At 38.8% G+C, this 288,358-nt stretch overlaps 7 protein-coding genes across 21 annotated transcripts; 3 read left to right on the top strand and 4 right to left on the bottom strand.

Annotated features, from left to right (window-relative positions):
• Positions 1-51,848: 51,848 nt before the first annotated feature.
• Positions 51,849-63,670, bottom strand: tfap2a (transcription factor AP-2 alpha). Of its 4 annotated transcripts, none has more exons than XM_026923884.3 (7): positions 63,519-63,670; positions 58,726-59,139; positions 57,732-57,783; positions 56,026-56,254; positions 55,482-55,600; positions 54,033-54,174; positions 51,849-53,290 (listed from the first exon to the last, which is right to left on the bottom strand). In XM_026923884.3, exons 1-7 carry the CDS (start codon positions 63,549-63,551, stop codon positions 53,002-53,004), a joined length of 1,278 nt encoding a protein of 425 aa, XP_026779685.1. In that variant the 5' UTR covers positions 63,552-63,670; the 3' UTR covers positions 51,849-53,001. The 4 variants fall into 4 exon arrangements, with proteins under 4 accessions (XP_026779685.1, XP_026779684.1, XP_034154182.1 ...); XM_026923883.3 differs by lacking the exon at positions 63,519-63,670 and adding an exon at positions 61,512-61,748; XM_034298291.2 differs by lacking the exon at positions 63,519-63,670 and adding an exon at positions 60,382-60,613.
• Positions 63,671-88,862: 25,192 nt separating this feature from the next.
• On the top strand, positions 88,863-93,216 carry bloc1s5 (biogenesis of lysosomal organelles complex-1, subunit 5, muted). Of its 2 annotated transcripts, none has more exons than XM_026923927.3 (5): positions 88,863-89,138; positions 90,251-90,333; positions 90,508-90,637; positions 91,173-91,231; positions 91,378-93,216. In XM_026923927.3, exons 1-5 carry the CDS (start codon positions 89,120-89,122, stop codon positions 91,549-91,551), a joined length of 465 nt encoding a protein of 154 aa, XP_026779728.1. In that variant the 5' UTR covers positions 88,863-89,119; the 3' UTR covers positions 91,552-93,216. The 2 variants fall into 2 exon arrangements, with proteins under 2 accessions (XP_026779728.1, XP_026779727.1); XM_026923926.3 differs by having other exon boundaries at positions 90,248-90,333.
• A 7,685-nt stretch (positions 93,217-100,901) lies between these two features.
• txndc5 (thioredoxin domain containing 5) lies at positions 100,902-112,302 on the top strand. The gene is made up of 10 exons (XM_034298134.2): positions 100,902-101,138; positions 101,828-101,980; positions 102,911-103,016; positions 103,189-103,285; positions 104,468-104,583; positions 104,895-104,981; positions 106,712-106,861; positions 107,427-107,509; positions 109,215-109,344; positions 110,581-112,302. Exons 1-10 carry the CDS (start codon positions 100,951-100,953, stop codon positions 110,701-110,703), a joined length of 1,233 nt encoding a protein of 410 aa, XP_034154025.1. The 5' UTR covers positions 100,902-100,950; the 3' UTR covers positions 110,704-112,302.
• Positions 112,303-125,334: 13,032 nt separating this feature from the next.
• bmp6 (bone morphogenetic protein 6) lies at positions 125,335-200,002 on the bottom strand. Of its 5 annotated transcripts, none has more exons than XM_034298063.2 (8): positions 197,786-200,002; positions 197,258-197,596; positions 163,420-163,612; positions 151,877-152,025; positions 148,743-148,958; positions 141,122-141,201; positions 136,097-136,207; positions 125,335-135,674 (listed from the first exon to the last, which is right to left on the bottom strand). In XM_034298063.2, exons 1-8 carry the CDS (start codon positions 197,856-197,858, stop codon positions 135,525-135,527), a joined length of 1,311 nt encoding a protein of 436 aa, XP_034153954.1. In that variant the 5' UTR covers positions 197,859-200,002; the 3' UTR covers positions 125,335-135,524. The 5 variants fall into 5 exon arrangements, with proteins under 5 accessions (XP_034153954.1, XP_034153955.1, XP_026779927.1 ...); XM_034298064.2 differs by having other exon boundaries at positions 141,122-141,198; XM_026924126.3 differs by having other exon boundaries at positions 125,337-135,674; positions 148,743-148,937.
• A 151-nt stretch (positions 200,003-200,153) lies between these two features.
• On the bottom strand, positions 200,154-215,539 carry zgc:101569 (uncharacterized protein LOC449822 homolog). 2 transcript variants are annotated; one of them, XM_053227999.1, is made up of 7 exons: positions 215,404-215,539; positions 211,724-211,840; positions 210,342-210,506; positions 210,007-210,104; positions 209,510-209,654; positions 203,585-203,734; positions 200,154-200,678 (listed from the first exon to the last, which is right to left on the bottom strand). In XM_053227999.1, exons 1-7 carry the CDS (start codon positions 215,411-215,413, stop codon positions 200,455-200,457), a joined length of 909 nt encoding a protein of 302 aa, XP_053083974.1. In that variant the 5' UTR covers positions 215,414-215,539; the 3' UTR covers positions 200,154-200,454. The 2 variants fall into 2 exon arrangements, with proteins under 2 accessions (XP_053083974.1, XP_053083973.1); XM_053227998.1 differs by lacking the exon at positions 215,404-215,539 and adding an exon at positions 212,014-212,443.
• On the top strand, positions 215,184-228,838 carry si:dkey-197c15.6 (putative nuclease HARBI1). Of its 2 annotated transcripts, XM_053227997.1 has the most exons (4): positions 215,184-216,168; positions 218,847-224,673; positions 224,953-225,015; positions 228,381-228,838. In XM_053227997.1, the coding sequence occupies exons 1-2, from the start codon at positions 215,412-215,414 to the stop codon at positions 219,335-219,337; spliced, it is 1,248 nt and encodes a 415-aa protein (XP_053083972.1). In that variant the 5' UTR covers positions 215,184-215,411; the 3' UTR covers positions 219,338-224,673; positions 224,953-225,015; positions 228,381-228,838. The 2 variants fall into 2 exon arrangements, with proteins under 2 accessions (XP_053083972.1, XP_026779929.3); XM_026924128.3 differs by having other exon boundaries at positions 218,847-225,015.
• A 1,736-nt stretch (positions 228,839-230,574) lies between these two features.
• Positions 230,575-283,334, bottom strand: ptprh (protein tyrosine phosphatase receptor type H). Of its 5 annotated transcripts, none has more exons than XM_034297944.2 (18): positions 283,060-283,332; positions 266,394-266,472; positions 261,940-262,203; positions 261,084-261,347; positions 260,048-260,311; positions 258,998-259,261; positions 244,703-244,966; positions 243,351-243,605; positions 242,934-243,027; positions 240,027-240,074; positions 239,852-239,933; positions 239,621-239,711; positions 239,412-239,485; positions 239,091-239,228; positions 238,010-238,132; positions 236,762-236,922; positions 236,442-236,577; positions 230,575-232,784 (listed from the first exon to the last, which is right to left on the bottom strand). In XM_034297944.2, the coding sequence occupies exons 1-18, from the start codon at positions 283,111-283,113 to the stop codon at positions 232,635-232,637; spliced, it is 2,805 nt and encodes a 934-aa protein (XP_034153835.1). In that variant the 5' UTR covers positions 283,114-283,332; the 3' UTR covers positions 230,575-232,634. The 5 variants fall into 5 exon arrangements, 4 of the variants coding, with proteins under 4 accessions (XP_034153835.1, XP_034153836.1, XP_053083971.1 ...); XM_034297945.2 differs by having other exon boundaries at positions 240,027-240,071; XM_053227995.1 differs by lacking the exon at positions 230,575-232,784 and adding an exon at positions 232,803-234,667.
• Between the last annotated feature and the right edge of the window lie 5,024 nt (positions 283,335-288,358).

Below are 288,358 nucleotides of genomic sequence, written 5' to 3'. Positions count from 1 at the left end.
AACTTTTAAGGGCTCTAGACTGAATTTTTTTTTTCTAAGAGTGTAGAATTTTATGATCAAATGTGATTCATTACTCAGTATGATTCTCTTGTTTAAAATGAAGTGAAAATGTGGTATAATGACATGCTTTACTGATGAAGAAAGGTCTCTCTGTATTCTGATTTGTCCAGGTTTCTGCAGCCTATCCAGCACCTGCTAAAAGGGATTTAGAGAAACAGATTGAATAATCTTGGGATGGCAGATTTCCATCCCAGGCACTAAGTAAAGCAGTCTACACACACACACACACACACACACACACAAATAAATAAGTAAAAGTAAAATTAAAAAAACAGACTGGTAATACTAATTTTGTGTCATATTACTATTGACTTGTGTAATATTGCAACTAAATAATATTTTGACTAACCCTAAAACTCGCCTACACCTCAGTAAGAAAAATGCTATATTACAGTTTTTCAAAATAAAAAAGGATTGGAAAAAGAAACAAGGTCAACATTGACAAGTATTGCTGTCATCAAAGGGACATTTGTTTCTCACTGTGACCTAAATAGTCAAAAATTGATCTGCATCACTCAGTTTTGACTTCTCAGACAGGGCCCCTAAAGAAGCAGTTGTTAGTTAGTGTCATGTAATCTACGGCAGCTTTTGCGATAGCATGTAAAGGTTTATGTGATTTTCTTATAAACTTTAAGATTTATGTTTGTAGCCTAATCAAGTCTTGTTTTATCAATGAAAAAACAGATATTTTTTTAACCTCACAAATGTTTTATGATTTTTACATCCATATTTTTCATGAATTTTTTGTTAGAGGACACACACTCACCCTCTCATAAAAAAAAAAAAAAATCAAATATCTTAGAGTTAAAGAGTATGGAGGTGGATGCTCTACCTGATAATGGGCTTTGTGGACCCCCTGAAGGCATTAACCATTGGCAGATTCTGAATGCTATTGAGAGATCGATGGCAGACCAAGGAGAGAGAGAGAATGAAAGAGAAGAAAAAACAAAGATGTACAAAGAGGCACAAATCCCGTGGCTTCTAGTATTTGGGAAGAAAATACTGTAGAGCTGAGACTGTAATCTGTTGTAAGACACAAGGCCTCAGTAAGGTTTCTATCAGTTCATGGATTAGGACGAAGGAAACCGCCGTTGACATCAGCTTTAACTTTTCCATGTCAGTTGATGCATGAGTTAATAGCATTTAGTGAACAATGCGTGCACTCGCATCACCTCCATCTTCTGAGCTCAATACCATAAGTTGGAGAATCACTGAGCTCTCATATTCAGTGTTTGCCTGCACAATGGTGCTTGTCGCCACATTGTTGTTGAGCTAATTCCCCCTATCTCCATGTTCCACACGCATGCTGTGGCTGTTGCTACTCATTTATCTGCCCTGATGTATCAGCTCCTGTCATTGTCATAGCATCCTAGCCTCTGTAATCCTGTGTAACGCCTGTGTGTTTTGTTTCACAGGTAGATTTAAGTGAGCAGACTCTGACTTAAACCGGAATACAGACTATGGCGTAAACCAGAGACATAAATCTGTGGTTCTTCTAAAAGACTGCTTCTTCTTCAGGACTCTTAAACAGACTAAATCACTTTTTTTTTTTTAAACTGATCATTTGTTTGAGAAAAGAGGGAATATTTTCCATTCAATGAAGATGTGGTAGGCTATTATCAGACATTTTGTAAATCCACTTACAGACAAGGCATAACTGATACAGATAAATGTGTGGCAGAAGATCCCTTTGGGACAGTAATTAAATCCTCAACAAGATTCCTGTGGTTTGCATAACTTGACTTACAGATATTATAACAGCTGTTCCCTCCCTTTTCCATACAGGGGTGGACAAATCATAAATTCATTAGCTAGCCAACTGGGCAATTAAAAGCTCCAACGTGGTTGCACAGACCCATGTCACTCCCAAAATGACAATGGTTTAATAGTCTTAGCTTATTTAGGTGATCTCTCAGACTGGTCTAGCTGGTGTTAAGCTGGTCTAACTGATATGGTTTTCTGGTGAACAAGGGTCTCCCAGCCTGATCTAGCTGGTATAACAGAGTTTAGTAAAGAGTTTAGTTGGTCTCTGATCCAAAGAATTGGCAGAGTTAACTAAATTGTGTGTTGTCACATATGTGGGCCTATCTCTAATACAGATTGCTGTTACAATTTATCCAACTAATAAAAAGGATTGAGACTAACAGACAGAATAAGCCCTTGTTTGCTGTCTGTAATGCAGCAAGTTTTGAGATTCAGGGGGAAAATAGTGTGCACTAATGTTACAGCATTCAGGGTCATGCCAGGATCATGCCAGGGTCATGCCAAGAAATATACTGTATGGACTAACTGGGGCATGTTGCATTAGGTACATACACTACATATCAAATGAAAAGTTTTATTTGCCAGCAAAAGACAATAGGGAACAATGCCTTTTCTCTAGTTGTTGCAGAAAATTTTAAAAAAGACAGTGGTGTCTGCCATTTTATGCAACAAGGAATAACAGAACTGAATAAAAAAAAAATAATCTGCTTGTCCCAAATGTCCAGGCTAGTCATTAGTCCAACCCTGATATATTTGAGGCAATCCTTCACAAAGAGAAATCAAGCTAACCGTATTTTTTCACCTCCATGGGTGTTTCAAGAGACATACATTGTCCATGGGCACTAGTATTCAGTCAAATATATCTTAAAAGTAAACATGAATGTATGATGAATGAATGTATGATGAATAAATGAATCAATTTGGATGAATGAAAATACAGATAAATTTGTAAGTTGTAGGCTGAAGTTTCCACTCTAAATCTCACAGAGAAATGAAGCTCCTCGATAATGTGCTAGGAGTCAGAATGCTGGTTTGCTGCAGGCAAGTATGTGGGGTTGGGCTAGTGACAGGTTTTGGATTTGAATCTCTCTGACATGTATGGCCTTTATACAGTAGTAGTAAGTAGTAAGCTGCACAATGTGCATGGGCGCTGCATGCCGCTGCAGCTCTGTAGCAACATGCATGATGATAATCAATCACAATGAAAGGGCTGCTACAGGCTCAAATACCTTTTGTAGTCTTGTTGTCTGCAGTAACACAAGTCAAAAAGAGTTTCATTAGTAGTTGGGACTGCAAGGTGCACTCTTTTTAAGTGCTGGAAAGTGGGGTTAAGACCTATTTAAAAATGCAGAATCTCATGCTTATAGTACTGAAAGTACATTGGCTCTGCATCTATCAGTACATCCAACCACTGCTGCATTTCTAGCTCACTGTTGTAGTTAAGGACATCTAGCCTAGTCCCATGATGGCCACAGCCGTATATAGATATTTATGTTTTCAACCCACAAAGACCTTGATAATTAGCGAATCAGGTAACATGAGATAGAATACTAAACTCGACAGTGCTGTACCTCTCCATGACTGCAGTATGACACCCCTGGCTTAGTCTCTTTCATAGGATTCAGAATGAAGGTGTGTAGAATGAAAGCAGAGAGAGCAGTCCTGAATAAGTAAAACTTCATTCCCCTACCTCTCTCTATTATTAATACACACCCTTCTCATCTGTGATTAAATTCTTCTATGTGCATTTTTTTTTATAAATACTTCACCATCATCCATGCCCTTGACATGTTACTGAAGGCAGAAGGGTCAGGTATATGTGTCCAGATTTATATGTGTGAGACAGAGAAGGAGATTTATAATGTAAAGAATTTCATTATTAGCCCTAACCCTAACCCTTACACTAACGCAAGAGTTGTATAACGGTATTAGGAATGTCAGGGTTGCAGGGAATGCAGAGCCTATTGTGGGAACACTGGGCATGAATCAAAAATACACCCCTGATAAGAAGATAGTCCATTGCAGGGCAAACACACATCCACATATTCACAAAGTCTACACTTTTAAAGTCAAGATAATGGAGTGGACAACCTGCACAGTTTTATAATATCATAGTTCAGAAAGCATATTAAAAATATTTAGACCATATTAATTATTCACCAATAAGCTGTTTGAATAAGCAAACAGAATATATGACTGGTCATTAATTGATTTTAAACGACATAATATATAACTAACCTTTAACTAACTTTAAAGCTTTATTATAAATGAGACTCCTGGTTACTCTATGCTGCTATATAGATATGTAGTCTTTTAAAATGTGTTTGAATGTCAATGTATGTTGTGCTGTTGTGAGTAACAATAAATGGCCAGTAAGAGTGCTTACATGATGAATGTTCTTGCAGAGAAACACAAAGAGAATGAAGTCATGAAGAAACCAGCAGTGTGCATACTACAGTGACGGGCATGCCTGGGTGAAGAGAATTATGGAAGCCATTTTGGAGGCCATATGGAAGTAATTTTAACACAGTTTTTGAGTGGCATATTAATGGATGGAATATTGTGTAACACACCTGAATTGCCTCCAAAAGGATGTGATAACCAGAAGAATCATAAATATTAAGGTAAAACAAACATTTTCAGGGCATAGGGTTCACAGGGCTGGGACTGAGAACATCTGTGTCACCGGAATTAGTCACATGTATGGGGTGTCTTTGGGATGTGCTTCATATATTTACATTTCCAATTATTCAATTGAAAGACATATTTAAACAAAGTGACTTTGTAAGCAAAACAGAATACAATCAAAACATGTCACTGGTTAAGGAGCTGGCAACAATACAAGTCCTTGTATACAAGAAAACCAGTACTATGTTTTCCCAATGAAGCAGAAGCAAGTGGAAGATAAAAATAAGAAGATATAATTGTAATTATAATTAATTACACATTAACTTACTAGCACTTACTCTACTACTCTACAGGTGTACTATATATACCATCATCATAAATATCATTATCATCAATAATGAAATAAAATATGTAACTAAGAAACAATGTTAACTGCATGGCAAATGAGAATACACCAGATAAACAAATACACAAATACATAGGCTGTTTAGCATATTCAAGAGTCTCTTGAAAGTTGTGAATGAAGCTGCAAAATGCACTAATTTGGACAATTTATTCTACTACTGCAGAAGAATCTCTGGATTTGAATTGTTTACACTCTTAGAAAATGGTTTCTCAATGCTTCACTGGATGGTTTAGTACTTCTTTCTTTCTAAATAAGATTTTTGTCTGAAAGGAAAACAATTTGTCATAGGGTTCTACATACAATCCTTAAAGGTTCTCAGAGTATAATGAAGAAACATAGGCCATGGAGAGTGGGTAAATTTCCAATGGATTACAGCTCCAGTGAAATGCTATTAAGATGGTAATCGAATGGGGAATTTGCCATATTATGGTCTGTGAAGTGCTTGATTGTTACCACAAAGTTCCTGATGGACCTTGATAATTGTAGCAATTATGTTATTGAAGGAACTTCCGTGAGTTGCTTGTAATCACTTTTTTTCAGTGGGCAAAACTCCAGAATCTTACATCCAGCAGCAAACCTTTATACAGGCTTAGATATTTTTGAGATCTGCTGAGACATTTGCTGATAGGAGTGTGAATCTTGGCCTGATAGCAAATCAATTTGATTTCTGATTCATTGGCTTTTGATTTGGTTTAAAAGCGATTAATTGTAAATAATATAAATTATAAACAATTTGATTTGATTCATATATCATGTTATTAAAGTTTTATTTGTATAGGGATTTTTACAAGGTGACAAAACTGCTTTACAGAGATCGGGATCAAGAAGAGATTGGCAAGGGTCAAAACCCTAGCAATGCACTTATTTGCTGAAAAGAAAACTGGTACTTCCAAAGCACTGCTTGCTTAAGATAGATTTAAAACTCTGACCATGCAACCAGGCCTGAACCAATGGCACAAATAAATCAGATCAGCTGTTCTCCTGGGTGTCGTCACATTCCACCTAAAAGGTGTTGGAGCAGGATCTCTTTTGCCCCTCCTGATCTTTTCGTGTGCTTCTCTGCTAGGCTGCCTCTACACTTTGGGAGCACTTTTGGCTGATTATTCATGCTCACTGGATTAGATGCCCACTGCCTATCTCTCCCACCTGCTTGCCACACGTCACTGTTCAAAAGCCAATGGGGCACTGGCACCAGGCACAAGAGGTGCCCTGATTGGCCACCTACAGCTCCAGAAGTGGGCAGAGAGAATGCTATCAAGCAGGGAACATCTGTGAGAGCTGGGCCATGTGGACCCGGAACAGCAGCTGCCTGAGGCCACAGTCACTGCGCTGGCCCACAGTGCACTGCAGTGGGAGAAGCCAGACCACCAGGACCTGAGTAGTGAAATGGAAGGAAATCAACTGAGGCAAGGATAGAGAGAGAGAAAAAGAAGAAAAGAGAGGACTTTACTCACTAGCTTTATACCCACACACACACACTTTACCCTTTTCCTGTCATCAGGCAATGGTCTTAAACATACCGCTCTCCTGGGACTTCAGTTGAGAAGGATACAGAAGTGTGTTCATTGAGAATAAGGAGACATTTTCCTTTATACTTAATAAAGTATAATCACTATATTTTGTAGATGGAAGATGGTTATATATGTGTATTTTGTTTTATTTTCATGTACATTCATTTATCTTCAGTTACTTCATACTAGTCAGGGTTGCGGTGGATCCGGAGCCAGTTCCAACAACACAGGGAGCAAGGTGAGAGAATTCACCCTGGATTGGACTATTTTCATGTTTCATTATTTTTTTTCTAGTAGTGAAAACACTCACTGTCATGTGAGTATGTTAAACACAATGTTGGTAGTCTCCCTTGTGAATTATATTGCTATATTTTCAGCATAAAACGAATAAATCCCATAAAGGCCAAGGTGCACCTACTACCATTTCAATAAATTATTCCACATCTGCTCCTCTTTTCACAGCTCTTTTGGGTGCCTGAGAAATGTTGACATGTGGAAAGTGTTCAGACTTGGAAACACAAACAGAGAAAAACGTACATTTAGTGTTTGTCAGCGATATCCCCACTGTGCCTGCATGACATGTGAATGTGACTGGCCTTCCGTGCCTGATACCAAACCTGTTTCTGTGTTTTGTTTGTGTGAGTGATGCAGCTGCTCCCGTTGTTGGCTCTGTGAAAGCATGCCAGTTTGGACTCAGGTGCATCAGTGTTCCAGTAGGTTTGCGTTCCCTGTTTTTCTTTCTCTTTCCCACCATCTTCAGTCTCTGTCTGTTTCTCAACCCATATTCCTGATTACTAATTTGAGTTTCAATTGTTTATCCATACAACACAAGGGCACACATGTTTGAGCAGATTGCTGTAAATGAAGATTGTACAGCACAGAGGGAGTGTTAGAAGACTGGTAGGGTGAAGAATGAAAATATTTTACCGTCTGAGGATACTACCTCGATTTATCCACAATTAAGTTCAATTAATATGAGCATGGCATGAATGTAGGTATTATTAGCTTAGGCTAATAGAAAGTGATTAATTTCTTCGGTGCTCATTTCCTTTCCTTGTCACACTCTTATATTTCATTGGGTTTAATTATTCTCTCTCACTAAACTTATACAAATGCAATGCAGCCCAGGAAGATAAGGAAACCTTTTCTTTCATGTGTGTGTGTGAGTTGTGGGGAATGGGCTGGAACTTTATAAATTGAAATCAATCACAAAGAGGAAGCACCTTAATATATGTTGCCATCTGTGACATTAGAAAAGTCTTAGAAAAGTGCCATGGATGCCAGAAAAATGGCTTTGGATAAACAGTCATACTCTGGGCAGTGTAATTCTTTTGACTTTTGACAGAGAAGGGGAATAAAGAGCAAGAAAACAACACACACACACACACACACATATATATTTTTTCCAGATTGTATTATGGGAGACCTTTCCAGCATGTATTAAGATTATAATATGTTTAGGTGTGTTCTGTATAATAAACTGACTCTCTTTCTCTGTCTTTCTTTCTCTTTACCTGCACAGGAGTAGGACAACCTTGGCATTCCAGGCAGCTTTTGGTGTGTTGTGTATATTGGGAGGCCTTCATTACATTGGATTGACAATAACCTGCTCCAGGTGCCACTAGTTCTCTCCTAGTTTACTGAGAATATCCACCAGAATGTATCTAGGGAGCTCATCTACCAGACACAGGTCCTTAGCACTAGTCCACATGTTGCAATCTTCAGGCCATGTATGTGTTAAATGGCTATATTCAGTGGTCTTGTTCACTGTGTATTTTATGAATTGGAAATAATCCTTGAGATAAACACACTGTCCTTAAACAAACAAACAAACAAATAAATAAATAAATACCATTTAAATAAGAAATATGCATTTCAGTCTAATCACTCTGTTGTGATTTGAGTATGAAATAGAATTTGTTTTTGATTTGTGTGCAGTAATTGCTCTCTCTCTCTTTCTCTCTCTCTCTCTCTCTCTCTCTCGTGCTGTGTTTTTTTTATGGGATTAGATGTAATGCATTGCAGATAATGGCTAAAGAATGCTTTTTTCATATTGTTTAATTAGAAGACGGAGGGTTTAAGTGTGCTACGAAAATTGTGACATGCAAGAGATAAAGTGAATAGAAGCTTGACTCGTCAATCCAGTCTAATGAAGACCTCCCAATAAGAATACAGCTGAAAAAACAACAAGTATATCTGGACTGGTTAATGGATCAGCTTTAATAGATGGTAATATATGAACACACATGAATTGGGCCACTCGCTATTTCCAAAAGCACTGAAGTGTTAAGATCATTTTAACTAATACAGTTAACTCAAATTGAGTGATACTGGTCTTCCTTCATTAAAAACATGAAGGAAGACCAGTATCAGGAAACTTTTGAGATATTAATGTCTAATTCAATTATCTTTTTCTTAATGTCATACCGCATGTTCGCTATCATTCAATCTAATAAATGGACTTGAAGATCTAGCTATACGTCTTTTATAAACATGGGCACCTGCATTGTGTATGTTTTATTTTTGCTCTGAGGGTGGAGTGAAGAGAGCTGGTGCAGTTGTAAAGAGAGTGGAAGAAACTGAAGGCCTAGTGTGATAGATACAGAGGGAGAGAGAGAGAGAAAATCAAGCCCTTATCCTATGAGATGCAGCTCATCTCTGCTCCCGTCTGTCTGATGCTGAAGGCAGCAGAGACTGGTTTTACCTGCAACCCCTGAGGCAGCAGACACGCACACAACATACAGGCATACAAGAAAAAGATTGGTTTATTTCTGAGTCATTTTTTTCATTCTGCCTTCTCTCAAAACACAAGGACACACACATGCACACACAAACATCACCTCATGCAGGAAGCACACAATGCAGAAAATCACAATTATATGCATATACATTTGCCATCACAGAAGCAGTTTTGTCCGCATTATGCTGTGAATGTCTACCTTTAAGATTATATTCATGCACGAGCAAAGGACATGACCACAAAAGTAATGGAGAAAAAAGGAGGAGATGGGCTATGTTCTGTTTATCAACCATGGGGTGAAAAAATGTGATGTCAAAAAGGCAAATCTGTATTTATGGCATAGACAGATATCCTCGAGTTGACAGGTATACAGTCATTATCTAGCTGTCACAAGTCGCCCCAGGGCCAGCGCTCAGCGGCAGAAACGCAGTTCCCAGCTATCACACGGAGCCTATTAGCTTACCTGCCTCTCCCTCAAATGTCGGCCTGCATCTCAAGGTGCCAGCAGGACAAAACAAGGAGTCATATTTATGAAAAAGCCAGTTGAACTGTGTTGGGCTCAGCTGATACCACTGCACAAGGGGAATTTTGCAGGTGATGGATATGACAATCCATCTAGTGGAGAAACCTAAAGCTTTCAGTGCTTGGTGATAAGCATAAATGCCCAACCTGTTGTCACAAGCCAATTAGGAGTAACTGGAGCTGTTACATAAGAAGAGACAAAGGGTGGATTTGGTTTCACAATAAGTCCACCTTTACGGGTGGGTCTTGAGAGTAGCATGGTATTGAAAAGGGGGAAGGGGTGGATTTTCAGGTGTATGAATATCAGTGAATGCAATAAAATAGACAGATAGGAAGGGGGAGACACTCAGTATGGTTGTAAGGCAGAAGGAGTGTGTAACTAGTGGCTTTGTCATGTGTCAGATTTCACCATGAATAGCAAAGGATCTACACCTTTTCAGACAAACCCTGACACCAGACACACACTGATATGGCGCAAGAAGCACAATCTACACCTGGACCTGCACTTTCTGTTTTTCCCTAGAAAACATTAAGCAGTGCTTTTAGTGAAGTGAAATATTTTCAAGGAATTACCTGTAGGAAAAAAGGCCTTAATATACAAGTATGAATTTTAAGTCATTTTCATATATCATTGCCCTCCTCACTGAGCAACATGTTCAGCTGCATAACTAATGACTGTGACCCACCCATGCATTTCTGGGTGTGTCCTGTACTCTGACCTTTAACCTTTTGACACTGTCCAGGCTACTGAGAAACCACTGGTGCGTAGGTCAATAGGGAGGAGTCCGTTGATACAATATAGTATCAGTTACATTTGTCTGTGTCAGTTAGGCTGGGCCAGAAGGATTGCTCCTGTTTCTGTTACCAGAGACATAAAGATTAACTTGGCTCCAAAAATCACTGCTGCTCCTAAAATGAATGGTAGGAGACTTTAAAAAAAAGTGTAAGAATATAAAGAGTAAGAATAAAGCTGATGAAAAAATGAAAGAAGGAGAAAAAAGAAATATTATATAAAAGAGACCAGGGAACAGAACAGGTGGAGGGAATATAATATGGCACATACGTGTTTCAGAGTTAGAAAAAGGTGAAAAGGTATCCAAACCAAAAAAAATATATTTTTTCCATTTATAAACCATGTCAGATGCTTGTGATTTTGATGACTACAGTAGATTGGGTACATTTATGGCTGTTCCCTGGCTGGGATTGTCCTGTATCTTTTATATTCTGGTACTTTTGCCCCTAACATCTCACCTTCTTCCCTCCTCCTTGCAATAGCAGAGCAGGATCAATACAATCTCACAGCCCTGAATTTATTTCTTCAGCATGACCATTGATCTCGATCCGACGCTGAAAGTTTCTGTCTGAAAAGAATAGTTATAGCCCTTTATCTTTCTTTCTCTGTAGTGGAGAGATCGGTGCTGAATGCAGAATAATGTAGGTGTGTGCCCTGAAAAGACTTTTGATAACTCAGCATAGTTTTATAGGTTATGTATCATGGTGGTGTGTGAGGGGGAGGTGGTTTGTACGTGTGTGTGTGTGTGTGTGTGTGTGTGAGACAGAGAGAGAGAGAAAGAGAGAGAGAGATGGTCCTATTCTCAACCTTTCCTTCGTTTGCAAATTGCACCTATCTTTTGATACCATACTGAATTTATTACATCACTCTCACTGCTATTTAAACATGACATTGTGTTGTCAACAACGCTATGCACAGTTGTGCCCTGAAGAGTGTTTAGGGCAGGATAGACATATTGAAAGCTACAGCAACATCACCTTAGGCATGCTGTTGCCTACTTATTGAATTGTGGTACTTATTCATAGTATTTAGAATGTTAGTCTCATTTTAACAAATAAAAATATGTTAAAAATAAAATTATGTTCTCTCTGCCAGGAGATCATACCTGTGAATATTGACAATGTCACAGCCATCAGTGGCTATAAGTCCAAGCAAAATTTGTTGTGCTCAAAATTTGTTTGTTTCAATCAGAGTGACACTGGCCAATCATAAGCATGAGCTCATGCATGTGAAAGAGGGCAGTTAGTGTCTTCCTAAGAGTGCGTTCATCTGTAAGCCTGACAATGACAGTCTTACTAATTGCTTATGTTGTTTTATTTGTGAGTTTTGATCTTTGGAGACAGAAATGTGTACAGGAGAAGTGACATTATAAGAAAATACTAATTATATATGTAACTACGGTTCTATGAACACCAGATAAACACTAGGGGTGGAGAGAATCACCTGGATATGTTTTTGTGTGTGTATGCACGTCTTCAACCAAGTGATAAAGTTATAGTGTGATGTATTATACACTATATGGCCAAAAGTATGTGAACACCTGACCATCACACCCATATGTGCCCATTCCAACACCATGGGCATTAACACAGAGTTACTCCCCCACTGCTGTTATAATTTCCACTAGATTTTGGAAGGTGGCTGGGGGAACTCATTCAGCCACAAGGGCATTAGGGAGGTCAGGCACTGATGTTGGGTGAGGAGGCCTGATGCAGTCAGTTTTCCAAATTATACTAAATGTGATCACTGAGGCTGAAGTCAGGGCTCTGTGCAGGCCATTCAGGTTCTTACACACCAACTTTGGCACACCACGTCTTTATGGATCTCTCTTTGTGCACAGGGGCATTGTCATGCTGGAACAGGTTTGGGCCCCTTAGTTCCAGTGATAGAAATCTTAATCCCTACAGCACACAAAGACATTCTAGACAATTGTGCACTTACAACATTGTGGTAACAGTTTGGGGAAGAACCACATATGGGTCTGATGGTCAGATGTCCACATACTTTTGGCCATATTGTGTTTTATTCAAATAGCATTGTCATACTTTCATCATTCCCTGAAACCTGAATTCTCACCAGCTTGGTTCTGGTTTCAAATGAACAGGGGAACAGTTATGGAGTGTTCATAGGACCACAGTTACATATGTAACTAGGATTTTACTTCACCTTTATTGGATAGCCTATGCCACAATTTCATGAGGAACTGATCCACTTTAGGACTCACTCCACTGGGAAGGGCAATCTTCACTTTGGTCTTGGAAAAGGTTCACAGTGATGTCCAGGGGGCAGCAGTGCAGACTTCCTGGAGGGACATAACTCTATGTAAGCAATGGCCATGAGGAGGTGGCACTCCTTGTACAGCAGCATGCCACAGTAAGGGCAAGGCATCTGGCCCATCTATACTGGGCATAACAAGGAGCCTTCAGCATGTTCCCCTTCATGGAATGCTGCAAGGTTACACAACTGATTAATAAAGTACATGATATGACTGTGCGCAGGAACACTGGGTTCAACCACAAGGTCACTTCAGAGTCATTGCATGCAAGGTGAGAACATCATCAAGGTATGTAGTTCTCCCACTTTCTTTGCTGAAGTAATCATTAACAAAAAGACAGTCTATAAAATTTCAGGTTTTCATCTTGCATGGGTTTATTCATCGTCTAACAGTCCCTATAGAAAGGCTAGTACTTTAATAAATGGACATTGCAGTGGGTCCAGATGTTGAAGTGTATGCTAGTCTTGGAACAGTTTCCATCTGACACCATACAAGGCCTGTGCTCTAGGGGCTTTAGCATTCTGGAGTGTCTGTTGGACTAATGGGTTGCAGTCTTCAATCTGCTGTTAACTCCATGGGAAAACCAAGCTCTCATGAGCCACTTCATGGCTACAAGCAGGACCCTGTTGTCTGATCACTGAATTCTGTGCAATGTGGACAGAATTAGTGATAGATGCAGAAAAATAGAACCACAGTCAACACTGAGTCAATTTGACATCAGCGAAGAGGTGGACCTGTGCCTTTTCCCCAGGTCTGAGAAACCACTTCTGGTTGCAGATGCCACTGTCCTGGTAGAGGCCAAGTCGGATTAATTTCTGGACATTGCTGAAACCAAATAATCAGAATTGAACACTCGATTCACGTGGACCATACGCGTAGTTTTCCTGCGGGGTGTGTGAATCAGCTCTCTTGCTATATGGAGGACAATGCTGAAGGATACAAGCTTTCTCTTTGCACAGCTTCAGGTCCAGGATCAATATAGGGTTGTACACATGACTAGAAAAAGGCACTGTTTGCTTTGTCAGCATCTTCTTCTACTTCAGTCATCACTGGACATGGTCATTATGATTAGCAGGTTGTTTGGGCTGTGGCACTAGGGTCAGATTTGACTCTCAATCAGGGTCTAGATCTGCCAGCCAGACACAGTGTGCTGGATAGGCATTGGCTGCACAGTCGGTGCAAGGAACGTCTGACATCTCAGATGGTCATTCCCATGGACACACCTAGTGTTCATCCTTGGCTTCCACAGAGCTGAGGCACTGGCCGCACAAGCATGTACCCAGAGAACTGACGTGAAACACTAGAGCACAGGGCAAAGGTGCAAAACCTCAGATAGACACTGTAGCTCAGGATCAAAGCAGGGACACTCAGACTGTAAAGAGGAAATGCAACCTGCTGCATCACTGTACTGTACTTTGCCAGATGCTTTTTCATTATATCAACATATTTTTATATAATGAATAAAGATCCACAAAAAATGTTCACTTCAAAATGGCCTCCCTCTTTGTTTTATAGGTTTATCTTTTTTTTTTTTAGATAACCTGAACTTTTTAATTCATTTGTTTAATGATTTTGTTTTGTTTTGTTCGACTACTAATCGTAGTAGCAAAATCCGGTTAGAGTTAGTACTCAGTAACGGTCTAGAAGAGTAGTGTGCGACTTGAACCGCTAGTTTGTTTAGCAGAGGAAGATGGATGGGGAGATTTGTTTCTGGTGTCGACTTGGTGCATTAGTGCTGCGTGTCGGGGGAAAGAGGCGAAAAACGCATGTACACTCTTCATTTAAATGTCGCTTGATTGAATGCGACTCCCAGTAACATTTCAAAACACAAAACCGATTTTCACAGTTAGAGAGATATTGCTAATATCAGTTTGTAAAATAACTGAATAAAACAAAAAAGGAGATTATGAATTTGTCTCGCAGAACCCCTAATCTAGTGAATAACGAATATGCTTGTTGGGAATGTTTTGTTTTTTTGTTTTTTTACAGGATTGACATCTGGTTCCAGCGCTGTGCAATTCTAAGCATGTGAACAAATGTACACATATAATGGCTGATTTAGGATGCTGATGAAGATGCAGTATTTTAAGTTTTAATTAAATAATTGCTTGATGAAATACGGGAGTGGCCAGGAAATATACCACGTCTGGTCACAAAGAATTGTCCATTAATGGGTCCCTTAAATAATGGCAAGTCCTGCCCTATGAAATATCCAAAAAAAAATGCTTTTTTATCACTGAAGTTTGAAATGAACCTAGACCCGGCCGCCGTGGGCGTTCCCCCTTCGGAGTGCCCTGTAAAGGTTTCATCACTTCAGAAAGCACCGCACCGTTGGGCTCATGTGGCATCTGGAGGCGCGCGCTCCGTGAGAACGCCCCCGCGCGCGGATCACAGCTGCGGAGTTTCCCAGGCTGCGCGCGGACAGGAGCATCCGCTCAACCAAATCAATCACGTGCGAAACGCGCTGTCATAATGAGCGCGCGGCGTCCTCGCGGTGCTTCGGTTATACGTAGTGCGGACTGGCACGAGCTACTGAGCTGGCAGTCGGGACGTCGTCTAATTTTTTATTAACGCCTCTGTGGGTCTGATCCGGTAAGGACGACCCAGAAGTGCGCGCCAAGTTTTAATAGGCTGCCGCCTCACGCGTATTAGCAAAAGAAAGTGAGACAGTCTCTCTCTGTGTGTGTGTGTGTGTGTCTGTGTGTGTGTGTGTGTGAGAGAGAGAGAGAGAGAGAGTGGCACCTGTTAACTGCGCCAAGTAATATGCTTCGTTAAAATTTTAATCACCTGCATGTGCAAAGCAACTGCAATGCAATCATGCCTTAATTAGCACAGCAATTAACACGGCGCTTTCCTTACACTCACACATCCGTGCCAGTGTGACTGACTTCCTCATTACCTTTGTCCTTGGATTGCCGCTCTTATTTATTTACAAACATTAGTTTTGTTTGAGTTCTTTCGTGCGTTTTCACAGCCCAATCATAATTTTCATAAACCGACTTAGTCACGTATTTTCACTTTTTTTTTTTTTCTGAGAAGTGGCTCCTGCATTTTTTAAACAAACAAGGCATTTTAACGAAATAACAAGGTGGTCAAATTATTAAGATATCAAGGACATTTAATGTTATTACAATTTTTGTAGATGAAATTATTGCTTTATTGCTCAGTTATTACTTGGAATGAAACCCAAGTAAACAGTATAAGCAGAGCACTTCTGACACGTGTAATTATGGCTGATTGAGCTATTGGGAATACTTTTGACTGACACACATGGCAATTGATCACTGACCCTCATTGCCACTGAGTAATTTTTTTCTAATGGACATGTCATAAAATGCATGTTTAGTAGCAGCTGAAACAACAACTCGTGCCACTAAAACACATAAAGTTAGTTTCAATGCCATGCTCCTATCACAGCTTGGGCTAACACTGTGGCCAAGTGGAAAGGTCACTGATGAGTATTGATCAGGCAAGAAAACTCCCACACAGTCAAGCAACACTATAGATTTATGTCTGTGTGTGTGCGCACGCGTGCGTGCATGTGTGTGTTAGCCTGTTTTTGTGTGTCTTTAGCATTCACATATAACGAACTATTAAATATAGTCACAAGTCACATACACGAGTTGCCATTTTTTGTATCCTGTCTAAAAATCCTGAGGCCGCTGCGATTGTATGCATCATTCCATATTTTGGGAGACAGTAGCTACAAAAATAGACCCCACCACCCCCCCCAAATTTCTTCTTGCGTTCCATAGAAAGTGGCATCCTCAGTGTCAAAGACAAAAGTAAGGCTGGTGGTATTTTGGGGGATTTTGCATGGCTGAATGTGCTGATTGGGCGCCATGGTACTAATTTGATTTAGCCAGAAACAGTTTAAGGAAAGGCCAATGACACCACTTTCATTCAGTGTGCATACTTCATTGCGTGCATCATGCTCCCCAACTCTGGCCTAACAGATGACTTATTGTAACTGCATACTCAGACAAACTATTACCACGCATACAGACACATGCTCCAGTTCCCTGATCTATAATTAGCATGATGGAGGCTGTGTGCACATGTATCTGGATGGGGAGCTGAGTGTGTTTAGAGTGTGGCCCCAGTATTGAGTCGTATTGTTGTCGGCATTATGTTTTGAGCAGTGACTTGTTACACTTACAAAACAGCTACAGCAGATGAAATAAAGCCACAAAGATGCATTGCATTAAAGATGCAGAGTTTTAATTTTTCATTAATACTTAGTCACATTATCTGAGACAGGTTCAGTTCCACCAGTTGTGCAAGTTTGACCTGCAGTAGCTCAATTTAGAAAGATTCCATCCACAGACTTTGACCATGTTTCCCACATACAGTGGCTGATACTGGATCTTCTGCTTTTGTGCGGTCCAGTAGAAGGACATTCTGGCATTTTGAGGGTGACAGAGAGAGGCAGGCCGGCATAGCCCTGAGGCCTAGCATTTCTTTCTTCTCCTCTTTCTTTCCCTTGCTTTCTTGGCTCATCTAAGGCTCACGCAGTGTTGTCTGAGTAGACACAGTGGCAGAACAGTGTGGGACTTTCCCTCTGATTTCATTAGAAGGACTTCTGTGAATCATCATGAATGAGGATATGCTTCATTGTGTATTTGTGTGAGAGAAAATGCATTATTAAAGCTCCCATATGGCAATGGCTGTACGTGCCCCAGCCTCCCACAAAAAGACAGAAGCAAAGGAGAGAGTGTGTAAGCACGTGGCGTGTGGTGTGTGTGTGTGTATGTGTGTGTGTGTGATTCAGCCAACAGCCAGCGGCAGCAGGCGGTGGAGGGTAAACACAGCACCTCTGTCACTGTGAGTACCCACAGAGCAGCATTCTGCATGTAGGAGGTTTTGGCTCAGGAAGAAGTTTTGGAGGGATAGGGAGAGACTGCAGCAAGAGATGAATGAGGGAGGAGTGTATATGTGTGTGTGTGTGTGTGTGTGTGTGTGTGTGTGTGTGTGTGTGTGTGCATGTGCCAGTATGATTGCGTGTGTTATTGTATATGCTGTGATTGTGTCTGAGGAGAATGTGGACCATTAGCATTAACCCACAAAGCATATTATTTCGTATGCTTAACAGGTGCCTGTCTCACACACACACACACACACACACACATACACACACACACACACACACACACACAAACATTAGTGTCACATATTAAACTATATTTTAGAAGCTAGCCCTAATTTGTGTATTTTTTTAAGTGCTTTTTTTATTAGCATGGCCGAACAGTCATATGACAGTCTTACTCTGACCAATAAAATCAACTCATTTTAAGGTCCCACATCAATTCTAACTGGGCCTTATTTTCTGCCTTTGATATACAGTCAATCTTTTTAATGACAATATAATTTTTCCCACTATCACATTTAGAGCAGTTTTCCCACGGGAACCTGTTTTTTTTTTTTTTTTTTTAAATTTGGAGCTAATTTGCTCTGGGGAAATTATTCCTGTTTTTCCCCTCTTAGAGGAGATATGTCTGTCATTATTAAGTTTACTAACATCACAGGTCACAGTAGGCTTCACACACTGGCTGTGTAAGTACACTATATGGCTAACATTGGTGCCTGACCTTACTAATGCTCTTGTGGCTGAATGAGCAAATTACACAGCCATGCTCCAAAATCTAATGGAAAGCCTTTCCAAAAGTTTGAAGGTTAATTATAACAGCAAAGGTGGGACTAAGTCTGGAATGGGATGTTCAACAAAGCACACGTGGATGTGATGGTTAGGTGTCCACAAACTTTTGGCAGGGAGAGCAATATGGTGAGAGCAATATGGCGAAGTATCTGAACTAGCTCCCACTAGAGATTCACGAATTGATTTTCTTTAACACAAGTTAAAAAAAGCAGGCATACAGCTGATTTTATGTTACAATGTACAGGAAACTGTTACTATGAGCACAGGCCAACATTTGTGCATGAGTTGCAGTGAGTTTATTGGCTTGCAGCTATTCAATTCAAAAGCACCCAAGTAACTCCAAGTGTGCCAAGACTTTACTCTTGGAGTAAAATGGAGTAAATGTCAATGCAAACTTTGTCAGATGACCATTCAAAATGTAACAAAAATACAGGGTCAGTGCATTTTTCACTGAATCTTAAATGCCATTTTATCATGCATATATAGTGCAGTCTTCTACAATGCCACATTTACATGAATAATGTAGTTATTGTGCACAGTGTGTCAGTGCCCATATAACCCACCCTTCAATGGAAAAGGACCTCCAAATCTGACTGTCTCTTTTGGGCTGTGGAATATTTACAGCACAGGAGGGACACTTACGTCGTAGTGGCAACTGTGGTTAGAAACCGGGGTCCAAAACTAACCTCGGGTCTGACATTGACAAAATACTAGAGGGTGAGTAACATGCACTATGCATAGATAAAAATTAACTGTACTATGAACAGTTACCAGTCTCTTTCCACTGATAGATGGACCAATAAATGAAGGAACAAGAAGTGTACCTAATAAAGTATACTGAGTGTGTGTATGTAAACATATATATATATATATATATATATATATATATATATATATATATATATATATATATATATATATATATATAGTATGCTATTTGAAATTTGGCTTAACTTGAATATGCAGATTTTATGTGAATCAAAAATCAATCTAATTATTAGCAACAAACACATTACTGTGGCTACATTACATTTTATAATAACAGTGTGTTTCGGCCTCCTAAAGCCACCAGAGAAAAATGACATTTGAAAAGAGAAATAAACTTTGATAGATAGTCAATTTAAATGTTACATGAATGTTGAAGTGTATGCCATTGCTGTACCACACTGTCGAATAGAACAGTTCTAGTTACCTAAAGTTGTTTTATTTGTTTGCTTGTTTGGTTGGTTTTGTTTGTTTGTTTGTTTGTTTGTTCCAAAATGGCAGTTGTCTAACTTGAATGAAATACTCTTGACTCTGTCTGGCCAATGACCTGCACTGTTCTAGCTGCAATCATATGTCCATATTCATTTGGTACCCTGGGGAAAAGAGTAATCAAATTCAGCATGGGTACTTAGTTACAGTACGGGTCACTTGGCAATTAAAATAACGACAAAATCCATCACAGATTTGTTACCATCTCATGCTATTAGTCATTACCAAAAGCAACCCTTTTGGTCTGAGACTGAAAGCATCATGTCAAAGAGACATGTCAAGTCATCTGTTTAAAAGCTCATAAAGAAACATTCTCTTTTATCTCATAACTTTCTGTTGCTTGGAATCTGTGCTGCCTACACCCTGCCTCATCTGATGAATGGTTTCTTGTAACCTGACAGGTTTGAAACAAGTTGACAGCCCAGTTTGACACTTCAGTGGGTCACAGCTCAACAACCTGTTTATGCATTTTTCACTATTCTTTGATCTAAGATATTCCAAATATGAAGTCTTGCTTCACACAAGTGCATGACTGTAAAATAGACCAGTGATTTGTCTTGCATTTGTCATTAAAATGTGTATAAGCTGTTTCTTTTCTGAACTATTATATGAAGATTAATTTTTCACTTGGATGACCAACAAGCAGGTGAAGTGGCATCACGACCTTCCCTTCATATGACTGGAATGCAGGTAAATAGATCTTGTACCCAGTTTGCCCATTTGGGACAATAATGTATTGATGTTACATTTTCCACAAATTCTCTACATGTTGTAGGTCACTATGTCACATTTTGCAGCTGAAACAGTCTCTGCTTTCAAGAAAATCAGCTTGGCATAAGGATCATCAGGGAGAGATGTTTATTCAAAGCGTCACGGCTCAATGCTGCTTGCTTGTCAATTCATTAAAGCTTTTAGATGATACATGTCACAAAGGCATGTGTATGTGTGTGTATGTGTGTGTGTGTGTGTGTGTGTGTGTGTGTGTGGGCGGGTGGGTGTGGGTGTTTATGTACGTGTGTGCAGTTGTCCAGCAGATCAAATAAGTGTCTCAGTTTCAAATGTCCTTTCCCTGCCTGAATTCTATAGATATAATTTAACAAAAATTATCACACAGTATTTCAATAAAAAAATGTTTTATTATTTTGTGAAACCCCAAGTGATGTTGTTATGTGCAAGAGCACATATTTTTCTGTGAAAAAACTTTTCATTGGAATATGAATTATTAACACTTGATAAGCATAAACCATCACCCATACACAGACACACACACAATGTATGTCAACCCAAAAGTGCATGCAGTCCTTTATTTAATTAAATGTAGGTCCAGAGTGTACCTGAAGCGTATATGTGTGTTTCCGAACAAAGTCTTGCCTGTATGGACCTGAGGCGTCGCTAATAAAGGAAAAGAGGAAAAGAACTTCCTTCTTACTAAGTTTCTATGTCATGTGATGGTTTACAAGAACACATTGTATGCATCACCCTCATTAAATTAATTTCTTCCCTGCATTAATTAGAACCGTAGTGTTTTTCTTCTCTCTCTTTCCCTCTGACACATGTTCACACCTAAAGACTGCCCACCGGATATATGGTCATGATGAGAGAAATGGATAGCTCCATAAGACATGTTCTACTAGGGTCCCCAACACACATCTACAGCTGTTTTGTTTGTTTGTTTTAATATACAGTGTAGTTATTTCTGCATGGGGCTGCATTAACATTATGTTTAAAAGTGCATTCTGTATGAGTGTGTAACTGGCAGCATAAAGTTACAACAACAACTACAAAAATAATAAGAATAATAACAACACATGTTTACTGCTCTGCTTCATCATATACCAGAAAACACAGGCATTACATTTGAAAGACAGCTCTCACAAAGCTCACTCTAGGGTCAAGGGGGCAAACTGTGCAGGGTCACTGCCTGTCTAACAAACTCACTTGTTTTTCACAGTGTAGTTTTTTGGCATTGTACTCGTCTAATTTGCCTACATCCTGAGGCCATTCTTCAACAGAAAAGTCCATAACGGTGTCGCTGGAAGCTATTTATGAAAGCTACCGTTTTGAGTCAATCTTGGTGGTAATTATGGACTCGGGTGTTTGGTAGTGTGACTTTATACAACAACACTCAAAAGTTGTGTGTTTTATTTACTATCTTAGATGCAGTAAATGCAGCACACTCCTTTTTAACGAGATTCTACCTGTTGAGACAGGTTGGATGTTTGTAGAACAACACAGAGCTTTTGCAGTGAAATCAAACAGTTTTTGGTGTCATAATCTCATGAAGTCAGGATCAATGAGGAGATCTCACCTGGGCCAGGCTTTTCCTCTAGAGTGCTTAGAGGGCTTATAACAGGCTTTAGACATCCATACCTGTTTTGCAACCTACTTTCTAAAGTTTGGCTTAACTTGGGGCACGTTGTTACTCTATCATTATACTAGGTTAATACATTAGCATTAAGCAAGCAATGCGAATTAAATTGCTCAATCCAAAAGATACAAAGCAAAAAAACCTCAGTATGGGGACAAGCTATGATTGGTGTTGCTTTTTCTTTCTTTCTGTCTGTCCTTCCACACTTTTTCCCCTTTCCTGAGATTAGAATTGTCAGTGTGATGAGTTTAAGAGTGTTGGGGAGATCTGACTCTGTGTTAGAACCTGAGCACAGAGGCTTTGGGAGGGGATAAATCTCCCTTTGAAGTGTGATGGCGTGAGCATCACCTGGGGCCAGGGAGTGATGGAGCATAGCCACTGCTTTTGTTATTCAGAGCTGTGGGCTCTTAATTGCAGCTCAGCACAAAGGCAGATATAACATTTAAAGTTTTAAAGACTGAATGGGAGGCTGATAGAAGTCTCTGGTGTTTTACATAATGCAGACAGAGAAAGAGAGAGATGTTCAGAAAGCCTAACAATTCTCCATAGAGTCATTATCCACCCTGAGGATTTTCTCTCTGTGCCCGTCTCACTCTAAAAACTGTTTAATGAATGCTATATCTACCAGTATAGTTAATAAATGGAGCTATAAGACAATGAAAGGACAGAAACGATTAACACTATGAACTATGTAACACAGTTTGGATTCAGGCACTGGGATGTGTCAACATTTAGAACTTCAAAAGAGCTGATTTAGGGGAGATGTGTACTTCATGCATCTCTCAATTCACCAGCTGAGGGATAATACACTTGTTTTAAAAACAAAAGTAGATCATATGGATTAAAGGAGGCCTACAGATTAAGAACACTGATCTAAGATGAAGTTCAAATGGAGTCCAACATTCTTACTTTTGGAAATCCAAACATCCAATCTCTGGTGCCTAGATTTTACACAAACATATTTGCTTTTCATGTTTTGGCCACAGATAATGTCCTTTTTTTTATTTGTCTATATTTTTCATCTTTTTTCTTCCGTGCAGATTTTTTTTTATTTCACAGAATGTGGTTTTGTATAACCTGCAAATCCTGCCACATCTTAGGAGTTTCCTTCCCCAATATAAACTTCACTCTGTTTGTTCATGTTCATGCTGACATTCTCTGGCAATATGTGTTGTGATTGGTGTTGCCACAGTCCCTTCGATCCTACACCATCAGTCAGCACCCTGGATAAGACCAGGCAGATCAATGCAGTTATTCTCAGTTTCAGATTAGACACCCTTTAGAGGGGCTTTATAACACAGAACAGATTGCCAAAGTCAGTGTCCAGATAAATAAATTGAACCAATGCACTTACAGTAAACCTGCATAAAGCCCCGGTGTAAGCCATGGGCACACGGCTTTAGAAAATGAGATACTATGTAAGATTATAACAACATGATCTCATTTATATGAACTTGAACAAATACTGGCACTGTAGTTGCATTTTGTTCAGTCTTTTTCATGTATTTCCATGTAAATTGACTCACGCGAATTGTTATGAAATTATAATTGTCAGACCAGGTTCGATTTCAAAAATTATAACACTGGTTCTCCTCTCTCCTTACAGCTATAATGTCTCGCATTCAAAAAAACAGGGTAATTTCAGTTAAAATTTTGGCCTGTATGTACATTTACATTTATGGCATTTGGCAGATGCCCTCATCCAGAGCGACTTACAAATACCTCAGTATGGTGTTGAATATTACCAAGGCTTAACACTTTCCGGAAGAAAAAATAACAATATAATAATGTCAAAACAACATTAACAAAAACAGAACTGTTACTGTTCTATAATGTACAATTTACATTAAGGTAGATTAAGCTAACATTATTTACCAGATTGGTTAACATTATCAAACCATATTTACAAATACTAAAGTATATGTCATATAAAAATAATCAATATTTGTATTTTTTGTGTAATTATGACCCCAATAAGCTTAATAATGAAATATCCACTGCAAAAGGGAAAATATCTTGAATATACTTTAGGAAAATGTATCCAATATTTCACATTTTAAGATTATTATAAAACAAATCTAAGGTCTGTAACATTTTCAGGCTTGAAATTGTCTTATGACAAATAATAATGCTTATTTCATGCATTTATTTCTAGAAATAAGCAAAATATCATGCAATAGAAATCAGGCTTGAAATAGTCTTAATCTCCTAATTATTTTATAATAATGTCATCTCAATAATCATAAGATGTAATATTATATACAATTATTAGATTAAATATTAGATTTGCCAAAACTACTGGCTCTCTCTAATAAAGTTAGTTAGAAATCATTTGGAGTGTGTGCCCCCTACCCACTAAGTCCCTAGGTGTGACTGTGGGGATTAGGTAACAGGGGTGTCCCAGTATTGGCTCAGTTTCTTCGGTCTAGTCTCCAAGCACTGGAAGTTCCATTACACAATTCACAGACTGGAGTTCCGAACAATTTACTAACTATTTTTGGTAATGCTTTATCTTTTCAGAAGGATAAGATTTTGATTCACTGCAAATGTATGAAGATGTGGAAAGGGGATATTGTGTAGATTCACAAAATGTGTTTGAAAGCACTGCAAACCCCCATGGAGAAGGTTCCAATTCAGAGACGCAGAGTTGTGGCTTTGATACTGTTTATGATTAGTCATGAGAGAGAGAGCAGAAACAGCAGTCACACAAGACGGGTGAAAACACAAATCTGGGTTTGCTGAAATACACCACACTTCATTGCTTTTTACTAGAGATAAAATCACGTGTGTGTGTGTGTGTGTGTGTGTGTGTGTGTTGCCCTATGTTTTGCCCAAATTCCAATTATAGAGATCGTGATTAAAAAAAAAAACTTCCAGTGTTGTGGAGAATTTTGGCGAGTCCCGATAAAGAAAAGGACTTTAATTTCATTTGAAAAGGGACAGAAATGTTCACAAAACTGGTATCTGGTGTATCTCTTGACTCTAACCCTAAATTTGTGTGTGTGTGTGTGTGTGTTGGCCAGGTATTTACACTCCTCTTCTTATCAGATTACCTGCACTAGGCCACAAGCCCTGAGGCACAATGACATAAACAGATCATAATCCATGCATGACCTCAGCTTCAACACATACACACACACACACACACACTTCAGTCAGGGTGGAGTCCTTAGTGCCCCTTTAAACATTTCTTCTATAGCATCATACTCCATATATTTTCTCCAAGTGGTTGCTCATTTTTTGTACAGCAGCAAAGAGTTTGTACTTTATTTTAACCCTGGAAGTCTCTGAGTTACACCTGTAAAGAAAGATATGGTAATGTCTATGGTTTTATTACATATGTGTATGTAATTAGAGAGCACACAGCTCAGGAAAAACTCTAGATTTTGCATCTTCAGTTGTGAGACAGTATATCTATAGTGTGATAAATATCTCTATGGACATATTGAGAGATAACTAGGCTCAAAAGAGAAGAGTGTTGAGGAAAATTACTCATGAAATGTAATTCATATGTGATTCATATGTGTTGGGGAAACATCACTTTTATTGAATCACAGTTAAGAGCTGAATTTAAACTGAGATTAAACAGGAAACATGCAGTTGTTAGAAATTAAGGCTAAATGGAATCAGGAATAAAAGTGGAATAACTATTGGTTTGTCTGGGTGTGTACTCTGTTTTTGCAGTGTATGTTAAAATCAGATGTATTCAGTAGAGGATTTGATGGGTGCTGGGTCGCAGGTGTGTGGGGAACCTCTGCAGTAGCATGGAACTGCTGAATGCTTATTGTACTACGATGGCCTCACCTGCCTGATACCATCACACTGCCTCCTGATATGCTCCACACCCTCAGGCAGGTGGCTGTTTGTTTAAAGCTAATCGGTATTAAATATCTTTTATTTCACCCTTGTTGAAGGAGAGAGGGAAGGAAAGAAGAAATCACTGATGCTCACCTACAGCAGGACACATCTTCAATCATGTTTCATTGCCATCTCTTTCTCACTGTTTTTATTCTAGTCCTATAAAATCGAATGAACCAAAATGCAGTCATCCATACTGGTGTTATAGAATTGAATAGACATGAACAGTGTTTATTCACTTGCCTCTGCTGAGTGATCAGATTCCTAAAGGTGCAACTGACTTGTGCTCCTCTTCAATTATGTAGATACTGTCAAGCTGCAGAGTTTAGTATCTGCCATACTAGTACAATTCCATTTTAGCTCAAGAACATGACACAGGATAAAGGAATGGATAAATACAGAGCAATATCCTATTTTCTGATGTTGCAACATTCCTGTAAGTATGACCCATGAAGTGTGTGTGTTGGGGTGTTTTGGTCCACCCATTTACCACTGCTTTAAAAATAAAACTGTTTGCAGAATCCATAAAAGATTAAACCTACTCCAGTGGCAAACTCCCATCTCTGTATAATGTCAATGCTGGAGTGCTGTGCTATTAGTAGGAAAAATGTCTGTCAAGTCCTGCTCAAAGTAAGACTTCATCCTTCACCACGACGGACAGAAGTGTCAGTTTTGGCCTTTATATTTCCGGCAGGGTCTCACTACAGAACTGTGTAAGGGTCTGTGTTTCTGTGTAAAGGGTGTCAATAATCTTCTGATCCATATCCTACTGTCATTTCTTTCTTTTCTAGCAGAAAGACATATAGTATTTAAGTATTGGTTTGCATACATCTATGTGAGAGAAACAGTTGAGGCAAGTACATTGTTCTATTTTGGTTAAGTCTATACTCTCTTCCTTTCCCCTTTTTACACTTTGAGAGTCACACACATACACACTCTCATTTGCTTCTCTTCTGAAACAAATAGGCTGTGTATTTACAGCTGGAGCACAACTGCCTGCCTGCAGGCTGAAGGTGATTTCGTCTCTGTGGGTTCAATCAGTACTGACCAATCAGTAGTGGAGGTTCAGCCGCTGATCAATTGGTTGGTGGATGCGTGGCGGCCATGGCTCATTGGTGGCTGAGTAGTGCGACCTGGCTCCGTGTCGACTGACCGACCCCCCACCCCCCCACCCCCCAGAGCCCCTAAGGGCCTGCAGGGGTTGAGAACTTTTAATTATCAGCAGCTTCTCTAGTGAAGGATAGTCAATGACTTTACTGCCTCATCATCACTACAAGCATGCAATGTAATACAATACAAGGAGGTTTGTGTGTCAGTAACATTCACATCAAGAGGGAACTCATAAAGTGTCTGTATAGGCACACATACAATCACTTGCACAGAGAGAGACTTTCTATGCACTGTGGATTGTGAAAGACTATGCTTATATATTTAAGCAATATTGCACAGCAAGGATTGATTTACTATTAACCTACGGTAGTAGAAAGACTGCTGGGGTAAATTTTAACCTGGAGTTTATTTGCAAATATTAATTTCAGGTACCACACTGAATAATAATCTGAGGGACAAATAAAAAACAATTTTTTTTAGGTGTCCATCCATCCATCTATCCATTCTTTATACAATGGTGGGGTTCTTGTTTCTACCATGTGGCGTTGCCTGTTATTTGTTTCTAATAGACTGTTAATAATGGGCAAAGCAGTGAGCCAGACATTCATTTGGCATTATTACCACTCTGCTGACTGATGTATATCTTTACAATAAAACAATATCTTAGCAATAAAGCAGCACATCAGGCGTAATAGACATTATATTAAGTCCCTGATATTGCACTGCTGCTGAAAGAATATATGGAAACTGTCTATCTAAAATACACAAAATGTATGTAAACTTTTGGCCTCAACTGTATCTTTATCTGTAGGTCATTAATAGGATCCATCCTTTCCAGAAGGATGGGGTGGTTAGCAGTGATAGTCCTAGAGCATAGGCATTGTTCTCTTTTGCCTTGTAAATAAAATAAATATGGTAGTGAACTTACTAATAAGTTGAAAAAAAATGGCCTCAGATACCCCTCATCACCACATTAGCTTCAGAGATAAAAGTTTAAAATAACCTAATAAATAATATCATTGGACATGAATATTTAATACATTATGTAAACTTGTGATATTGAGGCCATGTTACTGTATTATAACAGCTTTTAGTGTGGCAGATTTTGAAAATATTGTGGTCTTGATTATTTATAATTACATAATTAATTCATTTTATGTAAATATTCTATATCATGTATGAAGGAGTTCAGTTAAGCCATTTTTGTTTTGGGCAGGTCATTAATAACTCTAATCAGAGATCTACCAGTCTATATCCAACAATGCTCTCTCACTGTCTCTGAGACCACCATCAGTGTTTATCCCCTATCTCTGAGATCTTGTCACTGCTCTGAGAGTACAGAGTTGCCTGCTGGATTGATAATTGTGAGAAGGAAACATGTGGGCGTCCTGGTCTCCCCATAAGGAACCACAATTACTCCTTTGTCTCAGCACAGCATTAGCATTGTGCTAGTCAGAGCTCCAGAGGTTCCTGCGGATGCCCTCCTGGGATGGTCAGGCTTTGGTCGGAGCCGCTGGGCCTCCAGGATTTGCCTAGGTCCCTCCAGAGAGTCACCCGTGTGAATTAGCCACCACTGCTAAAGAATTGTTGCCCCAATGTGGCGTGACCAGGGGCTGGCCAGTAATGGGGGCACTGTGATGGATAGACAGGGTTAGGGAAGGGCCTGTCACAGAGGTTAACTCAATGCATATGTTGCCCAATCACACAATGGGGCTTGCTAGGAGGAAGCACTGGAGGGGGTAGTCTGGTCCAATGTGGGGTTATTAAGGAACAGCGTTAAAGTGATGAGTCATGAGTTGTCTATTTTCTTGTTTCTCCCTCTCTCTCCTGTCCACACATACATACAGACAGATATCTTTTTTTAGATGAGTTCAGGACAGCTAGGAATATGATGCAGGGATCACTGACTTTAACTTTTAAGAACCTGTGATATTTGGGAAATATGAAAGTATATCTCAGTATGTTTTTCCCCCTCTCTTAACTTTGCATGACCCAAAGGTGACAGAGTAGCCTTGCTGTCTGGCCTTTATATGTGAAAGCATAGCAAAAGAAAAAACACACAAACAACCCATCCATTCACAGTTATGTTATAAGTATGGTATAAGTGAGTCCTAGTGGAGAGCTCCATGCTCTTATCATCCTGACAAATATGAGTCCCAGAGCAGAGCTGTCCTGCCTGGCTAACTTGGTTCTCCTTATGGAGGGATAGAAGTGAGAATCGGAAAGATGGAAGATGGAAGATGAATATTGAAAAGAGAAGAACATTAAATATTATACTGGTAATATGGAAACCAGAAGAGAAAAGCAAAGTAGAGGAAAAAGCCTCACAATGCTATGACACTGGAGCTCTGTGAACAGACATCTGTGCTTCTAATTGTAATGGGGTCAGGATCTGACAAGATCATGATAAATGTCTACCTAATCTATTCACTTCCTTCTGTGAAGTGATACGACAGCGGGTGGCAAGAGGCCGCTACTTGTATTTGGGATTGAAGTATCAGAAATTCATCACTCCATATTACTCTCCGTACCAACCTGAATTGGATCCATCACTCCGCTACACACTCCTAAAGAAAAGGTTAATGTGCCATCAAAATATGATCATAAGATTGTGGTTAAAGACAGGCTGAACTTGCCATGAACCCTGTCTGAGCATGGTACATCTTGCTTGGGCTTTTGTGTGCTGTTCTCGGCTCTGTGAAATGTAGAGGAGGATAGGGTGGGTCATTTTATATAGTTTCAGGAAAAAACTTCATAATAGAAGGACTTGTGTCCTTAATAGAAGGAAACACATGTGTGTGTTTTGAGAGTGGGGGGGGGTGCAGGTAATAAACAATAAGACAAGAATGGCAGCAAAACTCTCTTTAAATGTAGCCTATTAAATCAGATAATAATATCCGATTAAGGGCAACAAAATTTAATTTCTACTTGATCTAAAGAAATGGATAATCTATTTAATTATCTGTTAAATGGAAGAATAGCTGCTAAGTAAACATTTAATCATCCGGATATTTCACAATTGGGATCTTTCCATACATTCAATGCACGTTCATTGCATGTGACACAACACACTCACTAGCATCGTGGATACAGACAGCTGGTCTTGTAAGAAAACAAACTTCAATTTTCTAAGTGGTTGAGTGGGGTTGGAATGGGCATCCAAATAATTTTTGAAACATAATGCAAGAAACAAATTTTTCTTCTTGCCTTCTGTTCTCTATATATTCTTGCTGATACAGACATATGTATACAGACATACACTATATGGCCAAAAGTATGTGGAGACCTGACTATCACACCCATATTTGCTTGTTGAACATCCCATTTCAGAACTGTGGGCATTAATATGGAGTTGATCCACTCTTTGCTTCCATAATGGCCTCTGAGGACAGGAAGGAGAGGATAAGTTGAGTATCAATCGCATAGCAGTGGTATGAAAACCAATATGTGAATATGACCTTACCAAGAGACCAAGTATAGAGAGAGAACAGAAGAGGACCAGGTACTGAGCCTTGTGGGACACCATGGGGCAGATATGGATACCCTCCACGTCACCTAATATGATCTTTGACACTGACAAAAATATGATCAAATGACATTTATGTCTGATTAAAAACAGTAGCAAGTGTAAAGAGGTACAGATACCTAAAGGGTTCCTAGATGGTGTTTTGGACTGTTCAAGGTTCGTTGCTTCTTTACAGCATTCTGTTTGGAATCCTCTCTGATAGAATCCATCAATACACTGTTGAAGGGTTTTAAATAGAAATGTATTGCTTTCCCCACAGGAACAAGCATTGTAATGTCATGAATGTTAGCTACATGTTAAATTCTGAGAGTACTTACAAGCCTCCTGTTATTATGGCAACAAAGACACGAAGTGCTTCTCATCATGTACATAAATTAGGTTTGATTATGTATAATGTGCATTTAAATGAAGATTATTCAGGCTAGGGTTCTAAGACTCCTACAGGGTTCTTCAATGGTTCTTTGATTGTAAATTGTAAAGTTTAATTAATTGGAAACTTTTCTTAAAGGGGAAACCATCTGTGATAGGGTTCTACGTAGAGTAATTAATAGTTTCCTCAGAAGGAGACACAAAAATCTATACACATAAACATACACAGTGATCAGTCACAAGGAATTGTAGCAGCAGGTGATTGTGGGAGCTCAGCAGCTACAAGCTACATGCTTAAATAGAGGAGTGGATTTGTAAATTTGTGAATGTTTAAACTCAAGCAGTCTCTAATACCAACCTGAAAGGATAGTAGAGGCAATGATTTACCTCTGCCAGTATAGCTAATGCAGAAATTGAGACAGATTGATCTGCCTATGAAAGTACTCTTTCTCAACTGGCATATGAGATGGAGAACCTACCAGTCAACTCACAGCACATCAGCATCACTTTGGGTTAAGCCTACGTATTAATCCAATAAAGTGTAGCAAAGGTTTGTAAAGTTATCATAATATCTGCTTATAATCAGTATCCATTTAACCTGACATGCATCCTTTTTACCTTCCACCCCACAAAAATAGCACCTAACAGACAACATGAGACAACATGAGACAACATTTTTGCCCTTCTTTACAGCATATGTGAATGTGATCCTTTCTTTACAAGCTTCCCTACCCTGACTCCTTTAACCTATAACTGCTCTCTTTTTCTCAGCTCAGCTGCTAGTGATGCCTGCCCACATAAGTCACCACATGATTGCCAGCCCTCTACCCCCTGACAACCTTCCAGTGCTCAAAGGAACAGATAATGCATTGTGGGTTTGTCTGGAGGGCCTCTGCCCCCATTAAGGATATGTGACGCCCAGCTGCTTAGCCATGTCCTGTAGACTATTGCCCATTGTATGGAGGGGATGGTGGCTTTGGTCACATCTCAGCCCACTGAGCTCCTGCTGATGACCTATACGATTTGGCAGAACTGGCCTGGGCCTGATCCATACTACTCTGTGGGTGTTTCCACTCCTGGGGTTTAATGATAGTCACTCAGCCTCTGACTCAAACTATAGCGTCCTAAATGAGTCTGTCTCATCTGTCAAGTTTTGGAAATACACCAAGCTACAACTGCAGATTTTCACTCATAATGAAGCATGCAGTAACCTTTTTACATGTTCAAGAACTGAACCTCACAAGGAACACATTCTGGCAAGCAACCATGAATTTATTTACTATACTGAATTGTGTTGATCCCTAATTGGCTTAAGAGGCATTTTGAGGTCAACGAGCAAAAAATCCTTTCTATCCTTCTATCAAGCCAGTTATTATGCCTAACATGGAGGTGTGTTCAATTAAAGCCTGTATTAAGGGTTTGGTTTATGTGCCTCTCTGCATTCACTCCGTGCTTGATCTGTCATGTCAAGAAACAATTCTTCACTAATATCAAAGGAGACTTAAATGATGTAGCCCAAGGCTAACTTTAAACATCTAGTCTGTTCTTAAAAACAAAATGAATAGTTTAAATTAAATCCTTCAGAAATTAATATAATTCAATTTCTGCTAGTGTTCATGGATACACACACAATCACAATCTGTGCCAACATATGCATTATAAAAACTATGTGCAAGCATTTAAAAGAAATATCTCAGATACAACCTCAGTTTCAATTTCGGCTCCTGCTGAATGTTCCTGTATTGCCTTTGCTTCCATCGAATGCTTTAATTCTATTTGTGAGGGCAAGCATTTTAATATGTTTTTACTTTTGTTCTTCTTTCTCTTTTAGCCATAGCTTTTCACTGTTTCACTTGGCACAGGGGAATCATGCCAAAGATAATAATAATAATACCAATAATAATTAAAGTACTCACCTTACTTATGGCATTCAGAGGATCCATGTTTTGTGAATTGCAACAAACAAGCAAGGGGGCAGGTGGGAGGTTAAGCTCAATGCTTGATTGAAATATAAGGTTTGAGTTAATTGCATCCAGAGCCAGAGCACAAGAGCAGATGCCACCCTTGTGCATCAATAAATTCTTATAAGTAACTTATTTGGAACTGGCTGCCATGAAGGGAAATGGCATGACTTTAAGCATGGTAGCTCCAGGCTATTCTCCTGCTCTTTGTCTTTTCACCCCACATCTTCAAATCTATTCACTGCCTTAGAGTAAATAGCCCCAGACAGCAGGGCACAGAACAAAATACAAGTATGCATGCTTTACAGGCATGCTATTCTTATTATTAGGCTGTCTCACTTCAAAAGCTTGTCATTTTGAAATGACAGATTACTCAAATGCCTCAGTTTGAAGATGTAGGCACAAATTATTTTATGCACATTTTACCTGCATTGTTTTTCTTCTCGTTACATAATAATTACAGAGGAGAATGTGATCTGCCAGAGGAAGGCCCAGTGAGTCGATACTAAAGCACATACTGGTTGTGTGTCGATATTAAAGCACATACTGGTTTTTACTTCTTATATTTCAATATGATTTGAGTCAGAGTTAGTTTTACTGGCCTTAACAAATCATTGTAAAACAACACACAAATATACCAATTTATTAATACAGATGTCTTAATGTAGCCACAATGCATATATGTACATAAATGCACATTTTTATTTTTGATTGATTTTTGGTTGCATTCTGTTTTCCTCAAGCAGTCTTCTGTGGTAAACATTTGTGTCTTCTTTGTGTGTATGTGTGTGTGTTCGAGAGAGTGTGAGAGAGAGGAGAGAAGGAGAGATCTTCTTTCTTTGAAGTCAAACTGTCAGCTAGTTTGTGTGACACCTGCCCGCATAGTCATGGGTGTATCTTGTTTTCTCTTTCTCTCTCCCTCTCTCTCTCTCTCTCTCTCCCTCTCTCTCCATTGGTCTGTCTCGCTCACATACAAACTGACAACTATTAAAGAGCCGTGGAGCTGGTTAATCAAGTCAGATTTGCATGCAAGGTCACATGTTGACATCGGTGCTGTCTCACAGAATGTAGAAATAAAAGAAAGAAATGCAAAAGCCCACACAGGGAGTTCTGGTCAGGTGATTTTGTTTTGTTTTGGTTTGGTTTGTTTTTTTGTTTGTTTGTTTGTTTTGATTTTTATAAGCATTGTATATGTCAAAAGCAAGCAATGCACATCCATCAAACATTTATATCTGAAATATGATGTTTATGTAATGTGCCAAATGAGTATTTACTTATCAATTTTATTATATGTTCATCTATACATTGTTACAACAAATATTTTATCTTATATCTATCTAAAGGTTTCTTCAGGGTTCTAAAAAGGTTAAAGGTTGAGGCAGCTTTTAGTAGTTCTATTTAAAATCCTACCACCGGTTTTTTCCAAGTAGAGCCCTTTCAGAAAGCATAAACTATTCAAAGAACACTAGATAAACACACATTTTCTAATAGTGTATTTAACTCCATAATATGAATTCGAAATGTTTAGTGTAACCTTGTGGGTTTTTTCTACATTCCCAAGTTGTGTGTCTTCCAGTACACAGACACTGATTTTTTCATGCAAAAAAAAAAAAAATACACAAACAAATAAATTCATGCATAACAAGCAGAGACACATGTTCAGGGCTCTCCAAAGAGTTCTTCAATTTGTTCCTCTGTGAGAACTATATTCAGTAGAACCATACAGTTTTTCAAGGAATGTTCTTACGAATTGGAAAGAAACTTTTTATGATGATGAGGAGGAGGAGGAGGAAGATGATGATGATTATTATTATTACTATTATTATTATTGTTGTTGTTGTTGTTGAGTTATTCATATTATTCATTAACAGTGAAATACAGTGAAACTTGTAGGAAAGCTATATAGTTAAGAGCATGAGGAATGTGAGTCTGAACTGCTGATGTGTTCTGGGAGTTTAAGGGGTTAACACACGTTAACTCACCTATTTGCAGCTTTACACACTAACACAGGCAGAGTTATGCGTGGCAGTTGGCTGTGGGGGCTTCATTAGTTTGTATTAACAATGAAATACATGAAAGTTTCTACACAGAGGCAGCAGAAACTCAGTCCTCACATCCCCCATGGCTGTGATCAGAAGTGGTGCAGGTCTGTAGCATGGTGTAGCACTGATGACATCGTTCATTAGGCATTAACTCATTAACATGTCATTCTTCTGTTTTAGCTGTCTCCCTAACCGTTTCTGTCCATATGTCTGACCGTGTCTGACTATGTCTCTATCTGTCTGTCTCTGTGTGCGATGGCTTTTTGCCAGAAATATGGTTGTGCATCCACAGGCTAATTTGTGGAAGTGGGAGCACAGATACTCCACACAGAGTATATCCATGCCTTGTGTGTGTGTGTGTGTGTGTGTGTGTGTGTGTGTGTATACATTTGTGTGTATGTGCATTTGAGTATGAATTTGAGCATACACATATTCTCATACAGATGAACGTACATGTGTTTGTGTGTTTGTCTGGGCATGTTTTGCAGATGAGCATGTGCTGGTAGATGTTGGGGGTGGTGTGTGGGTGTGTCTACCTGTAAGAATATATGTACATTCTCATGCTTGCATGCTTTGAGGTATGTTCATGAATGTATCAGGTTTGTCTTTGTATGACTGCCATGTCTCCAAAGTATGTAATGTCATTTTCCTGCACTCCATGCCCAGTATGATCCTATGTCAGTCTATCAAGTGCGTGTGTGCAGTAGCACATCAGAGCAGAGAGAGTTTCAGTGCTATAAGTTGATGGAAATTCAAATCATAGCATGGCATAATGGTGAGAATAATACACACTTTCCTAAAACTATATTAACTGCTTTTGTTCATTAAAGCAAAGTGTGGTTATTTTGTTAATTTGCAAAAGCCGCTTGTGTCTGTGGATTTTGGTGGGGCAGGACGATATCATTAATGACATATCCTGAAACAAAATTAAGTCAAGAGGCTATGTCATATTTGAGTTATGCTATAGCCTAGTGTCTAGTGATTTTTTTTGGAATAACCTCATAACAGGCAGTTAAGACTTGTATGAACTTGAGCAAACCAACTATGTTCACCAATTTTCAATGAGAAAATAGAAAGACTTTAAGTGGTCTAAAAGTCTGTGCCCCCAGCCACAGGTGCAATTCCTATTGTCATTGTTACAGGGTGTAAGATGAACATGAAGAGCTAATACCATTAACAATCCTGTTCACTGCTCCTCCCCCACTTATAAACAAAACTTTCATGGAGCGTGTATGGGGCAGAGAGACTCCTACCCCAATGGGCTTCAGTTAGTACTTGTTGTAGTTCCCATTGTTGGCCACTAGGTGCAATAATAACTCTACAGGGCCAAATAGGGTGCTGCTCCATATCTGGAAAATGTTGCCTGGTCTTATTCCTGTCTGGAACCAACAACCATGCCACAGTCACTGAGATCACACTTTTCCCCATTCTGACATTTGATGTGAACATTAACTGGCTGATTGGATAATTGCATGAATGAGGCACATAACACATAATTTAAATCGAAACTGTGTGTGAGCGTAATCAAGAAGGCAACAGCACATCAACACCATGCCACTAAATCTGATGTCAGCTCGTTTACCACCTATGTGTCCAAACTTTCACTTCTTCTGAATTTAGTATACACTACTCGCAATGAACCTAAAAAAAACAGCATTCATGCTTATAATCATTTTTTCAGTTACACTATGCTGCAATTCTTTTCACTAGTGAAATGCCAGGAAAGTCTGCAGACAGGTTTGCTGTTAATGGTGCATAAGGTGGCATACACTAATAAGTAGATCTGCTAAATGATATAATGTGATTTATTCAAAGTAAATATAATAACAACTCAGTTATGGATAGTATTAGTTTTCAAGACTTTACAGTGAAATATATTCATAAACTGAAGATTTAACCACAGCAGGTGAGGCTTCTCTTTGGCAAACTCTAAGATATTCTGTATCACTCGTATACTACTTATTCGTAATGCAATTTCAAACAAAGCAGTCATGCTTAGGTGCAGCACTAAGCAATTGGACGTTCTCCCTGAAGAACAGCTTTGTCATAGGTAAAGACAGAGTAAGAGCTTGGGCTCAGCAGTGTATCTGACAAGACTAAAACAATGTGTTTAAAATGAATACAGCTCTCAAATCTAATGTGTCTGTCATCCAATCCAATGCAGAAGAGGAAGCCCAGCAGAGAGAAAGCATATTTTAGTGTTGCTGAAAATTATGCAACCATATTTTTCAGCATTGTTGGGCACAGAAAGAAACCTGCTTGGCATATACTTTTTAACTTATCTTTTTTTGATCTAATTTCTCTTGCCTTCTTTCCTCCCTCCCACCTACTCTTGTTTCTTTCTCCATGAAATTGATTTCTTCTTGTTTGTCTTGGCAGTAATAAGATCAGTGAAAGGATTACATTTCAATGGCATACCTTCAACCGCAGGCAAATGATTTGTCCAAACTTAATAATAAAATACTTACAATGTATTGTCAAAGGTAAACAGCCGTTATAATAAAACAGTCCTCCAGGGTGCAGACTTTCTTTTAACTTGTAAAACCCTATTTACACCAGCCAGGGCTCTCTACACCATTATGATAAAATGTGTCCCATTTAGGTGAGACAGGCATCAGGGTAGTACACATGGCAAGTAATTGAAGTCTAGAGAGCAGATAGTTTAGCCCTTTCAGATACCAAAAAACACTTATCAAGCACTGATGTGAGGCCACTCTGAGTAGTTCAGATTCAAAAAGTATTTTCATGGAGTTGCATCCTGAATCAGACACATGAGCATTACACTAATGCCTAGCCACATCACTGGGTGTTATTATACCTGTCAGTACAAGTTATATTTGTGAATTAAAGAGAGATCATTGTTTCTGCTCACAGATGAATGGCCCTAAGTTGCAAGGGAGATATAAAACAGCAACGCACTTCCTATAAATGGATATAGAACTGAGCACCAGTTTGTGTATTACACAAGGCTTGTAGAAACTTGAATTTCAACTAAGCAAGTTGAAGGTTGTGTGGTTAATTTGATTGATTTGGCAAGCTTAGTCAAGGTAAAATAAAGTGTTAGCTTAAAGCTAAACAGTTTGGAGTCCACAGGAATCCTATTCTAATTGGCATTTGTACTGTGCGCAACACAGGTCAATATGCCGTTTGCAGTGAATCTGGTTTGCTTCTGTTTTACTTATAGTTGTTAGAGATGTTTTGAGTCTGTAAACCAACCTAATTCCATCCTGCTCAAATCAAATTGCTATGCTAATTTAATTAATTTGCAGTAGTATTGTGCTTACAGAATACACAACACAATTGTGGCTTTCATTAGACAGGTTACAATATGTGTAGAAATGTGTACATGCATGAGTTTGTGTACTTATGAATGTACAAACAGCAAAAATCAAAGAAGTCTTATCTGGTCAGGGACTGTGTTAGTTAAACACCTTTGCAGTGGCTTGGAGCAATGTTCTTTAATAGCTGCTATAGATCTTATACCCTATATTACTGCCACCAAATCGCAGTACCCTGGTTTAAGTGGTATGGCCCTCCACATCTACTGAGCTGTGTTTCAGTACTGTCTTTTAAAGCACATTATTATTTTCCTCACTTGTAAAGGCATCTGTCGGAATAAATAGTCCTGGATGTTTTGAAGTTTGGCCTTGTTTCCTGTGTGTGGGGAAAAAAGCATTTTTATAGCTGCTATGACACCCTTGTTTGAATTCTTCCCCAGTATTTAATGTCAGAATAATTTCTAACATTAAATTGCTTCTCACAAAAAGGACATTTGCTTCTCACAGAAAAGTACTACATTCAAATCCAGTTCTGCTTTGAATTACAAATGTCGGTCACAGTCACTCTGTGGTTTTGCTATTTGACTGATAAAACACTGTGTCTGTTATGCCAAAATATCATTTTAGTGGATTTTTTTTATCAAGTTTAATATATATTAAGCAAATTAAACACTAAAAAAACTGACCATAAACAGTTCACACACACACATGCACACACACACTGAGGTAGACTAAGGTAAGATTTGTTTAGTTAAACTGTGCAGAACGTGTTTAGATTATCAAAGACTAAACATTAATGTCTGACATTTATACACTTACGGTATACATGTTTTCATATATTTCATTTAGATTAATAAATAAAAATTTATATTTTCAATTTTGCAGACTTGCAGATAGCTATAACTGAATAAATAGCATCAGCCAGTGGAATGAACTCTCAACTTGAGTTTCACTACAAAAAAAGAGAAAAGAAAAGAGCAACAACATTGAAACAACATTATTATTAATGCCCTTCCAGGCATACATAAGGCAAAAAACTAAAAGAGGTGAGGTCAGTGGACCACCCAGTGATGTGAAGTCCATGACACATCAGCCACTGTAAAATGTAAGGAGAATGCTTAGGTACCATGTTCTCAAACCATATTTGAGCATTGCGTTACTGAAGTGCATCACAGTACTTCTCATTATATGTGGATGGCATCTTGACAGAGTTCTGGACATGGAAGCAGGATTTTTTATTATGGTTTTCAAATGTTAAATCACTATCAGTTATGACACCAAGATTCTATGCCACACTGCATGACAGTGGTGAGACAGTTAGGCTCATGCTCAAGCAACCTATTTCTAATAGCCCAATGGCCCAAGACTTCTGTTTTATCTTTCTTGATTCTTTTACCCTTGGAACAATCTTCACCAGCAAATGGTGGAGAATAGTTGCATGAAGGAAATCAGGTGAGTTAAATCCTGTGATGGATGTGAGCAGAAGACTCACTTTTCAAAATATCATACACCCACCACACTTGATTTTAAGGATAAATAACTAGGGAGAAAGGCAGAAGAGAAAGAAGAAAGGATGTTAGTGTGATATTCTCAGTGTAGCTAATGTAGGCTGAAATAAAATACAACCATGTGCCAATTGAGCCCCTACAATTAACAGATTAGTGTGATAAAGAGGTGCCTGGCTGTAAGGCAAGGCTGCCCCCTTTGCCCCAGGGCACCTTGGGTAGGGATGGGCCACACTCCTGATGAGAGGGTCAGATAATCTCTTTCTCAACCTCCCTCTCTCTCTCCCTCCATTTCTCCCTCACCCTCACCCCATGCCCTGCAGCACCTCTGCAAATACCTGCTCAATATTCTACTGCAAAAGGGTGTGTGTGTGTGTGTGTGTGTGTGTGTGTGTGTGTGTAGTTTGGAGCAAGTGGCACGTCTCTGATGGAGATATATAAAAAGGCCAGGCAGAAACAAAAAGCGTGACATCTGCTAAAGCGATTGTGAGTAAATATGTTTGACAATTATTGTTTACAGTGACAGTGGAAACAGTTCATGAGATCCATCCACATTTCTGTTTGTACTGAGGCAGATGGGCCTACAGCGATTCATTAGCAGGCTGTCAAAAGCTTATTTTGGATTTACTTTTATGTGCCTGCATACCACACTGAGAGGGGAAGCTGTTTTTGGGAATAAAAAATAGCTGTTATCAATTTGCTTGCTATTAGTAGGTTATGTATTCCACATTTAAGTGTTTCCTCTTCTTTTTTGCCCTTCATTCAATTTTTGCTGCTAGATGTGTTTTCTCTTTAGTGTTGAGTCCTTGGGGTTATGCCTGCAGGATCATTTATTTTTTTGTTGGACAGTAGAATTAGTATAACCTTCTGACAATGAGTACAACGATGGCAATGACATGCTGGGGATGAACATTTTCTAGAAGCTTCTTGTGCAAGCTGAGACTTTGACTTACAATACAGTAATTACTTTGGGAATTTATTAATTGCTGTTTCTACCATGAGAACTGTATAGAGCCATATCCCTGACTTTATTTTTTTCATATACTGTCTTATTTAGGTCATTCACATAGTATCATTATTAACATATTGTACTATAAAGTATAGCATAATAAAATAGTTAAATACATAAAATAGTCACACATTTGATCCAGTTAAAGGACTGAAATTTATAACATGAACAAGTGCGTGCAGTTAAGTGCATGCAAATTCATATTTTGAATAGAATACGCAAATTCTGTTAGCTTAATCAAATAGGAAGGGCTTTGCACTCTGAGACTTAGACTCCAGCAGGCCACATTCATTTTCATCACAGTGAAACAAGGATACAAAATAGTGTCTAATAAATGAGATCCTCTTCCCAAATCCCCAACACTGTTGATCTGATCCACTCAATCAAACGTGTTAAGTCATAATTAACCTCAGCCCCCTCCACACTAATTTAAGCTTATTAGAGCTGGCACGTGCTACTGTCACAAAACGTAGGAGGAGCCCACCCGCTTGATTGGTAAGCAAAGTACAGAGGCACCACACACCGAGGTTAACCAGCACTTAATTATCAATGAGGGTTTTTTTCAGCTCTGCCTTCTCTCTAGGTCTCTCTCTTTGCTCCATCTCCCTCTTTCTTTCCCCTCAGCCTCAGGCTCCATTTCCTTCAGTAAAAGTAATGGAGTTCTTTAATGGAACTTGTGTTAAACATGGTGCTGCTGTTCATGCTAGGCCACTTAGCACAGAGGTTTGGATGCTTATTTTGGAACCTGATTACAAATGAAGACTGTTTAGCTCTCTAAAAGCAGAAAAGGATAGCGGCCGAGGCCTGGGCCTATGCAGTGGGATAATATCATACTCACAGTAGTACACTGGCAAGATTAAAAAAAGGGGAAAGCACATGTTTCTTTTCTGGTCTATAAGACAAAAACATAAGCATTGTTGTTGTTTTTTTCTTCATAATCTGCTTGTTACTTATTTCAAATGCAAGTCAAGTAAAATAAGAACTTGTATGTGTATCAATGTTATTAGGCTATTATAGGCTATTTTTTGTTTTGTTTTTACATTAGCTTGTTGGAATTTTTTTTTTTTGATGTTACAAAATGGAGCGATGCAAAGCCACAACATGATTACATTTTTAGTAGCTATTAAAAGCATTAGGGGTAGTACTAAAGTTCCCAGAGAAACAGGACATTTTGGACAAAAGTCCTTCATCACAGTCCTTCATCAGACTTTTGTCTGAAACGTCCTGATTTTCTGGAAGTTTTATGTACTTCTATGCCACTTTTACTACATCTACATTAATCACTGACGTACAGTTACTCCCTGGGCTCTCTTTTCAATTTTATATGAAATATTTATTTGGATATCATTGATAGACCTCTGTATGTGGCAAGTTTGTATGGAAGAATTGTTTTAAAATTCATATTTTATTATGAGTCAAATGACAAAACTTTAATATAATACAAGGTTCTCACTTTGGATTTTAAAGAAATGAAATAACTTTATGAACAGTCTCTTCTTATGAAGTCCTACAGTATGAGATTTAAAAAAAAGACACAGACATAGCTGTTGCTTGTACAGAACCAAATCACACATTTTATGCTCAGGCCTTATTTAAACCAGTTAAGGATAAGCACATCCAACACATTAATGCTTACTGATTATATCAATAAAAGACAGACATTAAGGGACATTAACTTCAAACTGGGTATGAAGTATTCAAATTGAAGCGGTCTGTTTTAGTTTAACAAGATAAAAATTGTCTGGATGTAAAATATTGTTTTTCTCACTTATTTTAAATAAAAATTAGAAGTGATCACATTCAGTCAGAGAGTGAGAGAAAGCAAGAGAGGCAAAAGACATCCCTCATTTGAGCAGTGCCCATAGGAGACAGAGAGACTGCAGCAGCACCTTTGGGTGGAATAGTTACCTTACCACAAAGTACAAGCACCAGTCAGTACAATTAATTTTCTCCATTAAGAATAATTATAACAAATGTGGGGGGAAAACATAGTTCATGATGTATCCTATATCAACATTACGATTCAGCTGACTATTGTTACTATTTATGATGCTATTTTATTTTAAACTAAAATGTGACTTTGACAGCCATAAAATTACAGTATGTACATAAAGGCTGTTTAAGCTAAGGTAACCCAATCTGTGTAAATTATTTAGACTACATGAGCAATGGACATGGCCAATGTTACAGTGTTACAATCTAGTTTCCTTGCTTATCCTTCATTTACTGTTTACTACTGCAGTAGATGTGACGTTGACCCACATTTTAATTATTTGAAGGTAATTAAAGATTAATAACATAAAAGATATAAATGCTGTAGCTATATTATAGGGTTAATATTATAAACCGCTGCTACTATAGTAAGTGTTCAACAAATCTAATTGTTAGGATTTTGTACGTAATTGCAGTAAATTAAAACTTAGTTTAAGCTAAACAAATATATGCATATTGAATACATAGACGCTCTTCGACACAGACACAACAGTTTTATGTAATAAAACTAATAATAATCAGTACTTTAACCTTTGTCCAAGATATCAGAATTATTTACAACAAAAAATATTCATTCCTTTTCTTTTACGCATTTTGCCTGATTTTGGATTCGACTTTTAACAGCATCGGATAGCTGTAATGCAGTTATAGAGCCGGATAGATAAATACATATCCAGTAAGATGCAATAAGCCAAACTGATCTGTATGTAATATTAAAAGGGGAAACGAAAGAGTGAGTCGGCGAGGCCATCGCTGCAAGTTGATTAGATGTGCAGTGAAAAACTGCTCTTTCTCTCTCTCTGTCTCTCTCTCTCCCTCTCTCTCTCTCTCTCTGGGAGCAGGGTAAATCCTTTATCAGGCTCTGACACCGGCGTAGCCTGCAGCTACTGCTTGCCTGGAGCGAGGTGCTATAGACGAGTAAACGGGATCCCATCATCAAACTTCATAATAACGCGCCCTGCGTCGCAGCTGCGGTGCGACCCTTTCTGATGGAACAGATAGCAGCCAGATGAAATACTGTTCTTCTTTGGTATGAAATTATCACGTCTATTAATTCAGACCGACAACGCCTCTCTCTCTCTCTCTCTCTCTCTCGGTTGCTCTTTTTCCACCCAATCTCTTATTCCTGAAAATATGCGATTTACAAGCAAATGTTCCGTTGTATTTATTTATTTATTGTATCGCTGATTTACAGAAAATAAGACTTAATGAGAATACTGAACTAGTGCGTAATAGAAGGCACTTAAAACAGTGTGCTTCGTCGTTTTTTTTTTTTTTTTTGGTTTTTTTTTTTTTTCCTTTTTGAAGATGTGTTTACATTCATCACAAGAAAGCAGACAGAAACAGACAGGAGTGGGTGTGATCAGCTAAGCGAGTCTCAGTGCTCCCGGTTAGGACACATGAAACGTTAAACGAATTCGGAATAATCCTAAAAGTGTTAACAGCAGCACGGTGTGAATCAGGTTTTGGGTTAAATAGTATAATATTTTGTTTAACACTCTTTACACACACACACACACACCATCACCACCACCACAACAACAGCAACTATTATTATTACTATTATTATTATTATTATCATTATTATTATTATTATTATTATTATTATTATTAACAATAAGACCAGCAGCAGCAACAACTATTATTATTATTATTATTATTATTATTAACAACAGCAACAACTATTACTATTATTATTATTATTATTATTGTTGTTGTTGTTGTTGTTGTTGTTGTTTCTGCTGCTGTTGTTGATGATGATGATGATGATGATGATGATGATGATACAGTATTATAGTATTAATAGCATTTATGTAGTCTGTAAAAGTGTTCAGAAAAGAGCTCAAACGGGCTTTGGAACTGATTAACATGCATTAACCCTATGCAGATCTTGAAGCGTGTTAGTTAGAGTCAACATTGCTGCAGGCCATTGGTTGTTGCTAAAGTACGATATCTCGATAATACTGACTGCCAGATCATACTGAAACGAGCTGTTCCTTTGTGAAAGATCTTTATCATTCTTTATTGTGTTGAGTCATTGGTGAAGACTGCAGTAGTAATAGCAGAAAGGTAGCCCTGTTTCATTTAATGACGGATGTTTGATCGACTACTGTGCATGTAATTCTTTTAACTGTGCCCTAACTTAACACAGTTTGGACTGTCAAATATACGGGAAAAGAACATAAGAAATCATTTCTTCATTTAATTTAATATGAAGTGCTCTTATAGTCGAAATTTCGCTTTGTTTTGTATATTAAAGGTTAAAGCCACAAATGGTGCAATTAAGTGCCAAAGAAGAGTTTAAAGGTAAAAACTGCTTTAGGCTTAATTTTGAAACATGTTTGCAATATAAATTCCACAAAAATGTGTATTTTTTGCTCTATTATCCAGGTGCAATTCTACGCTGCCGCCACTGAAAGCATCCTTCCGTGAGCAGGAGCCGCTGGTGCTGCTGCAGCTTCCTCACCGGAGAGGAGGAAATTCCAGCGCACTGTCTGAGGCTGAGAGCAGCATTTACTGCCACTCTGCTTCACTACACAACCTGTGTATGTCCAGGATGCGAAGGCACATCCCACCCTGCAAACAGTCTGCTCCAAGAAGTACCGCCAGGAAGGCGTTTCAGATCACTGATTACAAAACCGGAATAGTTTCTTTACCTTAGCAGTCTCACTCGCCCATCTCTGCATTTAACAACATTATTCTCCACTGTACCAGTGGCAGCTGACAACAGCAGCAGCATCTCCATGCACTGCACAGCCACTGGCACTGGCATTCTCACATGAATATCTTATATATATTTTATATTTATATAGTTTATATTTTGTTATATAATGTACTTTGTCTTATATTATATTATATTATATTATATTATATTATATTATTGGTGTCACTGAAAAACTACTAATACATGTCAATTTATGTATATGACGAATAAATGTAATTCTTATTCTCTTTTTAAATACAGTAATGACAGTTAGCATAAATAGCTCGTTTTCTGTTACACAATTGTTATATAATCTGTCTATAATGGACATGACACACTGTACAGAACTCTTTGCTAATCATTGTCGATTAGCATTAGCTTGTTTACAAACACAATATACAGTATTATTTATCTAAATATAAAAATAACCTGTGCATTTATATTTGCTGTCCCTGCTTTCTTCATAACACTTCACTCGATTCAGTTCAGTTTAGTTTAGGTTTATATAATTCAGGGTTTGTTTGTTTGTTTGTTTGTTTGTTTGTTTGTTTGTTAATCCCACACGGAGGTGTGAGATTAGAATTAGAAAACTGGACTGACAATTTTCTCAGGGTTTTTGTTTTGTTTGTTTTTTGTTTGTTTGTTTGTTTGTTTTCATTTTATAGCACTTCAAATAAAAAGTGCATCTTTGTCTCAACCTCACCTGTTGTGCACAACAAACACACACTCCCTCCTCTCTGGGCAGCCAGCTGTTTTCCTGCCTGCCCTTTCACTGGTGAGATGATGAGGACACTGAGCCTGGATTATTTCTGCTTTGTATGTCTGACAGTGAGGAAATAATATCTCGGTTTTTACCCATTGTTTATGAACCGAAGGTACACTAATTTGCTCTACTAACGTGCTCTTTTAGTTACATAATTCCAGATGGGTGTTATAAGTTTGTATGAAGAGCTGACTGCTGTTTATATTGGATTGTGAAGGTGGGGTGGTCTGTGCTTGTTCTGTGTTAATACCTGATTCAATCTTAATGAGCCTCTGAACTATTTGACTAAGGTCACACTTTTCAGGATTCAGTTCATGATTCTGTAACACCTTAATATGTAGCTTTTTTCTGGGGCATCTCTTTACGGGTATCAGCAAATTGAGGGTTCCTTTGCATTTGTTGGCATAATCCTGCCCTGCATGCATTGGTTACTGGGTTTTTTCTAGGTTTTCCTGAACATTCGTCTGGGCTTGTGTTGGATGTTTGTTTCATCTAGTGGAGTTATGATGACTGAGCGGACCCCACACATCACTTTCATTCCCATCATTTGAACTAATTTGATTCCCATCAAATTGGACTCTGGAAGACAATGGTATTAAATTTATTTAAAGTATTTTAAGGTTTGTTGTATAGGGACCACTTCTGATAACAGCACTCAAACAGATCCATATTTGTGTATGGACAAGAGTAGCACCAGGTCATCTGCAGAGAGCAAGAATTTCACTTCCCTGTTCTGTAAGGTGAGTCCAGGGGATGCAGACTGGATGACTTAGCTCATAGACTAAAGGGGTTTGGAATAAGGCTACAACCCCAGGTGACCCTTTCCTTTCCTGAGTAAATAAATTTGTATTTGTCCCATGTTACCAATTTGTTAGCCACTTATATTTATTTAATGAAATCACACACTTTACCCACTACACAACTAAAATTAGCAAAATGGTCAAAGATTTTTACAGTTTATGTTTGATTTACATGTTGATTGATTATGGTGTAAGGGTCTGTAGTACAAAAGAAAGCATCTCTCTCTCTCTCTCTCTCTCTCTCTCTCTCTCTGTGTACACTGTTGCTTATAAATTGAACTATCATAGAACTTTTTTTGCGCGGTGAAGTATTATAAATAATTTCATGGTAATGTTTTGAGTACATCGTTATGATTAACTCGGACGTCATAAGTCAACTCTGATGACATTCCTGGATTGTCCGACATGACAATTATCCATAAGAGAAAAATATCATAATGAAAACGAATAAACAAACAAAAAAAATCAATGAATAATAAGGTGGTTTGCCTTGTCTCTTTTGTGCCTTTGTGTATGTGTGTGCGTGTGTGTGTGTGTGTGTGTTTATACACAAGAGCATGAGAGAAGGGAGAAAGGGAGAGCAGGTTGGCATTCTTTATGAAGCGTGAAGCGGTTTGTTAAATGTTCACATCATTTGCAGGGACTAAGGTTTGATAAAAAGAGACAGCCCTCAAAAGAAATTGATTGAAATGGCGTGTGCCTGGCTGACGGGAGCCAGCGAGGGACAAAGCCCTGTGAAACCATGGCCACTCGAGCAATTATTCCTCCACGCTGAATTTGGATTAGCGCAATGGAAAGAAGCATATGTTTGGCCCGCGGCAACATTCCCCCCGGCTGGCTTGGGCGAGGAAGGGGGAGAGCGAGGCTCAAACTGGAATATAAACTATATTAAGCAGAAAATGAAACATTTACACCGTTGTGGACCCTTTATTTTGGAGTGCGCACAAACAGTGCTGAACTCGTCTCCGAAGTAACATAAACTTCACGTTTCTGGATTAGAGATTATAAACCTATTCCTAAAATAAAAATAATTTTCTGTAAATATTTAAAGTAGGGGTGCTTAACAACGGATCCATACTTTAAATATTTAGGCTACTGAAAATTATTTTTATTTTAGGAATAGGTTTATAATCTCTAATCCGGAAACGTGAAGTTTATGTTACTTTGGATAAAGATAACAAATAAACTATAATGTAAGAACATTCAATTTGATTTAAATGCTTCCGGAAGTAAACAATTTTTAATCAGCTATGAAATATTTTAGATTTTTTATAATTTCTAGTCAGTTTACCAATTAATGCGTAATTACAAACCTCTGAGGATTAAATGGAAAACAAAATGATATAATAATAATAATAATAATAATAATAATAATAATAATAATAATGTGAAGTCTAGCGTGTTTAACGCAACTTTTCACGGTTTATAGAGCTCCACCCCACAGTTATCACAGGAAGTGTGCACCAGACCAATTAATTTTGTCAGTTTGTGTAATCAGATGTGTGTAGTTTTCTAATCGATTGCCTTAATGCGCCTCACTATCATGAACGGTTTGGTGAAGTCTTTGACCTCTCTTGGCATTGCTGTGTCCCCAGCCTGCTCACTCGGCTGGGGTCAGTAATGGGGCGAGACCTCAGATGATGAGGTGCTGAGGTTACGAGTCGAGTGCAATTAGCTTTTTTGCGCTCGATTAAAAAAACGCACAGAGTCACGTAACGCGATTGCCAACGCTTCGTATCGCCACTCAGTCGAACTAAAAAAACGTCTGTTTTCTCGCACTTTCAAAACCTGCCTTATAGACAGCTTGTAGGTGGAAACGAATTAGCTTATAAGTAACCCAAATGATCTCGGGCAAACACTGCGAAAATGAAATCCGCTGCTTGTAGATGTGATGGTGCAGCTTGTTTATTTGATTCATGTTAATTAGACTATTAATATTACTGCTTTGGAGTCAGTTCATTTATTTGCCACCGCCCGGGAGTATCGCTTTGGCCAACAAGCTTTCAACCGAAATTCGTACGACCTGCTCACAATTATTAACAAACGAAACAGGAATATAAGGCTAATGGACGCACAGCCTGTAGACAAATGCAGCAGCTCATTGATGCGTTAGTGCATTCTGTTTAATTCCCTTTCACAACAGGGCTAGCGCGACCGTATTATCCAATATGAGCTTCTCTGAGCCGGTGACATTTTGATAAAGTAATTTTCTGTCAGCGGTGTTGAATATGTCGCTTTTTCTCACTTTAAATTACTGTTCCTGTGACCGTCTTGAGTGTACGAGCTAGTGAGTTTCGCTCGGTTGTAATTAAACTTAGGCCGAAGTTTTAAAGCATACCCATCATTGTGTGTGTGTGTGTGTGTGTGTGTGTGTGAGAGAGAGAGAGAGAGAGAGAGAGAGAGAGAGAGATTGAGGGGGTGTTTGCGAGAGCGAGCGTCAAATTAAGTTTGGTAAATAGGTCCTGCAGAGTTAAGGACGATTCCCCCCCAAACAAACCAGTTAAAAGCACTGTTATGTGTTTTTTCAGGTGTTCATTATGGCGGAGATACTGTATAATTCAACAAATTAAGAACTTAATAACGTTAATTATCACAAAAGAATATTGTGAAATTGATAGACTGAATTGATAGTGAATTAGCCAAATTCAGCAGGGTATTGCAATGCCCCCGAATTTCAGCTCGCGCTGGTTTACACACACAGCTTCTGCTTCCAGGCATTATGTTAAACTAGTTCTTCCAGTTCAAGTGAAATTGCAGTAAAATACAAATTAAAATACAAATGTATTATAGTCTGTTTTGCGCAGACTCCATAGGGACGAAAACGAAATGCTTAAAATAAAGGCTTTAAATTTATAAGGAGAAAATGAGTACACTGATATGCATATGAGTCACATGCAATGGGTTGATATATCCTGATTAAAATCTTTCAGCTCGTTTACAAAAACGCACACTCTGATTCATCTAGCAACATTAGGAGTAAAGGCACACACGGAGGGATTTGTTTTTAAAGTCTTTTCCTCATTTTTTCCTTAAAATGATTATTTGTGCGTTTTCCCCCCGACTAGTGCAGAAGAAGATGCAGCCGAATATCACTATTTTGAAGTGAGCCACTGCGCCCGTGGTTAGGCTCCCACAAACAATCTGAAGCGGAGCCAACTAAAACAGTACTGACAGATAATGCTCACCTGCTGCAGCACTTTACATTGTAATTATGCCAAGGACGTCTGCAGTTAGTTTCCTTAACCTTATTTGAAAACAACAGCCACCCAATCGGTGAAACTAAAAAAAAAATAGATAAATAAACAAATAAAAATAAATAAAAATTAAAAAAAAATGCGGGGCAAATGACCACTGTTGTGAAAGAATAGGCTGCAATCTGACGTCAGTGCCACTGCGGGCGCAGGCTGTAGGGAGCAGGCTGTAGGGAGCAGGCTGTACTGAGCAGGCTTTAGGGAGCAGGTTGTAGGGAGCAGGCGTTAGGGAGCAGGCTGTAGGGAGCAGGTTGTAGGGAGCAGGCTGTAGGGAGCAGGTTGTAGGGAGCAGGCTGTAGGGAGCAGGTTGTAGGGAGCAGGCTGTACTGAGCAGGCTGTAGGGAGCAGGCTGTAGGGCGCAGGCTGTAGGGCGCAGGCTGTAGGGAGCAGGTTGTAGGGAGCAGGTTGTAGGGAGCAGGCTGTAGGGAGCAGGCTGTTGGGAGCAAGTTGTAGGGAGCAGGCTGTAGGAAGCAGGCTGTAGGGAGCAGGTTGTGGGGAGCAGGCTGTAGGGAGTAGGTTGTAGGATGCAGGCTGTAGGGCGCAGGCTGTAGGGAGTAGGTTGTAGGGAGGAGGCTGTAGGAAGCAGGCTGTAGGGAGCAGGCTGTAGGGAGCAGGCTGTAGGGAGCAGGCGTTAGGGAGCAGGGCTGCTCAGTGGGAAAGGGAAAGCAGCCAGTTCACTCCGCTCCACTGGAGATTGATTTCGAGGTGTAGGGTATCAATAAACAATCAAACGTATTTTGAATTGGAGTTATACAATGTTTCATACTAGTGCACAATAATATAATGTATAACGTGATTTTAGTAAAATTGATTAGTTGCACGAATACCAAAATGACTGAGGCGAAGAAGGCCCGCCCTACGAAATTCTATCAAACGAATTATTACGAGGAAACCTATATAAAGGGCGGCTGTTAGGTTTATTTTAACGGAATGATTATTGGAGTAGAATTCACCAAACGTTATCCAAACACGTGATCAAATCCCACTCAATGTAATATCACTGTATGTATTTATCGTAAGTTGGTAGAAGGAACGTATCAGAAACAACGTGGCGCCTAACAGCATACAGCGCTGACATGGCAAGTGCACTCACCCCCAGCCCAGGCTTATACATCTGACTGATTTTAAACAGCGGTGTTGCTTGAGGGCCGAAACCACATAGATTCACTTCAAACACGATTGAGAATTCATTGTTGTCTGTGTCATTTGGCCTGTAAAAAAACTGCTATATTTGAATGATCCCTTGCTCTGAACGAGGAATTCAAAGTAATGATATTATTATTGTTATTATTGTTATTATTATTATTATTATTATTATTATTATTATTATTATTATTATTATTAGTTATTGTTGTTGTTTTGATGTTTTTATAATAATAATAGTTGTTAATAATAATAATAATAATAATAATAATAATAATAATAATAATAATAATAATAATAGTTATTATTAGTAGTAGTAGTAGTAGTATTATCATTATTATTATTATTACTACATGAGAGAAACAGTGGGTTAAACTGCTTATTGCATGGAACATTCGCCAAGGGAGAGCAAAACTCAATTACAGTAACCGTGATAAATAAATAAATAAATAAATAAATAAATAAATAAATAAATAAATAAATATTACACGAAAATATAGCCCGGCGTGTCAGTCACTAAACACAAATAAAATATGATTAATTAAAATCGAAAATTGACATGAAGCGTATCAAATATTTATTTTCTTTTGTGGGCAACAAATGACTATAATACATTGACAGGCATGGGAACTATTGCCAGCACAATACAGATAAAACCGCCTCCAATTCGACATTGGACATAGGGTACCAGATATCAGATGGTCCCAAATGTTTTGAAATTCTTAAAAAAGAAAGAAAAAGAAAATGAATTTTAAAGACAATAGGTTATCCATTTATTGCTCTTATGGTGCTTCAAGGGAAGAACATGACGTGAAAAGTATTCTGATTGGCACAACACAATAAAAGCTCACATAAAAGCTCAAGAAAATAGAAACATAAAACTAGTCACGGGGTGATTTTTTTTCCAATTTAAAAGGAAATGACATGAGGGATAGACAGAGAAATAAACGTTTATTTCTATTAAATTTGTTCACTTGCTTCAGTGACGCCTCAACATGCTACAAGAGGGCTGAATTGAAATTAAAAAAAAAAACCCTTCTGTTTCCTAAGAACCGTAAAACCACATAAAGAACTAAGCGAATATTCAAACCCACTAAAACAGGAGGCACCAGATAAATAAAAAAGAAGTTTCAACAGATGCACCATATTTACAGTTCCCGTTAAATTACACATAAATAAATATATACATACATGAACACAGATTCCCTCATATAACCGTGAATCGTGTTTAAATTCAAAGTTCAAGTTGGTCTCTCAGAGTGAACCGTCTGTGTGTGAAGACATGGCATGGAACTGTGGGACTCTTTCAAGTTTATTATTCACAATACTGATAGAAAATCATCCTCTTTCAGCTTCTTTTCTTTGTCACATGGCTACAATCGTCAACTGACAAGGGTGGCGAAATTTCAGCCCGTTGCAGCTCATAAAAAAGAGGGAGTTCATTAAAAGTCGTGTGGAAAAAGTTTTTTTTTTTTTCTTCTTTGCTCACGCGCCCCCTGTCAGGAGCTGGTTCCTGCACCTCATTAACACAATTTTTTCTCCTCATTTAGATAAAAGTGTCTTTCCATGAATCCCAGGCTGAATTGCGGTTTTTAAAGAAATTAAACATGTCAGGGAAATCGTCAAGACCGGGAAATGGCACATTGTCCTTTTTATCACTAGTGTAATATATATACGTTTATAATATCTGTGCGGTGGTCTAATGGTCGCAGATCACTTTCTGTGCTTCTCGTCTTTGTCTCCACCTTTAGTGCCGGACTCGGAGTGGCTGTTGGGATTGTTGTTGAGGTACATTTTATCCATCGCTTTAATGGCCTCGGTCAAATAGTTCTGTAGCGCGGTGACAGCCGCGCACACGGCCGGCGTCCCGAATCCGTGAGAAATGAGACTGAAGTGAGTCAAACAGCTCTGAATGCCCGGCTCGAGTATGGGCTGCGGGCGTGAATTCCCCAGAGGCGAGCGGTCCTGGGAGAGAAGGTCGGTGAATTCTTTGCAGATTTGTCTAGAAGAAGACACAATGCAATGTGAGTCGCTGATGGCGTGATATGTGCACACAAACGTGCCAATTTGACCTTATATCAAACTGATTGTTTCAGTAAGAAATGCATTAGCAACACTTTTGTCGTATTTTATGTGAGTGTGCTGTGCCCTTAATCAATATGACGCTTGACAATTTTGCTGTTTCTGCAGAATCAAGCCGGTTAGGATCCAAAGTTCAGTTGAATCAAGTCGATTACGCATTACCGGACGTCACTCACGTATCTGGGGATGAGAAGGAGCCTAATAATAGGCCTACAATAAATTCCTATTTTTGTAATCATTTCTTAGCAAACTAAATTGCTCTTTTCTTTTTTTTTTTTTTTTCATTTTGAAGGACGGCGTATATCTGTTCTTCTACCCTGATTATTGAAAATCTTGCGAAAGGAGAGTGTGTTCATGTACGAACTTGAACGTGGTGAGGACGTCGCCCAGTGGGATGGTTTGCCATTATGCTTCACTAGAACGCAGAATTCCAAGGAGCATTTGCTAAATCCTTACATAAATATTACAAGCCCATGAAATTAACGCATGAAAAATGCATGGCAATTATTACTGAATTACAACTATTAATAAAATGTTATGCAATCGTGCCTGTGTTTTTGGAATTAGACTACGTGCTTGTAATAAAAAAAATAAATAAAATTTAAAAAAATGCAATGCCCCAAATAAACTTTGGTCATTTGTAAAGCAAAAAGATCACTTACTTCGTTGCCAGTAACATATTTTTTCTTTGGACTTGTTCATTTGGGTCGGAATGCTGACGGTTTACATATTCAGCTACTGCCTTGGCTGGGAATTCGGTCTCGCATACATAACCAAAATCTCTGGCAAGATGCACAGCTTCGCCTAAGAAGAAGAAAATGGGTTGAGTGTGTAATATATTACTTTAAATTACTGACACCAAATGTAGACCAATTAACACCTTCACTTTGCACATTTATCATCTAATTAACGTTCTCGGCAAAAGGACAGGGCATTCTTCCAAAAGCATACATTTATCAATCACAAATTATTAACAGCACTTTATTTTCTGTTGAATAGTGGCAAATTGTGTTATCAATAAGTATGTCAAAATAAACCAGCTTTTCCATCAGGAGGGAAACAGTGAAGGTAAATAGTATTTGATAATGGGCGTCACACAGACACCATGACATCGATTCGCAATTCTTCTAAAATTGCTGGCGGATGAAGAGATTGTTCTGCATAGTGAACCAAATACAAGCAGCTGTAAGTAAAGCTCTTACACACAGGCCTCCTTTAACCTTGAGAATCACTAGGTCATTCAGTCTAGGTCTGTTTTGTTGATTTTCTCAAGTCTTTGGTTTTAATTTCCTGAAACAGTTGGATTTTAACTTCAGGCTTTCCTGCCATAAGTCGAACCCCCCGGAAGGACGCATGCGCCAATTAGCAAGCTCTGGTCCAGTAAACCGCTTTCCATAAAACGGAGCACAGTAAACAATAACATCACTTCAGAAAGCCGCTGTCCTACTCTATCACTCCCCGGCTCCGCGTCCCCCAGGCCCCTCCACTTTATCGTGCAGGAATCATACATTTCAGCAGGCTCATTACCATACAAAACCAAATTTCAATGAAGCAGGATGAATATTGCTTTCAGTCTTCAGCGACAATGATTAACAAGAACCAATGAACCGTCTCAGACTTTCACCTTTAAAACCAAATACCACCGCACAGAATAATCACCTTCAACTTTGCAAGCAAAAAGGATTTTTTTTAACATATAATTCATACAAGGCAATGCGTGTAAATAATAATAAGAAAGAAAGAAAGAAAGTTATATTAAAGCTGTCGTTAATCAGTCAGTCGCTGCCACCACAAGCAATCAAATGACGCTTCACCACATTTACACCAGACAGAAGCAGGCGCACGCTTTTAAGACAACAGACCATAAAACAGCAGATTAAAATTATGGATTAGAGTAGGCCGCAGCTCTGTATAATTGCCCTAAAACAGTGTTACGTCTGCTGATCGGCACTGTTCATACAGGTTAGAAGGGTGCCTTTAATCGCATACCAGTCCTCATGCTTCATGTTTTAAGGTTCCAGCTCTTTTGTTCAATTCATATGTTTCATTAGAATGGCCATGTGCAGTAAAACTGAGCACCTGCTTTAACCCGCACTTATAAGGCGACTTACCTTCTACCAGTGACGTCAGCAGAGTAACGTTTGCTGCTTTGCGTCTTCCTGCCGGTAGATTTAATCCGATTTTGTCCAGTTTCTCTCTTAGGGATCTTCCACCATTTTTAGATTTTGCCCTGTTGACCGAAAAGTAAAACATATACAATCAGATATCCTGTTTTTCCTCTGTCTTTAAGATTCCGAGTGACATGAACCAGGTTAGAGGCTACATCTGCACAGGCCTGAGCAGCATTAAGCGTCCTCATAAGTGTGTACTACACTAAGCGTACACACAAATTACTAGCACGTAAAAATGTTACCACACCATTACTAAAAGAAACATAGAAAGTCATTTAAAATTGTTTGGCTGTTTTATTACGTTAGGACAATGAGGGCAATTTGTCATTGTGTATTCTAATATATATCCTTCTATCAGTGGAGCTATGGTGATCTTTTTTGCTAGGAGGCTTTAGAAACACACTCTAAATATGCTGGTCGATGTAATTATTGGTGGCAATTGTAAAGGAAGGGAAAGAGGAAAAAACATGGAAGACCGTCTCACCTTCTCAACACCCCACCGAGCAAGGAGGCGTTGAGGCACTCAGGCGGCGAGAGGCGTCTCTGCACTTCCGCTACTGTGACCTTGTACTTTGATGTGGAGCTGAGAAGAGACAGGCGACCCGGAACAGAACAGAAAACTTCGTTTGGATTCACTACTCCGCCAAAAAGACCATCCTTATTTATAGGTATAGCCGAAACGTTGCTGCTGTTCTTGGATAACGAAACTGGACCTAAAAGAAAATAGGACACAGATCAATATTTGGGACCTTCGGGCTCACCTACTTGAAACACATGCAAAAGGATGGATTGCTATCCGCCAGACAACCTGAATAAGACTAGGCGTGTGTGAGTGTAGCGTTGTAGGCAGTGGGGTCTTATCGAAAATGAAGGCCTAGTTGTAGAAAAATAGATGCGATAGCAATGACTTTTCATTCAGCTCATGAATGTAACTGCTCGAATACGCCTCGGGTAATAAAGTGGTCTGGCCATCAAAATATTTAATATTATCACAGTCGTGACGTGGGAATATAACAGCGGAACGTGCACGGCATTGGTTCGGTATGGACACTGACTGGATGTCCTGCTAGGCAGGTTAATGAAGTAAACTGAGCATCTGTAAACAATAAGTGGGGCCCATGAATAACCAAATTATTATTATTATTAGTAGTAGTAGTAGTAGTAGTAGTAGTAGTAACAACAACAACAATAACAACAACAATAATAATAATAATAATAAATAATAATAATAATAAATAATAATAATTAATAAAGTTGCATATACACTATATCTACGACATTGTGGATTCTAATCCAGTATTCACTATTCTTGTGGAACTAATTTTTCTGAAGAACTAAAATGGCCTAATCTGTTTATTGCACATTTTCTACATTCCCACACACACACACACACACACACACACACACACATACACACACCGTGCGCGCTCGTATCTGACTGCAACGCGTGTTGTTTCTTTGTCGTTCTTTGCACGGTAAACGGAGACAAAGGGCTAAGCACTTTTGGATAGATCACTTGTGACATTAATGGCTCAGCGGAGGCTAATAGAGACAATGGCAGTTAAGCGAACTCCGGAGATTGCTAATATAACAACCAATTATCGTGCAGATATGAAAAAAATACATCGTTGAAATGCATCTGTAACGTATCAGATGTAACAAAGATTTCACTCGGAAAAGAGAATTATAGCTACCAATACAGTCGTGCCATTCATTTTTGGAAATATTTTCTGAATTTGTGCGTCTCCAATTATGTGCATCCGAAACGGAACAAAAACAGATGCAGACCAGCAAATGGAAATTTCTTATTGAATATAAGCATTCTTATTTGATATTTATATAAGTATACGTCTTTATGGCCAGCGTATTTGGAGTGTATGGTCTCTTGTGCACACGCTGCTTAAATCGTTAACGCTGCCATTGTCGTACTTGAATTTCCTACTGCGACGCGGTGAGCAAGTCACGATGAAAGAAATAGTATCGCATTAACACGCCAAGTTACACATTTCAGGCGAATATTAGCAAGAGCCCGCTGTAAAGGGCTTGTTTCAGATGGATAGTACCCCATCGGCAAGCTAACTGAAAGCCTACAAATTAACCCAGTGCAACTTCAGAGCAAGTTCGGCTAGGCTTTACAATCGCTGAGCAGCCAGTCGAGGCACGTACGGTATTTAAAAGGAAATTGCTTACCTTTCTTGATTACGGTTTGGTCAGGGATGTGAATTCCTTGATCTTCAACGTGCTACAAACGATGAAAGCAAGATATTAAGAATCATACTAGAATGCATCGAAATATATATATATATATGTACATATATAAATTCTAATAGGTAAGCCTATATTTTTTTACGAAAACGAGGAAAGATTTCGGCGTATTTTCGTATCAGCATTTGTGACAAACTGTAAAATTCCAAATACACTTTAATAGAAAATAAAAATCTTTCTCTAAACAAAACAAACATGAGAGATGGCAATTATGTTTTTTTTTTTTTTAATAATCTGCTTCTCCTCTTACACTTGCTGTGCGATAAATAAAAAGTCTCGTATGCCCTCTGCTTTTGCAGGAAATGGTTCTGTGTGCAATGGAGCACTTAGCCTTGTCTTTTCTATTCGCCTGAATCTTTTCAGTGGGCAGACAATTAAATCACTGCTGAAATGCGGGCAACCGAGAACCACGTCCAAAAAATGCCAGTCAGTATTAAGGAAAATGTGCAATAAAGCATGTTCTCTTCTTGAAGTGAACAAATCTGGTTTTAACAGTAATGTATGGTGATCTGGTTATTTTTCTCCATTGTATGAGTGATTTCTTTTAGAATCTATTCTGAAAACTTATAACTTGTCACTTGTGGATTTAAAAAAAAAAAAAAAAAAAAAAAAACGTTTAAAGATTTTTAACAGATAATATATAAAGGCAGTGCTGATAGTAAAGTGAACCATAATCAGCACCCCGCGCCAAAATGCAGTGCTGTTTATGGCACCAATAATTTGCCAATAATAAAATCATTTTAATAGCAAGTTTACTCTTACATCAGTCAGTGAAAAGGTTTAAGGCATAAATGTAGCACAAACTCTGGACAATGAGCAAAATTCTGTTTGATGAAGTAAAGGGCTCTGCAGAACCCCGGTAGAATGTAGTTTCTAACACACCCCGGGGGGTAACGCTAAAGTTGACGCTTCACCTTACCTGCACATCGTCTAAAGAATGAGGTATTCCATGGATGGGGATCGAGTCTGTGAGTCCAGTGTCAATGCCGTGAGCCGAAGGCAGCAGCACTTCTCGGCGGTACTCCCTGCAGAGCTGGTGCGGCAGGCCACGGTGCTGGTGCAGCAGGCCACTTTCCTGGCTCTGTCTCTGGCTCGGCCAGGCCGGATGCTGCGGCTGAGGCTGCGCATGCAGAGAGTTTATGGAGTACGGATCGTTCACGTGCGAGTAGGGGTCCTGAGACTGCGGATAGATGGGCTGGTAGGGCGGCGGGAAGTACGGCGGCTGGAAGTCCGAGTTCGGCGTGTGGGAGAGCGGCGGTGCGCTGCTGTACTGACCCACGCTGCCCAGCTGAGGTAGCCTGGCTGTGCCGTTGCTGGTGCCGTCGTGACGATCCTGTACACAGAGAGAAAGAGAAACAACATTCAAGATTCAGTGTGACCGATTTTTGGAGTATTTGTTCCACATCAGGAAGCGTCATGCTCAGTTTTCCAAGCCAAATATATTTTCATATCAGAACGCACGTCTCTTTCTGTTAGATGGTGGATTACATTTGATGGCGACAACAATAAAATAGTAATATTCACAATATATATATATATATATATATATATATATATATATATATATATATATATATATATATATATATATATATATTATATATGGCTATCGATAATAGAGGCAAATAATTTGGCGCGTTATAAATCCTTGAGCAATCTGCCGACTTAGGGTTAATTTTTTTTTTTTTTTCTAATTTAAAGCTAACAAACGAAAAAAATGTTGAGAAGATAAATCGAGTAGAATTTTCTTCTAGCGTTTAATATAAAAAGAAGAAGAAGAAAAGTACAGCCTGCATGATGCTAGGAGAGAAAACGAGAAGAGAGTAAATGTGAGAGGTTCTTTAAAGTGTAGCTCTGCTTGTCACTCACCATCGCGGAAAAACTGTGCACTAACATCTGCGAAGATTTCCGAGCGTTTTTAAACGCGAGAATTTGGGAAAGACGAGTGGCGACAAAACCGCGAAAATAAACAAACGAATGAAACTCAGCACTGTGTTCTGCGTCGGAATCACGGAGACCAGTGTTCAGAGAAGTGAAGAAGAAGCACGATAATCCATCAGAGTTTGGGTAGATTCCCAGTGTTCTTCATTTGCTGGTAAAATGCAGCGGTTAGATTTTGGCGGATAACTGATTAAAGTGTCTTGAATCCCATCGCTTCGCTCTGTCAATGAGCTGATCCCTTGCTTAGGCGCATAGTAGCAATGAGCTGCGTCTTCTTCTGGATTCCTAATAGTAGATATTCATGACTATTAATATTACACGAACGCTTAAGAGAAGAATGGTCGGAAATCGAGCGTGAAGCGAGGAAGCAACTCAAGGCAGACTCTGCACTAAATGACGTCCATTGAACGAGGAATCGGTATATCTAATCAGAGATGGGGTGAGAAAGAGAGGGGAGTGAGAGAAAGAGAGGGAGGGAGGGAGACAAAAAGAGGGACATTCTCTTGCGTCTGACGAATCAGAGAGAGAGAGAGGGGTAAACATTTTAAAAGGTTCGAGGGCAAGCAAAAGTGAAAAAACGACAGAATGAACTGGGAAACGACGAAATGAAGAATGAAGGAAGAAAACAGTGCACCTCTGATTCGTGTGAAAATCCAGCAAGCACTGAGGCCATTTCATTTTGCATATTTTTAGTGCTGGCAGGGCGGTCGCCTGTGCTGTGTGTCTCATTGTATTTTGCTTCGTTTTCCGTCTTTCTGCGCTCCATGGCCTTCTACAACCGTCCCAGAGAATGAAACAGCCACATGGCTACATCGAACAAGTTCAGTCGCCCTCTGAGCGAATATACTCCGAAGTTCACGATTCTACATTTACCATGCAAACACACTTGACGAGGGAAAAAAAAAAAAAAAACTCCACTCCCTTCCCTGCGCAGCTTTTCCGCACGCGATTCTGTTTTGGGTTCATGGGTGCAATTTATTACCTTAATCTTGAAACTGAACATAATAAAAAATAAATAATAATAAAAAAAAGATTTAGATAAAGACTCGACTGCTAAGAAAAATAATATACTAGTTTTAATAACTAAGTCAGACCACCAGATTGGAAAAGAAGTACCAAAGTTTCTTTCTTGGTGGTGGTGGTGGTGGTGGTGGTGGTGTGCCTGTCCTCCAGAGGCGGTCAAAAACATGTTCAACTGGCTGCACCACTCCACAGCAGCGCCCAGATATTACTGATGAAAGCTTTCAAATGGCGCTAACCTTTCTCATTACAAACAAAGCGCAAGTGCAAAGTTAGAAAATACGGAGCTGCAACATGAAATAAGCCCTACTGTACATATTCTGTGTATACAACGGAAAATATATAAGCTATATTTTCATTTTAATATTTAGGGAAACGTATAACCTTTAATGGCTATGGGATTATTATTATTATTATTATTATTATTATTATTATTATTGTTGTTGTTGTTGTTGTATAACGTCTTTTAAAGACATGCTATGAAAGTATATTTTCGTGGACTACGACTAAATGCATTACCTATGTAATAATAATAATAATAATAATAATAATAATAATAATAATAATAATTTTATTATTATTATTATTATTATTATTATTATTATTATTAATAGTAGTAGTAGTGTACCATTCAAAACCGTACATTCAGCAATTTAATAAAATTGATGTATTATAATAATATAACATAATTTAAAAATCACAATAGCAATGTGTCTTTGAAAAATATCCTTTAAACCGTCTTACCTCGCAGTCTTCATATTTAATATTATCAGTTAATTTCCAAAGCATTTTCATGAGTTGTAGATTGAACAGCGTCTTTTGCCTAGTTTTACACAGTGCGCGAGAGCTAAGCAGGACAGGCTTTTTGGCAGCTTGAGCTGTGCGCGCGCTCAGATCTCCCTCTAATGGTGAAAGTTAAAAGCCTCGCGCACTACTGTATGAACACTGGCGTTCCTCATTAGCATATTAACCGCCGCTCCATTCTCATTACTCAACATCCATAACTATACTCAGGTACAACCAGGCAAGAGAACTGAAGATTTTCAATAGTTTTTTCCCTTTTTTTTTTTCAAGTCACGAATGCACAGTATGTGTATGTGCAGAGGTGAAATCTTAAAAATAAGGCAAACATAAACAGTGTTTTATTAAATGCATAGAACTTCATTATAATTTGTTCATAACGACCAATATCAAGCCTGAAAATAAGAATTATTTCCTGTGATCATACCTAAAATTTATGCAGATGCAATTTTTAACGCTGAGAAAGTGTCACAATGACAGCTCTCAAACTGAGATCTTTAAGCATATCATTGAGCCTGTCATGCAATGCAAATACTCCACGTCTCTCCGTCGCCAGAAATACTTTGTTGCCACACGGATTTTCGTAAACTGTTGTTTTAGACCCATTGAGATCTTTGACCGTGAGGCAGTACTGCCACTGTTATGCTAAGAGGTCAATCCTTGTGCGTGTACGGGACAAGTAAAGTGTGCGATTTTAGAAATGTAAATAATTAACACAACAACATGGGTTGTTAAATATGAATGAGCGACTGGACGAGTGGGGTTTAGGCGCTCGAAGGCGGCGACACGAGCACCCCGGGTTGCCAGTCAGGGACAGGTCGAGCGGTTTAAGGCGTTGGTCCTCTCTGCTCGCCATTATCATTTTGGTGGGGACCCCCCCAAAACAGTTGTCATTAATGAGAGGACGAAAGAAACTTTGCTCAGAATGGCAATGACAACAGAGAAAAGTAAAATAGAAACGGCTCTCTGTGCTACTTTTTGTGTAGGTTTCACGCATACCGCAACAGTGAAACTAGCCGCCTCCTCTGAAACTAGTTTGAATCTCAAACACACGAACATTACAACATACATACAAACACACACACACACACACACACACACACACACACACATATATATATATATATATATATATATATATATATATATATATATATATATATATATATTTCAGTTTACCATATTACCATAGTGGGAATATTCTGCCACATAAGCAACTGTTATTTATAGCTTTTTTTTTTTTTTTAATTTAATGATTTTAATGATATTTCCCTATTGCATTCAAATTTAAGTAACGGTACAATTATTTCTTCATTTGAAATTCTTGCATTCTTGAACACTGAAACACCACAATTGCTCTGTTTAAAGCAGTATGCTATATTGGACACGTTCAAAATTCAGCTCTCCACGGGCTTATATCAAACATCGATGCACAGCATGCCTTGATGAATAAAAAAGAATAAACCAAACCAACATACAAAAAAACTGCTGTTTATGAAAAGCAAGAGGCCTGATATGAGCCAGCATCGGTCGGAATGATTAAATGTGACATGCAGCAAAATAGTTTTCCTAGAAAACTGTTATTTTTACCGGAGTGCTAACAGATAAAACTTTTATTTATTGAAATGTGTTCTCGGAGTTAGACGACCGGTCAGTTTCTGCTCTCAGATTCTTAAGCACGAGCATATTCTATTCTACACAACTGTTAACAAATGTATGGATTCCACGCATGATGTTTTACTTTTCACCTAGTTCGAATCGGAATATCTTCTCAAAGCATGCAGTTTCATTACTACAAGGAAAGTGCATGCTGCGACCTTAATTACAGTGCATGATATAAAATGATGTGATTTCCTCTGAGAATGCAGCTGTATAAACAAGTCGCACTGACTGCTCAAAGTAAAAAAGTAAAAGCACACACCTTCCATGACCCAAAGGAGAAACACGTACCTGCCAATCTCCCATTATGCCAACTATTGACATTGGTGAATCTTCTTGCTGAACAGATCACACGTCGTGCTATCGCATTTAGTCTCCTGTCCTTAAGCCAAATTCCACTTTTACCTGAACAAAATCCACTCACCTGGTCATTAAAAAAAAAGCAACTCACCTCGCGGCGCATGCGCACTCCATTGCGTATGTCTGAGGTTAAACTACACATGAGAAGGTAAAAATACTTGCGAGATTCCTCCCAACAACCTTTACTAGACTTACTTATCATATTCCGAAAATTTTATGGAGAACGCCATTTTGAGGCATGGTTACCGAAACCTCACAAAAAGTTTTTTTTAATTGTTTATATATATATATATATATATATATATATACACACACACACATATTATTATTATTATTATTATTAATATTATTATTATTATTATTATTATTATATATAAACAATAAAATTAATAAAGTTATCTTCACATGGCTAGGCCCCTTAGAACTTGTTTTCTTGATTTATGTATAGTATCTTACTTTATCTGAATAGGACATTTTCGTATGCGTTATTAAAAAACCTGGAAAGGAATTAAATGTTTTCTCAAATTATGATTAGGAAGTTTTTCTAACGGTGCATATATATATATATATATATATATATATATATATATATATATATATATATATATATATATATATATATATAATGATTATGATGATATAGATGATTCGGGGAAAAGACAATTACAGATTAGGTCTTTTTCTTAAAACGTTCTCCTACAATACCCTGACTGGCAATTGTATTGCATGACTTACATCTTCAAGCATTCGAAATAAAAGTACTTGCGCGTCCCGTGTGTGTGTGTGTGTGTGTCTGTGAATGTTTATTTGGAAAGCGTAATCATGTATTGCATTGTAATATTTGTACAATAATGACATTATTATTATTATTATTATTATTATTATTATTATTATTAATTTATTTTTATTTAAAAATATATAAATCACCTTTTCGCTGTCTAGCAGTAGCTAGCAGAGGTTTATCTATGCTCTCCATTTATTTCTTTTCCAGGGTTTCACAACATATGGCTGGTTGTAAAATACCAATTACAGTGAATTCTGAGTGATTGTGGAAGCTCCTGCCCTGCCGCACCACCTATTGCTGTTCTACCCTTCTTCAGTCGTTCTCTGTCGCCATCTTTTGGATGGATAGGGACTTTGGCGGTTCACTCCTGTTCGTCTGCTGCTAAATACCGTTCACAATCAGAGTCTAATGCCTCAATATTACTTTCAAATACCAGTGCAAAATCCAAATTGACTTTGCTGATTCATAATTTCGTCGTCGTTAGTGAAATGTAACGCACTGAATTAGACTTCAGATGTAGTATGCCTTATACGGCAGTAACAGGCGAAATGGGGTCTCACTGATTCAATGATTTGTCGCACTAACCGTATAATGATTGGTATTGAAGTAGTATGGTTCTTAAACGATTGTTTAAGGTTAAATCGGACTATTAAGTGGTCATAGATTCCAAAAAGAATTCTACTTGGAACCCTTTCTGATAGGGAAATACAGAGCATTTAATGGTTCCCCACACCAAGAACGCATAAGGATTCTAAATTGTCTAAGAATGTAATATTGAACAACAGTGTGACTGATCCTCTTCTGCCACCTTGGGGCTCTTTTTGGAAATTTTTCATGATACAGTCAAGTGGGTGTCAATGTAAGCAGCATCTGTTATTGTGCTGTACAATGGGTAACCCTGAGCTCTTTTTGGAGAGATACACCATATGGACAAAAGTATGTGGATACCTGAGTGTTGAACATCCCATTCCAAAACCATGCGCATTAATACTGAGTTGTTCCCACTTTCTAATAGCCTCCACTCTTCTAAGAAAGGTGTTCACTATAGTTGAGATCCGGGTTCTGTGCAGGCCACTCAAGTTCTTCCACACCAACCTTTGCAAACCACATCTTTATGGATCCCACTTTGTGCACAGGGGTATTGTTCAATTAAATTAAATTTTATTTGTATAACACTTTTAACAATGGACATTGTCACAAAACAGCTTTACAGAAATCCAGATATAAAATTTCAATTTTAATTTATCCCCAATGAGCAACCCAGAGTTTGCAAGAAAAAACTCCCCGAGGCAACAAGAGGAAGAAACCTTGAGAGGAACCAGGTGCAAAAGGGAATTCATGCTTATCTTGGTGACACCTGATAAATTTGAGGTTTATTGTATAAAACTGAAGTTATCAACTGTTCAGTGATGGAAACTTCAGTGTAAACTGGTCTTAGTAATTGCTGAAAGAACATCCACAGCCATCTTAAGGGTGTCTGTGTGGTACCATCCACAGTAAACTCATGGTGATCTGAAGCTATCCATGCAGGGCCATCTTCAGCAGCAGTGAGTGATTTTCATGTGAGCACGGCTCCAAGGAAAAGTGGGTCCAATAAGGTGGATCAGGCAGGTCCAGGGGTATGGTACTCTGTTGTACAGTTCAACATACACTACATGGCCAAAAGTATACACCCCTTCTAATCACTGGATTTGTCTTTTTTTAGCCACCCCCATTGCTAAAAGGTACATAAAATCAAGCATACAGTCATGCAATCTCTATAAACAAACACTGGCAGGAGAATGGGTTGTGCTTAACAGCCAGTGACTTTCAGCATGGTACTGTTATTGGGTGCCACCTTTACAACAAATCAGTTCATCAATATTTTTGCCCAGCTGCCTTGGTCTACTATAAATGCTGTTATTCCAAAGTGGAAGCTTCTAGGAGTAACAATGGCACAGCCATGAAGTAGTAGACCATGCAAAGCTCACAGAGCTGTTCATCAGGAGCTTCATACAATGTGCTTCCATGGCCAAGCAGCTGCGCACAAACCTAAGTTTTCTATGCTCACTGCCAAGCATTGGCTGGAGTAGTGTAAAGAGCACCACAATTGGACTCTGGAGCAGTAGAAACATGTTGTCTGGAGTGATTAATCATGCTTCATTATTTGGCAGTCTGGATTTGGCAGATGCCAAAATAACGCTACCTGCCAGCATGCATAGTACCAACTGTAAAGCTTGGTAAAGGAGGAATAATGGTCTAAGGCTGCTTCACATGGCTAGGCCCCTTAGGTGCAATAAAGGAAGTCACAGCATGCCTGTTCAGGCCCCCTATTGGTGTAGATGCGGGTGAATACAGTCTGAATATTGTGCAAAAATAGCTTTTGTATAAGAAAATACAAATATAATATAAATGGCAATATCAACATAAGCTGGATGTCATCTTTCTCTTTGTTGTGAAGCACTCAATAACTGAATTGATACGTCACTTCAGGACTTGTTTACAGCCTGCCAGAATTCCCAACATAATGTGGCCAAGTATTTGGGACATCACAAACCAAGTAATTTTATCATCAAAAAAATCATGTTCTAACAAGGCAACAATAAAATACAGCTGGAGGGTAGAAAAAATTGTTATATCTTAGTATGTTTATTTAGTAAAATTAAAACTTTTTAAACCTTGATCTATTTTGGTACATGTCTGTCCTTTAATTTAAGTGAGTGCTCATTGGTGTGCAGTGCTTATTTTTTTGGGACAGTAAGACTTAAATTGAAATAGTTAAAAAAAAATGGGAAATTGCCCTATTTTGCCCTCTGAACAAATGAGTTAATTCTACAGCACACGAAGATATTCTAGACAACTGTATGCTTCCAACTTTGTTGCAGCAGTTTGGGGAAGGCACTTTTCTCTTCCACCATGACAATGCCCTTGTGCACAAAGCAAGGTCCATAAACACATGGTTTGCCAAGATCTGTGTTTAAGATGTCAAGTGGCCTGCACAGAGCTCTGACCTCAACCCCACTGAACACGTTTGGGATGAACTGGAATGTCGACTAAGCACCAGGCCTACAACAGTGCCCGACCTTACTAATGATCTTGTTCTAAAACCCTCACTAATGCCCTTGTTCTAAAATCTAGTGAAAAGCCTTCCCAGAAGTGTGGAGGCTGTCTTAGCAGCAAAGGGGGGACTAAATCCATAGTAATGCCCATGTTTTCAGAATAAGATATTTAACAAGCACATATGAGTGTGATGGTCAGATGTCTAAATACTTTTGGCTGTATACTGTAGAATATTAAGGGTTCCCCCTCAGGGACATTATATAACCCTTATATGTAGGTGCTAACTTTTGATCATGAACTGTTCAGCCCAACCTGTTTCAGATAAGAACAAGCACACACTGGTTCAAACACTACCTGGGTAGCTGTGGGCCCTTAGTTTGATTTAAAAGTCACATTTTCTACAAAGAGTTATAATTATTTTATTTTATACATTTTGCTTTTAAATGTGCATTGTTCTTTAAGAGTATGTGTACTCTGTGCTAAATCTACACTCATTTACCTATGTAAACATATTGGCTACTTTGATCACTGTTTCCCCCTCTTCTGAACCTAGCTGATATTTAATGTATTACTTATTAGTGGCTATTCTGACTCTGAGTAAACTGCTACACAAAATAACTTGGCCACCAGCCAGAAGGGGACAATCTTTTACTAAATCATGTATAGTCTATCTGTAGCCTCATAAATTGTTTAGCACACACAGTATAGCTATTAAATGTACTGTTCCTTGTTCTTTTATACCCTGAGTATATTTCATTTTATTTTAAAGTATATGTAGTTCTGGATAAATATATCAAGGTGCCAAACAAAGTCATAGTCAGCAGGATAAGTGAATGTGATGAAAAGGCGGAAATCTATCCATTTCTAGAGAGAGATGGTTTCATTTCCAGAGTGATTGCAGTCCATAGCTCTGGTCCAGAATTTCAGAACACAATTATTGTTGAGTTTGAGTCAGGTTCTTCAATACAGAAGCTTCAGATCCAGGTACTATGCCATAAGCCTTCTCCAAATAATCTTGATACAGTTCATGACATAAGATTTCTCTCAGATATTTATTCTAAATATGTAGGTTCCATTCTCACTCAGTCGTACCTACACTCACTGAGAGATGTTTCTAAACCAAGTGGGTAAGACCTTCAGGACGTGCTCAGTAATGAGCTTGCCCAAATTCAGCATTATATTGATATGATTCCCCACCTTCTGGTCCAGCCAACCCTGTAGTCATCTCCAGCTTTCTGTAGGGCAGAGCCTATCCTTGTTAGCCGATGAACGTACAGTGCCTCCTGCCCATAAGCATCTTGTTTCACCTACTAATGCAACAGCAACAACTATAGATGCCATCCATTCTCCAATTCCACATGGTGAGGTTCCTCTGCACCACAAGAAACCAACTTACCATCTTCCTTTACAACAATTCACTACCAGAGGTGCAAAAGGTGGTTGTAGAACATGTTATTAGGATTAGTCTCTAGCTACAGGAGCCCTAAACTGTGTAATTTTTTGGTAAAGTTCCCATGCCAAGTCATGAGGTGGATTATGAAACCTGGTGCAACCATATTGAGTTTCTGCTCTCTGACACTGCAATACCTGAAAAGCAAGTTGTCCAAAAAATTTTGGAGAGCTTATCGCCCCCTACAGCAACCATTATTAAGAATTTGGGGCCTCAGTCTGATGTCAAAGCTTACCTTCATTTGCTTTATTCTGCTTATGGAACCGTTGAAGCTGGAGATGAGCTGTTTGCAAAGTTCCTTACCACTCACCAGAATATATGTAAAAAGCCTACAGCTTATTTGAGTCGATTGCAGAATGCTCTGAACCTTGTTGTGAGGTAGAAAGGCACTCAAACTACTGATTTTGAATGCTAGTTGCTGAAACGATTACCATGCCTGTTGGAATAACACTCTTATCACCGCTCTACAATTAGAGCATAAGAAAGATGACCCACCTTCTTTCTCTGATCTGCTACTCTTGTTGAGGATTGAGGAAGACAAGTAAGCCACTAAATCTAGTCAAATGTAGCTACATCTTGGTTTCGCAAAAGCAAAATTTTAGTGCAGTTTCCATCATGTCTGCTATTGCAGATGAGTCAGGTGAACAACATTTTTCTGATTTGCAACATTTGGGAGCCAAGAAAATTAAAAAATCACCCGACTTAAAGCTCTGCTTGTATCTTTAAAGGCCTCCCAAGATGAAACATCTAAGCCTGCCCTTAAAAAGTCAAAAACCAAAGAAGCCAAGTTTAGTTCACAGAATGAGGGAAAACATCAACTGTGGTGAGGATTGCCACATTTCAGCAGCTTGCTGCAGAGAACCTAACCCTGTGCTGGTTGATGCAAAAAGAAAAGAGCCGAGGGAACGGCAGCAAGCCTGGGATATAAAGAATGGCACTTTCAAGACTGCTCATTTAAATAATAATAATTTCTGTTGTGGGACAAGCAGAAACTGACCAAGCCCAAAGCCCAAATCCCAAAGTCTCAGTCTATGAGTAGTCTGTTTGAGGTTGAAGGAGCTAATGTACAGTCAGTTCCTTACTTGGGATATGTAAAAGTTTGGATTAGTTTCCCCAAAGACCTCTTCGAATCAGAGTCTAAAGTAGCCACTCTAGCTTTTTAATAGTTCCTGACACCCAATGAAGCAGTAGCTTAGTGGGCACAACTATATGATCAGCACTGTGGTCAGAATATGTCAAATCAAACTCACCTGTTCATGGTTCCAGTCAACTCCTGAAAACATTTTTTGTAAAAAGCAGCATAACAGTGATCACATTAGAACCCTGACCAAGAACAGTAAAGAGCCAGAAGCCAGAAATTTCCTGTCTAGAGCTGTATGCATGCAAATGCTGTCCATAATTATAAGTGGGCACTGCTTCAGCAACCAGCAACATCGTCCTTGCTCAGTGGAATCTTTGTGGACAGGTGTCTTGTCACCTTACCAAGTGAACCGCCATACAAATTATCAGTATGGGTCAGAAATGAAACCAGTCATGACATAACTCTTCCTAGGAAGTGTGTAATTGCCCTATTAAGTGTGGCCCATGACATCCTTTCTGGTACTCCTTCCAAAAAAGAAAAAAGTAAAGAGTACATTACTAAAGTTGGGTGTTGCAGTTTATCTTCAAAGATGCAGAGCCAGTCTCAAAGGTTAAATTTAAGCTTTGACTTAGGGGATTAACCACTATCACAAGAGTGCAAAGCTAGAGTCACTGAGAAGTTCAGCCAATTTTCTGATGTTTTTGCCTGCCATGATCTGGACTATGGTCACACCACTAAAGTTAAGCACCATATCAACATATCAAACATCCTTTCAACAAAAAGCAAGGCATATTCATCCCAATAATCCCAAAGCATCTCAAGGCTCTCTTGGAAGCTGGGATAATCCATGAATCTGAATCTTCTTATTCATCCCCAATTGTTGTCATTAGAAAGAAGAATTATGATGTCAGATCGTGCACAGATTATTGTAGGCTAAATCACCCAAGAATCAAATATGCTTAGGCATTACCTAATTCAGAAGAAACATTTCTGCACTTTGTGGCTCTCAGTGGTTTTCGGAAATGTACCTGAAATCAGGCTATTGTCAGTTTGAGATGTATCAGGTTCTAGGAACTCAATCGTATGCCTCAAGGAATTACCAATGCTCCAAGCACCTTTTAGAGGTTAATGGAGGAGTGTATAGGAGACATTAACCTGAAAGAGGTTTTGGTATTCATTGATGATTTAATTGTGTTCTCCAGGAGTTTGGAGGAACATGAAGCCAACTCATGCATGTGTTCAGCCATCTTAGGGAGAAAGCCATCTCAAATTGTCTCCAGGAAAGTGTGGGTTTTTCCAGACTTCAGTGCACTATCTAGGGAATGTGGTTGCAAAAGATGGACTCCACATCAATCCTGATAAGATTAGTGCCTTAACCACCTGGCCAGTGCCTAAATACCTTAAAGCGCTCCGATCATTCTTAGGGTTTTCTGGCTACTACCACCACTTCAAGATTTTTCAAACCTCTGAATGATCTTACTGCTAGGTACCCCCCACTGTGCAAAGGCACTAAGAAAAACAAAGCTGTCACCAGAGAGTATTTCAACCCAACTGAACCATTTGGAGCCTGCTGGATACCCTCCTGTCAGGATGCTTTCGAGCTAATCATTCAAAAACTGACATCAGCACCAGTCCAAGCATATGCAGACCCCAAGCTGTCATATATACTTCACACTGATGCTCACACCACAGGCCAGGGAGCAGCTTTATATCAAGAGCAAGAGGGACATATGAGTGTTGCTGCATATGCCAGTGAAGGATTGTCATACAGTGAAGCACAACATCCAGCCCATAAATTGTAAGTCTTGGCTTTAAAATTCCATGACTACTTATATTGCAACAATTTCACAGGAATAACAGAAAACAACCCTATTACCTGCTCAGCAAAGCTGGATGCTATAAGATATCGCTGGTTGGCTGCCTTGTCAATGTTCAACTTTGACATTAAATGCACAGCTGGAAAACACAATCAGGATGCAGACAGACTTTTAAGATTATCACACCCTCTGTTGATCACTGATAATCCTTCAGAACAAGAAAATATCAGAATAAAGGAGTTTACATCATTTACCATCATCTTTTCCTCCTTTCCTCCTACATTCCTCCTTCCTACAGCCATCTGCAGCAAACATCACCTCAGCACTACTAATGATGATGCATCACCTGTCACATTGGTTGAATCACTTGCACTCCATCCAAAAGCTGTGCCCGATGACCTTGAATATGTCAGTAAAGGTGTAATGTTGCCTACTCTTAGTCAGGATGAGATCATAAAGCATGACCCTGTTGTTGGAAAGATCATCCCCATGATTGAGGCAGGTGGACAACCTCCACATTATTCTAGTGTTGAATGTCCTTTTCTCAAGTTAGGATCTAGGTTCTACTGGCCAAAAATGGCTTTTGATATTGAGAAGAAAGTGAAGTCCTGTGGGTGGTGAGTCAGATGGAAGTGTCAGCCAGAAAAGACTGTACCTCTTGTCAGCATTCAAACTCCAAAACCAGTGGAGTTGGTCTGTATGGATTTCTTATCTTTAGAGCCTGACAGCCATAACATTAAGAACATTATTGTAATTAAAAGTATGCAATGGCCATACTTACTAAAGACCAGAAAGCCAGTACAGTTGTAAAGTGTCTGTGGGAGCAATTTCTCATACATTATGGCTTCCCAGAAAAACTCTACAGCAATCAAGGCAGAGATTTTGAATCTCACATAATCAAAGAACTTTGTACTCTCATAGGTACTCGTAAGGTGAGAACCAGCCCTTATCATCCCAGGGGAAATCCTGTCTAATGATATCACAAGACACTTCTTAATATGTCGGGTATGCTCAAAGACAAGGACAAGAATCGATGGTGTGACTTTGTCAAACCACTTACCCACGCTTATAACTGCACTAAAAATTCATTTCAATTTTATTTGTATAGTGCTTTTAACAGTGGACATTGTCACAAAGCAGCTTTACAGAAATATATAAATTCAGGATATAAATATTAAACTTGTAAAATTATAAATTTATCCCTATTAAGCAAGCCAGAAGCGACGGTGGCAAGGAAAAACTCCCTAACACGATATGAGGAAGAAACCTTGAGAGGAACCAGACTCAAAAGGGAACCCATCCTCATCTGGGTGACAACAAATAGTACAATTATAAATAATTCTCTTCTATAACTGTGTACTACTTGGTCAAGAAACACGTAAATTTTTTTGTAAAATTCCTGTTTACAAAATTGTGTACATTTTTGGCGACAGCATCCAAACATCCCGGGTTACCACAACATTATATGTCCATGAACCTGCTAGATCTGCTCTTTTAACTAAGAAAAAACCTATTCACAAAAAGCTTGACTAAACAAATATGTTTTCAGCCTAGACTTAAACACTAGGGCCTTTCGCACCGCTTTAGTTCCAGAACTAAATTTACAGTACTAAAGTACTGGGCGATTTGTGCGAACTATGTCCCAGTACCGTTTAAAGTGTTGCATTCCCACCAAGAGTGGGCACTAGGAAGTGACGTAAGCTGGTCGATAGCAACATCATTTGTGCGCGGCATTCAAAAACGGAAACAAAGAAGAACAATGTAAACAACTAGAGGAGTGGGCACCCTTTTTTGCTGCAGTGCCCAGGGAGCAGTTGGGGGTTCGGTGCCTTGCTCAAGGGTCTCACCTCAGTCGTGGTATTGAGGGTGGAGGAGGGCGCCGGGCATTCACTCCCCCCACCTATAATCCCTGCTGGACCTGAGACTTGAACCCACAACCTTCAGGTTGCAAGGCCGACTCTCTATCCATTAGGCCACGACTGCCCCCAATATGAAGGCCAAGATGGGTCTAGTTAATCCGTGACAATCCAGAGCCAAGGCTAGTGAGCAGACAAGCAGGCTAAACCAGCCATCTGCTAACTGCAGTGAGTCATCACTCAGGTTCCACTATATTGAGACTGTCTGTTCCCCAAGGTAAACAAAAATTTAGAAATACTCACAGAGTTTTTAATTAAGTCATACTGAATGCACAGCCAGCACCTTTGATCTGAATCTAGGACTGTTAAACATTAGATCTCTTAAATCTAAAGCACTTATTGTTAATGAAACTATTACTGATCAGGAGTTTAATGTACTGTGTTTAACAGAAATGTGGATTAAACCCAATGAGTATGTAGCTTTAAATGAAGCTAGCCCTCCTGGATACATTTATGTACAATATGTACATAAGGAGGAGAAGGTGTTGCAGTTATTTACAATGATAATCTGGGCATTGTCAGAAACCCAGTCAGAAATTCAATGTGTTTGAAGTTCTTTATAGTAAGTAACATATGTAGCCACAAAAAATAAGTCTACCCAGTCGATTTCGCTAATTATTATTTACAGACCATGCAGCATTATTAGCCAGTGCTGCAGCTGTAAAAAAGAAACAGTCCATAGAGCAAGAGGTGCCAAGGCTGAAAGCAGACCAAGAGCAGCTGGAGATGGATACATCAATTGCAGTTTTCTCTGCCAAGTTCAAGGTGTTTAAAGACTATGACCTCCTGCTTGAGAAAAAGAGTGAATATTAGTCAAAGAATGCAGAGGTACACTGCAAGAAGGATCAGCAAGGCTCTTCCATTGTTGTGGCCTAATGGATAGCGAGTCAGACTTGCAACGCGAAGGCGAACCTAAAGGTTGTAGGTTTGAGTCTCAGGTCTGGCAGGGATTGTAGGTGGATTGTAGATTTTGTAGTGCAAAATCTAGAAAAGAACCTGTCAAAGATAGGAGTTCTGGAGAACTTGAAGGGAATATTGCAATAACAGAACCAGATAACAGAGATGTTTGTTAAACAGCAAAATTTGTCTTATTGGCCACAAAGAGACATCCCAGTGTTCACAGGTAACTTGATAGAAACTTTATTAGAGCTTTTGAGCATGCTATTGACACTAAAACAGAGAGTGCTAGAGACAAATTGTACTATTTGGAAGAGTACACTACTGGAAAAGCTAAAGATCTTGTCCGTAGTTGTGTACATATGGAACCCAACAAAGGTTACAAAAATGCCTGGGAGCTTTTGCAGAATGAATTTGGTGATGAACTGAAAATAGCTAGTGCCTATATAGACAAAGTGCTGAACTGGTCTCAGGTAAAATTAGAGGATGGAAAGGCATTGAAAACATATGCACTTCATTATATGAATGAAATGGACAATCCCACAAATATCAGAGATATCATCTCAAAGATTCCGTTTCAGTTGAAGGAGAAATGGAGAGGCAGAGCCTTTGAAATTCAAGAACACCATGGAAGGAGAGCAAAGTTTGTTGACCTGGTGGACCTTATAGACAGAGAAGCTAAGGTAGTCACTGATCCATTGTTTTGAGAAATTTAAAGCTTTCCTGTTGGCAATGAAGGAAAAGGAAAGGCTATGGCTGCCAATACCAAAGTTCCAAAGAAAAGTGTACAAAAAGGTAGCAGCTTTGTCACAGCCATTAATCCTGTTGGAAAGGAAGCCCCAGACTCTAATGCAAGAAGAGCCTCAGTTGTATCCATCAATGCATTCGAGAAACAAAGTCAGAAGGATGTCTGACATTAGGCTACCTTAGTAAAGACTGTAGAAAAAGAATGATATGCCGACAATGTTCACAGAGACACCCTAGCATACTTCATATTGATAAGAAGGGTGATCAAGTCTCTACTAAGCAAAAGGAAGAAGGCAACACTGAAGAAAAGAGTATGTCCTCTGCTCTGGTCTCACTTGAACATGAATCCTGCAGTTGTACTGGGGCCGGAGAGAGTGAGTTTATTCTTTCAATTGTGCCAGTAAGAATCAAATCCAAAAAGAGTGAGAAAACTATGGAGACATATGCCTTTATGGATCCAGGTGGCTCAGCTATGTTTTACACTGAGACATTGATGAAACTGTTGAATGTTAGAGGAAAGAAAACGAAAATATTGCTTTGAGAATGGGACAGGAAAGACCAGTGCACAATTATGTCTGAATTGGAAGTATGTGGACTGGAAGAAAAACAGTATATAGACCTCCCAAAAGTTTTCACACAAAGAAGAATTCCAATAAAAAAAAGAAAACATTCACGCACAACGACACATAGACAAATGGCCTTACTTGGGTAAAGTGCGTCTTCCTACTATTGATGCAGAAATTGGCTTACTGATAGGAACCAACATTCCTAAAGCTTTGGAACCTTGGCAGGTCATTAACAGCAAAGGAAACAGTCCCTATGCAATAAAAACTGCCTTGGGTTGGATAGCAAATGAAAGAAACTGATATCACAGGAGGACCGGCAGTTCATGAAGTTTGTTGAGAAGTCAACACAATTAGTGGATGGACATTACTGCATTGGTTTGCTAATGAAAAATGAACAGAATAATGTGACTAAAGTGTCGCGGAATAACTTAAAAAGAAAATCAATTTAAAAAGAAAATAAAGTATGAACCCAGGTTTGCATGAGGATTACCTTACATGAAAGATATCCTAACAAAAGGTTATGCAGTTCAAGTTCCAAGTTCCACTAAACCGAGATGATGGCAGACTGTGGTTTATTCCCCATCATAGAATACACCATCCTAAGAAACATAAGATACACTATATTGGCAAAAGTTTTGGGACGTCTGCGTTTACATGCACATGAACTTTAATGACATCCCATTCTTAATCCGTAGGGTTTAATATGGAGTTGGCCCACCCTTTGCAGCTATAACAGCTTCAACTCTTCTGGGAAGGCTTTCCACATGGTTTAGGAGTGTGTTTATGGGAATTTTTAACCATTCTTCTAGAAGCGCATTTGTGAGGTCAGGCACTGATGTTGGAAGAGAAGGCCTGGCTCGCAGTCTCCACTTTAATTCATCCCAAAGGTGTTCTGTCAGGTTGAGGTCAGGACAGGCCAGTCAAGTTCCTCCACACCAAACTCACTCATCCTTGTCTTTATGGACCTTGCTTTGTGCACTGGTGCGCAGTCATGTTGGAACAGGGAGGGGCCATACCCAAACTGTTCCCACAAAGTTGGTAGCATGAGATTGTCCAAAATGTCTTGGTATGCTGAAGCATTAAGAGTTCTTTTCACTGGAACTAAGGGGCCAAGCCCAACCCCTGAAAAACAAACCTCCACCAAACTTTACACTTGGCACAATGCAGTCAGGCAAGTACCATTCTCCTGGCAACCACCAAACTCAGACTCGTCCATCGGATTGCCAGACAGAGAAGTGTGATTCATCACTCCATTCATACATCACACATCTCCACTGCTCTAGAGTCCAGTGGCAGCGTGCTTTACACCACTGCATCCGACGCTTGGTGATGTAAGGCTTGGATGCAGCTGCTCGGCCATGGAAATCCATTCCATGAAGCTCTCTACACACTGTTCTTGAGCTAACCTGAAGGCCACATGAAGTTTGGAGGTCTGTAGCTATTGACTCTGCAGAAAGTTGGCGACACCTGCGCACTGTGCGCCTCAGCATGCACTGACCCCGCTCTGTGATTTTATGTGGCCTACCATTTCGTGGCAGTTGTTCCCAATTGCTTCCACTTTGTTATAATACTACTAACAGTTGACCATGGAATATTTAGTAGTGAGGAAATTTCACGAATGGACTTATTGTACAGGTGGCAACCTATCACATTACCATGCTTGAATTCACTGAGCTCCTGAGAGTGACCCATTCTTTCATAAATGTTTGTAGAAGCGGTCGACATGCCTAGGTGCTTGATTTTATACACCTGTGGCCATGAAAGTGATTGGAACACCTGAATTCAACGATTTGAAGGGGTGTCCCAAATCTTTTGGCAATATAGTGTACATGTAGTCTTTGATTGTAAAGCAGCTTATCAAGGAACTTCACTGAATGAACAACTGGTACAGGGATCAACCCGACAAGGAATTCTCTCTGTGGTCAGCTCAAATACAATCCGCTTGGATTTCTGGCACCTGTCATCTTGTCAGCAAAACGATTACTAAGAGACTTGTTTAAAGATTTAAAAAATGGTTGAGATGATGAGATCCAAGATGATCAAGAACAAATATGGCACAACTGGCTCTCAGACTTGCAGCAACTACATGAGTTTACAATATCCAGATGTATCAAACCAGTAAATTTTCGATCTACAAAACTGTCTCAGCTGCATCATTTTGCTGATGCCAGTGAGAATGGATATAGTACTGTGACTTACATCTTGTTGAAGAACAAAAAGGGTAACAAACATTGTTCCTCTGTGATGGCAAAGTCCAGGGTGGCACCTTTAAAACAGATCACAATACCAAGAATTGAATTGACTGATGCTGTTGCAGTCAAAATTGACAAAATGATGAGACAAGAGTTGCAGTTGAGTCTTGAAGAGTCAGTCTTTTAGACAGATAGCATGACTGTGTTGAAGTACACTGACAACACAAGATTTAAGACTTTTCTAGCCAACCATCTAGCAGTCATTCAAGAAGCAACTAGCTCAACTCAGTGGAGGTATGTCAATACAGAGTTGAATCCAGCAGATTATGCTTCAAGAGTTATGAGACCAGAAGCATTCATCAGATGTGAGAGTTAGATACAAGGACCAAGTTACTTGTTAAAGAATGACAGTGAATGGCCGGAAAGACCTAATGACATTGGTAAGGTTGCTAATGATAATGCTGAGGTTAAGAAACCTATATCAGTTAATGTTACAGCCGTGGATGAGAATGTTAATGCTGTAAACAAGCTTATCAACTACTACTCCAAGTGGCATCAACTGAAAAGAGCAGTAGCCTGGTTCCTGTGGTTAAAAGAAATGCTGCTATGAAGGCAAAGTAAGAGAAAGGAGTTAAAAGATGCAATCAGTCAGAGTGAATGTAACCATGAAAAATGCAATGTTCTCCTTAACCAAAAGATGCAAGAATACAAAGAAACATGGTGCAGTAATGCTCTTACTGTGGATGAATTAGAAAGAGCAGAGATTCATTTCACTCAGAGAGAAAAGTATGCAGACTAGATTGCAACTTTGCAAAAGAATAGAACTCCAGTCAAAAGAAGTATTTCTATCTACAAACTGGATCCAATTCTGCAAGATGGGGTTTTGAGAGTAGGAGGTAGATTGAATAAATCCGCTATGCCAGAAGAGGCCAAACATCCTGCTATTTTGTCTAAAGACTTACACATTGCTACTTTGATCCTCCAACACATACATCAAGAACTGGGACACAGTGGTAAGAACCACATGCTTGCAAAACTGAGACAAAAGTATTGGATTCCAAGATCTAACTTAGCAATTAGAAAAGTCATAGCACTGTGCTCAAAGTGCAGATGTATTTATGCCAAACCTGAAGTGCAGAAAAGTGCTGAAGTGCATACCTGCCTGAAGATTGTGTCCTACCAGACAAGCCTCCCTTTAGTAATGTGGGTGTTGACTTTTTTGGATCCTTAGGAGTCAAAAAAGGCTGCAGTATAGTAAAAAGATATGGCGTTATTTTTACTTGTCTGGAGGGGACAAGTTGCTATTAATTGTTCAGTCCAAGGAACCAACTTTATCAGTGCTGATAAGGAACTGCGAGAAGCAATAAAAACCTTAAATCAAAACAAAATACAAAACGCCATGAGCCAAAAAGGCATCCAATGGATCTTTAACCCACCTGCAGCATCCCACCATGGAGCTGTGTGGGAAAAGCAAATTCATACTGTATGGAAAGTACTCACATCTGTGCTGAAGGCACATTCAAAAAGGAGGATCTTTATGCCGGCCCCGCTGCAGGCAAATGCAATACATTGCAGATTTATTCTGGACCAGATAAAAGAGCATCAAAAGTGGTCTAAGATCTACAGAAACTTGTAGATAGGAGATTGTGCACCAAGAAACTCATGGATGATGGGGAGGGTCATAAAGACCATGCCAGACTCAAAGGGGATAGTACAACATGTTGTGGTGCAAATGAAAACCAATACTTTGGAAAGACCTATTATTAAACTTTGTTTGCTAGAAGAGACGGGTTTAAGTCTGCATTGATACTTGGAAACAAAAGAAAACAAGAATATTATTCTCTATGTATATGGTTCCATCTAGATAACTGGTAACTGATATAGTTTCCCCCCTGTACAATTAGGGGCCAGAATGTTAGAGCCATAATTCATAATATGTAAACATGAGAATATTGAAGTATTGTTAAAATATTGTTTTATTTCATTTGCATTGGCATAAATAAGATTGCTTATACTATTATTATGTATGCTTTTATAATGTCCTTGCTACATGATGAGGTCGTTAAGACATCATATCCTGGAGGGGGCAACAAGCAAGTGACAGAGCGATCGTTGTTCCATATTGTTGTTGTATAAAGTGATACAGTCTGTTTCTGCTTGAAAGTTCATAATAAACATGAATAAAAAAGGAATATAACAACTTGGATGAGTTGTTGGCGTTAAGGAAATGGCCTTCTCCTGGCTCAGGTCTTATTTGACTGATTGTTATCAGTATGTAGATATAAATGGTGATTTCTCTACAAATACTAAGGTAAAGTTTGGTGTTCTACAAGGTTCTGTTTTAGACTCACTGCTCTTTTCTTTATATATGCTACCTCTGGGTAAAATTATTTGTAAACATGGTATTAGCTTCCACTGTTATGCTGATGACACACAGTTGTATGTTTCAGCAAAACCAGATGAGAGACACCAGCTTAATAAAGTTGAGGAATGTGTAAAGGACATTAGACAATGCTTAGTAACTTCCTTCTACTTAATTCTGACAAGACAGAAGTACTTGTACTAGGACCACATGCAGCTAGAAATAAGATTTCTCATTGCATAGTATCTCTGGATGGCCTTTCTGTTTTATCAGTTAAAGACCTTGGTGTGATTATTGACTCCAGTCTTTCATTTTAAGCTCCTGTAGATAATATTACTAGGATAGGCTTCTTTCATCTCAGAAATATTGCCTTACCTTCTGGCTCTCCCATTTAGTTATGCTGTCATAGCTAGTCTTGCCCTTTGTACATACAGTACTGTGCAAAAGTCCCTGCTTGCACTCTGTACATACAGTACTGTGCAAAAGTCTTAGGCACCCTATTTTTTTAGTATAAAATTTGTTAAATTTTATTTATCAAAAACAAATTGTACCTGAGACTACTATTTTTTTAAGTGAAGGATCATCACATCAAATATTGACTTTGTTTCATTTATTACTGTTTATTGCTCTTTACATTTAGATTCATTATTTTTGAAGGCATCTTTGCTCTACAGCATTTCTTTGCATGTGCCTAAGAATTTGCACAGTACTGTATTCTTTAACCACATGGTTGTAAAGAGTGGTTATTTGAGTTATTGTAGCCTTCCTGTTCAACTCAAATCAGTCTGGTGATTCTCCTCTGACCTTTCTCATCAACATAGCATTTTTTCAGACACATTTGCCACTCACAAGATGCACCACTGGAAAACACTTAAAAAGCAAGGCTTCATTCACAAAGTATAACTGCAAATGACAGTTTGCATAACATAACGTTATTCAACCCCTGGACCAGACACCCTGTGGATCTTTCTGGAAAACTTATTCAACCCCTGGACCAGACACCCTGTGGATCTATCTGGAAATCTTTCCATCTTAGGTCTGAAGTGACTGAGTAAGCAAGCTAAATAAGGCCCTGTACACATCTGGCATTAAAATGTGTCCTGGATGATCACAAGTGGACAGCAGAGTCGCATAGCCATTCATACCTGGAATTGAGAATGCGTCTCCAGTGACCACTTGTGATCAGATTTCATACATCGTTTCCACTGGAGAAAGGCTGTTATTCACATTTATTACAACAGTCTTCTGCTGCATTTTTTTCAGGCAGAAATGTCCCATGAATACTAAATTCCATGAATCCTATATGAATAATTTTGCGCTATCATTTTATTTGTTGTATTTTTAACTTTCTCCTTCTGCCACATTTTCATTTGCTCAAGGAACCCTTTTGGTTTCTTTTGTCTAAAGACAGCAAGTGGAGGCCATCCATGTTGGATCTGTGTAAAATAATCTCCATAAATCTTCAACTAAGGGTACGTTTAACATTCAACAGGGCAAACATTCAGCTTGTTCAGTGTGTTGAGTGCAGGATGTTGAGTAATTCTTCGTCTGTCATTAATAATAGCTTTATTTGTGATGTGTTTATTAGTTAGCTCTCTGATGGAGAAGATTGCAGCATTATAGGTGCGCATCCAGATGGTAAAAAACGTTAGCGAGAGTGAGAGCAGCATAGTTTCTGTTGGGGAAAGTCTGGATGCCTTAGGCGGAGTTAGCAATCCCAAAACTCCAGCATGAGAGTCCCTGCAGCGGGGTGAATGGATTATGACTTGGTACCATAATGGCAAAGCCAAAGCTAATGCTAAAGCCCGCCCATGGGAGCACCACTCCTCTCTGCTTCATGTTTCTAACAGTTTGCTCTACTCAGCGAAGCAGCATCTGAGAAACCTGAAAAAGCGCTGGTTATAGGAGACTCTATCTTATGGAACCAGCAGCTTTAGATAGGTGTGTACCAGGAGCCAGGGTGCCAGACATAGCTGGTAATCTGAGGGCCTTAGGCAAGCACAGGTTCTCAAAGATAGTTATTCATGTAGGATATAATGATATACACCTTCATCAGTCAGAGATTACTAAGAGAAACATTGTAGAGGTGTGCAAATTAACAAAGGCGATGTCCAATGCAGTAATATGCTCTGGCCCCATCCCAATGTGGCGTGGCAATGTAGCTCACAGCAGGTTATGGTCGCTGAACTGCTGGATGTCCAGGTGGTGCTTCAAAAAAAAAATGTGGGCATTATAGATAATTGGTCTAGTTTTGAGGGCAAAGCTGGCCTGTTAGGGCAGGATGGTATCTATCCCACATGGGAAGGTGCTGCTCTCATTACTTGCAGCATAGCTCATAGTCTCAGAACAGGCCTAGTTAATCGGTGACAATCCAGAGCCAAGGCCAGGGAGGAGACAAGTAGGCTAAACCAACTGTTTGCTAGCTGCACTGACTCATACTCGGGTTCGACCATATTGAGACTGTGTCTGTTGCCCGAGAAAAAAGCCCAAAAGCTGTTCCACGCAACCCCAGTGGCTGGGGTCGGTTCCCAGGCCACAGTGGTGGGAGTGCTGTGGCCTAACCACTCGTCCTCCGGGGCCCTTTCTGGTTTCAAACTAATAGGCTATTTATTAATTAAATTAATTAACTAAACTAAACTAAAATTAATTAATTTTTATTAAAAATTCATGAAGTCATCGCTGCTATATAATATATACAACACAATAATGATTGTGTGCATGTTTCTGTAGTGGTCTTATTCTTAGTTAATTTTGCTGCAGTATTATATAAGAATCTAGGATTATTTTTGTTATCTTCAATTAGGGTGGAGAGATACATTGATCTAGCAGAACTAAGAGCTTTTCTATAGCTCGGAAGGCTCTCCCTCCATGTTGCTTAAAATAATACCAATTTAGTTTGACACCATTTACATTCTAATTTTCGAGTGGTCTGTTTTAAGGTGCATGCGTGATCATTATATCAGGGTGCTAGCTTTTCCTCTCTAATTATTTTTCTTTTAAGTGGCGCTACCTTATCTAGCGCGTAGTGGAACGTTGACTCTAAGCATGTGGTTTCTAATGCATTAATTGATGTCTAAAGAAACAACCAGGATAGAGATGTGTAACAAACTTCACAGATGGGCAAGGAGGAGGCGGGAACCAAGTGAAAGTAGATAAATGTAACGTTTAATCATAAACACAAAATAAACATAATGTAAAACACAAACACGAGACACGTGTGCGCCTCCCTCTCTCCCACTGATTAGCCAACTCAGTTCCAGGTATGCATCCTCTCAGCCTGGCCCCTCCCTCCTCCTCGTCACACTCCTCCGCGGGCAGATTAACGTACAAACACCCCCCCCCCCCCCCCCCTCGGTAGGAGCAGTGCTGCCCTTCCAGCTATGTCCTTCAGTTGGCTGGCTCCCCATCGAGAGGAGAGACGAGAGGAGGAAGAGGGGAGCGAGAGACAGAGTGAGCAATAGAGACAGTAAGAGGGTGACAGAGGAGAAAGAAAAAAGAAAAACCTGGTTCCTCAGTCCCCAGACACGCTGTCATCTGGTCCTCGGCCAGCCAGGAAGCGATCCCCATGACACCAGGCGCTGGCCCTGAGCCTCCTGGCTGATGGCTACGGCTCTTCCCCTTTTCAGGCGGGCAGCAGCCACTCCTTCCAGGCAGCAACTCCTCTGTTGTCCGGCAACCGCTCCAGCACCACACTTCCTTGGCACCGTGATCCTCCCGCAGCGGCGAGGGCTCTCTGACAGCTCATCCCTCCTCCCTCCCGGGTTTCGGCACCAATATAACAAACTTCAAAGATGGGCAAGGAGGAGGTGGGAACCGAGTGAGCACAAACATAACTTTTAATCATAAACATAACATAAACATAACAAACACAAAACACACGTGACCCCCCCCCCCCCCCCCCCTTCATCCTCACAGCCTGGCCCCTCCCTTCTCCTTGTCACAAGATGAAATCCACAAATTCACATAGGAATTCAGAATATGGCCCTGGGTGTCTGTAAATAATAATTAGCTGAATCTACTGGGTAGACTTATTTTTTAGGTTAGATGGCTACATTTGTTAGGTTAGTATAAAGAACTTCAAACGCATTGAATTTATGACTAGGTTTTTGTGTGACACCTAGATTATCATTATAAATGAGTGCCACACCTCTGCCAGTTAGATGGGGCTGATGTAAATAACTGTATCCAGGAGGACTAGCTTCATGTACAGGTGGAGGTAAATTGGGATCCCCCTAGTTGATAACTTCAGTTTGATATTACAGACTTAAAGTTAAAACTTTAATGATTCTCATACTCAAGTTCCCGTTACCACAATTAGCAGTTTTTGACTCTATAGTATACAGTTATAGAAAAGAAACTATTTATAATCATACTATCCAGTGTCACTATAAGATGATGGGTTCCCTTTTGAGTCTTTGACTGTTAAGGTTTCTCATTAGGGATAAATTTAAAATTTTTATTTAAATTTTATATCTGGATTACTGTAAAGCTGCTTTGTGACAATGGCCACTGTTAAATTGAATTGAAACTATGTTTCAAAACAACATCATTCCCAAATCAAAAACTGTTGCCCTTTGCTATTATAATAACCTCCACTCTTTCGGAAGGCTCACCAATAGATTTTGGAATGTGGCTGTGGGAATTTGCACTCATTAAGCATCAAGAGCATTAACGAGGTCAGGCACTGATGTTGGGCGAGAAGGCCTGGCAAGCAGTCTGTGTTACAATTCATCCCAACAGTGTTCAGTTCAGTATTCTTCCACACCAACTTTGCAAACCAAGTCTTTATGGACCTCCCTTTGTGCATAGGGGCATGCTGGAATAGGTTTGGGTTAGTCCCCTTAGTTCCAGTGAAGGTAAATCTTAATGGTACAGCATACAAAGGCATTCTAGACAATTGTGTGCTTCCAACTTTGTGGCAACAATTTGGTAAAGGCCCACACATAGATGTGATGGCCAGGTGTCCATATACTTTTGGCCATGTAGTGTATAACAGGAGATTTGTTAAAATGCAAGTCATCTGCAGTTCAAGAAGGCCTAAATCTAATACCCTGGGGCTTAGTAATGTAAATTGCTAGATTCTAAAGCAAAGTGAAGCTGTTTAAGTTTCATGGAATGTTAATGTACTTAAATTTGATCTTGACACAGCATGTACACAAACTTTTTGGCAAATTTGAAAGAGTTCTCAACATTGTAACATGTTTATCTGGGGGTGACTGTGGGATAGACAGGTCATAATTTTGTTCAAATAATTGTCTTCAATTAAGGGCTTATTTGATTATGACTGCATTGCATATCCAGTACCCTTTGAAAGTGGAATAGCGAGCCCAATACTTTTGTTTTTGCTATACACTGAAGTCATTTGGGTTTGAGATCAAATGTTGAAAATGGGATCAGAAATTGAGTTTTAATTTCCTGATATTTACATCTAGATGTGTTAAACATGGCACCTTTTGGTGGCAGAACACCCAATTTTTAGGTAAGCAAAAGTATTTGAAAGTCTGATTGCATATACTTTGCTCGCAATAACTCCATCAAGCCAGCAACCCACTGACCCACTGACAACGAATCACCAAACTGTTGCATTTTGCTTTTGTCATGCTTTTCCAGGCTTGTAGCTTCTTTCAGTTGTTGTTTGTTTTGGGGGATTTCTCCCTTCAATCTCCTCTTCAGAAGGTGAAACGCGTGCTCAAATGGATTAAGGTCAGGTGATTGACTTGGCCAGTCTAAAACCTTCCACTTTTTTCCACTGGATAAAGTCCTTTGTTGTGTTGGAAGTGTGTTTTGCCATTGTCTTGCTGCATGATGAAGGTCCTGCCAATTAGATTGGATGTATTTCTCTGAAAATTGGCAGACAGAATCTTTCTGTACACTTCTGAATTAATTTTGCTGCTACAATAAGTTACATCATCAGTAATGACTAGTGAGCCCATTCTAGATATGCAAACCTCCACAATACTTGACCAATGAGCTCATATGTTTTGGATCATGAGCAGATCTCTACACTTTGGCCTTTCCTTCACTTTGGTAGAGGTTAATTTTGGTTCACTGAACATTTGTGGCTCATCTCTGTATTTCTTTGCAAATTCCATTCCATTGATTGGCTCTCTTTTCTCAGCTTCAGAATAGCTTGCTTTTCTCCCATAGACAGCTCTCTGGTCTTCATGCTGGTTTATTCTTTTTAACAACAAATGCAGTCTTCACAGGTGAAACCCAGGGCTCAAACCAAGGGTAGATATTCAGAGCTATTAACAGATTAAACCATCAATCTAACAGGATACATCTAGGCAACAAGAAACACTGTCAGTCACATGTTCCAATATTTTTGATCACTTGAAAAATGGGTGGGCTCAAACAAATGGTGCCACGCTGTTTAATACATCTAGATGTAAATATCAGGAAATGAAAGCTGAAATTCTGATCTACCTTCTAATATTCATCTTTTGATCTCAAACCCAAATGTCTTCAGTGTATAGCAAAAACAAATAAATTCTTCAGAGGGAACTGTAGGTTGGCTGCTAGTTTTTGATCTAGCACAAGCAAGAACTTTTAAGCACATGCAGTATAGTTCGATCCTCTGTAATAGTCTTGCAGGTGGGGACATAATCGTAAAGGCATAATCTGTCTGCATTCTACTGAATTAATTTAAAATAGCATAGAGAACCCCAACCCAGACAAAAATGTTCAAATCATGGTGAAGTATAACAACTGGATTCCATCTAATTTACATGGATAGTTCAAAATACCCAACCGCTGGATTCAGTGAAGAAATCTATATCTGAAATAGACTATTTCATCATTTAGAACTGATTGCCACACTAAACACAACGCTGATATCCACCCTGCTTGCTTTGCAGTGGGATAAGGTGGTTTGCCTGGCACAACTGGTGAAATTCTTATTTGAATAATCCACTCTCACAAGTCTTCAGTCAGTAAAATCAATATTAATTGAAAAGAGCATACTATTATAAAGCATAATATTATAACTCCATCAGGTTCTTTATTGACTGATTGATTGATCGCTTGACTTTATTAATCCCAAAGGGAAATTCACGTCACAGCAAAGCTCACCACACAATAAATAGATAAAATAAATTAAAATAAATAAGTAAAAAAAATAATAAATAAAAATACTGCACAATACTGCATTTCATACAGCCCCCCTTTTCAAGCATCAAAGTACGCACTACACCATGTTATACAAAATACAATTTAAAATTCTACACCAGTCATCTAATATGACATTGATTATATAATCTAATGGCTGTCGGTATATAGACTCTGAATTCAGTATATGCAAATGAGTTCTCTGTGGGTTATTTTCATTTATGGCATTTGGCAGATGCCCTTATCCAGAGAGCCTTACAGAAGGCCTTTAAAATTTCTTTCAATAAATACATCCTGGTTCAGTAGGTCAAGGACTAAAAGTACCTCCAGTCTAAAATCCCTGTTAAGGGAGGTTAGTATAGTATGAGAAAACACATCCCATGTATTATTATTTTTAATGTTTTAGAAAGCTTTATTAAACATCAGTAAATGATTTAATGTTATACAAGTTGGTTTCTCATCAGTTTAGTTCTCACTTAATTTTTGTGGTTGATAACTCATTTATTTGATTCCTCTATGCTTTTTCATTGATAGAATAATAGAACAAAGTAAATCTGAATGTTCAGAATATAAATCTGAATGTTCAGTAGACAAAAGTAAAATCAGTATATTCAGTGGGGTAGGTCAGCATTAATCATTATCAGTATAATTTATTTTAAGACTATTCATTAATTTAAAAAAACAGTGAAGACTGATGTTTAAATTTACACTCCTCCTCAATAAAGCCAGAGAACCTCATCTGTAGATTCTACACAATATATAAACCACAAATGAGGCAATGGCTGCAGTTTTTGTCAAGCGTGAGTGTGAGGCTTTTTGTTGATTGTTCTGTTGTCCCTTTTGGTTAGACTAAATTTTCTTTGCAAAGCAATATTTTTAAAAATTCAAAGTTATGTGATGTAATATGCTATTTTACACACAAAACATATTTTTTACTTTAATATGCTATTTTTCACACAAAACATTCTCATATTGAGTATACTGTGAATATTAATGAGTAAATATTATACAAATAAATACACATTTTTCACATTCATCCCCAAATTTTATATTTTTCATAGACTTTGCCTCACTAATAAACACCTTATAGACTGGTGAACAAGGAAAGCCTAAAAACTGTTAAAATCATTTTATGCTTTTATAAATGACACTTTTTTTATTTATATTGTTTGTATGTCTGTCATCCTTATTTACTATTTTGTTACTTAAAACGTGACGTGTTTATTAATTTGTATTGAATAATAATAGTAAGGAGAAGAAAAAGAAAGCACTCCAGGTCAGTAGGTGGCGCTAATGCGACTTAGCTGGTCTGTGAAACACAATAAACATCAAGAAAGCAATAAAAGTTGTTGCCGTTTAGCTATTGCTGTTGGAAGCCTTCGGTTAGAGTAGATCACAAATTCAAATCCAGTTTTATCGTTTCAAAGCGTGATGTTATAGTACCACGTACTGTATTAAAATAACTTTGTCTTGACTTGTGTAAGCGGGGAAAAAAACGGTCGGATGTACCGATGAACCGGCTGTAAATACATGCATTAGGAGTCATTATTTTTCTTTAGTGACGGCTCGTGAACATGGACAAAATAGCTCACGGTAAGAATGTCAACACATGAGCATTGTGGTCAACACAGTCTTATCATTTTACTGAAACGTTATAGCTAAGCAAAACTCTGTCGTTAATGGTAAATGTACAAAAGGAATTCGACTATTACCTTTTAGCTAGCCACGTCGGACTTTAGTGAAAGGTATAAAGTAAATTAGCCAGGTAACTTAGTTGATTTTGACTTACTGTAGGCAAGTAACTTAGTACCAGAGGTTATCACAGGAAAAGAACGCTTCCACCACACGGAGAGATGCGATTATAGGCTGATTCCATTTCAGTTTAATCTTATTTATATAAGGCGTTTAACAATAGGCACTGAAACAAAGCAGCTTTACAGAAATGAGGAAGTAGATTTATATTTAGATCACTAATGAGCACGCCTTTGTTCTGGGCTTCATTTGATAACTTATTTGCCTTCATGATGATATTTGTTTAGGTATGTTCTTCTGAGATCTTCTGAGAAATATTTGACTTCTGATGGGAAGTGGTTGCACCAGAACTAATTTAGGGGTTTCTTAGCAATGGGGGTGAATGCTCAAAGGCACTGTATGTTACCATAAAATAACCATGGCTTTAATGTAAGAGTAAAAATAATGTTTACTGCAAATTTACCAGCAACTTTTTTAGATCTATATTTTCTGCCCCCAGTAAAAAAGAGAGTAAACTGTGAATAGTTCTCAGTAATTGCGTGAGGCAGCTGAAAGAGCTTTTATAACGTTAAAAACTCTGTATTGCTGTTGACTAGGGGTGTAATTGTCAGGCTGCCACATGATGCGATTTCCATTCATAAGGCACTCATAAGTGGTCAGGGGGGCATTTATTTTTGAGTTTGGGAGCATTTAGCAGTCATGGGGTTATATATGTTTTGGGGGGTGTTCGGTGTCCATTTATTTTTGGGTTTCAGACAGTTAGCAGTGAGGGCTGTTTGTGTTTGCCTTTGGTATCTGTGAATTTATTAAGGAAAATTGGCTACTGTTTAGGCTTATTTAAGGTCTATAAACAAAATCGTAATAACTGTAGAGTGCACATTCATACATAGGTAATGGTGAGTCTTTAAATATTTGATATTTCAGTTTGATATATGTTTGTTTAATATCAGCAGATGTTGGTGACATTCAGTCAAGGTTACTGGACCATAGGCCAGTCCTACAAGGAGAGATCAGGTACTTTGTTAGAGAATTTGAGGTGAGAATCAGTTTTGTGCTCCTTTGCCCCAGAACTAATCTTATAGAGCTTTCACATTTTTATAACCTTTTAAAATTTCTATGAGGAGCTACTATGTTTGCATGTGTGTGGCTATGGCAGCACATGTAAACCTAGTCCTTCCATTTGACCCTAGTGAATATTTTTGCTTTACAGGAGAAGCGAGGCTTTAGGGAGTGCCGTCTACTAGAAAACCTGAACAAGCTGGTAACTGAGACTGAAGAACAAGTACTGCCCAGATGCACCAAGACCATGCAAGCAAATTTACTTGATGCTCTCAGTTGCTGTATGTACAAAAAACTTTATTTTTTCATCAGTCTAAAAAAATTGAAGAACTGTGCTGTTATGGTTTGAGTGTGGACTGGTGTGTCTGGATTCTATTGCTACAGTTTCTGTTTCAGTTACTGTTTGTGATGTACTGCAATCCCATTTAAGTATTCCCAGCTCACGCCCAGTGTTTCCGGGTTAGGCTCCCTATCCACCAAGACCATGACCAGTGATTAGTAGATGAATGAATGAAAAAAATGAAAGCATGTGGAGCTGACATTATTTAGAAGTAGTGTTGATTTAATGATAGGGACACTAGTTTGATTAGAACTTTAATTTCAGTGTAACTTGTGAAAATAATGTGTAAAAATTGTATATAATTATTATATATAAGATACTAGATTATATAATTATAAAAAAAAAAGTTTTATGTAATTATTTAATTATTTCACGCACTTGTATTGAACAGCCAAAAACAAAATCATTAGCAGTGGTTAACCACAGGACATAAGTTGTTGAATTATCTATTGAAAAATGTATGCTTTCTCTTACAGTGGAAGCTGTAAATCATATGATGCAGAGAATCCAGCAGAGGGAGCTAGAAACCCAGCATGTAACTCCAAATACTATTTCTGCAAGAAAAGTAATTAAAATAAGATACAAAAGTGCATACTAAATTCACTGGGGTAATGTGTGTGTGTGTGTGTGTGTGTGTGTGTGTGTGTGTGTGTGTGTGTGTGTGTGCGTGTTTGTGTGTAGAGCATATTTCTTCAGGAGGGTATGGAGAAGTGCAAAGCAGACTGTGAGGACTTCCTGAAGGAGCAGGCTCGGCTAAAGGAGGAGGTGGACGAGGAGCATGCTAAAGCCGTGGGTAGACTCAGTACCCAGTACAGCGAGATGAAGAAAGACCTTGCCAAGTTCTCCCACTTCTGATGTCCTTCATGGATGTTCCTGTTTTTTGTTTCTGGACAGTATTTTTGTTAGTTGGTCTGGCAGGAGAAAATGTTCTTCTGCAGACACATACCACCCTTCAACGAGATGTGATTAAACTTAATATGTTGTGTTGACAGTAACTTGCTGAACAAAGTACAGAGAAGGCCTAAGGAAGCCTGTAATTTGTTTTTCAGAGAATCATCATACTTGGTCACACATAGATGCAAGTGTCACTCTGCCACACATAATAGCAACAATGGTGTTCTCCATGCGCGTTTGTGATGGAGATGCAAATGCACCGGAGTTTGAGAAAATCAAGTGAGTCTGAAAACAGACCAACGCTGCGGGGGGCACTGGGAGCAATCAGGAGCAAAAACAGCAAACGTGCCCAGTGTGAAAACGTTAAGTTTCTGCACCTAAGTACTCTGAAAAAAATGGATTGTGGTCATTTTTAAGAGAAAATGTTATGTGTGGTTTACATAAAAATACTTAGTTATTAATCAAAATGTGATTTCGTTGCTTACACAACTTTTTTAAACAAAAATCTGATCTAGCTTCAATTTTGTAGAGTGAGTGTGATCCATTGACTTACTATTAATGCAACACTAGGGATGTTGGCGCTGACATAAAGAAATGACTACTATTAAATTAACATGATTAATTCATGCATGGCATTGTGGTGCAGTGGATAGCATTGCCTAGACTAAAGAAAAAAAAAATCCAAACAACTGAGCCAAAAAAGCCCCTACTACTCTAAGATCAACATAAAGAAGCCAAGTTCATGCAGTTTCACTAGCCATTTGTAGGAGTGTTGTCTGGTCAAATGAAACAAAAATTTTAACTGTTTGGGCAAATAATCAGTGCTACGTATGGAGGAAAGAGAGTGAGGCTTTTAATCCTAAAAATACCAAACAGTGAGGCATGGGGAGATTTTGCTGGAAAAGGGACTGGTGTACTTCAGAAAATAGATGGCATCATGAAGAAAGAGGATTATCTAGAAATACAGAAGCACACCTCAGGATATCATCCAGAAAGTTAAAACTTGGTCATACCTGGGTCTTTCAGCAGCAAAATGATCCTAAGCTTACCTCCAAAGTTGTAACAAAATGACTTAAAGACAACATAGTGAAACTGTTGGGGAAAAAAAATAAATAATGGACCGAACTGAAAAAGCATAACCAAGGCCCACAAACCTGACTGAGTTACATCAGTTCTGTCAGGAGCAATAAGCAAAAAGTCTGGAATAGTATTGTGAGAAGCTTGTGGAAGGCTACCCAATGTTACCATGGTACCCCATTAAAAGGCAGTGCCACCAAATATTAACTAAAAATCAGATATAGTAAAATAAAAGCTGAGATAACTATGCCTCCTATCTTTTATTTTAAAAATTACATCTTATGGAAATAAAGTAGATATCCTAAATGAATTAACAGTAAATGTATGGATTAAGTTTGAATTGTCTTAATCCTAGATGTATGTAACCATGTTGCCCTTACTCTTGATCATATTACTAGGATAGCCTTTGCTCATCTTAGAGATATCACTAAACTATAAAATATAGCTTACATAATGTTGCAAAAAAAAAAAGTTAATGTTTTTATTTACCTTTAGATTGGACTGTTGTAATGTCTTGCTGTATAAATGCTCCAGTTGGGGTATAAACAAGCTCCAGTCCGTACTAGAACTAGAATGTTTGATCATATTACATTTCTGTGGGGTGTTCCATGAGATTAATGTGTCCTAGGCAACAATACATAAAAAAACTTTTTGCACCTGGGCAAGCTCTGTTCTTTGGGATGGGGAGAGGTTGCTTCCAGGGGGTATTGTGGCAGATTATGCCATACTTTTTAGGTTTACCTCCAGTCCCAGCTCCTCCTTCTTGGGAACCACCATTGCCAAAGCCACAGGGACTGCCTCTCTCCATGGTTTTAGGGGATTGAAATATCTGTAGTACATCACCTCTGTCTGGTCCCCAGACCTGGTCATGGACATCCCCAACTCACCACGCAACTTTAAAGGACTCTTGCCACTTTGCAAGTAATTTTGAGGTTGAGGTAGGTATTAAAATCAGTCCTTCATTTCTTGATGTAAATTCACACAGCCAAGTTTCCCTGTTGTACTGCAATGATTGACATTCCTGAGCCTGTAGCAAATTCTCGTGTTAGTTGGCCCAATATGTGGAGTTTTGTTCTGAGGTCCAGCATGAATTAATTTAATTTTGCTCTGTGAAGGTCCCTCCCAGTTTTCACAGACAATTTCTAGAATGCCCCAGGGCTTGTGCCCATGTAATAATGGCTTAAGGGATCTCTCATCCTCCGAATGATAGGGGTTCAAGCAATTCTAAGCGTCCTGGTGTATAAGAATCATATTTGTAAGTGTTTAATTAAATTGCTTGATCAGTCCTGAGGAGGACAATCACTGGTGTGATTTTATTTAATTATTCATTCATTCATTCATTTAATTATTCATTTATTTAATCATTATTTATTTATTATTATTCATTCAATCAATTATTATTCATAATGTCCACAAAGTATACATGACATGAGAGTAGTGCCCTGGTCAGAATCTCTTCTGGGATTCCAACACAGGAGATCACTCAACAACACCGTGTGGAGAAATGATGAGAAGAGGAGTTGCTTCCGTATATTGTCTTGCACAAACCACTAGAACTTGCACAAAGCAATGTTCTTGTGCAGTCTGTTATAATGACCCAACTAGCTTCATGCTAAATCTTTCAAAGGGGATCTCAAACAAATGGCACTTTTCAGGTGGCCAGAGGATTCACCAGCTGACATTCGGGACATGATGTACACCACCTGCAAGCAGAGAATGCCCAAACAGTAGAAAAAGGTTATGAGAAGATTAAGTGCATATCCTGTGCTAAATGCCCAACCATATGATTATGATGAGCCACATGGAAAAGCATTTTTCTGCTGCTCTTTGGCATCAACAACTGGGTGCTTTCTTCCATGTCACCCTAACTTAAATAATACAAAAATATGGGTAGGATAGTGTGACTCCAGAGGGGAAATCCCCAAGGAAAATCCTCAGGGGGGGCAGGGTCTCCCCCACCTCCTACTTTTTCCTGTCAGGGAGCAACTGCTAACGGCCCTGGCTCACCTCCCCAGTGAGAGCTTCGCATATCCTACACTATGCTACCTTATTGCAGACCCATCCACAAGCATTTCCCTTACCAATGCATGGAATTCTGGCCAATTTGTCCCCAGAATTAATAGATGGGTGAGGCAAGGACTACCCGCTGCCTCCATGCTATGCTTTTTGCCGAGGAAATTTAGGCCCAATCCCAATTCTATTTTATACCCCTTCACCTACCCCTACCCCTACGCTTACCCCTTCCCCTTGTCCCTTGAAATAGAGTGTCAAGGAGTAGGGGTCAAAATATTCCCCTAAGAATTGGGACACCACTACTATACCATTACACGTCATCATATGTCATCTAGGTCCTAATTCTCTCTCTTGAATTGGCAATATTTGAGAAAAAAGTTTAGCGATTTCCAATTATTGGGGGAACTAGCCCCCCTCAAAGTCTTTGGTGGTTACAGCCCTGATCAGATATGAAAATATGTTGTGGCACTATCGTGCAGTCTGTAATGATATGACGTTAGCAAACTTTAGCGATTTTTTTGCAAACATTTTTTTGAATAACATCACCGTAAATATGAACACACGATTGAATGTAACATAAAACAAATGATTTATGTTCCCTTTTGTTTGAAGTGCGGTCCCGAAAAATCTTCGTTTGAAGGGCTATCTGGCCCTTCCTCTTACCCCTACCCCTCCAACCAAAAGAGAATCAAGACACCCCAACCCCTTCATGTGAATGCGCGAAACGGAGGGGTAGGGGAAAGGGGAAGGGCTAAGGGGTAGAAATGGGATTGGGCCTTACAGTGATGGGCACTAGCGGATACTTGTGAATAGCCCATGTACATCCCTCACTTTCACTTGTTGTGTGCTGTCCAAAGAGAGAGACAAAGACAATTGGAAGAAGAGAGTATTAAAATATGAATTCTGTACAGTGAGGGGAAATAAGTATTCGGACACTTTTGTTTTTGTAATTTAATATATTTCCAGTACTATATTTAATTCCAGTAATATATTTACTTCAAATTTGCTTTGTATTTATAAATATGAGCAAAAAAGTATGTATTCATAAGAATAAAAAAGATATGTTTAAAAAAACTAAATTGGGTACAGACACACTAAAAATACATATGGAAAGGTTACATTTATAATAAATTAAGTTCTAGATATAAATTCTGCAACAAAATGATCTTGTTCAAATTCCACCTGGTGTTGTTACAAAAGACATTGAAATTAGTTGGGAAGATTTTATACAACATGTAACAATTATGGTGAAATGGTGGAAGCTTCCTAAAGTTCTTAGGGACAGGATTATTAAACAACACTCGAATGGAAAAAGGTCCCTGTACAACTGGTTCGATGCAGGTGCAAAGTTCATGGAAGCACAATTAATCGTTCCCAGACAGGTGTACCAAGCATGATTACACAACTCACTCTCAGGCTAATGATAAGGAAAGTAAGCGAGAAGCCAGCTGTTACTTGAAAAGATTTGCAGGATGACTTGAAAGCAGCAGGAACAACAGTTACACAAAGACCAATGAACTTCACCTCTCACCAGTCATCTCTGTTCCTACACCCCACACAACACTCCTCTGCTAAAAAAGAATCACAGAGATGCATATCTAAAAGCATTTTGACAAATCAAAACTGCTTTGGAACAATATATGCTGGTCAGACAAAACAAAAATAGAACAATAAAATAGGGTCATGATTGGAGAAAGAAGGGCTGCATGTATGATCCCAAGAACACCACACCTACAGTGAAGCACGGATGTGGGAGCATCAAGGCATTGGGCTGCTTCTCTGCAAATGGTACTGGAGCATTACATGTCATTGAAGGAAACATGAATGAAGCAATGTACCAGGACCTATTAGAGAAGAATTTAATCTCATTGTCCAAGAAAGTGAATCTGGGGATAAGATGGACATTTCAATAAGACAATGACCCCAAACAAACCCAAAATAACTCAAGAAGGCCTTGCATGGCCTGGCCAATTTCTTGGCTTGATTCCCATTGAAAATATATGGAGGATTTTGAAATTTGCTAGTTCTTCAGAGGGACTCTCTTATCCTTGAGGAATTGAAGGACTGTTGCTAACATTAGCATAGCATAGCCTAACTTTATGTGAACCCTACCATTATGGCCTGGAAACACTGGAAAACAGTGAAAAAAAACAGGGCTACTAGAAATATAACTCACTTTTCATTCACAAATTATAACAACCTAATTGCAGTTTAATTTTTATTTATTTGTTTGATTGTTTCTTTGTTTGACTGTTTGGTTTATTTGTTATACACTGCTCAAAAAAATTAAAGGAACACTTTTTAATCAGAGTATAGCATCAAGTCAATTAAACTCCTGTTTAATGAAATGTTGTTAATGAAATTAACAATCTAGGTGCATCTAGGTGCAATCTAGGTGCATCTAGGTTGCCCATCTGGGTGCACTAGATGGGCAACAATGAGACGTCCTCTAGTGGGCCCTGTGCTCACTGCCCAGCACCGTGGAGCTCGATTGGCATTTGCCATTGAACATGAGAATTGGCAGATCTGCCACTGGCATCCTGTACTTTTCACAGATGAGAGCAGGTTCACCCTGAGCACATGTGACAGACACGGATGGTGTCTGTAATGTCGCGAATGTCAGCTGGTGATTCACCAGCTACCCCAAAAGCGCTATTGCGCCTCCTTCCATTAATCAAAGTCCCCTTTGAAAGGATTGGTATGGACCTCATTGGGCCATTAGATCGGACTGTCATGATGATGCTTGGAATTGGGATAAGGGGCTCGAGCCCCTGTCATTTGCAGTTTGAGAGGTCCCGCAAGCCTTCATGGGGTTTTTCCCATTTGAATTATTATACAGGCACAAGCCTCGCAGAGTGCTAGACGTCATTAGGGGAAATTGGGAGGAGGGACCTTCTAACAGCAAGAAATAAATTCAATACATGCTGGAAGGGAGGGCAAAGCTCCACATCTTGAGTCAGTCTATCTTGATGTTCCAGCGACTCATGGACAGAATCCTCCTTCCGCATGCTGCTTATGCCGCTGCCTATTTTGATGACATTATTATTTATAGTAATGATTGGCAGTGGCACATTCAGCATATGATGGGCGGGACTCACAGCGAACCCAAAGAAGTGTGCAATTGGACAGATGGAACTATGGTATCTGGGCTTCCACTTGGGTCATGGGCAGGTGAGTCCCCAAATTGATAAGACAGCCCAAGACCCAAGACCAAAAAGGAGGTGAGACAGTCTCTGGGGCTGGCTGGCTATTGTCATATGTTTGTGTCTAACTATTCGGATGTCACCAGCCCACTGACTGATCTCACTGAAAAGAGAGACCCAGATCTGGGACGGAGCCATACCAGTAGGCTTTTACTCAGGTAAAAGCTGCACTCTATGGTGGACCACTCTTACATTCTCCTGACTTCTCTCTCCCCTTTGACCTTCTCTCTCCGGTCCTCACCCTCTTATACTATCTGTTATATATATATATATATATATATATATATATATATATATATATATATGTGTGTGTGTGTGTGTGTGTGTATATACACCAATTAGCCATAACATTAAAACCACTGACAGGTGAAGTAAATAACATTGATTATCTCGTTACAATGGCATGGTGGGATATATTAGGCAGCAAGTGAACGGTCTGGTCCGATCCCACAGAAGAGCTACTGTACCACAAATTACTGAAAAAGTTAATGTTGGCTATGATAGAAAGGTGTCAGAACACACAGTGCATCGCAGCTTGCTGCATATGGGGCTGCATATGGTTCCAGCACTGAAAGCACCTACAATATGCACATGAACATCAGAACTGGACTATGGAGCAATGGAAGAAGGTGGCCTGGTCTGACTCACGTTTTCCTTTACATCATGTGAACGGCCGGGTGCGTGTGGGTCATTTAACTGGGAACAGAGGGCACCAGAATGCACTATCGGATGAAGGGAACCCGGCGGAGGCAGTGTGATGCCCTGGGGAATGTTCTGCTGGGAAACCTGGCATGTAGCCTCTTTGAGCAGGATAATGTGCCCTGCCACACTGCAAAAATTGTTAGGGAATGGCTTAAGAAACATGACAAAGTGTTCAAGGTGTTGACTTGGCCTCCAAATTCCCCAGATCTCAATCCAATTGAACATCTGTGAGATGTGCTGGACAACAAGTCTGATCCATGGAGGTCCCACCGTGCAACTTACAAGATTTAAAGGATCTGCTGCTAAAGTCTTGGTGGCAGACACCTTCATAGGTCTTGTGGAGTCCATGCCTCGATGGGTCAGAGCTGTTTTGGCAGTACAATTGGGACCTACACAATATTAGGCAGGTGGATTTAATGTTATGGCTGATCAGTGTTTATATATATATATATATATATATATATATATATATATATATATATACATACATACATACATACATACATACATACATACAGTACCAGTCAAAAGTTTGGACACACCTTCTCCTTCAGTGGTTTTTCTTTATTTTTATTATTTTCAACTATGAAAGAACACGTATGGAATTATGTAGTAGACAAAAAAGTGTTAAACAACCCGGAATATGTTTTATATTTTAGATTGTCCAAAGTACAAATCCATATTACTGTACTGTACAAATCCATATTATGGCAAGAAACACTCAGTTAAGTAAAGAGAAAAGACAGTCCATCATTACTTTAAGAAATGAAGGTCAGTCAATACAAAAAATCTCAAGAACTTTGAATATATCCCCAAGAGCAGTCACCAAAACCATCAAACTCTGTGTGTGAAGGAGTGAAGGAAAAGCAGCCAACAAGTACTCAACACCTCTGAGAACTCCTTCAAGATTGTTGTAAAACCATTTCAGGTGACTACCTCATGAGGCTGACTGAGAGAATGTCAAGAGTGTGCAAAGCTATCATCAAAGCAAAAGGTGGCTACTTTGAAGAATTGAAAATATAAAACATATTCTGGGTTAACACATTTTTGTTTACTACATAATTCCATACATCATAGGAATGTATCATCACAGTTCATAGACATCATAGTTTGGATGTCTTCAGTATTAATATACAATGTTGAAAACAATAAAAATAAAGGAAAACCATTGAATAAGAAGGTGTGCGGCTGTATTCTGGATCAGTTGCAGACGTTGAGTAGCATGCAGAGGCAGACCTGCCAGGAGCAAGTTGCACTAGTTCTGTCTCAAAATGACAAGGGACTGAACAAGCACCTGAGTGGCCTCTGTGGATAGAAATAACTCCTCCTGACTTCTCGTCCTCCTGTTGTAAAGGAGAAACCAGCATTGTCAGTATAGCAATGTAAAGCGAGAAGGACTGTTGATTGTCCATGATTACCCCAAGGTTGCATACAGTGGGGAGATCTGAGAGTTGTCCAAGGAGATCACAAGATCCTGATGTTGCATCTCCAGGGATGAACAGCAGCTCAGTTTTGCTAGGATTAATTTTCAGCTGATGAGCTGCCAACCATGATGAGATGTCTGTTAAACATGCCGAGATCCATGCAAAAAATGAGTGTCTGAAGGAGGAAAGGAGACGATAAGTGGAGTGTCATCCACATAGCAGTGGTATGAAAACCCATGTGAGTATATGACCTCAACAAGAAATCAGGTACAGAGGGAGAACAGAAGAGGACCAAGCACTGAGCCTTGTGGGACACCAGTGGAGAGTCTTCATGGAAGATTATAGATTCCACGGGGATTCCCTCCATGTCACCTGATATGACTGTCCCTCCAGGTAGCTTTAACAAGTGAATATCTGTATGTTGTTTGTATATGCTGTATAAAAGTAAAGGAGTGCTACTTTGTTTACTGCTGATGCTGTGAGCACCTTGCTGACACTGACATCACTTGCTGAACTCGGATTCGCAAATGAAACGAGATTCATTTAAGTTTTTTTTTTTTAAAAATGGTTTGGGGTGTAATTACTCTTTAATGTGCTAAATTTTTAATTTTCACCACAGCCCACATACATACGTGATAGAATATGCAAAAAAAAAAAAAAAACATCCAGATTACTTATTTGGCTTGCTTTGATATAATTAAAGGAAAAGTAGCAAATTCGAAAAGTAGCAAATTCGCAGACCTGTTTGCAATCTATTCAGACTGTGCAATAGTATAATGCGTGTCTAATAATCTCTTGTGGTAGTACATGAAGTGAGTAAGTAAGTAAGTAAGTAAGTGAATGCAGAGTTGCGAATCTGCTGCAGTGTAATCGGTTGATTGGGCCTTTTAGAAAGCGCAAGCAGCGCAGTCCCCTTTCATTCACTGTGGTTGAGTGTCATCATGGCCACATCATCGCTGAAAATGCACCGGGTTTTAATAAGTGTCCTTTGCAGTGCATTTCTCTTTAGTGTAATATTGTGCGATAATGGAACAGACGAGGATGAGCATACCAAGCATACTTACACAGTGGAGATGTTCAACAACGCTATTCCGACTGCTCCACACTTCGTGATGTTCTTCGCACCTTGGTAAAGTTCTCTTTAACTTTGCTAGCTAGCTAAGATATTTAGAATTGCAGACGGTTTAGAGTTTGCAGTGAGTTGCTAAATTTCATCGAATCCGCGATTGTAGCGCATCTAGCTGTCTAATATTCATGTACTTGTATAATTCGTATAAATATCCCGCAAATATTGCAGCTTCATTTTGGTTACGGCGTTTTTAGGTGGAATGAAAAAAAGTTTCTTGGTTGCTGAGGTTTGCTAGCTATTAAAAGTAGAGTTAGCTAGATAGCTATTCCTTGTGTTCTTTTGCAAATGTAATTTACATCGATGGTTTACAACAGTTTCTTGTTATAGCGCTGTTAAAAAGTTAAAACATTAGTTTGGAAGAATCTGTAGCTTTTTTTCCCCGCTAGCTGGAAGTGTGTGAACGGAAGAACGCTGCTAAGGCTAGCTAAACTAGCGGGGTTTATGATGCAGTCACTTCAGCACCAGACGCTTCTTCAGCCTACGTGGCCAGAGTCATCTTCATTTCAGGATCAATATCTTACATCCTTTACTTCATTTGGTAGTTCATTGTAAACCATTACCTCATTAAGTCTATATTATTGCATGAGCTGTGCTTGTAAAAGCTCATAGCAGTTGGCGCTGCTTTTAGTGGTCATTTACAACATTGTATTATTCCAGGAGAGCTACAACCTGTACTTTGTCCTGCACAGGTGTGGTCACTGTCAGAGGCTGCAGGGGACCTGGAATGAGCTGGCTGAAAAATACAACACCATGGAATCTCCCCCTGTCTATGTGGTTAAAGTAGATTGCACGAAGGACACAAAGTTTTGCTCCAGCAACCATGGTATTCGGGGATATCCCACGTAAGCAGTACAAGTTTTCTACTCTTGAGATTTTCTTGTACGACTAAAATATTCAAGTTGATAGACAGATAGAGAGATAGATAGTGAATTATTCCCACAGGGAAATTAGATATTACACAAATTACACACATTACACAGATTACAGACAATCACACATTACAGCAGCAGCAAAGACTAGAATGCACAGGTAAGATATATTCAAAGTTAATAAAAAATATACATATTCAGTAAAAATGATAAAATATAGAGGTGTAAATATAAATGCCAGTACTCTAAGTGAAAAAGTGAGAGTGAAAAAAAAAAAATAAAAATAATAAGGTGCTGTTTTCCTGTGTGCTGGCAGGAATCATGTCTTGTTTATTTTTGCTGTTCCTAACAACCATGTGGGTTTGATATGCCAAATACTTTCTTACAGAAGCATTATTATTATTGTACTTTCATACTGCCCTCCCCCTCTCTCACGCATAATCCTCAATCCCTAAAATTAGTGACTTACTAGGAAATCGGGGTTAAAATCATGTAACGTTCACTAGGCTTTAATCATACATGCATGTGGTGAGGTGTGCCTTTACCTAAAACACAAGCAAGAAACAAACTATATTCAGGAATAAAACCCCACAAGTACGTGTGCTTGCTGTTCGGTTTGAGGGTCAGCCCTTCTTTGCTTAACCATTCAGCATTTGCATGAATCACAGCACAGAATATACCCAAAGTGCACTATTAAGACTTTGGAGGTGTGCACGTCAGCATGACCCTGTGACCCTTTGGGAGCTGCAGTTACCAATAAATCCCCTCTCTGTGTTGCACAGGACTGTAAACCAGCTTTAAGGAAACTAGAGGGTGTGTCTACTGTGTTAATAGGTTTATGCATGTTGAGTTAAATAATCCAGATTCACCTGCTTGCGCCATAAGTGTGTGTTTTGGGTGTAGTTTGAAGCTGTTTAAACCTGAGCAAGAAGCAGTGAAGTATCAGGGCCCAAGAGACCTGCATTCCCTAGAGACCTGGATGCTGAAAACTCTTCAGGAGGAGCCAGAGGTAAGAACTGTGTCTCTGACCTCCTGGCTATATTTGCTACTGGATGACATTTCTCCTTGGTGGTTTTTTATGATTTGAAACAGTAGGAACAATGGTAGTGGTAGTCTGTAGCCAGTAACTTTTTAATAGTTTCAGAAATGTGTAAAAGCAAGATTCTTTTTCTGTTTCCCAGGTGCCACAGAGTGAGCCTGAGGCTCCCAAAGTGCCAGAGCCCCTGCAGGGCATGTATGAGCTTACTGCCTCCAACTTCAAAGCACATATATCCAAAGGTATCAAAGCAAAAAAAAAAAACACATTTTATTCCCCTTCTAAAAATTAATCAACAAAATCAGATATAATTAATGGAACTACATGTGTGTGTTTTTATAAATATAACATGATAGGTTTTAAACTGTTTGTTTGCATGCTGTTTTTTCTGTTTGTTGTCAATACCACAACAAAGAGTATAACAGTGTGGCGTATACTATTGTATCATTTGATACAAGGCTCTTGATTTGCTATGTCTGCTTATCAATCAATACTTTCAACCGTCACCTTTTTGTCATAAAATATAGCTTATATTACACGAGTTGCAACTTCCTCTTTATCTCGAAAGTTTAAAAATAACACGCTTCTCCAAAGCATGCTGTTTTTCCACAAACTAATACGCTAACACAATAGCATAAATAGCCAGTGCTAATAGTTGTTTGGTTTTAACGGCAAGATAGTGAGTGGAATATTTTAGTTAGTTATGGTGCAAATATTGAGATAAAGAAGAAAAAGTCTGCCTTTTTTATTTTTTGAGGCTACCTTTAGGTCTTTTTGTGCAGTTTCGGAGAAGTGGTTGGGGTGGACATTTTGCTGGGACCTGGTAAACCTGTACACCAGTGAAAGCTTGCCCTGAGAGCTAATTTAATTTTCTTACATTCTAATAAACAGTTTTTCATTGTATGCATCTGAGTGGATCACACAAACACTGTCAGTATTTGCAGTTATTGTACTTTTGTGATGTTAATGTAGTTAATCGAAAATGGAAACCTAAGACACATTCAGGCTGTGCTCAATTTTGCTGTATTAAATTTGTATCAAATTTTTGTCAGATTTTAAGTTTGTGTAATGTTACACCCCTACCACTAACGTTAGCTAACATTTTAATTATATTAACAGGGACACAATTTTTTAAAAATTACCTGAAACATTATGATTTGCTTTAGGATTATTATGGTGGCCCTCTTTGGTCTCGATCCTGAAATTCCCTGTTACATCTGTTTAACATATTTATTAAGGATGCCACTTAAAATTTGGGCTGAAAATAGTCAAAGTGACACTTTTTTTTGGCTGAAAAGGAAAAAAAAAAAACAAAAAAACTATTCTTAAATATTTTTAAATTGATATTCTAAAACATTGCCATGATGGCAAGAGACAGAAACAGATAATGCCAAATTTCAGATTTTTGTCATTTCCTTTGGCAGGCTCTCACTTTGTGAAGTTCTTTGCACCATGGTGTGGCCATTGCAAAGCTATGGCTCCCACATGGGAGCAGCTTGCCACCAGTTTCGAACACTCAGACTTGGTCAAGATTGGCAAGGTACAGCCATTAACATTGTTGATAATTGTTATGGCATCAAGCTATCTGTGAAAATACTTTATTATAACTGTACAATATAATATTAATTGGGGCCATTGTGTCAGTATGTTATGGCAGCTATTTTGTTATTGCATGTGAATGGCTTTCAGAGTGTTTGGTTTTCACAGATTATATGTTTTAAAAAAAAAATGGACACAAAATAAGATTCTGGCCCAAAGTTACCACTGTGGTCTTGAGTAGAATTGTATAAAAGATATTTTTTGTGATGTTTCATGTTTGGTTTAATTGGATTGGTTGTTTACTTGCTGCAGTTAGACTGTACTCAGCATTATGAGATCTGTTCAGAGAACCAGGTGCGAGGCTACCCCACGTTGCTCTTCTTTACAGATGGAGAAAAGGTAAGGACTCTGCTCAAAACAACTTTTCAATAAGCTCATGCTAGGGAGGATTTAGCAGTCATTTGTGAAGGTCAGTTTGAGTATGTAGTTCCATGTAAATATGACAAATCAGCAGATTAATATACTTCTGGTGCAAAAACTCCTAAATCGTGGACACAAAATTCTCATTAATTTACATTTTTTCCATCATGACACACAAACTTGCCCTTTGGGCATTTTGTTTGAGTCCACATTAGTGATGGTTAGACCTTTTTAAAAGCACTGTTTTAAATAATTTTTGGCAGGAAATATGCTAAATTATTATGGCAGTACAGATTCTCTCAAAATCCCAGGTGTCGCTAATTTTTTTGAGCTATGTGCTTGGGCTGATTACTGAGAGTGGATTTTTCTTTTTTTTTTTTTTGTTTTTTCTCTGTTGTTCTGCCTTAACTGACTTAATTTTTGCACCTGCAACTTCAGCCAGCACATGCTGTCTTAAAGCAGCAGAGGGGAGTGTATGTGTACTTGTGGATGTCCTTGTGTTTGTCTACATCAGTGGTCCCCAAACTTTTTGCTCCCAGGGCCAGGTCACTGTTTTATGCTCTCAGTGGGGGCCGGAGTGTACCTATTCCTGTCATCAAGATTAATTTTTTATTTTATAGTTGAAACCTAATTATATATAATGATATAAAGCAATCAGGTTAATTTGGGCTGTTGTTATTTATGATGCCCACATTGGGTATTTCACTCTGTATTGTCTATTTCTATGTATGTGGATATTTAAGTAAAGAATATAAAAGGGCCCAGAAACAACAGAAGTTTTCCAATACAACCACTATGATTATATTTCCTATGTTGTAAGAAAAAAAAAACCTTAAATCTGCATGAAGATCAGTGGGAGTGTGTAGTACTATCTTATCAGTGGGCATGCATCTGGCTGGTGAGAATGTCAAGGTCCACTCTTGTCACAGCCAGTCTCAATAACCGATGTAGATGTAAATTTAAGCGTTTTTTTTTATTTATTTATTTTTTTATAAATCTTATTGCCGTTTTCAGTCATTTCATTCTTGAGAAGGTTTGCTCACAGATGTAAGGCATGACAGTTCTGAAATTCAGCCAGCTTCATTTGTTAACAAGGCAAGGCATCATCTATGTCAAATGAATTTTGGAAAAGACGAATGTTTGCATGGAGATATAGTTCACTGAATCTCACCTAAAACTCCCCCTTCAGCAATTCCAATGCTTTCACACAGTTTCTGTCTGGGAATGGGCTCAGTGGTTTCTCAGTAGTAACTTCAGTGTCACTGGAAGATTACTAAAAATTTTCCTCTTGTATTTGTCTTAGAAGCAGTGTTAATTTGATTTTGAATGCTTTCACATGAGAATACATATAAAAGACGAGTTTTCCTTTGCCTTGAAGCTGCAGATTAAGGCTGTTCAGCAATTCTGTCATGTCAGTTAAAAAAGCAAGGTACCATTTCTATTCTGAATCAGTCAGCTCTGTGACAGTTTGGCTTTTTGTCTGGAGAAATTTGTCGATCTCAGAAAACTGTAATCTATAAGCATAGAGCGATGGATTTTTTTTTTTTAAATTTATATAAGGACATCTTGGTGCTGTAAACCTTGTCCAGAGTTCTCTTCCATAGAAATGCTAAAATAATTTACTCTATACTCTGTTTTCAGCTTGTTATTGCATCACTAAAGCAAAATTTAGCAAAAACTTAACTTTCACCTGGTTGGTTTCTTTGCAGGTAGAACAGTACAGAGGAAAACGTGATCTGGAGTCCTTTAAAGAATTTGTGGATAATCAGTTAGCAGCTGCCTCTTTAATAGATAAGGATGCTGCTGAAGATGCAAAAGGCAATGAAATACCACAGAACACAGATTCTGTTAAAGATGAGGTAAGATGTGTATGTAATAGGATTTCTAACAGTGGAATTAAAATATTTATTGCAGCTCATGTTTAATAGGTCCAACGTCTGCATACTGCCGAAACTCTAGAGGTCCCCAGTGTTTATGAATAATTATTGTGAAAAGCTCAGGAGCTAGATGCCCCATTGCTTTTTCTGTAGCTCAACTAGTTGAGCATCATGCTCCCCATCCCAACATCATAGCTTCTGCTTCTACATGCTGGTGAAAGTGCATAATTCTATGGAATTTTCGTGTTCAATTCTATACATCTATGGAGCTAATCAAGTATGATAACCAAAATGCAGCTTCTGAAATTTGTAGTATTCTCTTCTGTCACTTTGGATTAGACATCTTTGCCATTGTACAGTTCATTTCAGTTCATAGCTCTTTTTAAACCACATCAGTACAAATTTAGGAATAGATTGTCTGATCATCACCAACTTAACATGATCCACCACTGCAGCATATTCAGTCTGCAAAGACTGAAGAACCCAAGGATATCTGCTTATCGTTATTGTTGTGTGTTTATTTGTTTGTTTTTTCTTGTTGTTTTAGTCCACTGTTAAAATCCTCACTGAAAGCAACTTTGACGAGTCTATTGCTAAAGGGATTTCCTTCATCAAGTTTTATGCTCCTTGGTAAGTGCTTCTCAATGGCTAATTTGACCAGTTTTCTTTGACCTTCAGATGTTGTTCTTCAAGCAATGCAACTGTTCAAAGCGGCTACCATCATAGATGCTCAGCTTTGTTCAGTTTTAAAAGTGAAATGGTTAAGGTTTTAAGGAATAAAATAATTTGACATACAGACTCCTCCATAAGTATTGGAATGGCAAGGCCAATTTTTAAATTTTTTTGGGGGGGGCGGGGGGCAGCTATCATGGGTTTGAGATCAAAAGATGAATGAGATGATGGATCAGAATTGTAGCTTTCATTTCCTGATATCTTGTTGTGTTAAAAACGTGGCACCTTTGGTGGCAGACCTCCCAAATTTTTAGGTGAGCAAAAGAATAGGAACATCCACTCATCATCCACTTTAATAGGAACACCTCATTTATTCAGCTGATTGGCTAACTGCATAAATGCACAGGTGTTCCTATTAATGTGGACAGTGAGTGTACAGTCTTAATGTAAATAACACATATTTGGTTGCATATCCCTTGCTTGCAATAACTGCATCAAGCCGATGACCCATCACCAAACTTTGTTTGACATCACCAAACTGCTTGTATTGCAGCTTCTTTCAGTTGTTTGTTTTTGGGGGTTTCTCTCTTCAGTCTCCTCTTCAGGAAGGTTTGGTGATTGACTTGGCCAGTCTAAAACCTTCTACTTCTTTCCCCTGATGAAGTCCTTGTTTGTTAGCAGTGTGTTTTGGGTCATTGTCATGCAATTAGATTGGATGAATTTTTCTGTAATTTGGTAGGCAGAACATTTCTGTAGACTTCTGAATTCGTTCTGCTGCTACCATCATGAGTTGCATCATCAGTTAATGTGTGTTTTATTCAGTATGATTTATTGTTGATAATTAAAAGGGCATAGTTGATGAGGTGTTTACTGACTAAGCTAGCTGGGCACAGAGCATGAAACTCTTAATCTCAGGGTCGTGGATTTGAGCTCCACATCGGGTGCCAAACCCAGCCACTGGGGTTGCACGAGCTAGTACACTCTCAGTGCCAGTTCCAAGCCCGGATAAAATGGGAGGATTGTGCAGGAAGGGCATCCAGCATAAAACCTCTGCCAAATCAAATATGCAGATCATAAACCAGATTTCCATAATGGAGATGGAGGATCCGCTGTTGTGACTCCTAACGGGAGCAGCCAGAAGAACAACAACAGTTGATGAGGTGATTGACAGGTTTGGACATGACTGTCGAGCCTCATGAACACTCGCATGCACTTTCCAACTTGCAGCTGAAGCTCTTGACAGTTCTGTAGCAAAGCTGCTTCTTGGTCTGCTGTAATGCTGCAGCTACCACTTTGAGATAATGTGCGACACATTTTTAGGCTTCAAAACTGCACAGTGGGAGTCAATGTTGCCGTGTTGTCCACCCACATTTTTATTCATTGGGTCAAGACTGTGATGAATGTAGCTTTTTTTTTCCTAGACTAGGAAGAAACTAAACTTTGCTACTGTAAACTTTTCCAGGGTCTACATTGTAACTAAAATAGATGGTCGTTACCATATAACCCTGTATATACATACGCTACAGTTTCTACCTTAGGAGGTGATTTGTGAAAGGAAATCCCAGGTCTGCGCATTATTCCTCATTGGTGTTGGTAAGTCTGTGTTTATTAGGGCAGTGTCTCATACCCAGGATGTCAATGTTCTTTGTGTTTTATATTGAAGGTGTGGCCACTGCAAGAACCTGGCTCCTGTTTGGGAGGACCTGTCTAAGAAGGACTTTCCTGGCCTGACTGATGTCAAGATTGCTAAAGTGGATTGCACTGTAGAGAGGACACTCTGCAACAGATTTTCAGTGAGTCACATACTGTTGTTTCTGTAATTAAGTTTAATTAAATTTGTAATAAATTTTTTTTTTTTTTTTTTTTTTGTTTGTTTGTTGAGAAGTTACATTCACTTAGCTCAATCTCATTTCAATGTACTAGACACGGGTACCTTAAATGGCAACATGGTTTACAAAAACATTAAGTTACTTGCAATACAGTTGTCAACAACACAGTGTACAAAATAATACACACATTCATTGAGAATTCAAAGTTATGTTTGCCACTGTTATCGAGGTCTCCCAAGTATTATGTACTCAGGTGAAAGAGAGAAAACCTTTAACAAGATCTTGTCTTTTAGCTAGTGTGCTAATATTAGCCAGTTAGCCTGCTAACGTTGGTTGTTTTGCTCTTTATTGTAATCCTGCAGCACCAGTATACCTGTTTTCAATACCTGAGTATACCACAGCTTAAAGCTGATAGTGGCATGCTAGTCAGCTAACACTAAGGTTTTGCTGAAGGAGAAAGGATTCTCTCTGTTATAAGCTCTCATTGCACTGCTTGCCTCGAGGCACTGTAAATTATCTGACTCAAAGACAGTTGAAGGGAAAAGACTTCTGTTACTTTGTGCTTCGTACTGGACATTTGGGGAGGTCTTTGTTCATATATCTGCCAATGTGAACCAATTTGAAATGTAGACTGAACATTTTTGTTGGGACAATTCACAGCAGCTAAGCAACGTGTTTTGTCTCCTGTGAAGAATGCTCAGTAGTGATTTTTTTTTTTTTTTTTTTTTTTTTTTTTTTTTTTTTTTTCTAATTTATAATCCAAAAAAAAAATCCTGTAAAACTCCACACTGTAATTTTAAAATGTAAGAATTTAAAATATTGAGTACAGTGTGTTAGTAGAGGGCGGTATGGCCAAAAATCATGGTATAGCTTAACATTACCATACTATTGCTATATTGTGGGATTTATATTGGAATATGCACTCACTGTCCACGTTAGATAGCTGTTTGCATGTGTTCCTAATAATCAGCCAGTCATGAGGCAGCAGCGCAATGCAAAACAATCATGCAGATGTTTGTTGTCCTGTTTGTTGCATTACGGCCTGGAATTAAAATGGATTTTTGGGGGTTGTACCATTTGATTTATGCAACATATCCACCACTTTGAAAGTGCAAAATATTTTTATTGTGACCCAAACAGTAATTAAGACAAAAAAAAAAATACTGGACCAAGTCTTTTATTGATGTTTCATCACTACAGGTGAACGGATACCCGACACTGCTGATATTCCGAGGAGGCCAGTTGGTGGAAGAGTATAATAGTGGACGGGACTTGGAGAGCTTGCACAGCTTTGTCATGAAGCAAGCCAGAGATGAGCTGTAGCTCTACCTCATTACTCACAAATATCCTGTACTTATACCTGATCTTGTTCTGTGTTTTCTACTAGCTAGGCTAGCATGTATTTCCATAAATGAAAACATGCTCCTGCAGAAATATACAAAAGCCATTCTTCAACTTTCCATTCTTGTCTATTTTTTTATGAGAGCAGTTACTATAATTTTATCATTAAGTGAAATCTGAATGTATTTGATTTCAGCTAAGGGCGTTTCACTTGGAGACCAATGGATGGAAAAGGTACTTCTGATTGACAACCACTTTTCCAGTAATAGAAATACCTCCTTTTTTTTTTTTTTTTTAAAAACTGTCTATTCAACATTTAGTTAGCATTATAATCTGGCTTATTGGGCCAGCAATACAGTTTACTGTTACTCTAAGAAGAATCTTGTAACTTGGCTCTCAGGGAGAACTTTTTGTGTTAAATAAGGAGTTGTTCCTTCATTCTGCCTTTTCACCCCAGTTCATAGACGTCTTTTACACTTAAAAACTGCACATTTGTGTTTCGTCTCATATAAGGTTTGCCTGTGGGAAAACTCAGCCTTTAAAGCCATCTTCAGTCATCACTTGTCTGTATGTTTCCCAATTTATCTTACTTATTACACCTGACCAGTTGATCAACATACCCTTTTAGAGCTAGTACACAGTGATTAGTGCAGGCAAAACACAAGTCCTAGACTCACATTGAGAACCAGTGGTGGGGTTTTAGGGAGATTTCTGAAACGTAATTTTTCTGCAGAAGCCTTTATCTTGACTAGAAAATACTTGACTAGAAAATGTAACTTTTGATTCAAGAATTAGCATCATGTTATGACACTTGAAAATTAAAATGCTAAAACATCAATTTTAGCACTACTTATAAGTTTAAACGAACACTGCGATCTTGTATATGTATGATTATTCTCACATACATTTTATTGGGTTTCTTCTATACCTTTTTCTATACCTGAAAGATTTATGAAAGAAAAAACACATACACATTGTCCATGCAGAATGCAGTACATGCAGAAGCAGAGCAGTATCTTTCACTACCAAATGATTTTGTACAAAACCACTTTAAAAATTCTTCTTAAAAAAAAAAAAAAAAAAACTCATTAAAATTTTTAAATCCAAAAACTGAGCCATTGCGTATCTCTGTAAAGTGCTTCTAAAAGTGGTGGAATAAATAACTTTTTGCCCACAGATATATTGTATTGGCTTGCAAAAGTATTCCAGATTTCTCTGAATAACAACCGGACACCCCCCCCCCCCCCCCCCCCTTTTTTTTTTTTTTTATGTCGAACCATTTTTTCTTCTCCTCACTTATGCTAATTCACACGTATTTCACCTTTTGATTTTGACATTTTCAAAAGCTGTTAAATGCTTTTATTGGCATAAAAGTGAGTCAAAATAACATTTAATTTGACCTTTCTGCCTTTTCTTTCACTGTTTACTTGTTTTGTGTTTCCAGCCCTCTTTCACTGAAAAAATTTCTGGAGTTTTGTGGGTGTTACTAAATGCAAATGAGCTGTGTCACAAACATGCACCCTCCTAACGCTTACTGAGATTACATGCCAGTGAACTTCATTAAACATCTTTAAACCTTGACATCTTTGACAGTTTTGCAGCAATGCTTTGTCTTGTTTTTTGGTTAACTGTTGTAACAGACCCTCAGCTTTTTTTGTTTGTTTGTTTGTTTTTGTTGTTTTTTAAATGTTGCAGGGCTCTAGACAAACAAAAATCTCAAGGAGTCTTTGGCTCCTAAACCCAATGTATTTAGGAACCAAATCAAGTTTTTAGGAGCCAAAATTTCCTTTATCAATCAGTAAAAATGTATACTTCACTGTTCTCTCAGGTTTGCCTCACACTGCCTTTTCTCTCCCCTATTTGTGCTGTCTGCAGTATGTTCTTATAAATAGTAACACTACAATAAATGACCTATAGAAATATGAATACTGCAGTCATGTAATATCTATAAATTCTAAACAATTCACACTTACTGCTTTATTTTTCTCCCTCCTCACACTGCCTTTTCAGTCTTTTTTTTTCTCCCCACTGCTGTCCTTCTTGCAGATGTTAATCATTTGAAAAAAAATAAGAGGGATCATAAAAATTCCATTTTGTTTTTTATTCAGTACTGCCCTGAATTAGGCTATTTCACAGATATTTAGCAGATATTTATGTATAGTCTACAAGACAAAATTACAACTGAATTTACACAAATTAACCAGTTCAAAATTTTTTTACACGTTTGATTCTTTAATACTGTGTGTTGTTACCGGGATGATCAGCAACTGATTTTAAGTAATCAGTAACATGATGTTACTTAAAGATTTTAAGTAACATGGAAACACATGCTTGATTGAAACACCTGACTTCAATTACTCCTTTAAATGAACTCGTACTCCTAGAGGTTCACTTACTTTTTCCGACAAAGATATTTAACGTTGGATAATTTTGCTCAATAAATAAATGTGAAATGTTTTTGTGTCATTTGTTTAATTGGGTTTGCTTTATCTAGTTTTAGGACTGGGATGATGATCTGATCACATTTAAGGTCAAATTTATGCAGAAATACGGAAAATAATAAAGGGTTCACAAACTTTCTTGCGGCACTGTATTTCTTTGTGAATTCAATCTGGCCTTCCAGTTCTTACTAATGATGAGTGGTTTGCATCTTGTGGTATGGCCTCTATATTTCTGTCTAAGTCCCCTTCAAACGGTGGGTTGTGATACCTTCACCCCTACCCTTTGAAGGTGATATCACTGACTGTTGTTTTTGGGTTTTTCTTCACAGCTCTCCCAATGTTCCTGCCATGGTTGTTAATACACCAGTGGTTTCTTTCTTTTGCAGGACATTCCAAATTGTTGTACTGGCTACGCCCAATGCTTGTGCAATGGCTCCTATTGATTTTCTCTCTTTTCTCAACTTCAAATGTCTTGCTTTTCCCATAGACAGCTCTCTGGCCTTTGTGTTGGTTTATCCTTTTTAACAACCAATGTAGTTTTCACAGGCAAAACCCAGGGGTCAAACCAAGAGTAGACATTAAGAGCTTTTTTTGATCACTTGAAAAATGGGTGGGTTCAAAAAAAAAAAAAGGTGCCATGAAATTCTTATCTGCCGTCTCATATTCATCTTTTGATCTCAAACACAAATGTCTTCAGTGTATAGTAAAAACAAAAGAATTAGCCTTGTCATTCCAATTCTTTTAGAAAGGACTGAAACTAGAAAACCAATGTGAGTGAGCAAAGTGATGGCAAAAACCAAAGCAGCTAACACTATTTAAATATCATAATGTATTGACTGCATGACCTTAGCGAAGTAGCTGGGTAAGGTTAGCCAGTCATTCATTTTTAAATGAACACCACTGACAGGATGAGCGGTGCATAAAAGAGCACAACTCTCCATGCAGATGGCTAACTTACTGCATCTTTCAGAGCTAGATGAAAATTATGGAGCAGCATTTTTTTTTTTGAAAAGTTTTCAAATTTTGAATGCTGCTTACCAGTATATTCTCAGTTGGTTACCCTTATATAAAGCTAATTATGCTTGCATGACTTTGATTAAAATGATAGATGAGCCAGTGTAAGCTAGTTAGTACATGGTAGCTCAATCAGTCATGTCTTAAAGCTCTTAAATGTCCTAAAGTCTTTTCTTGACAACAGTAAAATCAATATAGTTGTGAAAATTACACACACAACTGACCATGGAACAGCTGAACAGCCACATGTCCAAATACTTTTGGTCCCCATAAAAAGTGGGGGACCACATATAAAAAGTTATTCCTATACCGTTCACCTAATATGGATGTAAATACCCTCAAATTAAATGAAAATCTATTCATTATTTAGTTTCAACTCCAATCTACTGTGGTAGACAGCTAAAATAACTTCGACAGTGTCTAAATATTTATGGACTGGACTTTACACTCACTGAGCACTTTATTAGGAACACTATATTAATACTGGGTAGGGCCTCACTCAAAACAGCCTCAATTCTTTGTGGCATGGATTCCACAAGATGTTGGAAACATTTCTTTGAGATTCTGTTTCATGTTGACATGATTGCATCATTCAATTCCTGCAGATTTTTCAGGTGCACTTTAATGCTGCAAATCTCCCATTCTACCAAAGGTGGTACCCAAATGTGTTCTATTGGGTTCAGAGGAGAATAGCCAGACTGGTTCAAGCTAACAGAAATGCTTTGGTAACTCAAATAACCATTCTTTACAACTGGTGAGCAGCATCACACCACATGCAACTTTGAGGCAGATAGGTTACAACACCAGAAGACCACATAGCGTTCCACTGAGGTCAGCTAAGAACAGGAACCTAGACAGTTGAAGACTGGAAAAACATAGTCTAGTCATACAAATCTTGATTTCTGCTGCAACACTCAGATGATGGGGTCACAATTTGGCATTGAGAGCATGAATCTATGGACATAACCTGCCTTTTGTCAACAGTTCAGGATGGTAGTGGTGTAATGGGGTGGGGAGTGTTTTCTTGGAACACGCTGGGCCCCTTAATACCAGTCAAGCATTGTTTGAATACCATGCCTTATCTGAGTATTGTTGCTGACCACATGTATTCCATGGCCACAAGTTACCATCTTATAATGGGTACTTCCAGCATGCTATTGTGCCATGTCACAAAGCACAAGTCATCTTAAACTGGTTCCATGAACATGACAATGAGTTCAGTGTACTTCAATGGTCTCCCCAGTCACCAGATATGAATCCAATAAAGCATCTTTAGGATGTGATAGAATGGGAGATTCACAGCATGAATCTGCAAGCTGACAAATCTGCAGCAATTATGTGATGCAATCACATCAAAAAAGAAATGTTACCAACACCTTGTGGAATCCATTCCATGAAGAGTTGAGGCTGTTCTGACAGCAAAGACTGGTCCTAACAAATATTAGTATGCCGTTCTTAATAAATTGGCCTGTCAGTGTATGAAGTGACTTAGTGTCAAGAAGATATCCAGGGAGGTTGCTTGGTCACTCAGTCTATCCTCTCAGAACATGGTTATTAACATCCTACTTGAGCCCAGCCAACGACAGGAGTAGGAATGTTAGAATGTAGAGGAACAATGTATAGAATTTAAAGAATGTAGAATTATAAATAATGTGTGGTGGTGATCCATTTATTTAACAATGGGACCAGACAGAGCTGCAGTTGTAGGTGGTGCCTGTGTTGTGCTACATAACAGGGCCACAATGTGTGAAGACCTGTACTGGAGGAGCAACATGCTGATAACATGGAATTTCCTTTGGGCAATGAGACTAACCTACTTGCTGAGACTGTTGCTGTCCATGCATAACTTGCAGCATAAGTTTTCATGAGAAGACCATAAAAAAGAACAATTGAAAAAATGTCCACATAATTAAATAGTAATAGATAAACAGCTGAATACAGCAAACAAATGGAAATATGAGGGAAAAATATACCAAAGAACAAAGTTATTCAAACAGCAATTAAAATTTTTTAAATATTCTATGGACATCAAGCAGTTATTCTTGAGAACTGGGACAAAAGATGTTCGTAAGATAAAACACTGTTTTGTTTTTTGTTTTGTTTTAATGAAAATGTAATCTCATTTATTAAAGTAAAATATTAACCTCGACAACCTTTGTAGAACAAAATAGGATTGCATTTTATATTTTTTATTTTAACCAATTTAAGGTGTGTACTGGACCTGAAAAAAAAACTTTGTCCTAATATATTTGCTTCAAATCATTTAAAATAAAATTTTTTTGATTTTAAGGTAAGATTTTGGGAAAGGTATTTTAATGAGCATAAAAAGCTGAAGCTTTTAAATATTTTTTTAATTTAATTTTTAGCCTATTGAATTTGTGTCCTAAATTTTGTCAACACCATCAGATATTTAAAAAAAAAAAAAATCAGGTACCTTTGTGGTCAGCTAAAATTCTAAGAACACCTTTACCACTTTCTGTTTCATCCCTATGCCATGAGAGCACGTATGTGTTTCAGGCTAGAATAACTAGAGAGAGGTTGTCACTGGAGGAGTGAAAGAGAAGGAATAGAGAATATCAAAAAAGAAGAAGAGAAAAAAATTAGTAGCCAGTCTGAGTTGAAAGTGAAGTATGTCAGAAAGGAGAGGCAAAGATGGAGAAAAGGGGTAGAGGAAGGCAAAAATAAAAAACAAATGATTTGGATGAAAGAGAAAAGACATATGAGAGAATATTTTGGAAACAAACAGAAATAAATTCAAGAGAGTGCAGGAAAAGAGCACAGGAAGGGCTACAACAGCCCCCCCACAGATAATCCTCTAGATGTCAGTTTTTAAGGAGCCAAAGTATAGGAAGGTGTAGCCAAGGTGTATGACTTTTCTGAGGCATGGAAATGTAAATACAGTTCTTTAAATACAGTATTGTTGCAAACCTCCTACAGATTACTCTTCATACTGATATGTTCTATACAAAACAAGTGAAAGGCAGCATTATACATATTATTTCAGAGTTGGACTCTTTCATTTCATGAGAAGATTTCCAGCAGCAGCCTTAGCAGTGGCCAGCTATACTACATTACCAAAGATGACTTGCAGACTTCATGCAACCCTTGAAGTCCATCCCAGGAACAAGGAAGATTCACCAGGTAACAGCTCAGGGGAATAGCATCCAGCTGTAGGCAGCTTTCATGTTTTTTTCAGTAAGCCACATACAGTATGTGCCAGTGTTTACTAAAGTAGCTGTAAAGTACTTACAGTTTGGATGTTAACACTCAGTGTGCTGCTGTAGCACATAAATTGAGTCTTTTGGCAATGTTAATGGAGGCCATGGATAAGAAGCCCAGTAAAGGACCCAAGGGCACAACAAATGAAATAGTCAAGTCAAGTGATTTATGTTTATTAAACTATATAATGTGTATACATTGGAACAAAATGTTTCCCCAGGACCATGGTGCAAGACATAACAACAATGTAATGGCAAAGTCTGCAGGACTACTTAAGTGCAAATATATGACAGTGTGAGATTAGTGCAAAAAATACAATAAATACACAGGCCAGTGAACGTCAATTAGACAGGACAAGAGAGCAAAAAAATTGTCTATAAACTATTATGACTGTGACAGCAGCAATTGATTGTAGTAGTGATAAAAGAGTCAAAATAGTAAAAGCAATTTTTAACCAGCATTTATAAAGTGCAGGTGTGCAGTGATGGATGTACAGTGGTTGCTGTTGGGAGGTTGGAATAGTCCAGATGAGTGTTGAGAGGCAGCAGTGTGTTGAATATTCTCACTACCTCAGGGAAGAAACTGTTGCAGAGTCTTTTGGTGGTGGCACAGATGCTCCAATATCTTCTGCCAGATGGCAGACGCATGGAAAGTCCATGAGTGCAGTGGGAGGGATTGTCTACAATGCTGGTGGCCTTGCGGATACAGTGCTTGTTGAAGGAGGCATTGATGGTGGGTAGAGAGACCCCAATGATCTTCTCAGCTGTCCTCCCAATCCGCTATAGGGTCTTGCAGTCTGCGACTGTACAGTTCCCATGGTGAGACAGTTGGTCAGGACATTCTCTATTGTCCCTCTGTAGAATGTGTTGAGGATGGGAGGGGGAGATTAGCTCTCTTCAACCTCCACAGAAAATGGTACTGGGCTTTCTTGGCCATGGAGGAGGTGTTGAGAGTCAAGTAGAGGTCCTCTGTGATGTGCACACCAAGAAACTTGAAGAATTTGTCTCTCTTCACAGTTGTTCCATTGATGTGAAGTGGTAAGTGGCCCCTGGCATCATTCCGAATGGAGACTGGCTTGCATATTTCCATGTTTCTGGTTTTATATTAAGCTTAATTAATAAACTCATTTTCCTTAAGCACAGATGAGAGACATTTGAAATTTTAGAAGTGTGACCTCTGCATATCCTTCAGTTAATATTTAATGATAGTCTCTTATTGAAATATGTTCTATTTTTGTGAAGTTTCAAATCAAAATAGTGCCTTTTTGTTGTAGAATAGTGATGGTGTGATGGAGCATAATTACTTTTTACTTTATGAAATTAAGAGATTCAGTTTGGAGTTTTATATAAAGTTTTCTTTATGATTTATGAATTTATAACATTTGACAAATGTTTGGTGTTCATTTTAAAGGATGCATTTCCTGTTTCTTACATTTGTCACCACCATCAGATTTGTGTCGCTACAGTTAATGCCTTGTCAATTGTGTTCAAATGTGTTTTTTATGTATATCAAAATTATTTTGCTTCCTGGAAATTAAATGCAAAAGTGGTTGATCTACACTCACTGAAAACTTTATTAGGAACACCTGTACACCTACTCATTCATGCAATTATTTAATCAGCCACGACCATGGCATGATTATTGGTGCCAGATGGGCTGGTTTGAGTATTTCTATAACTGCTGATCTCCTGGGATTTTCACATACAACAGTCTCTAGAGTTTACTCAGAACGGTGCAATAAATGAAAAAAAAATCCAGTGAGCGACAGTTCTGTGGATGAAAACACATTGTTGATGAGAGGGGTCAACAGAGAGTGGCCAGATTGGTTTGAGCTAACAGACAGGCTACAATAACTCAGGTAACCACTCTGGACGATTGTGGTGAGCAGAAATGCATCTAAGAATGAAAACGACGAACCTTGAGGTGGATGGGCTGCAACAGACCACGTCAGGTTCCAATTCTGTTAGCCAAGAACAGAAAACCTCAGCTTTCTGAACAGTTGAATCTCTGCTGAGGCACACAGATGGTAATGTGCATTTCTTTGTCTTATGGTGTTGACAAAAAAAATCTACTGTTAATACAACTACAATGGATATTAAAAAGTGTACACACCCCATTAATGTGGCAGGTTTTTTTGATGTAGAAAAATGAAACCAAGATCATGTCAGCACTTTTTCCACCCTCAATTACAGTTAAAATTAAAAAAGAAATTACAATGTATAAAAAAATAAGTGAAAAACAATCATAAATATTTTAAAGGAAAATAGAAAAAATTAAAAAAGTTGCAATAACCTGGTTGCATAAGTGTGCACACCCTTTTATAATTGGGGATGTGGCTGTGATCAGAATCACATTCAATCTCATGTTCAAAAGTAATTATCATACAGCTGTCATCAATGAAATTATTGTGATTAACCCCAAATAAAGACCAGCTGTTTCTGTAGGATTTTCTTCACATCTTCTTGGTTTCATCTGACTGCTGAAGCCAAGATCTGCAAAGAGCTTACAGAGCATGCATGGTATCTCTTGTTGAAAGGCATTGATCAGGAAAGGGGTATAAAAGAATTTACAAAGCATTATATATACCATGGAACACCGTAAAGGCCATCATCAACAAATAGAGAAAACGGAGCACCACAGTGATGTTACCAAGAACAGGATGTCCCTCCAAAATTTATAAAAGGACAAGACAAAAACTTACCAGGGAGGCTGCCAAGAGGCCTACAGCAACATTAAAGAAGCTGCAGGGATATCTCACAAGTACTGATTAAACTCTGCATGTGACAACAATCTTTCATATTCTTCACATGTCTGGGCTATGGGGTAGCTCAACTAAATCACCCCAAACCATGTGGCAAAATGTGTTATGGTCTGATGAGGCCATAACGCAAAAGGAATAATAATTCCATAATTCCAAAAGGTATATTTTTAAAAAGAAAAATAAACTCATCACCAGAAGAACACCATACCCACAGTGCAGCATGGTGCTGAAAGCATCATGCTCTAGTGCTGCTTTTCTTCAGTCAGAACTGGGGCTTTTATCAAGGTGGAGAGAAATCATGAATCATTACAAATACCAGTCAATTTTAGTGCAAGACCTTCAGGTGTCTGATAGTCAGCTGAAGATGAAAAGTAATTTCACCTTTCAGCAAAACAATGACCAAAGCATACATCCACGTAAACAAAGGAATGGCTTAACCAAAAGAAAATCAGTGTTTTTGAATGGCCTAGCCAGAGCCCAGACCTGAATCCAACGAAAAGTCTGTGGGGTGACCTGAAACGGGCTGTGCACAGGAAATCCCCTTGCAATCTGATGGATCTAGAATGTTGTTGCAAGAAAGACTGGGAAAATGTTGCCAAGTCAAAACATGCCACGCTGATAGCATCTTACACAAAAAGACTGAGTGGTGTAATAAAATCAAAAGGTGCTTCAAAAAGTTTTAGTTTAGGATTGCGCACACTTTTGCAACTAGGTTATTGTACGTTTTTCATTTTTCCTATTTTCCCTAAAATGTTTCTGATTGTTTTTCACTTTTTTATACATTGTAATTTCACACTGAGGGTCTAAAATGTTCTGACACGATTTACCTTGGTTTCATTTTTTTTTTACATCACACAAACCTGCCATTATAACAGGGGTGTGTAGACTTTTTATATCCATTGTAACATCTGATTTGTATATTTAGAAATATGTATAACTGGGAGGTTGCACTAAGACATGGTTTGACAGCCAAAACCTTGTTTTACAAAGACATGTATTTAGTTTTGGGACCTCATTTATCAATCTTTTAGTAAAGTTGTGTGTAAAAGTTTCTGTAAACCAAACCAAACAAAAAAATGTCTTTACAGAAGTTTCAGCAACACTCATTTTCTTCTTATTCACATGTTGATGTAAGCCAATAACCTGTAAAGTGCAATGTGTGTGCACACCACAGCTCATTTGCATTTATTGATGCCCATAAAACTCCATAAAAGGAAATAGAGAGCAGAAAGTATGAAATGATGACTCAATGACAAAAGAAAAGGAATCAGAGACAGAAGTGGAAGTTATGTGATTCATGTCTATGCCAGTAAAAAGATGTTTGTAATTGACTCCAGTCTCTCATTAGAAGCTCATGTAAATAATACAACTATGATAGCATTCTTTCATCTTAGATATACAGTCAGATCCATAAGTATTTGGACAGAGACACAATTTTTGTAATTTCTGCCTCTGTACACCACCACAATGGATTTGAAATGAAGCAGCATTAATTCAAGGGGTTTAACAAAAAATATTGCATTAACCGTTTAGGAATTACAGCCACTTTTTAAAGAGTCCCTCCATTTTCACAGGCTCAAAAGTAATTGGACAAACTAACAATCATAAATATTAGGATTATTTTTAATACTTGGATGCAAATCCTTTGCCGGCAGTCCTTTGACTCCTGAAGTCTGGAACCCATGGACATCATCAAATGCTGAGTTTCCTCCCTTGAGATGCTTTGCCAGGCCTTTACTGCAGCTGCCTTCAGTTGCTGCTTGTTTGTGGGTCTTTCTGCCTTCAGTTTTTTCTTCAGTAAGTGAAAAGCATGCTCAATTAGGCTGAGGTCGCGTGACTAAATCAGCCTTTTAAGAACATTCCATTTTGTTGCCTTAAGAACTTTTTGCGTCGTTATCCATCTGTTCTGTGAAGTGCTGTCCTATCAGTTTTGCAGCATTTGACTGAATCTGAGAAGAAAGTATAGCTCTATACACTTCAGAATTCATCCTGCTACTTCTACCAGCAGTCACATCATCAATAAACACCAGTGACCTTGTTCCCTTGGCAGCCATATATGCCCATGCTGTAACACTTCCTCCATGTTTGACAGATGATGTGGTATGCTTTGGATCATGAGCCCTTCCTTTCCTTCTCCATACTCTTCTCTTCCCATCATTCTGGTACAAGTTAATCTTGCATCAGAACTGGTCGGTTTTTTTTTAGAGGTTTTTAGCAAAGTCTAACATGGCCTTTTTGTTCTTGAGTGTCACCTGTGGTTTGCATTGTGAGGCAAACCATCTGTACTTACATTCATAAAGGTATCTCTTGATTGTAGACTTTGACAATGGTAGGCCTACCTCCAAATCTGAGTGCTCTTCACTCAGCTAGATGTTGTGAAGGGGTTTTTCTTCATCACGGAAAGAGTCCTGCGATCATCACTCAGATTTTTTTTTATTGTGAAGTGGTATTCTTGGCAGAGCCCTTGCTTGCACTTTGCACACAATGTCCATACTCTTAAGCCACTAGAGGACAAGAGAATACCTAATAATCTGTTCTCCTGTATCTGCATCATGCATACATGACATGCATGACTCATCCAAGTCATGTATAGTCTGTTCTATTTTTGGTCACCAGGGAGACTTGCACAATAGTTTTTCAATTTAAGATTAATCACAATGTATTACCAACAAATAATCTTTTGTATAAAATGAAAAAAGTGAATACTGTGAATTGTCCCTGGTTCCAATATGAAACCTAAACTATGGTACGCTTCTTCTACCATTGTGCAATAGCACTTTCTGTTTTGCAAATCTTGTATGGGTATGAATCCCGTAGAACCCCATAATCTGATTTAAAAGTTGTATTGTTGATCCACTGCATATTAATAGCCAAAGTATTTATTTATCAGTGTTTCGTGGACAAAAGTAAGCATGCCTTTGATAACTTTCTCACTTTTTCAAGAAACAAATATTTTCTTGAGAAATACACTGCCAGCAATGGTCCTACAAAGCAGTACACAAAATTTAAAAACTAATGGAAGCCAATCTTCACATTGCACCCACTGTGAAGCTATGTTTATGCTAACAACAACTAGCAGGCCCTAACCTTAAATCTGAGGCTGCCCAAATCCAACCTGGCAAGGCACATGGAGAGAGGGATAAGGGTGGTGTTGTATATTTATTATGAAAGGGAAAAAAGAGAACAATAAACATTCATAACAATGATGTAGGGATGGGGAAAGCCTACATTATCTACTTTCCCTACTATATGCCCCTTTTCCTTAAAGCTTCACTTAAAAACAAGCATATCTTTGGTACCTAAGGATAAAGTCTTTTTTTTTTTTTAACTTGGCCTTTGGGGGCGCTGTTCCCGGTTTTACACTTAAAAACAAGCATATCTTTTGTAAAATAAGGGGTACAGTTTATCCCTATGCTTTGTCTCCTTACCCCTAAGAATGTGCCTTTTGGACCTTTTAGCTCCATCCACTAAATGTTTTAATAATTTGCTTAAAATGCAAAACATATGTTTGAGAACTTGTCCTAGGATATTTGCCCTATCTTCACAATTTTGGTTTCAAAAAACTATTCAACTGAGTGTGAATCTCAATAATTATCAAAAACATGTTGACTTTTTTTTGGCCACCACATGTCAATCAATTCTAATGCAGCGGAGCCTAAATTATTTACACAGCTAAATAAAACAGTAAAACATTTTTATATCAGCAGAATTCCTGAGTCCTCCTTCATCTTTTATATGGTTTGATTACTTTTGGCTGATATGCGTTCTGCCATCTTTAATTTTGTTTAAAAAATAAATAAATAAATAAATAAATAAATAAATTCAAATTAGTCCCAGGCTGTTCATCTGATCAGCATAAAATATGACAACTAGAGAGATGGCTGACACAAACATACTGAAACAATTGTTATTGGCCAGACTCAATGAAATTTTAGGTCACTGCATGTATGTACTAAATGAGCTGTATTTTCTGACTGCAAAGTCAAATTTCTACAACCTTTACCATACATATTCAGTAGTACACTCTCTGGCCCCAGCCCCCAAATTTTATAACAATTGGCCTATAGGGGGTGCTGTAACTAAAATAATTCATATACAGTATCTCCTCCACCTTTTTCATATATGAAGATGAAAATTGCTCTGCTTTTTCTTGGTCAAAATTGAAAACTTTATGTCAAGTTATTTTTTTATTTAATACATTTTGGGAAGAAATATAGCCTACCAAAAACTGTATACTCAGATAATGGCAGACTTTTAGATCCTAGGCTGTGTGTGTGTGTGTGTGTGCGTGTGCCTACATCGCCAGGAAAAGCGAGAAATAGGAGTACGTATGTTTGTTTTCAGAAGAGATAATCACGTGTGTTATAGAGGCTGTGGTCCCTTTAAATGAGTTTCACTGGATTGACCAATCAGAGTGCACCATTCACGAGCACCAAACTCGTGAAGAGAAAGAGATTCGTCTCAAGAACCATTGAAAGTTCAGCGTATTTAGTTCGTTAAGTTTATTTAGCAGTTGGTTAGTTTACTTGCCTTCAGTAAGGTATATTGTGTGTGCAATATTAAGTAACTACGACCATGCTATTTTCATTGTTATTTGACTTGAATTAAGCCAAATGCACAATATGGTAATGTTACTTTCTCTTTGATATATGCGGTTATGCTTGTGGCATTAGTATGGTTGCTACGGTGAATTCTGCCACTACTTTGAATTTAAATTGCAATCGTGACGTAAAGAATATAAGTGGATGTAATGTGTTTTTATGGCTTGTGATATTGTAGTTTATATTTAACTAGCATAGAGCTGCGCTGTTGTTCGTAGGTTGCACATGCGCACTGCGTCAATCACACAGTCAGCACGTGAAGATGAGAGAATTATAGAGAGAATTTGAGGAGGAATATTGTAGATTATTTATATTATGCATATAATACTCATAATGAGTGGTGATGTAGTTATATAGGGTTGCTCGCATGTGTATTATTATTGCATCCACCTTATTTTCAGCCAGGGCCGGTTCTAAACATTTGAAGGCCCTAGGCAAAATTTATATTGGAGGCCCCCTGGCCTCCTTCCCTCCACATTTCAGAATAAATAAAAGGGTTAGAAATTTTATTTGTTTCAAGTGCTTTTTATTTATTCTGAAATGTGGAGGGAATGAGGCCAGGGGGCCTCCAATATAAATTACTTGTATGTATTTACTTAAATGTGCATATTAATTAAACTTTAACTAAGGTCAACACTAAAAAAATATGAAAGGTCATCTGGACCAGCTCTTCTTCTTCTTATTATTATTCCTTGGCCATGGCCACGGCCACCTACAGAGGCACTTTTCTGCTTTTTTTTTAAGCAAAGTCATCAATAACTGCTTAATAAGAAATCTGCAGGGCAAGTTCTCTGTTAATGCTGATTAAAGCAAGTCCACTAAGTCGTTCCTGATTCATTGTGGAACGCAGGTCATTCTTAACAAGCTTCAGTTTTGAGAAACTTCTCTTGGCAGCTGCTACAGTTACTGGCAAAGTAACTGCAATTCTGAGCGCAGTCCAGAGATTTGGACATATCTCCTGCAATGGCTCCTGGTGAAGAAATCTCAGAAGCTCCATGGCTGTGCTTTTTGATGGTAATGGTGGAAGGTTGAGGATCTCTTCTGCCATTTCCATTCCTGAGATATCTGCATGTCCTTCCTTGCTGAGTGCTTTCTCAATGTCTTCACAGTGTTTCCTCACTGTACTTCTTGACACGGTTGCAACATCATTAAAATTCAAAAGGATACCAAAAGTGTCCCTGACATTTTCCATGGTCTGAAATCTCTCCTCAAGGGAATGAAGTGCTACATCGACAACTGTGTTAAAAAATGTCACTTCCAGGTTTCGTAGCGCATCAGTCAGAGGCTCATCAGCAGCCCTGTAAGAGAACTGATTCCTGGTGTTACGTAGTCTCTTCTGTTTGAGAACTGCCTCAGTGTTCATTTCCTCACAGAGATCTTTTGCAGTTGCTTGTGCTGCAGTAAAGCTAGAGGCCCTATACTGTCAGAGTGCTGTTTTGGTGGAAGTAATCAGGTTTGAAGCAACATCCAGTTGCATAGAGGATGACTGGAACAGCTTATTGACCTGGTTGACAAGTGTCAGAATGTCACACCACACAACAGAACAAATCAAAAAGCAATTCTTCAGCAAGAGCTTGGGCCTCCACTTTAGAAACAGGGTCAGACAAACTCTGCCGTACTTCTACAAGTGCTTCCCTGATTTGGGCAACCTGGAACCTGACAGCCTGAACACTTTAATCTTTAATCTGCTCTCCCACCTTGTGTCACTCCATGACTTAAGAGTGAGGTCCACATATTTTTTCAAAATAGACTATCTCTGAGTGGATCCTGAAAAAAAGCTGAATAGCTTCTGCAGGTGTCCAGAGAATCCAGTGGCACCTTTTGAAGCTCTTGCAGCATCTGCCAGAACCAGGTTTAACGTGTGTGCCCCACATGGGACAAACAGGGCTCTTGGGTTCTTTTCAAGCAGCCTGGCTTGTACACCTTGCTTCTTGCCCTTCAGGTTAAAGCCATTATCATATGACTGACCTCGACAATCCATAAAGACAATATGAAGGTCCTTCAACCTATTTAGGATTACAGATGACAGATTTTTGCCAGTTGTCTCTTCCACAACCAAGAATCCCAGAAAATATTCTTTTATTTCTGGCTCTGGCTGAAGTTCCACAATGCGTATTATGATAGACTTCTGTTCCTGGTGGCTAATGTCTGGTGTGCAATCAAGGATGATTGAAAAGTACTTTGCGGTGTGGATTTTTGCAACTATTTCTTTGGTCAGTTGACTACTCATGAGATTCAGTAGCTCATTTTGTATGTCTTTACCCAAGTAGTGTGTGTGTGTGTATATACTTCCATCTTTGACTTTAGCCAAGTGCTCCTGCATGACTGGATCAAACTTTGAGTTTGTCTGTGGATCCTCTAAATCCAAGATTCCTCTCAGCAAGAGACTGTATAATTGCTAACAGCCTTGTGAGAACATTTTGCCACCTTTGTCTTTCTTCCTCCAAAAGGGTCATCTGTCACTGATCTATGGTTTGACCAGTTTTAAACCGCAACTCTAATTCCCTCCACTTCTGCATGGTGCTTATATGCTCAGAACTGTTCTCATGGCTGCGCAGGATGGTGTGGCTGTTCTTCCTGTCTTTTAAACCTCCTTTAATGAGCTTAATTACTTGAGTAGTGAAAAGTTTGCTGCTGTAGCAAAAGACTGCATCATTCACCTCCAACTATGACAACCATGATCTTTTGACTCCTTCACCATTAGGCATTTTTCTATAAAACAGACTATGTGAAAAAGCTCACCCATCTGTGTTTTTTGGAAAAACATAACATTCTCTGACTTTAAATGGTCCTCTTTGCACTGCCTCTGCTCTGAAACATGGTGAAACTGTGTCAGACCATAAGGCTGGATCAATAGGTTGAGCTTCAGGTATGGTGTTTCCTATTTTACTTTTTGTTGATGTTCCAGGTATGGCAGTGTCTAGTCCAGACTCAGTGACTTCCAGTCTCTCACTACTGTTGCCTTCAACCTCCTTCAGCCTACTCTCTGGCCCTTCACTCTGTTTGCTGAGTTCCTCACAAACACTCTCTGGCCCTACACTCTCTTTGCCCTGTAGTTGGTCTTTCTCATAATCACTCTCTGGATCTTCACTTTTTTTGCCCTGTTGATTCTCTCCCTCAAGGCTACTCTCTTGCTCTTCTCTCTCTTTGCTCTGTTGTTCTTCTGACTTGCCACTTGTTTTTAAAAACCTCATCAGTGATCCTACAACAGTAATGTCATTAGCTAGGCTACACTAAAATAATAAATTTGTTTAGATAATGTTTTTCCCATTATTTTAAAATGCTAACTTTAGCAAGTTTAAGATTATAATTTTATTTGAAATTACTCTCATTGACACACTGAATAAATCACCCAGGACTTTTAGTAATTTGTTCAGTAATTTATTTACAGTAACACACTAACCCACTATTTGGGATAACAAACATTTTTGCCTACTCTATACAGTAAAATGGGGGTAAAATGTCATTTTTCTAGCTGGAGCCCCCTCCTACTGAAGCAATATAGGCTAGATTGTCGCATAAACCCTAAATATGCATAAACCCTAAATATGCAATATACCCAGATCAACAGTGGAAGTGAAGAAGACAAACTACTAAGCAGAAAGAATAGTTAACTTCATCAATTGTATTTGTATGCTTAAATTGTATTTATTCAGTAAATAAACCAGCACAATTTATTTGAAAACTAAAAAAAGTATAAAGCAGGTTATTATGATAATGTAAACATTACCGGAATTTATACAGACAGTTGAGATGCTTTTTTGAAATAATAAACAATGGTCTAGCCTAGCTGCGAATGCTGTTTTTATTCTTGAGTATTTTGAAAATAAGCTCCTGCTGATTCACCGTACAGTCGATCAGCTCGGATTCAAAGCGTCATACATAAGTGAAACCAGCTGCAAATAATGATCCATCTTCAAATGGCGCTGATGCGAATCAGCAGAATAAGGCTCCGTTTAATTTAATATACATTTACAATCAAAAATACATGATGTCAGCTCACATACCTGCATCACGAGCTGCGCTTTCTTTGCGTGCCTGTTTAGCTTTTTGCTTAGCAGCTTCCGAGGACAATGGACAAAGAGCCTGGTCTTACGCTGCCCGTCTTGATTGGTGAACGAGTGTAAGGGCAATTGCCTGCTCTGCCCTAGGCAATTGCCTGCTCTGACTATAGCTAGCGCCGGCCCTGTTTTCAGCATTGCAATGTCTGTTCTGGTTTGGTTTTGTGTAAGACTTCCGGTTAGCCATTTATAGTTATTTCAGCCGACCAGTTTGTTGATTCATCACAGCATCTATTGAAATTGCCAGTTAACATCTTATATTTAGTGTTTGTGGGTATGGATTCACGGAAAAATGGTATTGTGTGTGCAGTTAGGGGTTACCTTAATAACTGCCACAAACTAAATGTTTTCTTAGAGCAGGTGTGTTTTAACCATAAAAATCTTCCTGGAGCCCAAGATGGCAGCCCCGGTGTTTTGGTGTCTTGTCATGTGTCTGTCTTTTTTTTATTTATTTATTTTTTGTTAATAGCAATCCAGTTCAGATTTAGTATTCAAGGGACATGCTTCTTAATATCAGGAGAACTGTACCGGACGATCAGTGCACAGAGTTTTTAACACAGTCCAAGGATTATTAGCGCTGCTCCTGAAGTGCACTCCAGCGCCTCTCCAAGCTGCACGAAACAGAAAAGACAAAGAGGCAAGTGCGCTGGAGCACTGGTCAGATTTAGGAAGAGAGGCCTGTGAACTCCACTCAGGGGAATATTACTGTCTGACGTGCACTCAATTTCAATTTCAGCATCAACAAACTCCAAATCCTTGCAAGCACAAAAAAAGGACTTTTCACTGCCTTAAGTTTACTGCTTTATGGAGACATGGATGAACGACATGATTCCTGTTTACAGAGCGGATCCAGTCCCTGAGCTTTGCATTAAGAAAAAAGGAAGAGGTGTGTGATTCTACATTAATCAAGGCTGGTGCAAAGACATATCTGTCTTATTAAAAATATGCTCCATCATGGAGCATGGCGGTATGGACATGGAGGTAAACATTATGAAGGTAATGTTTCTCAAATGCAACCCTTTTTACTCACCCTGTGAATTTTCATCTGTTATACTGCCTGGGATTTACAGTATCTCACAAAAGTGAGTACACCCCTCACATTTCAGCAACCATTTTAGTATATCTTCTCAAGGGACAATACTATAGAAATTATATAAAATATATAGATATATTTTAGAGTAGTCAATGTGCTGCTTGTATAGCAGTATAGATTTACTGCCCTCTGAAAATAACTTAACATACAGCCATTACTGTCAAAATAGCTGGCAACAAAAGTGAGTACACCCTAAGTGATAATAGCTGTACATCGTTTAACCATGCAAAGCCACATGTCCTATTCATCATGTTCATGTTTTTGTCTGCTTGACAGAACCATACAAATTTGTGTATCTTGTATTAGAGCAGTTAAAATTTGGTGCTTTGAGTACAGTTCTCTTATACTGACTACTGCATGTTGAACATGGCACCTCATGGCAAAGAAAACTCTGAGGATTTGAGAATTAGAATTGTTGCTCTCCACAAAGATGGCCTAGGCTATAAGAAGATCGGTAACACCCTGAAACTGAGTTACAGTACAGTGGCCAGGGTCATATAGAGGTTTTCCAAGACGGGTTCCACTCAGAACAGGCCTTGCAAGGTCGTTCAAAGAAGTTGCGTCCTTGTGCTGAGCGTCAGGTGCAGAAGCTGGCTTCAAAAAACATACGCATGAGTGCTACCAGCATTGCTTTAGAGGTTGCAGAAGCGGAAGGTCAGCTTGTCAGTACTCAGACCATACGCTGCACACTGCAACAAGTCGGTTTGCATGGCTGTCATCCCAGAAGGAAGCCTCTTCTGAAGCTGGCTCACAAGAAAGCCCGCAAACAGTTTGCTGAAGACAACCTGTCCAAGAGCATGAATTACTGGAACCATGTCCTGTGGTCTGATGAGACTAAGATAAACTTGTTTGGCTCAGATGGTGTCCAGCATGTGTGGCGACGCCCTAGTGAGGAGTACCAAGAAAATTGTGTCTTGCCTACAGTCTAGCATGGTGGTGGTAGCATCATGGTCTGGGGCTGCATGAGTGCTGCTGGTACTGGGGAGCTGCGCTTCATTGAGGGAAACATGTATTCCAACATGTACTGTGACATTCTGAAGCAGAACATGATGCCCTCCCTTGGGCTGAACGGCAGTTTTCCAACATGATAACGACCCCAAACACACCGCCAATATGACAAGTGCCTTGCTGAGGAAGCTGAATTTGAAGGTGATGGAGTGGCCAAGTATGACTCCAGACCTGAACCCTATTGAGCACCTGTGGGACATCCTCAAGCAGAAGTGGCATGTGTCTAACATCCAGCAGCTCTGTGATGTCATTATGGAGGAGTGGAAGAGGATCCCAGCAACAACCTGTGCAGCTCTGGTGAATTCCATGCCCAGGAGGATTAAGGCAGTGGTAGACAACAATGGTGCGCACACAAAATATTGACACTTTGGACACAGTTTTGACATGTTCACTTAGGGTGTACTCACTTTTGTTGCCAGTTATTTAGACAATAATGGCTGTATGTTGAGTTATTTTATAGGACAGTAAATCTATACTGCTATACAAGCTGCACATTGACTACTCTAAAGTATATCCAATTTCCATTTTTATAGTTTTGTCCTTGAGAACGGACAATAAAATGGTTGCTGAAATGTGAGGGGCGTACTCACTTTTGTGAGATACTGTATATTCCCCCACTGGCCAATGCTTACCAGACACAAGAAGAATTAGCAGACATGGTCACAGAGATTGAAAAAGCACACTCAGACTATGGAATAATGATAATGGGCAATTTCAACCATTAATTTTAAGTCTGGCTCTCCCCTCATTCCACGAGCACAGTAAATGTGCCACCAGAGAGGGAAAAACTTTGGAACACTGCTGTGGTCCCATCAAGAATGCATAGGATTCTACTGAAAGTGCCTCTCTTGGACTATCTGATCATGCTATGATCCAACTCAGTCTTGCATATAGACAGCAACAAAAAAAGAATTGAAGTCTGAAAAAAGCCATAAGGACATGGATTAGTGAAGCAGTTGAAGAACTACAACAATGCCTCAGAGCCACAGACTGGGGCTGTTTAAATCAAGTACCCACAGTATGGATGAGTATACAGACACAAACACATCTTACATCAGCTTCTGTCAGGTAAACTGTAGACAAGGAGGAATTCAAGAAAGCAAAACCCAAGCTGGAGAAGGCTACCAAAGTAGCCAAACAGCAATACTCTCGTAAACTGAATCAACAATGTTAACGATTCTCCTCAGTCTGGGAGGGTCCATCAGACCATCACAAACTACAAAAAGAAGCCCCCACCCCCCCATACTGATGACCCCCATCTTCCAAACCAGCTAAACGCCTTCTGCAGATTTGAGAGATGGCCCATTAGGTGCCTAATCTATCACCTACTCAGCCAGTCCTCTTTCCCAGTCCTGTCATTCTTTATGGACATGTTCAACAGGTCATTGGAGTGATCAAGCCAGTGATGCACTGACATCAACAAGCTATTGTATTTTTCTGTTGTGGTGCTTTTACTGGCTTGTATTGCAACTTCTTTCAGTTGTTGTTTGTTTTGGTGGGTTAACTGGGTTAAGGTCTGGTGAGTGACTTGGCCAGTCTAAAACCTTCCACTTTTTCCTCTGATGAAATCCTTTGTTACGTTGGCAGTGTGTTTTGGGTCATTGTCTTGCTGCATGATGAAGTTCTTCCCAATTAGATTGGATGCATTTCTCTGTAAATTGGCAGACACATTGTTTCTGTAGACTTCACTTGTAGACTGAATTCATTCTGCTGCTACCATCGTGAGTTAAATCATCAATAAAGATTAGTGAGCCCATTCCAGAAGCAGCCATGCAAGCCCAAGCCATGACACTTCCTCAACCATGCTTGACTGATGAGCTTTTATGTTTTGGATCATGAGCAAATCCATTCTTTCTCCACACTTTGGCCTTTCCATCAGTTTGGTAGAGGTTAATCTTAGTTTCAGAACTTTTGTGGCTCATCTTTATATTTCTTTGCAAATTCCAATCTGGCCTTCTGATTCTTACTGCTCATGAGTGGTTTGCATCTTGTGGTATGGCTTCTGTATTTCTGCACTTTGTCTTCTTCAAATGGTGGATTATGATACCTTCACCCCTGCCCTGTGAAGGTTGTTGGTGATGTCACTGACGCTTGTTTTTGGGTTTTTCTTCACAGCTCTCACAATGTTTCTCTCATCTATTGCTGTTGTTTTCCTTGGCCGACCTGTTCCCTGTCTGGTTGTTGGTACACCATTGGTTTCTTTCTTTTTCAGGACATTCCAGATTTTTCCTCTTTTCTCATCTTCAAAATGGCTTGCTTTTCTCCCATAGACAGCTCTCTGGTCTTCATGAAGGTTTATCCTTTTTAACAACAAATGCAGTCTTCACAGGTGAAACCTAGAGCTCAAACCAAGAGTAGACATTCAGAGCTATTAATTCTTTAAACAAACAATTTAACAGGGCACACCTGGGCAGCAAGAAACTATCAGTCATGTTCCAGTATTTTTGATCACTCGAATATGTGGGTGGGTTCAAACAAAAGGTGCCATATTTTAAGTTGTTTAACACATCTAGATGTAAATATCAGGAAATTATATTTCTTGTAAAGATTTACCTCTAAATGTAAATATTCATCTTTTGATCTCAAATCCAAATCTATTCAGTGTATAGAAAAACAAAAGAATTGGCCATGCTGTTCCAGTACATTCTGAGGGGACTGTATGTTAAACTGCATGTAAACGAAGTTAAATGTTACTGAGGTTAGGTAGTTGTTTGACAGTCCCGTGGTGTCTAGTGTCCCTAAACACCAGCTGATGCAGACAAGGATAAAGTTATATCAGGAGTTGTATGTTCTCTAATGTAACCCTGAGACTGGCTAGCTAGCAAGCTAAAATTAGTTTGCAGCATCAAGTAGCTACACTAATAGTTCAGAATTAGCAAAGTCAAAAACACATTGACATTTGTAAACAACATGGCCACCAATTGTCATACAATACTTATGAGCCAGATGACTCTGAGCAGTTTGGGGCATGGTCAGAAAAAGGAGGCGGGGCTAAGGACAGATAACTGTTTTTCCGGAATCATATGTCCCACCGAGCTGATTTGGTAGGGTGCATCTATATGCTAATCTGTTAGTAGATTTTTGATGTTGACCTAATTAATTAAAAAAAAACAAAAAAAAAACATCATCAGCCAAATCAGCTTTCAGCAGGCATTTAACAGTTAACAGTGACCTATTGTCATGAAACTTGAATGGTAGGTTCGGGTAGGGAACCACTACTATCTGATGCAATCTTAAATCAGCTTGGCCACTTGGGGGTGCTATTCATGTTTGTGCACACAAACAAGCAATCTCTTGGAAGATAAGGGGTACAGTGAAAATTGGTTTTAAAATTGTTTCGTTTGCTCAAATTCTAAAAAAAAAAAAAAAAAAACCTGCCTTTTCGACCATTTAGCTCCACCTACGGAAATTTGTGATTATTTGCATAATATCTGAAACCTACTTTTGTAAACTGGTCCTGGGATCCTTTTCAAAATTTTCAAAATCTTGATGTGAAAATACTCAGGTGTGTGTGAACCTCAATAGCTATCAAAAACATGTTGACATTTCTAAACAATATGGCCACCATACTTAAATCAGTTCTAAGGAGGTGGAGACTAATTTACACATACAGTTTTAACTCATGATTCCTTGCATGGTTTCACACAAAATTTATACAGGACTAGCACAGAAATTGTAATATTCAAGAATTATCAACAACATGTTGAGATTTGCAAACAACCTGGTCTCCATATGCCCATCAATCCAAGTGGGGCAGAGTTTGATTTACTAAAACATCAGTAACTGAGGACTGGTTGCATGGATCCACATGCAACTTGAAAGGCATCTTCAGGCCAATGTTATGAGGATGCATGAAGTTTGGGGGAATGGATCTTGACAGGTGGCAGAGTTCAAATAGCTGTTTCTCAGGACCTGAAAGTCTTACTGAGCTGAAATTTGGTGTTCTGAATTGTTAATTGTTGCTAATCTGAAACTGGAGGTATTATACAGATGCTACTAAAATACCTGCATACACACATACACGTGTGTGCGCACACGCACATATTCTGGTGAGGTCTCAGGTGTCACCTCTGGTTGGTTAAGGCAAACCACTGGAGGTGTAGAGCAACATTTGAGAGAATAAAAATGCCATTTTATTTAGACCTAAAAACAGTCCAATCAAGTTTATCTGATTTTTTTTTACAAAATAGAAAAACTACTAATTTTTTTGTGCTATTATATGGATGTATTTGACATTAGTTGTTACTGATAATATGAGTTGTTAAAATAAAGTTTTAGTCAAATACAGAATAAATATAAAATATTCTATATAGAAATGTAGATAGAATGCTCAATGTCCATATTTTCCAGAGGTGGCAGGAGTACATGAGAACAGACTGTGTCTGAACAGGAAAAAGAAGACAAACAGCACATTCCTCACACAGACCTTAATAATCCCACATCCAGTATTTATGGTGCATGCATGGTGAGGAAGAGGATGCACACTTACACACACACAGCGCAAACACACAAGTATTCTAACATCTTTCTCTTACATACATGCTTGCTCCCACATTCTGAGCTGCAGCTGTTTAGCAGGGGCACTCTTGCATGTCCTCCTCAATGTCAGTGGCAGCCACATGCACGCACCACCATGTTTTTGTACTTTTTCAGGATGACGTTGGAGTTGTCATCAAAATACAGCACAGAGATGGCATGCAGCTTAGTTGGAGCACAGCATGGCTTCGGGACGTTCTCGGGGTTCATCAGGTGGACCTGTGGGGAAGTTATTTTGCTGTTTTAAAGTACTGAAAGGGCATACCTGCACTCCATCTCTTAAACAGCATAATATCTGTAATAATGTATACTGAGGAAAATTAGTATAGTTGTCCACTGATGTTAACAGTTTGAAAAATATGTTTTAAAAATAATAAAGATCAGTCCTTTAAATATTTTAAACTTGCTCTAATCAATGTATGAATGTGGCAGTGATATGGTTTAACATGTTTATTGAGCTTTAATATAACTATATATATATATATATATATATATATATATATATATATATATATATATATATATATATATATATATATGTATGTATGTGTGTGTGCGTGTGTGAAACTAGTTTTTAATGTACTGCGTGGTAAGTTATTGTATGGTCATATTTCTGGGTGAATGTTATTTCCATGCCTCACCAGTGTCTGTACAATAGCATGATTGGTAGCATTCATGTGAGCATTTAATGGGAATGAGCATTCTCCATCACAGTAATTAGCTGCATAGCCTTCAGGTGCAATAATCCAATCCTGGCATCAGACAAAGACAAGTGAAATTAGTCATGAAAACAAGTTTGTTTTCTAGTTGTCATGATCTGGCTGCAATATGTTTGGCTAACACTTTTCTTAAATCCTGCATCATATGACTAAAATCACCACATCATAAATATACGTAGAAGACATCATACTCTGTTTTGAGTTGTCATGGCAGTTTACGTCCAGTGATTAGAGTGTCATGTTACCATTTGCGGTACCTTTCTAACAGCTATCATTATATTTGATGTCATGGTAAATACATTTTTTTCTAAATGTACTGAAGTTAGCATATCTTGTCAAAGTTACATGTGAGTTATGATTGAGTGGTCCTTGGATGGGCTCTAGAGCCACTGTGACCCTGACTAGGATAAAGCGGTTACTGAAAGTGAAAAAAAATGTTGATATCCAGACAGTGTTCAGTTCTAGTGACATGCCATTTTATGTGCAGAAACCTCAAAATAAAGGAGAAAAATTATAAAGTAATTATAAAGTATGAACACAGAGGTTGGAACACAGGGATTTTATAAATCAGGGTTGTCAAATGTAGGAACGAGCTCAATAAATGTTCTAATATGGCCCACCAAATGATTTTAGAATCCAAGTTCTAAATTGAAATCAATGAGAAAAAAAGAGCTAGTCTCTGTCATTCTACTACAGGGTAAAATACAGCAATAAACTTAATTTTATTAGAAAGCTGCAAATGTGTCGCTATAACTAATTTATCAGTTTTCACAGTGGGGGGTAAATATTTATGCAATCACAACGTTTTTTAATTTCTAAAAACATTGCAACAATATTGATTTATATGCATACTTATGCAAGCCACTGTGTATGCTGTATATTATAAAACCATTATATGGATAAAAATACACACATACGAACACTTTATTAGGAACACCTGTACACTTTCTCATTCATGCAATTATCTAATCAGCCAATCATGTGGCAGCAGTGCAGTGCATAAAATCATGGAGATACGGGCCAGCAGCTTTGGGTAATGTTCACATCAACCATCGGAATGGGGAAAAAATGTGATCTCGGTGATTTTGACCATGTTGGTGCCAGGCGGGCTGGTTTGAGTATTTCTACAACTGCTGATCTCCTGGGATTTTCATGCACAACAGTCTCTAGACCTTACTCAGAATGGTACAGTAAAGAAAGATATCCAGTGAGCGGCAGTTTTGCAGACAGAAAGGCCTTGTTGATGAGAGAGGTCATTGGAGAATGGCCAGATTTATTCGAGCTGACAGAAAGGCTACAGTAGCTCATATAACCACTCTGTACAATTGTGGTGAGCAGAAAAGCATCTGGGGATGCACAGCATGTTGAATGAGCTACAACAGCAGAAGACCACATTGGATTCCACTTCTGTCAGTGAAGAACAGAAAGCTGAGGCTGCAGTGGGCACAGGCTCACCAAAACTGGACAGTTGAAGCCTGGAAAAACAGCCTGGCCTAATGAATCTCGATTTCTGCTGAGGCATACAGATGGTAGGGTCAAAATTTGGCTTCAACAGCATGAATCCATGGACCCAACTGGTCCAGAGACTGGCCAGACTGGTCAGAATTCCACAAGAATATGGCATTTACCATTTAGGAATTACAGCCATTTTAAGCAAAGTACTTCCATTTTCAGGGGCTCAAAGGTATTTGGACAATTAACTGACAAGAAGTTAATGGACCAGGCGCGGTCCATTCCCTCATTACTTCAAGACAAATGAAGCAGATAAAAGGTCTGGAGTATGTATCAGGTTTTGAGTTGGCATTTGGCAGCTGTCCAACTGGAGCTACCAATATGAATGAGATCTCAATGCAAGTGAAGGAGGCCATCATTAGGATGAAAAAACAAAAGAGACCTATCAGAGAGATAGAAAAAACTTTAAGAGTGGCCAAATCAACAATTTGGTAGATTCTTAAAAAGAAGGAAAGCACTGGCGAGCTCAGCAACACCAAAAGGCCTGGAAGACCACGGAAGACAACTAAAATGGATGATCGCAGAATCCTCTCCTTAGTGAAGAAAAACCCTTTCACAACATCAACAGAAGTCAAGAATACTCTGGAGAAGGTAGGTGTATCATTGTCAAAATCTACAATCAAGAGACGCCTTCATGAATGTAAATACAGAGGGTTTACAACAAGGTGCAAACCACTGGTAACATTCAAGAACAGGAAAGCCAGATTAGACTTTTTTCAGCCAGAAAACATCTAAAAAAAAGCCTCCCATGTTCTGGAATAAGATTCTTTGGACTGAAGATTAACTTGTACCAGAATGACGGGAAGAGAAAAATATGGCGAAAGAAAGGAACAGCTCATGATCCAAAGTGTACCACATCATGTGTCAAACATGGTGGAGGAAATGTTATGGCATGGGCATGTATGGCTGCCAATGGAACAGGCTCACTGGTGTTTATTGATGATGTGACTGCTGACAGAAATAGCAAGATGAATTCTGAGGTGTATAGGGCTATACTCTCTGCTCACATTCAGCCAAATGCTACAAAAACTAGGACGCTGCTTCATAGTGCAGGTGGATAATGACCCTAAACATAGTGCAAAAGCAAATCAAGACTTTTTGAAGGCAAAGAAATGGAATATTCTTCAATGGCCAAGTCAGTCGCCTGATCTCAACCCAATAGAGCATGCTTTTCACTTACTGAAGACAAGACTGGAGGCAGAAAGACCCACAAACAAGCAGCAGCTGAAGGTGGCTGCAGTGAAGGCCTGCCAAAGCATCTCCAGGGAGTAAACTCAGTGGAAACTTGGTGATGTCCATGGGCTCTAGACTTCAGGCACTCATTGACTGCAAAGGATTTTCATCCAAGTATTAAAATTATGGTTATATTTACAATTATGTCACTTTGTCCAAATACCTTTGAGCCCCTGAAAATGGAGGTACTTTGTTGAAAATGGCTGTAATTCCTAAATGGTAAATGCCATATTTTTGTGGAACCTCTTAAAATAAAGCTGAAAGTCTACACTTCGATTACATCTTGATGGTTTTATTTCAAATCCATTGTGGTGGTGTATAAAGGCAAAATCACAAAAACTACATCATTGTCCTAATACTTCCGGACCTGACTATATATATATATATATATATATATATATATATATATATATATATATATATATATATATATATATATATATATATATAAAATATATATATAGTGCATATACCTAAAATGAGTTTGTTACTGCTGTTGCTGGTGAGATCTTCCACAGGTTCAGATGGCCATTAAGGTTCAGAAGGGCAAAGAAGAACATTTTATTTTATCATACACAAAAGGTATCATAAAAAAGAGGACTATGTAAAAGCAAAATGAATGAAAATTGTGGTTTAGTCTATTCTGTGAGACAATATCTAATTGGTTTCTACAAACTCATTAGCATTCACATGAAACAATGTGGCCGATGAATATGGTTTATACACTATAACACTGACAATAGCAAAGTCACAGATAGACTTTAACTTTGGTGATGTTCTCCTTTCTCAACATGTGAAATGAGGTTACATTATGCTGCTGTGCATACTGGTCCATGACACTGACACTACATGACTTCCAGTTAAGTTTTCCTCACAGAAATTTTTCATTCATTTCTGTTTATACTGCTTGCATATCAGTCTAGCCTAAACTTTATGCTCGTTGTCATGGTTACATTACAACATGGTTATACAGTATACCATGCTTTCTATGGTCATAATATTTTCTATGGCCTTTAAATCAAATATCTTATGACATGTTTTATTATTATTATTATTATATATTATAAAATTGTCCATAAAACATTACACTAACTACAGTACCCTTAGCATGTGACAAAAGTTGTCATGACAGTTACTGATAAGTGTAACAAAACACTCATATTTGAACATTAATTGTCATGATGAAAGAAAAGGACACAACTCAACCTAACTGAACAAAAATGTGCATGCTACAGACAGGCCATGAATGAAACTATTTATTAGGGCCAACAGGCTACAGAGAGGAGAATCCAGGTGCAAGGTAAGAGCTAAGCCTTTCTGTAGTCCAGGTGCAAGATAATAAACACAAAGGCAGAGTCTGATACCAGGTGTCTTCTTGAAATGAACCCATCGACTCTTATCTAATGCTGAGATACATTCACCAATCAATGCATCACTTTCAGTCTGTGTGTCTGCCCTTATCAAACACTGATATACTGACCAATTAGTACATAACTGAGTTTGTGTAATTGTAAAATGGTACCACTTTATTAGGAACACCAGTACACCTGCTCATTCATGTAATTATCCAATTAGCCAATCATGTGGCAGCAGTGCAATGCATAATATCATGAAGATACACATGCAGACATGTACACATCAAACATAAGAATGGGAAAATGTGATCACAGTGACTCTGAACATGACATGCTTGCTGGTGCCAGACAGGTTAGTTTGAATATTTCAGAAACTGATGATATCCAGGGACTGGACAGTTGAAGGTGGGAAAAACGTCTGTATCTGGGGTGTTCTGCTGTTGTAGCCCAACCGACTCAAGGTTCAATGTGTTGTGTGTCCTGAGATGCTTTTCTGCTCACCACGGTTGTAAAGAATGGTTACTGTAGCCTTCCTTTCAGCTCGAACTCGTCTGTCCTCTCTCATCAACAAGGTGTTTTAGCCTTCAGAACTGCCATTGACTGGATGTTTTTTTTTTTCCACACCATTCTGTTTAAACTCTGAGACTGTTGTCGGGTCAGCAGTTTCTTAAATACTCAAACTCACTGGATAAATGCATGAATGTGCAGGTGTGCAGGTATTCCTAATAAAGTGGTCAGTGAGAGTATATTTTACATTGCGTTAGATAGCTGACTAGTGGAAGAGAAAAAAAAGGAGGAAGGGGTTGGGGAACAATGACCATGTTTAAATGTGTGTGTCTGTTCTCACCTGCCAGCCCAGGTCTCTGAAGCTAACGTATAGTTCATGTTTTCTGCAGGCTGTCCTCTGATCACTGCTATTATAATCTGCTAGAGAAAAATTATCAACATTATCAACAGCAAATCATGAAAATGAAATCAACAGTTAAAAAAAGAAACAAGTTTTAATACTCAATTTCCAGATGTACATCTATCAATTATCTATCAAACAGGAATTATGTTTATATTTTCATGTGCCTCTCTAACTTTTACTTTCATCTGACATTCACATAAGCTATATTTTTGTGGGGTTTTTTGCAGGTGAAAATATTACATGTGAAACGGTCAGTGCAGAGCAAATTCAGACCCATAATTAAAAGAAACACTGTGAAAAACTGATAAGAGATCAAATGAGAGAGTGCAACTGAATGAAAGGAAAGACATATGATTTTTATTTATGTCCTTGCCCAAAGAGGAGCACTTTGGCCTTTTCCGAGGTCAGAGACAGAGAGGAGAGAGAGAGAAAACACACAGAAGCAGTAGATGCACACAGACTCAGTGACCATCTTCACACATAAGGCCTGGTCTTATGGATGACTTAGTTTTTGACTGACAATTCATTGCAGACTGCACATCAGACCATGCTTGATCAAGCACATATGCACTCTAAAAGGTTTCCATGGACTTAAACAACCTCTGTGGGCCTGTGGGGCAACTGCAATATTTGTTTAAGAAATGTGACTAGTCCTCCACTAATGAGAATAATAATTTATGTGTATAAAACACACTGTCTACCAAAGGAAAATAACTGCTTTCATAAAAAGCTATAAAGAGGTTTCATCTGTCTTCCTGTGAAGTTGTCGCAAATTACTGCTAACATGCAAAGTGTTGGCCAGTCAAAATTAATTCATTCAAATTTTAGATTCCAAATATTTACATGTAATCTAACCTAAACTGTGCACTCCATGCGGAAAATCTCTGTTTAATGCACATAATGTTTAATGCAACCAAATGTGTCTGCATGTAATGTATGTGCAAGTATGTGCTACTTAGTGTCAAGGTTACCATAACAAAAAGCAAAATGGAGGCTCATGAATATTAATTAAGCAGTGCACAAAGCAGACACTTCCATCAAGTCATCTCTGACTGCTCCTGAAATTTATTCAGTGACTCCTTTCCATTTCTGAAGTCTGAACTGGTAACTGAATAACACTTCTTGCCTGACTCCTGTTCTCAAACATGCCTAGGGGCTACAGGGTGATAGTTCTACTTAGGTGGAAGAATTTGCTGTGTGAGAAAAAAAACATACTGTTATAAACCCAAAAGTTTATTTATTCAAATTGGGACTATAATGTTTTAACATTTAAAGTGCAATAGTCATTTTTTATAATTTCTTACTTGAACAAATATCCTGGAACAATATGCAGAACATGACAAAAATAATTATTGTCTAAGCCATGGCCTCAGCACAAGTCTATTATGTGGCTGAGAAAAACTGTTTGGAAAACTGTGTTAAAAAATATGGTAGAAGCTAGTAAGTTCCCAGCCCAGATAATTTTTGTGTTAGCAAAAAAAAAAGACCTTGATAATGACAACAAGGTGAGCAATTGTATTGTAACCGATAGTCTTAAAGTACATTAAAGTAAATAATAATTAATATTTGGTTGTATATCCCTTGCTTGCAATAACTGCATCAAGTCAGCGATCCACTGACATCACCAAACCGTTGCATTCTTCTTTTATTATGCTTTTCCAGGCTTGTACCACAATCACACTAACAGGGCACACCTAGGCAACAAGATTGCCATTCCAATACTTTTAGAGGGGGCTGTAGGTAGAGGCAGTCTGTGTAAAGCTTTGAAGTGATTCATAGGCCGGCTTTAAACAACGAATCAGGTAAATATATTTTCACCACTTAGACAACCAGGGGTCTCATTTATCAAAGTGTGTGTAGAACAAGTTCTAAATCTGTGCGTAAAAAAAGCATAAGCACCAGTAAGCATAAGTAAATTGGAATTATCACACATGCATTTGCACAGCTGTATGGAACGGACATTGATAAATTTTCTAAACTTTATAAATTGGTCTGCTTGCAATTTTAGATCATTAGATCAATTTTACTCATGTGTAGCTGTGCTGTGCTAACAATGCTAACAGCATAAGGTTCAGCTGAATGGTCTAGCGGGCAAAAACTAAATGCTAAGTATGCTAACACCAGCCAGCCTGTACAAGGGGGAAATTGGGGAAGAGAGTAGTCCTGTAACATGATTAGACAATTGTCTAATTGTCTGTTTCCTACCAAATATTCTGTCACAGTTATAAGTTAATATCTGCACTTGTAACTACCCTGCATTCATGATCTGTACTAATGTCTTTTGAATTAATTGTGACAATTATAATAAATTAAGTTTCGGCACTTCACACAATAACGTTTTTTGACAAAAAAATATTTCTGGATATAAAAAAGAGTAACACATTTTTATCTGGTATTACTTTTGTAATCATTTAATGAAATATTGCATTCACTTAATTGTAATCATTTAATGAAAAAATGCAAAAAAAAAAAAAAGTCAGCACAGTCTTGCTCCCAAAAACATTTAGACTCTGGAGTCTGAGGAAGAGCATGTAGCTCGAAATGTCACATCTGTTTTGGTAAGCTCATTATATATTTTTTTTGGTGCAACAGTGTACTGACATTTTTGCATTTTTTTCTCTGTCAGTGTTATTCAACAATTTTCAACACACACTGACATTCAGTTAATGCACTGAATTTCATGGAGAATGGGTGTTTATAAATTTGTAAGACACACATATTTTAAGTATCTTGTTGATGTTTTTTTCTGAACTGGTATGGGATGTGGTCCAAAATGGAAAACAATTTCGGCCTCTGAATGGAACACTCCACATGTATCCTAGCACTGGAGATTAGTCCGTTATTGTTCACTTCCTCCTGTGTGAAATGTCCATTGACAAGAAACGACGGGACATTCAGCAAAACTCCCTTTGGGAAAATGTCCCGAATTGTGAAGCCCTTGTCTGCCATAACCACATCACCTTGTTCTAGATGTTGAAGAAGTCCAGTCAGCTGTTATTGCCTTGGCTGAAGTACTCCCACCATACAGGTCACTGGCAAAGGTAATTACTCCATTGTGAGCCACACCAATTAGAGCCTTTAGTGTGGTCCATCCTTTGTACTGGCTGTATAATTGACTCTGTGTGTCAAGCTTCTCTGTGTTACAGCAACCTCGGTGCAGTCAAGCACTATCCTACAGTTAGGAATGGGCCGGAAGCAGTCTAGCAGCGATGTTTGATTCTTGGCTGTGGAAGGGATGTTGTTCTCATGCAAACCGACATACAAAATGTCATACAGCGCACTAACGATGGTGGTAAAGATGTTGGTTACTGTGGCTGTGCTACAATTAAACCTTGTTGCAAGGTCTATGTGGCTGCAATTAAGTCTAAGCTTCATTAAGGTCAGGAACAATTGATCGACTAGGGGCATAAATTGGACAGTCCAATCAGAATGATATTGTAGCTAAAATCTAGAAAGAAGCGCTTCCAAAAACAGGAAGGTGGCAGCATTGGGCAATCCAGTGAAATATTAGACTCAGGATTGGAGGAAATTTGACTGAAGGAAAAAGTTTGCTTCTGTTTCTCCAATTTCTCATTATCGTCTCTAAGCATGTCATTCTCTACCTCAAGCACCACAAGATTTTTTGAAGTACTAGGGATATGTGCAGTTGCAATGTCAGTATCGTGTAGTTGATCTGTTCCTTCATCCTCACCACTGGATGGGACCATTTCTTTCTTTTGTTTCCATTTAGGGTTATGGCTGAGGTGGTCAGGGAATTGGATAGTCTTCCCCTCATTCCATGCGAATCACGATGGCCTAGCAGCTTTGCCATTGGGGAAATGCCAACTGCACACCCTAAAGTTTTCATGCCTGTAAAAAAAATCATTTCAAAATCAAATCATCATTTCTTACAATCTTTATTAGTCATGTGCACAGCAATTACAGTGAAGCAGTCACTGGCAATGAAAATCTTAAACCTTAAATCTTAAAAGGTTCACTCCAACAATGCTCAACCAATATGTTAGAGAAAAGAGAACCATGTTAAATAATGCAAGTTAAATAAAAATAAGAATCTAACAGGATATAGACAGTAGTATCAGCTGTGCTCTTACTTCGTTAGAACAAAAACTATAAAGCCTATAACAGGGGCATCTGCAAACGGCAGGTTTGGCTTTTGCCAGTGGGTGCTAACGTTAGCACCCACTGGCGCCAAACTTTGTTTTTCTTCATTTGTTCCTTTAAAAAGAATCTTAACTTACCTTATCAACTGCAGCAATTTCCTCTTCTCTTGCTCATCTCAAGGAAAGTGGTAGAATGACAATCGCATAGTTTTTTTGGACTCAGATCTATTCAAACAACAAGGGACACAGCATTGACGAATGTTGAAAATACGAGAGCATCCACCAACGCAGTAGAAGCTTGGATCCAGAAACAGTATTGTCGGAAGATCGTCACGTCATGACTTAACAAGCTGATAGTCTGCCTTTTATTAATGTCTGTAAGCGTATTCACTTAGGATGCATGAACTGTTCAATCTGAATAATGTATGTGTACTTGGTTACATCCTTAGTCCACACAGATTCCTTTTGGATGCTTACTTCTTGGTTCTGGGCTACCCCACAGCTTACCATGATTTCTGCTGGGCAGCTGTCTTCTTGACCAATTTATTCCTACTCTTACCTAATCTACCTGTAACATGGTAGACTCAGACATAGGATAAGGATCCATGTCAGAGGTTTTAATAAAAACAGGTAAACACAGTCCAAAGTTCAAAATCACACAAATACCACCCCAGGGGCCAGTTCTTGCCTTGATACAGATGAACATGCTTGTCAAGTTTTGTGACAATAGTTCGATGCTAGTTGAAATGCCTGCTGAAAGCTGATTGGCTGAAGGTCACTATTTTTAAAAGTAATTCAGTAATTATTAAAAATCAAGTTACAGATTTGCAGATCGATGCAGCTCACCAAATTTCAGCTCGATCGGACTTACAGTTCCTGAGAAAGAGTTATCTCACCATAGCTCCACCCCCCCTTTGTATGGCCTTGATCCAAACTATGCATATCATCTTTGCTCCCATCTCTCATGAAAATTTTTAAGGGAACTTTGTCACCTTTCACCATGTTAATTTAATCCTTCATAACTGCTATTATTTAACCTCTATCCAAAATTCTGAAAGAAAGCCAAAACTTGGAGGTTATATAATGCCTCTGTTCTGTGATTAAATAGATACAGATTCCATCAGAATGGACATGCACCTAACATACAAACTACAAGAAAATAATCTTATATTTTAAACTCCCAATATAGGCAAGATGAAAAACTGTAACTCACAGGCTGTCAGTGTATACACTGAGTATTGGAATTGCAAGGAGCTCACACACAAGAATTTTCTTCATTGACTCCTCTCAGCTTTCTGCATGGAATCAAAATATTTACACTCCAGCCCTCCCCAAAAACAGCAGGCAAGTAATCATGAATTTCCAGTCCATCAAGAAAAATTACGCAGACAGTTCTCCTAACCAACAACATGTCGCATGCAAACTTTATAAGATTTTTCTCCTCTAATGTACAAGCTGAGGTGAGGGAGTTACCCATTCCTAGTGGCTTAGCAAACTACCACTGTAAAGATGGCTTGATTACAGTGTAAATGCACAATATATGCATGCCATCCTGTCTTTTAAACCACTTTAAATAGCCTGCCTATTGTTAGGTAAACTCATAAAACAGAACAGAATTCATAAAATACTCTGATAAAGGATATTGAACATCTTTTCAACCAGAGTATGTTTCCTCTCAAGGTTTCTTCCTCATGTCATCATGTGAGTTTTTCCTCACCACTGTCACCTCTGGCTATAAAGGGATCTAGGGATTTAAATCTATATTTGTATTTCGCTAAAGCTCCTTTATGATAATGTCCATTGTTAAAAGTACTACATAAACGAAATTGAATTGAACTGAATGTTTGAAAAATTGAAAATGTGGTAATAGGCACAATATAGTACAAGATCCCACACTAAATTAAGCAGCTCCTTCAAGCCTGGAACACAAAAAACACCTCAAAACTCTGAAGTAATAAGAAACAACAAATGTGAGTTTACATCAAGTCAGCCAATTTCTCCACCACAGTCTGTCCAAACGGGCCTGCTACTGTGAGGTGTTCAGAGAATCCAAAACTACACTTGTGTAATGCCCATTTTACTGTAAATTTATATTTATATAATTTGTAACAATTCTCTGGGAATCAGGCACAATTGCAGATAATCTTTATTAAGTGAAACACTAATCAAACAAACACAGACAGGGAAAGAACCAAACAAATAGGGAAACAATAACAAAGACTAGACAAAGGCAAGGCAAGGCAAGGAAAACATAAACACAAGCTACTCACAATACAAACACAACAAAAATGCTCAGCAACAAAGACAATAATCAGAAATTATATAGGAGAACTAATTACCCGGGAAACAACAAAAAGGTATTCAAAGACAGGAAGTGAGCCAGACAAGGATGGGTTGCCTTCTGACAGTCTAGAGGGTAAATATCTTTTATTTAACACAACCAAATTGTACTTTTTTTACTTAATTTGTACTTAATATTTTGAAAAATTACAGTGACAGAAAGGTCTCACTAAATTAAGATTACAAATGATCACCTTTGAGCTAACAATGCCCCAAAGCACACTCAAATACAAAGAATACAAAACTGGAATACAACTACATTTTCTCAACTTTTATATTCTTAATGCATTTTCATGCATGAGTCTCACTTGATGTCAAAAATTATCATTGTAACTCATCATAAGTCATAAGTGCACTGACTTGGAAATATATATTTATCATATAGTACTGTGGTTCTATTTTTCCAAAACACAAAAATGCACAAAACTCATCACATACTTAGCAAAGTAGAAAGTAGAAAAAATGGAATTTGGAAGAGGTGAAGTGAGAAAGTCATTTTATTGTTAATGTTTTATTCATAAGAAATTTTCAGTCTCTTTTTAAATAGTGTTAGCATTGGAGGTGTGAACTTGCAATGAATATCTAACAGCCTATGAAGCCAGGACATAATATTAATAATTATCATTATTCTCATTATTAAAATCTAGTGAATGGTACAATTTTTATTTAACTGGTGGAAAGTGACTTCCACAAATATAATACTTGCTTTGGGTCACACAATCACCATTAATTTGTGCACACAATCACCATTCTTGAGTGGACTTCCTTATTTATTAAACCATATTGTGGGTGTTAAATTTATTTGCATTGACTTTGCCTTATCTCTTGCACTTTTAGGTTGAAATGCCCCAAATAGCTATTTTGCTTATTTGGAAAACACAATGCCCTGTAGACTCATCGTTTTACATTTTTCCCAAACTGCTCATTCGCATTTTCCTCAAAATTTTGTGGTACTCTGATGGGACTAAAATGTACTCAGTACAGACCATTTCATCATAATAGGTACCTAGAATGACAGCATGACAAAGATGTGATGACCTGATTACTTCAAACATACGAAGACACAACCATACTACTATTTGTACATTTCATAAACAAGGAAGGAGTATGGGACCAACCTGTGTGTCCTGGGCCTTTTTGTGCCTCCTGTGGATAAGTGGAACGATTGCGGCTCTGCTGTCTGGGTTTTCCTATAGAGCGGGTTGTGCGGATGTGGAGCTTTTTTACCTTGAAGAAGGCCACCATAAAGGGCTGCTTCTCCAGAGGCCCATCCTGACTGACTAGCCCTGCCTCTCTAGGGTTAATGTTCTCTCCTGTAAGGAGGGATTTCAAATCTGTCATAATAAATGTGACATATCACATTTAAATGGTTAAGAGTTTTATAAAACTCTTAAATAAAAAAATATTTTAAAAAATAAATGCTAACCCCAAATTTTATCTATTTATTAACAGGTGGTATTTTTTTGATCACACTGCAACATGACATAGCAGCCTCAGTACTGCCTCCCAATTCCCAATTACGGGGTGCCAAATGTGAAAAGTTGAATACTCTTCTCTCTGACTTCTTTTGAACATTCGAGGCCATTCTGATACATTCATATAATGACTCATGTCAAATAATTGTTTTAAGTTTTAGTCTAAGTGTTACATATAAATATACAGTTGGGTCCATAAGTATTTGGATACTGACACAATTTTCATAATTTTGCTTCTATACACCACCACAATGGATTTGAAATGAAGCAATCAAGATGTGATAGAAGAGTAGACTTTCAGCTTTAATTCAAGGGGTTTAACAAAAATATTCCATTAATCATTTAGGAATTAAAGCCATTTTTTTACATAGTCCCTCCATTTTCACAGGCTCAAAAGTAATTTGACAAACTAACATAATTTTAAATATAAGGATTATTTTTAATAAGTTAAATATAAATGTGAATATTAAATAAAAATGTAAATCTTAAAAGTAAATGTAAATGTAGAACTTTTACAAGAAACACACCGCCTGTAGGGTTGCCAGGTTTATACCATACTGTGCAACTTTTGGACCAAATTTGAATATGTGAAAAGCAAGTTTTCTGATGGCATTTCTGGGCTGATTTAAAAACAGTCTGTGACCACAGATCTCGTTTTAAAGCAAATAATCAGAATTAAATTAAACCACTTTCTACCAATATACGCTATGGCAAAATGAAAATTTAAATGCAGTCAGTGTATGCCTATCTACAATGTACAGAACCATTTCTGTTTTCTGTGGAAGTCCAGAAAGACCATGAGTTATTGATTTCTCGAGATCACACCTTATTTTTCTCATGATGTCGAAATGCATGTTTAGGTACAGTATATATGCTGCTTAGCACGGATAAGTGTATCCATTTTTACTTTAATCAACAAGTGCTGCAGTAGGCGATGGCTGGCACTTTTTAACACCAAAATCATGGGTTCGATCCTGTGCATGGGTGACTGAGTGGAGTTTCAGCAATACCCTCCCAAATACTTATAAAGTAAATAGATCATGTTAATACTATGTTAATTGACACATACTCACTCAAGCTAGTAGATTAGATATTTGTTTAAATTACATTTAGTATAAGCAATGAAATCATATTTTGATGAGAAATAAATTGTTTTATGTAAACATATTCCCTTATATCAGTGTACAGAAGTAGGTTAATGTAATAAGTAGGTAGCACCTGTAGCATTAACTAGTCAGGTAGCCAGCTTAACAGTTGTACTGAGGACAACACGACCCCTAACAAGCATCCTGAACCCTTACAAATAACTTTGCCACCCATGGACTTGCTCTTTACACTGGCTATATTGTTGCTAATCTAGCAAAGAATGGTGTAAAAGTGGCAACCCTACCATATCAGGTAGGTAGGTAGATAGGTAGATAGGTAGACAGACAGACAGACAGACAGTTAGATAGATAGATAGATAGATAGATGTGCTTTATTGATCCACAACAGGATATTGGAGAAACTAAAATGAAATTCCACACAGTGCTCCACAAAAGCACAGGACTGAACCCAAGATTTTGGTGTTGAAAACTGAAAACAAAAGCTCTACCACTGTGCCAGCCATTACCTCTTGCAGCAGTTGCTGATTTAAATAAACAGACATGCTCATTCATACTGTAACGCATATATGCCTAATCATGCCTTTCAACATCATGAGAAAAATAAACTGTGATCTTGAGAAAACAACTTTTGTCATCTTGAGATCACAAGAAAAAAAAAAAACTCATGGCCTTTCTGGACTTCCAAAGAAAACATAAATGGACATTGGACATTCTGTACATTGTAGATGGGCCTACACTGTCTGCATTTAAATTTTCCTTTTTCCGTAGCTGATAGAAATTGGTTAGATTTAATTCAGATTTTTTTTGCTTTAAAAAGATCATGGTGGACACAGATTGTTTTTAAATCAGACCAAAAATGTCATCAGTGGACTTGCTTTTCACATCTTCAACTCTGTTCCAAAGTAGCACAGTATGGTGTAAACTTGGCAACCCTACAGGTGCTGTGTTTTCCCATGACACACACTCCAAGAGGACAGGTTCAATTAGCATATGAACAAAACATTTAAGTTCTATATTTACATTTACATTTAAGATTTACATTTATATTTAATAATTATACTTAGCATTTATCTTTATTTATACCATTTATATTTAACATTTACACTTAATATTTACACTGAAACATAAAACTATTACTTGACATAAGTTGCTATATTAATAATAATAATAATAATATTTAATAAAATAAATAAATAATAATATTTAATAAAAATTCGGAGAGAAAACGGCACTCAACTTTTTACTTTTGGCCCTCCATACTCAATCCCATGCCAATTGAACAAAAAATCACATTTTTTGTTCAATTGTTTATTGAACCATTCACCAAGCTGGATCAGATTTTGCACTTCATGTCCAGGTGATCATACCATACTGTAATATTAAATAATATAGCATTTTGCACAAAACTGTAATACAAAGTTTAATTACACATAATAACACAGCTTATGAAGGCCTGAAAAATTATCTGATAATTTGGCTCAAATATCTTAGGATCAGAAAACATACAAAAAATTGCAGTGACTGGGTTCCAGCCCTGCACATGTGGATGCTCACCTTTTATGAAGGGTTTGGTAATTATCTGAGAAGTAAAATCTAACTTCTTATTTTTGGCCCAAAAGGTAAGATTTAGTTTTGAAGCTTTAGACTTTGTAGAGCTATCATATCTCTTACCGTTGTTAGTTTCCACACTTATCTGCAGGCCCAGATTATGATGTGGATTCATTACCCAGAGGTTACTGGTGGCTGTGATGTCAAATTCCAGCCAGCCTTCATCCACTGCCCACAGCTGGCGGGACTCCAACAGAAAAAGGTCTGCATCTCTACATAGACAACAAATTTACAGGTACAATCTGTCAATATCAACTGTAGCTGAGAGAATGATTTAGTCAGTCAAACACTTGTTTTATTATTATTATTATTATTATTATTATTATTATTATTATTATTATTTATTTTTTAAATTTTATTATTATTTTTTTTTTTACAAATGCTGGAACCTCGACCAGATATCACTGCAAAAGGTTAATGTCATTTGTTTCACTTCTACTTTCTCTCCATATATATTACCATACTAGAAGGATCTGTGTGATTACTGAAGAACAAAAGCATGTCAGCATTCAATCAATTGTCCATCATTTTAGAGGCATATGTGTAACAGCTTCATGTATACTTTTATATAACTTACGAATTTTACATCATCTGATGCATTTTCTCAACTTTAGGGACTTCACACGTGTCTGGTGTAGACAGAACATTACAGAGAGGCCTATCCTAATTTCATTAATAATATCGCCTCCTCATTGTGCCACACACAGGTATTTTAGAGAATGAGCCTGAAGTCATGCTTTAGCCATCCCTTTTTACAGAATACTTATTTCAGCTGCTCCTACAAACTTTTTTTTAAAGTTCTACAGTTAAATGTATACAGTTACTGTATCGAAACTTTAAAATGCATTTGCACCCTGCTGTGCTTTTCAGTTTCATTCAATCTTAGCATGTGTTTGTACAATGTTGTCCTTTGATAGTGATTGCTGGGTATCTTCCTTATACTAATAGGCAAGACATACAAGCAGGTGACAAAAGGAAAAGCCTTTAGTAAGGTGTTTGGGCCACCTTATGTTCTTGCTGACAGTTTGACCACATCCTACATCCGACATTATCAGTCACCTAACTCTATCACTGCCACAGTGGTTGTTAGATATTGGTCCCCTGATTGGACAGTTGTGAGTTCAAATCCCAGCACCACCAAGCTGCCATCCTGTCATCCATGTCCCAATAATGAACTTGCTTTTAAAGTGACCTTCTCACAAAGTCAGAAGCTCTTGACGTCCATGCCCCAATAAAGAGCCATCTTTTAAAACCAGTCACAAATCTTTTCATCTTGATATCCTGATCCAAAATTAAGGTCAACTGGGTCTGCTCAGCATTTTAATATAGAACATATTAAAATGGTAAGATTAAGCAATAAACATCTTACCTTTCTAAAAGAAAAAAGAAGAAGAATAGTGCAGCGCCTATGCATATTCATATTGGGTTACATCCCTCCATCCCAGTAACTTTTGCAAATGATGAGGTTATTTTCTAAATATTTTAAAACTTTCACAAACTCAGTGAATGCTCAGTGAAGTGAAGATCTTGTGAAATAGCAAAAAAAAGAACATTCAATTGCAATTTACTTAAGTTAATTAAGCAAAACAGCGTAAAATGAAAACATTAAGTTGTCTTCATAAGACTTGGAATTAGCGGTCAAGCATTGTGGTTGTTTGATACTTACCTAGGGGGACATTCATATCAGGTGTAATAAAGGGGCTCCACATATGCTCCATGGGGTCCCACAAGGGTCAGTGATCGAACTTCTATGATTTTCTCTATATATCCACTTTCCTGGAGGTTATATCCTTAAATGGCTTTTCATACCACAGCTTCGCTGATGACACACGATTCATTCTGTCCTTTCCTCCCCTCAGACACTCATGTTCCTGCTGGGCATGTATGTACAGACTGTACTGGCATTTGACAATTCGTGACAGCTGATCATCTGAGACCTTGTCATTTCCTTGGAAAAATTCTCGAATCACACCTACTGATAATGCATGAAACCTTGGTTTGGTTCTGGACAACCAGTTATCATTCTCCACTCATGCGGCTAACTCCTTTATAACACCAGGAGGCTGCAACCTTTCTTCTCCACAGGGGCCACACAGGTGCTTGTGCAGTCCTTTGTCATCTTGAGATTGGACTACTGCAACTTGATCCTGGTTGGTCTTCCCCTGTGTACCATCAGAACCCTGCAACTGATCCAGAATGCTGCTCCACAACTTGTTTCCAGCCTCCCAGAGTTCTTCTAAAATTCCCCATTGCTTTGTTCCTTCCATCTGGCTCCATGTAGCTACCTGCCTCAGGTTTAAACCATTGATGCTTGCTCTCTAATACCTGGATATCCTCTCAAGCATGTGTTCATACATGTATAGTCACATAGTGACAGTGACATAGTGTTTGCTATAGATACCTTCATGTGACATAACTTTTATTACCATTGACCATATATAGATTTTGGAGCTATCCTTTGCAGCTTGTGATTATGGCTAGAGAGTATATTGCAGTGAGTATATCCAGTGAGTATTTCATCTCCATCAGCAGTTGACTCAGTGTACTGATTCAGAAACCATTTGCCCACCACCGTTGGCTCACAGGCCTGTGGCTAAAGATGCCAGTGGACCAAGTTGCATTGGGCCCACACAAGCATGGATTTCCAATTGTGCTGCCAGTGCCTAAATCTCCTGGAATGCAAAGATGGCCACCAGGTGTATGCCTACTGTCTTGATATTAACCATCAGTGAGATGCAGTTCTTGGCTTGGAGGCTCCCTGCACCAAATGTAAAGCTATGTCAATGCCAGTTTGGAGAGCATGACTGGTTCTGAGTCCACCTTGACCAAACCTAGCCTGGCCGCTTAGGGCATATGTTTGGGCCCAGCACTGGCCATCGCATCGAGCAAAAAGCTAAAACAAATAAAAATAAATAAAAAGGGGTTCTATTCATTGTATTATTTTTTTTATCAAAAGGACAGCAATTTCCATCCTATAGAGGACTGAATTGGTTCCTGAAAGTCCACATTCTCATTTCAGTGAACGGGGCATAGGCCCTGACCTGTTGGAGAGAAAAAGCCTTTCACACAAATAGGGTACGCCTAGGAGTGGTTCCCCATTGGAAGGAGATGGTCATCACAGATGCTGCCCTCACCAGATGGGGAGCAGTGTGGTGTCACATTGGCACACGGGGTGTATCGACCTGCAGTGTTAGGTCAGAACACATCAATCCATGAGGGTGGCCTGGATGGCCATCAAGATCTTCCTGTCTTTTCTGAGGAAGTGTCATGTCCTGTTCTGCTCGAACAACATAGTGAAATTCAGGTATATAAATCACCCGAGTGGCACAAGGGTGAAAAAAGCTCTCCTGCATTGGATCTCCCCTTTGTGTTGAAATCTTTTAAGTCTTCCCTTTACAAACCCATACAGGAACCTGATATGAAATGGGTATCATTGAAGACAGCCTTTACACTGCCTTAGTGATAACCTTGGCATGCATGTGTTGATGGCTGGATCCAGACTGCTCATGTGATGAAATCCAGAGTTCCTGCCTAAAGTTATGTCAACCAAATTTGTGAACCAAGCAACTGACCTCTCAGCATTCTATGAAGGACAATCTTAAGAACATTCCCTACTGTGTCCAGTGTGTGCCTTACAGTAATATTTGTATCGCATGGCATTTAATTTATTCATAGAACTAGCTAGTTATTTGTCACAGTGCATGGGGTTCTCCCCTGTGTAAACAGATCCCTGGATTAAAGAGGTCATCACCACAGCTTATGAACAGGCTTGGCACCAAGCCCATGATGTGCCATTCCACAAGGAGTGTTTCATCCTCATGGGCACTGCTGAGAGGCTTGCAGCTCAAGGAGATCTGTGTTGCAGCTACCTGGGACTCACAATTTACCTTCTTGTATCTTGATCATTAATTCAATTCAATTCAATTTCATTTGTATAGCGCTTTTAACAATGGACATGGTCACAAAACAGCTTTACAGAAATTAATGGAATATACAAAAAATATATTGTAAGTGAATTTATCCCTAATGAGCAAGCCAGAGGCGACGGTGGCAAGGAAATACTCCCTGAGACAATATGAGGAAGAAACCTTGAGAGGAACCAGGCTCAAAAAGGAACCCATCCTCATCTGGGTGCAACAGATAGTGCAATTATAAATAAATCTCTTCTATTATTGTGTACTATATGGACAAATAGTTCAAATGTGCAACCAGTAAATTCATCACAGTTTTAGCAAGAAGTCCGATTGGTTAAAATCTATCCACTGTCCACTGATGGAGTCCTGAGTATGAAGGTGCTCATGGCAACTGCAGCCCCAAAGCCACTACAGCAATCGCAGTCTCAAGCCATCACAGTACAGCTCCCCATATGTGATCCCCAAGCCATCTCCACAGGCCCCAGGTGGCACCATCCCCAGCAATCCAAACGGATCTTCAGTCCGTCCATATGGGACCACCCCCAGCAGCAGCGAGCAAACTCAACCAATGAGAACTCCAACCAGAAGTATCATTATGTGTTAGGCAGGTCCGGAGAGCAGAAGGGGTCAAGATCACTGGCATCTCAGAAGTAGCATGGGTAGCTCGACACAGAGTGAGAGAGAGAGATAGAGAGAGAAGGAGAGAGAGGGAGAGATTGTTAGGTAAGCTTTTGTCCTCTAATGGCCAAGGACAATGTACTTTGCATGCAGAGTGCAAGCAGGGACTCTGGCAAAACTAGCTATGACAGCATAACTGAAAGGGAGAGCCAGAAGCTAACACAGATATGTAGGCACCCTGGGACATAAGGCAGCCAGCCACTCCACCGTCGACAAACCTGAGTGAATGCTTGAGAGTGGGGGGGGGGGGGCGACAGCATCCAAACATCCCAGTTCACCACAACGAACTATGCCTGTGCACCCTCCAGACCTGCCCCTGTACCTAAGAAAAAACTATTCACAAAAGGCTTGACTGAACAAATATGTTTTCAGCCTAGACTTAAACACTGAGACTGTGTCTGCGTCGTGAACACTAAGTGGAAGGCTGTTCCATAACTGTGGGGCTTTGTAAGAGAAAGCTCTACCCCTAGCTGTAGCCCTCACTATTTGAGGTACCAACAAATAGCCTGCACTTTTTGATCTAGGTAGGCGTGGCGGATCATACAAGACCAAAAGTTCGCTCAGTTGCTGTGGCGCGCGACCATTTAGTGCTTTATAGGTCAATAGTAGTATTTTATAATATACTTATAGAAATTTGATTGGGAGAAATTTGAATATAGAAATTTGATTGGGAGCCAATGCAGTGTGGATAATATAGGGGTGATGTGGTCATATCTTCTGACTCGCTACTGCATTGTGGACTAACTGGAGCTTGTTTATGCCCCTACTGCAACATCCTGACAGTAAGGCACTACAATAATCCAACCTAGAGGTAACAAAAGCATGAACTAATTTTTCTGCATTGTGTAGTCACAATATATTTCTTATTTTAGCAATATTTCTGAGATGAAAGAAAGCGATCCTAGTGATATTATCTACATGAGCTTCAATTGACAGACTAGAGTTGGTAATCACACCAAGGTCTTTTACTGCTGCACATGATGAAACAGAAAGGCCATCCAGAGTTACTATGTAATCAGAAAGCTTACTTCTAGCTGCATGTGGTCCTAGTACAAGTACTTTTGTCTTGTCAGAATTAAGTAAGAGAAAGTTAATAAGCATCCAGTTTCTAATGTCTTTTACACATTCCTCAACTTTATTAAGCTGGTGTCTGTCATCTGGCTTTGCTGAAACATACAACCATGTGTCATCAGCGTTACAGTGGAAGCTAATACCATGTTTACGAATAATTTTGCCCAGAGGTAGCATATATAAAGAAAAGAGCAGTGGGCCTAAAACAGAGCCTTGCGGAACACCAAACTTTACCTTAGTATGCGTAGAGAAGTCACCATTTACGTCTACAAACTGATAACGATCAGTTAAATAAGACCTGAGCCAGGAAAGGGCAGTTCCCTTAATGCCTACTACATTTTCTATTCTATCGAGGAGAATAGCATGATCAATGGTATCAAAAGCTGCACTAAGGTCAAGCAGCACAAGCAAGGATACACAACCCTGATCAGAGGCCAGTAGTAAGTCATTTACCACCTTAACCAGTGCTGTCTCTGTGCTATGATGAGGCCTAAATCCTGACTGATAAATTTCATTAATGTTATTCCTATGTAAGTATGACCATAGCTGCTGTGCTACAACCTTTTCAAGGATCTTGGAGATAAAGGGGAGGTTTGATATTGGTCTATAGTTAGACAGCTGACAGGAGTCAAGGTCAGGTTTTTTAATCAAGGGCTTGATAACTGCTAGTTTAAAAGATTTAGGTACAAAACCAATGCTAAGGGAAGAACTGATTATCTTTAAGAGATTTGATTGTTTCAGGAATTATCTGTTTGAAGAAACATGTAGGTAAAGGATCTAGTATACAGGTTGATGATTTTGATGATGAAATTAGTGAAATTATTTCGGTCTTGCGAAGGGGAGTAAAACATTGTAATTGTTGATCTGATATTATTATATTATTATCTACAGGGTTAGTTATAAAACTGTCTGGTTTTAAATTAATAGTCTGAATTTTTTGCCTGATATTTTCAATTTTACCATTGAAAAAATTCATGAAGTCATCACTGCTATATAATGATTGTGTGCGTGTTTCTATTGTGGTCTTATTCCTAGTTAATTTTGCTACAGTATTAAATAAGAATCTAGGATTATTTTTGTTATCTTCAATTAGGGTGGAGAGATACATTGATCTAGCAACACTAAGAGCTTTTCTATAGCTCAGAAGACTCTCCATCCATGCTATTTGAAATACTACCGATTTAGTTTGAATACTACCATTTACGTTCTAGTTTTCGAGTGGTCTGTTTTAAAGTTTGTGTGTGATCACTATACCAGGGTGCTAGCTTTTTCTCCCTAATTATTTTTCTTTTAAGTGGAGCTACCTTATCTAGCGAGTAGCAGAACGTTGATTCTAAGCATTCAGTTGCCTGGTCAAGTTCTTCGGGATCAGATGGTGATCCAATCATGGTTGATAAATCTGGGAGATTACTGATAAAACTCTGTGCAGTTGTTGACGTGAAAGTACATCTGACTCGGTGACGTGGCAAGATGCATATAGTATATTATGATTAAGACACATTTTAAAAGAGATGAGGTAATGATCTGAGATAGCTTCAGACTGTGGAAATGAGACTATATTTTCTATATTTAATCCGAATGTTAGTATTAAATCAAGAGTGTGGCCACCACTATGAGTGGGTCCTATTACATTCTGATTAACCCCTACTGAATCAAGAATGGACACAACTGCTGTTCTTAGAGGGTCATCTGGATTATCAAAATGAATATTAAAGTCAACAATTAATGCTTTGTCTAAGGAAACAACCAGGTTAGAGATGAAATCCGCAAATTCACATACGAATTCCGAATATGACCCTGGGGTATCACCTGGGTAGACTCACCTGGGTAGATTTTTAGTGGCTATGTATGTTATGTTAGTATAAAGAACTTCAAATGCGTTGATTTTATGACTAGGTTTTTGTGTGATGCCTAGATTATTATTATAAATGACTGCGATGCCTCCTCTTCTGCCAGTTAGATGGGGCTGATGTATGTAACTGTACCCGGGAGGACTAGCCTCATTTAATGCTACAAACTCATTTGGTTTAATCCATGTTTCTGTTAAACACTGTTACATCAAACTCCTGATCAGTAATGGTTTCATTAACAATAAGTACTTTAAACTTACGAGATCTAATATTCAACAGTCCTAGCTTCAGATCAATGGTGCTGGCTACGCATTTGGTTTGATTTAATTTTTATGTTAATTAGGTTACTAAAACAAACTTTCTGAGTATTTCTACACTTTTGTTTAGCTCGGGGAACAGACACAGTCTCAATATGTTGGAACCTAAGTGACGACTCAGTGCAGCTAGCAGACGGTCGGTTTAGCCTGCTTGTCTGCTCCCTGGCCTTGGCCCTGGATTGTCACCGATTAACTAGGCCTGTTCTGAGACTATGTGCTATGCTGCAAAAAATGAGAGCAGCACCTTCCCGAGTGGGATGGACACCATCCCACCCTAAAAGGCCAGCCTTGCCCTCAAAACTAGTCCAATTATCTATAAAGCCCACATTGTTTTCAGAGCACCACCTGGACATCCAGCAGTTCAGCGACCATAACCTGCTGTGAGCTACATCGCCACGCCACATTGGGACGGGGCTAGAGCATACTACAGCATCGAACATTGCCTTCGCTAATTTACACACTTCTACAATGTTGCTCTTAGTAACCTCAGGCTGACGAAGGAGTATATAATTAGCTCCTACATGAATCTTTGAGAACCTGTGCTTGCCTAAGACCCTAAGACTACCTGCTATGTCCGGCACCCTGGTTCCTGGTATACACCTAACTAAAGCTGCTGGTGCCCCTAAAGGCCTAGCTAATTTCACGTGCCGCAAGATAGAGTCTCCTATAACCAGAGTTCTTTCAGGTTTCTCAGTGGGTGCTTCACTGAGGAGAGCAAACCTGTTAGACAAGTGAAGCGGAGAAGAGTGGTGCTCCTGTGGGCGAGCCTTAGCGTTAGCTTTGGCTTTGTGATTATGCCGCAGAGTTGTCACCCATTCGCCCCGCTGTGAGGGCTCTAAAGCCGGAGTTGGGGGATTGCTAACTCCGCCTAAGGCATCCGGACTTTCCCCTACAGAAACTACACTCCTCTCACTCTCACTGACCCTCTCTAGAGTCTGGATGCGCACCTCTAATGCTGCAATCTTCCCATCAGAGACCTAACTAACATACATTTATCACAAATAAAGCTATTGCTAATGACAGAGGAAGAATGACTAAACATCCTGCATTCAACACACTGAACAAGCTGAATTGCCATGGTGTTTAACATACCTTAGTCGAAGATTATTATTATTATATTATTTTAGATGACGTGGATCCGGTGTGGATGGCCTCCGCTCGCTGTCTTGACAAAATACAAAAGCGCTCTTCGAAAAAAAAAATGAAAATACGGCAGAAGAGAAAGTGAAAAATACAACAGAAGAAAACGATAGCACAAATTTATTGATTAAAAAAGAAAGAAACAGTATAGTTAAGATGCCAACGCAGGCAAGAAACTCCCGGCAAAACAATTCGAAAACAGGAAGTGACTACTGGAAGTTTATTGCTACAGCATACCAGGTATTGCATGAAAGGATTCACTGACTAAAGAGGCACAAAAGTAGTTTTGGCAAACATGCAATAATATACCACCTGTGAGTCCATTCTGGATGATGGGACACTGCCCATGAACCTTTGTAAGAGCTGCATGAATAAGTTTGTCAACAGACTGAACACTTATACACAGTGTGATTTGCTAAAAAACAGTGGGGGGTCCAAAGAGGTGTTGATGCAAGTGAAAGAGGCCATCATTAGGCTGAAAAAACAATACAGACCTATCAGAGAGATAGCAGAAACATTAGGAGTGACCAAATCAACAATTTGGTACATTCTTAAAATGAAGAAATGCACTGGTAAGCTCAGCAACAACTAAAGTGGATGAATGCAGAATTCTTTCCTTGTTGAAGAAAAACCCCTTCACAACATCTAGCCAAATCAAGAACACTCTCGAGGAGGTAGGCATATCATTATCAAAGTCTACAATCAAGAAACGCCTTCAGGAATGTAAATACAGATGGTTTACCTCAAGATGCAAACCACTAGAAACACTCAAGAACAGAAAGTCCAGATTAGACTTTGCTGGCGAAAAAAAAAAAAACCAAACAAACAAAAAAAAGAGTGACCAGTTGTGATGCAAGGTTTACTTGAGAGTATGGAGAAGGAAAGGAAGGGCTCATGATCCAAATCATACCACATCATCTGTCAAACATGTGAAGGCAGTGTTATGGCATGGGCATGTATGGCTAGCAATAAAACTGGGTCACTGGTGTTTACTGATGATGTGACTGCTGATAGAAGTAGCAGGATGAATTCTGAAGTGTATAAAGGTATACATTCTGCAAACCTGGTAGGACAGCACGTCACAGTGCAGATGGTTAATGACCAAAAACATACAGCAAAAGCAACCCAAGAGCTTAGAAATAGAATGTTCTTAAATGGCCAAGTCAGTCACCTGACCTTCTGCCTTCTTCCAAGACCCATCCCCTGTGAAAAATGTGCCAAAATTCAGAATAAAAAAAAAAACTAAGACTGCAGAAGAAAAGGAAAGCTTCCAGAGCCAGAAGAGTGATTCCAGAAGCAAAAAAAAAAAAAAAAAACCTGCATCAGAAAAATCTGCAAATAGAAAAAAAAGTAAAGCAAAATGAGTGTGAATCAGAAGTAATCTTTTTGAAAAATTAATTTTGATTTGATTCTGATTACTTGCATTTGCAATGTATTTTTAACAATTTGATATATAATTTGATATATCTGATAGGTCTGTATTGTTTTTTCAATAGGTGCCGAGTGCCAAAATTAGCTGGTGAATGGAAAATTGGGGCAAGAATCTTGTAGTAGGGGTATGCCCTGTCTATTCTCCAGATCTCAACCCAATTGAACACCTATGGGACATTTTGGAATGAACTGTGTTGGTGCACTCTACCACCATTAAAGCACCAATCAAGGGAATATCTTTTGGAAGAATGCTGATCCATCCCTCCAGTAAAGTTCCAGGGATTTATAGAATCTATGGCATAGTACAGTGAAGATGTTCTGGCAGTATTTTAGTAAGGAACTTTATGTTGGTTTTTCCTTTGTCACCTATCTGTATCATGTAAAAGATTAGGAGATAGGATTTTGTAATTATTCTGATGCCAAAACTGGCAAACATGAAATACTGAAAACTTAGTCTGACCAAAATCCCCACTGAACCATGGAGACAAGGAACAGAGAAGCCCATTTAGCTAAGTGTAGAGCCAGTCTCTATTTTGTAGAAAACTACTTTCTTTTTTTGTAAAATGTGGCCTGGTGACTGACCATACATAGTCACTTAATTGGTTGCTTTTTTGACAGTGGACACAACATCCAATCATGCTGTTGTTGTGATTCATGGAAATCATGTCTCCTTTCGCCCACAGTGTCAATGTCTGGCGTGTTTAGCTTGGTTCTTTTTTAGGCATCAACCTATTTTCAGTCAGGGACTGCGGTCATGGTTTAGACTATACAAACTACATGGTAGAAAACTGAAACTTGTGCTTCTTGTATATGTCTCTATTCTGTTCTAAATTCCAAGTGCATTTGGTCACAAACAAGAGTCTGAGAACTTGTGAAATTACCAAAGGCCCTAATATGTAAGGCTAATATGTTTACACTACTGTATTATAACAGAATTTGGTTAATTGCTTGTTAAGATATTTGCTTGTATGCATAACAATGGCCTCTCCACTGAAAAGAAATCACAAGTCCTTTTAACTGGACCACCATAATAAATAAATAATAAAGATACTGTATATAGATTTTTGATGCACAAGAGAATACAAACTGGAAGAATTTGCATTTAATCACTATTAATGCACTAATGCATACACTGTATTTGACAATGCACGAAGTGGCATTCGTGGTATTTTAAAATTTGTAACCAATTAACTAGCTATCCTCACCTGTCTAGATGTTCGCCCACCACCTCAAAAACACTCAGTCGGATGGTTTCATTGTGAAAAGCAGTGCCCACACATTCCTTGTAGATCCTGAACTCTGCTGCTGCAACTGTCTCTCCCTCTGGGATCTGAGACAGATTGAACTTGAACTCCTTATGGTGTCTTCTATGAGGAGACAACTCCCGGTCGTACTCCACTGCCCAAAGAGACACATGGGAACACAGGATCTTAAGAACTCAAATTTTCAGACAGAAGAACATGGTATACACTTTGGATACAACATTCACACATACAGTATGAATGCTGATGATATATGTCAGACATTTTAATGGCATTTGTAGAGAATTTTATATATCAGAAACCCTCTTATTAACCACCATGTAAAATACATTCTTGTGGTGAATGCATACTTTATAGGACCACTTCAGAGAGGGGCCACATACTGAGAGTCTGATGTGAAATAATGATTCATTATTTCTGGTGGGACTTTAATTCACCATTTGGTCAAAGTAGTTCCCACAACAAAGATCATCATGACAGACAGACAGAGAAGACAGAGAGGCAGAGACAGATAGACAGATAGATAGATAGATCTGTCAGTCTGTCTGTCTGATTTCTAAGGGGAAATTTGGATATGTGCATCAGCACAGTTAAACTCTAGTATAGCAACAGGAAAAAGGGATGAATGGCAACCACAGTATGCCTTTTAGTCAAATGACAACTTTGTCATCTCCTGTTAAAGCTGCTCCTACCAACACACACACACACACACACAAAACCACCACCACCACCGCCAACCCTTGCTCTGCTTCCCAGACTTGGCGCATGGTCTGTCATTCTTGCCACATAAGTACATGTCAAACCGGATACCACTGTTCCAGGATGAAGTGTTCTGTGCTGATTGGATTTCCATGTCTACTGACCAGATGGAAGTAAGAAGCCCACACTCCCACCCCATCTTTACACAGACACAGAAGGATTGAGAAAGGAGACAAGTAGAGAAAGAAGATACCTGGAGAGTAAATTAAATTGGTGAATAGATATTTGAATGGGAGTATAAGGATTTCCCACCTCTGTTCACTCCTCAGTTCCTCCATTCTAATTTGCGGAAGCAGAATAAGGAGGTCACAGTGCTGCATGGAGTGCCATGCCTAATCTCCAGCTTTCAAACAAAGGCTTTTCCCTCATCCCCTGCACATATTCTCATGTTCTCAAGCATATTTCTGAAGCAATTCAAGAGTAGATTATGATGGCAAGTTCAAAATGTGGCAAGCTCAGAAGCGTGAACTACATGCAAGTGATTTGTATAATCTGAATGTGGAATGCAGAAAATTGACTTATACACATGCACAACCTATCTCTGAAAGAGTAAATTTCTCCATGTAAATATTCATGAACGTTTGAAAATTCCACCTCAAGCACCAGCACTGTGGCTCTACACCTGATTGTTCCATCACTACAGTATCAGAACATATATTGAAAGAAACATTTGTAAATACTTGACATCAGTGCCTGAGCCAGAAGGTCGCCTTTGTTGCTTATGGTCACCTGAGATAACTTCTTAATGAAAGGATCCAGAGAAATTTCACATCCAGTAATTACATAGTTCATGGCAAAAGATCACCTTGAGAGAGATTGCAATCTATTTGAAAATATTATCACATTATCATACAGTATCTTCAGTGACACAGTTCTTCATTTATCTCATGTGGTAATGCATGTTCATAAGTTCAAGGTGAACAGCAACACAGACACACGAGCTCTAGGGCAGCCTGCCCACATCTCACTCTCTCTCACACACACTTACTTTTACTCTGTTTTTCAAAAAAAAAAAAAAAACATTTTATTGTCTTTTCTTGTCTATTACTTTGATATTTCAAGAACCAAGATATTCAGAAACCAAGTTATTGTTTATTATTTCTTTCGGTTAAAACTGAGAGAAATAATTTATTTACTTTTAATTTCTAATTGCAGTTGGAAAGTGGATATTTTATAAGACTGCCTAATGGGACTTATTAATTAAATTTACAGTGAAGCACCTACATTGCTGGCATTTAACTTGCATTGCTGATGCTTCCTATACAAACAGAACAATTTCCCTTATACTTTTCAATGAAGGGAGAACCAAGTCATGAAGTCTAGTTATGTCAAGTAGATCTTTATTGGCATCACAACCACAGGCAGTATACATTTACATTTAGAGAATTTGGCAGACAGCCTTATCCAGAGCACCTTACAGAACTCATATAATGTATAGAAGTAGTATAATGTACAGTACACAGTGAGATGAAATAACATTTTTCCCATAATGTAACAAGCAGGGAGGGGGTAATGAGAAACAGTGGGGTTAGTATGCAATGGGGATGTTTGCCTTTTTCAAATGCTGGAGGAAATGCAGACACTGCTGGACTCTGTTGGGCAGGGAGCTGGTGTTGGTTGTCCAGGTGAGGTCCACTGCAATGTGAATGCCAAGACACTTGGTGCTTATCACTCTCTCCACTGTGAAGCCAATTGTGCATGGGGGGAGTGATCAGCACAGGAATTTCCGAAGTCAACAATCATCTAATTTCTTTTGTCAGTATTCAATGACAAGTTATTCTTGCATCAGACCATAAGCCTTTCCACCTCCACTCTTTTTGATGTCTCATCGCTGATCAGGCCAACTACTGTGGTGTCACCAGTGAACTTAACAATGTGAATTGAACTGGATCTAGCAGCGCAGTCATGGGTCAGCAGTGTGAATGGCAGTGGGCTGAACACACAGCCCTGAGGGGCACCAGTGCTCAGGGTGATGGTGTTGGAGATTCTGCTGCTGACACTAACTGACTGTGGTCTCCCAGTGAGGAAGTCCAGGATCCAGTTATAGAGGGATATGCTGAAGCTGATATTCCCAATAACATAACTGTGCTTTGGAACTTAATGTCATCAAAAATATTTTTATATTTTTTTTTCACTGGCCATCCACCATATGTCAACTCATTGAAATCCCCATCATATTTTTCTCCCTATTGTTTTCCTAGTTCCAAATACCAGGTGGTGTGATCTCACGTGGTTCTTGGTTATTCATTTTTGTACGCTCAGCGTGAATGTATGAGAGCCTGTTACAGAGAAAATTCAAACTTTATCTCTCTCACGCAAATGGTGCCGGAGGCTCTAAGCCAATCAGAAACTGTGAACATCAAACTCTCTCTCACACACACTCAAGCACTCTTTCACAAACTACCAAAGTCTCTCTCTCATGCACACTCAAAATCTCACACACTCAAAAGTCTCACACACTATCAAAGTCTCTCACACACATTCAAAATCTGTCTCACGCACACTCAAAGTCTCTCTCACCTACTATCAAAGGTTAGAAGTTTGATGGTGTGTGAGAGTATGACTATGTGTGAAAGAGGTTTGGTAGTTTGTGTGAGAGAGTGTGACTGTGTGTCAAAGAGCTTTGATTGTGTGTAAGTGATCTGACAGTGTGTGTGAGAGTATGATGGTGCATGAGGTATGATAGGGTGAGAGAGCATGATACTGTGTGTGTGAGAGTATGATGGATTACAGATTTTGTCTGTAACGGACTCTCATATGAATGCACACACTGACACGCGAGCTCCAGAGCAGAGCACGCGTCCATACAGACTCACACCCTCTCCCCCCTCTCTATTACACGTGCACGCGCAAACACACACACACACACATACACACACTTTGTCTAACCCTATTTAGAAATAGGTTCATAGTTAAGTAGCTGTTTCTTCTTTTCTCACTGTATTTCAATACATAGCCTCAATAACAATCAAATCAAGTAGGCTTTATTGCCATTTCTCTCATCACATACAGGCCCCAGTCACACCTGTCATTAACATGGATCCTGGGTGATTAGCTCATATGTGGCAGTGGTGCTCTAGGGATGATGTATCATAGCTAATCCTGTGCTCTGATCCCAACTAACGAGCTGGGATATGTGAAGAAAAGAATTTCACTGTGTATATGTGACAAATAAAGGCTGCTACTCAATGCAATACTTCGCATTACAAATGCGTCAATGTCACCACATGATGCATAAAAACTAGTTCATGCTTTTGTTACCTCTAGGTTGGATTACTGTAATGCCTTGTCTGGATGTTCCGGTTAGTCCAGAATGCAGCAGTCAGAGTCCTTACTAGAACCAGAATATATGACAATATCACGCCTAACTTATCCACACTGCATATACAGTGTTTAAGTCTAGGCTGAAGCCAAGCCTTTTTCTTAGGTAAAGGCACAGATCTGGAGTGTACATGGGCATAGTGTGTTTTGGTAAACTGGGATGTTTGGATGTTGTCGCCTCACCCCACTCTCACACGTCCTCTCAGGTTTGTTGACAGTGGAGTGGCTGGCCGCTTTATGTCCCAGGGCGCCCTCATATCAGTGTTATCTTCTGGCTCGCCCTTTTTGTTATGCTCCTGAGATGCCAGCGATCCTGACCCCTTCTGCTCTCCAGACCTGCCTGATCCATCCTAATGCCCTACTTCTGTTTGGAGTGCTCATCACCAGTAAATCACTTGCTGCTGCTGAGGTTGACCCCACCTGGACAGCCTAAAGATCACCATGGGATTACTGTAGCTGGTGCCACATAGAAACTATAAAGATGGCTGTGGATGTACTTCCTTGGATAGCCTTAGGACTGCAATTTCTAAGAACAGTTTTGCCATCAAGTCTCCATCATTGAACAGTTGATAATTTCAACACAATAGACTTTAAGTTAAAACTACAATGAATTCAGAAATGACTCTGATGCTCATACTCATAAGTTGCTCATAAGCTCATAAGTTCCTGTTCACAAAATTGCATGCGTTCCCTTTTGAGTCTGGTTCCTCTCAATGTTTCTTCCTCATGTCGTCTCAGGGAGTTTTTCCTTTCCACTGCCGCCTCTGGCTTGCTCATTAGGGATAACTTAATACATTTAAAATTTATATCCAGATTTCTGTAAAGCTGCTTGGTGTATTGTTAAAAGCACTATATAAAAAAATTGAATTGAATTGAATAGACCGTGTCATTGGTGAAACTTGATGATGTGGTTGTGACACAGTCATGGGTAAACAGTGTGTACAGCACACAGTACACACCCCTGGGGGGTGCCGGAGATTTGTGTTCAGGGTGATAGAGCAGGATGATCTGTGATTCTTACACACTAAGAAGTTATGTCAGGAGACTTAACTTGGTTTTTTATTGACAAAATCTCTAATTTGAGACCCAAAGTAAGCTCTTCTCATACTGAACCCTCAATCCTGTTGTTGCATTCTGCCTCCTGGGATAGTTTTGAACCTATTTCCCTGCAACTGCTTAAAAATACCATCGCTAATATTAAACCAACTTTTTGCTCTCTCGATATCATACACCCTAAATTTTTTAAATTAATTGTTGACTCTGTTGGGCCGGGATTAGTGTCTTTTTACAATAAGTTTCTTTTTATAGGCTCTATCCCTGCTGCCCTTAAAGTGGCTACTGTCACTCCGTTACTCCAGAAGCCTTCACTAGATCCTTCTGTTCTGAACAATTTTCGCCCTATTTCTGTATTACCTTTCATTTCAAAGGTATTGGAAAAAAATGTGTTTGACCAACTTCAGTTTTTTCTCAGTTGCAACAGTATTTCTGAAATCTTTCAGTCTGGTTTTAAGTCCGCTCACAGTACTGAATCTGGCCTCTTGAGAATGTTAAACGACATTTTTTTTATCTACGGACTTTGGCGACTACGGACTTTGCTAAAAACGTATCTGTTTTACTTGGCTTATTTTTACTTGGCTTATCAAATCTTTTCTAAATCATGAAACCTTAGAGATGGCTGTTCACGCTTTTATTACCTCACGCTTGGACTACTGCAATTCACTATACTGCAGTAGTTCAAAGTCTCAAATTGCTCGCATTCAACTAGTGCAAAATGCTGCTGCCAGATTCCTTCATAATTGCCGTAAAAGCGCTCACATTACTCCAATTCTGAGGACCCTCCATTGGCTGCCTATCAAATTCAGAATCGATTTTAAAATTCTTTTATTTGTATATAAATCATTACATGCTCAAGCCCCCACTTACTTATCTGAATTGTTGCACCCATATACTCCTTTCAGAAGTTTAAGATCTAGCGATCAGAATCTTCTTTTAGTCCCACATTCCAGACTCAAACACAGAGGGGATCGAGCTTTTTCAGTGGTTGGGCCGCGGTTGTGGAATACCCTGCCTTTAGAGATTAGATTAGCCCCTTCTTTGACCACTTTTAAGTCTCTGCTAAAAACATATCTGTTTTACTTGGCTTATAAATAATCTTCTATTATGGTATTTGCCTATTATTTTGTCTTACTAATATATTTTTTAGTCATTGTATTTATTGGGGCTAGACCCTGTCTTAATTGTGTTTAGTGGTGCTGATTCCTTCATTTTATTTTACTCTTTTTCTGAACCTCTGTACAGCACTTTGGTCAGTTGTGTGGCTGTTTTTATATGTGCTATATAAATAAACTGAACTTGAACTTGGTGACTGGAGCTTGTGATGATCGTGAATGCTGAGCTTAAATAGATGACCAGCATTATAATTCCCTGACTGGAGATTTCTTGGGCACGGGGATGATGGTGGCTGATCTGAAGCAGGTGGGGACAGCAATCTGTCCGAGAAAGTAAAGTTATCTGTGAAGACAATGTTCAGTTGGTGGGTACACTACTTCAGCACACGAGGCAGGGATATTGCCTGAGCCAGTAGCTTTATGTGGGTTCACCTTCAGCAGGGTTTTCCTCATTCGTTTACTGAGGTCACAGTCAGCACCTGGGGAGAACTGTAGATCCTTACTGCTGTCTCTGTGTTGCAGTCTTCAAATCAGTTGTAGAAGGCATTTAGTGTATATGGGGACGAAGGTGACAGTAATTGTAAACATCATTGGGGGATACTAAGGCTGACCACCATGAATTCCACCATCGATAAAAAATGTTTTTAATCTAATACGATTTTTGTGCACCATTCTGTGTTGATGTAAACACACAAGCCCCCTCCACAGGTCTTACTGGACATTGAAGCTTCTCAGTCTGGCTGGGGTGTGGTTAGCCCTGTGAGCTGAATGGCCACATCAGGGATGCTATTGTTGAGCCATGTTTCCATAAAAATAAAAATGCAACATTCCCTCATATCTATATGTGTGGTTTACTGTAGAGTAACATAATCCACCCCATCTGCAATGTTTTCCATTTTGCTTGTACCACTTTGCAAGCGTCTCCTAGCCCGGGCAGCCACAGTAGGAGAGGCTGCAGTCTCTGGGCCTAGCTCACATAGCAAGCTGAAGCTGCAGAGCTCTGTCAGGGATTGTCAGACTGGCGTAAGATGTTTATATTGCACTTTGTTCTGATATCCAACAACGTCTGGCGATCACAGGTGAGTTGTTGACCACTTCAGACGCACATTTGTCTCAAGACAAAATTCAAGAACATGTACAAGGCTACATATAACCTCTTTTGTTGGATCCATAGTGGTCAAAACATCCAAGCATGCCGCCATGTTGGATCCTGAATTTGCATTTCAATACAAGCAAACGTTTTCTTTGAAACGTATTTTTTGACCTGTTGCTCTTTGAAACCACAAGCTCAAAATAATTTGTGTGCAGTCATACTGACCAGATTTTTTCCACTTCTTTCCTTACATAAATTATCATAATAGGGTCCACCTTAAATAAATAATTGTAAATAGGGCCCATTTTATGTTTTTACTTGTATAACATCTGGCTATGCCAGATTTGTGGTATAGTCATTAGCCCACACAATGACAAAGACAACTCCACTGATGGAAAATACAGTCTCACACACACACACACACACACACATACTCAGTCTCTTGATTTCGCCTCCTCCAGAACATAGTTACTGAAGCTATGTTGCCAATTCTTATTTATTGCCATTTCCCCTACTGTAGACCCATATTTGTTTTTGGACTAAAGTAATTATAAGTGAGGTGTGTGTGTTTATGTCTGTATGTTTGTTTAAAGCAGGGAAAAATGCATGTTGGAATGCATTGTCTCATTCTGCACTAAATGAAGGCTAGGCACTGTGTCTTCAGTAACACTTTACAGGATTGTTACATACTAACTGTGCAATAATTAGGAACTAATGAATAGTGCTTCATTAACTTTTAAGGTACTATTATTAACTACTAAGATATACTGGTTAATTATTCAGTAAATAATGTTTGCAATAGTTCACTATTAACTAAGTAATTCCTGAACACATTTCTTTTGCAGAAATACTTGTTATTTATGACTTGTTTATTAAAATACTAATTAATTTCTCATCACATCAACATCAATTCCCAATTGCTAAGTCTTACCTTATTCCTGTAGATCTACTAAATGATGCACCATAGCCTATTCCCACACTTCAGTGTTTAAGTCATTTATTTATGTCAACACAAGTTTCCTCAGAGTTGCTTTTATTTAGCTAGCTAAAGGCTAAGTGAAAAAATGGATAACAATAATCTACAAAAGTAAATGTAATGTAACAATTATTCTTAATGTACCTTAAAAATTGTCAGGCGGCAAGGACAGACGTAGTTAAGAAAGGTTCATTTAAAAAAACTCGTAGACAAATCCAAACCATAAGACAAACTCAGTAACAAAAACCAGTCCTCAAACAGCATAGATGGGGTAAAACAGGAATCAAAAATCAGGAGAATCAGAAACAAGAACAAAAACAGAGTGTCAGAATAACACAAAGACACAGAGCATATACTTTTCAGCAAGATAGTGAGTTGGAATCCTTAAATACTGTGAATCTGACTGTGTCCAGGAATGTGTGATCAGAACGATGGTGAGCTTGAACATACTGTATATGCTGGTTCTCCCTCAATGTCAAGGGGGGTAGGGGGAGAGGGGACCTGGTGCCTTCGGCGAAGGGACCTGGTGTGACTAGCTTTAACCTGGAGACATGTGAAACAATGATGCTAGGCAGCAGTGACATGGGAGGTCAAGTTTGTAGGTTACCTCACTGATTCTCTGGTGGATCTTGAATGGGCCAATATAGCAATGTGACAGCTTCCTGCATCCCTGGTTGACACAATATCTTTAGTGGACAGCCACACTCAATCGCCTATTTCGTATTTGCCCCCTGGCATCAGTCTGCAAACTCCTTACTTACATGGGCAGTGTGTTCAAGGTGCTGGCCTGCCGTTTCCCTCACTTGCTCACTTCGAACCAGGTTGCGACAACTGGTGACTTGGTTGCGTTGGCGTTCCATGGGAACAGAAGGGGGTGATAGCCAAGGACATATTGGAATGGGGTGAGCTTCAATTCAATTTTATTTGTAAAGCACTGTTATCAATGGACATTGTCACAAAGCAGCTTTACAGAAATAAATACATTCAGGATATAAATTTTAAATGTATGAATTTATCCATAATGAGCAAGCCAGAGGCAACAGTGGCAAGGAAAAACTCCCTGAGATGATATGAGGAAGAAACCTTGAGAGGAACCAGACTAAAAAGGGAACTCATCCTCATCTGGGTGACAACAGAGAGTGCAATTATAAATAAATCCCTTCTATAACTGTGTACTACATGGAAAAATAGTGCAATTGGGTAAACAGGAAATTCATTGCAGTTTTCACATGAAGTCTGTTTTGTTGAACTTATCCACTGTTCACTGATGGAGACTTGAGTGGAAAACTGTTTGAGGGAATTGCAGTCCTAAAGCAATCATAGCAATTGTAGTCCTAAGCCATCATAGCAAAACCGTTCAAAGGAATTGTTGTCCAAAGCCATCTTCATGGTTTTTAAGTGCTACCATCCTCAGTAATCTCAACAATCTTCAGGCTGTCCATGTGGGGCCATCCTCAGCAGCAGCAAGTGATTTCCAATTTATGAGAATTCCAACCAGAAGTCAGGCATCAGGCTCAGATAGGTATGGAGAGCAGAAGGGGTCTGGATCACTGGTATCTCAGGAGTAGCATGTGTAGCTCAACAGAGAGAGAGAGAGAGAGAAAGAGAGGGAAAGATTATTAGGTATGCTTATTGTCCCGTAATGGTTAAGGACAATGTACTTTGCGTGCAGAGTGCAAGCAGGGACTCTGGCAAGACTAGCTATAACAACATAACTAAAAGGGAGAGCCAGAAGGCAACACAGACATGACGGCAGCCTGGGACATAAAGCGGCCAGCCACGCCACAGTGTCTGAGTCTCGAACCCTAATTGGAAGGGTTTTCCATAATTTGTAAGCTTTGTAATAGAAAGCGCTGCCCCCTGCTCTAGCCTTCACTATTCGAAGTACCAACAAATAGCCTGCACTTTTTGATCGAAGTAGGCATGGCGGATCATAAAAGACCAAAAGTTTGCTCATTTGCTGCGGCACGAGACCATTCACTGCTTTATAGGTCAATAGTAGTATTTTATAATCAATACGAAATTTGATTGGGAGCCAATGCAGTGTGGATAAGATCAATGTGGTCATATCTTCTGGTTTTAGTAAGGACACTTGCTGCTACATTGTGGACTAACTGGAGCTTGTTTATGCACCTACTGGAACAGCCAGACAGTAAGGCATTACAATAATCCAAAGGTAACAAAAGCATGAACTAATTTTTCTGCATTGTGTGATGACATTATATTTCTTATTTTAGCAATACTTCTGAGATGAAAGAAGGCTATCCTAGTAATATTATCTACATGAGCTTTAAATGAAAGACTAGAGTCGATAATCACACCAAGATCTTTTACTGCTGCACATGATGAAACAGAAAGGCCATCCATAGTTACTATGTAATCAGAAAGCTTACTTCTAACTGCATGTGGTCCTAGTACAAGTACATCTGTCATGTCAGAATTAAGTAAAAGGAAGTTAATAAGCATCCAGTGTCTAATGTCCTTTATAGTCCTAGTGTCTCTCATCTGGCTTTAAAAATAACATGTTTACAAATAATTTTGCCCAGAGGTAGCAAATTTGAAGAAAAGAGTAGCGGGCCTAAAACAGAACCTTGCGGAACACCAAACTTTACCTTAGTATGCGTAGAGAAGTCATCATTTACATCTACAAACTGATAACAATCAGTCAAATAAGTCCTGAGCCAGAAGAGGGCTGTTCCCTTAATGGCAACAACATTTTCTAGTCTATCAAGGAGAATAGTATGATCAATGGTATGAAAAGCTAGAGGCAACACAAGCAAGGAGACACAACCCTGATCAGAGGCCAGTAGTAGGTCATTTATCCCTTCAACCAGCGCTGTCTCTGTGCTATGATGAGGCATAAATCCTGACTGATAGCAGCACTAAGAGATTTTCTATAGTTCAGGAGGCTCTCCTTTCATGCCGTTTGAAATACTACCAATTTAGTTTGATGCCATTTACGTTCTAATTTTTGAGTGGTCTATTTTAAGGTGTCTGTGATCGTTATACCAGTGCGCTAGCTTTTTCTCTCTAATTATTTTTCTTTTAAGTGGAGCTACCTTATCTAGCGTGTAGTGGAATGTTGACTCTAAGCATTCAGCTGCCTGATCACTGTCTTTGGGATCAGATGGGGATCCATTCATAGTAGATATCTCTGGGAGATTATTTATAAAACTCTGTGCATTAGCTGGTGTGAATGTATGTTTGACGCTGGTAGCATGGCAAGGTGCATATATTATGATTACGACACATTTTGAATGAGATGAGATAATGATCAGAGATAGCTTCAGACTGCAGAAATGTGACTATATTTTCTATATTTAATCCAAATGTTAGTATTAGATAAAGAGTGTGACCACCATTATGAGTGGGTCCTATTACATTCTGATGGACCCCTACTGAATCTAGAATGGACACACCCATTGCTCTCAGAGGGTCTTCTGGGTTATCAAAATGAATATTAATGTCTCCAACAAGTAATGCTTTGTCTAAAGAAACAACCAGGTTAGAGATGAAATCTGCAAATTCACAATGAAATTCAAAATATGGCCCCAAGGGTCTGAAAATAATATAAAAAATCTACTGGGAAGACTTATTACTTGTGGCTATATTTGTTAGGTTAGTATAAAGAACTCACTGAATTTATGACTAGGTTTTTGTGCGACATCTAGATTATCATTATAAATGAGTGCGACACCTCCTCCTCTGCCAGTTAGACAGGGCTGATGTATATAACTGTATCCAGGAGGGCTGGCTTCTTTTAATACTACATACTCATTTGGTTTAATCCATGTTTCTGTTAAACACAGTATATTAAACTCCTGATCAGTAATAGTTTCATTAACAATAAGCACTTTAGACATAAGAGATCTAATATTTAACAGTTCTAACTTCAGATCAAAGGTGCTGGCTTTGCATTCAGTAATATTTTAGTTTTATGTTAATTAGATTACTAAAGCACAATTCGAGTATTTCTACATTTTTGTTTAAAATCTGTTTCTCCAGAACCAGAAACAAGATCAAAACCAGGGTGTCAGAATAACAAAATACAAATGCTTGGTAACGACTGGCAACAAGGACACAAAGCGTATACTTCACAGTGAGAGAGTGAGCTAGGAGTCCTTAAGTCCGTGCTGTGCTCTGGAAGTTCTGGTATGATGCCTGTGTAACTGTGGTAGCTAGTAGCCAGGGATACACAGGAATGGAGTTAGTTGTGGATGAATGTCTTAAGGAGCTGTGGTGTTATCAGCCCAAGGGATGAACCTAAACCATTTATCCTGTTGGCCATGACAGTGGCTTCTAAGTAATCTTCCAATTTCCTGGCTAGTCCTTTCCACACAGGGCCTCTGTGGTATGGGTAGAAGCATGATCCTTCCAGCTGGAAGCGACCAAGGAGATTTAGTAGTTGCACATGCACTGCAAGAATTCACATTGTTACTAGCATCCTAAGTCAGTGAGGGCCACCTATATGTTTGTCTTAAAATCTGGACTGTGCAAGAAATGCTGGGTCTCAACTGGGTAATACTGTGTGAGTACTAAGACCCTTCCAACCAGTGTCTCCACTCTTCCAGTGCTAACTTTATAGCCAGTGTCTGGTTGTCCATTTATTTCAGAAGAAGACAATTTATGTGATTAGAAGGCACATGTGTAGGGTTTAGAAAGACTACCTTCTCATTCTGATAGACCATTTCAGCCACTATTCATTGGTTTAAGGACGTAATGTCTTTGTTCCTTGGACGTTTTGGGTTAGTTGCCAAGCACATTCAAAACAACAGCAGGAGGCGCTTTATGCACAGTGAGATTGCGATAACTTATTTAATCTTGCGATTAAAAATGTCAACATTAAAATTTAGACCATGTTGTTTGGTGGTTGGATGCTCCCTCAGGCCTGGAACTAACCTACTTTTGGAAATTAAACTGCTTAGATTTCTGAAAAACAAAACACAACATGAAGCCTGGATTGCAGCAGTGAAGCAAGAAGGCTGGATACCAACTAGCACCTCTAGGATATGTAGCACACATTTTATCTCTGGTAAATAAACAACACCATCAAAGTAATATTTTAAAAACTTCTACAAGCTTTTAATTACTGAAAATCACCATGGAAGCTGGCATAGTGTCAAACCAAAAACAAACAACACTGTGCATTATGAACAATTGAAAATTTATAGTTTACTAGCATACAGTTAGCAATGTAATTTATTATTTGCATAGAGAGACAGACTGACCCAGCCATACAAATGCAATGTCCACTAACAACATCCCCAGTCATCTTAGCGATGAACCATGCAGAGTATGTTTTTGACACTGTTTGACTTGCGCCAACTTCACCAAACACAAGACAAATGTCATCCACATTGTACGAACAAATGTTCCAAACTTCTCCTGTAAGGAAATAATTGTAAGCGTCCAGACTGTGATACCAAGTGCATCTACAAGAGAGATGTGTATCAAACAGATAATAGTACACATCTTGAAAAGTTACTTCGGGTCAACATTTAATGTTCTGTGTGAAAAGTTGTCACCTCAAAGTCTTATTTAAAGGGTCCAGTAATGCCACATGATCGTTTATTTTCAGTTTTTGTAAATATCTTAACTGTTCAGTTTTAACTAGACCTAAAAGTATGTGCTAGTCATTTTGTTTTGACAGGTCAAAATGCGCAGTATCATTGTAACTCGTTTGTTATTGTTTACTTCCTTGAAATGGTCTATAGAATGCCTCCCACTTCCATGTCTGAAACATCCACCCCCACTATGAAAAGGCACATGGGATCTGGGTGTTTAAAGATTGGTGTTGAAGGGAACCTTGTCTTGAGCTCTTGGAAAGCCTCTGAGGCATAAGAATTCCATTGGAGTTTAGTTTTACTCCCCTCCCTGTGAACAGAGATGTGAGGGAAGCCACAACAGAGCTGAAGCTCCTAATGAGGTGGTGATAGAAGTTGGTGAATCCTAGGAAGCATTGTCAATGATGTAACCTAGAAACAAGATTGAGGTCTGATGGAAAAGTCAATTTTCTGCTTTAATATACATGAACATGCTGGATATGCTCATGCAGGGTAGGTGAGTGTATGAGGATGTCATCAATATACACTATTACCTGCTTCTCCAGCATGTCACATCGCTGCAAATAACAGAAACACTGAAGGAGCATTAACCAGTCTATACAGCATTACAGGATATTCATAGTGCCCCTAATGTTGGAGAAAGCAGTGTTCCATTCATCACTCTTCCATAGGCAGTTTAAATTATATGCGCTATGGAGGTCACAGTGAAGAAGCGGGAGTTGCTTAACAGTCACAGTACTGTTACAGTGGTCACAGTAATGTTATGGGCACTAGAATATGCCGTCTGAAAATGAAAGGAGAAGGGGCTCTAATCCCAGTCTAAGTGCATTTCTCATTGGAAGACATGGGATGTGGAGGACATTTTTCCAAGCTGTAATTTGGTTCTCTGCAATAACTACCCAAACCAAGCCTCCTTGTCCTCCTTTGCTCAGAAGGTAGGCAAGAGGTGCTGTGGCAAGGGTGCAGAAAGAGAGTGCATAATTCATGATAGTCATGGTGGATGATCAAACACAATTTTGAACAAAGTCGTGAATCGCTCATATGTAGTTACTTCTGAACTGTGGTGTTCCCAGGTGGCAGTAGCCCACTCCAAGGCTTTGGTATTAAGTAAAGTGATAACTCTGGCAATCTTGGCACTGTATAATAAGGAAGCTTCTCTTGGATGGGCAAAATATAGTGAGCATTGTAATATGAAACCACGACACTGAAAGGGTTTACCACTATAGTGATTGTATATTTACAATACTTAAAACATGATTTATTGTGGTTACATCAAACTGTCAGACAGTGGTGCTGGACTTAATACTGCTTCTCGCTCGACCTAATATTACGTCAAAATAACTGGCTTAAGTTCAAGGTCAGAATCACATGACTTAGACGCACCTCTGTTTTACACAAACTCCACCCCACATGTGTGACTCTAGTGCAACTTTTGTAAATTGAGGTCCATGATGACATGGTTGGAGTAGAAGAACTCTAGTGGCCGGGACAGAGCCCTGACCTCAACCCTACTGGACACTTTTAGGATGAACTGGAATTCCAACTGCATGTCAGACCTCCTTGCCGGACATCAGTGCATGACCTCACTAATGCTCTTGTGGCTTTATGGGCAAATCGCCAAAGCCATGCTCCAAAATCTAGTGGAAAGCCTTCCTAGATGAGTGGAGGTTATTATAACAGCAAAAGGGGAACTAAATCTGGAATAGGATGTTCAACAAGCATATGGGTATCATGGTCAGGTGTCCACAAACTTTTGGATATACAGTGTAGATTTTGGCATTTTTTGATTAGCTTAGGGTTTGATGCTGTAAGATAAGTAATTTCTAACATTTCTCAAGATAGTAACCATTTAGTAATAAATTTCAACTGCCATCAACTGCTGCACCCAGCAAAGTATTTCACCAGACTGAAGCAAGTACTTACTCTGGTAATCAGGAAAAATTACTGTAGCAGAGCCAAAAAACTGGCCATAGTTCTTTCACTATAGTTTTTTTTTTTTTTAAACATGATCCACCTTGGCTTCAGAGCCTCTGTTGTGGCTTATCCAGTCAGATGCATTTATATATATTATTAAGCTGAAAGCAGCTCATCAGACCAGAGACTAGTTACTAGAGACACTAGGTCAGAAAGTGGAGTGTTCTCAGATTTTCATAGAACTGATCATTTCTGGCCTGATTAGCAAACTGACAGAATGTTTAAAGACAAATAGATTAAGAAATACAGTATGTGTTAATTCTACCCAAGTCAAATTCAAAACAGATGTGTCCATGTTGCTCACCAAAAGTGGTAACATGAATTACCACTATGAAACAAAACAATCAATTTGAAATAGGCTTTTGAAGCCTAAATTTGATTGATTTAAAAGTCACCATTTTGACTGAGTTTGGGTAGTAGGTGAAAATTGGAGCCAGAGTCTGCACAGTGTAGACAGAGCATGCACAATTATATGGCCAGTTGGACAGTTCAACCACCTCTTGCCTGCCCATATTGGTCATGGATATTCCCCTTCTTCATCTGGGAGCACACACAGTGACAAGCATATGAGAAGTCCCTCCCTCCCTCTCTTTCTGTGTCAAGCTACACAAATTACTTCTGAGATACTTGTGATCCTGACTCCTTCTGCTCTCCAGACCTGCCTGATCTATTCTGATGCCCTACTTCTGATGCTTGGAGGCACCCTAGAGATGGCTGTGGATATTCTTCCTCGGACAGCCTAAAGACTAAACTTGCCAAAATCAGTTTACGCTCAAGTCTCGGTCATTGAACAGGCAATAACATCACTTGGATACAATAGATGTAAAGTTACAACCCTAATGAATTCTGAAATGATACTGATGCTCATAATCAAGTTCCTTTCACCACACTTAGCACTGCTTGACTCTATATTATACTGTTATAGAAGAGAAATGATTTATAATTGCACTATCCAGTGTTACCCAGATGAGTTCCCTTTTGATTCTGGCTCCTCTCAAGGTTTCTTCCTCGTGTCATCTGAGGAAGTTTTTCTTTGCCACTATCACCTCTGGCTTGCTTATTACCAATAAATTTAAAATGTCAAATTTATTAAATTTATAATTAAAAATTTAGTAATAAATATGCATGTGTAATACTGTTCCACATCATTAACTACTGAAGAACAACACATTAACACTTCAGTAAATAGTAGCAGCTTTCACTTTATTCTTTAAACTAACAATCATAAATTAAATTACCATTTTTAATACTTGGTTGCAAATCTTTTGCAGTCAATGATTGCGTGAAGCCTGAAACCCATAGACATCACCAGTTGCTGGGTTTCTTCCCTGGTCATGCTCTCCCAGGCCTTTAGTGCAGCTGTCTTCATTTCCTGCTTGAGCTTGGGGCATTTCGCCCTCAGTTCTGCATTCATCAAATGATATGCATGCTCAATTGGATTCAGGTCAGGTGAATGACTTGGCCATTGCAGGCCATTCCACTTCTTTGTCAAAAAAAATGTCTTGGGTTGCTTTCGAAGTATGCTTTGGGTCATCTTCCATCTGCACTGTGAAGTGCCATCCAATAAGTTTTGAAAAATTTGGCTGATTCTGAGCAGATAATATAGCCCTATACAATTCAGAATTCATCCTGCTGCTTTTGTCAGCAGTCACATCATCAATAAATACAAGGAACCCTGTTCCACTGGCAGCCACACATGCCCACAACATAAGATGAGGTGGCATGCTTTGGATCATGAGCAGTTCCCTTCTCCATACTCTTCTCTTCCCATCAGTCTGGTACAAGTTGATCTTTGTCTGTCCATCTGTCCATATGTTGTTGTTCCAGAACTGTATGGGCTTCTTTAGATGTTTCTGGCAAGCTAATCTGGTCTTCCTTAAGTTGGGGATTACCAATGGATTACATATTGTGGTAAAGCATCTACTGTTTGCTGACTTTGGCACAGATACACCTAGCTCCTGGAGAGTGTTTTTCATCTTCTTCAAGTGTTGTGAAAGGGCTTTTATTCCCCAGGGAAAGAATTCTTCTGCTGTTCACACAAGATTTTTTCTGTGGTCTTCCAGGCCTTTTGGTGTTCCTGAGCTTTTCAGTGCATTCTTTCTTTGATTTGGCTGCACCTAATGTTCTTGTGATCTCTCTGAATTTTCTGCCAAATGATGACTTGCTCCATTAGTAACTCTTTTGACATACTGACAGTTAAAAGCAACAGATTCCAAATGCAAATGACATATACAAGTGCTGTAACTCCTATAAAGTTCACCTGATTTGGATGTACATGATCTCAAATTAAAGCTGAAAGTTCATTATTTAATGTTAACTCAGATTTGGTGACAGTGGAGTGGCTGGCCACTTTATGTCCCAGGGTGCCCCCATGCCTGTGTTACCTTCTGGCTCTCCCTTCTGGTTACAATGTCATAGCTAGTCCTGGCAGAGTCCCTACTTGCAATCTTAAACCATTACAGAACAAAAGCATAGTACCTAATAATCTAGCAACATTATTCCATCCTAGTCCATCCTAACTAGGACATTTTTCCTGAGATGTTCATCAGAAAAACCAGTGACCATCCATGGTCACTTCCAAAAGACCAAGGATACACAGTATATGTGGCAAGGTATTCAGGCCATCTTCAACTACAAAGCTACATCACATTTCTGTGATGGTGATGCCTCACTCCAAGACACACTGACTGATTTCTATGGTTAGAAGCACAATACAATGTGCAGGCAGGGCAACTTCCAATGACCAAATACTCTGTCTGCAATGGATATGAGGAGAACTCTGTCGAGAGTTAACCCATGGAAACCTGCTGGTCCTGACAAAATGACAGTGCTCAGGGAATGTACTGCTCAGCCTGCAGATGGCTTAACAGACATCTTCAACATCTCCCTAAGCCAAGCAATTGTCCCCGTGTGCTTCAAGATGACTATCATCAACCTGTGCCAAAGAAAACATCTGTGATCTACCTCAATGACTACCAGCCTGTTGTACTCATACTTATCATCCCAAAGTGCTCAAAGTTGCTAGTTATGAAACACATAAAGAGCAGTCCTCCCACCACACTGGACACATTCAGGTATGCCTACCATCTGTTCAACAGAGGATGCCATATCTGCTGCCATCCACCTGTCTCTAACCCACCTGGACAAAAAGGACAATTATGTGAGAATCCTATGCATAGACTTCAGTCCAGCATTCATCACAATCATCCCACAACAACTCACAGAAAAGCTGAGCCTGCTGGGCTTGAACACCTCACTCTGCACTCACCCCAGTCCATCAGGATTGACAACACCAACTGCAGCACCACAACACTGAATACCACCACATGCTAGAACTGTGTGCTCAGTCAGAAAGCTGCAAAGTACAGCTCTCATCACATTATTAAGTTTGCTGATGATACTACAGTTGTGGGTCTCATCAGCAACAATGATAATTTAGCATAGAGGGAGGAGGTGAAGCAGCTTGCAGACTGATGCAGAGACAACAATCTATCTCTCAGTGTTAATAAAACCAAAGAGTTGATTGTTGACTTCAGGAGGATCCGCGTGGACTGCTCACCACTACATATCAATGGAGCAACTGTGAAGAGAGTAAAAAAGAAAGCCCAGCAGTGTCTACACTTCATGTGGAGGTTGAAGACAGCTAACCTCCATCTTCCCATTCTCAACACCTTCTACAGAGAGACAATAGTGACCAGCTGTCTCACTGTTTCAGTATTGGAAATGCACAGTTTCAGACCACATGACCCTACAGTGAATTGTGAGAACAGCTGAGATCATCACTGGATTCTCTATACCTACCACTACCACCTCTTTCAACAACTGCTGCATCTGTAAGGCCACCAGCACTGTGGATGACCACTCTTTTATAAAAAGCTATTATAAAAAGACAAGGTCATTTTGTGGATTTTTTTGTATTACAACAAAACCAGACTTCACTTCCTGAAAGGTTATTCCAGTGCTTGATGGGCATCTACTCATAAACTATGAGTTTAGACCATTCTTGCAAGCCTTTAGGCATAATGTAGAAGAAAAACCCTACAACAGTCAAGACAGCCTGTACTTTTTGGAACAATAAAACTGTCTTTGGACATCATTCTTAAAATACTTTTAAGATCACAAATGCAAAAAGAATCAGACCAATAGAACAACCACCCAAGTGTATCACCAGGAAAAGTTGTGTTACCACTTTTTCTCCTGTCAATGCAAATGGAAAGGAGGGCAAATCAGAGAAGGCTAATTCAAAAGCTTAGAAAATGAAACTTGTAAGAAAAACAAATGATAAATAGATATATTATTCATGTAAGTAATTTTATTCCAAAACTAATTATTGGTCAGCAAGTATATCAAAGAAAATCAAAAACTGAAAAATGCTGTTGCATAAGTGTACGCCTACCCACATCACCACTCAGTCACTACCTAGACAAGGCCCTCCCTCAAAACTCAGTGCAAAAACATTGCCACACTGAGGCCAACAGTCACTGTTAGAGTGGCTGAGAATGAACTCTCACTCCAATAGTAACACTATTCGTGCCTCAAATCTGATTCTACTGAGGAGCATGATACCTCTCTGAGACAAGAACTCAGAGCTGTTTACACTACTGGAGGGTTCAAACTTACAAAATGGCTTAGCAAAAATCACTGTGTTTTGGCCTCTTTTTTTGAAGAAGAGGGAAGTAAAGGATCTTAATTTGGACAGAGATAAGCTCACTTGGAGTCTAGCAGAACACAAACAGATACCTTATGTAAACTCATTCCAAATCAACAGCCATTTAGCAGAAGAGGTATACTGTCAGTGACCAACTTTGTCTATGATCCAATTGGATTTCTTGCTCCTTTGATTCTTCCAACCAAGAGGATATTTCAGGAACTGTGCAGAACTAACAGGGGATGAGATGAAGAAATTCCATGCAATGATAGATTAAATGCATCAGCAGCATGAGCAGATGTTTCATACTATGTATAACTTCAGGGATCTTCAGAATGCTCAGCTGCATCATTTCTGTGCAGCTAGTCAGAGGGGCTAAGCCACCGCCACTTACCTGAGACTAACCATTGTTAGTGACCTTGTTCATGTTGTCTTTGTGATGGGCAAATCAAGGGTCACCCCTCTGAAGATAATGACAATATTTAGACTGGAACTTGTTGCAGCAGTGCTTGCAGTTTGGATTGTTAAATAAGAATTGGAGCTGGCATTACATGAGTGTAAAAATAATTCAGATACAGGTCAAGAGCTTCAGGTAATATTAACATCAAACGCCAGAATGAAGACAAAATGTGATCTTTAATTGTGGCATGGATGTTGGTACCAGTTGGGCTGGTTTGAGCATTTCAGAAACTGCTGAATTTCACACACAACACTCTCTAGAGTTTAAAAAAAAATAAAAACATTCTGTGTGTGGAGAATCTGCAGGCTGAAACACCTTGTTGATCTAAAAGATCAGAGGAGAATGACCAGACTGGTTTTAGCTGACAGGAAGTCTTTGGTAACTCAAATAAGCACTCTTTACAATGGTGATGAGCAGAAAAGCATATCAGAACACACAACACATCAAACTGTCAAGTGGATGGGCTACAACAGCAGAAGACCACATCAGGTTCCACTCCTGTCACCCAAGAATCTGAGGCTATCATGGGCACAGTCTCACTGAAACTAGACAACTGAAGACTGACCAGGTGAGACCAGGTGATTTTTTTTCCACTCTTCAACTGTCCAGTTTGGTTGAGCCTGTGCCCATGATAGTCTCAGATTCCCGTTCTTGGCTGACATGAGTAGAACCCAACGCGGTCTTCCCATCCGCTCCGAGGGTTGAAGATTTGTGCACGCTGAGATGCTTTTCTGCTCACCACGGTTGTAAAGAGTAATTATATGGGTTACAACATCCTCCCTGGCAGCTTAAAACAATCTGGCCATTTTTCTCCGACCTCTCTTATCAATATGGCTTTTCAACCCACAGAACTGTCGATCACTCCATGTTATTTGTTTTTACCATTCTGTATAAACTGTAGAGACTGTTGTGTGTGAAAATCTCAGGAGTTCAGCAGTTTCTGAAATACTCAAACCAGCCCATCTGGCACCAACAACCATGCCACAACCAACGTCACAGAGATCACACATTTTCTTCATTCTTGTGTTTGATGTGAACATTACCAGAAGCTCTTGACCTGTATCTGCATGATTTTTTGCACTGCACTGCTGCCATGTGATTGGCTGATTAGATAACTGCATGAATGTGCAGGTGTACAGGTGATCCTACTAAAGTAGATGGTGAGTGTATACAGATGATTCTGAGATCAAGAAAACAGCCTCCATATTCAGTATGTCTGTTACCAAAGATGAACACCTTGGCTGTTAAGATTCAAGGCAAGTCTCCTGAATCTTGTGAATGTGTGAGTTCTGACTCATTCACCCATGTCAGAATAGATTATTACAGTCTCATCAAGGTAAAGAGGGGCCAGAGCAGAAAGAAAAGGTATGGAGTGCTGTTCACCTGTCTCATCTGCATGGCCATCTATCTCAAAATGGCCTAGATATCATTAGATACAGACTCATGTATTTTAGATATTTGCAGATTTATTGGCAGAAGAGGCCAAGTCAAGAAAATAATTTTTTCTTGAAACTTTGAATCATGGAGACTCTTCCTGACAGCTGGGGACATGTGCATTGTGTCCAAGTCAAGACAAAGAGCAGTACAGTGGAGACATTTACAAATTGTTAACTGGTCATAATACCAATACTAATAATAATACCAATACTAATAATCTTAATCTTAATACCAATACTAATAATAATACCAATACTAATAATACCAATACTAATAATTATAAGAACCACAAACCACATCCAGTAAATATCCACATATTGATAATTATGTAATGTGGATTTCTCTTTAGTGTAGAGATTCATAATATGTTGAATATCCAAGAATTAATGTACTTGTGTCTACAGATGGGGTGGCACGGTGGCGCAGTGGGCAGTATTACCGACTCACAACTCCAGGGTCCTTGATCCTCTGACTGTGAGGAGTTTTGCATGTTCTCTCTGTGCTTGGATAGATTTTTTCCAGGTTCTCCAGTTTCCTCCCAATGCCCAAAAACATACACATAGGCAGACCAGCTACTCTAAATTGTCCCAATATGTGAAGGAGTGTGTGAATATCTGTGTGCATGGTATGCTATAATGGACCAGTCTTTCCAGTTCATTCACAGTGGTAATTGTGGCATTTTACAGTTGGGGTCTGCAGGAGCTCCCAAAGATATGTAAGAACCCCCTTCTAGTAAACTAGAGAAAGGCTTCAAACAGCAAACAGTATGCTTCATCATAAACACACAATTAAAAAAACGAACCCCCAAGCTAACATTAGCCCAGACGGTTCACTGGAAAGTAGCTTGTGCTGTTGCTAATGGAGTGTCTTCATTTGAAACTGGATATTGCCCATGATATTAGTTTCTAGACACTTACATGTAATTTAAGACACATACACGTGTAATTTTCATTGTAATTTTCAAATCACAATTTTCATGATAGTCTTTTTTTTTTTTTTTTTTAACACAATAACCCATACACTATAAAGGTAAATATACAGTCAGGTCCATAAATATTGGGACAGTGACACAGTTTTGGTAATTTTGCCATTGTACACCACCACAGTGGATTTGAAATGAAGCAGTCAAGATGTGACTTAAGCGTAGACTTTCAGCTTTAATTCAAGGGGTTTAACAAAAATATTGCATTAACCGTTTAGGAATTACAGCCATTTTTTACAGAGTTCCTCCATTTTCACAGGCTCAAAAGTAATGGGACAAACTAATATAATCATAAATATTAGTATTATTTTTATTACTTGGAGGTAAATCCTTTGCAGTCAATGACTACCTGAAGTCTGGACCCCATGGACATCACCAAATGCTGAGTTTCCTCTCTTGAGATGATTTGCCAGGTCTTTACTGCAGCCATCTTCAGTTGCTGCTTGTTTGTGGGTCATTCTGCCTTCAGATTTGTCTTCAGTAAGTGAAAAGCAGCTCAGTTGGGTTGAGGTCAGGTGACTGACTCGGCCATTTAAGAACATTTAATTTCCAAGCTCTTGGGCTGCTTTCACAGTATGTTTTGGGTTGTTATCCATCTGTACTGTGAAGTGCTGTCCTATCAGTTTTGCAGCATTTGACTGAATCTGAGCAGAAAGTATAGCTCTGTACACTTCAGAATTCATCCTGCTACTTCTATCAACAGTCACATTATCAATAAACCCCAGTGACCCAGTTCCATTGGCAGCCAAACATGCCCATGCCATAACACTGCCTCCACATGTTTGACGGATGATGTGGTATGCTTTGGATCATGAGCCCTTCCTTTCCTTCTCCATACTTTTCTCTTCCCATCATTCTGGTACAAGTTAATCTTGCATCAGAACTGGTCAGGCTTTTTTTAGAGGTTTTTTAGCAAAGTCTAATCTGGCCTTTGTGTTCTTGAGTGTTACCAGAGGTTTGCATCTTGAGGTAAACCGTCTGTATTTACATTTATGAAGGTGGCTCTTGATTGTAGACTTTGACAATGATAGGCCTACCTCCTCCAGAGTGTTCCTGACTTGGCTAGATGTTGTGAAGGGGTTGTTCTTCAATAAGAAAAGAATTCTGCAATCATCCACTTTAGTTGTTTTCTGTGGTCTCCCAGGCCTTTTGGTGTTGCTGAGCTCGCCAGTGCATTCCTTCTTTTTAAGAATGAAACAAATTGTTGATTTGGCCCTCCTAAAGTTTCTGCTATCTCTCTGATATGTCTGTTTTGGTTTTTCAGCCTGATGATGGCCTCCTTCACTTGCATCAACACCTCTTTGGACGGCATATTGAGAGTTCCCATGAACAGCTACCAAATGCAAATTCAACACTTGGAATCACCTCCAGACCTTTTATCTCCTTAATTTATCATGATATAAGGAGGAAGCAGGCCACAGCTGGCCATGAAACTGCTTATCAGTCAATTGTCCCATTACTTTTGAGCCTGTGAAAATGGAGGAACTCTGTAAAAAATGGCTGTAAATCCTAAACGGCTAATGCAGTATTTTTCTTGAAGCCATTGAATTAAAGCTGAAAGTCTACACTTTAGTCACATCTTGATTGCTTCATTTCAAATCCATTGTGGTGGTGTACAGAGGCAAAATTACCAAAACTGTGTCACTGTCCCAATATTTATGGACCTGACTGTAGCTAACGCATGTCAGCCATGTTATCAGCATGTATATAATAACAACAATAATAGTAATAACAATTCAGTAAAATGTTTCTTGTAAGGTGTTTGTTATTATTCAGTGCCTTTCTCTCCCACACACTGGGCCATGGGATTTGAATACTCTAGCTGTTCCATTTGAAGGGAAAACAGTAATGAGGAATGTAAACAATGCTTACCGGAAGAGCAAGAACCACAAAATTTTAAACCAGAAATGCGTCATAGTCCTGCGTGCAAGTAGCTCATTAGGGGCTGGGATATTGGACCTGTTTTGTGCATTTCTATGTTTTGTATATTTCTGATGTTGAGATGATTAGGTTTTCTTTTAGACAGAGCAATGACTGATGTAAAATGTACAAGACTAAACATTATGATTGGACAATTAGGAATGAAGGAGGCATGGCCAGTTGGAGAGGGCACAAAGGATACTGTTTTTGACCATGTAAGACTGGAAGAGAATTGCTCTTTTGATTTCAGTGAAATACAGTCTTTTGAGAAAGTACAGTTTTAATTCTTCATAGCATAGATTCCATTCCAGGTGTTGGAAATATTTGTGATTTTGATCCATGTTGATTGGTCCATGATTGCATCACATAATTGATGCAGATTTGTCGGCTGCACATTCATACTGCGAATCTCCCATTCTGCCATATCACAAAGGTGCTCTATTGGATTCAGGTCTGGTGACTGGGGAGGCCAATGAAGTACACTGAACTCACTGTCTTGTTCATGGAACTAGTTTGATATGACTTGTGCTTTGTGACATGGCACATTATCATGCTAGAAGTAGCTATTTCAAGATAGCTAAATTGTGGCCATAAAGGGATGCACGTGGTCAGCAACACTATTCAAGTCTGTGGCATTCAAACAATGTACTCAATGTATGAGAAGAAAACAGTCCCCACACCATTACGACCACCTGCCTGAACTGTTGACACAAGTCAGGTTGAGGTCCATGGATTTATGCTGCTGGCACCAAATTCTGACCCTACATTTGCATTTCGCAGCAGAAATTGAGATTAATCAGACCAGGTGACAGTTTACAAATCTTCGACTGTCCGGTTTTGGTGTGCCTGTACCTACTATAGCGTCAGACCTGTCTGACCTCTGTCATCACTGGATATTTTTTGGACCATGTTGTGCATGAAAAGGATACCCAGGATATCAGCAGTTTCTCAAACAAGCCCATCTGGCACCATGAACCATGCCAGTCAAAGTTGCCAAGATCACATTTTTCCCCATTCTGATGTTGAATGTGACAGTGTGACACCCGTTGGATTTCACTGGATTTTTGTCCTGCCTTCTACTGCTTTACCAAGACTAAATGAAAACTAGAGGTATTCAGGAGATTTATGCTCTATTGAAGGATCAAAATGGCAGGGTTTGCGTCAAAGTAATTTGGGGTAATTGCAGGTGTGGTAAAGTCTGTAGTAAAAGATGTCTATATTCTCTGTGCCCTCGTCCAATTGGCTGTAACAACAGAAGATATCAGTATGTGGATCAGCAATGAATGAACCAGCCCTAAATGGCACTAGTTTGTTGCTCAAAAGTTTATGTCAGTAGGATATTTTGCCCCACTGCACATGATAGGAATTTAGTTGTTGATCTGTACACGGATGTGTAGCTAATCCAAACCTGGTACACATTTATTTGATCCATCACCAAGCTATCACATTTTTCATATATTGTTTTGAGGCTGTTGTGTACAGTACTGTGCAAAAGTCTTAGGCACATGTGAACAAATGCTGTAAAGCAATGATTCCTTCAAAAATAATCTAATTAAATGTTTCTACATCAAAACCTCTCAATATTTGGCATGACAACCATTTGTCTTTAAAAATGCATCAGTAGCCTCAGGTACATTCTGTACCTGTACCTTAAGGTACATCAAATTTTTCTATGCCTAATGGACAGTACTGTATGTGTTTAATGTTTATTCTCTGTCAAAATGATCCAATTTTGGCTTTTACTCATTTTTGTAATGAATATGAAAATTATGATATATTTAAATTTATTTATATTACAGAGATTATGTTCTAGTTATTGCAAATCTGATATTTAATTTTATTTCCCTTTAACACGTTTTAGTGCCATTTCGAGAACCCTTAAACTGAGTTTCTTTTTAAATAGATTTTTGAAATTACTGTTATAAAATTTAAATATAGCATAGATTAATTGATGAACAAAACTTGCAGGTTAGAGCCCTGAATTAATTTCATTATAATGTATTATTGTTTATATTTTGTTTAAGTTTGTAAACAAACTTTCTCATGATAAAGAACAAAAGTAAGAGTAATTAAGAACAGTTGCTGCCACTTGGACTACAAACCAGGCAGATAAATAGTAATGTAATAACTCTCACAATAACATACACACAGAGTAGGCTTTTTCTATTTTGTGAGTAAGATGATGGTGTGTGGTATTTGTTTTGCGCCAGTATGGAGGTCAAAAGTACTCTGAACTCCCTGAGCGCCTTCTTATGGCGTTGAAACAAATCCCACTCTCATTCAGATTCTCATTAATTATTTGGGAATTTATGACCAGCAGAAGCACAGTAAAAGCACCTTTACTCGACCTGTTTTTCCCTTCCCTTGAACTTTTCCATTTTTCCAGTAAATGTCCCTTGAAAATAACACACTTATGATTTGTCCTTCATTGTAAGTGGTATTCCAATCCACCAGTATTTTATTTACGCAATTTATATTTTGAGATGACTAGACACGGCATAAGGTGTTTGTGTGATGATTTAGGTATGCATTTTTTGTTAAGCCAAACTGTAGTTTATAAGTTTTCCTTTTTTCAAAATTTGGACAACAAACACTCGGGTTGGTCAACTACATTTGCAGTAAGGAGAAAATCTTCATTTTATGGCAAGCTACTCCTTTAAAAGAACCCAAATACATAACAATTATTGTTCTGTTGGCTTTCTTGCCTTTTTGAAATGCCATTTAATGGCTCGTCTCTAGGGTTTAATTCAAAAGAAGAAAAAAGGACAATCAGCAATCAATCAGCATGTTCGATCAGCATGCTGTTGTTATATTTTTCATTTGAAGTGTGTGCATTACTGCTTTTGTACTTGTTAGTACAAACCTGAGTAGAGGCCTGCTAGAATGATCTGTGTTTTGCAGTGTGTGCGTGCAAGTGCAAGCCCAAAGCGCGCCAAAGGGGCAGATGTAAGGAGGAAGCCACTGTCAGATGGCAGAGATGGATCTCTCCTGAGGGATCTGATAAATAAGGAAAAATATCTTTGAAAAAGGAAACGCAGCTGTTTCCAAAGGAGAAGTCAAAATATTGGTGGTTCACATTCCAGAGATACATCAGCCAAACTCTCTCTTTTTCTCCCCCCAAGTTTTACTGTTCCACTCACTCATTACACATTCCTCTAGACCATTCTCTTCATCAGAGCTCAGTGGAAAAGGACTCCTTGAAGAATTAGATCTTAAAAAAAAACATACACAGACACACACACACACACACACACATAAGAGTTTCCTCTAGGAATTTTTGGTGATAGTCACAGTGTCCAGGAGCGATTCAGTTTAGCGGACAAATGGGTGTATTTAAATGCTACTGCTGTGAATAAAGCACTAATACTTTGGGCAAGAATGACACCAAGTAAAATTGATTAATGTTTAATTTTTTTTTTTTTGCATATAGTTAGGCTGTTTATTTAAATAAACATTAAAAAATAGTCAGAAGGCCTATGAATGCAACAAATAGCCGAGAAGAAAGATTTCCGCTACCACAAAATATTACTTTATAACACAGCTACTAACATTTTATTTATCTTTGTTTTAACTAGGTTATGCTGAAATGCATTTATAGAAGCACCCAAAGTTACCTTGCAGTACATATACTTACAGCATTAAAAAAATAAAAATAACATATTGAACATGGCTGTTGCCAGCAGTTCATTTTCTCCATGTCTTTAGGGTTAGAAAGCTTTCTACAGTAGGCTTAAAGCTGACTGTGTCTAAAGTTAGTCTCGACTAGGCTTTTAGGAAGAAGATTTTAAGAGTCTACTATTTTGCCATTGTCTGTTCAATTTCAGATATGAATATAGTGTATATGACTGGGTGACAGGAATTTTTAATTCTGTAATTGAATAATGTCTCTGGATTTTCTGTGCATGTCAGCCACCCAGAGAGTCTGTTCGTCAGGATAGAATGGTGAACTCCAGCAAACACAGACATGGAGGGGCATGTTTCCTAGAATTGCTGGGCTTCAGCTGTTACAATTCTAGCCAGACACTGAAATCTGAATCTGGAGCTAATTACCGTCACAATCTGACCTTTTTATCTACCTCGGGAATTCAGTCCAGTCATCCTTACAGCTGCTTACATTCCACCTCAGGTGGACAAATCATATGTTTTGGATAACATATGAAATCATTATTGGACTTGAAAATTCATATCCAGAGGCTGTCTTTATAATTGTTGGGGACTTCAAAAGGGTTAAATATGAGGAAAGTTTTACCCAAATACCACCAGCACATTAATTTCCACAAGTGTGGTGATCAGACTCTTGACCATTGTTATTCTGCACTTAAGGACAGTTACAAAGCCCTCCCTCACCCAGCATTTGATAAGGCTGATCACACACCCATTTTCCTTCTGCATGCATACAAACAAAAACTTAAACAGGATAAACCAGTTTCCCGCACATTTTATCAATAGAACAAGGATGCTAACAGCACACTCCAGGGTTGTTTTGAAATGACAGATTGGCAGATGTTCCAGAATGCAGAAGATATGGAAATTAATGACTATACAGATTCTGTTACAGCATACATCAGTAAGTGCACAGATGATGTTCCAAACATCAAAGTTTATTCTTCTCCCAACCAGAACCCTGAGTAAATAGCAGAGTCTGTGCCAAGCTGAAAGCACAGAATGCTGCTTACAACTCCAGGTACCTGGTGGTCTATAACGAGGCCAGATATGACCTCCAGAAAGCCATCAGAATAGCTAAAAATGATTACAGGGATAAGGTTGAATCCAACTATCATGGGTCAAGCTTCATGTGTATGTGGAGCGGCCTGTGCTCAATAACAGACTACAAAGAAGGAAAAACAGTGACATAAGCATGTCCACACATACTATGCTCACTTTGAAGTGAATAATACCTGCACAGCTGTAAGACTTCCTGTGGACCAGAACAGCTGCACACTAGTCCTGTGTGTACCAAACGTGGCCAAATATTTCATGGCAGTAAATCCACACAAGGCACCAGGACCTGATGGAATCCATGGTCATGTCCTCAGAGCATGCACCACCCAGTTAGAAGAGTCAATCTGTCCTGAAGTTTGTCAGCCATTCTAGCATGCTTCAAGAGGACCACCATCATTCCTGCCACTTTGTAGAAAAAAAGATGGCAGCCTTCGAACCTGCAACGATTACTGAGGGCTGAAAAGGTACCCTCTTCCTCTTGTCCCAGCAGCCTTTGAACAGGTAGGAGGAGCAACAATATTTACCAAACCTGAAGTGCTTACAATGTGGTGCATATTAGAGAAGGTGATAAAGGTGGTCTTCCATTCATCACAAACACCGGACACTATGAATATCTGATCATGCCATTTGGGCTCATAAACACTCCTTTGGTCTTCCAAGCATTCATAAATGAGGTCCTAAGAGAACATATCAATCAGGTTTGTCACATGCTCAAGAAATTTATGGTGAATCAGCTCTTTGTAAAGATGGAGAAGTGTGAATTTCACACTTGTGAAGTGTGAAACCCTGAAGGAATGTCTTGGGGTTCACCAACTTCTACCAGCAAATTATAAAAGGTTTCAGCTCAATGGCTGCCACGTTCACTTCTTCTGAGAGGTAAGCCTAGAACACCATTCTCCGTCACCCAGATCCTTCACTCCTGTTCTTCTCCTCGGCCCTCTGGGATCTTAACGTGGCCTTGACTATATGACTATTAATCTTTATTTTAGGTTAATCTTGTCATCTGACTACTGTTTACACTGCACAACTCTATCTCTCAACAAAATGGTGAAAATCACAACACAAAGGTTCTCACACTGGATGACACCTCATGGCAAAGATGCACACACTGTACAGCCATTGAAAGTTAAATGCCAGTGATGCCATTTAGCAGTATGCACAATTTTATGTACTAAAATCTAAAAAAGAAAGGACAACAAAAGAATATGGACACAGAGGATTCTATTGTCACTGTTACTACCACTTCCATTATATGGGTGGTTTCGTGATCTTTTTTCTTATTGATCTTATTTTTCTTATTGCAGAGCACCTGCAGTTGTGAGCTCTACCAAAGAGTGTTCCTTGAAACCACAAGGTCGGTAGTACTCTTGTGGGCACTGGAAAGCATAGTCAATGACTATCGGCATTAACTTGCCGATACTCTGCAACCTCTGGCTACATTACCTGTCAAGCTCCTGCATTTCAAACCAGTGATTACAGGCTAAATTTAAACTCAAATGAGTCTGAAACAACATACTATAATATAGTATAATATAATATATTATATATTATATATTATAATAATATAATATAACTGCCATGTATATATATATATATATATATATATATATATATATATATATATATATATACATATATGTATATGTATATATATGTATATATATGTAAAGCTGCTTTGTGACAATGTCCATTGTTAAAAGTGCTATACAAATAAAATTGAATTGAATTGAATTGAATTAATCTATCCAACTTGGACCGCCAGCATTTTAAAGCACCACTGACGTGGCTAGTTTAGATTCTGTCACGGGTGCCTGCGAGATAGCAGGGACTGAACCAGATGCATTTTTTAGATGTTGATAAGGCCTTAGTTGACCATGGCAGTTATGCTTGGAAAAACATCCTGGATGTGATGTAGATTTGGCATCCTCATATTAATCTGAGGAGGAGCGAGGATGATGACAATCATGTGGCTGTTTTGGGCTGTGGGGCTTAATTCAGATTTGACTCTAAAACAAGGTCTAAGTCTGCCAGCTGAGCATGCCTTGTCTGCACTGGGGCGCAGTCAGTGCGGGAGGATGTAGGAGTCAATGCTGAAGCAATGAGTCCATAGCAAGAGTCCATCTTTGCTTTCCAAAGACACTGGATGCATGAGTGTGAGTTTCTTGTGCTTGCTACTGCAACACATATACTAAAATTGTTCAGTCCATACAGTCCCCTCCAAAAGCATTGGAACAGCAAAGCCAATTCTTTTGTTTTTGCTTTACACTGAAGACATTTGGGTTTGAGATCAAAAGATGAATATGAGATGATAGATCAGAATTTCATCTTTCATCTCCTGATATTTATAACTAGATGTGTTAAACTACATAGCATGTTTTGTTTCACACACCTAGAAATAGAAATAGAGGCCATACCACAAGATGCAAACGTAAGAAGAAAAAAGCAGTAAGAATCAGATTGGAATTCCCAAAGAAATACAGAGATGAGCCACAAAAGTTCTGTAACTAAGATTAACCAAAGTGATGGGAAGGCCAAAGTGTGGAGAAAGAAAAGATCTGCTAATGATCCAAAACATAGGAGCTCATCACTCAAGCATGGTGGAGGTAGTGTCATGGCCTTGGCTTGCATAGCTGCTTCTGGAAGCAGCTCACTAATCTTTATTGATTATGTAAGTCATGATGGAAGCAGCAGCATGAATTCAGAAGTCTACAGAAACATTCTGCCTGCCAATTTACATTGAAATGCATCCAATCTAATTGGGAGGAACTTCATCATGCAGCAAGGCAATGATCCAAAACACACTGGCACCACAACAAAGGACTTCATCAGAGGAAAAACATAGAAGGTTTTAGAATTGCCAAGCCAATCACCAGACCTTTACCCAATTGAGCAGGCATTTCACCTCCTGAAGAGGAGACTGAAGGGGAAAAAAAAAACAAAAAAAACAAACAACTGAAAGAAGCTGTTGTACAAGCCTGGAAAAGTGCCACAAAAGAAGAATGATACATTTATTGGAAGCAAGGGATGTGCAACCAAATATTAAGTGTTATTTACTTTAATCTGCTCCAATATTTTTACTTACCTAAAATAGGGTGGTCTGCCACCAAAGGTGCTATGTTCTAAGTTGTTTATCACATCTAGATGTAAACATCAGGAAATTAAAGCTGAAATTCGTATCTGTCGTCTCATAGTCATATTCTGAACTCAAACCCAAATGTCTCCAGTGTAAGCAAAAACAAATGAATTGGTCTTGCCATTCCAATACTTTCGGAGGGGAATGTATGCCACTTTGTTGAAAAGTTTTGTCATAGAGTTTGGCTAACTTATATATCTAACCTGCCGAGCAACCATCCTGCTTACGTTGTTCCAACAGTAGCATGTACCAGCCCAGGTATAAAATAAAATTAATAAAACAGACCGTAATCTTGCTTGGCTGTATAAACAGAAGATGTATAGCATAACAGTAACAAGACTGAGGGATTCTATGTTTTCTTGCTTAAGTTTTAGCATAATGATGCGTCGCCTCTTGTTTACATACTTTACTAACAGGTGGCGGTATGACTACAGTAGTACAGCAGCTGAAGTCTTACTGTATAGATCAATCACACATAAATATGCGGGTACGACGCTAACAGCAAAAGCTTAGCAGTCGCATCCTAGAATGCCCGTGGATCCGACTGCCCCGTCATAACCATCGACTATACACGAACAATAAACATTTCAAAACATGGCAGAAAAAGAGGAGACTTGTGCTCACCTAAATTCACAAAGCTCATCACCATGTCAGCTTCATTTAAGTACGCGTTGTCTTGAATTGTGGCTAACTGGGGTTCTTGAGAGGTGAACACTGACTTATAAGGGTCCAATATCCCGTCTACTTTGGTTTTCTCCTCGACGTTTATTGCATTGTACAGGTCCAGCATGAAAAGGGGTGCTGAGTTGTATTTGCCGTTCCATAGATGAGGTCTGGGTCTATGTGACAGTCCCAGGATGGACAGGATTTCTTTCTGCATCTCTCGCTTTTCTTGAGTCCGTAAACGCCGATGTGTGGATCTCGAATGGAGTTCGCTGGTGCTGTTAAACAAGTAACTGCTACCTGCAATAAGGAACATACAATAGGAACTCCACCAAAACACCGCAAACACAAACCAGTGGCTTTTCATTTTAGACCCAGTATGTCGTGATAAGTGAACAAGTGCGGACTTTCCAATCTTCTGAATATAAGAAGGGTTTATCCGGGTGAGAGACGGACTGATCGCGGTTCTTTATGATAAAATTGACCAACCTTCACGCCACAGGAGGTACCATCCTGTAGGAGACAACAAATGGAAGAATTCGTTTTTCAAAATCAAATCCATTAAATCCAAAGCGCGATGGCTAGCTTCGAAAAAAAAAATAATAAGGGTGACTTTTCGAGATTATGAGACACCTGAGGGTGACGTGTTTCAAGCTCGGCACACTGACATTAATTCTGACAAAATTGAAAACCGGAAAACACCAAAAGAAAGTTCAGTAGATAGTATTCCGAAATAACGTGACAGAAAGAGACTTTAATTTCCATTGCAGTTCAATTACAAGCTTTGGAGAAAATTCGGTAGCACTTTCGGTCCACGGTGAAGTGCGTACAGTGGCAGAACGCAGTGTAACTGCTGCACCCGCCCAGGATTAGAGGTGGAGAGGTGGAGCTATCGGACCCCAAATTATAGCCTGCCTATCACAACTGGTCGAGGGCTATTTTTAGTTTGGGATTAAGAAAAAGGTTTGTTGTATATAACGATACAGATTTTATTACTTCTTTTGTTTGGTGCTTTTATTTGTTTGTTTGTTTGTTATGCGCCCCTACATTTAATTTTTTTCTGGCCAAAGCACGACCTCTAGCACGACAGAGACAGAGACTTAAATTCATGCGGAATTCATGTTCCTGAAGACGTTGTGTATACCTTACTTGAGGAATAAAACACGACGGGCTGCTCTGTTATAAGAAAATAATCCAAGCATGGTGTTGTGATACGGCCCGACGCAATGTTACTGAGAAACCGGAAAGCACAAGTCCTCTGGCCTTTAGGCTTTTCCATGGCGGAAAACTTAGTGACCGTTACAAAGCGCTGCTATGTTAAAAATAAAAAGTCTCCTAACAGAAAACTTTCCTTTGTCAACGATGTTCTAAAAGCATGCCAGTTTATTTAATCCGTTTAGTATTAGCCTTAGATTAAATGTGCAGCGTCCGCCATAAATCCCTGAGTAGGAGCTGTTACTAATAAAACGATAATGCATTAGGCCAAATACAAACCTGTCATTTTAATTACAGCCGGCACTACTGTAATTGCTGCTGTTATTAAAAAAAATCAACACCTTCTATTCAATCAGATTTAAGAATTCAACAACGCTGTGGTACAACATAAAATAACTAAATCTACAAACAAATAAAAGACGTGATGTTATTCACGATAACATACTCGGGTACTGTTGCTTTAATACAACAGTTCACAATTTACAACTATTCTGTCAGTGTAAAATTGAGGCAGATTTCCTCACAGCACAGGCTCCTAAAACTGGTCCTGGAGTACCATCTGTCCTGCACATTTTAGAGTTTTCTCCACTCAGGGAGGGCTGTTCATTAACTGATTAGTTGAAACATTTGTGTTGGGAGCAGGTAAACACTAAAATATGAAGGACAGGGGAACTCCGGGACCGGGGTTAGGGATGTGACTCAGAGTCGGAGAGAAACATCTCTAACACACTAATGGATTAGTATTGAGTTTGACCGCCATCTAGCGTGAGGAATAATTAATGTAGCGATTTGAAAATAGCATGACAAACTGAATAACTTGCGCTCACAGTTTAAGTTACTACCAGTTTTTTAGAAGGTATTGTTGCGTAGTATCATGTTTCACTGTGTTGTGCGTAAAAATCACAGGAAATCAGCAGTATCTGAAATACTCAAACCAGCCTGTCTGGTACCAACAACCAGGCGACGGTCATAGTCATAGAGATAACATTTTTCTCCATTCTATGAACATTAACTGAAGCTCTTAACTTGTATCCATGATTTTATGCATTGTGCCGCTACTACATGCCTGGGCAGATCTACAGGTGTTGTCTGTCATATATACATAAACAGTATAATATCTACACTCTTGAAACCTTGGAATATACACAGACAGGTGACAGATTAAGGTGCTGGACCACCATGAGCCACTAGAACAGCTACAGCATGCTTTGGCAGGGATTATTTAAGTGTCTAAACATAATTCAGAGGATATTCCCTCAGTGTTTTTACAAATGACAGAGAGCTCTGCTTAACCTCTCAGTCCAATTTCTTCCATAGGTGTTCAGTTAGATTGAGATCTAGAAGGCTATAGTATATTATTTACATACTTATTAAACCATTCTGGAGAGTGGGACAAAGGAAAATGAGATGTGTGTGTGGAAATGCATGTATTGTTTTGAATCAGTGGAGCTGTATTGTAAATATAACAGTTAATCAATGCAAATCAGTAACTCTTTATGACTATACAGGCCTCTACAGACCATTCAAAGCAAATGAGCTTTTCAAGCACTTACAGCCTTCCTACAGTTTGACTCAAGGAGAACTGCAGCAATGTACTGTATGACACTGATATTCCTGCATCTATAAAATAATATCAGCACAATTTCAGCTTTTCAGTACGGTGGTTTACTAATACAGAAATGATGATCCTGGACTACCCATTCAAACTGCGCTATGTAGTTTGTTAAGAATTTTTGCAACAAATAGGTTTTTCTATTAGCATTATAGTGACCATAAATGGTGGCTGTTCAAAGGTATACAATCACTACCAAAACTCTGTGCAGTTCAGCTGGAACCTTTCTCAAAATCACACTGAAATCTTTTCTCACAAGTAAAATACTACAAACATGAGTAATTACAAGTACATTGTTATTGGAGGGCAAAAAACACATTTATCACGTCTTTCAAGAGAACGTTCCACCTCTTCCAGTGCCAGAGCTGAACCTTGTTGCCCCGGGGACAGCTTCAGCTGTGATTACTGGCAGGCCATAGTCGGTCTCATACTGCATGGCCTGGGTGAACGAGGTGGAGTCAAAAGTTGCATGATAGGCTGAGTTACGGTCAGCACGGAGACAGAGCTGAGGAAAGGAGCTAATCTGCTCAGCAAGTTCAACAGCCACCTGTAAGGCTGACACACAAAGAAAGACACAGAAAGAGAGAGAGAGAGAGAGATTTGAGCCTCATTAATGATCTATGATCATTATACACCTGCACAGCATACACAAATGGATGCGACTTTTTATATCAACATTTTTGTTTTTGTCCATGTTTCTATCTCGGGTATGACCAAAACTGACACCTCCTTAAGGTCACATGTACTGTATGTGAACTAAGGAATACCCCAAGCACCAACTATAAAGATGCATTATAAACTCATGTTACAAATGAGAATTCACGCTAGCAGTTGATTTAATTAATCAACATTTTATTTTTATAAAATGCTACAGATACTTTAATTCTTATCACATGTGTGTAACTGTTTGAAAAAAGTCATACTCTTCACAGAAAGTTTTCTCTGCAAAATGTTTTCTCTTTTACAACATATTTCAAGTAGAAACCATCTATTTGACCATCAACATTAACCATCAACAAAATCCCATGAGACCATTTTCTCCCTCGAGGGAGTCACAGGGTGTGAATTAAACTGAGTTACAGCAGTTGTTAATTTCCATTAGGTTAACACTCTCAAAGTCAGGACAGAATTTCAAAAAAAAAAATAAAAAAAATAAATAAATAAAGAAGCACGTCCACTGATTAAACTGGTTGCATACCATTTAAGGACAATTCACTGTGTATTCATCCACATGATCCTGAACAGGATGAAGCAACATTTTGCCATGCTGAAGTCCGCAGATAAGCAGCAAAATGACAAACAGGTCTACATGCAGGGTTAGAAAGTTTTAAAATATTGCATGATGATCTTTGAGCTAATAGTGGCAAAGAAGAGAGAAGGAGGCATGTCTTTTTAGTAGTTTGCCCAGGGAAAGATAAAAACAAATAAAATTCCCTTCCTACTTTTCCGTGAAAGCAACCCTTTTGTGCCATTTTTAAAACCGTGTTTACCTGAGTGGTGAGTGTGGCAAATTCAACAAACAGTGAAAAACAGATATAGTCTCAATGCTGGTAAAAGTATTAACTAAAAAATAAATAACTAAATAATCTTTATATTTACTATATATATATACATATATATATATATTATATACACACACACACACCAATCAGCCATAACATTAAAACCACCTGCCTAATATTATGTAGGTCCCCCTTGTGCCACCAAAAGAGCTCTGACCTGTCGAGGCATGGACTCCACTAGACCTCTGAAGGTGTGCTGTGCAAACTGGCACCAAGACGTTAGCAGCAGATTATTTAAGTCTTGTAAGATGCAAGGCGGGGCCTCCATGGATCGGACTTGTTGTCCAGCACATCCCACAGACGCTCGATCAGACTGAGAAACCTTCGGAATTTAGATGCCAAGTCAACACCTTGAACTCCGTCATGTTCCTCAAACCATTCCTGAACAATTTTTGCAGTGTGGCAGGGTGAATTATCCTGCGGAAAGAGGTCAATGCAATTATGGGTGTATTTGGTATGCAGTGATGTTTAGGTAGGTGGTATGTGTCAAAGCAACATCCACATGAATGCCAGGACCCAAGGTTTCCCAGCAGAACATTGCCCAGAGCATCACACTGCCTCCATCACCTTGCCTTGCCTCAAAGTGCATCCATATGATGTAAGAGAAAACGTGATTACACCATCCACATGATGTAAGAGAAAACGTGATTCATCAGACTAGGCCACCTTCTTCCATTGTTCCATGGTCCAGTTCTGATGCTCATGTGCCCATTGTAGGTTCTTTCGTCAATGGACAGGGGTCAGCATTGGCCCTTGTATAAGTCGCTCAGATCTTTACACTTGCCCATTTTTCCTGCTTCCAACACATCAACTTTAAGAACTGACTGTTCACTTACTGCCTAATATATTCTACCCCTTGACAGGTGCTGTTGATGATCAGTGTTACTCACTTTTGAACAGGATGAATGGTGTAAATTGTTATTTTGTTTAAAGATCTTATTTTTTTCATTTAGTACTGCCCTTCAGAAGCTAATTAAGATATTTACATGTTTCCCAGAATTCAAAATAATAACATTTTACATCAATCATCCTGTTCAAAAGTTTACATTCCCTGGCTCTGAACGCATCATGCTGCCTTCTTGTCAATCAATGAATGTTTGCACCTTTTGTAATGGTTGTGTACGAGTTCCTCGGTTGTCTTTAGCATGAAAAGATGGATCTCAACATCATATAGCCACTGCTGGAAAGGGGTCAAATATGCAGAAAAGCAAAGAATGTGCAGGACCTGGAGGATTATTTCTTGAAGAACAGTGGGCAATTTAACTGCTCAGGACAAAGAAGTGACTCATGAATAACTATCACAAAATATATAAACAGTCGTGGGTCATCCAGGTAACAACATACAGTATGGGTATGTAAACTGGTTCATTTGTGTAAATTCAATTATTATTATGTCTTATTCGGGGCAGTACTAAATAAAAAACAAAATGGAATTTTTTTGATCCCTCAATTTTTTTTTTTTTTAATTATTAACATTTTGCAGATTCTGCAAGGCGTATGTAAACTTATGACCCCAACTGTGGTGTATATATGTGTGTGTATATATATATTTATATATGTATGTATGCATGTGTGTGTGTGTGTATAGATATATACACAGTATATATGTATATACAGTCAGGTCCGGAAGTATTTGGACAATGACAGTTTTTGTGATTTTGCCTTTAAAGCTGAAAGTCTACACTTCGATCACATCTTGATTGTTTTATTTCAAATCCATTGTGGTGGTGTATAAAGGCAAAATCACAAAAACTGTCATTGTCCAAATACTTCCAGACCTGACTGTATATACATATATACTGTGTGTATATCTATACACACACACACATGCATATAATATTAATGGATGTTTTAAGCAGACACTGTGCCAGATTAAAAACTAACGGCATCTCTGTGTACCTTGTCCATCTGGCACCACTCTGTTTGCTAGTCCAAATGCCAGTGCTTCCTGAGCTCCTACAGGTCTACCAGTCAAAATGAGGTCTAGAGCTCGAGACAAACCAATTAGCCGTGGGAGCCGCACCGTCCCGCCATCAATCAGAGGCACACCTAGAAAGTTGGGAAGACAGTATAAGAGTCTGACACAGTGTTTTTGTGCTGACTGTTAGATAATTTTTAGAAAAATGAACACAGATACAAAACCCCATTCTAAGCAGACACTGATCTCACTCAAAAGTAAAATTCCCAAAAAGGTGGAGATGAAAGAGATCACAGATCGCAGCTGAAATAAGTATGTAGCTAACGTATGTGGAATCACGTTATATGTTTTATTAGGTAGCTAATATGACCCAGTAGGCCATCATTTTATACTGTATATGCCCATATGCAAAATGGGCATCATTTGGCGATTACAAATGCCCTATGTAGATAACTTCTCAGCATATACTGTTGACAGGAAAAAGTCAGTTAGCCACAGAGATCCTATTAATACACATCTGTAAAACGAGAGAAAAATACAAATCAACTTGGAACTATAAGCATTGTGGCACTTTTGGTCTTGGTCTTTTTGGTAAGTTTTAGTATTGTAACCTCTTACTTTCTCACTCTTTCACCATGAGGGCTTTTGCCCCGTGATTTTCCTGAAGAAGCAATTTCACAAAAAAAAAAAAAAAAACGAAAGTAATTCCTTCCTTGCCAAAAACGGGATCTAAGGGATGGAGAACCTAGAAATTTAGATTAGCAGAGATTTCACAGAAACATCACAAAATTACATATGTAGTAATTAGATACACTTTTTAATCTGTCTAAACTTGGTCCTTGGTTTAAAGTACTTTGGAACATGCAAGTGAATCTAAAAGAAAGTTATTAGAAGGCAAAGACCTGAACTTAAGTTTTCTTTAAGAAATTTACTTGTATTTTACTTTAACCCAAAAAAACTTCCAACTGAGAAAAAGCACAAACCAAGATTAAAGGTAAGCAGTTAATTCTTACTATTATGTTTAGTTTCAGTAGTAGATGTACGTGACAAATAAATAACCATATTGTCTTTTTATTTTCAGGAACTAGCCTGAAAGCAGGTAACATAAGGTAATTTCATATATGAAGCAGAATTAGAAATATGCATATATCAGGTACCTGCTTTTGTCATCACCTGATCCATGCCCCCTGCATGATTTGCATCATGCATCAAAGCAGTCATGCACGTGCAACCCTAATTTGTATTATAAGCACCACGCTTATAGAAATGTTTACATCTAGAGACACTTTGTCCCATGAAAAAGCACTGCAGAATCAGCATCCGACATGCTCTATTATTCTTTAATCCACCACCGTTATTGGGCTGCTTATATTGCCAGGGATAATCTACTGTGGATCATTATGGTAATTGACACATTCTCACACTTCTGTTCAAGCAGAAAATTTAAGCTCTATTTCACACCTCCAAACCATGCGAATACCAATGTCAACAAGTCATGTTTGAATGGCAAGAATCGAATGCCAAGCCCCTCAGTCTAAACAGATTGCTAGTTGCAAATGCCCAGGCCCAGCAACAAACACAGCAAGAAGCCCAGAAAATGGAATTTAGGGGTTGTCAAACTTTTAGCAGCCAGGGACTCCTTTAGCTGTTTTTTTTTTTTTTTTAAAAGTTTACTTTCAAGGGGGATTTGGACAGGCCCCAGCTCACCTGGGCTCTGTAGTGCATGTTTTAGCTAATATAATTAATTACAAGTAGATAGGTGTTGGCCACCTGCCTGCTGTTGATGCTTTTGTCATATCGCTGGTCTTACCAGATGAAGCACTATGCCCAGATATATGCTGCACAAGTACTGAGTGCAGATGCACTGATGACTCCCTGGTGAAAACTTACAACATTGTGTCGCATATAGAATGCACTGGCAATATTCTTGCCTATTCTTTTGATAGCAGTCGAGCCGTCCCTTCAATCCGCAGATGCTGATCCCTCTGTAAGGGAGTTGATTGATACCTCCTGGAAGTGGCACACCGAGACCAGGATATTGGGCAACTTGCTTCAGCTTAGTTTATACATGACACCAGGTGTGTTCAGCAAAATCTGCTCTGCCTGATGTGTGTAAGTCACCCCTGCAGCACCTACCTTATGTGGCAGGGCCACTCTTTGGGTCTAGTGATAAAGAATGCCTAGATAGGAGGGTGCAAGTGCCAGAATCAAAAAGCCTGCATGGCTAAATAGTGAAGTGAAGTGAAGTGACTTGTGGCCAAGTATGGTGACCCATACTCAGAATTTGTATCCAATTACACACACACTCTGTGTTTCAACACCTACAGGGGACCATAGCACTATCTTTAAGCAAGGTGGGCCCAAGCTGAACAGAGTTTTGCCCTTTGGCAAACACCACTTTGGCAAACACCCTAACACTCCTGATGTTTTCATGATGTACACAGGCACTCTTAACTCCTCAATATACTGCCATATATGGACAACTTGCTGCTGCATGGCCCCACCAAGAATAAAGCTATCCAGAACACATCCATCCTTCAGTCACAGACTGTGGAGCTTGAATTCACAATGAACGTAGCGAAGAGCTCCTTAACAAGAAAACAGGTTACACAGGTTACATATCTGCATGGATGCTCAGAATGATAATGGCCACATCAGAAATCCTCTTAGGCTTGCATTCCAAAAGTGTGGGAATACCTTCCCCACACCCTTAGTGTTGTCATTCCATCCACAGAGGTACTGAGGGCAAATGATACTCCAGTGTATAGTCAGAACACATCAACTTGGACTTAAAGGTGGTCCATCTGGGCTTGAAGAAGTTCTTGCTCGTTTTTAGACATCACCATGTTCTGGTCATTCAGACAACATTATCACAGTGAGCTACATTCAGGTCCATAAATATTTAGACATTGACAAAACTTTCAGTTTTAAGGGTTTTTTGAGGGTATTTACATCAAAATCATGTGAATGGTGTAGGAATGCAGTCAATGTAGTCAATAACTACCTGAAATCTGCAATCCATAGACGTCACCAGACACTGGGGTTCTTCCCTGGTTCCCTTTCTTTTGGATTTTGTCTTCAGCAAACGAAATGCATGCTAAATTGGATTCAGCTCAGGTGATTGCAAAACATTATACTTTTTTGCCTTAAAAAACATAATGTGTTGCTTTCGAAGTATGCTTCTGGTAATTGTTAATCTGCAGTGTGACGTGCCAGCCAATGACTTTTGAAGCATTTGGTTGAATCTGAAGAGATAATAATAACCTTATACATTTCAGATTTCATCCTGCTGCTTTTGTCAGCAGTTACATCATCAATAAATACAAGGGAACCAGTTCACTGGCAGCCACACATGCCCACACCATAAGATGAGGTGATATGCATTGGATCATGAGCAGTACCTTCCATACTCTTCTCTTCCCATCTTTTTTGTACAAGTTTTTGTTCAAGAACTGTATGGGATTTTTTTTTTAAAAGATGTTTTTGGCAAACCCAATCTGGGCTTCCTGTTTTTGAGGCTTACCACATATCATTGTGGACCTGCTGACAGATATGCCTACTTCCTGGAGGGTGTTAATGATCTGGCCAATTGTGAAGCATTTTTCTTCACCAGGGAAGGAATTCTTTCTGTCATCCACCACAGTTGTTTTCTGTTGTTTTTTTGGACCTTTTGGTCTTCCTGAGTTTACCAGTGAAATCTTTCCTTATAAGAATGTACCAAATACATGATCTGGCATTACCTAATGCTTTTGATATCTCTCTGATGGGTTTGTTTTGATTTTTCACCCTAATCATGGCTTGCAGATTCCAAAAGCAAATGCCACTCTTAAAATCAACTCTAGACATTTCATCTGCTTAAGATAAAATGAAATAAAAAGGGAATAACACACACACCTGGTCATAAAGTGCTATCATTAGGCAGTTGTGGCCTAATGGTTAGAGACTTAGACTTGTGACACGAAGGCGAACCTGAAGGTCGTGGGTTCGAGTCTCAGGTCCGGCAGGGATTATAGGTGGAGGGAGTGGACCAGCGCTCTCTTCCACCCTCAATACCACGACTGAGGTGGGACCCTTGATCAAGGCACTGAACCCTCAACTGCTCCCCAGGTGCCACAGCAAAAAAAAAAAAAAAAAAAAAAAAAAAAAGGCTGCCCACTGCTCCGTGTGTGTGTGTACACTTGGATGGGTTAAACGCGGAGCACAAATTCCGAGTATGGGTCACCATACTTGGCCTCACTTCACTTCACTTATATACTGTGGTAGACTGATAAAATAACATTTATTTTGTCAATGTCCAAATATTTATGAACCTGACTATATATCAACCAACAGGGCAGACTCTTGCCTTGCAACCAAATGTCCCCAGGTCAGGCACCATGAACACTGTTGGGATTAACCGGAATGCTGACTGTGTCCCAGGCCTCCTCCTCCTCCAACATCAGTGCCTGACCTCATTAATGCTCTTGTGGCTGAATGGGCATATCCCCACAACCAAAATCTAGTGAAAACCCTTTCCAGAAGAGCAGAGGTTAAAATAAGAGCAAAGGTTGAAGAAAAATTGATAGATTTATTTTTTTTTTTGTTAATGAACTCAAAACATTCTCCATTTACTGTGACAGAACGTGAGGACACCACATCAGTCTGTGCTTTTTTTGGCAAATGAACATGTACTTTTCTCTGAGATGGGCTGTTCTACTAGACAAAGTGAAGAATTCTTATGCAGCAATCCAATGGTCAATTATGCTAATTTAAGCAATATTGCACGAGCAGTTATAAAACTGTTGTATAAAAGCAGTATTGCACCGCAATTGTGTTATACTGAATGGCTGTGATTACCTACAGCCTCGTGCCTAGGGCTGTATCACAGCTATGCTGATATTCAGTATAAGTGCGAGTGTGATATTGCTTTTATACAACAGGTTTATAAATAAGAAACTAATATGGGGTAACTGACATTTCTGACACAATATGGCCAAATAATGTGTTTATTTTTGCTCTGCAAACAGAAATAGATCCCAAAGAAGCCACAATCACTGTTAGCCCAGCAGCTATCTAGCTAACTCACAATGATTTGTACATTCCCTTTAAATTGGCTCCCCTTCTTCCTTTTCATCTTCATCTGATGAGCTTTCATATTTTAACTCAGAAGTTATATTCTTGAAAAAATATATCGTTTGCCATATCCACTGATGATGTCACTACTATAGTAACAGTTTCAGTAGGACTGCTGCTAGAATTGGAATTTTATGTGGCAAACACAGACAAGCAGAATGATACAAACAGTGAAATGTCACAGTGAATATAAATATAAGCACTCTTGGAACACCACTCGTCCAATCAAATTAGTAGACCATTGACTGTTGCATAAAGACTGTAAATTACACTGTGATGAATGTTCTGGAAGCAGCTGGGATAAGATTATCTGAAACCTACTTTTAAAGAAAGAGGCGATTTGACAGACATGGTAGATAACCAGTGACAACTCCTTCTTGCTCAGAAAACCTCTTTGTGTTCAAAAGTTTGCAGCCAATCACACTGCAACCAAGATTCCGAAGCATTTGGTCAGAAAATATGTATAGACCGAGGGCAGAAACTTACAGTACTACGTATTCCACAGCAAACTAAGTAGCAGTTTCTAATTACAATTTCCTGATCCTCAATCAGAAACCAAACACACACATCTTGCAAAAATAAAACACGCATTGCAACGCACACAATCAGTGCCTAAACAGAATAAGAAAACATTTTAAAAAAAAGTTTTGTTTTCTTTTGTACATGATGTGACTGACAAACATGTAATGTTTGCACAAGATCACAAAGTTTTTTTTTTTTTTTTTTTTGCATCAAAAAACTGTGAAAACCTTATTCTAAGTACCATTTATGGAGCAAAAATATGACTATTTTACCAAATCTGCGGCAGAAAACCCCCATAATGGCGCTGGCTTCCACAACCCTGAGATCAGCCAGCAGGGACAATTCCAACCCCCCCGCCACAGCATAACCACTCACTGCCGCAATCAGTGGCTTTGCTAGCCTCAGGCGAGAGGGACCCTTCGAGCAAACAAAGTAGAGAAGCTCATTAAAAAGTGTCTGAAATAGTAAGTACAGTATAAAGGTAAATGTGGACAGCTTTGTCCAACTCTATTAGTATCAGTGACAGATGTAACTAACAGATGTAAAAAGGCACTCGTTATGTCTGTAACTATGTAAGATAAAAATCTGCAACAATACACAACATAGTTCGTTAGTTACTCCACTTGTTGAAGAGGCAGAGTCAACAGAACTGAAGAGCCAAATTCTGGATACACAACTAACCAGTGTACCTAATGTAGTGATCCTATAATGCTGTAGGGTAAATACTTGGCTCATCTGAAAATGAAAAAGGTTAAGTTTCTCCTCTTACCATTGGAGCAGGACCTCGGGTAACATTTTGCTCCAGTGTGAGGGAACCCGAATCCTGGGAAAGCTCTTTAAGATCATAACCAGCACAAAAATTTCCCCCTGTCAAAACAGCTCCCAAAATGCAGAAAAAGAGAAATACACAAAAGGATAATAGATGAGAATCAAGATAAAAAAGAGAAATATAATAATGTTCATGTTTGCTAGGCTTTTATGAGAAAGATATTTAAAAAAAAAAAACTTAAATGTGTACATGTGTACACAATAATATTGGTGACTTTGATCATCAATATTATCATGCGATCATCAAGTAAGCAATTTCAAGGGAACGACATTGACCTATTCCATGTAGCACAGCTACACTCAAGGTATCATCCTGATTGAAGGCAGAAAATTCTTCAAATAACCGCTGGGATGTCTCTTGGTTCACTGCATTACGCACCTCTGGCCTGTTAATCCCCACAGTAAGCACTGGACCTTGCTTTTCAATAACCACTGTCTGACCTGAAACGGCAGAGATTAAAGACAATTAGCCACTCCACTTAGTGATCTGAACCTAGAGAGTCAGTAAAAAAAAATGCGAAATAAGCTGGAATGATGATTTCTTTGCACCACTACACAGCACCACTATTATTTCATTATTTTAAGTGAAATTAGCAAATGTTTTAGATGGCCATTTCACCAAGCTGAAAAATTCTGTCTGGCTTCCTTATCATCAATGGGCGACTTCAGACATTTCTTCTGGAAAGTAGTGAAATAGTGAACTTTCAGATTTTTTAAATTTATTTTATTTATTTATTTTTTGTAAAGCCCAGTCCATGATAGTAATGTTTACTTTAGGACAGTGGTCCTCAAGAACATTTTCTGCTTCTTATAGATTCAGCAGTAGGCTATGGCGGCCTATAATTTTACGTTTACACTCTCCGTCCACTTTATTAAGAACACCCACTCATTCATGTAGTTATCCAATCGGCCAATCATGTGGCAGCGGCATAATGCATAAAATCAGACAGATACAGGTCAGAGCTTCAGTTAATGTTCACATCAAACATGTGAATTGGGAAAAAATGTGCTCTCAGTGACTGTGACATGGATGTTGGTGCCAGATGGACTGGTTTGACTGTTTCAGAAACTGCTGACCTCCTGGGACTGGACAGTTGACGATTTGACAAATGTTGCCTGGTCTTTTTCCAATCTCCATCTGTCCAGTTTGGGTGAGTCTGTGTCCAATGTAGCCTCAGATTCCTGTTCTTGGGTGACAGGACTGGAACCCGTTGTGGTCTTCTGTTGTTGTAGCCCATCCGCCTCAAGGTTTGGCATGTTGGGCCAGCCAGTCTGGCACCAACAACCATGTCAAAATCAGAGCCACTGAGATCACGTTTTTGCCTATTCTGATGTTTGCTGTTCACCTTAACTGAAGCACTTACCCTGTATGATTTTATACACTGCGCTGCTGCCACATGACTGGAGAATGGGATAATTGCGTAATGAATGAGCAGGTGTACAGGTGTTCCTAATAAGGTGGACGATGAGTGTAAATGTCCAGACAATAAGCCTGATTAATATTGGGACTTGTCTATGTCTAACAAATCTAAAGGATAAAGAAAATGTGCGGTGTATTAGAACATGGATATTATTTTATCGACTTTACAACCAAGTTTAAAAGTCAATTTGGAGAGTGCTGCCCCCTCCCGGCAGAGCGTGTTTTCGAAACACATTACCTGCTGTAGGATGCTCTTGGGAAGTGCACCCGGAGCTCCAACACCGCTTTCCTGCGCCAAGAAGGCACTCATGTCGCCCAGTTTTTTTCTTGAGGGTATTTCCGTTCAGAAAAAAATCTGTATGCCAAGAAAACCTACAGGTTATAACTCATAAAAAATAACGACTGATGTGTTTTAAAACTCCGCGCTTAAATTAAACGATACCAAAATTCCAAACTGTATTTGTAAAGTAAGCCATACAAGCAAGCTTGTGTCCTAAATATTTGTGTCAAAAAAAATTTTAGACTTACTAAGTAACGATAGTCGCGGAAACTTCATCGTTTGAGATAGCTACTTTGAATCTATGTCACATTAAACAGTCTCAGTCTGTATCTTGAGCCTGTATCTGGCGTTAAATAACGTTAGTAAGCCAACAAGCCTGAACGATTTACGAGCTATAAGTTAATGTCGAACTGGAATAAATTTACACACTCAGCTAAACATGACAAAGCGGACAGTAGACAAATAACCGTTGCAAACAAATAACATATGTTAACGTTTCATTAACGTTTCATAAGTTTAGTTTTGTTTTGGAAAACGGCTAACGTTCTAGTAAGAACCCTACCTATGGATTTAAGCGCTCGGAAGTAAATTTTATACAGAAAAGCTTTGGTTTAAGGTTAGTGAGGAAATTCAGCTTGTTGAAGCCAGATATATTAAACCGTTTTCGACTAGTAAAATCATAATAAAAGCCATTTTCGCGTCTACCGGCATATCATTTAAGTGCTACTTTCTATAATGTAAAAGTGTGTAGCGTTTGTAACAGCAGACAGTGGGAGCCATTTACGAGCGTTTTTACTAGAAAGTTGGTATTCATGTAAATCCCGTAATTTCGGAAAAACGTTTGTGTCCTACTCGTGCTCCTGAGTGTGCAGAAATTTACGCATAAGAAGACTAATGTAAACCTGGACTGATCGACTAAAAATCATATGATTTGCATTGACTGCTGCACTTTTATATATGGATTACACTGATCAGTGTAAATTGCATGTTTTATTATGTTGACAGCATTTAGCAAACGTCCTTATCCAGAGCAATTTATAAAAGTGTTTTGGAGTCTATCAAAACCACATCCTCATCCTCAGGTCAGGGACTAAGAGTGCCATCGAGCAATTTTTGTGAATCTCAGTCGTTTTATATTATTGGCATTCATTAAAGAATATGAAAATAAAGAAAGTGAGCCAACACAAACCCATGAATTAAGACAAATTAAACTAATCATTCAAAAAAAAACAAACAAACAAAAAAAAAAACCTGCTGCTGTATAAGCGGAGGACAGGTGCGTACTCGTAAGCAATTGCTTTAGCAGACAGAAGATTTAGCCGGTATGTGTTTGTTTGTTTATTGTATTTTATTTTATTTTATTTTATTTTTTTCTGGAGGATGAAATGATCACCTGGGTACAGTGTAGACCTTTTTCTCCTCTGTTTTCACTCCAATTTCTTGTCACCTCATTTAATTCATACCTAATTCACATTTTCTGTAATTTGTCTCTATATTTCGACTGCTAAACATTTTTACTTTCATAGAATTAAGTCAGAAAAAGCTATGTTAACTGCACTTTTTACAGTTACAGGCCTGAGTGGCTATTGGTACTGTTCTACTATAGTGAACTTCAAACATTCATACAACTGATTTTGGACAACAACAGCGGACAATAGCGAGTGGCATTAGCAACAAGCTAGCCGTTTAACATTAGTGATAACTCTAACGTTGATGATTGCCTTCTCAAAACAGAGATTAGTATGGTCAATGTTAGAGATTTAACCAAGTACTGTATCTTTGTATTAACTGAGCAAAGCCAATACTGCTATAAACGAATTTAAAAGTAGAGAAGGGGCACTTTACACTGTTCACGGTCAAGTCAGTCACCTGACCAGAATCTAATTGAGCATGCAATCCATAGTAGTAGCAGCAAACAGCACAAAGTTTGCCAGTTGTAATCTAACTGCTTCGAAGCATGCTTATTTAATAGTCCAGAAAGTTAAGCTAATCAGAAGGGAGTGCTATGGCATCTGTCAAACACAAGGCCTGCTTCATTTGGCCTGCAGGAATTTGGGGGAAAAAAAATACTTAAACGGTTCATAATACACAACTACTACTCAACTTTTTCACACTACACAGAATTCACAGCACATATGTAGTGTAGCTGTCCAAAGGGCAGTTACCATAAACTACTGTATATACGTGCACTCCGGTTTCTACTGCCACTGACTTGACCACAGTCTGAATGCGGATTAAAATCAACTCCTGTATGCTGCTCTAAAATGAATGAAGGAAGTTGTGTGATGTCCTGGCAGTGCCGTAACCAGAAATGTATTTGGAGGGATGAGGAAATATGCAAAATAAGATGATGATTATTTTCCTAATCAACAAAATTAAATTTGTAAGTGCGACATGCATTTCAGGTGGATTTCAGACAGCAGTAGGTGATGGCACGAAAGGTTGTGAAATTTAGCATACCGATTAGGGGAGAGTCTACGAAACATTCTGACCAAATTTGGGCTGCCAATACTTTCGTGCCACCACTAGGTCAAATTTTGGCCAAAGTTGGAAGTATATTTTTGTTATAAATTCTGAACTGTGTATGCAAATTTAAAAGCATCCCTGGATTCCCTGGGTGGAGTTCAGTGTACCCTATGATGTCAATTTCTGTCTAATTAGCTTTTCTACCATCTTGGATTTTGTCAAAAACTCCAAAAATCATGTTTGCAGATTTAATTATATATTAGTTTATTATTGCTAAGCAAATTTTTTTACTAAGTAACTAGTAAACTAATTTATAATAAACTATTTTTTCTTCTTCTATATTCAAAAATAAAGTCAGTCAAAAAAATAAATAAATATTTGACAATGAAAAAGAGAAAACTTTTTTACAACTTTAAAAATTAAGTAGAATATTTTTAGCTCCTTCCAGTCAGGTTGTAATTATTTTTTGTTTTTATTTTACTTTTCAACAAAATTAATTTTAAAAAAGATATCTCAATAGTCACGATATCTCTGAAAAAAGTATTGTGACAAAATTTATCGAGATATCAGTATTATATTGTCATATCGCCCAGCCATAGTACAGTGTATTTGTACCTGTACTAATTGTCTATATTTAAATAATTGTAGAGAAGTCAGGGATAAGATTCCTAAGTTAAAACACATTTTTGTTAACCGGTTGAGTGTCTTAAACTTAATCCACCTTGCTTTTATCGAGACACAGTCCTTTGTTAAAGAAGCAGAGGCTGAAATATGGCATAATAAATTCCTCTATTTTCTACCCCTTATTTTCTTTTCTTTTTGTTAATTATAATTTTAATTTTCTCAAGCTTTACCTATTTATTTGGTGTTTTTCAGTGGTATTTGTCGTCATTGTGTTCATACTTTTTACAATATGAGACTTTAATTTTGACAATATCCTATCAAATTCCACCCGGAAGTAAAATGAGCTAATTTGTTTATTGTTGCTCACGAAACGCTGCCTCTGTGTACACGTTTAGAGAACAGTTATTTTATTCAGCCTCTAGCAGAAGCTGTTCAGTGCTTAAAATAGCTCAGATTTGTTTTTCGTTAGTGTATTAGCTTATTAACTGGCTGGAGTTCGGATCCATTTCGTGGTTCAGATCACGTTAGTTATAACTGTCTTTACCTACCTGCCAGCATGTCTTACGCCGGGGCAGTGTGGCTTGCTGTTCAGGAGGACTTATACAGAGGTGCGTGTAGCGAACTGACTCCTAAAATTCTTAACAGCGACAGCAGGAACAGCAGTAGCACGGACCCCCGCGGCACAGTCCAGCTCAGCCACGAGTCAATAAGTCGCCTGGACATTTTCGATGACTACTTTTTGTCACAGTGTTTTCATTTCACTCGCCAGTGTCTGACTTTTATTGTGGACTGCATTAAAGCGCGCATGAAAAAGGACGTGTTTAGACCCAGTAGCGACGCCACTTCAGTTGAAGCAATGACACTTGCGGCACTGTATTTCTACGCGCACGGTTTTCTCCCCAGGAAAATCACAGACTTGCTGGGATTGGAGCACGCGCGCGCAAGCGACGCCGTAAATACCGTGTCTAAGGTCTTGGAGGACATGTGCCCAGACTTTATCACTTTCCCTGGCACTTACGATGATCGCATGGGCGTTGCGCAGGGGTTTAAATATATAAGTGGCATTCCAAACGTGGTGGGGGTTTTGGGTTGTTTACATGTCCATGTGAGCCCTTCACTGGCCGAAGAGAGTCTTTTCCTTAACACCAGGGGTTACCATTCAGTAATGGTGCAGATCATAAGTGATGTGGATGGAAATCTACTGAGTGTGGAGCAGTGCTGTCCTGGTGGGACTCAGGAACAGGCCGTTTGGGAAAGCTCAGATATTTGTCAAGAGTTTAACAGACTTCAGCATGGTCAGACCTGGGTCCTGGGTGAGTAGTTCAACGTAAGACACAAATTTGATGCACAGATATGTCCAACAGGGGTGTTGCCTGATCTGGTAAAGAAGCCCACAGTGCTTTGGGGACCCACAGGGGTGGGTTGGTGTGTATGTGTGTGTGTGTGTGTACATCTTATATATATATATATATATACACAGTTGAGGTCAAAAGTTTACATACCCCTTTCAGAATCTGCGAAATGTTTATTATTTGCAACTGTTACAGAAGTTTCAAACGCACACTGATGCTCCAGAAGGAAAAACCATGCATTAAGAGCCGGTAATAATCTTATTTTTTCATTTAGTACTGCCCTTCAGAGGCTACAGAAGATAGTTACATGTTTCCCAGAAGACAAAATAAGTTAAATTTACCCTGATCTTCAAATTCAAAAAGTTTTCACCCCCCGGCTCTTAATGCATGTTTTTTCCTTCTGGAGCATCTGTGAGCATTTGAACCTTCTGTAATAGTTGCATATGAGTCCCTCAGTTGTCCTCAGTGTGAAAAGATGGATCTCAAAATCATACAGTCATTGTTGGAAAGGGTTCAAATACACAAAAAATGCTGGAAAACCAAAGAATTTGTGGGACCTGAAGGATTTTTCTGAAGAACAGCAGGCAGTTTAACTGTTCAGGACAAACAAGGGACTCTTGAACAACTATCAGTAAACAAAAAAACACAGCTGTGGATCATTCAGGTAACAACACAGTATTAAGAATCAAGGGTATGTAAACTTTTGAACGGGGTCATTTTTATAAATTCAACTATTATTTTCTCTTGTGGACTATATGTAAACATCTTTTATGTGAAATATCTTATTCAGGTCAGCACTAAATAAACAATAACATGCATTTTGTATGATCCCTCTTATTTTGGTAAAATAATAAACATTTTGCAGATTCTGAAAGGGGTATGTAAACTTTTGACCTCAACTGTATATACACTATATTACCAAAAGTATTCGGTCACCTGCCTTGACTCACATATGAACTTAAGTGCCATCCCATTCCTAACCCATAGGGTTCAATATGATGTCGGTCCACCTTTTGCAGCTATTACAGCTTCAACTCTTCTGGGAAGGCTGTCCACAAGGTTGAGGAGTGTGTTTATAGGAATTTTTGACCATTCTTCCAAAAGCGCATTGGTGAGGTCACACACTGATGTTGGTCGAGAAGGCCTGGCTCTCAGTCTCCGCTCTAATTCATCCCAAAGGTGTTCTATCGGGTTCAGGTCAGGACTCTGTGCAGGCCAGTCAAGTTCATCCACACCAGACTCTGTCATCCATGTCTTTATGGAGCTTGCTTTGTGCACTGGTGCACAGTCATGTTGGAAGAGGAAGGGGCCCGCTCCAAACTGTTCCCACAAGGTTGGGAGCATGGAATTGTCCAAAATGTTTTGGTATCCTGAAGCATTCAAAGTTCCTTTCACTGGAACTAAGGGGCCAAGCCCAACTCCTGAAAAACAACCCCACACCATAATTCCTCCTCCACCAAATTTCACACTCGGCACAATGCAGTCCGAAATGTACCGTTCTGCTGGCAACCTCCAAACCCAGACTCGTCCATCAGATTGCCAGATGGAAAAGCGTGATTCATCACTCCAGAGAACGTGTCTCCACTGCTCTAGAGTCCAGTGGCGGCGTGCTTTACACCACTGCATCCGACGCTTTGCATTGCACTTGGTGATGTGTGGCTTGGATGCAGCTGCTCGGCCATGGAAACCCATTCCATGAAGCTCTCTGCGTACTGTACTTGGGCTAATCTGAAGGTCACATGAAGTTTGGAGCTCTGTAGCAATTGACTGTGAAGAAAGTCGACGACCTCTTTGCGCTTCAGCATCCGCTGACCCCTCTCCGTCAGTTTACATGGCCTACCACTTCGTGGCTGAGTTGCTGTTGTTCCCAAACTCTTCCATTTTGTTATGATAAAGCTGACAGTTGACTGTGGAATATTTAGGAGCGAGGAAATTTCATGACTGGATTTTTTGCACAGGTGGCATCCTATGACAGTTCCACGCTGGAATTCACTGAGCTCCTGAGAGCGGCCCATTCTTTCACAAATGTTTGTAAAAACAGTCTGCATGCCTAAGTGCTTGATTTTATACACCTGTGGCCAGGCCAAGTGATTAGGACACCTGATTCTGATCATTTGGATGGGTGACCGAATACTTTTGGTAATATAGTGTATATATATGTGTGTGCGCACCCTACATATCACCACAACTGACCAGTTGAATGTTACCCTTTTTGCTAAAATATAGAATATCCATCTTTCATGTCTGACCTTCTAGCTCTCTCTACTTCTGTCACTTACACTCTGTCCTCTGAATGGGGGGACAGACAATTGCTTTAATGACTTGTGACATTTACATTTATGGCATTTGGCAGAATGTGACCTGTCTTGAATGTGAATGTGACAGAATGTGACATGTCTTCATAGTCATAACTACTCAATCAGCGGTACATCATGACAACATTTTTCAACATGTGTGCATGAATTTCAAGAAGTGGTTAAAGCGGAATTATTGAATGAATGGTGACTAACTTACTTAGCTAATTAAACAGAAAAAAAAGTATTTAGGGCTTCAGCCTTGAAAGCCCAGGGCAGGCAACACCACTGATGTCCAAAAAAGGCTCTATACGTCTGACCCATGCCTCATCCTTATATCCACAGGGGGTAAAGCTATGTGTAAAGCTAAACATGTGCTGAGCCCTGTGGAAAGCTCCCGGATCAAGACTGATGCAGCCAGACGTTTTAACACAGCTCATTCTAAGGTTTGGAAATCTGCTCAACACGTCTTAGGCTGTTTGACAACCCGCTTCCAATGCTTGCATAGTCTTGGAGCTGTGCTGGTTGATAATCTCAAGCCTGTAGCTCGCATTGTCACTGCTTGCTGTGTTCTCCACAACATCTCTAAAAAGTTTTCAGTGCCATTACCCAGCAAACTGGTTCTGGATCATTTATACCCAGATCAAGAGATGAGAGAAGAGGAACAGGAGAACTTTGTTGACACAGAAGAGGCAATAGAAGACATGATAGAGATGTGTTTTGGGAATTCTGGGGATGAGGAGGAGCAAGAAGAAACGAAAACCATTGAGGACATTGAAAACAGACACAAACCAAATGGTGATCACAATTCACACAATAACCTTTCTGAATCTTGAAAGACATTTCACGTGGGAACTGCATTCTCACTCCCAATGAACAGCCCCAGTGCAGAATGCCAACCCAAGGAAGAATAATACATAGTCCTCCCAATATAGTCTTTTCACAAATCACTTGTTTAAAATAGACACTGGTGTGTGTGTGTGTGTGTGTGTGTGTGTGTGCGTGCAGGGTTATAGAGTAGCCATCAACTTGTCTGTTTTAGTTAAGATGTAGACACTAGAAAACTTTACTTTCTTCCTATTCTAGGAAAAATGGCTTACAAAGAGCAATTAATAAGAAAGTGTGCAGGTAACTTTGCTTGTGTATACATTTTAACTAAAACACATGAGTGGCATCTGTGGTTGCAGGTGGTTACCATAACCCCCCCCCCCCCCCGTATATACGCACACTCCAGTTTCTACAATGATGGGCTTTACCAGGCTGTTTGAACGTATCTGTGCTGACTGCTGCAGGAGAGCAAACAACAGTTTCTGTCACTTTCTATTAATTACCATTAAAATTATTTATAAACTCTTAGATTTGACACTTCGTTGTGACCTTCCTTGTTTAATTTATTTCCATTTTTTCTCTTTTGGCTGAAAAAGTGCAGTTTTTCAAAAGTATAGACTTTTTAACTGACAAAGTTTGACAAAAAATGTCAAAAATATCTTTTTTTTTTTTTTGCTGAAATATTTCAGTGGCATCCCTAAAAAAAAATATAGTTAACTGCTGTTCACTCTGTACTATGCATGTTCACTATAGTTTAATGCTAGCTAAGTCAAACATTCATTGATGGAGTTTATTTCACATTAATGAATTCAAAACATACTCCATTTACCTTGACAGAAAGTGAGAGGGCCACATCTTTCAAGTGGGAAAATCAAGAGGAGACAAGAGATTACTAATGGGAGATTGGAGAAGGGGGCGGGGCTTTCAGTAGGTCAGTTAATGTCAGAGAGTTCAAAACACCTACACAGCTGTCAGTCATTCTAGATTAATATGTCTGTTGGCTCATCTTATTTTTTATTTTTATTGGAAAAAGATGACTGATCTTTTTGAGTATTTTTTAGTGATAACTCGTAGCAGTCTATTCTAATGTTAAAATGCGGCACTGGCAGGTCAAGTACATTAGAATGTAATTTTAATTATTTTTTGGTCACAGAATATTTTTCTCCTGTCCAGAACAGCACCAGTCATAACTCTGAGTTACACTACACTGTAATAACTGTTGACTATAGATATTTACCTTGTCTGCCTCGCTCACTTTGTTCAGCAGTGGCAGGCTCACAAAAGGCTTATAAGTTTGCTTTTAAAGCATTTTTACGTCACAAAATGGAGAGGGGTTTATGGGTAAGCATGTGGGCAGGAAACGAATGCTTATATGTAACTATATACAAAGTAATAGAACATATGTAAATATGAAATAAAGCTGAAATAATGTATCGTTAATAAGCTAGGTTAACATGAGGTTAAGGTGGTTAACATGAGCATTAGGTGCAAGTTTGTTGGCTAGTGGACACATTATATGCAAGTATGAAGACTGGCCTGTGCAACTGCTTGTGCACAACAGTCTTGCATGTTCACAGATACATGGACGCAGAAGTATAAACTGCAACTGAAAAGGCTATTCAGGAAAATGCAGTCCTGAGTACCTTGTTAATGGATACTACATATCTTCAGGGAACTCTACAGAAACTTTCAACTGCACCGGTGTGTGAGGAGTGTACAAGTGTACATTATTCTGTTTTGCTCTCAAAACATAACAGATAACAGATACATGGGAAAATATGATAGATTAGCATAGAAGATGAAAATGTTTGCTTTTATTATTTTTGCAATAAATGATAAATAAATAAACAAAACACAAACATTTCAGAAACTTTTCATTCCTTAACATTGTTTATACAATATTGAAGTTGTAGGAAGTTTAAAAACAAAAGTCAGATAATTTCTCTCAATAGACCATGGGGGATATTCCAAAATCTGGGTTCATTTTAAATGGCATAGCATAAATGATCCAGACAGCTGAATCTAGGGGCTTGTCTGACGAAACAAGTTTGATATTGCACAGGTTCCCGACTAAGTTCTCGCTCACCAAAATCTAAGTCAAAATCTAAATTAATTCTTGTGCACATGTACATAAAAGAGTGCCATTTGCTAACTTATCATGAAAGGTTGAGACCGTGTTAAGCTGCAGCAGAAAAAAATCTCGCTAAATAAAAGTGAAGCATGTAAAACAATAACGATGGCAAAAGAAACAAAATTTGGTAATAGGTAAATGTTATTGCCTGGTTTGGACATATTTAATGTAATTAGTGAACGTATGTTTCGTAGGCTAAACTGTGAATTTCCCTTTGGGATTAATAATGTGATCAATCTGTCTCTAAAATTATTCTTTAGTTGCATCATTGACAGTGTAAAGATCAAAAACAATTTTAATAAAGCACTAAAATGGATGTTCTGTCTGCTTTTGTCTTAACGTGTACCTTTTATAAAAAGAGAGAGAGCTGATGAATGGTTAAAAAAAAAAAAAAAAAATGACCTAAAAGCATTGGTGTAGCTTGCCTCTGCCAAAATAGGCTCTAGAGTGATAGTCTATACTTTGTCTCTGGTAGCTGTGTTTGTGTTTTAAAAAGTGACGGAGCTAAGAGTATTCCTCATTTAAGGGAAATTCTGTTGGAACTAGAACAAACAGGTATGCAGAGTAGAATTGTCATGGTACCAAAATATTGACTTTCATACCAATAATAGGTATAGTATTGCAGTTCCAAAATGTTACTTAAATAAATCAATTAATATGCAAGACTGAAACACACAGACTGAAGACATTGAACACCCCAAATTCAGATTGCTAGGCCTGACAATGTCATGTAAATTTTATATAATTTACTTTTATGATTACAAAGCTGTACATAAAATATAATGGGGTTGGTGGGTGTTAACAGCATCCAAACATCCCAACTCTCTGCCTGTGAACCCTCCAGATCTGCTCCTTTATCAAAGAAAAAACTATTCACAAAAGGCTTGACTAAACAATTATGTTTGCAGCCTAGACTTAAACACTGAGACTGTGTCTGAGCCCCGAACACTAATTGGAAGGCTGTTCCATAACTGTGGGGCTTTGTAAGTGAAAGCTCTATCCCCAGCTGTAGCACGCACTATTCGAGGTACCAACAAATAGCCTGCACCTTTTTATCTAAGTAGGCTTGGCGGATCATAAAAGACCAAAAGTTCGCCCAGGTACTGTGGCGCGAGACCATTTAGTGCTTTATAGGTCAATAGTAGTATTTTATAATCAATACGAAATTTGATTGGGAGCCAGTGTAGTGTGGATAAGATAGGGGTGATGTGGTCATATCTACTGGTTCTAGTAAGAACTCTGGCTGCTGCATTGTGGACTAACTGGAGCTTGTTTATGCATCTACTGGAGCATCCTGACAGTAAGGCATTACAATAATCCAACCTAGAGGTAACAAAAGCATGAACTAATTTTTCTGCATCGTGTAGTGACAATATATTTCTTATTTTAGCAATATTTCTGAGATGAAAGAAAGCAATCATAGTTATATTATCTACATGAGCTTCAAATGAAAGACTAGAGTCGGTAATCACACCAAGGTCTTTTACTGCTGCACATGATGAAACAGAAAGGCCATCCAGAGTTATTATGTAATCAGAAAGCTTACTTCTAACTGCATGTGGTCCTAGTACAAGTACTTCTGTCTTGTCAGAATTAAGTAAGAGAAAGTTAATAAGCATCCAGTTTCTAATGTCCTTTACACATTCCTCAACTTTATTAAGCTGGTGTCTGTCATCTGGCTTTGCTGAAACATACAACTGTGTGTCATCAGCGTAACAGTGGAAGCTAATACCATGTTTACAGATAATTTTGCCCAGAGGTAGCATATATAAAGAAAAGATCAGTGGGCCTAAAACAGAGCCTTGCAGGACACCAAACTTTACCTTAGTATGAGAGTCACCATTTACGTTTACAAATTGATAACGATCAGTCAAATAAGACCTGAGCCAGGAAAGGGCCGTTCCCTTAGTGCCTACTACATTTTCCAGTCTATCAAGGAGAATAGCATGATCAATGGTATCAAAAGCTGCACTAAGGTCAAGCAGCACAAGCAAGGAGACACAACCCTGATCAGAGGCCAGTAGTAAGTCATTTACCACTTTAACCAGTGCTGCCTCTGTGCTATGATGAGGCCTAAATCCTGACTGATACATTTCATGAATGTTATTCCTATGTAAGTATGACCATAGCTGCTGTGCTACAACCTTTTCTAGGACCTTGGAGATAAAGGGGAGGTTTGATATTGGTCTATAGTTAGACAGCTGACAGGCACATAGCCAATGCTAAGAGAAGAATTGATTATCTTTAAAAGAGGTTTGATTGTTTCAGGAATTATCTGTTTGAGGAAACAAGTAGGTAAAGGATCTAGTATACAGGTTGATGATTTTGATGATGAAATTATCAAGAAGTCTACACAAACATTCTGTCTGCCAATTTACAGAGGCATGCATTCAATCTAATTGGCAGGAACTTCATCCTCCCCATATTATTTGGTACATTCTTAAAAAGAAGAATGCACTGGTGAGCTCAGGAATACTCAAAGGCCAGGAACACCACAGAAAACAACAGTGATCTATGATTTCTTTCCCTGGTGAAGAAAAACCCCTTCATAAAAGTTGATCAGATCAAGAACACCCTCCTAGAGGTAGGCGTATCTGTGTCAAAGTCAACAATCAAGAGAAGACTGCACCAGAATAAATACAGAGGGTTGAGCACAAGATGTAAACAATTGGTAAGCCTCAAAAACAGGAAGACCAGAGTAGAGTCTGTCAAAATATCTTACAAAAAACATACAGTTCAGGGAAGAACAACCTATGGACAGATTCACTTCAATTTTATTTCAATTCGATTTTATTTAAATAGTGCTTTTAACAGTGGTCACACAGCAGCTGTACGACAATCTGAATATAAATTTTACATTTAAAACGTATTCCTAATGGGAAACCATGATCAACTTATACCAGAATGGGAAGAGAAGAGTTTGGAGAAGGGAAGGAACTGCTCATGATCTGAAGCATGCTGCCTCATCTTATTGTGTGGACATGTATGGCTGCTATGTACTAGTTTATACTGGTTTCCTTGTATTTATTGATGATGTGACTACTGACAAAAGCAATAGGAAGAATTCTGAAGTTTATAAGGCTATATTATTTGCTCAGATTCAGACAAATGCTTCAAAATCCGTTGGACTGAACTTCACAGTGTAGATGGATAATAACCCAAGGCACACTTCAAAAGCACTCCAAGCAGCAACCAAGTGGAATGTTCTGCAAGGTCAGTCACCTGACTTGAGTCCATTTGAGCATGCCTTGCACTTGCCGAAGGCAAAACTGAATGCAAAATGTAAAACTACTGAGGGCAAAACTATGTCCATGTGATGTAGTTCCTGTTTTCGAATCGTTTCTCACCTTCATCAGTATTTAAACTATACCTTTTTTTTCTTTTTTCATCAGTAATTTTGCACTATTGTTTTCTTTTGTTGTATTTTTCACTTTTCACTTCTGCCACATTATAAATTTTCTCGACGAACGCTTTTGGTTTTTTTGTCTGAAGACAGCAAAGCAGGGGCCATCCACATCGGATCTGCCTGAAATCATCACAAAGCTTCAACTAAGGGTACGTTTAACATGGCAAACAATCAGCTTGTTAAGTGTGTTGAGTGCAGGTTGTTTAGTCATTCATCCTTCATCATTAGTAATAGCTTTATTTGTGATAAGTGTATATTAGTTACTGTAGCTCTCTGACGGAGAAGATGGCAGTATTAGAGGTGTGCGTCCAGACACCATAGAGGGTTGGCGAGAGTGAGAGCAGCATAGTTTCGATAGGGGAAAGTCTGGATACCTAAGGCAGAGATAGCAAATGCCCCAGTCTGGCATTATAGCCCTCACATCAGGGCAAATGGGTGATGACTCTGTGGCATTAATCGCAAAGCCAAAGCAAATGCTGAGGCTCCCCCCGGGAGCACCATTCCTCTCCGCTTCACGTGTCTTACAGTTTTGCTCTCCTCAGTGAAGCACCCCCTGAGAAACCTGAAAGACCTCTGGTCACAAAGCAGGCTAAACCGACCGTCTGCTAGCTGCCTCGAGTTGTCAATCAGGTTCCACCATATTGAGACTGTGTCTGTACCCCGAGCTAAATAAAAATGTAGAAATATGCAGAAAGTTTGTTTTTGTAGCCTAATTAACATAAAATCAGATCATAGTGAATACACAGCCAGTACCTTTGATCTGAATAAATAAAATAAAATTTGATCTGTTAAATATTAGATCTCTTGCATCTAAAGCGCTAACTCTAAATGAAACTATTACTGATCAGGAGATTAATGTTTAACGTAAATGTAGATTAAAACAAATGTGTATGTAGCATTAAATGAAGCTAGTCCTCCCGGATACAGTTATACACAGTCAGGTCCTTAAGACTGATAAGCAGTTTAATGGCCAGATGTAGCCTGTTTCCTTGTTATTTCATGACCAATTAAGGAGGTAAAAGGTCTAGAGTTGATTCTAAGTGTTGAATTTGCATTTGGTAGCTGTTCATGGGAGCTCTCACTATGTGGTCCAAAGAGGTGTCAATGCAAGTGAAGGAGGCCATCATTAGGCTGAAAAAAACAAAACAGACCTTTCAGAGAGATAGCAGAAACTTTAGGAGTAGCCAAATCAACAATTTGGTTCATTCTTAAAAAGAAGGAATGCACTGGCGAGCTCAGAAACACCAAAAGGCCTGGAAGACCATGGAAGACAACTAAAGTGGATGATAGCAGAATTCTTTCCTTGTTGAAGAAGTCAAGACCACTCTCAAGAAGGTAAATATATCATTGTCAAAGTCTAAAATCAAGAGACGCCTTCATGAATGTAAATACAGATGGTTTACCTCAAGATGCGAACCACTGGTAACACTCAAGAACAGAAAGGCCAGATTAGACAGGCAGTCATTGACTGCAAATGATTTGCATCCAAGTATTAAAAATATTCCTAATATTTATGATTGTTAATTTGTCGAATTACTTTTAAGCCTGTGAAAATGGAGGGCATAAAAATGTCTGTAATTCCTAAAAGGTTAATGCAATATTTTTGTTAAACCTCTTGAATTAAGGTTGAAAGTCTACACTTCTATCACATCTTGATTGTTTCATTTCAAATCTATTGTGGTGGTGTACAGAGGCAAAATTACAGAAATTGTGTCACTGTCCAAATACTTATGGACCTGACTGTACATTGCCCTCATCTAACTGGCAGAGGAGGAGGTGTCACAGTCATTTATAATGATATTGTGGGCATCATACAAAATACTGGACATGAATTTGATGCATTTGAAGTTCTTTATTCTAACATAATGTATATAGCCACAAAAAATAAGTCTACCCAGTCAATTCCACTAATTATTATTTAAAGACCCCCCAGGGCTGTATTACTTTGTGAATTTGTGGATTTCATCTCAAACCTGGTTGTTTCAGATCATTACAGATCATTCAATCATCTCAGATCATTACCTCATCTCATTTAAAATGTGCCTTAGTCATATTATATCCGCTTCGCCATGCTACCACATCAAACGTGCTTTCACATCAACTACTGCACATAGTTTTATCAATAATCTCCCAGAGTTCTCAATTTTGATTGGATCACTGTTTGACCCCATGGAACTTGATCAGGCAGCTGAATGCTTAAAGTCAGTGTTCTAGATAATTAAAAGAAATTAAAATCACTTAAAAGAAAAATAATTAGGAAAAAAAATAGCACCCTGGTTTAACCTTCACACATGCACCTTAAGACAGACCACTCGAAAATTAGGATGTAAATGGCGTCAAACTAAATTGGTAGTATTCCATGTAGATGACAACCATGTAGATGACAATATAATCACATCAGATCAGTGATTAAAATGCTTTACTCCCTTGTCGATTTCCTCATCGAAATCATCAACTTGTGTACTAGATCCCTACACATTTCTTCAACCAAATACTACCAAAAGCAATTGAGCCTCTTCTAAAAATAATCGGTTCTTCCCTTTCCACTAGCTATGTACCTAAATCCACGAAACTGGTCAGTTATCAAACCCCTGTTTAAAAAACCTGACCTTGACCCCTGTTAGTTCTCTAACTATAGGCCAATATCAAACCACCCCTTTAATTCTGAGATCCTAGAAAAGGTTGTAGTACAGCAGTTAGGCTCATGCTTGCATAGGAATTACAATCATGAAATTTATCAGTCAGGATTTAGGCCTCATCATAGCAATGAGAGACAGTGCTGGTTAAAGTGGTTAATGACCTTCTACTGGCCTCTGATCAGGGTTGTGTCTCCTTGCTTGTGCTGCTTGACCTTAGTGCAACTTTTGACACCATGGATCATATTATTCTACTTGATAAATTAGAAAATGTTGTTGGAATTAAGGGAATGGCCCTTTCCTGGCTCAGGTCTTATTTGACTGATGATTACCAGTTTATAGATAAAAATGGTGACTTCTCTATGCATACTAAGGTCAAGTTTGGTGTTCCACAAGGTTTTATTTTAGGCCCACTGTTTTTTTTTTCTCTATATATGCAACATCTGGGTACAACATCTTGGTGCAATTATTCGTAAACATGTTATTAGCATTCACTGTTATGCTGATGACACACAGTTATATGTTTCAGCAAAGCCAGATGAGAGACAGCAGCTTAATAAAGTTGAGGAATGTGTAAAGGACATTAGACACTGGATGCTCAGTAACTTACTTCTACTTAATTCTAACAAGACAGAAGTTGTCAGAATTGTACTAGGACCACCATTAGAAGTAGGTTTTCTGATAACATAGTAACTTTAGATAAAGTTTCAGTTTCTGCTACATGTGAAGCAGTCAAAGACAATGGTGTGATTATTGACTCCAGTCCCTCTTTTGGAGCTTATGAAGGTAATATTACTAGGATAGCCTTCTTTCATGTCAGACAAAGAAAGATAATAATCCTAATAATCTGTGTTCTCTCTCTCTCTCTCTCTTTCAAGCTACACATGCTACTCCCTAGTTACCTGTGATCCTGACTCCTTCTGCACTCTAGACCTGCCTATCACCGGAAAATCACTTGATGAGTTGCTGAACTTGAAGGGAGGATTTCCATGTTGTATCAAATTAAGGAAGATGAACTGTTTTTGGGCTCATTGTTGGTTCCGTCTACTCAGGTGGCTGACTCAGATTCCACAATTCCTTGGAATGGCTTAAACACTATCCAGGAGGTCTCAGTTAGATGGGGCAAGCTAGGTGCTAAGCCAAAACATTGCTCCACAACCTTAGGTAAAAACTATGCAGCCCTGTTGTCACAACTAAAGAGGCTTAGGCTCTCACAGCTCTAAGGGTCACTAGTGCCGTATTAGTCACCTTGCTAACCCTGCTAACCAACCAGAATATCCACAGCATCAAATCTCTACTTCCTGCAGAAACCATTCATTAAAATCTTTTGACATCACCACCATAGTTGTTGGAGACTCAATAATCAGGGATGTCAGAAACAAAAGGATTAAAACTTCATTTTCCCAGGGGTACTGTACATGATATCATGGAAAATATTCCCCAGATCCCAAGGTAAAACCCCAAAATGGATAAAATCACCAATGACCAAACACTTGGCTAGCCTCCATATGCACTGCTCGAGGTGTGCACTTCAGGGACAACTTCAGCTTGTTCTGGGAATGAACATCTATTTAAAGCAGATGGGTTTCATCTAAACATCTCTGGGACTTGTATGCTCACCTTCAACCTAATCTATAGCATCTCTCATCCACCATTGATGGCTTTAAACAACACCAACAACAACAGCAACAGGCTGATTGGCACCCCCAACGTAAAGCAGCTGAACCCTACTCCCTCTCCTACCACTCTTAGCGGTCTTTGATAGTGAATGTGTCTGACATGCAGGTAACCATGCTACTTTTCAGAACATTCCTGTCATTTGCAATACTTGGATTTTAATATCCATATGGATGTAATCTCTGATCCATTGACTGTCAATTTTATAGAGTTATTAAACTTATTTGGCCTTATGCAGCATGTTACTGGCCCTCGCACAAACATGGTCACACACTGGATCTGGTGATCTCTTATGGCTTATATCAGCCACCCACAGGTAAATATTAGATGATAAATGTTGCTATAATGTGATCACTATTGTGCCTTTTTTGAAATTTCAGTATGCCCTAAAAGTGATGAGAACTTTCACCAGGTACTATCTCACTTCTAATACCACGGTGACCTTCATGGAATCCGTGTCATCTTACCAGCTTCTCACATCCCCTAATAACTATGTAATAACTATGGTGTTCCCTTAAAAACAAAGACCAGCTGGTCCCGCATCCTGTGAGTGAGAGGAGAAATGAGAGGAGAAAGATGGGAGAGAGAAGGAGCGAGCAGTAGAGACAGTAAGAGGGTGAAAGAGGAGAGAGAAAAAAGAAAAAACTGGTTCCCCAGTCCCCAGACACGCTGTCTCTTTGTAAACACTTTTTAAAAGGTGCTATATAAATAAAGCTTTACTTACTTACATATATGTTGCCATAATTACTTGTCACAGTAACAATTAGCTTGCTTTATGAAGGCTTGTTGAAAGAAGCCTGGCTTATAAAGTTAGCTAGCTTCCTGGAATACTCCTGTAATGTGAATACAGTCAGAATTACTCAATATAAATCTTAGTGTACTTTCTGAGTGATGAGCAATATTATACTTGTATTTGCATAAAAATCTATTTTAATAAGTGTAAAACCACCAAGGGGCTGCTGCACTGACAGATACAGTAAGCATTTTCATTAATATTATTGTGCTTATTGTGTTAATGCTTGCCTTTATTTAAAGCAGAATTTGAAGACAATTAATCCTTTGATTTGTTCTCAAAATATCATATGTCCAGCAACATCCACTTCACCTGTAATATTACATTTTTTTTGTAGTAATCCTTTCAAAACTCATTTGTATATGTTTACACATTATACAGTTTATTTACTTAATATAGTCTTTAGGGTCCCTGGAGGACTAGTGGTTAGGCCACAGCACTCTCACTGCTGTGACCTGCATTTTATTCTCTGCCAGGGAACCAACCCAGTAACTGGGGTTGTGTGCAACAGTGTGCTCTCGGGGCAGGTCCCAAAACTGGGGAGGGCTGCGTCAGGACGGGCATCCAGCATAAAAACTGTGCAAAATCAAATACACCTACCAATGATCTGCTTTGGTGACCCCTAATGGGGGCAGCCAAAAGAGGAACAACAACTTGATATAGTCTTTAAAATTATTGTACAATAGAAAGAGGCTCTCTATTGATTCAGTTTATTAACATGCACTTTTAATTGACTTGAAAAAGTCTCAGTGTTGGCAGAACCCAGAGAAACTACAACTCAGTGCAGTCACCACAGGAACACCTGTCTCACAGTACTCTGGGCTCAAAAACCAACCCAGGTGCTACATTATTAGAAAATTTCTCTCCTTTGAATGTCCCAAAAGATACTGGTGATTGTTGTTTACAAATCTGCTAACACAGGCTTATCTATCTTAATCTAGTTCAGTAAGCTGAATAATAATTAAAACTAAATAAGTAAGTAAGTAAATAAATAAGAAAAAAATACATTGGAACACATTTAACCAGGAACAGTGAAAAGCCTTTAACTCACAGCTGCTTTTATTTTCTTTGAATAAAAAAGGTCAATTTTGTTATATTAAATTTCTTATACTTGCTGTTTCCTTGTTTTTATAATAAAAACATTGCATAATGTTGCATTATGTCTCCTTTTTGATTGAGCAATGAGCAATAATGAAAGTTACATAATTTCTCCCTCACCCCAAATAGTGCATGATGATTTAGGAATGTTGTTTGAATTATGCTAATTTGGTAGTTAGAAGTCTTGCTTGCTTTTTACCCACATTAGGCTTGATGTTCCAACATAAAACTTGCCTTTGTCAATCAACCTCATTTGGGTTGGGAGGGAAATTACTTACATTTAATTTTTGCCCAATAATCATGTGCAGAAGAAACCTTGTGCCAGTATGATCTGGTGCTAATGTATGTGAGACACTTTATTATGATCCAAGTTATTCAGCTGTAAATCAGATCTATATTTCACAATCAGATTAATCATACATCAGGAACTAGAAGATTAAAGTTCATGGATAAGCTTTGATGGTGGCTTGACAGAGTTAAATGTGTTGTTACTGATTTTTAAATGTTAAGTTTAACAGTTAAACGAGTAAAGGTTAAAAGGCTAAAAGCTTATAATGGTCAAAATTATGTTTAAAGCTCAGTTTCAAACTTTTAAAATGTTGAAACATTAAAAGGACAGAACATGTTTAAAGATTAAAGCATTAAAGTTTTCAAATGCCAAATTGTTAAAACATTGCTATGCTAGCCCAGCAACCCTTGGTTGCTATGGCCTTGCTAGATGATTGCTATGCAAACCCAATTGGTTGCTAGGGTGTTGCTAAGGAGCTGCTATACTATCCCAGGTGGGTGCTAGGATGATGCTAGGTGGTTGCTATGATATCCCAGTTGACATGGTTGATTTATTATTAAAGGTAATTTCAAGGGTGTTGCTAAGTTGTTACTTTGCTATTCCAGTTGGTTGTTATGATATTCCAAGTGGTTGCTACATAATGATCGAGTTTCATGTCTGTAGCTCCTATGGTTTGGCCTGCATAAAGTCTTCCCTGTGGACAAATGATCCATTTTGGATTTGGAGTGTTGCTATGCGGCAACTATAATTCCAACCTTTACCAAAAGCACAAGTACCTCATTCCCATATGGGATCTAATTCTGTGCTGAATTTCTTGTTTCTACATCAAAAATTGCGACCCATGAAAACAATACAAATTTTTTAAATAGAATAATAATATGATGATGATTATGGAGAACAGTATGTTGGCTCTGTCAAGCCAACATAATTAAGCATACTAAAACTTTTGAATTCTCCATTAAATGAAATTACATTTGAATGAAAATGCAGATATTAATATTTGATTTAAAATCTGTATTTTCATTTGAATGAAAATACAGTTTAATATTTAGAAAAAAAGTAGATCAATATGTATTTCTGGAGTGGACTGGCAAAGAACCCAGGTCTACAGTGTGCACTGGCGTGGAATCCCAACCAATATGTTGCAGAAGTGGGTGGAATTGGCTCGTATTCCTTTGGGTATCTGCTGGAAATATAAATTATTATTACAAGAGCAATGATGTGGTATTGTTGTACTGTTTTGGCAGGCAATGCTATGAGAGCCTGTGTGTGTGTTTAGACTCCTGGGTTGTCTGCCTTATACTCTCTTAGAACCAGTGCATTAGTGTAGATCATATCAGAATTTTCATATATAGGCTCAGGAATGGAGTCCTCTTTGGGCAGCAGAGAATCCATGATGCACTGGTGCAGGAACACATACTGAGACTGTGGGAGAGAAAAAGAGATAATTCTGCTTCAGTAAATAGGGGTCTCCATGTCTTTGTTTTTATTTAGGAATATGCAACAGAAACTGAAATGACTGCTCACTTATACTCTTTGTGCCTGAGAGACCATGGTTGAGACTGCATGGACTAGCATTTTTAGCAATTTGCATACACCTTTGATACATTTTTTGTGCAGTGTTAGCATGGTCATGGTGAGTAGCTCAACCCCAGCAATTATTGTAATTATCAGGAAGGCTGAATTACAGTTTTGTTAAAGATATAAAAAGGAACTTTTCGTGTGCAGAATGATGCTGAGAGTGTGCATTTTTGGCAGATTTAGACTCAAATATTTAGTAAAATCTGACCTAAACAGCACAGCCTCAGAAGGCTGCTGACTGTAAACATTCATGGATGATGGATGATAATGATGGAGTCTATTTCAAGGTGGATGGATGACCTAGCATTGGCTCAGTTTAAATCAGTGATATTGGAGTGGAAGCCACATGTAGCTAGGATTTGTGGCCTTTGGCAGAATGCTGTACAGAGGGTCGGAGGCGACTCTTCCTCCTGGTCCACATCTGTAGAGAAGATGCTTTATCTGTAGCCAAGACTGTACGATGCTTCTTGTCCGCCAGGAAAACACAGGTGTCATTGTCAACTCCAGCAATATCCTGGAATGTATCTGATTTACATTATCCCAGCTTGCAGGCTAATGGAACATGTTCTAAACAGGCCATAATAGCCACCTCAGTGGTGTTGGCCCATATTGGCCTGGATATGGATGTGTTACTCACAGCACTCAATGCAAAGGTTTTTGCATTGCCTAGGTGCAGGAGCTACATTGAGAGTGTTTTAAAGAGCATGACTGGTGAAGAGCAGGTCAAACTAGGCTGCATACTGGCCATTGATACTTGTATTGCATCCCTAGTGATTTCACAAGATGAGGCGCAATGCCCAGATGCACGCTGCCCAAGCACTGAGTGCTGATGCACAGATAACATTTTGACAAATACTTTCAACATTGCCATGCACATGGCACACACCAGCAACATGCTGGGAATTTTGGTGCCTGCATTAGATCTGTTGCTTCTGTTATGAAGGTGATTGACACTGCACTCCTGACGGTGAGACACTTGGCCCAGAACACAGGGTGGCTGTCCAACAACCTGGTTCTGGGCTGGCACCAGATATGGTAGTGCAGTCAAATCTACCAGGGAATGCAAGACAACCATATGGAAATTGCCTTATATCCCAGGGTCACTCTTTGGGCCTGTGACCAAAGGAGCCCTAGAAAGGAGAATACAGTTTTCAAAATCAAGATTCAAGCAAAACTAGTTAGGGTGAACATGTGGTACCACTAAGTCGCTAATGTAACTCATCAAGTAATCAGCTGCGCACGCCTTGTCATCCCTGTGCAAACAATAAACTGTCAGAGTTTCACCCTCAGATTCAAATTCAAATTCCAATTCAAATTTTATTGGTCACACATATAACCATACACAGAACAGCGTGCAGTGAAATATTTTTTACGACTGTCTGGTGACATAAAAATTTTTTTACATATAAACAGAATTTAATTACATAGAAGTCGAAAAAGAAAAATATAAAAATATAATATAAAAAATATCAAAGATAGTGGAAAAAGTATGAAATGTGTTTGGAATAAAATGCAGATATGTGCAGTTGTATGTGTAATAGCTGAGGTAGTTGCAGATTTGCAGCAGGCGTCTGAGTGCTCCCACCTTGAGCTGCGGGCAGGCCTACAGAATATGCCCCATGGCACTCGCGCCACTGCTAAAGAATCCCATGGAACCCAGCCATGATGGATAGGTGGCAGCCGAAAATATTGCTCACTCGGGAGCAACCACATCAGACCAGTGGGTCCTGTCGATAGGGAAACAAGCTTCAGTTCCTTTTCAGGACTGACCACATTGATTTTAGATCCAGTCAGATTTGCCCTCTTTCCCTCGTAGACAAAGGTACAAACTTCCCCTCTTTTCCTCTTGGACAAAGACAAGAAAAAATTAGGTTTGCCTTGCAAGGGCAGGCAATCCAATTCAAAGTTCTACCCACTGGCCTCTGTCTAGCACCAAGGATATTCATAAGATGCATTCAGGTGGCCTTGTAGCCTCTGATAGCAAGATTCATAAGAATACTGCTATATCTGGATGCTTGTGTTAGAATCACTGCCATCCTCCTCGTACGAGCTCATACAGGATGTTGAATTGAAATGGTTCTCTGAATTTGCATTCTACTAGCAGACACTTCAGCAAGAAGAGTAGGAGGTCTGCATGTTTTGGCTGTCCACCCTGCATATGCTGGTGGCAAGATGATGTGGAAACACACCTGTAGCCAAATCTGGGGTTCCTAAGGTTGCCTAAGGTTGCCTAAGGTTGAATGGTTGACCTGGCAGCATTCAAAGAAGGGAAACCACTAGGCTGTTTCACATTCACAATGTATGTATGATGGTTAAACCGTATCATTAATAGAGAGTACAAGGACTGCCGACCTGAGTGTGTGAGTGAATTGAGCATAGACAAAACTATTTGCAGAACTTCTGCTTCACTTTCACTAAGGGTGTAACGATACATTCTAGTCACAATTCGTTTCAGTTTACAATACAGACTTCACAATTCGATTCAGTTCGATTCTCAGAATATTTTGAACAAAATTTGAATGAAGAAAATGCCTGAAAAGACTCCTTTTTTATTTCTGAACCATAAAAAATGCAAAACAGTGCACATTTTTGTCTGTATAAAAATAATGATTCAAAAATTGCTATGAACAATTTTTATGCTCTGCTCATTCTGTTGGTGGAGTTTGTTTAAAAAGGACAGAAGAACAGAACACTTCGCAAAAGTAATGATTAATGATTCGTACAGATTGAAATGTAAGTTTGGGTCCTTTCCCATTAATTAACATGAGAATGGGCGGGGTTAAAAATTGCATTGCAGCCAGCCACTAGAGGGCTTCAGAGACATTATGGCCTCACTTTTGAACCCGTTACGATGTCCACCTTTACAGTCATTGGTTTAACGCACAGTGGCATCACTTGTCAGATGGAGTTTGGCTTCAGGGCTACACTTTTCTTACATGGCAGAAAATGGAGTTTTATAATGTTTAACTAATATCATCACATACATTTCTTTAATCTAGCCTTGATAAATTCCTATTTATAAGTGACATGTTGAACTTTAACAAAGAAAGAATCTTTAACAAAACGTTTACAACGCAATTTTAATCATAAAACCCTTTATATGTGCACATTAAATAAATATGGAAGAAAATAAAAAAAAGTCTATTAGTGTAATAATATTGTTTGCAAAGACAAATAATGAATTAAATGAATAATGATAGCATTGTGTTACAACTGATAGCTCATCGTGGTTTTTGAGTGTGGTTTTCATAATGTGGCAAGTCAAACATGCATGGGGTTCTGATGTGATAAAAACAACTTTGTAATGCTGCCCCTTTAAGGTTTGTGTTTCTCTGCTTGCACGTAATTCACACACACCTAACACACTTAATTCATCAGGTAATTATAACTTGCTTCAGGAGTTGAGCTTTCCTGAGCAGTATTATGCCCTTAACAGTTTCTCAGGCCCTTGTGGATACTCATAATGGTCCTTTACTGTGCTGTCCTTATAATGACCCCTACCTGAGTCTGTACCATGAGAGGCCGGGAAAGCCTCATGCAACGTACACAGTCAGCAATGCTGACCACTTCCTCTTTGTCCATCTGCTGCAGTAACAAATCAAGGGCAATTAGAGTACCTGTCCTACCCACTCCAGCACTGCAGAGAGACGTACAAAAATAAGTAGTAAAACTTTAGGAGGTTTTTTAATAGATTGTGAAGTGGAAAAAGATGCATGTTATTACTTCTGAGTGACTGGGTTTGTAATGTGTTTAGCTGAATTGAACTACTGTGATGAAGCGCATACATGCAGTGTACATATCAAGTAATGTGATTTGTTTACCTGCAATGTACCACGGTAGGTCCACTAAACGGGAAGGTCTCGATGTGCTGACGAACAATCCAACGGAACTGAATCAACTCTTCTGTTCCTTTAGGAACTCCATGATCAGGCCATGCTGTGAAATGGAAATGTGTTACTCCACGCTCCTCAGAGGTAGATTCCTACACACACACAAGTTTGGGGTCATAAGTTTACATACACCTTGCTGAATCTGCAAAATGTTAATAAAATAAGAGGGATCATAAAAATTGCATTTTGTTTTTTATTTAGTACTGCCCTGAATAAGTTATTTCACATAACAGATGGTTACATATAGTCCACAAGACAAAATAATAACTGAATTTACAGAAATAAACCAGTTCAAAAGTTACTTGATTCATACACTTGATTCTTAATACTGTATGTTGTTACCTGGATGATCAATGACTATTTTTGTTTTGTGATAGTTGTTCATGAGCTCCTTGTATGTTGTGAGCAGTTAAACGGCCCACTGTTATTCAGAAAAATCCTCTAAGTACTACACATTCATTGCTTTTCCAGTATCTTCTGCACATTTGACCCCTTTCCAACAGTGGCTATATGATTTTGAGATCCATCTTTTCACACTGAGGACAACTATGGGACTCATGCACAACTATTACAAAAGGTGCAAACATTCACTGATTCTCAAGAAGGCAACATAATACATTAAGAGCCGGGGGGTGTAAAATTTTGAACAGGATGATCGTGTAAATTGTTATTATTTTGTCTTCTGGGAAACATGTAAATATCTTATGTAGCTTCTGAAGGGCAGTACTAAATGAATAAAACAAAATAAATAAAACAAAATAACAATTTACACTGATCGTCCTGCTCAAAAGTGTTGACTGCACTTGCATCGACACCTCTTTGGACCACATATTGAGAGTTCTCATGAACAGCTACCAAATGCAAATTCAACATTTAGAATCAACTCTAGACCTTTTATCTTCTTAATCTGTCATGAAATAATGAGGAAACAGACCACACCTGGCCATAAAACTGCTTATGAGTTGTCAATTATCAATTGTCCAATTACTTTTGAGCCTGTGCAAATTGAGGGACTCCGTAAAAAAAAAAAAGACTGTAATTCCTAAATGGTTAATGCAATATTTTTGCTAAATGCAGTAAATAAAAGCTGAAAGTTATCTCGATTGCTTGTGTGTGTGTGTATCATACTGTATAGCATAAAAGATTACACTTTGTTGTTAGTTTTATCACTGGGCTCACATTTCTGACAACAAATTCTCGTCGAGTCCAGCAACTCTCTTTCTGCTCTGACTGGACAGAGACCCGCAGGTTTCCATAGAGGCAGGGCATGTCGTCCACTGGCCAATAATGCTCACATTTAATCTGCAGAGAAAGAAAAATGATGGGCCAGAGAATCGAACGCCGCATTCCATTCTGAAGTGATGAAACCTACAGAGAGCATTCAAAGGTTCAAACTGAAGTTTTACATTAAGTAATAGGAAACTGTAACTAAAAGGAACAATCATCTGAAAGTTTTGCTGTGGCAAATCATGTTTTTGCTATCACTTTTATCACTACCTAAAGTAACAGCCCATAACCTGTGTATTTGTATTTGTATTTGTTTGTATCTCTAATTTTATGAAACTTCGAAAGTAATGAAACTTTATTACTAATGAGTATGCCAGCATGGTGGTGCAGTGGGTAGCGCTGCAGCCTCACAGCTCCAGGGTCCCCAGTTAGATCCTGGGTTCCTGTCCGTGTAGACTTTTGCCTGTTTTCCCCTTGGTCATGTGATTTTCCTCCAGGTTCTCTGGTTTCTTCCCACTGTCCAACAACATTGAGGTAGGTGAATTGCCCCTAGGTGTAAATGTGTATGAATGGTGCCTTGTGATGGACTGCCATCTATACTGGGGTGAATTCTTCCTTCTTTTCCCGTGATATTCTCCAAAACCACCACAACCCTGACCAGGATAAAGCAGTTACTCAAGAATGAATGAAAAAACCCGGTGTTCTTCAAGTTGAGATACTTGTTCTTGTTTGCATAAGTGTCTGAGATTGTGTGATGACAGAGCACTGGCTCCAACTTTGAAAAACTCACTCGTAGCAAGTTTTAGCAAGTTCCAAATGGTTCCCCTATAGAGGAAGACCTTTCAGCTTTGTGATTGTGGGAAGTAGGAAGCCTTCAGAGAAAGTATTGTATAGTCATAATCACTTCAGAATGGACAAAAGCCTGAAAAAACAGATCTTACCATTACTACATTAAGGCATTATTCGTTCCCTGGAGAACATTTTAAAAGTGTATTTTAGGTGGCACTTTTGTTCAACATTCTCACAAGCATACCCTTCCTCCCTCAGTACAGTTGGTCAGCATGACAATGGCTGAGGACTTCTGCTCCCACACCATTCTCCAGAAGTCACTGACAGTGGAGGGGAGAGGACCCTGAGCAGCAATGTACTGCTTGTTTTTCTTGCCATAACCCTAACAAACAGAAACTCACCATAAAACATTCTCTTAGATTAAGTCATTTTAACAGGGGCTGCTATGATGTCCTTAAGAAAACTGCTAATATGTCAGTTACATTATAGCATCAGTTCTTTCATCACTTGCCTACTGTATATTACCAGATGTGTCATACACTAAGTGTGCTGCTGAAAGACTTACATGAATGTAGTTAGCATTGATGTAGTCCAAATCAGAGCCAGTCTGTGCAGCAAGCTTCACACGAGATATATCATCTGGAGAGTAAAAAGAAGATGAATATTTTAACAACTTTTAACAGGACAACCATAACCATAAAATGAACACAACGGCAATAAAACACAGGTTTTCACTAAATGTTGCAAGTCTGTTTATTTGTGCTTAACACTCACAGGGCAGTACATTGGTAAATCGGTTCTTGCTCTTGTTTTCAGGAAGTGTAGCAACTGTACAACTCTGATCTGTACCCACTGTACTTAAATCCTGTAACCATCATGTGGAAAAAGATGACATTATTTATCCAAACTCATTTAGTGCTAATGATTACACTGGTCTCAGTGAGCACATTAAACCAAGGCACATTAGTATGGACACCAACATACACACAAGCTGTGTTTCTGTACCTCATATTCCTCACTGAAACCACGGTTCTGATCACAACTCATGGAGCTAAAGTGCATTGGAAACTTCTTCAGGTGAATTGGTCTGAGGAAAAAAAACATTAAAAAGCTCAGTAAGCAGACCTCATACCTTAATATAATATGTGTAAATAAAAAGTATGTAGTGAATCCTACTTACTTGTACTTATTACTGGACAGTTCGGTCTCATTAGAGGATTTAAACCTGCTAAAAATAATGGAACAAAGCAGTTACACAAAGATGGACAAAGTCTGATTTAGGCAGTGTTTAACAAATTGTATATAGAAAATCTACCAACACTGTAATAGACAGGTGATCCTAACAGATTGATTTTAATCCTATCATTTTATTGGTCAAATACACTTACGGGTCACTTTAATAGGAACACATGTACATCTGCTCATTTATGCAGTTATCCAATCAGCCAATCATGTATAAAATCACAGAACCGTCGCTCACTCAATGTTTTTTTTTTTTTTTTTTTTTTTTTTGCACCATTCTGTGTAAACTCTAGAGACTCTTGTGTGTGAATATCCCAGGAGATCAACAGTTTATGAAATACTCAAACCAGCCCTTCCGGTACCAACATCCATGTCACGATCAAAGGAACAAAGATCACATTTTTCTTCATTCTGATGTTTGAATATTAACTAAGCTCTTGACCTGCATCTGTGTGATTTTATGCATTGCACTGCTGCCACATGATTGGCTGATTAGATAACTGCATGATGTGCAAGTGTACAGGTGTTTCTAATAAAGTGGATGGTGCATGTGTGTTTTATATATATGTATATATATATATATATATATATATATATATATATATATATATATATATAAATGTATATATATATATATATATATATATATATATATATATATGTATATATATATATATATATATATATATATATATATATATATATATATACATACACAGTCAGATCCACAAGTATTTGGACAGTGACACAATTTTCAGCTTTAATTCAAGGGGTTTAACAAAAATATTGCATTAGCTGTTCAGGAATTACAGACAATTTTTACATAGTCCCTCCATTTTCACAGGCTCAAAGGTAATTGGACAAACTAACATAATTATAAATATAAGGATTTATTTTAATACTTGGATGCAAATCCTTTGCAGTCAATGACTGCCTGAAATTTGGAACCCATGGACATGATCAAATGCTGAGTTTCCCTGGTGCTTTGCCAGGCCTTTACTGCAGTGGTCTTCCAGGCCTTTCGGTGTTGCTGAGCTCTCTAGTGCATTCCTTCTATTTAAGAATGTACTAAATTGTTGATTTCGCCACTCCTAAAGTTTCTCTGACAGGAATGTTTTTTTTCAGCCTAATGATAGAATCCTTCACTTGCATCAACACATCTTTGGACTGCATATTGAGACCTACTATGAACAGCTTCCAAATGCAAATTCAACAGTTGGAATCAACTCCAGACCTTTTAATCTCCCTAATTTGTCATGGAACAACAGGTCAAACCTGGCCATGAAAGTGCTTATCAGTCAATTGTCCAACTAGTTTTGACCCTGTGAAAATGGAGGGACTATGTAAAAAAAAAAGTCTGTAATTTCTAAATGGTTAATGTAATATTTTTGTTAAACCCCTTGAATAAAAGCTGAAAGTCTACACTTCAATCACATCTTGATTGCTTCATTTCAAAACCATTGTGGTCACAAAATTACAAAAATTGTGTCATTGTCCACATACTTATGGACCTGAGTGTATAAGCTAATGACTAATTATGCTACAAAGCCAAAAGTATGTGGACATCTGACCATCATACCCATATGGGCTTGTTGAACATCCCAGTTCAAAACCATTAATATGGAGTTGGTCATCCCTTTGCTGCTATAACAACCTCCACTTTTCTGAGAAGGCTTTCCACTAGATTTTGAAACGTGGCTCATTCAGCCTCAAGAGTATTAATGAGGACAGGCACTGATGTCGGGTGAAGAGGCCTGAGGTGAAGTCTGAGTTCCAATTTATCCCAAAGGTGTTCTGTGGGGTTGAGGTCAGGGCTCTGTGCAGGCCACTCAACTTCTTCTCCTCCAACCTTGGCAAACCATGTCTTCATGGATCTCACTTTATGTACAGGGGCATTGCCATGCTGGAACAGGTATGGGATAGACCTCTCAGTTCCAGTGTTGGGAAATCTTAATGCTACAGCATACTGTACAAAGACATTCTAGACAGTTGTGTGCCTACAACTTTGTGGCAACAGTTTGTGGAAGGCCCACATATAGGTTTGACGGTCAGATGTCCATATAATTTTGCCCATATAGTGAACTTTTCATGGGTTTGTTCAATGGCATTGCCCATTTTTTCCTTTTACATGTGTCAATAAAAAGTCCAATATTTATAATTACTTTAATATGTAAAATATTTAGAACATGAATAATCATTAGTGTAATTGGCAAATCTGATTGCTTAGGTGTTGATTGATCTGTACTAGTAGCTCTAATAGTAGTTCCACCTATCATTGAAGCTCTCTGTAAGTTGACATTTACAGTTTTAACATTCATGGAAGGAGTCTCCGATGTCAGTTCTTTATAACAGTCAGCAAGTTTTCTGCAACAGGAAAGTCTTCAGATGAGAGTCTTTGCACTGTCTGTTTTTTTGTGACAAGCTGCATCTTTTGTCTTTCAAGAGAAAGAATAAAGAGTAGCTGGTGAGGGAATAACTATTTGTAGCTACTATAACAAGTGATAACAAGAACTAACTTGTCTTGCAGACATTTCAGAACATTAAATATTCATCAATAAATTAAAAATTGTGATCACTGGTAGATCACAGTGGTATTACAGGAATAAAACACTTCGGACCATGTGTGAAACAACACACCTCAGGCCGTATCACACCATCTCGTCAGGGATTATTTTCCTATAACAGCACACCCCACTGTGTTTTATTCCTTACTCAACTGCCATTAATGCTGCTTTCAGTAAATGAGACAGCACTGAAATTAATCATGGTGGGAAACCTCCTAACTGTTACCATGTGGGGCAGTTGAGCCCACACATTCTCACTCAAAACCAACAGCAACACCTACCTGTATAGCTCTGGCTTGTGATGCCATATATAGATACCAATACAGAGGATCAGAATGGCCAGCAGGAGGGATGTTAGAACACCTGCTATGACTCCTGTAAAATATGTGTTTACAGTTACCTATACATAGCTTGGAGTTGCAAATATATCCAAATGGGTGACAAATTAAAGGACAAGCCACCCTTACATGTTGGGCCACCATGAATCATCAGAACAGCTTAAATGCCATACAATATATTTTACAAGTCTCTGGAACTGTACTGGAGAGATGAACACTATTCTTCCAAAAAGATATTCCCACAATTGTTCTTTTAATGATTGTAGTGGAGGCCCAGAACAACTGTTTTTTCTTTGTAATCGGTCTTAATTTTTCTGTATGATTTTTGTGTAAAACAACCACTTGTTCAATCTCTCTTACCTCTTGGGTCAGTCTGACAGGTGATTGAAACTGGGACACTCTGCATAGGCCCAAAGAGTGCGGACACAGTAAGGGTGTACCACTGGGCAGGCAGTAGTCCATCGATATACAGTCTTTCCCCTATGTGACTAAAGCTTTTGCTGCTCATGTTGACCTGTACAAATGTCCTCCCGCCATTTGGAGGATCCCAAACAAGAGTTAGACCATAGCCCCCTGATGAATACTGACAGTGTAACCCAGTGACACTATTTGGAACTAGGTAGGAAAGAGTCACAGTAAATACAGAGCCCATGCAAATTAATAAATAAAAAAAATATTGCAATCAAGGTGTAAAATACTGGCCTAATTAACCAGTTTGACCCCACAAAATCATGGCTTTAGCTCCCCTACCAAAATGGAAAAAACGAAAGCAAAGCTCGCATTCAGGACATTTTGGGTTCACATAAAAAAAAATTAAGCAAATGTCATAATGGAAATTGTCTAAGGGAATGAATTTCAGCAAAAAGTTTGACCTCTGTTGAATCTAGCATCAGCACTGCCAGATAGTGCACTGGCAGCTTCTGATGCATCCTACAGTAATTCTGCTCGCCAGCTTGATTTAGACAACTTTCTGCTGTTAAATACAGAGCTAGCCAAAGCCACAATAGATTGCATGAACAGAGTTTTTCTTCTCTGTTGTTTGTAGGCCCCTGCTGGAACATTTCAATCCATGCATTACGTTAGATCCTGGATTTGTTTCTCATCCTCTTGGTTACCTGGACATCAACGGGAAAACCTAGGCCACTAGACATAGCAATGTAAAGAGTTGCTGTGAGGGCTACATGTGTGTGTGCATGAATATAATAAGTGTATTTATGTCTGTACATGTGTGAGTCTTTGTCTGATCAATAGAGAGAGTCACTGCAATGTTAAGCAGAAGCAGGCATATGTGAGGTTATGTTGAAGATCTTTTTTTATTTTATTTTGTTTTTTTCCCTCTGACTAAATTTTGTTATTGCAAATTATAACCTTCTACATAATGTAATGGGCTGCACACAGTGTTGCACGTGTCATGGCCAATAGCTCTTAGGTATGATGCTGGCCAGATGTATACTGGTTACATGTTTTTTTTGTTTTTTTTTCCAGAATGCGTAGCCTATTTGTGCATGATGTGATTCATCCAGTACCTATAAAGTATGCTATGTATACATAATTGGTAGCATACAAGATTGTTAATTTATATTCCATGATACCAGAGTAATACTTAAGTGTTCAGTACACATAGGGATGCCCCTGATTACCATGGGGTATTTCACACACTGATTGCAATATATAGTACCATACATTTTTTTTAAAACAGAAAACATACTGACCAGTGACACTTGTAATGTGGTAGGCTCTGCTTTCCACTCCCTTAAATACAGTGTAGAGAGTAAAGGTGTATTCAGTCCCAGCAGTAAGATCAGGGACTGTGTAGGTCACTGCAACACCTTCTTCTGATCCATTGATGCTGGTGTTCTGACTGTTGTAGCTCAGTGTGTAACTGTAATTGTTGTTGTTGTTTACTTTATTCCATTCCAGTATTAATGCAGTCTCATTGCGATTCTTTACAGTAATGTTGGTAACACTTTGGGGAGCTGCAAGAAATAAAAAGTTGTAAAATTCAGAAGAAGAACTTGGTAATATCTATTGCCCAGTGTAACTTAATAATTATGCACTGTAAATAGTCAAAAACTGACAGTAAAGAACCATTTTAATGAAAGACTGTACATGTATAATCATTTTCCATGCTTATGTCTCAGTCTCAGTGTGATTCCTTACACAAATGTTGGTAATGCTAAGGGGAGCTGCAAGAAAGGAAGAGAATATGTACAAATCAAAACAAATATATTTAGCAAAAAGTCAGGTCCCCTCTGAAAGAAGGGGAATGGCAAGGCCAATTCTTTTGTTTTTGCTATACACTGAAGACATCAGGGTTTGAGATCAAAAGATGAATATGAGACTATGAATCAGAATTTCAGCTTTCATTTCCTGATAAAATCTAGATCTAGATGTGTTAAACAACTTAGAACATAGCACCTTTGGTGGTAGACCACCCAATTTTTAGATGTGAAAGTATTGGAATAGATAGTGATAAAATAAATTAATGTAAATAACACTTAATATTTGGTTGCATATCCCTGGCTTGCAATAACTGCATCAAATCAGCAATCCACTGACATCATCAAACTGTTGCATTCTTCATTTGTCCTGCTTTTCCAGGCTTGTATGCAGCTTCTTTCAGTTGTTTGTTTTGGGGGCTTTCTCCTTTCAGTCTCATCTTCAGGAGGTGAAATGCATGCTCAGTTTGGTTAAGGGCTGGTGATTGACTTGGCCAGTCTAAAACCTTCCCCTTTTTTCTCCTGATGAAGTCCTTTGTTGTGTTGGCAGTGTGTTTTGCGTCATTGTCTTGCTGCCTGATGAAGTTCCTCCCAATTAGATTGGATGCATTTCTATGTAAAATGTAAATTGGCAGACAGAATGTTTCTGTAGACTTCTGAATTCATTCTGCTTTTATCATCATGAGTTACATCATCAATAAAGATTAGTGAGCTCATTCCAGAAGCATCCATGCAAGCCCAAGCCATGACACTACCTCCACTGTGCCCCAACTTTTGTGGCTCATGTCTGTATTTCTTTGTGAATTCCAGTCTGGCCTTTCGATTCTTGCTGCTGAGTGGTTTGCACCTTGTGGTATCTCCTCTATATTTCTGCTCTCGAAGTCTTCTTCCGATTGTGACACCTTCACCCCTGCCCTGTGGAGGCTGTTAGTGATGTCACTGACTGTTGTTTTTGGATTTTTCTTCACAGCTCTCACAATATTTCTGTCATCACCTGCTGTTCTTTTCCTTAGCTGACCTGTTAAGTTTCTGGTTGTTAGTACACCAGTGGTTTCTTTCATTTGCTCGACATTGTATTGGCTATGCCCAATGCTGCTGCAATGGCTCTGATCGATGTTCCCTCTTTTCTCAGCTTCAAAATGGCTTGCTTTTCTCCCATAGATAGATCTCTGGACTTCATGTTGATTTATCCTTTTTTAAGAACAAACGCAGTCTTCACAGGTGAAACCCACTGCTCAGACCAAGAGTAGACATTCAGAGCTACTAATTGTTTAAACAATCACTGTAACAGGGCACACCTAGGCAACAGGAAACTCCTGTCAGTTACATGTTCTAGTAGTTTTGATCACTTGAAAAATGAGAGGGTTCAGAAAAAAGGTGCCATTTTCTAGGCTGTTTAAATACATCTAGATGTAATTATCAGGAAATTAACTCTGAAATTCTTATCTATCATTTCATATTCATCTTTTGATCTCAAACCCAAATGTTTTCATTGAAAAGTAAATGAAAAGTAGAAGGTGTTCTGCAAAACATGAGCACCTTGATCACAAAGCCTTGATTTCATCCTCACTAAGACTGGGTCTGGGTTAAGGGTTAAGCAGAATTAGGTGAAAACTACAGAAGGTTACAGTGAGATAAAACTACAGAAAATTGTTGTTTTTAACTGTTATGAATAAATTTACAATTAACAGGTCCAGGGGAATTACACTGTCAAACATTTTACCACAGATATGGAACAAAATTTGAACAGCAGCCATCTATCTTGACAAATCTGTAATGTCTGGATCCATCTTGGTCCAGGATAGCTCACATGCAGCTTTCATCAGTAGGCCTAGCCTAGGTTGCAAAGCTGAAAAGAAAATCTCAAACACAAGATAAAAAAAAATCGATATTTGTCTGGTAAACAAGAGGTGGCAATGAAAAACTGTGCTTACTTAATGTCACCTAATATCAAGGATGAGAATAACAAATAAATGTTGACAATTAGTCAATAACCATCAACAATAATTACGCTTACCATTTTTTACCATACCGTTTGTTACTGTAATTGCACTTACCATTGAATTACAGTATCCCTCCTTGCCTGTTAACTTTTAACAATTACAGAAACAAACTATGGAACTGGATTAATCTTGTCATTCAAAGTGTGAATCGCTGTTATTTAACTGTCACTGTAATGTACACGCTTAGGCCCACTGATTTGTTCTACATGGGAGCATTGGCAAACAAGGAATTCATTGCAGCAGATGAGGAAATATACTAAATAAAAATCACCATGTTATCTGTACAATTAAACTTATGTGTCATGCACCCATGCATTTTGAGTGGATACCAGACAACAGGAGCAGTGATAGGACAAGCACGTTACTTAATCATTTAACTTCAATCATTCTTACCATATTAATATCATTATAAAAGACCTTAATGGTAGTTTTACTAGAACTGATTAAAATAACATGCTAGTAAAATAGGAAAATGATATTTTATCTTATAAAACGAGATCTAACTGTTTATTTTTCTCCTCCTGCAGTAAACCTCCAGTATTTAAGAGGCTGTTACCTAGACATCCCTGAGCTCAGAGTGAAGCAGGTAAACAGGTAAAATGCCTAATCCTGATTGGTTAATCCTGTTTCTCACCTAGTTATGGATATCCCTATATTGCAAATAGAGTTCACTGCAAGAATGTTATTTAACATTTTGTGCAGCAGTTGCACTCTATCATGAAAGGTACATATAATCAGCTGCACTGTGCGTGTGTGTGTGTTGTGTTTACCATTCAGAAATAAGCATTTGGAGCAGGAAAATATTTCAGGGAGTTCAAGCGTGAAATATACCCCATGGCTTTGCCACTGCTTAGTAGCTAGCCTTACTAAATTGCACCATTTACTGTTGGGCATACAAAATGCATTTATTTCATTTGGTCTGACAAAGCAGGGATAAAATGTGTCCCCAGTGGCGATAAAATGAATGACCAGAGATGGGGATATCAAAAGCAGAGGCAGGTAAATCCCCATCCCCACAGGCAATTTGTGCCCAGGCTTAAACAATAACAAACTGCCTCAATTTGGATGTCCTGCTCAGTGACAAGTAAAAGTATACTTAGCTTAAAAGTATACTCATAAGTATAAAAGATTGCAATTTATATGAGGAGACTTCCATCTGCCTCCAACATACTATGAGATTCTATCATCTGATCTCAGATGGTTACCCCACTCCTACAAGCAGATTACATGTTCTGATGTGCTTAGGTGCATCTCTTGCAAAAGCACTACCTGTGCATCTTTTTTTTTTGACAAAATTGTACTTCTCTTAGCCAGATGCAGAGTCCCATTAACATTAAATCAAATAACTTTAAGATCTCTGTCAAGATGGTGCCGCAGATGGCTGCCTCAGTGTGTTGCTCCTACCTGTTGTGTTTGCTTTTATTTGTTAATGTTGTTTTTGGTACCGCAATCCAACAACTACTGAACAACTACTTACCCTCAACATTCCACCTGGACCTTTTCCTGAGTTTATTCGCAAAAGATCAGTGTGGCCGCGGTGGCGGAGCTTGCAAGGTACGCACACACACTCCGAGGAGCATGAACATGACAGAGCAAAAGCCATGAGTCCGTGATGGACCATGTTTCTGTTCATGTTTCTATTTAGTCATGGAGACATGAACCTTCACCTCAACATCTCTCCCCTGTGCATGCACCATTGCGCCACCACTCAGCCATAGCCCAATTACATTCAAATCAAAACTGAAATATAAATGAACCGTAAAACAAATTATCCGATATCAAATAAAAATTTAAAACAATTATACAAAAATTAATCTCACATTTTCCCCCCTTAGAAAAATAAATGAACGTTAGATTAACTGAATTAACTGAATATAAAAAAGGAAGTTTAGTCAATCAGACAGCAAATTAGAATAGAATAAGTCTTATTCCACAATCAATGCCAACCTCAACATGAAAACTTTCTAGGCCTTTTACTAACATGTCCTGAGCGGGTTACTACACCCTCAGACAGAGAGTGCTCCCCAGCTAATGAAGATGCACTTTCAAGCAACTGAGGTGGCTGATAAACAGGAGGCATGCGCCCTGAAGGCCTACGCATATGTGGGACCGAAGGTAGGGCAGGGGCCCTGCTCTCACCAAACTCAGGCACTTCTGAAGTCAAAGACTCTGACAAGGCAGTGTATGTTGGTCTTGTCTCCTGAGCCCGTTTCACTACATCCTTAACAGTACCTGTGGAAGAGTTGGCTGGTTTATCCCAACTAGACCTATAAAGCTTCAAGTAGTCATAATGAACAACTTTGGGTCCTGCTTCAACATTCCTAGGGTCCAATACTCAGATGCCATTCATATCTACAGAAATAACCCGATAAGGTCCATTTTGGGTCTAATTTCTTTCTTTGTGCGGTTGGATCATTCATTCACACCGTGTCTCCAACTTCGAAAGGCTGAAATTTCACATACCAGTTGAAGTAATACTCACACCTGAGCCTATGGTCAGCACCGTTGCTGAGTACTCCTTGGAACACGGTTTCCATACAATCGACTAATGTAGAGCCATAGTTCTGTGGAGTCTCCAAGCTAGCACATAAAGGAGAATCAATCTGCACATGCACAGGGAAATGAGGCTCTTGGTCATGAGCTAACAAAAATGGTGAATAACCAGTGCCAAAATGGGGTGTAGCATTAAATGATAGTACAACTGCAGGCAGGTACTGGTCCCATTCACCATCTCTGCGGAAGAGAACATTGGCTAACTGATCCTTCTGTTGAATCGTTCCACCATTCCATTACCACGCAGGTGGTAAGGAATGGTTCTTTTCTTTTTTCTTTTTAGTCTCGGACAAATGTCATGCAGAATGCAAAGTGTATAGAGGATCAGGAATGAATACTTTGTAAATTTCAGGTTTATCTGGGGCAATGCAAGATGTACGGCAAAGCACTTCACTTAACGCCATACATGGAAACTGCCACGAGAGTTGTCTCATTTTCCCTTTAACCAGGCCAAAATTTGGTCTCTTTTGGTTTTGAACCCAACTGTACACCTATGAGAGAACAGGATCTGTTTTCTGGAACAGTGCAATGTCCTTTCCGTACACAAAGAGGCACGCAATAAGTTCACACCAGACTAGCAAATTTGAGATTGCAAACTAGGCTGATTATGCAGCTTATGTCAGAAGATACAACTGTCTGAGAGACGACAGGTCATCTGTTTGAATAGACAATGTCTTTGTTAGGGGTTCCTGTGCCTTCAGTGAAACTACAGGAATTCTAGACATAGTGTCTGCATTAGTGTGTCTCTTTCCATCCTTGCGTACAATCATCCTTGTGTACAATCACCCATTCATACAGTCCCATGAGGTCAATATCAAAATTCAGTTTCCTGAGACCAACAAGAGGTTTGTGATCTGTGACTATTGTAAAAGGGCAGTTACTCAAGTAATGATGAAAATGCCTGAACGACCAAACTATTGCCCATAATTCTTTGTCATACGTAGAGTTTAAAATAAAACAGCACCAATTGCGGTATTAAATGCATCTATACTCAATGTGAATGGCTGGTCAAAGTTTGGACCTAGGTGTTGGGCAATCTCTTACTCGCTGACTACAAGCTGGGTCAAGGACCAGCCCCTCCTTTGAGACAATGTTTGCCATGTACTTTACCAACAATTTGCAAAACAGATATTTTTTTAAATATCAGTTAAGCTTGAGACGAGCCTCTCTGAACCTGGTTAAACTGTCTTTATATGATCATTGAAGTCTTTCTCCATACAAATTATGTCATCAAGATAAATGACACACTTTGTCCAACACAGCCCTCTAAGGACAAATTCTATAAACCTTTGAAACATGGGTGGACTATTCTTAAGACCAATGGACATACTGTAACCCATAGATTAATTAATATAGGCCATCACCAGTGGTAAAGGCAGTTTTCTGTCTATCATTTGGGTTTAACTCTACCTGTCAATAACCAGAGGACATGTCCATGGTAGAAAAATTTGTGGGTGACCACGCTTGACCTACCATAGATGGGTGTGCTGACTGAAAACATCAGAGAAGAAATTTAGCACATCTTTACGACTCTGTTTTTGTACCTCAGATAATTCAGTATTAGAGAGATCTGGCAGTACAGGCGAAATAGGCTTTGACATTGAGCTGGACACACAAGCATCCTGAATGTTAACATTATTCTCTCATTTGTCAATAACTATATAATCATCCTGTTCATTCTCAGAAATAGAATAAAAAGTACTAATCTGAGTACCACTGTGCAGAGAAATTTCATCAGAAGAGGGACTGACAACTTTCAGATAAATTGAACCCATATCTGCTTTAGTAAGAGTCCATGCAAATCCTACTGTTGAGTCCTCACAATAATGAGACTCAAACACACCTATGTAACCATTCGACTGAAAACCCTTGTGAGGTGATGCAAGTTTGGCTGAAATTATAGTCTCTGAAAAAGCAGGAACCACCATGGTGGTAGATACTGTAACATCCACAAGTTTGTGAGCATGCTGATTTAAACTCACAAGTTATGAACTGCTTTCCTAGTGGTCTTTGAGGTAAAGTAGCAGTAGACATTCTGAAATCCTCAATTACAAGAGAAATATCAGCACCACTGTCTACAAATGCATGAACTAATGTGTCTTCAATTACAAGTGGCACATACTGAGTCATAACATCAGCAGTATCTTAAATCTCTTGGTGCTCAGCAATGTCACTAGTGGGCCTGACATCATTAGCACTTGGCAGCTGGCTCTCATTGTCAACTACTTGTAGTTTCCCTAGATCTGATAGGCAAATAGAGCAAATTGGAAGCAGAAGTGACCAGGGCTCCATGAACGGTGACTCTGATGCTTAGGTGAGTAGCCATCAAGTGGCCTGTTATATTGACCATGATCAGTACAGGATGACCAGTCTAGATTTGTGACGCATTGTCTGCATTCATGTGATGTCCTGGGACTTTGAGCACAATATGTCATCATGCACCCATGTACACCATCTGGAGTGGGGCTATGCGGATGATGGTCCAATTAAGAATTGTGTCTGTTGGCATACTGCTGATCTCGAGCTGGAGCTGATCCACCCTGTCTGATAGACTCCCCAGGGTCCTCTGCAGGTTCATATACTCCCCTAATGTAGCTTAGTGACCCACAGGGACTGGTGTACCTGCAGGAGTACAGGGAGAGGCAGGTGAAGTCTGTTGAAGAATGCTGAAGGTAGATCCAGTGAAGTTTCCTGCTGTTGGTAAAGTCCACAGTTGTGTGTGAGATGGTAGCAGTACCTTACCGTCCTGATGTGCTGGTCAATCTGAAGAGCCAGAGTAAGAGCAGCATCCAGTGTGTTCACGCCTTGTTCATGTATGCTGAGCATACATAATAAAACGCCTGAATTTTTCTCCGTTCTTTGTATTAACCTCATAAGTGGGAAAAGCCTAATCCACAATTGGGTAAGAGCTTAGCTAATCTGTCGTTATCAAAATCAGAGCTAGCCTCCACAATCACTTTGAACTGTCTGCACTAATGGAGAAAATCTTCTTTCCCATCCCCATAAAGATGGGTGGGAAATGTCCACTAAACTGCTGCATTGCATGTGAACTACTATTAACAGGCAAATCACACTCTGCATCTGCTTCACTTATATTTCTAAATGGTTCTGTTCTCTCTTTTTGTCCACAATGATTAAATGTCCAAACTTGTAAAAAAAAAGAAGAAGAAAAAAAAAGAAAATAAACCAACACTTGCACAATATCAGAATGATTTCTAACAGCCAGTTTTTTTTTTCGATCAATGCCCAGTTTGATGAAATGTTACAAAAATGTTTGTCAAAAAAACAAACAAACAGGCAGCTTTAGGCAGAATGCAGGTGAACAGTCTGTTTTGAATAATTGTTACCTGATACCAGGAATGTCCAAAAGTCCAACAAATTAGGCCGGGATTATCGTTTCTCTTGTCCATTGCAGTTCGCATTCAAATATCTGCACCAGGTGCATTTGTAATCTGACTCTGCTGTGAAGAACACATGAAAAAACCTAGCCACTGTGTAAGCACAGAGAGAAGCACACATTGTGGATAACCTGCCAAAAAAGTTTGCTCACATGCCGAAGCACATCTTCCAAACCCTCTGCCACCAATTAATGTAAGAGGGAGTACGGACAAATGGTTCCAGTCTACAGAAACTCTTGAATAATGCAGCCATACACATTGAAAAATACAGCTGAACTAACTTTACTGTCTGAGCTTCATTAAGACATGGAGGCATGAACCTTCACAGCAACAAAATCAAAACTGAAATATAAATGAATCATAAAACAAATTATCCAGTATCAAATAAACATTTAAAACAATCATACAAAAATAAACCTAGCATAAGAACTTATGTTTAATAGAGATTACAAAGCACCTCCGTAAGTTGCTCAGGATAAGGGCTTCTTGCCAAATTCCATTAATGCAAATGTTAATGTAGGTGACAGAGAAGTAAGCATGCTGGTGCACTTGTGCACCTCAGATGCAGAGGATTTTGTACCCTTCTACCATCTCTGTTTCTCTTCAACTTGCACTCCCTACACAACAAAATGGAAGAATTAATCCTCTTCAACAAGACTACCAAGGACTTTTCAACCTCATCTGGGGGGCAATAAAAGGAATCTGCTTCTATGTCAATCAGCTCTGGTGCAACAGTATCATGCTGCTGTTCATGCCCTTCTTATCTAGAATAATTTTCCATCATGTGCAAACTGTTTTATTCTCCTAAAGTTTTCTTCTTTTATTTTGGTCAGCATTTACAAGCGAGTGTGTGTGCGACTCACTTAAAGAGTTCACGCACCAGATAATAAAAGTAGAAAGAGAGAATTCAGACTTGCTACTCATTATTCTTGGGGAATTTTCACAGTGCACCCTTTTTAAGGTGGAGCAAAGAGCTTAACATGTATGGAATCCTCAATATCAGGCAGTCATTAACCTATTCGATTTTCTTTTGTAATTGGAGGTATTTTAGTTCATTTAATTTGTCTATTTGTCATAAATTATCTCTTGACACTATAAAGAGATTGTTTGGGTCCCACTTCACTGAATTTACTCTAATGTGAGTTGTTTATTTAAATTATAAGGGTCAGTAGATAATATGGTTGATATAGCTATAAAGTAAGTACTTCCTGTACAAGTTTTAATATACTGACATGGTAAGCGAGTAACAAACTCAGGCAAATCCCCTTGGTGGAATTTGAACTATTAAGAGGGCAACATTAGGACTGTCACAGACGCCTTGCTACAGCATATTGACAGTCCCCAACCACACACGTTACGCTGGTGTTCTGTTTGTGGATTTCAGTTCTGCTTTTAACACCATCACATCAGAGCTGATATGGGTAAAACATTTCCAGCTGTGTGTTCCCGATTCCATCAGTTGGTGGGTCATTGACTTCCTAACAAACAGGAGACATGGGTGAGGGTGCAGCTAGGCAAACAACTATCAGACTCCTGGACCCTTAGTACTGAAGTACCTCTCATCCCTTCTCTTTAGTCTTTTCACCAATGAATTCTGAAGTTTCAACCTGCCACAGACTCTGCTGATCCAAATCTACACTGTATAACCATCTGGTACATCTCCTCCACCTCACAGGAACAAGCCAATCTCCAACACATAGTCAAGCCAGAAAAGAAGACTTCCAGCTGTAGTCTGCCATTGCTTCAGGACATTTATAATTGCAGGGGCATGAAGTACACTGGCAAGATTATTGGTGAGTTCTCCTACACTGGACACCCACTTTTCCATCCATATCCAATGACTTTCATCAAAGCCAACATTAACCACAGTGGACATTTGGCACTCTAGTCTGAAATAATTATGAAGCCACATATCTGGGTATTTGTTTTAGCTCTTCCATACCATTACTCTAATTATAGCTCCATTGTCCTGATTTTTTTCCCCTTCCTCTTCCTTATTTAGGCTTAGATACAGTAACTCAACCTACGGCAATGAATGTGACAGTAATATGGCAGGTTTCCATCAGTCGCCTTCCACATGGCAGTCACCTGTTAGCTAATATGTTGGGCGCTGACAGGGTTGGTTTGAATGGCATGTCCCCTGTGGACCCCTGCATCGCATTGTTGATGGCTTTATCAGATGAAACATTAAGCGCTGACATCTGCTGTAACAAGTGCAGATATACCAGTGACTGGCTCACAAGGAAATTTCACAATCTTTATTAGAGGTCGACTGATTGATCGGTTTTGCTGATTAATCGGCACCGATAACCAAACAATTGGTTATCGGCAAAAATTTTCCCAGGTGCATCCGTTGCCCGTGTGGTTGAGAAGGGTCTGCTGTCATTATACAGTATGAGAGCGGCCTCTAGAGGAAAAATAAAAACTATCACTGACGCCTCGTGGTGTTCGTTTTGACATGTGAGACTACACTCTGCACGGAGCAGAATACTTCAAATGCGGATTTAAAACATCAACAACAAAAAGGTATGTATATTAACAAACGCTGTAAATAAAATATATTGCATATTGTTAGTTCATGTGAGCTAATGTATTAACTAATGTTAACAAATGGGACTTTAGTATAAATTGTTATCTATGAAATTTACATGCCATGTTTCTAGGTTATAGCTAAAAAACACACATTTGACCTGTAATATTTTAATCAATATTTTTTATATTTTTCAGATGGCAAAGGCTTTGAAGAAAGTACCAGTGTGGGAGTATTTTACTTTAGTATCACCAGGGAAAGCACATTGTAATTTCTGGGACAAAATAATCAGAATGAGGGCATCAGCATCTACAGGTAAAAATACCACCAACATTTGGAGTCATCTCAAGTACATCCTTCCAGAAGTCAGTGAAGAAGCTTAAAAAAGGGACACAAAAGATACTTCCCAGCCGTCAGTGCCTCAACTTTTTGAAAGCAAGACAGGATGGAAGGATACAGATCCAAGGTCTACCAAGGTCTATATCTGAAATGACTGCCACTGACAACCAACCATTTTCAGTGGTTTTAGACCTTGGATTTAAAAGGCTCATGTCCCTTATGGACCCCAGGTACCAAATTAAAGATGAAAAACAAAAATAAAAACAAAACAGAAATGCTTGACAAAACATTGCAGGGTTTTGACAAAAGTCAAAAGTGAAGTGACAAATGACAAGGCCCCATTCAGCTTCACAACCGAGTGTTGGTCTGGAACTACTGAAGTGGTGATAAATGCCAAACCAATGACTAGATCACACAGCAAGTTATATTCAAGAAACTTTTCTGAACATGTTAGAAGACTGGGATATTGCAACAGAACATGTAGTTCTAGTCCTAAGAGAGGGGGGAGCCAACATGGTCTTAGATATGAAACTGGCTGAGCTTCTTGATTTAAGCTGCACTGCTCACACCCTTCAGCTCATTATTAATGATGGCCAATCTAGTCAGAGAGCTGTCCTGGACATTATTGCCATTTTGAAAAGATGTGCATGAGGGAAAGTATAAGAAAGAGGTGGGCACTGAATGTGTATACTGGTGAACACGGCCATATCAGCTGCTTATCTACCACACACCAGGACATTGTCTGTAACCTGATTGACACACTGGCTCCCATAAAAGAAGTCATGATGTAGTCACTCTGAGTCTTCAGAGTCTTCAACAGCATGCGTTTTCCCCAGTGAGTCTGTTCTGAAGTGAAGTGAAGTGAAGTGACTTGTGGCCTCGGAATTTGTGCTCTGCATTTAACCCATCCAAGTGCACACACACACCGTGAACACACACCCGGAGCAGTGGGGGTTCAGCCTTTTTTGCTGCAGCGCCCGGGGAGCAGTTGGGGGTCCGGTGCCTTGCTCAAGGGTCTCACCTCAGTCGTGGTATTGAGGGTGGAAGAGAGCGCTGGTCATTCACTCCCCCCACCTACAATCCCTGCCGGACCCGAGACTCGAACCCACAACCTTCAGGTTCACCTTCGGGTTGCAAGTCCGACTCTCTATCCCATTAGGCCACGACTAAATAATGATGCTGCTGATCTGAATAATAATCTGAAGCTGATGCTGCAGGCAGAGGGTCCATCCTCAGGAGGGATCAAAACGCAAGATTCTGGTCCTATCTACTCTCCTTGATCCCTGATACAAGGGCCGTGCCTTTGCATCTGAAGAAACACTCCAGAAAGCAAAACTGTGGTTAAAGGAGGAAACTGAAGAGCATGACAAGCTCAGAGAAGATCCGAACCCTCCTCTAGGAAGACCTGAGCAGGGTGAGGCCTTGGATCCAGAGGCAAAGAAGCAGAGAATCCATCAGCCCACTTTAGAGGGCACCCTGTATGCCAGGGTCCTTGGAGCCACAGCTGTGTTTGAGGGTCTGCACAGCTTTGAGAGTGAGATTGAATGCTATTTGTCAGAGCCTGTCATTGAAAGAAGTGACCTGCCTCTGCAGCGGTGGCAGAAAAATGAAGTGCGATTTAAAACACTTGCACGTCTGGCCAAGAAATTCCTGTGCCCCCAGCCTCCACTGTGCCAAGTGAAAGAGTGTTCAGTGAAGTGGGTATAATTTATGACCCCAGGAGGAGTCAACTGACTGGACACCATGCACACCAACTCTGCTTTCTGCATTATAATTTGGAGCTTCTTAAGTTTGAATATTAAAACAGAAGTGCCAGAACTAGAAAATGGATCATGTTGTACTTTTGATCTATTGCAGTTCTTTAACAGGACCTGTTAAATGTAACCTGTTTCAAAAGTTCAGATTTTGTTGTGATATTTAAAGTGTTTTCTTATGGATGTCTTTTATTAATTTTTATTTGTTATTTGGAGTGTTACTTTTTGGATGTATATTTTGCTCAGTTTGGATGCATATTTTTATTTACTTTAATATATATTAATAGTTAATATATATTAATATTTATATATTTGTTTCATTTAAAAAGTACAGTACATTTTCATGGTACCATAAATACCATGTATTTTTGTAATAAAGTTTAGCAATATTTTATTTTTATTTATTCAGTATCAATTTTAAAAACTATCGTTGATTAATCGGTTATCAGCAGGTACTGCCCAACTTAGTTATCATTATTGGTAAAATCAGTTGACCTCTAATCTTTATAATCTTTTGACCAATACTGTTACCTAATTGGATATTTTTGCATATTTTAATAATAAGATTAACTAGAAGGTTAAAGTTCATAGATTAAATTTCATGTTGAACTTTCATGAGTTAAATGATATTACAGTGTTTTGCTGTCATTGATTTTAAAATGTTAAAAAGATTAACAGTTAAGCAAGTAATGGTTAAAGTTTAAAATATTAAAAATCATGTTAAAAATTTAAATGTTAAAAATGTTGACATTTTACAATCCTTATAATTTGACCAATACTGTCACCTAGTAAAGGGAAAGGAAATTTATGTTCAATTCAGGAAAGCTTATTTTAAGAATAAGATTAACTAGACAAATTTCAAACTGTTCTCTAAAAAACATGGTACATCAAAATTATGGTTAAGTAAAAGTACAACAGAATGAATTAGTTCCAGGAGCCTACAGACAGGGCACAGAAGGAAATGAATTTGGAAGCACCATGTACGGAATTTAAAAACCATTTCTAATTGGAAGGTACAGCAATGAACTATTCATTCGATTGCTCTTTTACTTAAATACATGAATTATATTTTTAAATATGAAGAATTTTACTCCTTCTTTTTCTAAAACATTAAAAGAAATAAAAAAAACACATTTTATCCTGTTTGTACTGCAAAAGTTTAATTTAAAGTTATTTAAACTTAAGTTTAACTGAAGAGAAATCACACTTACTCGTGACAGTGGTAAAACTGTGGCCCATGCTCTGAAGTCCTTTAAATACAGTGTGGAGAATGAAGACGTATTCAGTCCCAGCAGTTAGATCTAAGACTGTGTATGTCACTGCAGAACCTTCTTCCGATCCATTGATGCTGGTGCTCTGACTGTTGTAGCTCAGTGTGTAACTGTAATTGTTGTTGTTGTTTGCTTTATTCCATTCTAATATTAATGCAGTCTCATTGCGATTCTTTACAGTAATGTTGGTAACACTTTGGGGAGCTGCAAGAAATAAAAAGTTGTAAAATTCAGAATAAGAACTTGGTCATTACTATTGCCCAGTGTCACTAAATAATTATGCACTGTAAATAGTCAAAAACTGACAATAAAGAACCATTTTAATGAACGACTGTACACGTATAATCATTTTTCATGCTTATGCAAAGTTCACAGTCTACAACAGGTTTAAATAATTTTTTTAATCATATCACACCAAAAATACTGTGAAATCCCAATATCGTGTAGCACTGAAATGAACCAGTTCCTTTTTCAGATAGTAGAGACAATTCTACAGACTACAGATGATTCACCTGTTCAGAGCTACATTATAAGTCATTTCACAATCCTTATAATTTGACCAATACTGTCACCTAGTCGGAAATTTATGTTTAATTCAGGAAAGCTTATTTTAAGAATAAGATTAACTAGACAAATTTCAAACTGTTCTCTAAAAAACATGGTACATCAAAATTATGGTTAAGTAAAAGTACAACAGAATGAATTAGTTCCAGGAGCCTACAGACAGGGCACAGAAGGAAATGAATTTGGAAGCACCATGTACGGAATTTAAAAACCATTTCTAATTGGAAGGTACAGCAATGAACTATTCAATCGATTGCTCTTTTACTTAAATACATAAATTATATTTTTAAATATGAAGATTTTTTTTCCATCTTTTTCTAAAACATTAAAAGAAATTTAAAAAACACATTTTATCCTGTTTGTACTGCAAAAGTTTAATTTAAAGTTATTTAAACTTAAGTTTAACTGAAGAGAAATCACACTTACTAGTGACAGTGGTAAAACTGTGGCCCATGCTCTGAAGTCCTTTAAATACAGTGTAGAGAATGAAGATGTATTCAGTCCCAGCAGTTAGATCTAAGACTGTGTATGTCACTGCAGAACCTTCTTCCGATCCATTGATGCTGGTGTTCTGACTGTTGTAGCTCAGTGTGTAACTGTAATTGTTGTTGTTGTTTACTTTATTCCATTCCAGTATTAATGCAGTCTCATTGCGATTCTTTACAGTAATGTTGGTAACACTTTGGGGAGCTGCAAGAAATAAAAAGTTGTAAAATTCAGAATAAGAACTTGGTCATTACTATTGCCCAGTGTCACTTAATAATTATGCACTGTAAATAGTCAAAAACTGACAATAAAGAACCATTTTAATGAAAGACTGTACACGTATAATCATTTTTCATGCTTATGCAAAGTTCACAGTCTACAACAGGTTTAAATAATTTTTTAAATCATATCACACCAAAAATACTGTGAAATCCCAATATCATGTAGCACTGAAGTGAACCAGTTCCTTTTTCAGATAGTAGAGACAATTCCACAGACTACAGATGATTCACCTGTTCAGAGCTACATTATAAGTCATTTCACAATCCTTATAATTTGACCAATACTGTCACCTAGTCGGAAATTTATGTTTAATTCAGGAAAGCTTATTTTAAGAATAAGATTAACTAGACAAATTTCAAACTGTTCTCTAAAAAACATGGTACATCAAAATTATGGTTAAGTAAAAGTACAACAGAATGAATTAGTTCCAGGAGCCTACAGACAGGGCACAGAAGGAAATGAATTTGGAAGCACCATGTACGGAATTTAAAAACCATTTCTAATTGGAAGGTACAGCAATGAACTATTCATTCGATTGCTCTTTTACTTAAATACTTGATATGAAGAATTTTGTTCCATCTTTTTCTAAAACATTAAAAGAAATTAAAAAAACACATTTTATCCTGTTTGTACTGCAAAAGTTTAATTTAAAGTTATTTAAACTTAAGTTTAACTGAAGAGAAATCACACTTACTAGTGACAGTGGTAAAACTGTGGCCCATGCTCTGAAGTCCTTTAAATACAGTGTAGAGAATGAAGACGTATTCAGTCCCAGCAGTTAGATCTAAGACTGTGTATGTCACTGCAGAACCTTCTTCCGATCCATTGATGCTGGTGTTCTGACTGTTGTAGCTCAGTGTGTAACTGTAATTGCTGTTGTTGTTTACTTTATTCCATTCCAGTATTAATGCAGTCTCATTGCGATTCTTTACAGTAATGTTGGTAACACTTTGGGGAGCTGCAAGAAATAAAAAGTTGTAAAATTCAGAATAAGAACTTGGTCATTACTATTGCCCAGTGTCACTTAATCATTCTGATCTCCAAATAGTCTAAAACAGAAAATAAAGCAGCATAATTAATCAATAACTGTACATGTATAATCATTTCCATGCTTCTATAAAGTTCACAATCTAAAATACGTTTAAAATATTTTTGAAATAATTCTAAACCAAAGGTATTGTGAAATACAAATGTTATGTCACATAAGATGTACAAGATGTACACATTTACAAGATGGTAAATCAAAATTATGGTTAAGTAAAAGTGAATCAGAGTAGATTAGACACAGGAAATTAACTTTGAAATTAATGAAATTAATGAAATTAACTTTGAAGCACCTTATAGGGAATTTAAGAACCATTTCTAACAGGTAGCTATATCAATGAATTATTCTTTAACTTAATTGCTTGAATAAATACATGAATTATATTTTTAAATATGAAGAATTATGTTAATAAATAAAAAGACACATTTCTATCCTGTTTGCACTGCAAAAGATTAATTTAAAATTATTTTAAAATTAAGTTTAACTGAAGAGAGATCACACTTACTAGTGACTTCGGTAAAGTTGTATCCAGTGCTCAGAGCTTCTCCAAATACAGTGTAGAGAATGAAGTTGTATTCAGTCCCAGCAGTAAGATTTATGACTCTGTATGTCACTACAGGACTTTCCATTGATCCATTGATACTTTTATTCTGGCTATTGTAGCTTAGTGTGTAAATGTAATTGCTGTTGTTGTTTACTTTATTCCATTCCAATGTTAGTGTCGTCTCAGTGCGATTTGTTACAGAGACCGTGTCAACATTAGTAAGCGCTAACAGAGAGAAAGAATTGGAAAAATTATAGCTATAATGGTTAAAACAAAGTATTTTTGAGTGTAACTCATCACAAATACAATTGAGGCCAAAAGTTTACATGCACCTAGGCTAAAGACATTCAAACTCAATTTTTCACAACTCCCACATTTCATTTCACCATACATGTACTGTGTCAATTAGGGTATCTACTTTATTTCCATAAGAAATACTTAGGTATGTGGGCCTCCTTGCTCAGACATGTTATTTCAGTTCACAAATTTTCTGTGGGATTCGGGTAAGGGCTTTGACAGGGCCACTCCAACACATTCACTTTGTTGTCTTCAGAGCCATTTTTTAAAAATAACTTTTGGTATATCAGGCATGCTTAGGAAGTCCAAGTTTTAACTTTCTGGCTGATGCTTTGAGGTGTTGCATCAGTATTTCTAGATACTCCTCCTTCCTCTTGATGTCATCTATTTTTTTGAAGTGCACCAGTCCCTTATCTAAAAAAAACCCACAACTTAATGCTGCCACCCCCATGCTTCGCAGTTGAAATGGTGCTCAAATAGTTCAATTTTTGTTTCACCTGACCAGAGAAAGCTCCTTCAGAAGACTGATGATCACCTGCAACTTCAGTCTGGCTTATTTAAGTTGGTCTTGGAGTAGGGGCTTCTTCATTGCACAACAGCTCTTTCAGGCCATGGTGATGTAGGATTCTCTTAATGGTGGATGTACATAGTTTGTTACCTGATGCCTCCAACTACTTCAACAGTTTCTTTGCTCTTGTCTTGGGGTTCAGTTGAACCTTTTGTACCAAAGTTCTCTCATCCCTGGGAGTTAATATGTGCCTCCTTCCTGTATGATCCAGTATTTGTGTGGTCTTAGATTTTTATACTGTATTTGCATACAAATGTTTGTACAGATGCTTGTGGTACCTTCAGTTGTTTGGAAATTGCTTCTAAGGAGAAACTGGACTTGTGAAAGTACATAGTTATTTTTTTGAGGTCTTGGCAGAGTTGCATGGATTTTCCCATGGTATAAAGGTAGGCCCTCAAATACAGCCATAGGCACACTTCCCAATTAACTCGTAATTATGAAACGTGTCCAATCATAAACTTATAAAAGTCATTAAATCCATGTCTGGATTCTTACTCAGACAGTCAACTTGGTGGACCCACTGGAATTCTGACATAGTGAATTAAAGCTGAAATAAATCTCTCTTAAATGATTGTTTTAAAATTACCTCTGATTTGAACAAAGTAGATGCTTTAATTCACTTGCCAAAAGAAATGTATGGTAACATACAGTACAGTGTATGGTGTTGTAAAAAACTGAGACTTTGTATCTAAATGCCTAAGACTGTGGCAGTACTAAGACCTGACTGTCACACCCATATGTGGAATTAAGTTTTCCCTTCACTTGAACCAGGACCCAAAACTGTTCCAGCATGACAATGCCCCTGTGCACAAAATGAGCTGCATAAAGACATGATTTGCCAAAGTTGGACTGGAAGAATCTGGGTGGCCTGTACAGAGCCCTATCCTCAACCCTACTGAACAACTTTGGGAGGAATTGAAACACCAGCTCTGCGCCAGGCTGACATCAGTGCCCAACCTCACTAATACTCTTGTGGCTGAATGAGCACAAATTCTCACAGCCATGTTTCAAAATCTAGTGGAAAGCCTTTCCAGCAGATTGGAGGTTGGTATTAATGCCCATGGTTTTGGAATGGGTTAATCAACAAACACATATAGGTATGATGTCCACATACTTTTGACCATGTAGTGTACAATTGAGAATTCTAAGTGTAGCACAATTTGAGTCCTGGAAACTATGTTATAACTATAAATGCAAGAAAGTAATATATGCAGTCAAGTGTTCATGAAACGATTTTGTAAATGTAGTGCACAACTCCCTCTGTACAAAGCAGGTAACGCAGTCCCCTCTGAAAGTAGTGGAATGGCAAGGCAAATTCTTTTGTTTTTGCTATACACTGAATACATTTGAGTTTGAGATCAAAATATGAATATATAAGACAATAGATCAGAATTTCAGCTTTCATTTCCTTACATTTACATCTAGATGTATTAAACAACTTAGAACATGCCACATTTTGTTTGAACCCACCCATTTTGAAGCTAAGAAAACAGGGAAAATCAATCAGAGCCATTGCACAAGCATTGGGCATAGACAATACAACAATTTGAAATTTCCTGAAAAAGAAAGAAACCACTGGTATACTAACAATCAGACATCAAACAGGTTGGCCAAGGTAAACAACAGCAGTTGATGACGGAAACATTGTGAGACCTGTGAAGAAAAACCCCAAAACAACAGTCAGTGACATCAACAACAACCTCCACAGGGCAGGGGTGAAGGTATCACAATCCACTGTTTGAAGAAGACTATGAGAGCAGAAATACAGAGGCCATACCAGAAGATGTAAACAACTCATCAGAAGTAAGAATCGGAAGGCCAGAGTGGAATTCGCAAAGAAATACAGAGATGAGCCACAAAAATTCTGGAACCAAACTCTACCAAAGTGATGGAAAGGGCAGTGTGGAGAAAGAAAGGATCTGCTCATGATCCAAAACATATTAGCTCATTGGTCAAGCACGATGGAGGTAGTGTCATGGCTTGGAATTGCATGGCTGCTTCTGGAATGGGCTCACTAATCTTTATTGATGATGTACCTCTTGATGGTAGCAGCAGAATGAATTCAGAAGTCTACAGAAACATTCTGTCTGCCAATTTACAGAGAAATGCATCCAATTTAATTGGGAGAAAATTCATCAGGCAGCAAGACAATGACCCAAAACACGCTGTCAACACAACAAAGGACTTCATTGGGGGAAAAGTGGATGGTTTTAGACTGGCCAAGTCAATCACCAGACCTTAACCCAATTGAGCATGCATTTCGTCTCCTGAAGAGGAGACTGAAGGAAGAAACCCCCTAAAGCAAACAATAACTGAAAGAAGCTGCAGTACAAGCCTGGAAAAGAAGAATGCAACAGTGATGTCAGTGGGTTGCTGGCTTAATGCAGTTATTACAAGCAAGAGATATGCAACCAAATATTAAGTGTTATTTACTTTAACACTATCTGTTCCAATATTTTTGCTCACCTAAAAATTGGGTGGTCTGCCACCAAAGGTGCCATGTTCTAAGATGTTTAACACATCTAGATGTTAATATCAGAAAATGAAAACTGAAATTCTGATCTGTCGTGTCATATTCATCTTTTGATCTCAAACCCAAATGTCTTCAGTGTAGCAAAAACAAAAAATTGGCCTTTTTAACTTTACTCTGACAACTAGTTAGCAAGGTGTCTTACATGGCCAAAGATATGTGGTCATCCTTTACTAAGCCATATAATAATAATAATAATAATAATAATAATAATAATAATTAAAGCTGCAAGCACCCAGACTCGGTAAGTCACACATTCATAGCCACATTACAGTTGTTGCCTAAGCAATCACAGGAAAGCAGAGACATAATTTTAGGCAAAGGGATTCAAGAGTGATTTGTAGTTTCACTCATGATGTGTATGATTTGACCACGGACAGTGGTGGAATTCTCTGACTGTAGGAGGAAAGGTTTAGATGAACAAATGGGCAGCAGGGTGGTAGTGCTGCAGCACTGTTTAGACAGGGGTCAAGATGATGTGAGCCAAATTTGGTGACGATTGGATGAAATTTGGTGGAGGAGTAGCAAAAATGGCAGTTAGATGTAAGCATTTTTGGCATGTTATTGTAACTTTTGACCAGTGGGTGGGTGTGATGTTGGTGTGTGTTCGCTTCTGCATACTCCAGGGAATTACAGGAAAAATAAACTGGGAATTTATCACAAACTCTTCAAATGATATAAGGAAAAAAAAGTGAAAGTTGTTACAGTTCTTGACCACAAGGTCACAAAACTTCTTGGGTACATTTGGTTTGAATGTTCCTTAAACCCTCCCCAATCAGTGTGCCAAATTGCAACTTTTTACCAGACAGTTCTATGGGCTGCCCTAGACACCCTAGCCAGAAGAAGAAGAAGAAGAAGTAGTAGAAAACATGGAATAAGAACAGGGTGTCTATGCACCTTCAGTGCTTGGCCCCCCAATAATAATAATAATAATAATAATAATAATAATAATAATGATAATAATACGAAGAATAACAAGAAGAAAAATAAGAAGTAGAAGAAGAAAAAGAAAAACCATACATGGTGGGGTGGGTAGTCCTGTGGTTTTAGTGGTAGCAATAGATGTTGAAACCGGTATAGGCATTGAAGTTGAGGTTCCCTGTAAACAGAATTAATTAATTGTTTACTTGATAATAATAATAATAATAATAATAATCATCATCATCGTCCATCATCTATATAGCATTGTTTTATATCCCAAATCCTAATGTGCTTAACATAAAATAGATTAAAAGTATTTTTATGATAAAGTGCCCACAATTATGAATAAATTAATTGTAAATCTATAAGAATTACTATGAATTATGAGCAAGTACATTTGATAAGGTAGAAGACCCAAGAACTATGAACCTGTTAAACAAGCATGTTTTCTATTCTAGACTTAAAAACGCAGGGTTGTCCAATCTTGTCCGGAAAGGGCCGGTGTGGGTTCAGGTTTTCATTCCAACTAAGGAGAAGCCACACCTAAGTCTATTGAAATCAACTGATTAATAAGAGATCAACTGATTATACAGGTGGAATCAGGTGTGCTTGATTGGAATGAAAATCTGCACCCACACCGGCCCTTTGCGGATAAGATTGGACGCTCCTGAACTAGAGTTTGCATTCCTAATGTTCTCTGCAGCAGTGTTCCAGCAAGTATATAAGATATGACTTCTGTGAATAGGTTGGCACTACAGTCACTCCGCTTTCTCTCTCCTGGCATTCCCTTCCATGGAGCTTGTACATCAGGCTTTGTGGCTTCTTCTGATTTTCAATTTGCACCCTTCCTCACCAGTGTTTTGCCGATTTAAGCCCATCACATACAAATCCACCCAACACAAGCAAAAACCATACAGGCCTCCCAAGTGACTATGGCTGTAGCACTGGCTCCATATGGATTTCTCCTAATAGCACACAAACCTACCTACATATCACATACATAAAGACCTTTGTGGCTTCTTCAGGTTTTCAATTGACATGCTTTCTCTGTGGAGTTTCATTAATATAAGCCCATGACATGTCAGAAGTGCTCGACAGTGAAACCAGCAAGTTTTACCAGCTAGCGCATTTAGAAAAAAACCTACAGGAATCCTGTAGGAATATTATGCAGATATTGTGGGCGTATTTCCATTAACTAGTTAACTCTTACTTAGTATTACGTCAATCAGTATTTATACAGCAGAATTGTACCGAGTTATTGTGTTGAATCATGACCTCAAATCACCTCAGCCTAAGAATGACTCTGAAGTGTATTTTAATCATGAGGAGAGTGTAACTCTATGGTAAATCAGTATTTGAATCAGTTCTAATCAATTAATTAGAAAACAATTAATTAAAAATAATTTTTATAAAGAATGATTGTGTATGTGAATCAAGAAAACTAAGGAAAAACTGATGTGATTCTAGCTTGTGGGAAATCACTAAGCGCACAGTTCTCATTCATACATTGTATCTTTTCAGTCCAGGCCTGTTCTGTCCTTTCTCATGAGAAAGTGTTTTTCTCTACCAGAGTACCTGAAGTTCTTTTTCACCAGTTTGACGTTTGTGATTTCTTATAGTGCATTGTTAAGGGTGTGAAGAAATGTTAACATTATTAAAAAAAGTAAACTGACTGACCTTCGCCACGGTTAAAGCTAAGACAAAGGGACAGTGATGAGAAGCAGGTGTGTGATTAAAAGAAAAAAAGGGAAAATTCCACCTAATGAGATCATTGTTTTAAAACTGTATAAAAGCACGAGCCACGACTATGTACTTTGGATGTTCTGCAGACCATCTCGGCTTTGTTGTTTGATTCAATAAAGTCTATTGATTTTTGGCATCCAGAACCCCTTGTCTTTGTAATTAATTTTCTTGTTCTGATTTGCAGAAGTATTTGCCACGACAATATCCTACAGGATTTTCAGTTCAGTTTTCCTGTAGAAATACCTGCAGAAATTCTGTGAAGGAAAAAAACTACTGTGCAGGATAGATCTGAAATTCTGCAGCACATGGCGAGTATTTGTATCCTGCAGGATACATACAGGGGAAATAACTTCACGACAAAAGCAAAGTATTTTCACAAATGCATTATTTTATTTATTGAAATTATGTCGCATAATGACTGATGCAATCTGTAAAGTTTCCAAGCCAGAGTGCAATTCACACCTTAAAAAACAATAAAAAAGGTAAGAAATGTTTTCGTAAATAATAAAATTAGCCGTGTTTGCTAGTAAGCAAGCTAACGTTACGCTAACCACTGTGTTACAAATAAACAGAACAGCAAGTTAGTATAGCATAAGGATTAAAGATATTATTTCATAAAACTGGGACTATATCTCTACAGACACACGACGGTTGGTGACAGCTGAATTCGTGCATTCGAATACCTGTGCGACTACGGTGCCAAAGTGTGACATCATCTCAGTGAACCGAATATTTTCGGTATAGATTGATTTAGTGGCCCTTTCTGTAAATTACATCGTTACGCCAGTATGTCCGAAATCTTTTTTGTGCATTGTGAGCGACTCATTGAGCAGCAGTCCTGCTCATCCAGCAGATTTTTCCCTTGTGCAGCAACTGTGCTGGACATTCCTGAATGTTTCTATTGTTCTGAAGGCTCCATTCTAAAACCTGTAGGAATATCCTGCACAGTTTTAAATGTGTCCTGCAGAATTTCATCATTCCTGCAGGATACCAGCAAACATCCTGCAGAAAAATGAAAATCCTGCAGGATTCCTGTAGGTTATTTGTTTGTTTGTTTGTTTGTTTGTTTGTTTGTTTGTTGGGGCGAGTAGTGAGTGATCCCTGGGAGTAACAGTAGTCCTGTCCGAATCCTTGGTCAAAATTACCCCTACAGTGCACAATGGTTCAGTATTTTACTTTCTTAACAAAAAAGCTCCAATATGTTTACAATGATAATCTGAAAACTACTCAAAGCTGGTAGAAGGCTGTGTAAAAAAAAAAAAAAAAAAGAAAAGAAAATGCTCAAGTCAAATCCAGGATCAAGTAAATGAAGGGCTATGTAATAAGTGATTTGTACAGAATCGGATTTTGCTGTGTTGTCTGTTGTGGATAGTTTGCAAAATGGAGCTCTGAAGCAAACCATGCTAAAAAGAAAATTAATTATTAAAATTAAGAAAGTGGTCTGTTAGTTAAAGCAATTTACCAATAAGAAGAAATCGCTTTATAAACTTCCTAAAGAGCTCTGTGCTCATATTGTGGAAGGATCGCTATGGTGTTTTAAAGAAGAGACAGAATACGTTCGAGTTTTCCAATTATAATACAGTTTATGTAATTTTTTAAAAATTATTTGAATAGTTTTTATATTAAATAGCAGATATCTGACTTAAGACACTAGTGTTTGTTAATGTTTTTGTAATGTATCTGTAACCTATTAGGATTTCCCAGAGTAATTCCTGCATTAGACTGCTATAGACCACTACTGGAGGATCTCTGTGGGTGAATGAATCTACAGGGTGTCTGAAAAGTCAGGAACCAATGACAGCACCAAGAAGTGCCAAGAAGCACTATCTCTACCCTTTCATCCAATGTTAATACCATTTCTCACCTGTAAGAAAAAAATAAATATAAAAATAAGTGTAAATAAATAAGTAAATTAACAATAAATACAAAATATATGTAGTTTAACTCCCACTGGTTCCCACTGACATTTTGGACATCTTATATATTTAAAGGAAGTCACTGCATAGCATCAATATTCAGGTAGACTATTAAATTACACATTTCCTGAAATCTCTAGTAGTAAGTAGTATATAATAGGCTTTAACAGAACATGAATATAGAACCACTTAATAACTTTTTCACTGTTTACATGACCTGTGATCTAGTAGCATTAAGGCAAAATGGCCTGGGTCAGTTCATGACTCATATTCTCAGGGAGTCTACACTATACAGACCACAGTAGAAATTTATTGTGAAATAAATCAGAGATTGCATCATACTTGTCATCCTTGGCCCTACCAGTTTGGAGAATCTGTGTTTTGTACAAAGTTGCCTACAGTCAATGGATTGAATACACTAAACTCACTTGTGCCCAGTATGCAATAGCCACGCAATACTGTAGTGCTGCCAGGCTATAGCAGTCTTACTGAACAAAGAGGGAAAACATCTTATTAATGCATTCACATTTATTTAAATAAAACTTTATTTTAAGCCCTAGATAGAATTAAATTTACATGGGGTCCTAGGGTAATTTTGTATTTTGCAGGTGCTACTGTTTATTTTTGTTTGGATTGGCCATTGTAGAAGCATGGCATTTGTGGGTGGGAAGGGACGAGTCAGGAGGAAGGTGATTTTATTTATTTTTTTTTTTTACAAAGCTTTGTGCTTCTTTTAAGTAAATCTCCATCACAGCTGAAGCTAGACCGTTCCCCTGCTGCCCCCACCTTTCAACAAGCCCTGAACAGAGTTAAGCCCTAACAATTCGTACAGTTATAAAGGGTGTGTGACATGAAAGATGTGCCCTGGTCAATGGGGATCTCTTTCGGGAACCAGACTCAGGAGATAACTTGGAAGAGTGCCTCTGCAATGCTCCATGTTGAGATGTTGTGAAGAGCCATCACTTCCAGGTATTGTGTTGCATAGTCCACTAAAACTAGCACAAAACGATGCCCTCATGCAGTCTGTTCTAATGCCTCATCAAGGAGATTAATGGAAGAGGGCACTTTTGGGGTGGATGGTGGATTCACCAGCTGACACTTACGACATGCTGCACATTGCCTGTGAACATTGCTGCAAATGCCCGGCCAATAGAAATGGACCATGAAATGGTTTAATATCTTATCCTGTCCCAAATGCCCAGCCATGGGATTATAATGAGCTGCATGGAACAGCATTTCCCTACGGCTCTTAGGTACCAACAACTGGGTCATCTCTTCCTTAGTCTGAGTGTCCTGTGTCACTTGATATAACATTAATTAATCTTTAATACTGGAAAAATATAGTGGGATAGTGGAACATTGGGCTGAATTTGCTGACCATCAATTACTCTCACTTGGTTAAAAATGTGACTCAGGGTTTCATCACGCAAGCTCTCCAAGGGAAAATCCCTGAGAGGAAAATCTGGGAAGGGTGGAGGCGAGGAGCCCTCCCCACCCTCTGTGTTGCCCTGACGCTGAGCTGACATTGATAGCACCGGCACCACCTCCCCAGCCAAAACTGCGCACATTTCACACCATGCCTTGCTACTGCAGGACCCATCCACAGCCCTTTCTTTTACTAATGCCTGAAACCCAGGCCAATTTGTCCCAAGAATTAGTGGATGGGTGAGGCAAGGACTAACTGCCAACTCTACTCTATGCTTTTTTTTTTGATCAAGGTTTTTTTAATTGTTTTCAAATTATACAGAAAGAACAAAGGTATACAAAACTAAACTCCCCCATCACCCAAACACCAGACATAGCATAAGAGTACTATACATGATCAGACGTCCGTAAACAAAGAAAATAATAATAATAATAATAATAAATAAACAATATGAAGTAAATATAAATAATATTCCGCACCCCCTTTCTTTTACAATACCATATTTCCTGCTTTCATTTCTTCAACAAAAGTTAAAGTTAAATTTTATAAAATGCCCCACTAGACCCTCTAACTGTATACCTAATTTTCTCCAGCTTAAGTTGGTACATGACCTCCCTTATCCAGTGGCTGAATGTCGGTGGAATAGGGTCTTTCCATTTAATCAGTATCAGTCTCCTAGCCAGAAGGGAACAGAAGGCCAATATTTAAATTTAACTTTTACTAAAACTAATGTTTTCCGGGGCCACACCAAACAATGCAATAAATGGGGATGGCTCTACTACCTCTCCAAATAGCCCAGAGAAGGTCTCAAAGATATTGGTCCAGAACATGTGAAGTCTTGGACATGTCCAAAATATACGCAGCAGAGTTGCGGGAGCCTGCCTGCATCTATCACATGTGGGATCTATGTCAGCTTTAATCTTAGAAAGTCTGACTTTAGACCAATGTAAACGGTGTACAATTTTAAATTGTATTACAGCATGTCTGAGGCAAATGGATGATGAGAAAATACCCTGTATTATTTTGTGCCAGACTTCCACTGAAATTAGTTCACCTAAATCTGTCTTCCAATTATTTTTGAGTAGATCTAAAGGAGTTGAATCATACATGCTGAGTAATTCATAGATCCTGCTTATAGCCTGTTTTTGGACTGATTTACATTAAAAAATTGAGTCTAATAAAGAGATTGGAGGGCATGATGGAAAATAATTAGAATTCAATGCTACAAAGTTCCAAAGTTGCAAATACCTATAAAAATGTGATTTGGGAATGTCAAATTTCTGTACCAACTGTTCGAAGAACGCAGACAGTGAGACCAAACCCTTTCTAGCCCAAACCTCAAAGGCATCATCCATGTAATTTCTAGCAATTGGTGCAGCCTGTGATACCTCTTTAAGGGAGAACGATCGTCTAATCTGATTCCAGATTTTAACTGAATGTACAACAACTGGATTAGAAGTCAAGCTAGAGATTGGCTGAGTAAATGGTATTATAGAACACAGTAAAGCTACTAAAGAGGTGGACCCAACCGAAGCCCCCTCCAGAATTGTCCAAACAGGGGCAGTGATGTCATTCTTTAACCAGAACATCAATGCTCTTATATTGGCTGCCCAGTAATAATACATGAAATTTGTAAGTGCCATCCCTCCATTTGAATGAGGTCTCTGCAGTGTACTTCTTTTGATGCTTGGTGTTTTTTTGTTCCAAATAAAGGTCGATATCTGATTATTTAATCTGGAGAAGAAAGATTTTGTTAAGAAAAATGGAAAGCACTGAAAGATATACAAAAACTTGGGCAGTACACTCATCTTTACTGTATTAATTCTTCCACCCAATGAGAGACGGAGGTGGTCCCAGCGCTCAAAGTCTTGTTTTAGATTAGATAAGAGAGGTGGATAGTTGGCCCCATATAAATCTTTATGATCATGCGTGACCCAAACCCCAAGGTATTTGACCCCATCACCAACAGGCATTAGTTCACTTTTCTGAATATTGACTTTCTAGCCAGATATTTTGCCGATTTCTGTAAGTAGAGTCACCAATTTAGGAAAACTTATCAGGGGTTGTGACAGGTATAATAACATGTCGTCCGCATAAAGCGAAACCTTATGTTCCAATCCTGCCCGCTGAATGCCTTTGATATCGGCTCTTTGTCTCAGAGCTAAAGCAAGTGGTTCCATTGCAACTGCAAATAGAAGTGGGGACAAAGGACATCCCTGCCTTGTGTCGCGTTGAAGCTCAAAATAAGCAGATATATTATTAGTGCGCACAGCAGCCATCGGAGACGTATATAAAAGTTTGATCCATGATATAAGCTTACGACCAAATCCAAACCTCTCCAGTGTATTAAAAAGATAGTCACTCCACCCAGTCAAATGTCTTTTCTGCATCCAATGAAAGCACTACCTCCGGTGTGCCGGGTGGAGAGGGGCTATAAAGAATATTCAAAAGTCATCTAATGTTAAAGAAAGAATAACGATTCTTAATATAACCTGTTTGGTCAGGTGATATGATGGTGGGTAGAGCCCCCTCTAAACGTCGCGCGAGGACCTTAGCAAGCACTTTAGCATCAGTATTAAGAAGGGAGTTTGGACGGAATGAGCTGCACTCGAGAGGGTTCTTGTCTTTTTTAAGGATTAATGAGATAACTGCCTGACGCATGGTTGGTGGTAGGGATTTTAATGAAAGCGATTCTTCAAAAACTGATAACAATAAAGGGGAAAGCTGTTCTGAGAATTTTTTTTTTAAATCTGTTGGGAAACCGTCCGGTCCCGGTGATTTGCCTTTCTGCATAGATCTAATTGCTAATGTTATCTCTTCCACCGTGAAGTCTTCTTCCAGTTCAGTAGCCGTCACAGGGTCTATAGAGGGGGTACATATATTATCCAAAAAGTCTTCCAGCGAATGAAGGTCGACACATGAATCAGAAGTGTACAGTGACTGGTAAAAATTCTGGAAACATGAATTAATTTTTAAGCTGTCAGTATTTTTTAAGCCCTGCTCATCATTGATTACAGGAATGGACTGATTGGCAATCCTTTGCCTCAGCTGATGAGCAAGTATTCGCCCAACCTTGTCCCCATGCTCATAGCACACATGCCGTGATTTAGAAATGAGATACTCAGCCTGCCTTGTTGACAGGAGATCAAACTCAGTCTGCAATAGTATACGCTTTTTCATTGTATCTGCAGAGGGCAAATGACTATGTAGCCTATCTAGTTCCAGTATATCGTCTGCCAGCTCTTTAAGGCGTGCAGTGTTGCTTTTATTTTTATTTGCACAATATGAAATTATCTGGCCTCTTAAGTAAGCCTTAAGTGACTCCCATATAATTGAAGAAGACATCCCTGGCGTTGATCTCAAGGAATAATGTAATCTCAGAGGAGATGAATTTAGTAAAAGTTTCCTCTGATAGAAGCAGAGAGTTAAGTCTCCAGGAACGGTAGCTAGACCGTGTATTAGGAATACGCATTTTCATAATTGGGGACCACGATCAGATATAACTATAGCTCCGTAATCACACTCCGTAACGAGAGGAAAAAGTCTTTTATCCAGAAAAAAATTATCTATACGGGAATAGGTCTTATGGACGGAGGAGAAGAAAGAATATTCTCTGGAAGTAGGGTTGCGAAACCACCAGACGTCAGTTATGCCATATGATTCAAGAAAAGGTTTAATTGACCGTGCCGATTTAGATAGGGGAGCTTTTTTGAGCGAGCTACAGTCTAAGATGGGGAGAGTGTGCAATTCGTGTCACCACCAAGAATAAGGTGGTGTGATGTCATATTTGGTAACTGAGAAAAAAAATTTGGAAAAAAACGCAGGGTTATCCCAGTTTGGCGCATAAATATTGGCCAGGATGACTGGAAAAGAATAAAGCTGCCCCACCACAATAACTTATCGCCCTAAGGAATCAGCCTCTACATTAGTCATAGTAAATGGCGTATATTTCTTGATAAGTATGGTTACACTTCTGGCCTTTGAATGAAAATTGGAGTGATATATCTGTCCTGCCCAACTCCCTCTAAGTCAAACATGATCCATTGTATGTAGTTGGGTCTCCTGAAGGAATGCGATGTCTACATTAAGTTGCTTTAAATGTGCAAATATCTTTTTACGTTTCACTGGGTGGTTAAGTGACTTAACGTTCCAACTCATAAAGTTGACTGAACAATCATCTAACCCTTTGGAAGTATTAATGACAGTCATATTAAGGGGAAGTAATTGTATATGTGAAATCTATAAAAGCCAAATGACAGCAAATGGGAATTAACTTATTATCTGACAAAATAAGTCTGGTAAGTAAACAAAACTGATAAACCCCCCTCCCCCTCCCCCTTTAGCACCTACAAGAACATGGTGACCACAAAACCCTTCAAAAACAAATCCACACATTAAGTGTTTATGTTTGGGAACTCTATAAAGCCAACGGCTCAGGCCCCCACCGAACCTGCCATACTAAAGTAACTCAAATAGCGCATTATGATATTATATCATAAAATCTGCAACATAACACAATAATAATAATAAAGAAAATTAAAAAATAAAGTAAGCCTAATGACAATGGCAAAGGCAATAACAATATTATATGCTTACCTCAAAATATAACCGAGCAACACAAGCTCACAATTGAGGATGAACAATATTATTTATCGAGATATAGGCAAATAAGAAAGGGAGCCTTAACAGTGCAGTAATAATAGAATCAGTGGCACTGACATCAACAGATAAATATTGTCCTGTCAAAGTTGTCCATGAAATGAATAAGTCTCTCACTCACGACTGAGTGGTACATTCTTATCCCCCTATGGAAGAAGCTAAAGATAATGCAAACAACTAGGTTGTTGGTCTGCTGGGGTATGGTTTAAGTTGGAATAAGGTATAACCGAATAGAACTCAGTCTCTGCATTATTTTCAAACCTCTGTAGGGATAATGTTCTTCTTGCTTCCTCTGCATCTGTAAATACCTTTTCTTTAGCATCATACGAAATACGTAGATGGGCTGGGAATAGGATGCCAAACCGGACGCCCTGACAATTGCGCAACAATTTCCGAACCTCTGTGAACGCGGCCCTGGCCTTGGCAACGCTTGCAGTATAGTCCAGGAAAATGGCGATTGATTCTCTGTTGAATCTGAGCGGAGCTCGAGTACGCGCACGGCTCAACACCTCAACAGTCTTGGTAATAATGAAGTTTAGCCACAATGGCACGTGGTTTCCCATCCAATCTTCTTGGAGCCAGACTTCTAAGCACATCCTTTTCCAGTTGTAGCGTTTCTCTCAGCAACCTCGAAACCGCCACAGTGGCGCTTGATCCATCTGTCTCAGCTACCCACAGTATCCTGATATTGCACCTTCTCATCCTTCCCTCCATGTCTTCGCATTTTTCTGTTAGCACGGCCATCTCTGCTTTCAAATTAGTTACCACAGACTGTAAAGTTGTCACCTCGTCTGACCACGTTGTTAGGCCGCCTTCAACCTCTTTTATCGTAGTCTTCATTTGATCTATCTCGGAGTGAATCGCTGCCGTGTTGTTTTTTATTTCCTTTTTAACTGCTTGTATTTCGTTTTTCTACTCTATGCTTTTGACCCTGGAATTTAATAAAGACTGGCACCAGCAGATACTCATGAACATCCCTGTGCACACACCTCACCTTCATCACTCGTGCATTTCCCAATGCCTACATTGAATCAGGCTTTGATGGTCTGGTTACACCCTGAGTCCACCAAGGCCTGATTGTATACTCACTGACACACGGTGTGTTTTTGCTTGACTGGGGGAGGCCTGTGGCATATCAGGGGCGGATCATTGTTCCCGCTTCCAGTAGGGAATGCTGATCCTAGAAATGTCCAAAATCCCCATCATGCCAGCCAAACTGCCTGGGCTTGCAACAGTCTTTGTGGGCACAGAAGTTTCTATCTTTGTGGAGAGAGAGGGAGTGTGGAGGACATTAGAGAGGAAACAGAGGGATGAGAGGAAAAGTGGGGTGAGAACTGGGTTCAGTTGCCAGTTCCTGGCACCTCAGCCCTGGGAGCTGGAACTGGAGGGGGAGGAGAGAGAGAGGAGGTGGGGAGGAAAAAAAGAGTGAGAGAACGGAAAGCTGCCTACCACAGCAGATGCTGCTAAGTGATTCTCTGCTAGCTGGATGGCTTCGTCCAGGGACGCTGGTTGGTGACATTGGACTCACACCACTGTTCCTGCCATAAGCCACATGATGAACTGCTCCAGTACCACCAGTTTGAAGATTCCCTCAGCATCTTGCTACTCAGCCACCATCCACCGCCAACAGGAGTTGTTGGCTGCTGTCCAAAGACGAATGGGAGGCCGACCTCCATAAGTTTCAGGACCCGGAAGCGTCATAAATGTTCCTCCAGCGACTGGCCGACCCACTGCAACACTGTGTTCCTCATGGTCTGATACTCCAGCTGTGCATGCAGTGGCAGCTGCTGGGTGATGAACTGGGTGGCGAGCTTGGCTTCCCCTGAAAGCAAGGGGAAGAAGCATAGGGCCCACTTGTCCTCTGGCCACCCCCATGCAGTTGCCAGGAAGGCCTGTGGAGGACATCTTTGTGAGGGTAATGGCTGGGCTGGGTGGAGTGGCCACAGATGGAGGCACTGCAACTGCAGGCGTGGTTGGTTGCACCAGCATCTGGAGCACATGTCGGTTCTCAGCCTGCTCCTGAGCAATCATCTCAAACCACTGCTGCTGTTCATGGCGCAGCCTGATGGAGAGCCTGATGATGTGTCTGGTGGAGGCTGACAAGGGACTTAATGACCTCACTATGTGGAGAAAATTCCATGACAGCGTCTGCTACCATTTCCTTGATTTTGGCACCACTGTAGAATCCTGGTGTATGTGGGTGGGAAAGAGGACTCGGGTGACAGGCGACTTTTTTACAAAATTTCATGCTTCTTCTATTTTAAATTTTTTTTCTGTGAGTACTTTTCAGCATTACGTAAATTCACCGTGATCACACACAGGTGAGAATCATCATGCATTACCTGCCGGTTCGACCCACCTCCTCTCCATCTGCAGCCGACACTCGACCATGCCCTTGCTGCCACAGTCAAGTTGGTGTTTTTCTTTGTCCTCCTCTGAGAAAATTATAGGCTGAATTACCAACTGTTTTGACAAACTGAGCAGTCAATCCATAATTTTAGTCCTGTCAGGATACACACAGCTGTGATTTTATATGCAGATGTCGCCTCTCGTTGGAAAAAAAGATGTTTGACTGCTACTAATTGCAGTAATTAGTCTTGTAGCATGTATATCAGTCGCTCTCCCCTAAGATGTTAAACACTTCCAGAATTGCGAATTTAAAAATGGATGCTGTAGAAGAGGCACTCAACCATATACTTGGTCTGTGTGGTAAAGCCTTGAATACAAATGCTACCTGGGAAAGCATTTTCAAGAGGAGAAAGAAAATAAAATCATTAAGATAAGCAAGATCTCACAAGCTGATTAAAGGAGCCAAATGCAGCTAAAGATGCTAATGAGTTATCTGTAATGAAACTTATTACAGATGTATCCCTAATAAACTAATCCAATCCGAATAGGGTCATAGTCCTCAGGCTGCGCTTCCCTCTGAGAGGCCAAAGAGGCACAGGTAACCTGGTTGAGGGTGCCAAATCTTTCTACCTGATTGGGACAAAGACAACTGACAGTTAATGGTCAGAAAGGAAATATCTCTCAGACAAAGCTACAAACATAGCATTTCTACTCTCCTCGGTTGAGTAGCAGGAGGGAGAATTTTATTAAACTCATTGTATATGTATATACACTGTACTTCACTCAAGGGAACAAGTTTCATCTGCACATGGCTTCACTTCAAATATTTTAGCTACCAGGTCATTTAAACACTTTGCTTTCCAGGTTTCCTCTTCTGCTTATCATTTACCATTGTCTATGGTCATTTATGATTACAAGGTTGTTTAGGCTGTCGTGCTGGGGGACCTTCACACCCCTGCAAACACTGGGGGAACACGCCCCTCATCTCCCCCAAACCTATGCCTATGTTCATAAATCTGAACTTACAGACACTCTGCCATCAGTCAGGGTTACATTGGCTACAGGGTTACATACTCATTCTTGGTACCCTAACTTCAGAACTTAAAGCACACATTAATATAAATATGTCAACATGTTATTGCATTCAAAAAAAAAGTATCACATTCCAATTTAGAATGCAACACAAGCAGCTGTACACCATCTCTAAAACAATATATTTTTCAAACCATTATGTTAACTAACCCAACACTTTAGCTGAGTAACATGAACTAAAACATGTTTTTCTCTCTCTCTCTCTCTCTCTCCCTTATTGCTGCACATATGCTGTTAGGATTTTGGAGGAATCCATGTCAGTCCATCAGAAAACCGCTGCATGCCACAATTTCCCATAAACTCCTTCTTATTTACATTTTACATATTTGGCTGATGCTTTTATAAAAAACAACATACAATTTAGACAGGATACAACTGAACAAATTTCTCAAGTGCCTTTTTCAAGGCCTCAGCAACCTTCCAATCAGTAGGCAAATGACCTGACGGTGCACTTGTCAAATTTGTCAAGATCAGACGGCTGTACCAAGAAACAAGCTCAAAATACTTGGGGGATTTCAGTATTGTAGCCGGCTTCACATAACAAGAAATTCTCTGGCTTAGTTGGTATCACAATGTGGGTTAACAACTCGTTAAGTTGAGCCAGTTTTTCCTTTTCAATGGCATTGGCTTGGGATGCTACCTACAGAATTTCATTGTGGCTAACACAATGGACAGTAAAACTTGAAAGTTTAATTTTCAATCTCATCAAGTCCTGTGGGCATTCACACTGGCAGCTGGATTAGGTTAAGGCTGTATATTTTATGGCAGAAGAACAAATGATAATAATGAATTCCTTTAAATAGGGGTCTTCAGTCTTATCTAGAAAGGGCCGGTGTAGCTGCAGGCTTTCATTACAGCAAATTGGAGGCACACTTGATAGTTGATTCAAGATCAGTTCAAGATGAACTGATTAACCAAGTGAAATCAGGTGTGGCTCCTGCTTGGTTGGAATGAAAGCCTCCAGTGACACCAGCCCTTTGTGCATAAGATTGAACACCCCTGCTTTAAAGAATTAAAATGTATAAATATGTCAAAAAGCAATATTATCGTTGCTGCCACGGCATGAAAGCATGTGGCAAAAATATCTGTTCATGTAAATGCATGTTAGATAACATAACTTAGAAAACTTATAATTTTATTTTATTTGACATGATACTTAAAGTAACTATAATTGCAAATAAAATAACTACTGGTAAATTGTCATTAGTAATGTCTTTCTTTGTCTGATTGCTTTGCTTATGACAAAGTCCTCTGGTGATATTTCTTTCAAAAAATGGTGGTGCCATCCACCACCAGATTACACACCAGCTACAGAATTGGCCCTTCAATTGAGGGCCACACCTCTGAAATACACTATATGGCCAAAAGTTTGTTGACATCTGACCATCACACCCATATGTGCTTGTTGAACATCCTGTTCCAGATTTAGTCCCTCTTTGCTGTTATAATAACCTCCATGCTTCTGCGAAGGCTTTTCACTATATTTTGGAGTGTGGCTGTGGGACTTGCCCATTCACCCACAAGAGCATTAGTGAGGTCAAGCACTGATGTCGGGTGACCTGTCAGGTGAAAAGCCTGACCAGAGACCAGTGACAAGTAACCACAGACAGACAGAACAGTCTGACACATTATTCTAACAACTGAAATGTATTATTTCTAGTGTGCACAAAGGAGGGAAATTGGGAATAATTAAAAGCCAGTTTCCTATTCTGCCGGTCCTATTTTTGTTTTTAAATATGGCCTGGCTTCACTGATGACAGAAGGCAATGTACAGTTGAGGTCCAAAGTTTACATACCCCTGGGCAAAGACATTCAAACTCCACACGTTTTGTGTTACCATACATTTCCTGTGTTAAGTCTATTAGAGTATATACTTTATTTCCATAAAAGGTAATTTCAAAATAATAGTTACAAAACAGATTTATTTCAGCTTTAAGTTACTATTTACACACTATTTATGTAATTGACACATTTCCACTGCTCAGAAGTGGAACTTTTGATCCATTGGAATTCTGAAGCTGAAATAAATCTCTCTATTTAGTTGTTTTAAAATTACTTCTGATGTGAACAAAGTACATGCCCTAATTGACCTGCCAAAAGAAATGTATGGTAACAATAAAAATGTGTATGTTGTGAAAATTGAGTTTGCAGGTCTTTAGCCTAGGTGTATTTTGATCTTTACTGTAAATGGCTAAATAAAGATCCAAATGTATTGGTTCGTGAGGATATAATTACTTCATAATTCATTTAGCTATGCAGAGGCTTAATAAGCTTGTCTACATCCATGGCACCTAGAGGGTGTAGAAAATTCATCTTGTGCTGAAATGATTGAGTAGAGTATTGGGGAGCCAAAGGAAGAACATCATCATTAACATCAACAAACACAATGACCACCAGGCTTTGCAGGTTGGCAGGGAATGCTTGTCATTTTTATTGTGGCAAATGTATAAAAGTACACTATTATCTTCCAGTAATCCAACTTTATATAGCTGTTTCCTTATTAGTCTATTCTGCATTATATAGGCCAAGTTTACATCATGATTTGTACACTGTATATCTCTGCAGCTTGTGTACATTTCTGGGATAAAACAGCCACAAATTCATGATTCATACTAGAAAATAAAATTATTTTGATTCTTTATTTAGATTTAAAAAAAAAAACAGCAAAAAAAAAAAAAAAAACATGTACAGAGCAATATAAAAGATGCAGAAAGCATTTTGGTTTAATGAGCTCTGGTATTTAACTCACGTCTTGCACTAAACATTTTGTCTAGCTTCTGTTTTGCGTTGCCATTATATGGTTTGTTGTGTTCCTTAGTCCTTGTATTTCTCTCTGCCTAGAATTCCTAGTTCATGTTTTTGTGTGTCTGAGTCTACATTGTTTAGATCCACTGATTGTTTTCATTAAATTCAAATCTGCACTTGCATCTGACTTCGCCTTCATTATATGACACTAAGCAAACCATAAAAACACTGGCTAAAATCAACTCTCATAATTCACCATGGAACTTGGAATCGTGATTGAATTATTTTAATTTGAATTTGATTTTGTGCATGCATATATATTTTACAAGATCACAAAACTTAATACCTACTATAGATGTAGTTCTTTGAAGTGCCAGGAAACATAAAAAAAAACTGCCTTAATGTATTATTTGTCTCCTGTGACATTAGATCAGTCGTACTGCCTATTCAGTAAAATCATCAAACAAATGTATTGCTTGAAATGGGTGTTCAGATTGTAGATCTATTTCTATTCCTATTTAATAGTTAAACAGGTTTGAAGCTGTGTAAAAAGACAAGCTGCTGTTAATGGTTTTCTACAGTATATGCCATAAAAGGGTCTATAGTTCAGGGTAATTTCCCTGGTGATTATGATGAAACAAAAAGAAAAATTAACTAAGTCTAATGGTTAACTGATGTTACTCTCAAGAGAAGCTATGAAAGTTGTTTTTCCTCCTAAACTGTACAATGAAAACATAATTTCTCTAGTATATGTCATGTAAATGTGATCTAAATTTCTTTGTGTGTAATCATATATCTTTGCGTCTCTGTCCAGTGCAGACCAAGACTGACTTACCCACACAAGAGCCACAAAGTGACACAGAGACAGCAACACCACAATTCCTCTCATGATGAAACCAGCTCAAGCAGTGCCGAAAGCTTAATGGGGCTCTCTGCTGACACACTACAGTCTAAAAATCACCTTTGTCTTTCGTTTCTTTTTGTAGACACACACCCTTTCTCTCCCCTGACTCAATGAATTATCATATATTGTTTTAATGGCACTTCTCTTTTTAATGCTGCTGGGAATATCCACGCACTTCAACCTTTGCCCTCCCTATATTATACTTCCTTATTTGAAACGCTGTCCTTGTATTATCACACATAGTTTCTTTTTTGCACATCATTTAGGACAATAAAAGAAAGTCTAAAAAGCCAGACTGCTTATTTGAATTACAAACAAAGTATCTAAATGGATTATTAAACTGATTCTACATTATTTGTGGACGTAAAATTTGCCATTTTCAGACTTGAGTTTAACATGAGGTGTGCAGATTCTAAGTATTCAGAATTTGAACTTGAACACGCAGAGTCTCAATTATGCACGATTCGAACCTTGGGCTTAAGCCCATTTTTATTGTGAAATATGGGCTCAAGCAAGCAGCAGTATTAAGTAAACACAATATGTCATGCTAAGATGTGTAGGCATTGTAAATAAGCTCAGGACATTTCTGCTCCCTGCCAACCTCTGCTAATCACTTCTGGGACACTTCCTTGTTCTGGACTATTTAAGCTGCTCATAGCTTATTGTGAAATTCCAAGCCTTGATTATTTCCAAGTGCCTTACCATGTGTCATTTTGATTTAATCTTTGGATAATGCTTTTGCCTTGTTTCTACTATGAACAGTGTTTCTGACCCTTGCCTGCTTATGTTGACAAATACCAATCACCCATAAATTATGAAGTGCATTCACGGTGCAGCTGATTTGCATTAGTGACACCCACGACTAAATAATAGGCAAAGCTCACAGGGAGCTGAAAATGGTATAATGATGACTAAATGGCAAAAGATAACCTTACATTTCTGGCTGTTAATGTGAAAAATTGTTATGGCCCTAATTATGTTTAATAGTATTTTAACCACTTATGTATATACTTTTCCCATTACCTGAACAACCAGAACAACCATAAAATAAATAAATAAATAAATAAATCATCAGATAGTGAAAATCTACTCAATACCTTTGTGAAATGTACACCATCATCCAATTTCACTCACTAAACTCCACATCAGTTACTGGCCACAGCAACATGTGATAAAATTACACAGCAATACAAGACCCTATGCATTGTGGACTGAATTCCTCCACATTGGCAAGAACACTGGCTGGATAGAACATGTAAAATGCCAGGAACAAAAGTTAATACTAAACAACCCCTTTTAGCAAAAACAACAGAACTACATAACAATTGGCCCCTCTTTCCCTTGGAAGACTCAGCTACAGTTTACTAGTTTACCACAAAATATTATAAGGAGGAATAGAAGAAAATGAAGAACTAGGAGGTGAAGACGAAGACAAAGAAGAAGAAGAAAAAGAAGAAGACATATTACCTGGCAGTCCTAGCCCCATATCCCACCCCTCTCCTATGGATAATAGCCAAGGATCTTTCTGTTCACATGGTCAGCCAAGAAATATTTTCCCTCCTCAGCTGAACGATTTCCTATGTCACTGCAGATAAAACAATTAGCAGTGCAACACTACCACTACCATAAGTCATGGATAAAATAAAAATGATAAACCTAACCCAAAGACCTTGATGGAAACTTTGAAAGGGAACAAGGTTTCTCTTACCAGGATTTTCAAGAATGACAATTTGTTTGCATTTTTAAAACATATTACTTAGGGATGTCAATAATTTTGGTATGTACATAATTTTTTATTGCTCTGTTTTAAAATTATTTTTTTTAAAAATACTTGTAAAGGAATTTGGAATTATTATATACTGATCTAAAAAATATGCAACCTCAATGCCTGTCGGTATAGCTAGCAACTGTTTATTAACATAGCTACACAATATGCAATTTAAAAGTACAACAGAGCTCAAGTAATACATCAATGGGCTCACATGCATGTTAACGGAGCTGTCAGAAATTGAAGGCACAGACGGGTACAAATGCAGGTTAAGCAGGGGTTTTAATGTAAAAAGCAGAGGCAAACAATTCCAAATCGTAAGGCAGAGTCAAAGTCAAGAAACAGGCAAAAAGGTCAGGCAATCAGCAAACTGGGTAAACTAGACAGGGCAAAGACAAATAATGTGAAACAGATCGGGTCAATAACAAAGACGCAAAACAGGATCAAAAGGCTTAGCATAGTCAGGAGTACAAAGACAATGCTGAGCGTAACATGAATGGATCAGAGTCTTTTTATAAAGAGTGTGTGTGTGTGTGTGTGGTCAGAAGCTTGGTGACTGAGAGCGGGTGAGTGAGAAGGTGTGTGTGTGTGTGTTCTGGGTAGTGTAGTTTGAGTTGGCCATATTTGTAGGACGTGGTGGTTGTTGGGAGATGGAGTCCGTGGAGCCCTGGGATGTGCTCTGTACACACAGGCCAAGTTTCATTAATATGTCTTTTATTTGGGAACTTTTTGCTGGATTCTCGTAATATGCTTTAATGCTTAAAACACCCTCATTCTCTCCAACGAAGAAAACAATCAAAGTCAAATGATCAAGTCAGCTGAATGCTTTGCACAACTACTGAAATTAGCATTGTTAAGAAAGAACTTACCAATTACTCAATCTTAAACAGAGTTTCTTATTCGAATATCAAGACAAAACTATTACTTTGGAAGCAGACCTTATTGCAGCTGTAACATCCCCAGCTGGTGAAATCCTTACAGATCTAATTCATATTGATTAAACATTTTTTCCCTTTTACTCTGACCTATACAGATATGAATCTGAGTGTGGAAACACCCTACTCCTCATTTTTTGAAGTGCTTAATCTACAACTGAAACCGAAACTTTACACAAACCACTAGGTCTTGAGGAGCTATAATAACAGCCTGAGGGAAGATTTTAAAAAAAATAAAAAAAAACTGGTGGTCCTTGTGCGGATACTCCTGAACCTTTTCTTAAATGACAGGAAGGGTGGGATGGGTCTTTAATGATGCTGGAGGCTCTGCGGGCACGGCACTTTTTGTAAATCACCAGCAAAGAGGAGAGGGGGACACCAATGACCTTTCCTGCTGTCTTCACTATCCTGTTCCATTGTTTCTGTTCAGAACCATTGCAGTTTCCAAACAAGGCAGTGATACAGCAGCTCAGTATGCTGTCAGTGGTGCCCCTGTAGAAAGAGGTGAGGGCCGGAGTGGGAAGACTCACCTACTTTAGCCTTCGAAGGGGGTGGAGCCACTGCTGTTCCTTTTTCACATTGGCCGTGGTGTTGATGGTTGAGTTCATGTCATCCGTCAGGTACACTAACTGGAACTTACTGCAGCTGACCCTCTCAACAGCAGTGCCATCAATGGTCAGTGGGGGATGTTGATGTGTGTGGGCCCTCCTTAAGTCAATTACCATCTCCTTGGTCTTGTCAACATTTAGGGGAAGTTGTGATTCTTACTCCACACTGCCAGTTGTTCCACCCCCATCCTGTATGCTGATTCATCACCTTTACTGATGAGACCTACCACTGTAGTGTCATCAGCAAGCTTGATGATTTGGTTGTTGCTGAATCTGGCGATGTAGTCATGTGTCAGCAGGGTGAACAGCAGGGAGCTCAGGACGCAGCTCTGAGGCAAGACTATGCTCACTGAGATGGGTCTTGATGTGTGGCTGCCAACCCTGATAGTCTGCTGCCTCAGTGTCAAGAAGTCCAGGATCCAATTGCACGTGCAAGTGTCCAAGATCAGCAACTTCAGGTTTTCCACCAGCTGTTGCGATATAAGTAAATGAAGAGGATTCTGACAGAGTGAGGTGAAGTGCGGTGGATATTGCATCCTCAGTGGACTGTTTGGCTCTGTATTCAAACTGTAGGGGGTCTAGGTTTGCAGTGAGGCTGTTTGGCTGAGTGAGCTGTTAAAGATGTCAGCAAAGACATCCTTCAGCTGTTCTGCGCAGTCCTTAAGAATGTGGCCAGGTATATTGTCTGGACCAGCAGCCTTGCAGGGGTTGGTGCTGGAGAAGGCCCTCTTCACTGTGGCTGGGGACAGCTAGAGTACCTGGTTTCTGGGTGGTGAAAATTTTTGTGCTCTAGTGGTGTTGGTAGCCTCAAATGTGTAGATGTCATTAAGTTAATCTGGTAGGGAGGGGTTATTGTGTCATGCCTGGGGCTTGTTGTCTGTAAAGGTCCATAGTTCTGTCTGTACAGCCTCATAACCTCCCTGATAGCCTGGAACAGGTTGTACCTGACCAATCTGTATGCTGCAGCATCTCTGGATCTGAAAGCAGCATTAGAAGAGAGTGGACTTTCCAAGTTGGCCAAGGTTTCTGGTTGGCATGTGTCTTGATGGTTTTAACAAGAGTCACATCCAGAGCCTAATTTGAGCCACAACCTCCCAGAACATGATCCAGCATCTCTAAAATTTATCACATTGGATCTGCTACCTCTGCAGATTTATCAAAACATAAAAAAAAAGGTTTATAAAATAGTTTTAGTTTTTAGTTAATCAAAAGTTAAAAAAAACTGCAATAAAAATTATAATCTTAAATTACCTGTGCTCAAATATTGCTAATCGATAGCCTCTTTCACATAACATAATCATTTCAAGGTCAAAGTTCACCCGAACTCGTTGTCATGAAGCAAACCCTACAGTCATGTAACATGTATTATAGAGTGTGTCAGGGTGAAGAAAGCAGTTATCATTAACAGCATTTTTTAAGAACACAACAAAGACAATGAGAAAAATTTAAAAAGCTAGAGTCCAAGAGAGTGAACAGCAGCAGGTCCCTGATGAAGCCATCAGCAGTTTGACGACCATCCCCAGGACAAGCAGAGATAATGCCTGAGTGTGGAAGGAGATGCTGGTGGAATAGAGAGGGAGACAGTCGGAGGAGGTTCATTCAGCAAAGAGGAGACCTACTTGGAGAATGGTGGTCCCACACAAACATCAGAAAAAACTCAACAGAAATATGGTCAGTAATACAGCTTAAAATTAAGCAAATGCACTGTCCTTGGCTAATCATGGCCAATTCAAATCTTGGCTATGCAAAATGTAAATACTAAGGGTCTTTAGGGACAGAGAAAACAATGGGAGTGAAGTTAGCAAACGAATCCTGCACAGTAACTTCCACAGCATCTGACATTGTGAATCGCTAAAGAACACTCAGAAAGAACGTTTTTAAGCAGATTCGTACAAAGGCCCATTTAACAGCAGCCAGCA

This window comes from Pangasianodon hypophthalmus, chromosome 22, assembly GCF_027358585.1.
Source record: "Pangasianodon hypophthalmus isolate fPanHyp1 chromosome 22, fPanHyp1.pri, whole genome shotgun sequence".
Lineage (NCBI taxonomy): Eukaryota > Metazoa > Chordata > Actinopteri > Siluriformes > Pangasiidae > Pangasianodon > Pangasianodon hypophthalmus.
Note: the sequence above shows the minus strand (reverse complement) of the source record. Positions and strands in the feature narration are given on the sequence as shown.

Excerpts from the sequence above, each read along its gene's own strand:
- zgc:101569 (XM_053227998.1), bottom strand. The coding sequence starts at position 212,041 with ATGAAGTTTCCGCGACTATCGTTACTTA. Across the intron at positions 210,105-210,341 it reads AGCTGTGCTACATGGAATAG|GGGGAAATTTTTGTGCTGGT; the intron begins GTCAATGTCGTT and ends CTGTTTTGACAG. Across the intron at positions 209,655-210,006 it reads CCCGAGGTCCTGCTCCAATG|GGTCCCTCTCGCCTGAGGCT; the intron begins GTAAGAGGAGAA and ends GTTTGCTCGAAG.
- bmp6 (XM_034298063.2), bottom strand. The coding sequence starts at position 197,858 with ATGGATTTGATTTTGAAAAACGAATTCTTCCATTTGTTGTCTCCTACA. Across the intron at positions 152,026-163,419 it reads GTGGGCGAACATCTAGACAG|AGATGCAGACCTTTTTCTGT; the intron begins GTGAGGATAGCT and ends TTGTCTATGTAG. Across the intron at positions 136,208-141,121 it reads TCAGAGACCTGGGCTGGCAG|GATTGGATTATTGCACCTGA; the intron begins GTGAGAACAGAC and ends GTCTGATGCCAG.
- tfap2a (XM_034298291.2), bottom strand. The coding sequence starts at position 60,513 with ATGGAGCGCAGAAAGACGGAAAACGAAGCAAAATACAATGAGACACAC. Across the intron at positions 56,255-57,731 it reads CCAAACCGTAATCAAGAAAG|GTCCAGTTTCGTTATCCAAG; the intron begins GTAAGCAATTTC and ends ATTTTCTTTTAG. Across the intron at positions 54,175-55,481 it reads GCTGACGTCACTGGTAGAAG|GCGAAGCTGTGCATCTTGCC; the intron begins GTAAGTCGCCTT and ends TCTTCTTCTTAG.
- si:dkey-197c15.6 (XM_053227997.1), top strand. The coding sequence starts at position 215,412 with ATGTCTTACGCCGGGGCAGTGTGGCTTGCTGTTCAGGAGGACTTATAC. Across the intron at positions 216,169-218,846 it reads TGGTCAGACCTGGGTCCTGG|GGGGTAAAGCTATGTGTAAA; the intron begins GTGAGTAGTTCA and ends TTATATCCACAG.
- bloc1s5 (XM_026923926.3), top strand. Across the intron at positions 90,638-91,172 it reads ACTTGATGCTCTCAGTTGCT|TGGAAGCTGTAAATCATATG; the intron begins GTATGTACAAAA and ends TTTCTCTTACAG. Across the intron at positions 91,232-91,377 it reads GGGAGCTAGAAACCCAGCAT|AGCATATTTCTTCAGGAGGG; the intron begins GTAACTCCAAAT and ends GTTTGTGTGTAG.
- txndc5 (XM_034298134.2), top strand. The coding sequence starts at position 100,951 with ATGGCCACATCATCGCTGAAAATGCACCGGGTTTTAATAAGTGTCCTT. Across the intron at positions 104,584-104,894 it reads ACTTGGTCAAGATTGGCAAG|TTAGACTGTACTCAGCATTA; the intron begins GTACAGCCATTA and ends TACTTGCTGCAG. Across the intron at positions 104,982-106,711 it reads TCTTTACAGATGGAGAAAAG|GTAGAACAGTACAGAGGAAA; the intron begins GTAAGGACTCTG and ends GTTTCTTTGCAG.
- ptprh (XM_034297944.2), bottom strand. The coding sequence starts at position 283,113 with ATGAGAGGAATTGTGGTGTTGCTGTCTCTGTGTCACTTTGTGGCTCTT. Across the intron at positions 260,312-261,083 it reads CAGTTTTACCACTGTCACTA|CTCCCCAAAGTGTTACCAAC; the intron begins GTAAGTGTGATT and ends TATTTCTTGCAG. Across the intron at positions 243,028-243,350 it reads CTGTCAGACTGACCCAAGAG|GAGTCATAGCAGGTGTTCTA; the intron begins GTAAGAGAGATT and ends CATATTTTACAG.